This window comes from Panthera tigris, chromosome E1 (genome assembly GCF_018350195.1).
Source record: "Panthera tigris isolate Pti1 chromosome E1, P.tigris_Pti1_mat1.1, whole genome shotgun sequence".
Lineage (NCBI taxonomy): Eukaryota > Metazoa > Chordata > Mammalia > Carnivora > Felidae > Panthera > Panthera tigris.
The window spans coordinates 43,951,322-44,239,679 of NC_056673.1; the positions used below are offsets into that span (position 1 = coordinate 43,951,322).

At 39.5% G+C, this 288,358-nt stretch overlaps 4 protein-coding genes and 1 pseudogene across 17 annotated transcripts in view; 1 reads left to right on the forward strand and 4 right to left on the reverse strand.

Moving 5' to 3' along the window:
• Positions 1–4,527: 4,527 nt before the first annotated feature.
• KANSL1 (KAT8 regulatory NSL complex subunit 1) lies at positions 4,528–179,192 on the reverse strand. Of its 5 annotated transcripts, XM_042965867.1 has the most exons (16): positions 179,116–179,192; positions 178,153–178,291; positions 133,234–134,605; positions 53,020–53,161; positions 44,900–45,004; positions 35,060–35,169; positions 34,030–34,225; positions 18,351–18,522; positions 12,132–12,314; positions 11,423–11,611; positions 10,942–11,090; positions 7,326–7,447; positions 6,678–6,735; positions 6,326–6,438; positions 5,201–5,452; positions 4,528–4,815 (listed from the first exon to the last, which is right to left on the reverse strand). In XM_042965867.1, the coding sequence occupies exons 3-16, from the start codon at positions 134,520–134,522 to the stop codon at positions 4,569–4,571; spliced, it is 3,327 nt and encodes a 1,108-aa protein (XP_042821801.1). In that variant the 5' UTR covers positions 134,523–134,605; positions 178,153–178,291; positions 179,116–179,192; the 3' UTR covers positions 4,528–4,568. The 5 variants fall into 5 exon arrangements, with proteins under 5 accessions (XP_042821801.1, XP_042821804.1, XP_042821800.1 ...); XM_042965870.1 differs by lacking the exons at positions 178,153–178,291; positions 179,116–179,192 and adding an exon at positions 151,187–151,301 and having other exon boundaries at positions 4,528–4,828; positions 5,213–5,452; XM_042965866.1 differs by lacking the exons at positions 178,153–178,291; positions 179,116–179,192 and adding an exon at positions 151,187–151,300.
• Positions 179,193–199,633: 20,441 nt separating this feature from the next.
• LOC102968879 (40S ribosomal protein S24-like) lies at positions 199,634–200,092 on the reverse strand. Its single transcript, XM_042966461.1, has one exon. It carries the CDS (start codon positions 200,036–200,038, stop codon positions 199,646–199,648), a length of 393 nt encoding a protein of 130 aa, XP_042822395.1. The 5' UTR covers positions 200,039–200,092; the 3' UTR covers positions 199,634–199,645.
• A 7,311-nt stretch (positions 200,093–207,403) lies between these two features.
• CDC27 (cell division cycle 27) lies at positions 207,404–273,427 on the reverse strand. 6 transcript variants are annotated; one of them, XM_042967876.1, is made up of 19 exons: positions 273,273–273,426; positions 260,667–260,742; positions 250,601–250,748; positions 248,860–248,985; positions 244,349–244,446; positions 243,460–243,614; positions 243,150–243,361; positions 242,056–242,170; positions 239,499–239,614; positions 232,678–232,777; positions 231,486–231,693; positions 231,106–231,275; positions 227,932–228,084; positions 226,234–226,442; positions 221,474–221,591; positions 217,408–217,536; positions 211,591–211,665; positions 210,626–210,782; positions 207,404–208,779 (listed from the first exon to the last, which is right to left on the reverse strand). In XM_042967876.1, the coding sequence occupies exons 1-19, from the start codon at positions 273,297–273,299 to the stop codon at positions 208,697–208,699; spliced, it is 2,475 nt and encodes an 824-aa protein (XP_042823810.1). In that variant the 5' UTR covers positions 273,300–273,426; the 3' UTR covers positions 207,404–208,696. The 6 variants fall into 6 exon arrangements, with proteins under 6 accessions (XP_042823810.1, XP_042823809.1, XP_015395776.1 ...); XM_042967875.1 differs by having other exon boundaries at positions 231,106–231,278; XM_042967879.1 differs by having other exon boundaries at positions 208,690–208,779; positions 210,626–210,718; positions 273,273–273,427.
• LOC102969184 lies at positions 222,927–226,219 on the reverse strand (annotated as a pseudogene).
• A 159-nt stretch (positions 273,428–273,586) lies between the features above and the next one.
• The window catches only part of MYL4 (myosin light chain 4), a 29,355-nt gene continuing 14,583 nt past the window's right edge, over positions 273,587–288,358 (forward strand). The window contains exons 1-2 of one of the 5 annotated variants that reach the window (XM_007088234.3): positions 273,587–273,943; positions 277,532–277,689. The gene's annotated coding sequence lies outside the window, so the exon portion shown is untranslated. The other 4 variants (XM_007088232.3, XM_042967881.1, XM_042967882.1 and 1 more) reach the window with 4 other exon arrangements.

Genomic DNA, 288,358 nt, shown 5'->3' on the forward strand with positions numbered 1-288,358 from the left:
CCCTGTGTCACAAGAGAAAGGAACCCAGGACCAGCCAGGGAGAGGCCTGGGGTCCCACTGCAAGCTGTCCCCCTGGAAGGGGAGCCCCAGCCTCCCCACCAAGCGCCCTCCAGCCACAGCAGGGCTTGGATGGACTGGCCGCCCCGGATGAGCCCCGGGGGCCCGCGCTGCCTGACTGCAGCAGGGTGACAAGTCAGGAGACGCCGTTCCCAGAGCCTTGGTGGGGACCCCCGCCGACCTTGCACAAGCCCCGTCTGCTGCCACGGGGAGAGGAGACAGCCTTTGTGGAAAATCGCCATTTTAAAGAAATTCAGCGACCTCAGGCCCAGTTCTGCCACTTCCGGTTTGGGCACCGTTTAAGGCACCCCTGCGGGCTGGTGGGCGTCCAGGGCCGCCTCTCTAGGGCTGGCGGCTTCGTTTGCAGCTCGAGTTTTCCGTGCAAGGAGTCATCTGGGCCCAGAACTAACCCGCCGTGAGGCTCTCTGCCGCTTGGAGTCCCAGCTGCTTAGAAGGGTTCTGAGGAAGGGAAGGGAACTGTGGTTCGAAGTTGGTAGCTCTTAGAGACGCGGCCCCGCAGCGTTGCCACGGACTCCGGCTGCGCCTCTGTCTGCACTTGCCCTACCTTATCCTGAGGGCCTTGCTCAGAGGGCTCCGGGATCTCCCTCGTCGGGGAGGGGGACGGGTGGGGACTGCTGGGATCGGCCTAGAGATCACGGTCTAGGGTGACCAGGTCAGTGCGGCAGGGAGATTGCAAAGGGATGCTGGCTTGTGACCTTCAATGAGGACAATCCCCCCCTCCCCCCGCCACCACCAGGCTGGGCACTCTCGACCACCCCCGTTCCCCCCACGTCCAGTCCGCGTCCCCTGGGTGGGCTGTGCTGCGCGCCTGGTTCCTTCAAGCTCTCCACTCACTTATCCGTAGTTCTATTTAAACGGACTTCAACGCGGAGACTGTATCCTGCTTGCGATTGCTTGTCGTGCTTCTGGGGGGAGGGGGGAGGAACCTGTAAGATAGTTACCATGGGCAGAGGGAAGTCTTGGAGGGCAGCAACCACCGAGTAACCCTTTTCTTCGGACCACCCACGTTTGCTAGAGGTCCCTGGGGTCCCGCCAGCCGGCCCCGTCTCCTTCCCCGCCAGGGGCAGGCAGCGAGGCTTGGGGAGGAGTCTGGAGACAGAGCTGCCCCCTCACGGGGGTCCCCGGGCCCACAGCCCCGCCTACCGCAGACCCCGGCATCCTTCCATCTAAGCCGCCGGAGCCTCCGCGCCACCTTTCCCACCTGCTGCGGACGTGCAGCCTGTGCTAGCGGCCGCTGAGAGCTCTTCCTTCTTCCTTCCCCCCCTTTTGTCTTTGTCCCCAAGTCAGGCCATCGGGTGGGGATGAGGGTGGAGGTGGAGGTGGTCAGCTCGTCGCACCTGCAGACCTGTGGCTTCGAGACTTCTGGTTTCTCTTCAGCTCTGAAAAGGGTTACCCTGGGCACCGGCCCAGAGTCCCCCCTCCTAATGGACTTAGCCCCGTGAATTTGCAGTGTTGGGCAGGACAATCTCTGGCACTCGCAAGTCCCATGATTTCTTTGGTAATTTTGAGGGTGGGGGGAGGGACATGAAACCATCTTAGCTTAGCTTCCTGTCTGTGAACGTCCATATGGTGTATTGTGTGTTTTAACAAACGATTTACACTGATTGTTGCTGTAAAAGTGAATTTGGAAATAAAGTTATTACTGATTAAGTAAGGTCTCCGTGCATGGATTCAAAGGACAAGAAAATGATTCAGGATGTACGATGTGCAAGTCCTTTCCCAACCTTAGAGAACTTCGCTCCCAGCAGGAAATGTCAAGGTTGCTAAAATCTCTCTCTGGGGCCTGCAGGTGCAGGAAGAGTTCTCAAGACTCGTTCATTTCCACTCGATTCTGACTCTGGTGCTGGGAGTCCGTCCCGATCCAACTCAAAGAAAGGCCAGTACCCTTGTAGGGGGCTCACAAGGCTGCACTCCAACTCCAGAGTCTGTTAAGACCCACACCGGCATATTCAGAGGGGCCACGGCTGCAGCAGGTGTAGGTCTCGTTTGCTCCCAGTGGCCCGGGGCTGGAGCAGAACACTAGGCCCGCCAAGGCTTCGATTCCTTCCAGGCTTCCGGAGCCGCATTCCTCTCTCCTTTGGGTCCTCATTAGATTGGGGAAGGAGTCTGCTACACGGAGATAGCAGATAGCCCCTAGCAATGCCACAAAGAAAACAAATACCAAACGGTAGCCATATCAATTCCTGTTCTTTAGTAATTAGGTCAAGGTCCTAAGAAGGAGCCCTTCAATTTTCATACAAAGTTTCAAAATACCGGTTTTCTCTGCTTTCCCCCTTGTGCTCACTCTAGCCACTGCGGGCAGAAGCTTAAGCAGAGAAGGTCTTAAGTGCAGCCACAGACGCAGGAACAGGGCGGCCAGAGAGAAAGGCTACCTCACGACTCGGCGCTCATCGCCAGATGACTACCGTGGAAAAAGGGAATGAGGCCTGCCGGCGTCTTTCTCTCATGCATACAAAACCCAGCCCGTAGGCTCCTCAGAAGAACGATGCTACGAAGTACGTACATTCTCACTGACCCCAACACCAGAAAAGGCAGTGAGAGGTGGGATCTCCCTGAGAGCAATTCAGAACAGTTCTAAGATGTCGTACTGCTGGCCTCACTAGAGAAGGAGCATCAAGAGGCAACGACCAACTGCTTACACCCAACAAAAAATTTATCTACACAGAGCCCCCTACACCCTGGGCACCCCTTACTACCCCCCCACCCCGACTCCATCCTCTCCCTGGTGGCCATCAGGTGGCCCTGCCAGGTGCCCAAGGACAGAACAGAGACTTCCCAAGGTTCAGAGCAAGTCCAGTGACCCAGAGAACTAACTGCTCCAGTGGGACAGGGTCCTAAGCTGCCACCCCCGACGTGGACCCGGTCCAATGTCAACAAAGGCCTGGCAACACAACGTTCTGTAACTTTTTTTTTTATTTTTTTCCATTTTTCCTTCCTTTTTTTTTTTTAAGCACTAGTCTGTGCTTTGCGAACAGAATCAAGACATTAACAAAGATCAGCTTCTCTGAAGAAAAGCATTTCTATAGAACAAAGACAGCTACATGTTTCGCTGCCAATACACAGCTCAAAGCAGGAAAAGAAAATATTTACAAAATACAAGGTTTTTTTTTTTCCATTTTTGTTTTTGTTTTTTTTTTTTTTTAACAATGCTAAAAGGGTTATTCAGAATTTTCAACCTTATAAATAGAAGAAGCACTTTATGCATAGGGATATGGTGCATTATTGTTTTTAAAGAAACAATGACAAACCCTTTAACTTGCAAACAGAATCAAAAAAAATCACTAATGTTGAAAATTGTGAAAAAACCCCAACCATTAAGCAGTTTGTCTACTATTTTTATACGATTACAAAATGGCAACAACAAAAAAAAATAAAAATAAAAATAAAGAAGTTCTTATTGCCCCCCCTTTTGGTGATGTGATCATACATGAGACAGGCACGAGGTTGACCAAGGGGGGTGATGAGGGAGTGATGGGAACCACAGCTAGGACCAGACAACGTTCCACAGGCAAGGGGAGCGTGGGAGAGGAAAGGCCGGACACCAACAGGGAAGTGCGTGTGGGGGAAATGGGACCAAATGAATCCACGACGACAGAATCCTAGAGGGGAGATGACTGCTCGTGTCCCTGACCCCCCAGTTTGCAGAGGAGTGGGAATGGAAGTAGCCCTAACCCCACCTTCACAGACAGGGGACACAGTTGGTAAAAACATCCGGGTGGAAGGCCTGGTGTGTGTGGGTGCGCGGGTGGCATCGGGGAGCAGAGAGGGAGCGCAAGGGGCGGGGCAGGGACCTGAGCAGCCGCAGTCACGTTACTGCAGTGAAGGAGTCAAAACAGAGAGGACCAAACGCAGCGGAAACCCAGACTAGGTCTCCAAGATCTGGGTGACAAAGGGAAGCCGTTCTGTCGACTGAGAGTTCGGAACAGGTGGCGGTTATGGCCAAGAGGCTCTGGTGGGTGTGGGGGTGCCCTAGCACAGATGGCCAAGGGGGACCCGGCCAGGAGGGCCAGAGCTGGGCCGGGCCGCCGATGGGAGGAGAGGAGAGGAGAAAGGGTGAGAGTCCAGAGCGTGCTGTTCTCCCCCTACCCTGACCTCAGGCGGCAACGCTGAGCGGGGAGCCTGCCATTCCCTCTGCCCACGTGGCTGTCCCACCCTGTCCACAGGTGCGGGGCGGGGGCGGGGGGGGGGGGGGCGGTCACCTAACATCGCTAAGTCCAGTGATTCAACAGTGCGGAGGATGTGCCAGGACCAGGCCAGCAGGGTCTTATCCTGAACTTCTGTTTGCCAACTGGAGGAAGTGCTCAGGTGTGTGACAACAAAACATGGAAACCAAAACCAAACAAAACAAAAATCAAAACAAAACAAAAATACCAAAGTAGAATCTAAATTCCTTAAATTCACTAAAAACTGTGAAAATTTCCGGCATATGATGTTTGAATATCAAACGCAGAGATTTCTGAAGCTTTAATGCCAATAGTTAGTGAGTCTGTTTAGATTCTCGTATCCCGCTCATCTGTGAGTTGGACGCTGAGCTGTGACTGCTGTCGCCAAATGCCGACTCTTGAGGGGGACAACGGGGGGCGAGGTGGGGGCCACCTCTGCCTCTCGGCCAGTCTTGCTGCCTGAGGTGCGCCGAGTACAGCGGGCCGCCCGTTCCTGTGCATCCAGTTGCTCCTCACACTCCGTCTGGGGACTGTACGCCAAGGGGAAGGTTCGCCGTTCCCACGGCTGGACGGACTGTGGGGAGACAAACCGCCACGGTGAGAAGCCGGTTCCAGACTACGTTCCGCCCCAAGGCCCTGGCCCGAGACGCGTGGATTCAAGTCCGTGACCCATCTCCAGACTTCCTGGAGCGGTCCAGGAAGAGCCCTTACAGAGCAGGCAGTTCCACGGCACCTTCAGAAGATCAATTTCAAGTGCAGCCCCTTGTCCCCTTTAAAATGGGGAGGGGAGTAAAAATAAATAAATAAAATAAAATAAAATAAAATAAAATAAAATAAAATGGGGAGGGGAGTCCTATGACGCAGACCCATCTTCAGCAGGGGCTGTCCCCCTCCCCTGCTCTATCCCCCCCCCCCCCCCCACCATGCCAACCCCCACGCAAAGGCCGTGTGTCCCTCACCTGTTCATCCAGCCCAGCTCCGGTGTGGAACAGCGGGTGTCTTCACTGGCCAGGTGTCGTAGAGCATCCCGAGCCACAGGGGTGAGGGGCGCCGAGTGCAGTTCCGGGCTAATGGGGCTCCTCGGGGACTGACCGTGGGAGAACTCCGACAAAGAGTGGCTACTACTGACATCAGGGGAGGCGGGCTGGGGGGTGGAGGGGTTGGCACTGCCCAGCTGAGGGGTCGTCCGGCCATCTGATGACCTGTAAGACCTGTACACCAACGAGTGCAAATCTGAGTGCCTGGGTAATGGGGGATGACGGTCTATCTTGGGCGGATGGGGAGGAGGCATGAAAAGGGCATCCCAACCAGAGGAGCCGAGGTAGATGGACACCCAATGGTTCTTTCCCAGAAACCACACGTCCTCTCGTTTCCTCCCACCACCGTGTAGGGGGCGGGGTGGGCGGAGGGGGCACACAGGACAGTCGTAAGAGCCCTGTGTGCCCATCATCCCAAGAGAAGGCCACGGCTGAACAATGCCAGGGGCTACTATCTGGCACAGTGCCCAGTGAATTCCCAGGAAAGGGAAATCAGTCTAGACTTTGAAAACTGTAGTCAAGGGAAAAAAGGCAAAAACAAGAGCCCTAAATCTTTCTACCTGAGAATCCTGAGGGCTTCTGCCACTGTTTACAATAAATGGAGACAGGATGGGTCAGTTCTTTCATGCACGACCACCACCCCCCGTTCCACCGTCCTAAGGAAGGTTACCCTGGGTGAGGCCTCCAAAGCTCCTCTGGTTAAGTCACCACGACCCGCAAATGGCCTCCTCATGCCACAGACACTACACTTGACCTTAGCCAAAAGGCTGAGAAGCGATCCTAATGCCACAGACAGCTGGCGCCCGGAGCCCAGGAGAGCATGAAAGTTTGCCACAACTGGACAGTCCGGCACTCAGCAAGGACCCAGCCACGGGACCACGTGCCCTCTCAGTTCCACCAAACACCAGGAACTTCTGCGCTCAGGGCCACTGCCAGTGGAGGAGTATGCAGAGCGCCTGTGGGGCAGTGGCAGTTCCACAGACACAGCGGCCAACTCCCTGCCCACCCTCCCTTCACAGGCCTGGCCGCCTGAGCCTGCCCCGTCACCTGCTGCCCCGCCGCTGGGGTGGCACACTCGTGGTCCACAGCCACCGAGCCCTCTCCATCTCCTCACACTTGGCATGTAGGGCGGCGAAGGCTGCATCAGATAGATCCTCGACCTGCGAGAGAAAAAAGCTTCACTGATCCCTTCTCCCCTCCAGGAAGCCGAGTTTAAGTATGGATGGATCAATTCTAGAACAAGCCCCAGCCCTTACTAGGCTCTTCCCCATCCGGACAGGAATGCAATGAGCTTGCAGTTGACACCCATGGGTCTTGAGGCACTTGGGATGTGTGCACCCGTGTGTGTGCATGCACGCGTGCGCGCGCGCATCTCCTAACAGAACGACCATGCTGTTACCTCTTCATTCTCCTCGTCAGGACTCCCCTTCAGAGACCGAAGATCGACCTCCCGCCAGCTGCAAAATCAAGAAGGGACAATTGTGAGGGCTAGGCAACCGGGGCAGAATTAGTGTGTCTGTGCAAGAACGAGAGCTGGGCGCCTGTGAACGACCCTGCCCTCTCACGGCTCGGCCTTGGTAGCCCCCAAGGCCTCTGAAAGAGGCTCCACACTCCAATGCCCCAACAGGACACAGGCTGGGAGACTGTGACAAACTCGAGCAAAGGGACTGTTTAGAGGGGACCACCGCTATTCAGTCCCAGCTGACTGCCACTCTGTGAGAGTGCCTGTACGGGGCTGCCCAATTTCTGAGTTGTCAACAAAGGCTAGAAACAAAGATTCATACGTGAAATCCTGCTTTGATGCCGACAACGAACTCTTCAGTGCTGTCAAATAAACATAGCTGCAGCCAGTTTGTGGCCTGTGGTCTGGCTGGTGCTCATATAATAGAGAACTGTATATAGAAGCAATTTCACTCCTATCAGGTTAAGACTTTCTCTTAAGGAGAAGGCAAAACCTAAGGCTAGAACCCCAAGGTCTGTGACAAAAAGGGGAAAAGGCCAAGAACAGGAAGAACAGGGAGAGGAGCCAATTATCTAGGCCCCCTACCTGGGGGTAAGGATTTCCTTGTATTGTAGTTTCTCTACACGAGTTGTTGCAGCAACAGACATCGGGATGACAATGTTGTTAATGTCGAATGAGCTCTCTCCCCTTCTCCTCCTCACTGGCTGCTGTAAGACAAAGGTAAGTTTAAAAGGGAGGCGCAATTTTGCAAACAGCAAATCATACACCTAAGACTTCAAACATTATTGGATCACCAGCCCCCAGGCACCTGGTCCTTGGGTGGGGGCCGGCCCTGCAGCAGCCACCGTCTACACCAAGGAGGTGGTCTGCCACTACAAAGTCCTCAGGAGAAACGCAAGGTGGCCCTGAGGAGCACCTCCAGCTCACAAGTCTCACTGGTCACCCTCTTCCTTTATGGGCTCACGTGGAAAAAGACTTCAGCTGAATTTTACAGGGTGGGCATCCTGGGGCCTCGAACCTAGTGCTGAGGTTCTGACTCCTCTGTATTCACCTTTATCCCCTTCCTTTAAAGTCGTCCTTTCTGTTTCCCCCGCTTATCTGTCACTCAGACCCATAGTGGCTCCTAATGCTTAACTGGGCCTAGTGGGGACTCTTCAGGTTAGAAATGCGAGTTCCCTTATCGGGAAAAGACCTCAAAGGACAGGTCCAGCTCAACAGATCCTCTAACCTTGGACATCACGACAGCCCTTCCTCCTCATAGATCTGAACTCTTCAGCTAAGTCTGTACCCACCATCTGCTCAGCCTATGTGGTTTCCCCCTCTTTCTGGCTGTTATTCTTGGGGAAGGGTGGAGAGCTTTCTAGCTCTACCAGTGGAGCTGAATGGAGGAAAATGGAGGAAGAGGACCTGGCTCCGCAGTTTCTTGGAGAATGGAGATTTGCTTCTCCAGGAGGCTGAGAAGATCAAACTCTCAGGAAGAAAGAAGACTAACAGGGGTCCACTATCAGAGGAGGAGGTGGGCACCTGCAGCAGCCTGGAGGCCAGGGCAGGAGTAAAGTAGGGAGCCGGAAAACCTGGTTTCTTCCATGGAGGAAAAAGTCCACCAGCTGCTTGGGCCCAGATAACAAACACCCCACCCTGAAACAGACACCGGCAGCCGAGAGGGGCCGGAGGCAAACGGCAGGATGCCACACACGCTGCCGTGGTGACAATACAGCTGGAAACACCCGAGAGGCTGCACTCAAACCCAAGCCCCAAGTGTGGCAGCTCAGAGGGAAGGGGTTAGCGAACAGCAAGATGAGGAAGAAGCTGTTCCCTACAACTAACCCGTCTACTACTCTGTTCCTGGAGAGCGATACAGGATGGATTCATCCCATCATCTCGGGACATTCAGAGAATGTGGTGAAAGGCAGTGTTCTCCGCGCCAGGATTTTGGCTGCGGTCACCTATGATCTCAGGTTACCACGATGTCTTTTCACCTCAACATCCTTCTCTATCAAATGAGAACAAACTCTCATTTGCCTCACAAATTTAGGGTAACTGGTTAACCAGGATGTTCGAAGACTTTTGTAAATCTTGCCTGGCTGAGTTCTGCAGCTAAGGATTAGTGACTTCATGCCCAAAACCCTCTGCCACTGTCCCATCTCTTTTAAAATTATGCATCCCACTACAAGAAGTGTACCTTAAGGAAGCCTCAAGAGATTGTTTTCCCTAAATCTTGGTCAAGAATGAATGTGAAGCTGGTGGAAACAGGTGTGTATATTCCCTGAATCTTGTGGGCCTGTTATTAGTAGCTTCAAGGGAAAAAGATGGGAGTGGGCCCAAGACAGCACCCTTGGAGTCTGTCTTGTTATCAGGCTTTCTACTATGAAAAAACAAAAATGGTTCAACAGGCTTGAGTGCCCTCCTCCGCCAGGCACTCACTTGGTCTGACTTAACTACTGTCTCCCGTTTAGAGCCAGTGGTGCAGAACGGGTGATGGGGATGGAAAGCGGTTCCTCAGAAACAAGAGGGAGGAGTGCGTTACCAGGCAAAAAGGGGGATGCGGGTCTGGGGCCCCTCCTCTATCAAATCAGAATCTTCAGAGATTTCCTTTTTTGACCACTGAGGTGACACTGAGGTATACACCGGCTTTTGGAAAGCACTGCCATACCTACCCCAGCCCTCCCCGCCCCCAACTTTGTCCAGTGTCGTCTAGCTTCTCTACCTCATTTTCAGGATCTGGCCTACTATTCTTCTTACTACGAATAAATCCATATTCTTTGAAAACATTGGGCAGTGACAGCCTTAAGGGTGAGCACAGATACAAAATGTGTACTCAATAAATAAGAAGAAAAACTGTCAAGTGATCCAGGCCTAAGTTAACATCCTCCAGACACAGGAGGGCTGGCCGGGTGAGTGAACACTGAAGTCCCCCCAAGAACTGGTCAAGAGTTCAAACTTGAGAATCAGAGACAGACTCTCTGTCTTTGAAATCCTCTGGTGGTCTGAGACCCTCTGAAGGATAATGGAGTTCGTGGTTAAGATACCACTTACCTATTTAGACAACACTTGTGGGTGTAGGAGGTGAAGAAGGGAGGAACGAAGAGGTCATTCGGAAAAGATTGTCTGACTTTTAAGAGCAAAGACAGAACAACAGGAGCCCGTTTTGTGGGCTTGGGAGTTTCTTGATGTCCACTCTAAAGGGGATCCAAAGCACCCACACCGGGGACCTCCGCGACGCCTGGCCTCAGGCTTGCACTTAAGAGCTGGCTGAGCGGTCAGACTGCCTCGGTTTGAACTGCATTTGTAAGCCTCACAAGTTGCCTCACTTTATGCAATTTACTTATTAACCTTAGAGAGCCTCAGTTTCCCTGCCTACAAAATGAGAACCCTCAATACCACTTACATCTCAAAGGGCACGATCAGAACCGAATGAGGTAACACAGGTAAAGCAGGCAGAACCGACACAACAAATGTCGTAGTTGCAGCATTTTATTATTACTATCACCATTACTATTGTAACTACCACCTAAAGGGCCCTTCAGCAGGCAGAGAGCAACTACAGGTGCAGGTGTTCCAGGAGGCCCACACCGAGGAATTCAAGTATCAGAAAGCAATCAGCGGGACTGTGTCTGCAACGGCCGTGCGAGCAGCACTCGGGACGGAGCGTGGCGCCAGAAGAGCTGCCCGCCGCCCTGCGCGCACCATAGGAAGGACTGCAGGCAGGGCCCACTGCACCTGTAGTTCTGCTCTGGGGCCTGAGAAGCGAGGCTCTGCCTTCTCCCTCCCTTCCAGGAACCCTAACGTCAGGGCTGGTTCTCAGTGCTCCAGCTCCCCCACCCCCCCCAGCAGAACGAAAACAAGGAAATGAAGTGCCTCCAACGCTCCTAAGTGTCTGTCCTCCATTCCTCCTCTCGTGGGAACTTCTCGGACCCAGAGGATTAGAGCCGCGGCCCGGCGGAGTCTCATCTGAAACCCAGCCCCACAGACCTGGAATAATAGGCCCAGACCGCCTTCAGAGTCTGTCTCAGCATCAAGCTTCCTACTATGAGAAACAACTCAAGGAAAACAGGTCAAATACCACTACTTTGACAAAAAATGGCACATCACGGCGAGCCGAGTTCCCCCCAAATCCCACCTTCTACCTCGTCCTCCAGAGCGAGCCACTCGGTGAACCGTGGCTGCGGAGGGACTGTGCAGCCGAGCCCAAGGTACTTACAGACGTGCTGGCCGTAACCTGTGGGCTAGAGCTGGTGGGTGCCGAGGTGTCCGATGAGGTGGAGAGCTGTCGCACCAGGGGACTGTGCGGTGGATGTTGGGTGGCCGCCAAGTAGTTGGAACTGCTCATGTCCGTGTGATGCTTCAACACTGCAGAAGTCAACAAAAAAGGAATACGTGGCTACCTCAAACGGCTCTACTTCCAGCACAAGTTACAAATGCCAGCAATTCATAAAAGCAAAAATGCATTCTAAGCCTAGAGGATAAAAAGGTGAGGCAAACTGGTTGACGGGAGGTAGGGGACCGGGCAGAGGTTGCTGTAGCAGTTAGAAGTGACCTGCACTTAGAAGCAGTAGGGTCCCTCTACTCTGCCTTCCTAGAAAGTGAAGGACAAAGCTGGGGGCAATTGAGAGATGCCCAGGCTGCCCCAGAAAGCCCTGAGCAGATGCAAATGCAGGTAGAGGTGCCGGGCCTGGCCCTACCTTCACTTCTCTCAGATGAATGGTCTCGCAATCTCATTTTGCTGTGGTTTGGGTCGTGCACAGGTGGCGGTGGGTTGAGCAAGCGCTCTGCTTTGGGCGCTGTCACTCGCTCCACCATAGGCACGGCCCCCACATCGTCTAAGTGCTGCCTGTGGGTCCTGTCAGGCCGGGTTTGGTGATGGGACAGCTCTGAAGAGGGGAACAGAAAAAGAGCTGTGAAATCTTCTCTCAATCTTTTCTTATTTGAGTTCCAAGCTCTTGAGTTCTCTCTAGGCCAATGATGGACACTCAGGGCAGCGGGAGAGTCCTCTGGGACCGAAGCTTCTAGCAAACAGCACAATGGCCAGGATAGGCCAGGCAGCCCACAGGGCCCTCAACCAGAGAAATCTGACACCAGCTACAGAAGACGGCCTGCCCACACATGGACCCAATGCCATGCCACTGCTAGCTGTTCCTCGAGCACTCTGGGTCCTGTCCCGAGATGCATGGTGTCTGGAATAGCTTTCAGAGTCCATCTGAGAACATCCGAGACAGGCAGAAGTAGACTGTGAGCTGAATTTGTATCGGTCAGTTGCCTCTCCCAACCCCGACACACTGCCATAGCAAAACAGTAACGTTTATAAAGAATTCTAAAGTAATTCTTTATAAAAGAATATAAAAGGAATAGAGAAGTAACTGGAGGAAGACTCTCTGGTGCCCTGAAACTTACTGGCTGTTGTTAGGAAGGAGTTGACCAACTTGTGCCTGTCTTTACGAGTTGGATCCGGCAGGCTGCCTGGCATGGGTGCTCTGTGCTTAAGTGAAAACTTTTTGGGAGGTTTGATTTTGTCAAAAGGCTTGTTCTGCCACTGAGATTTCAGCATGCTCTGGAAGTGCAGGCTTGTGGGAACATCTGTAAGGAACACGAAACACTGCAGGTTAGTCCAGACACCTGGCCTCTGGGCTCGTCTCAAGAAGAGAGGTGTGCTCACCAGTACCCCTGGCTCTCCAGTGGGCAGGGATCTACAGCACACCCTGCTTTTATGTGCCGAGCGGCACGATGACCCAGCGGGGCAAAAGCACTGTCATACGGAAGGTCTGTTGACCGGAACTTTACTGAAGGTTCTTTTCCTCACAAGCAAGTCACTTTTGCCTTTTATTTTCAAGTTAAATGAACACCCCATCTACACCTTCTGTTACATGGATGGAGTTTTCCTTGTTCACGTACTCTGTGCTAAGTTTGTTAAACTACTGGTGTGAAAGACTGATAAGCATCCCGTTTCTATCCTCCTGCAGACTAAAACATTAAAGCCTGATCCTACCAACACAGTTATTCAGGACATATTCATTCAAGAAAGATTTATTGTCTACTGAGTACTATACCCTCCTTCCTCCCTAGCTTCTCACCTCTCACCTAGGGATGATCTATTTTTTTACCTGATTAGTTAATATTCAGTATCATAAATCTCTTAAGCTTAACTGTGATTTTTTACCATTTTCTGATTCACCATTTCTCATACCTTTCCGTTTTCTTAGTTTCATTTTTTAAATTTTCCTAACAATGGGGCTTTGAGTAATTTCTTTAGAAAAAATATTTCCAGAACTAAAACCATTTTTCTCTCAGACCTTTAAAGCTATTACTTCACTATATTCTAACACCCAGTGTTGCAGACAAGATGGAATCTTATTCTTCCTCAATAGCAGGCAGTCGCTTTTTCTTTTAAGCTTTGCAAAAAAACCCAAAAAACAAAAAACCTCATTGTGGTATTACACTGACTCTATAGGTCAATTTGGGGAGAAATGCCTTCTGTCTGCCATCAATTCCAAGCCTTTCAAGCCATCAATGTGGTGTATCTATCTATTTAGTTTTCTTTAATTCTCTCTCAGCAGGGTTTGGCAGTTTTCATTTTAGAGGTCTTATACCTAAGAGTTAATTTAAAATATGTATTTCATTTTGATGTAAGCACCGTTAAGCTCCTTTTTAAAAGACAAAACAGGTTCAGAAAGGTGAATTAACTGTTCAAGGTTACACACTTTAGTATTAGTTAACCAACATTCAAACTTAGGTTTGTATAACCCTAAAGCCCACACTCTTAGCCACTACACCATGAGACTATTCTTTGGCCCAGGGAATGGAGAGATTTAATTCTGAGGTGGAATGTGTTAATAGCAGCCAAACAGATTAGGAAAACTACTGAAGTTTTTAAAGATAATAAGTATTTGCTATACGTCCAAGTAATGAGATACAGTCTGTGAGGACAGTGCTGTCTTCTGAAACTTTTTTGCATAATCATTCTTTCCCACACTTAAAAACTCACCTACTCCAACCGTTAAAAGACACAGATCAGCTTTCAGCAATTTCAAAGTTGGGGAGATCCCAACCAGGCCAAGGACATTGGCTGTCATGGTGTTCCCAGCCCTTCCACTCCTCCCTCAAGCCCCTCAATAAAATGGTTTGATTCCCCCTGCCTTCCCAAAAAAGGTCAAATGTTTAAACAAAAAATTTCCTATTAATAAACGATCAAGAAGTGAGTTAAGGTAATAGTGGCAAATATTTTTTACTCTAATTCAGAATGGTTAGGGAAAAGGGTGTGTAGGAAATAAAGCATTGTCTAGAGGCATTCTGAAAGCTGAGCTGAACTGGAATGCATAAAGGCCCCAGAAAGGGGAAAACACTTCCTCTATATCCCAGGACACCCCTTTGTCAACAGAAGAATTGGCAAAGTCTATATGATGGGACAACAAAAGCCTTGTGATTTCATTTTTTCCTTTTACTTTCCCTAGTCATTGCTCTCCCAAACCTGAAAATTAAGCCAGGATAAAAGGAGGTAGGGAAACGAGCAACCTGATTTATAATGCAAACAGCAACAGACTGGAAATAAGCAGGCCTGGAGTCAGGTCCTAATTCCAACACCGAGTTAGAAGGCAAAAACAAGAACCTACCACTTGGCTGCGTTTAGCTTCATCTGTGAGAAGAGGCAGCAGGCCTAGAGCCGGGCAGGTGACATCCCAGCACACATGCTCTAGCTCTCCCCTCCTCTGCTGCAGACAAAAGCTAAACAATCAGAATACTCTTTCCTACTGTATCCCAAGACCTCGGATCCATCTCAAAAAAGGACTTAGTTAAACCCAGAAAACTGCTATGAATCCATTTGAGTAAGCACAGGAGAGGAATTTGTTACCACTAGACCAGAATGACTACGGGCTTTTTTTGTTTTTTTTTTTTTTTAGTGTTTATTCATTTTTGAGAGAACGCGAGAGCGAGCGAGCGAGCAAGTGAGCACGTGAGCCAGGGAGGGGCAAAGAGAGAGGGAGACACAGAATCTGAGGCAGGCTCCAGGCTGTCAGCGCAGAGCCCAGTGCAGGGCTCGATCTCAGGAACTGTGAGATCATGACCTGAGCGGAAGTCAGATACTTAACCAACTGAGCCACCCAGGCGCCCCCAGAGTCTCTCAGCTCTTAACATGTTATGTCAGACACCTCAGTTCCACACCTAATCCCCTTCCCTCACTTAAATGCTCTGAAGTAGAAGCTGCTGCAATGGGAGAATACCAACCTGTGCCCCAGGGTTGAAGTATTAAGCAGAATCCAGAGCAATTTCCCCTATAACCAACCCGACTGCACCGGCAGTTAGGGATAACAACAAACTGCTGGAAGAACTCAGGCTGCTATACTTTGCTAGACGTTTACTGTGTGTTAACTGCTTTCATATAAGAGTGAACAGGAAGTCAGTTAAATCCCCCAGTCAATGAACAAAAATGATCTCTTAGGGATTGATGGTCTTAGTTCATGCTCTAAGTGGTTAAGTAACAACAGCTAGGATCCATGTAAAGCTGAAGCCCTGAAATGGATTAGATATGCAGGACCTGAAAGTGAGCAAGGAAAGGGTATGAAACAGAAGAGAATACAACAGGGACTCATTTGGCCAGAGGACTTCACACATTTTGTACCTGTACAGGTAATTCTTCTGTGATGAAGAGAAGAGGGTGCAGATACTTGATTAGGTCAACAACAACAGGAAAACAGAAGTGTTAAGACAGGAAATAAGAAATAGAAGGAAATGAATACCATTTTAAGCTACTATTTCCTCAGACAAAATAAAAAAGACTTTGACTTTACGCTTGCCAGGGTCTGACATTCCAGGATTCACTTAACTGTTTTGCTCATTACTATCCACCATTTTCTCAAGCACATTTTCTAGGGTTGTTTTGTAATACTCCCTTCCTCCTCCTGCTGGTAAAACTGCGGTAGCCTTGTACACAGAGTCTTAGTAAGCTCTCTCACAACAGCATAGATCATCTGGCCAGCAGGTGGTGCTCTTATGAAGCCCAAACTCAAGTTAACATTCTTTCCTCCAAGGGTTTGTACATCCTCTACATTTCAAGCTAAGGATTAACTGGCTTGATTAAGTGGGGTGACAAGAATTCTATCATCCCTAACCACACTTAATGGGAATGTTGGAGGTGTGGTCAACAAGGGAGACAAGTCTAAAATGAAGAGGTGCAGGTGGTTCCCAACCTAACTACAAAGAAACTGGTGCGGAAACATTAGTAAGACTGCTTGAAAAGCCTGCCATCTCTAAGTAGCTTCTAGACAACAGGCTGTAAAAGGGTGGCCCAGAGGTCAGGTCTGGTGCATGTATGTTTGACCCTCACAGTATTAGGCCGGCTGCTAAGTCTTCACAGTTACTTATTATTCTACACAATGATATACGGGGAATCTTGGGGGTGCTTTCATATAGAATAATGGTGCCCTTTAGAGTTGGGCATATCTGTGGCCCTGAAAACTTTACCATGCTATTTGTTTGGATCAAAGCAAAAATATCCCAACAGGAACAACATTAGAAATGCTAACGGAGTCCCCCAGGTCAACCCACAGAAAGTCTAATTCATCCATAGGCAAATATGTTCACACATCCTCTTTACAGGCTCCTAAGGAGACTTAATGACTATCTCTCTTGTCTAAACTCCAATGTCATGGTTAGGAGTTGTGTGAGACAGGGAGAAAAAGAGATCGAAAAAGCATTTAAAGGCAGGCAGGAAAGCGAAGATGCTAAAGACCAGAGAAAGGTCCTTCTCCCTCAATGCTACCTCCAGTTGCTTGAAATGGGATGGAGTAGGAAGTGTAAGGGCAGCACTCAGATCTATAGATATGAACCAGTCAGAAGGAAAAGAAAGTGTCGAAAGGGAATGGGTTCCTCCAAGTAGAGATGTTGACTGAACAGGAGACATCACGCAATTGAGTACATGTGATTGGGGGATGGGAAGGAAATTCACAACTGTATATGGTAATACTGTTGACAAAGAAAGATCACCATGTTTATAAGCTGGTACGCAGGGAGTATGGAAGAGGCCTAACCGGAACCATAATATAACTATGGACTTCAGGCTTCCTTACTCACATATGAGACAATACAATTCAGTACTGTGAATCCTGAGACAGTAACCCAAGAAACATTCCTAGGTCTTCCTGGTAGCTCTGTCTGCAGTTAGAATCTAGAAATGGGCAGAAACCTGATTTCTCTTAATAACCCAGCTAGGAAGAAGCATGTTACATAGTGAAACAAAGGACAGGCAACAGATGACCCAAGTTTGAATTCTAGAACCATCTAAACTCATTAGCCATTTAGTCTGAAAGAGATAAAGTACAACCTTTCTAAGCCTGTTTCTTGATCTCTCAAACTGAAGTTAGCACTTTACAGGATTAGTGTGAGAAGCAGATAAAACTAGTATGAGAAAGGTGCTTTGTAAACCATAAAATGCTACACAAATAAAATCTTCAGTTACACGAGCTATAATCCAAATGCAAGAGAAGGTAAAAGCCAATGACCCTGGAGTCTGAAGTACACAGGAAGACGTGTTAGTGTTTTCTACTCACTGTGTGCTAAAGTTTATTTACTGCTCTACCACTCCTGACCTAAATAAAACCCTGCCTAGCTTGCAAGCCATATGATTCAAGTTTTCTAAACATTTCTACTCTTATTAGAAGTCCTATCGTAACAGGAGTATTAGATCATGCCCTTACAGTCAAGGGAGTTCTGATAACATGGCCTGGAGTAGTTACAGGATTTAGGTAGCCAAAAAATAATTCAGTCATTTGAAGAACACATAAAGAAAAGGGGATTATAGTAAACCAATGTTTGACCAACTATTAAATAGAAGAGGGCATTCTCTAGGATAGCTATCAGTCATGCTTATTTTTAATAAATAAGGTTTTATTGATACACAGTCATGCCCATTTGTTTACATATTGTCAACGCTGCTTTTGTGCTATAGTGGCAGTCATATAGTTGCAACCCAGGCTATACAGAGGAAGTGTGTCCTGCAAAGTCTAAATTATTTAGCACCTGTCCCTTTAAGTAAATGTTTATGAACCATTCATGCTAAACGCTTCTTTTTTTTTCATACCACCAAGTAAATCTTAAAATCCCACACTAATTCTTATTCCTCAGACTCCTATTTCAATTACCCTCCTCTCAAAAACTTGTACAGACTACCTTTGGGTGTTATGAAGGACAGAGTGGGGATAAAAGACAGTTCCTTCTCTTTACGTACACACACCCTGGAAAGCCAGTCACGTAAGCGCAGTGATACACACAGCCCCAGCAGGAAGACATTCTCTCAAAAGAGTGCTGCCCTTCCTACTTACACCACGGCACACACAGACGATGGACCAGGTTGCTTGTGGCTGGAAGCAACTGTCCTTAGGCCCACCCACCGCCACTTGAAAGGCTGGGGGGAAATCTCTCTCCTGGCAAGGTGCAATCTTTCAGTAGCACATTCTGGCCTGGCAGATCTGCTGCACCCTATTTGCAAAACTTCTAAGGGACTCTGGTGAGTGAAATGGATTCTCTGGACGGCACGCGGGTTGTACCAGGATGTTGGCTGACTTTCTTTCACTCGAATCCTGTAAGTCTCAAGAAAACTTTGTATTCTGTGGCCTTTCTTACCATCTGGAAATGCTAGAACTGGGTGAACACAAGAGTCCAATTGGGAAAGGCGTTCCAACAGAGGGGCTTCGTAGTGAATTTCCGGGGGCACGGTGACGGTGCTGCCTGAGCCACACAGCGCACAGGAGGGGTTCACGTCACAGCCAGAGCGCATCGTGCTGTTCCGGTGAACCTGCGAAAAGCCAAACGAAACACAATTCGTTGTCTGATACAAACCCAGCTCTCACTCATTATCCCAAAGATTCAAAAGACACTTTCTAGATACCTGTATGACACTACTAACAGAAGTTTGATTCGTTTGTTAGAAGATTCCCTTTTTTGCACCCTAACCTTCAAAGTAATGAACTTGTTTCTTCTTCAATGATGAAACCCAATTATTTGCAGCCCTAAGTGCTCATCTAGGTGCCAAACTTGTGAGCTTAAAGCTACTGGACATGACTTGCTTTCTTCAGCAATTTCATCCACCTAAGGGCCTGAATAACCAATCACACGGTCTCCTGTGCTTTTCACAACTCCTTCTGAAGACTTTAGGTAGTCTCAAACCAAGTGACAAGTTTTCCAGGACTACACAGAACTCATTAGCTACTTTATTTAACCCAACCTAAGACCTACTGTTTTAAAGTCCGTGCCTAAATAATGAAAATAAATTTGGTATGGTGAGTGTTGACACCCAGAGTCTTTGTGTCAGATTATTAAATCCACGGGGACAAAAATTATTTCCATTAAACTTCCTTTGTACACACATGGGTAGGATAAGAAATAACCTCTCCTGCTAAGTCCACAGCGAAATGAAATCTAAATCTTCAAAAGACTTAATTCTGTTTTAAAAAGGCGGGGGTTAAACAATTTTACGCTCTGAGAAAAATTTAGGTCATGCTGAATGCAGGATCCCTAGGCTCTCGTATCAGGGTGAACAACTCCAGCATATGACAAATCATGATCTATGAAAAGTCATTTGGGCAGCATAGAGTCCTAGAAGAAAAGGACTTGCCTGTGGAACAGCACCATGAGAAGAGATGCTCCGAGCAAGGGTAGCATCAAAATTCTGTTAGCAAAAAGGCTGTAACAACTGTAAGAGCTGCATTTAGGTTCAGGACAAACTTTTTTTTTTTTTTTTTTTTTTTTTTAATGTTTATTTTTGAGAACGAGAACAAGCAGGGGAGGGGCACAGAGAGAGGGGAAGACAGAGACTCTGAAGCAGGCTCCTCGCTGTCAGCGCAAAGCCCAACACGGGGTTTGAACCCGTGAACCATGAGATCATGACCTGAGCTGAAGTCGATGCTCAACCTACGCAGTCACTCAGGCGTCACTACAAAGACATCTCTCGAAAGCTATTTGCCTTTACAGACATGTATAGGAGAAAGATAAATATGAGAACAATGTGGTCTTTATCAACGTTCCCCAACTGCCTCCCCTTCTTGCAACCATGTAGATGGGTGGTATGCAAACAAGGGGCTGTGGGGGCACTTGGGTGGCTCAGTCGGTTGAGCGTCCGACTTCAGCTCAGGTCATTATCTCACGGTTGAGGAGTTTGCGTCCCGCATTGGGCTGTGTGCTGGCAGCTCAGAGTCTGGAGCCTGCTTCAAATTCTGTGTGTGTGTGTGTGTGTGTGTGTGTGTGTGTGTGTGTGTGTGTGTCTCTCTCTCTCTGCCCCTCCCCCACTCGTGTCTGTCTCTGTCTCAGAAATAAGCATTAAAAAAACTTTTTTAAAAACAACAACAAAAGGGGCTGTGAAGGTCAGACTGGGTAACTTGCACGAAAGTAAAAGAATAATAAGCTGCAGATGCCACTGAAAGGGAATTATACCAACCAAGCATGATACTACTGTGTAGACAACATTAACTGGTACTGTTTTGGGAAAAAATATCCCTTGCACTCTGTTTAATCAGGGTTGGCTTTTGGAAGAGATAAAGAGGTAAAGAGAGAGAGTATATGTTGGCAGAGACAAAAACCACACACCACACTGTGGATGAATGGGAGGATTTAGGTAATTAGTTAGGATCTAAAAATTGTACCAAAACTTAAAACATTAAAAAGACATGAGAAAAAGATACCAAAATCAAAATAACAAGTCTTAAAATGGAGGTATGTTTTTTCCCTCATAAACTAACACACAACACCAATTAGCTCTCTATATGAAAAATGAACATTTCATTTTATGGCTACAGTTCACCCTTGAGTCAACCAACAGCTAATAGGTGAGGTATAGAGTAAAAAGAATATAGCAAGGATAACAAAGTAACACTAAAAGATTAAATCAAAGCTGAAATTGCCAAAAGAGGAAATACATGCTAGAAACAGCAAATTGAAGAGCTGTTCTTTGGGAGCTTTCCTTTTTTTTTCCTTCCTAAATCCACCTGAAGGGTGGGGTGGACAGGAACAGATGGATTAACTATAAGACTGGATTAACGAAGAGGAAAAGGAATAAATGCATATGTATAAGAACTCAAAAAAGCACTAGTTAAGTGAAAATCTGGAAACCATGTGTGTATATGTAATATGTGTGCACACTTACGCATTTCCATAATGTTTAAATGTTACATATTTTTGTATTCCATCTAACAAGGGAATACCATACTCACGCCTATAAAAAGGTAGAGGCTCAGACAAGTGTATTTCCTTGGAGAAGTCTTTAAGAACATTAAAGAAGAGACAATCTTCTATTCAATTAAAATGGCTGATACTGACATAAAGAAATCAGAATTCTATTGTCCTTTGAGAAAAATAAAATTCTAACAAAAATTTGACTCAAGTTTTGTGCACATATGTAATTTAAACATCAATCTCACTTTTGAACGAAAACCTGCAAAGTAAAATATTAATAAACACAAGCTAGAAGTATAAAAAACATCTTTAATACAATTTATTGAAAGATAAACTTTGAACTCTTTTGAAGGACGGTTTGGACAACTTTAAAATTACTTCATTCATGGGAATGCAAGCTGGTGCAGCCACTCTGGAAAACAGTATGGACCACTGTGTAAGGGTGAGTACTCTGGACTCTGAAAACAGGATGGAGGTTCCTCAAAAAACTAAAAATAGAACTACCCTAGGACCCAGCAATTGCACTAGTAGGTATTTATCCAAGGGATATAGGTTTGCTGTTTTGAAGCGGCACATGCACCCCCATGTTTATAGCAGCACTATCAACAACAGCCAAAGTATGGAAAGAGCCCAAATGTCCATCGACGGATGAATGGATAAAGAAGAGGTGGTATATATATACAATGGAGTATTACTCAATCGAAAAGAATGAAATCTTGCCATTTGCAACTACGTGGATGGAACTGGAGGGTATTATGCTAAGTGAAATTAGAAAGACAAAAAAATCATATGACTTCACTCATATGAGGACTTTAAAAGACAAAACAGATGAACATAAGGGAAGGGAAACAAATATAATATAAAAACAGGGAGGAGGACAAAACAGAAGAGACTCACAAATATGGAGAACAAACAGAAGGTTACTGGAGAGGGGGTGGGAGAGGGAATGGGCTAAATGGGTTAAGGGGCACTAAGGAATCTACTCCTGAAATGATTGTTGCACTATATGCTAATTTGGATGTAAATTTAAAAAAATAAAAAATAAAATTACTTCATTCACACATGCTTTGCATAAATGCACAGCTAGAATTTATCCTACAGATACGCTTATTAACTACACAAAGACCCACATTCATAAAGAAATAAGATGCTAAATTATATGCATGAACCTATTTATGTTTTTCTTTTTTTAATCACAATGTATATTTTACAATAAGAAAACAAATTTTAAGGGGCGTCTGAGTGGCTCAGTCAGCTAAGCGTCTGACTTCTGCTCAGGTCATTCTCATGGTTCACGAGTTCAAGCCCCACACTGGCTTCTCTGCTCTCAGTACAGAGCCTGCTTCAGATTCTCTGTGTCCCTGTCTCTCTGCCCCTTCCCTGTTCTCTCTCTCAAAAATAAAATAAACATAAAAAAAAGAGTATTTTAATACTTAAAAAAAAAAAGAGAGAGAAATTAAAGAAAACAACAAATATAAATGACCAGGTGGAGATTTCTGAATATCAAGATTATTCAATATTAGTAAACCAATTAACACAATTTTATTCGTGTATGTAACTGCTCACTCAATACCTTCACAGCTATTATACAGGCACCTCAGTTCAAAACTGAGCTCCTACTCTTCCCAATCTTTTGCTGCTCAGTCCTAAATCTTTGGACTCATCCTAAACTCCCTTCTTTTACTAAACCCCATTATCCAATCATGATGTAATCCTATGGTCTCCATCTTCTAAATGTATCCAGAATCCAACTGCTTTATATACCATCTCAATTGCAATCACCCTGATCTAAGCCAATATCTGTTCTCATATGAATTGTAAACTTTTAAAAAATGTTTGTTTATTTTTGAGAGAGGGGTGGGGGGCCGAGGGAGAGCAGAAAGGGGTGGAGATATAGAATCCAAAAGCAGGCTCCAGGCTCTGAGTTGTCAGCACAGAGCCTGACGTGGGGCTCAAACTCATGAACCGTGAGATCATGACCTGAGTCAAAGTCTGATGCTTAACCGACTGAGCCACCCAGGCTCCCCTGTTATATGAATTTCTTAAATAACTTCTAACTGGTCTTTCTGCTTGCCCCTCCTTCCAACTGATCAAAATACAGTAGTAGGTGTAACCTTGGCTTACCAGTCCTCAGCTCAAAATGCTCCAAAGGCTCGTCATTTCATGAGGAATAAGAGCCAAAGTTCTTGCGATGGTGCACACAAAAGCTTTATACCATCTGTCACCTCTATTGCCTCTCTGACCGCATTTCCTTTTGTTTCCCACTTCTCTCCTTGCTCAGTTCCTCTGACTGCTTTGCTGTTTTCTCAATATGGCAGGCAAAATTCTAAATCACAGGCCTTTGCACTTGGCTCTTCTATTAGTTCCACTGTCATTCCTCTCACCTCAGGTCTTCTTAAAAATGGCTGTTATTTAGAAACATGTAAGTGAAAAAAAAAGATTCTATTCTTGATTGTAACAATAAAAAATACTCTGGCTAAGCTTAAAACCTGTAAACACAAAGTTTTTAAATTATTATTTATTTATTTTGAGAGATCACAAGCAGGGGAGGGGCAGAGAGAGGGGGATAGCAGATCTGAAGCAGGCTCCACGCTGACAGGCTGACATCAGCGAGCCCGATGTGGGGCCTGAACGCACGAACTGCTAGATCATGACCTGAGCTGAAGTCGGATGCTCAAACGACTGAACCACCAAGGCGCCCCGTAAACACAAAGCTTAACTTTTACAGCTATTAATAATCTATAAATTAACCTATAATTTTAAACTCAGTAAGGTTTTGGTGGGGAAGGAGAAAGGCAAACAAGAGTTAAATAACCTTAAAAACTGCAACTGAAAGAATATATGCTTATAAAGGGAAAAGTCCCCATAGAATTTCTGATAAGCAAAGATAGAGGGGAGTAATTTGCCCTACCACATATTAAAAGTATTTTAAAGTTACAGTAATTAAGATACAGAAAAGTTAAACAAGAGAACTAGACCAAAGAATATATGACAGCTTACTGTGTAGCAAACAGGATTATTTCCAAATGAATTAAAAAAAAGGAAAAAGAAAAAAAAAAAAAAAAAGGAAAAGATGACCAATGGAAAACTGTGCGTTAAGGACACTTCCACAGTCCAGGGATAACACAAGACTCCTACAGAAAACATGCCTTCCTTAACCCTTGCCCCAGATGAGCTCACTGTGAAAGATTACAAATCATACAAAACAGACTGATGTGATGCAGTCAGCAGATGCAAAAATGGGGAGAATCTGTCCTCAACAAGCTAAAAACGGATTTTCTTAAAAGTAATTTCTGCATCCAACATGGAGTTCCAACTCACAACCCTGAGATCAAGAGCTGAATGCTCTACTGACTGAGCCAGCCAGGTGCCCCTGGAAATGGAATAATTTGAAAGCAATTTTAAAATAAGTATATTAAAGTTGTTCAAAGAGATAAAGGAAGGAATAAACATCATAAAAGAACAGGAAATGATAAAAAAAAAAAAAGGATGTTTCTGAAAGTAACCACAAATTCTGAATGAAAAGCACACACTCAAGTAAAAAAACAAAATACAAAAAAATCCAAACTGACAGGTTCGATAGTAAATACAGCTGGAGAGAACGCTGATGACTAGGTGGAAGAGTCCCAGAAGACGAGAGAAATAAAACACAACAAGCCAGAGAGATGGAAATGGGAAGTGTACAAAGAGAGAATGGCAAGATCTACGACAATCTAATAATACAATACCATATTAAAAAAGAGAGGAAAAGTTTAAAGAAATTAACAATTTTCAAATTTTCAAAACTCAAGACAGACAAGAACAGACAAGAACTGAGAATGAGGGTGTAAGCTAAGACCTTAAGTGGCTAAAAACTAATTCATACATCTAAATATACCCTTAATACTGCAAAACATAAAAACAAAACTCAAAGTAGGGAGTTGGGGAATTTAAATTACTAGAGAGAAGGTACAGATAAACTATAAAAGAAGGACAAACTGACATCAGAATTTTCATCAACAATAATAAATACTGGAAGGAAATGAAGTATCTTCAAACTGCTGAATATAAAAATTTTACATGCAGTTAAACCATCACTCAAGAATAAAGGCAATTTATAACTGTATATATTTACAAATACACATATGTAGGGGCACATGAGTGGCTTAGTTAAGTGTCCAACTTCCAACTCCAGTCAAGATCTTGCGGTTCGTGGTTTTGAGCCTCACATCAGGCTCTGTGCTGACAGCCTAGAGCCTGGAGGGCGCTTTGTATTCTGTGTCTCCCTCTCTCTTCGCCCCTCCCCCACTTGCACTAGCTTGCTCTCTCTCAAAAATAAACAAACATTAAAAAAATTTTTTTAAAAAAACAGCAACAAACAAACACACATATGTATACATTCAGACACAAAATAAAGACTGGCTTTACAACTCCTAGACTGCTGCTGGAAGGCTACTAAAGGAGGCGCTCAGCAAGAAGGATAGAGTGGGACGTAAGAAGCTCCAGAACAAATAAGAATGGCAAATGTGTTGGTAAATGCTAAGTATGAATTTACAGATGACTGATTTGGGTGGGGTTGAAATTCAAGGTAAAATATTAAAGATCAATAATAGATGAGAAAAAAAGATGTTTTAAAAAGAGGCATTCTATGGGTGGAGGACGGGTATTAGGAGGGCATTTGTGATGAGTGCTGGGTGTTATATGTAAGTGATGAACTACTAAATTCTACTCCTGAAACCAATATTACACTATACTTTAGCCAACTAGAATTTAAATAAAAACTTGAAAATACAGACATAAATAGAGGAGTTCTAAAGTCCTCTTGTTCCAAAGTAGCAAGAAATGAAGATTCAAGTAACCCAACAGCAGAAAAGGCATAAAAACAAGGCAAAGAGAAGACTTAAAAAAAAATTATGGAAGAAAGATTCCAAATATAATAGTAATCAGAGTAAATGCAAATGTTTAATTCACCTCTTAAAAACACATCAAAAACAAACAGACACAGAAAAAGTGAAAACAAAGAGATGGGAAAAGGTGTATCTAGCAAGTACTTACCAAGATCCCTATCTATCTATCTATCTATCTATCTATCTATCTATCTATCTATCTATCTATCTATCTATTTTTTAACGTTTGTTTATTTTTGAGACAGAGAGAGACAGAGCATGAACGGGGGAGGGGCAGAGAGAGAGAGGGAGACACAGAATCGGAAGCAGGCTCCAGGCTCTGAGCCATCAGCCCAGAGCCCGACGCGGGGCTCAAACCCACGGACCGCGAGATCGTGACCTGAGTCGAAGTTGGACGCCCAACCGACTGAGCCACCCAGGCGCCCCCCAAGATCCCTATTTAAAGTAAAAGCATTGTTAAGAGACCAAAAGGGGAACAACATAATGATGAAAGGAAAGATGGCAAAGAAGAAATAACAACCATGAACTTGTATGTACCTAACCAGTCATCCTGGAACTATATCAATATATAGGCATTAAAAAAGAGGAGGAGGCAGAAGAAGAAATGGGAGGTAGGGAAATAAGAGAAGTTGTTTAAAAGTATAAATTTGTATTTTACTAGATAAAGAAGCCCTGGAGATCTAATACACAGTATAGTGATTATGGAGACAACACTACTGTATTATAAACATCAAATGTGCTAAGAGACTAGATCTTAATTATTCCCACCACAAGGAAGAAATGATCATTGTGTGACATGATGGAGATGTTAGCTAAGGCTACAACTGGCAGGCACACTGCAATAGCAATGATCAAATCAACATGTTGTGTATCTTAAACTTATACAATATTACATACCAAATATATTGCAAAGACAAATAGAAAGCAGACCAAAGGACCCAGAAGATACGAACACAATGATTAAGCCCAAACTAGAAGTTAAATTTAGAGCTGTGAAGTTAACGAACAGGTTATGGATATACTCACGCCCAAACACTGTCTTTTTTAAGGAAATGTGGACTCTACAAAAGATGAACTGAAATTATGCCTACCAACACGGAGATCTTGAGAAGACAACAGTGAATTTTAAAAAACCCACCAAGTTGCAGAATATGTACACCATGATGGTATTTATATAAATTTTTTTGTGAACATTAAACTAAACAATACATACTGCATTTTGCTCATGGATACACAGATGTGTAGTAAAAACCTAAGTGCCTGAACTGGGAGTATACATACCAAATTCATGATAATGGTTACCTCTGAGGAAGGAAGCAGGTAGAGGAGATGACAGAAAATAAAAGAAACATTAATGTTTATTGTATTTTTCTTTTAAATATTAAAAAAAAGAAAAAAAGTCAAGCTTAGTAACATTTAAGGTGGTTATGTACACAGATGTTTGTTACATCATTCTTTGTACTTTACAGAATTAAAAAAAAAAAAAAATAGGGAAGGAGGACATTAAATCTGGTAAATTTTTCCATACTCAGGGAATTGAAATTCTTCACACAATAAATTCAGTGGTGCAGAAGAGTTCCAGAAAATTGGCAGTGGGAGTAAAATGAAGTCCAACTATTTCCAACTACAGCACAGGTATGCTAAGTATGAAAAGTTGCTGAAACCCAGGAACTGAATTAGTAATAACACCTTTCCAGATTTAGAATTGAGAAAAAGATTCAACCATCTCATGAGTAGCAGAGACAAGGCCCAATGGCCAGTGTACTGAGTAGAATAGTGCCCCCCACCCCCAGACCCCATCCCAATCAATATTCATGCCCAACCAGAACCACAGAATGTGACCTTATTTGTAAACAGGATTTTGCAAATGTGATTAGTTTAACATGAAGTAATACTGAATTAGTCTTAAATCCAACAACTGGTGTCTTTAATAAGACTATGTGGGAATGCCTGGGTGGCATCCGACTCTTAATTTCAGCTCAGGTCATTATCTCATGGTTTATGGGATCGAGTCCCACGTCAGGTTCTGCACTGACAGTGCGGAGCCTGCTTGAGATTTTTTCTCTCCCTCTCTGCCTCTCCCCTACTCACACCCTCTCACTCACTCTCTCAAAATAAATAAATTAACATAAAAAAAAAAAAGACCATGTGAAAACACAAAGACACAGGCACACCAGGAAAATGATTGTGTAAAGACAAATGCAGAGATAAGAGATATGCTGCCACAAGCCAAGGAATGCTAAGGACTGCTAGTAACCACTAGAAGCAGGAAGTGGCAAGAAAGGATTCTTCCTTAGAGAGCCTTCAGAGGTAGCAAGGGCTGCCACCTTGATTTCAAACTTCTAGCTTCCAGAACTAGGATGGGAAACACACCCAGCTACTAAATTTTTCTAGTCATAAACACAAAGTCTGGATAAACTGACTCATTTTTTAAGAATAATGAAAGAAAAAAAATCCTCAGCATGGGGACTATGAGTAGAATACTGCAGAACAAGGGAAAAGGAAACAAATCCGAGAAATTCAGAAAAAACACACCCCTGGAAAACTATTAAACAAGTTTGGTGAAACAATTAATCAAACTTCCCACATCTCCAACAGAGTCAAAGACAACACAGGCTCTATGGCATGGAAACAGGGAAGACGAAAGGCAATAAGATGACATAAAAAGGAAATATAAAATCTGAAAAGAAAAAAAAAATCTTAACCACCCTTGGTAGCAGAACTAGAACCTACCTAAGAGGTACTATAGGTCAGACTGACGATCTGGAGAATTAAAACGGGACGTGAGCAATAAACTTTTCTTTCTTTCTTTACACTATGGGAGAACCAAAGAGATGAAAACAATGACAGAAATGTTAACAGCTAACATCTGAATACTTATTATGTGCATCCAAACTAGTCCAATCACTTCCCACGTTTAATTTAATGATTACACTGAGGAGCAGGTAGTAAGAGCTAAACAAACAGGACAGAAAATAATACAGAGATAACTGGAATACTTCAGTTTGTACCTGTAAACTCAGGCGGACCACAAACCAAAGCTATAATAGAAGAAAACTTGATAGAGTGAGATAAAAAAAAAACCGCAGCAATATCCATTGCGGTTTTGCAATGATGGAAACGTTCAATATTTATGTGACTTAAAGATGGTAGCGGCTAGTCACATGTGACTACTGAACACTTGCAATGTGGCTGTGCCACATGTTTTATCTTCATTTTAAGTAGTTACATATGGCTATGGTAGCTACCATACTGGACAGTACAGAGCAGAACTGGTTACCAATATAAAAGAATGACACTAAGATCATCTGAACTCTGTGCCAAAACAAAACAAATAATCACCCCCACTGCCAAAAGACAGTGGAACAGTTTTAAGGGACAAAGGTTGTGAGCTAAGAACCTGAAACATGGTCAAACTTGTTCTAATCCTGAAGAACTACAAATTCAAATTAAGAACTCAATAAATGGGTATATTAAGGTATAAAGAGGACTATCAATAAACAATGAAATGTTACAATCAAAATAAGCCAAAATAAACCTAAATAAGCCTTTAAATCCAGTTTTAAAACTGAATATAAAATGGAAAACTTTTCTATTTAATAAAATCTCCATTAAAACCAAAGACTTTTTTGAGATTAAAAAAAAAAAAAAAATGCCACCACCTAAATCTGCTTTTATGATGTTTCAAAAAACACACAGAAAACAAATGTTTAAAAGTAAATGGGGTAGAAAAATCCCATACTACATAACATTAGTATCACGGAAAGTAGAATGTAAGGCAAAAACTACTGGAGATAGAAGCCATAAATCACTAAGATATGACTGTAGAGAACTCCACACTAGACACCAATGACATTAAAACAAAAATCAACATAATAGACTACAAATACAAGCAGAAACTATACAAACCATACTGTAACCAAATGCTATAAAAATTAGTAATTAAATAACACAAGGTTGAAAAAGAAAAACCATTTAGAATTTGGAAACTCAATTTGTAACTCTTGGGAAAAAAAACGCAAAAACTCAATGGCAACTTACAAATAGCAAAAAGAACACTTCACACACATCAAAGGCTGTGGAATGCCATCCAAAAACTACACTCAGAAGAAAATTCAAAAAGTTAAGTGCTTTTATTATTACAGAAGAACAGAAAATAAATTAATCAAGCATTTGAATAAAGGCAGAGAGGAGGGGGGGAAAAAATCAAGACCACAGGAAGAAGAAATTACCAGCAAATAACTGATCTTTGAAATGACCAATAAAACAGGAAAACTGCTGACAGGATTAATGAAGAAAGAGAAGAAAATATAATTAAGACTGAGAAATGGACATAACCATAGGTAACAAGGATTTAAAAATTAAGAATGCTTTCTATAAAATTCTGTATGGCTTTATTTGAAAAATCTGATAGATGGACAATTTTCTGTACAATAAATAGGTGTTAGTCTCAGATGGTTTTTGACTTAAGTTCCAACAAATTTTAAAGAAACTGATACTTCCCAGAAAAATGCGTTCAAGTTTTCCAGAGCATAGCAAATGGCAAAGTATCCAAATTCATTTTAAGAAGCTACCCTACATCAAAGTTAATAGTGAACTTCTAAAAGGAATGACATGCCTCACTACAACCATTTCTTAACACTGTTCTGAAGTGTATCTAGTCAAGGAAAAGGAGTAAGAAGTGTATAAAGAGGTATCGCATTGCTTGCTGGTGACAGATAGACTATGTAGAAAATTAAAATAATCAACCAGAACACAGAGTTCATAGAAGTGTTCAATTACAAAACTCAACAGCACTCATGAAATAACACTAACAGAAAAGATCTCATTTGCATCACAAAATAACATGAATGTAGGAAATATGTAAGAATTGAATGAAGAGATAAGATACTTACATACATGGAGAAATTCTGTTCCTTTAATACTATAAATTATATTAATTCTCTCTGAAGGAATTTCCATTAGAAACTCAATGCAGTGCACATGAAAAATTCTAGTACCAAAGCTCTCTACTCATCATTCTGTTAATCAGAGTATTAGTTCAAGCACTGAAAAAAATTCTTTTAGCTTGAGGACAGTTTACAAATAAAATATCAGAGCTTCAACTTCTATGTATTTTATCTCAGCCTTTCAAAGTTTATTTTGTGTGTGTTTTATAATAAACTACAATTTTCCATAAGGCACTCTTGTTCCTGCCCAAAAGTTCAACTAGTATTGAAAAGTTAGGCTTCCAAAATTTATCACAAGAAGCCCCTGTCAATAAAGAACATATTTTCTTTGATACCAAATTACTCACTTTTAATACAAACTCATAATCACTTTAGTTCTTTAGTTCTCATCCACAAATGTCACGACACTAGGCCTTAAGAGAATGTCCTACTGATATGTGATGTCCTATTATGTCCTCAAGTGTGATACACGAGGAAGTGGTAGAGGACCACTTTAAAGAATACAACTTTAAAATAAAACCCAGAGCGAACATTCCTACATAATTATCCTCCAACAGACTATAAAATTCCAAAATCACACCAGAACACTGCCAAATCGTCTGATAAGAAATGCTACCCCTGTGTTTATAGCAGCATTATTTACAATAGCCAAATTATGGAAGCAGCCCAAATGTCCACTGACAGATGAACGGATAAAGAAGTGGTAAGTACACACACACACGCACACATGCATATGGAATATTACTCAACTATAAAAAAAAGAAATCTTGCCATTTGCAACAACATGGATGGAGCTAGAGAGTATAATCCTAATAAGTGAAATGAGTCAGAGAAAGACAAATACCATATGATTTCACTCATATGTCGAATTTAAGAAACAAACCAGAGACACACCAAGAAACAGATTCTTAACTATACAGAACTGATGGTTACCAAAGGGGAGGTGGGTGGTGGAATGGGTGAAATGGGTGACAGGGATCAAGGAGGGTACTTGTCATGATGACCACTGGGTGATGTATGGAATTGTTACATCACTATATCGTTTACCTGAAACTAAGATAACATTGTATGTTAGCTATACTGGAATTAAAAAAAGTTGTATTGATCTCAAAAAAGAGATTAAAAAGAAATGCTATTAAGGCCAATCCAAAAATCTCAAGGCATGTTATTTTTTTTTATAATACTATTCGTACTGGGACCCCTGGGTGGCTCCGTCAGTTAAGTGTCCAACTCTTGATGTCGGCTTAGGTCATGATCTCACTGTTATGAGATTGAGCCCTGCATTGGGCTCCATGCTGAGTGTAGAGCCTGCTTGGGATTGATTCATTCTCTCTCTCTCTCTCTCTCTCTCTCTCCCTCTCCCTCGCTCATGTGCACAAGCTCTCTCAAAATAAGTAAATAAGCATTAAAAAAATACTATCTGTACTGTGATATACTTAATATACAAAATAACTTTACCTAACAAAATAAAAAGCAACCCTATATTGGCCCCACATTTCTTTTAAAACTTTTACTGATTTGAAATTTCAGTATATTAGAAACTAATGTTTTAGATTGAGCTATAACTATACCTCATAGAAGCAGCAGGATAAGAAATAAACATAGTGATAACACGTTATAAAAATTTGCCACTTGAGTGCTTCTTCACTGGCCTAATTGCTAACATCTACCATACCAGACCCCCAAAAGTGATGAAATACATAATAAATAGCAATTAAGGGCAACTTGTTATCATATGTACTAATATTACAATAAAATCACGATAATAGGAAATAGCCTCCACATTCTCCTCAGGCTTTACAGATTTCCATGGAAGATAACCCCACTCTCCCAATCTCAAAGCTCTCTGCCCTCCCAACTCTGATACTCATAACACCCTAGTGATTCTTCCTTAGGACTAGTTTTCAAAACTATTGCATCGTAAGAGCTTTGGAGCCTTCAGACTATTACTTCCACTAGGATTACTATTGTCACTAGTCTTTCTTTCTTTCGGACTCCAGTCTCTCTTACTGCCAATCTACTCCAAACATAAACTATCTGTACATTTATCTTTTACAAAAAAAAAAAAAAAAAAAATAGCTTATGATACTTCACTGCTCAAAACTCTAACCTAAAGTCAACAGTTTCGTCATTTAAAGCCTTTCATTATTTACTGACAGATTTCATTCCTGTTTATTTCCAACAAGTTCATCTTACTAAATCCTTTGTTGTAGTCACTGAATTTAAGATACTAATGACATAAAAACAGACTTTTAGAGGCAAAAAGAAATGTGCTACTACACTAAAAGTACATCTCAGCTACAAGATATATTGTAATTTCAGAAATGCTGGTAAAACTTGATAGAATAAAATTCCAGCTGTGATTCAACTAAGATGACTGCTCTGTAAAACTGAATGAGTTCCCTAAAGTGAGTTTTATATTTGGTTCTAGCGTACACTAGAGATAATTTAAAATATGTAGATAAGCCAGTAACATTGACATTAAACATGTGTTTTTTACATTCTCTACTTGTAGATATACTAGTAACCATCTATCCTGCGTAGGTAGAAATGTGGTGGGAAGGGCAATAACAAGGGTAATTTGAGTTAATCCAGAGAGATGTAGTTCCTGTTTTATTAAAATTCTTTTTAAAAAAACCTTGGAAGCAAATCTTATTACAGTAAGTATGAACTCAGTGCTGTTTACTAATATCAGAGAATGGCTTATCTGTTACCTTCTTTGCTATCTAATAGCAGTGACATGATTCAAACCCAAGTTTATCCTCTTTAAAGGTAATGCTCTTAACCACTGCATGGTATGAATTTTACTGAAGTATTATTTCATCAGTTTTGGAATTAAGCCCAACTGTGCTATTTGAAGAGGCAGCAATCAAAAGTTTCCTACACTTTTAACTGACCTCCATTCATTTAGTCACATCAATGTAAAAATTTTAAGAGAGACTCTTATTTGAAAGGAAAGCAAGCCATTTTCAGTGATAACAGGACAAGTAGGAAGCACGTTACCCTCCTTCAAAGTGTTGATGGCAGCACTTAAACCTCTTCTTCCCCATTTCTATTAACAAGTTCAAGTCAGTGGTTTCCAAATCTGGCTGAAGAACCATCTAGGAGTTGTTTTTCTGAGAACAAGGGTCCCAGGAGCAACTTCAGAACCCAGTATTTTGTCAAGCTCCCCAGGAAACTTGGGGGTTAGCGAAGTTTGGAAAACACTAGTTAAATGAACCAAAGTTGGCAAAAGACTAATAATTCTATCTGAGCATCTGGCTCACTGTTTAACAATGACCAAGTCTCACCGGTACTGACCTTCCTGGAAAGAGGAACGATGCTGTTGGGTCGAACAAGCCTTCGTTTCTTACAGCTCAGTACAGGACGTGTTCGGGCTGCCACACAGGTGCCATCAGTTGATGAAGAAACTAGATTCAGTCTTTGCTTTTTTTGTAATTGTTCCTCAGCATCAGAGATGTCACCTGGAATGTGGTCTGCCAAGATAGGCTGAAGACTATACAAGGGGAAGGAAGAATATTCACGTCTCAGAAGACAAGGAAACAAAGCCTTTGATACCGTTTCAACCTCCTCTGCTTACACATGTTCACAGACACAAACAAGTTCTAGGACAGATGCACATCACTTCTTGATGCTGGTATCTGCTAATCTAAGTGAGTGAGTGAGTGTGTATGTGTGCATGTGCACGCGCATGCAGTGTCTGTGCTGATCTTTAAGACTCTTGGTGGACAACAACATCATGTCTGAATAGTGTAAGTCAGTAAGTGACAAATTCAGGTTCCAAGTGATAAAGTTCTCTTCTACAACAGAAGCATGAATGAAGAATTAGCTGTAGAAAAACTGCAAGTGGTAAGAAAATGATTAATCCTGCAAATGTTAATGGGCTGCCTAAGAAATAGTTCTTCTATAAAATTCGACTTTCAGGGATGTATACACATTGTTCACTTGTAGAGGGATTCCTTCAACTTTCATAAATACAGATTTACAAACACAGCCTTTAGGGATCTAATCTGTCCTAGAGTAAAAGATTTTATGTACACGCTTCTGAAGAATTCTACCAAGACTAGGACCAACCATAACGACTCACAATAACTGTAGGACCTTTTCTTTTTTCTCCATGGTGAGTTAATTTTAGGCTACAGTAAGTAAAAGGGAAACACATTAATATGCTAATTAAAATATACTTGCTACTGTAAGATGCATGCACAATATTATTAAGCAATAAGGTTTCTGACTTTAAACCAGGGTTAGTCCTGGCTAGGGATAACTAAGAGTCCCAAATTCATCATTTACGAGCCTACTGAGCACAGGAAGTAGACACAAAACTTACGTGTTAATAACGCCATTGACAGGTCTCAATGCTCCACATGACTTAGTAGACAATGACTCTGAATGACCAGAGGCACCATGGTTTTCCAGTGGCTGAGAAACAGACTCGATCTAAATAAGGAGAAGAAAGTTAAAAATACATTATAACATTTAACCAACAGTATCCAGAATGTAAAGCAGCACCATTTCATCACTTAAATGAAACATCTAAAATTTCTGATATCAACCTAAAAAAACTCGTATGAATGAGGAAAAAGGAAAATTAACTAAGAGAACTGGCTTTTGCTTGGGGTGAAGAAGGGTAAGGAACCAAAATATTTTAACAGACTAATAGTAAGTGCCTACTGAGGAGGAAATGACTTAATGATTCCATGGAACAGAAGCTTAGCAAAATAATTACATAGTAACAAGAGTCTTCAACTAAGGGTCAGGAGGGAGGAGAGAATCCCAAGCAGGTTCCACAACCATGGGATCGTGAGCTGAACCAAAATCAAGAGTCAGATGTCCAACCAACTGAGCCACCCAGGGGTCCTAAAACAAATTTATCTTTCTTATAAAAATCTGGGGGCGCCTGGGTGGCTTGGTCGGTTATGCGTCCGACTTTGGCTCAGGTCATGATCTCACAGTCCGTGAGTTCAAGCCCCGCGTCGGGCTTTGTGCTGACAGCTCAGAGCCTGGAGCCTGTTTCAGATTCTGTGTCTCCCTCTCTCTCTGCCCCTCCCCTGTTCATACTCTGTCTCTCTCTGTCTCAAAAATAAATAAATGTTAAAAAAAAATTTTTTTTAAATAAAAAAAAAAATCTGAAGAAAAAGCACAAGTCATCAACAATCACATGACCTACAGATAACTGCTGCGAACAGCCTATTTTTTCATGCCTACATATACATATACATATACATATACATATACATATACATATACATATACATATATATATACTTAAATGCCATAAATCTTCAGTGTGAATTTTACTGATTTGGGGGCAATTCAGTCCCCAAATTAAAACTGAAGGCAACAGAGAAAACATGATTTAGCACAGAAATGTTTGTCACAGATAAGGCAGCACACAGCAAGCAGTCAAGAGCATGAACCTCACAGAGGGAAATGTGCCTAGGTTCTAGTCCCAATCACACAAGCAGGCACTGAATAATCAGAGGACCGTGGGATATTCTATAATCACACTGAAATCCAAAAGCAGGGCACTGGGGCAACTAGGTTCATCATTCATTCCCAAATGTAAAGCGCTTAAAATATTAACCCCATCCTCCAACAGCATTCCATCTGGAAAAAGAAAACCCCACAGCTCACAACACACGTAAATTTACTTAAAGCTTCTTAAATATCTTCACACTACCTTAAGTAAAAGTAAACATTCTCTATCCTGCAGTCCAAAAGGCTGCAAAGACAGAGAGTGGAGATACATTAATAAACACTTTACAAACATTAAACCCACATACTAATTTAAGCTTGATCACTACTACTGCAGTGGTTTACATCATTCGTATTTTCAGGAAACTAACACATGACTCATATCTGTTTTCCAACGAGAAACTGTAAAAAGGATCAAAGAATTTAAAGGCTCTCCTATCCAGAAAGCAGGAGTTATTACTGAGCTTCTCTTGAATTTTATGTGGTACATGCATCCCACAGCCAGAAAGAAGAGAGCAGAAAAGCTGCAGTAGTAGAGAATTTCTGTTAATTTCCCTTCTCCCAAAAGCAGAGGTTCAGGGGGTGACCTTTTGGGAGTTAAAAGTAGCAAGGAAGGTTAGAAGTGACTTCTTCCCTGACTGAAAGGGCTAGGTATATGGAAAAGAATTCAACTTTTATTCCTGGATCAAAATAAATTACTTTTTTACTTTATATGAATTACCTCATGTTTCAAGCCCATCCCAATGATACTCAACATAATCTTGCTTAAAATCACCAAAATATTGCTGGCCCGTAAACAGTGTACCAGTCATTTCCACGAACTAGCAACATGGCCAGGAAATTGTGCTAAATAGGGAGCGGAACCTTCTGAAAATTCCACTTCCATCAAGTTAGTTAGCTAGGCTTCCATTTCTGCATATATAAAATGGGACTATTATGTGCCTCACTTTCCTATGCCTCTATACTGAGGTTAAAATATATACAATTGTATGAAAATAATTTTGAATTATTTTTTAAGTCTGTATTTTATATATGTACGTGTGTGTGTGTATATATATATATATATGTTTGTATTGTATATATGTATGGATATAAGTATGTTACCTCTACACTCAACGTGGGGCTCGAACTCACGACCCTGAAATTAAGAGTCACACGCTCTTCCGACAGAGCCAGCATGGCGCCCAAGACTTACTTACTTTGAAAAATTTCAACCAGCATAATGCCTAAGATTTATATTTACCTACACCACTGAAAACAGGCAGCTGGAATCTAAAGAAATAAAGTAATTGCAAAAGCAGTCATAAATTCTTATTATTCAACTTATTTATCCACAGTCCAATTTATCTTAATAGTTCTAATTAGTCATTAAAAAAATATATATGGTAGAGCAAATATTCCCCAGCCAGTATCTACCCCTCTATTCTCTATCTCAAAACCCTTGTTGGGCCAATGCACTATTCATTAAACCTGGTGACTGCAAAACTTCAAACAAACAACAACAAAAAAAGAAGTTGTTCTTGCTTAACCAATGGTAGGAAGATAATACCTTGAACTGTTTAAAAAGAAATAGCAATAGTTTACATGTTTAGCATGCCTTTCTTCTGAGAAAGCATTTATCCTCTGACTTATCACTATCACTCCACGAAGGAAGGAAAGGGTAAAAGAACAAGGCTTATTTTACAAATTGAAACAAACAAATAATGAAGTCATCTGTCAAAAGCCACAGTAGCAATATTTTGCTAAAACAAACAAGAGAACTTCAATTTCAAATATTCACCCAGTAATTACCTTTCCTGGAAGAAAAACAGGTATATAAGAAAATATACTTGTTACCTGCTCATTTGCACAAAAGAAAGGTAATCCAAAAACTAATGAAAATGGCCACCTAAAGGAAGTGGGAACAGGATGGAAAGAATGGGAAAATGGGAACAAGGCAGTGGGAATGATGGTCTTTTGTACAGCTTGGATTCTTAGAACTATAGTAATGCTTCACATACTCAAAAATAATAATAAAGATCAATTATTGTGTTGGGAGAGAAAACATGGAATACCAGTATTAAAATAACTCTATAAAGAGGTAACAAAAACCTAACTGCATTACAAAACAATTACATATCACACTAAAAGAATGAGTAAAAAAAAACTAAGTATAACTTCAGGAAATAGTATTTTGACTGCGTATTATAGGGCAAAGACATTGTACACAATATTGTACTCTTTAATAAATACATTTCTCACAAGGATATGAGATGGCAACTATGAAACTACTTTATGTGATAAAAATGAGTATCAATGAGGAAGGCTGTGGTGCTGGACTGGTATTAATATGCACTTATAGTTTTTAACGTATATACAAATGGGTAAACAAACACTGATACATGTGTGTGTATGCATGCATGCTTTAGCACACATGTGTGTTTCCCAGCTTTGACTGTTGGGAAGTCCCAGAAGCAATGACACCAAGTAGCAATGAGCACAACTAGTACTCAGATCTTGGTTTCTAAACACTGTTGTCCAATAAAAAGAACCAGGGCTGGAGCAGGTAAAATACAGGAGGAGTTCAGAATGTCTTCTGGTGCCTGAAAGTGAATACTCAATAACTGAGGGGAGCATGCTGAAAAGACACAGGAAACAATATGAAAGAGGCCTGGTACCAAAAATTGAGACAAGTGGAGCATGAATGAATCATAAATAGGAACAGATTATAATCCATAAAATGAAATGAACCTATTCTGATATAAACATTACTGAATGATGGAATAAATACCTAAATAAATGAGGGAGAAAAGACAGCTCTTCCTAACAGAATTCCAATTAACAAATGTAGAAAACAGAAAAATCACCATTTAGTAAACACCACAGTAATAACTGTTGTGGGCAAAACCCACTGGTGGATGATAAAATTGTGGAATAAAGTATAATGAGCAACAGAATATTGCATAGTAACTCCCTAGGAGATACATTCATTACAAAGGGAAACATACTGACTTAACAGTGGGGGAGGCTGGGAGGCACCACCTCAACCAAGTGAAAAAAGGTATCACCAACCAACATCATGTACCCCCCAATATGGTGCACTGAGAAGGGCACAGTAGCACTTCTGCGGTGTTCCTTACAAATGCGCAAGCTCTAATAATGAGAAAACGTCAGGTGACTCTAACTGAGGGAATATTACACAAAATAACAGACCAGTATTTCTGTATTAAGGCCATGAAAGACGACAAAGACTGAGGAACGATCATAGACTACGACGAGATTTAAAGAGACAGGACAACTAAATGCAATTATGATTGTGGACCCTCTCCTCCTACTCCCCCTGCCAAAAACATTAGTGAGGAAACAAGTGAAATTTGAATAAAATCTGAATAGTACTCTATCAATGTTAATTCCAGGTTTTGGTCTTTGTACAATGGTAGTTCAAGTTAACAACACTATGGGAAGCTGGGTAAAGGACATGTGGAGACTGTGTGCTACTTTTGTAACTTTTCTGTAAGTTTAAAATCTTTTTTTTTAAGTTTAAAAAAAGAATGAAGAAAAGTTTATCCAGCATTAATAAAGCAAATTTCATTCATACCCAAATGTGGCATCAATCTACAGCTTCCTGTCACCTACAGGATAAAGTATACAGTTCACTAAGATAAATACAAAATCCATCATGAATTGGCCCCATCATCCAACAGTCCATCAAAGAAAAGTATCTGTAGTTCCTCTATCACACCAGGCTCTCTCAAACCTCTCTCATATACTACATGCAGCACCCTGTCAAAACTCACTCTCAATACCATCCTTCAGCAAATGCACAAGGACTTAGTGCAAATACAGTACCTCCTTCTCTGTTACCTTTCCCGACCTCCCTTAGAAGTGAGAATTCTTGCCCCCCAGACTCCTCGGTTACAGGTCTGTTGTCCCACCATGCAGCCCTCAAGGGAAGATACCTGGTTATGCTAATAGGTGTTTCCTAGACACACAGCACAGCCTGGGACAGCAAGCTTTTTACCAAGCGTTTATTATGGACCAAACACTGTTAGAAGCACATTGTACTTCCTCAATACTTAATTATCAACAACTCCAAAGAGGTGCAGAAACAGAGCCACTCCTACCTAAGGCCCTTGAGGGCAGATGTGTTATGGAAATTTATAGAGACTTTTAAAAAGTCACACATTGTATGTTCTGGGTAAGTGCTTCAAAATTAAATATAAATCCAAAGCCAAAGAGTGTGTGAACCCAAAGAGTGAATTGTAATGTAAACTATGGACCTTGGGTGACTGTGATATGTCACTGCAGGCTCATCAACTGTAACAAACGCAGCACTCTGGTGGGGGATACTGACAACGGAGACTACCCGAAGCAGGCGTGCCATGCTGGGGCAGGGGGTATATTAAGAAATCTCTATCTTCTGCTCAATTTTGCTATCAACCTTAAAATGCTGCCCCCCCAAAATAGTCCTTTAATTTTAAAAAATCAAATACATTAATATTTCTGCTTCAAAAGGTATGCATAATTAAGAATGTAAAGTCTCATCAAGTATCACTTCAGGTCAAATTTTGTCAACAAATGACCTGATGGAGACCTTAGGGAGAACCACTTCTGCTTCTCACAGATCTTTGGAGTTTGGAGATGCAGATAAGGGGATCTGGACCTGCAGTATTATTTCTACTTTGCACAAGAAGGGAAGTGTGGGTGTTGGGGAGGGTGGCGGGGGGAGGTAGAGTTCTATGAACATCAGTCAGGTCAAGTTGGCAGTGTTGTCAGGATCTTTTACACTCACATTTGTTGTTTAGTAATTCTGTCAATTACTGAGTTACAAGTGTGAAAATTTTGAAATATAATTATGGATTTGTCTATCCCTTTAATTTGCATATGTTTTATGCTTCATGTATTTGAGGCATCCACCTTTATGACTCTTCTGTCTCCTTGGTGAAATGACCCCATTATCTAAAATGTCCTTCTTTATCTCTGGTAACTGTCTGAGAATTGTCTGTATCTCTGGTATTCCTGTCTTAAAAACTATTTTGCTAATATTAATACACACACAGTAGCTTTCTTATGCTTACTCTTCATAAAGTAGATCTTCCCCTGCTTTTCTTCCCCATTGATCTGAGTTTCCAACTGGTATTATTCACCTTCATCCTAAAGAAAGTTCTCTAACATTTCTTTCAGTGCACATACTCTGCCAACAGATTTTTCTCAATTTCATCTAAAAATGACTTTATTTCACCTTTATTTTTAAAGACTTTTTTTGGCACCACTCCCTATTTTAATGATCCCATTCCACTATTTTCTGTCCTCCACTGTTTCAGAAAAGAAGTCACCAAACATTACCAATGTTCACTTATATGGAATGCATCTTTTGTCCCTCTGGCTACTTGCAAGATTTTCTTCAGCATTCATTTTCACCATGTTGTATTTCTCCTGCTTACTATTTTTGGAGTTTCTTCAATCTGTAAATTTTTTTCATTTGAATATCCAGTCATTATTTCCTCAGCTCCAGCCTCCCTACCTCCTCTGGAACTCGAATTATACACACTTACTGTTTCCCCAGCACTATGTTCATCTCTGAGCAGCTCTATGTTCAGTTTTTCTGTCTTCTGGTTGGATAATTCCCACTGATCTGTTATGTGCACGGATCCCTTCTTGTGTAAGTTTTCAATCTGTTTAGTATACCAGTAAATTTTTTACTCGGATACTGTACTTTTCAATTCCACAATTTATGTTCTACAAGTTCCACGTGATTTTTTTAGTTTTCACCTCTTTGCTGATATTTCCCCATGTTTTTGCTACCTTTTACTTTAAATCTTCAAATATATTTCTGTTTTATTAAATGTTTTTATTAGAGAGAGAGAGAGAGAGAGTGAGTTGGGGAGGGACAGAGAGAGGGAGACAGGATCTGAAGCAGGCTCTGTGCTGTGTGAGTGCAGAGCCCCATGTGAGGCTTGAACCCACGAAACGTGAGATCATGACCTGTGCGGAAGTCAGAGGCTTAACTGACTGAGCCACCCAGGGACTCCTTCAAACATATTTCTATTTAATTCTACTATGAGCCATTTCAGGATCAGTTTCTATTATCTTCTCGCATGATAACGAACACAGTTTCCTGTTTATTGTATATGATATGTTACTCTGAATTCAGTTAAATTTCCCAGAAGCATGTTGATTTCTGCTCTAGTAGGCAAATTTCTAATTGGTTACAAATCAAATGAACCTTGATTTTGTGTAACTAGTTTCAGGTTTTCACAGAAACGTATCAGGGTTTATTTGGGATTTCTTAATCCTATGGTGGGTGAGTTCCTTAGTCCTGGGAAAGTCTTTAACTCCTAAATCATGAGTCTTCTTTGGTTTCAGTATAAGGCCCTAGTCGAAGGTATTTATCAAGTCTTGCTGGAATTCAAACTCCAAATTCTGTTCTTTGCTGCAGCGGGCACTGACTACATTCTCTACTCTGCTCTTTCAGCCTACCAACTGCTGCTTTCTACTTGACTCTATCTAAACTCTACGGAACTCTGTGGATCAGGGGTTAAGTCAGCTGAAGGACGTGAGAGTTACTTACACAGAATGTGGGACTAAGCCCTCCGCCCCCATGAGTCCCTCTCTGCCACTATTTCCTCCCTCAGTTTCTAGCTACTTGGCAGCTATGACCTCCATCCTCTGACAATATGAAAGCTAAGGAGATGGTGGCTATCTAGTTGAGTCCTAAAAACCCTGTACCAACGGGACAGAGGAGGCCCTGTGAGAATATTTTGTCAGAAATTTTGTTGACTTTCTTTGGTAATTTTTAACTGTGTTCTTCCTACCTAGTAACAGGCATAGGTTCCAAGGTAGCTCTATTCACTGTTTAATTCTTAATTGGGGGAAAGGGGACTACTAATTATTCAAGAGAGTGGGAGGAGAAAGAAGGAAAGGGCATGTTTTAGAACATGGGAGAACTCTCAATAGCTTTAGACAATCCCCCTTTCCAGGAACACACCCTTTTTTGTTCAGAAGGCTTTTTATTTCATATCAGAATTTATTAGTGCAGCAGTTGACTTAATCAGCACCTGCAGATGCAAAGCCAGAGGCCCTTTGGTTTCTCTCTTCTGCCTACTCTTACCTTTCAAACTGCCTTTAGTAAGAAGTCAGATTGAAGTCTGTTTGCGTTAAGGGGCATTTTTCTAGGAGTTCCTCCCTTCTTCTACCTCAGTACTCTACTCTGTGGCAGAAAAACAAAACTCACTCCATCTCAGGGAACATTTCCTGCTTGTCTCCATGGCTCAAAAAACGCTCACTCGTGCATCCAGTCTCCCAAATCACTTAGTTTCTGCAGTATCTGTACAACGCCCACAACCAAAGCAGATTATATATTGCGTCCATCAAAAAACACTCACTCAGGTTGGAAATAAGGCAAAAAGATGAAAGTCCTTTCAGTATTAACACTTGAACATCATCTAACAAGTCCACTAAAGGGTCACAGGACTCTCGATGAATTACTTAACTTTGTATTACTTACTATTTATTTACACTGGATTAGGGCTTAGATGCCTTAAATTGGATGTCTATTTTCAGAACACTGAGGAGTTAAAATTGGTCTGTGTTTAGTTGAGAACATGACTCCAAAGGTAATGGCTTTATTATTCTTACAGGGTATTAGAAGTTTTGTAGGCTCCTGAGTAATCTTATTCTAGCACTCATCATTCTCACTGTCATCAGTAAGTTACACTGTATTTTTCTTTAGAATTTTGTCTAACTTCTTAAAACTGTATTTTGACCGTTGAAAAATTTGCTTTGGCTTTTTTGTGAATTTCAGAAGTGAAAATGCAAAAATGAACAACACAACAAAACAAATGCCTCTGATGTAATTATTTTTACACCACAAGTCTTCAAATGTTTTCTTGAAGGGAAGGAGGAATTAAAAAAAAAAAAAAGGCAACAAATAGTTCCATTTTGGAAAAAAAATTATTGATGTGCAGACGCAAAGAGACTAGCTGGTTTAACGCACGATTTCAAAAGCCAACACTCTAGCCTACCAAACACACTACTGTCACGGGACTTTGGAATTTCTAACAAATGACTTAAATCAAGAAATACTAATATTCATAAAAGCCAAAGAGCTTCTGGGGCAAGAGGGGAGGGAAAAGTGAAAGAAACAAATAAAAAAGTGCTCTTGGGGATTCAGAAATTAAAGAAATTAATTTGGATGTTGAGAGAAATAGAAATAAAGGAAGAAACCATGGAAGAGGGAGACCTGAGCTAGGCTCTAAGGATACAGAACATTACAGAAAACGACAGCTTTATCCTCATTACAGAACTAAAGGGGGTAACTCAGAGCACTTTCAACATCCTTGTGAGTTAAACCTCTAGTCCCACCTTTTCATCTTATAGTGGCCTTCTCAGAAAGGTTGTCTTTACTCTTCAAAGGTATCAGAGCCACGTGCTCTCCCGATTCTCAGTAATACTCCATGATGCCTTACTTGCTCTAGCTGTAATGTCTTGAGTTAGAACTGCTTTTAAATTCAAGGTCAACTACACAGCTGCAGGAGGGGACCTGTGCTGCTCTACTCAGGAATTCAGACCCTGAAATGTCAAAAGTGATAAAAGGGGATACAGTCCTCTTCCTTCAGCCAATGCCAGGATACCTGCTATAGAGAATGAACTGTGTACTGATGCTACCCCCTGAATTCTCACTCATCTCCCCTTTTCTGTCTTTTACACTTACCAATTTATCATTCCCATGATCCGTCTTCACCTCAGAACTAAGTGGAAGAAATAAGTCTGTTGGTGTATGCTCCGGGGGAGGTGCCTCCCCAAGAACTATCAACCCCTGCAGGACAGAGAGAAAAGCAGCATAAGTGAGTGGTATTATAAGTCACCGATTTAATGAAGGAGTTACTACGACAAGGGTTAGGGACAGGGGACTGGTTTAGCAGAGGCCTCTTCCCTTCTTCTCCTAGGGTTCTGAAACAAAATGCACTACGAGCAGCTTTACTTTCCCAAGAGTTATTTCAACAAAAAGCCTAGCAGTAAGTAGCAATGAGTAAGGCCTAAGTCAGACTCAAACTTCCCCTTTTCTCCACCCGAATGCTGTGACCTACATAGCTTGTTACCTTTAGCATCTTTTTATTCACATCTTTCAGATCTGGAATCTTTATCAAAATATGGTACTTTTACACTGTATTATTAACTAGACTATACTATAAGAACAGCAGCAATGTAATTTTCTAGTTAACCTGATCACAGATGTGGCTTAAGCATTACCGTAAGTGCTACAAATATAAATGATAAGTAAGCCAACTCTTTGAGCAGCCAAAACTACTACAAAGGTGAACAGTCCAGTCCCTATATTACAAACCAAGAACTTAAAAAACAAAAAACTGTTCCAAAGGCACCTGTTTCTCATATGCATAAAAATCACCCCAGATTGGGTTCCTGCTCCACAATTTCAAAATCAGATCTTATGTTCATCCCAGGAAATAAAAAATGTAAAAAGAAATTTAAAACGACTCCACAAATCCTATCCATAGTCAGCAAGGGCCCAGCTTGGTAAAGGCAGAAATGAGCTTGCTGTGAAAAACAAACAAAAAGCCACACACATGAATCTCCCCATGAACTCAAATAGAGGTAACCAAAATCAAGTTCTGATACTGTGTAATAGAAAGACTGAGATGAAAGTAACAAGGGCTTTAAGTCTTTGGTTCTCCTTCTCTGATCCAGAAAATAAGGAGAGCTGACTGATAAGTATCTCTTAAAGGTAATTTTGTATTAGAATCACCTGGGGAAACTCATCAAGCTAATACTTGCCCAGTTTCATCATCAAATCTACTCAGAGTCCCTGGGGTTAGGGATGGGTATTCTACAGTTTTAAAAAACTCCACTGGTAAATCCTAAAGCAAGTTCTAAGTTGAAACACATTAGAGTTGATCAGTCTTGACTCAGCATCAGGGCCCCCAGTAAACATTCTAAAATATAGATTTTAGGGCCTAGAGATTTTGACTATCGATTTGAGCTCCCTAGCCATTATGACACAAGCTCTTATAGGCCAATGAACCACATGATCCATCCAAGGGATGGATCCCTTTCCTGTCTAACTCAAAAATCTCTATGAAATAGGGGATGCAAAGAGATGAAATGGGGTAGGGGGAGGGCTGACATTAAGAAAGGACAATGGGGGCACCTGAGTGGCTCAGTCGGTTAAGCGTCCAACTTTGGTTCAGGTCATGATCTCACGGTCTGTGGGTTCGAGCCCCAAGTCGGGTTCTGTGCCGACAGCTCAGAGCCTGGAGCCTGCTTTGGAGTGTGTGTGTGTGTGTGCGTGCGTGCGTGCGTGCGTGTGTGTGTGTGTGTGTGTGTGTGTCTGCCCCTCCCCAGCTTGTGCTCTGTCTCTTGCTCTCTCAAAAATAAATAAGAAAGGACAATGGAATTCTACCTCAGTCCAAACACACACACACACACACACACGCACCAAAAAACACACCCCACAATTTAAAAAATAAATATGAAAAATAAGTGTTACAACACCCTCCTGGCCCCGCCCAAAGGCAAGAGAAACAGCATTTACCTATCCTGGAATAAGACTATGACCCGCCTATGTAGAAAGTGAAGTGGAAACTCCTCAGAAAAGGGGAGAAAGGTCATTAACTAATAATAAGCAAGAAACATGTGCCCTAGACTTCAAAATGAAGTTATTCTAGCTATAAGAATTTCTGCCGTGAAGTACTTTGTCTCAATCACAAGCATAGAACAGATTTCATAAACTATTTGCAAGAGAAAGCTATCTTGCACACTATTCCATTCTCAAAATACTGCATTCAACATCTTCCCTGCTTAAGAGCCCTGGTTACAATTATGCCAATCTCTATCCCCCAGAAAATGTTTGAATGTATATGAAGTTGTTATCACTGAGAGGTGGGGGTTATTACAATACAGTTACAAGGTAAATAAATGCAATTAAAGATTACAATACTACCTGTTCTTATGTCCTTTGTTCATACTGGTTCTGGCCTTTAAAAAATATTTATCTATCCAAAATGTCATTCATCCTTTTTTTTGTTTATTTTTGAGAGAGACAGAGAGCGAATGGGGGAGGAGCAGAGAGAGGGGGAGAACAGAATCCGAAGCAGGCTCCAGGCTCTGAGCTGTCAGCAGAGAGCCCAACAAGGGGCTCAAGCTCACAAGCCGCGAGATCATGACGGAGCTGATGTTGGATGCTTAACCAACTGAGCCACCCAAGTACCCCCGTCATTCATCCTTTCAAAGACCTTGTCAGATCCAAATCCCATCTCCAAGAAAATGTCCCTGGTTAACTGAGCCCTACTTGCTCTATCCACATTACCAGAGGTCCTAAAGTATTGTGATTGTCTTACGTTCTCTGTATCTGAATCTCATTTCCAGAGCAGAACCTTAGGTCAAAATATTCATTTTATTTATTGTTGCCTCAATTTGTTGTTGTTATTGTTTCAGTTTATTTTGAGAGAGTGAGAGAGAGTGTGAGTGGCGGAAGGGAAGAGGGGTAATCCCAAGCAGGCTTTGCTATGTCAGCGCAGAAACCCTATGTGGGGCTTGATCTCACGTATAGTGAGATCACGACCTAAGCGGAAATCAAGAGTCAGACGCTCAAGTGACTGAGCCACCCAGGTGCCCCAATTTGTTGCTTATTAACTAATGTTAAGCTCTTAAAGACTTAGACAAAATACATATATATCTGAATCCCATATTCCCTAGCAGAGTCATACACCAAGAATGGACATATGTAACAATTATTTTTTGAGTTTTAGGTTAAAAGGTTTTTTCTTTGAATAGGAAAATATGAAGTTTATATTAATTATAGCCAGAAGCCTAAATAATCCAATTACCAGGTATAAAGTTACTCCCTCAATTTTTTTAGGTGAGAAGGTAAGTCAGGAATAACAGCCAATATTTTCCAAAGAGAAAACTTTTTCCTTAAACCCTAATTTCTTAAAATAAACACCTCTCTGAGAGACAACAAGGATACTCTCCTGAGACTTTATGAGACCTCGTAGGGCCCATTTATTCCCCATCATTTTACAGACCCAGAGAGGATGCAGGTTGAAGGTCATGTCAACAGGCCAATCCATGGCAGAACTAAGGCTAATGGCTGGGTTAAACTACTGCTGTTCTTTTATTCATTCAAATCAAGCCATCAATTACCCATTTATCTACATTCGTTAGTTGCTGGGGATACAGGAAAGGAGAGACCTATCCTTCCACCCCCACACCACCTGAACCCATCCCATAAAATGCTTACATTCTAATACTGGGGAAGACAGACAATGAACAAACAAGTAAGTCAATTTTATGCAGTACATTAGAAGATGTTAAATGCTAAAAATAGAGGGACAGTGTAAGGATTAAATGGGAGTGGGCACCTCAGTGCTATTACTGCACTCTACAATAGACAGAGCAAACTGGCAGAGGCCAAGGTAAAAAGACCAGGAGAGTCTCCCCATCCTTCTTCACTGCTCCCCGAGTCAGAACCAGGGTCATGCCCAAGCTGCCCAGGCCTAGCAAACTCCTATATAAGGATGAAAGGAATTGGGATGGGTTAGAGTTGCACGCAGTCTTAACGTAGCCTTATAAGTTATTTCTCTGTGGAAATGCAAAGCTGTCATGTGTGTCAAAAAAAGGAAGAAAGAAATTAATATGTACCAGAATTTAAAAAGGAAGGAATGGTAGAAGGAATTATGCTAAGCCTGATGACAAAACAGGGCAAAAGAAAGCAAGCAAAAAGGGAAGAATAGAAAAAACTTAAAGTTGTAGACTTGGGTTAATTGCTTCTCTTTCACCAATTTTGTATAACAGAAGGAGTCAAAGTACAAGATTAAAAAACATCACTTCTTAACTTATAATACAGAATTAAGATGTAATTTCACCTACTTGCTCCCTTTTTCATTCTGAGTAGGTCAATGTCCCTTACCCATCTTAAGATAAAGCAGTGACCTTACTAATACATCAGCTCCACAAGAACCATCCTGGGCTACCACCCAGGCAAGACCCAGCTGTCCACAATGCCTTATAACCCCACTGAGATGGGAAGATAAACAGCTTAACATCACTTTTGAAGACAATGGTGTATTTCTAGGCTTCTGCTATTCCATTCAGCTCCTTTTCTATCCAGAAGCTTCAATGCTCCACCTCTCATTCCCAATAATATGTCCATTTTTAGTTAGCAGCTGCTATGTAATTTCACAGATCAGTCAAGGAAGAGATAAAAGAAAAATGATATGTTTTGTATTAGACACAGATGTTGAAGACTGTGCTACGAGAAAGAAAGTCTCCTTCAGCAACAGAACCCATCTGGCCCCTGTGCTTTTCCCCCTCAGTTTTATGTAGCAGGTATGAAATTTCAATGAAATTAGACAGAAAATGTTCTGGACTCAGAAAAACTGCTCCAGGTTCAAATTTAGCTCTGCCTCTTACAAGCTTGTAAGCTGTAAGATTTGCTCTGTGCATTTAACATACATGAAGATACCCGTATACAGTACACACTCCAGGTACATACATTGTTTTCCTTTCTCACTCTAAGGCATGGGAGTTTTAAAATAACAAAACAAAACAAAACAAGCTCACTGAATATGAAAACTAAAATACAATAGTTGGGGAGCCTGGGTGGCTCAGTTGGCTGGGCATCCGACTCTTGAATTTGGCTCAGGTCAGGATCCCAGGGTCATGGGATAGAGTCCTGCACCAGGCTCTGACCTGAGCCTGGAGCCTGCTTCGGATTCTCTTGGTCTCTCCCTCTGTCCCTCCCCGGCCACCTCTCAAATTAAGGGCGGGGACGGTGGGAGTAAGTAGCAGAGTACAGAGGAACTCCTAAACACTATCTTTTCTCCAAAAAGCAAAAGGAAATCATGACTACCAAAGAAACTCTCAAGACTCTCTCAATCTGGAAGTTAACACTTAACTTCTAACAGAAGAGAAATTGGTAGTCAACTAGTGGTAGTTTTCAAATGCTTTCTTTTTTGGAATATGTTACTGTAAGAAAATTAACGTTAACATGCTAGAAAGAAAATCTTTAGAAAGAAAAAGGCTCACCCCCTAATTCCCCAACCTAAGACAACCTACAATTGACCACCAAACCTGGATTCATCTCATGAAAAGGTCTGTACTACCCAGGCAATCTTGGCAAATCTTGGAGCAGGATGGGAAATGGAAACATCAATCCACTTTACTAAAACACAGGCAGTTAAAAACCTCCCATTTTAATAACTCAAAAAGTAGCTGAGCACTTGAAGCAACTGCCAACTTGAGCAACAGATGCTCACATCTCAGCTGTGTGATTACATGTTCACTTGACTATGAACAAACTGATAACCTCTCTGACCCTCCACTGGTACACCTTTAAATTTGTAAGTAACAGTAAAATGCTTAGCACAGTGCCTGGCACATAGTAAATGCCCAACAACTTCTATTATTATAGTGATATGAAGACTAAATGCCTGTTACTTTATCTTCGGGGTAAATTTCATTGCTTATATGTCATATAGGCTTGAACAGTAGCCCCCCAAAATTTATATAACCCAGAACCTAAAAATGTGTCCTTATTTGGAAATAGGGTCTTTGTAGATATAATTGGGTTAAAATGAACCCTTTAGTGTGGGCCCTAAATCCCAATATGACTGGTGTTCTTTTAAAAGGGAAGTGTGGACACAGACACACAGAGAGAAGACAGCCACGTGAGGACAGAGGAGGAAAGTGCAATGACGCAGCTATGAATGCAAGAACACCAAGAAACGCCAGCAATCACCAGAAGCTTAGGAAGAGGCAAGGAAGGCTCCTTCCTTAGACTCTTCAGAGGGAGCGTGGCCTTCCTGACGCCTTGATCTCAGAATTCTAGCCTGCAAAACTGTGAGAAAATACATTTGTGTTGTTTTAAGTTTACTGCTCGATTTGTGCTTTGCTACAGCAGTCCCAAGAAACTAATACATTTGTTTTAAACAGACATTGTATAAATAAAGATATTTAATAAAATTGTCAATTTTCTTGAAATATTACTTATTAGGACATATTATTTATTAGGATCATCATTCAACTTTTACTCTTCCTGTCACAATTTTGTAGCATTGTGTATTCAGACTGCAGAGCAAGAAAATATAATCATGAATGCCTTATTTTACAGATCATGAAAACTGAGGATCAGAAAGGTTCGGTGGCTTTTCTTCCCAACCTTATATAGCTATATGGTAGCAGAGAGCACGAGAACCAAAGATTATCAAGTCCAAGCCTGGCATTTCTTTAATACATTATATTGTGAATAATGAAACTTCTGGATAGTCAATATATGTACAAAACCCCAGAATACTTTCCAGATATTTAGAAATACCTAACACTTTTGAAAGTTTCCTAAAACTGAACATAAAAGTACCCATGATGTGATTTAGCTAAAAATATTTATTATGGTATGCTTTATAACATAATTAAAAAAAATTTTTTTAATGTTTATTTATTTTTGACAGAGAGAGAGAGAGAGAGAGCGCGCGCGCGCGCATGAGTGGGGGAGGAGCAGAGAGAGAGGGAGACAGAATCTGAAGCAGGCTCCAGGCTCCGAGTTGTCAGCACAGAGCCCAACATGGGGCTCGAACCCACAGACCGTGAGATCATGACCTGAGCTGAAGTCAGACGCTCAACCGACTGAGCCACCCAGGTGCTCCTATAATTTTAATAACAGGCGTAATTAAAACCGCCACCAAAATAAGGTAACAGAATGTAGTCCTTAAAATGTTTCCCCCCAAAAAACAACAAGAAGAGCACTCCAGGGGGATTTCTGGAATACAAACTTAGATGACGTGTGTGGGAGGCCGCAGACTTTTACTTCAAACTCATCACTGTATCTTGTCAGCTGGTTACTCTTTAACTTTTGGCCTACTAGTTAATTTAATGCATACAGTCCACAGTACAGCAGTTCTCTGGAGGCTTTGACCAGCACCAAGGCGGGACAAAAAGTGTTGCAACACTTATTTTAGGAACAGTCGACTCTACATTTAGACCAGAGTCCAGTCATGGAGACTGGCTCAACTACCACAAAACTACCAGTGTCACTATCCAAGATAAAAGTTCTATGAGAAGAATCAGGACTCTGCAGATAGGAGGACACAGAAAAACCAAAATCTTGTAAGAATGTAAAATCCATGAAAGGAGGATTTTTATTTATCCCTGTGACCCCTTGTAATGAGATCAGTGCCTCATACACAGTAGGCACTCACCTGGGTGCTAAACGGATGGCTTTTCCATGCACATTTATCCCTCAGTCAAACCCAAACTGACTAAGGGACTTTTTTTCTAAGTTGATTTTTAAGAAGAATGTCACTATCAAAGAGAAAAGTTCTATGGTAAGAATCAGGACTCTGCAGATAGGAGAACACAGAAAAACCAAAATCCCAAACACCAATGTCTAATTTCCCTGGAACAATCTTTCACAAAAAACCCTATTTTTCCTCAAGAAAGCAAGGGAAGCTTAGTGGTAAAACAGAAGTGCATCAAAGGAAAAAACCAAGATGAAATCCTAGGTCATCATCGCTTTTCCATAAATATAACAAATATGAGTTACATCAATGGCTTACATTATATAGTCTTTTTCTTATGTTTCCTATTAGCCCAAATATAGGAACTGTTTTGTTCCAAACACATGTTCAATTTAACATTAACTAACAGTGTTGTCTGCGCTATACTAAACAACATCAGGCCCTTAAACAAATTAAACCACTACAGCAGATCACATTAAACCATGCTCTTTGACACAGCTAAGAGTTATTGAGGGATGGGAAAAAAGGGATAATGGTAGTTTTTAACTGGTCTGAAAAAGACCAGACATTTATCTCTTACCTTATTAGCACGTATCTGCTTATAAATATCTGTTTGCTGCCGAATTCGATATTCCAAGTCAGAAACATGAGCCTGAAGCCAGTTCCAGCGGCTGACAATAGCTGCTCGGTCTGCAGCCCATCTCCACTCTGACCTGCGCCTCCTAAAAGGAAAGAAACTGAGTGAAATCCAAAAGTAACAGTAAGATTTACAGCAAATGGGACGGGGAGGGTTTTAACATCTAAAGGCCCGTATACCAACTGACTCTAGTACCAAGAAAAACCAAGACTGTGTGTGTGTGTGTGTGTGTGTGTGTGTGTGTTGTGTGTGTGTGTGTGTGTGTGTGTGTGTGTGTGTGTGTGTGAAGACACACATGGAGGGCACTTCACATATAGATATTTCCCAAATTAACTAGTTCAAACTGTCTTCTAGTATCCTGATCCTGCATAAATTTCAGAGAAGAGAGAGAAATATTCTCAGATTTCTCAGGAGACAGCGAAGTATTTTCTACTTTAACATAAGACATATAAACAATAAAGATTATCTACACAGCAAATCCAAAAGACACCGCATATTATTAAAGCTAAGAATTCTTAGAATGTAACAATTAAAACTGTTCAGATCATCATACAAAAACTTGAAGTGCCGCTATGTGCTGACATGTAGAAAATATTCATTTTTTTTAAAAAGCACTATTCACAACACCAACAAATGCTAATGCCATACACAAAAGATCTTTAGAACAGTAAAAGAATTTAATGGAATACTGTTTATTTTTATTAATTATTGTATCTATCAACATGACTAAATCTCAACAATATGGAATGGAAAAACTGTAAGAAAACTAAAAAAGAATAAACATAAAATAAGAACTGTTGCCAATACATAAACAGTAAGTACAAAAACATGCATAGAACTGACACTCAACAATTGAGGATTAGGGTCCTGAGAAGGGGAATGGAGAAGTCAGATTTTAGCTTGACCTATAATGTAATAATTGATTCTTCTTTAAAAACAGGGGTGCCTCAGTCAGTTAAGTGCCTGACTTCGGTTCAGGTCATGATCTCACGGTTTGTGGGTTCGAGCCCCACATTGGGCTCTGTGCTGGTAGCATAGAGGCTGGAGCCTGCTTTGGATTCTGTGTCTCTCTCTCTGCACAGCCCCCCCCCCCATAAACATTTAAAAAAATTAAAAAATAAAAAAGTCAAGGGGTACCCGTACCTGGGTGGCTCAGCTGGTTAAGTGTCCAACTCTTGATTTCTGCTCAGGTCATTATCTCACGGTGGTGAGATCGAGCCCCACAATGGCCTCTGTGCTGGGCATGGAACCTGCTTGGGATTCTCTCTCTCCCTCTCTCTCTCTCTCTCTCGTCCTCCAGCCCCCAAATAAATAAACATTTAAAATAATAATAAAATAAAAACAAAAGTCTGGGACACCTGGCTGACTCACTTGGAAGAGCATGCCATTCTTGATCTTGGTGTCATGAGTTCAAGCCCCATATTGGATGCAGAGATTACTTTACGACATAAAAAACTTAAAAAACACAATAAAAATAAAAACAAAAAGTCTGATAGAAATGACAACATTTTAACATTCCTTAAATATTAAAGCAGGTATATGGCACCTGGTATATTCTGTAATCAAAATATTTAATAATCTTCCACAAAATTCTTTTTCAACAAAGCAGCAGTCACTGACCATAGCCCCACCTCCAGTCAGGATATACATGCTCATTACTAAAAATTTTAAGTGGCTATTAAGTGAACTTTCACAAAGTCTACTAATGAGGTAAAAAAACAGTATAACGTCAATAATAAAAGAATACATCTAACCATGGTAGGGTTAGAAATGAGTTAATTCTTTTATTTTTTATTATTATTTTTTAATGTCTATTTCTTTCTGAGAGAGAGAGCAAGCACACAGGGGAGGGACAGAGGAACTGAAGCAGGCTCTGTGTTGACAGCAGACAGTCTGATGCGGGGCTTGAACTCACAAACCGCGAGATCATGACCTGAGCCGAAGTCAGATGCTTAACCAACTGAGCCACCTAGGTGCCCCAGAAACGAGTTCTTAATTACACCATTATAATTAAGACCAAGGACAGCAATGGTATTTTACTAACTTTTATTTTATATGGTCCAAAATAAGCCACTCAGGCCAATCACTGTCATAAAGTATTATCCAATTATTTCTCTTTCAGAAAGAAGGTATTTTATAGTACCTAATATTGACGGAATCAGTATATGATGTAAAGATACTTTTTTAAAAAGTATAATTATCTGGATTAATGTTGGCTGCAGGTCTAATTCTAGCTCAAGTTCAGGAAAGAACCTCAAGAGGTAAAGTATAACCACTTGAGGATCATTCCTGAACTATAAAAATGTCCTCCCTTTTCTAAGAGGCAAGGCTAGTTAACCTGCAGAGCCACTTTCGAACTCTCACTCCTCTACAAGGTTCACCCCCTTCCTATCCGGCAAAATCTCTTGGTTTTACAAATCATTCATTCCTGAAGCTACCACAGCACCAAATGCCCATGTACCATATCACCACTGGGCCACTCCAAAAACCTCCTCAGCTACTACTCCTAATGTAAGTCATACACTACTTTTCCTAAATAAACTCCCCTCAAACCTCATTTCTTCCATCACTCTTATGTGTAAGGAACCGTACAGTTCTTGTGGCTTCTTTTCAAATCTTAAGCTTTCAAGAAAACAAAGTGTAAGGGGAGTCAAATATTGTAAAAGACAGCAATTCAAAGACAAAAAGTGATTAATAAAACTAACACAACACCCATTTAATGCCAGTTTATTCACAAATTTATTTTAACTGACAGTGGCTAGCCAAAACAAAACCCTAATGTTGAAAGTTAAAGCAAAAGAAAGAATGACTTCTTGGCAAATTTACAGCACTTCCTCCTTAGTCACTCTTGGTGGACAAAGAATCCTGGCAGTCTCTCCCAATGATCCTGAACTTAGCTCATAACGCTTCTCATGACAGTGCTCCAGGACACCAAGCACTCTAAATTGGCAGAAAAGATGAAACCTATTTGTTATTTCTGAATTTAGATACATCTTAACCAAAAGATTTCTTTTTTTTTTTTTCTTTCTTGTCTGATGTCAAGGCGGGGCGGGGAGGAGAGATAATAAACCCAAACACTTTCAAATCTGTTTGAAAGCCTGAGAATATAAAAGGAAAAGAAAATTACTTAAAACATTTCAGTTCATAAGAACTTTGATGAATAAGTACTATTTTTTTTTGATATTAAGGAATAGCCCTTCTAAATTTTCCTAAGGTCAAAACTAACAAACCTGCTATATAGGTATTTTCCTAAATATCAATAATAAACTGAGTCTCCTAGTAAGATTTTTTGGAAATTGGCTAATAAATTAAAGATAGGCAGCATTAAGGGAATACTGAAATTCCCAAATTATGAACAGGTTTCATTCTACAAATACACTTGTCATATGACAGTTTAGAACTGGAAGTGATTTTCAATAGGAAGTTGTCACAGTATTATAACATAATTAATGAAAAATGGAAAACCTTACCCCAAATGTCCAAAAAGTATCTTGTGTTTAAAATACCAGCAATAGGGGAGCCTGGGTGGCTCAATTGGTTAAGCTTCCGACTTCGGCTCAGGTCATGATCTTGCGGTCTGTGAGTTCCAGCCCCGCGTCGGGCTCTTTCCTGACAGCTCAGAGCCTGGAGCCTGCTTCTGATTCTGTGTCTCCCTCTATCTGCCCCTCCCCCACTCATGCTCTGTCTCTCTCTCAAAAATAAATAAACTTTAAAAATAAGAGAAGAGAAAATAAAATAAAATAAAATAAAATAAAATAAAATAAAATAAAATAAAATAAAATAAAATAAAATAAAATAAAATAAAATAAAAATAAAATACCAGCAATATGGGCAAAAGCTAAACTGTTAGCAAAGGTGAGAGAGGTACACAGTTAATGAGTCAGAGGTAGCTATGAAGACGTTACCACACTCCAGTGATAGAGGAGAACATAAAACATTATTGCAGGAGTAAGATCTTCACATCTTTTTTTCCCCCTGTTTCAGACACAACATGCCACAGAATCTCAGTTTACCAGAGGTAGAGGTGGATTTCCCAATATTCGAAATGTAAATTTATTACTCTCATAACTTACAGATTAAAAACAAGAGGCATCAATTTAGTATCAGTCATACAAACTTCAAAGAAGAGCACATAACTAAGGTTGCAGAGTGATAATTATTCAATGAACTGGTTTTTACTGTAGTCCTTACAAATGATGAATAAAAAGATATGGATTCCAAAACAGAGGAGTCTTTCAATTCTTTCTTGTTGCTTATTCTGTGCTAACAATTAGTGAAATAATTGTTTTAACTGTGTTATCTGTGCAGGACACTGGAATTTTTTTAATTTAATGTTTATTTATTTAAGCAGGGAGAGCGAGTGGGGGAGGAGCGGGGGAGGAGAGGGGGGGGAGGAGTGGGGGGGGAGAGAGGGAGAGAGGGGGAGGGGAAGGGGAGGGGGAGGGGGAGGGGGAGGGGGAGAGAGAATGAATATTCCAAGCAGGCTCCATGCTCAGCAGAGCCTGATATGGGGCTTGATCCAAAAACTGTGAGATCACAACCTGAGCCTATATCAAGAGTTGGACGCTCAACCAACTGAGCCACCCAGGTGCCCCCTAAAATGCCTCCCAATCTATTATTCTGCTGTGTGCTTTACTCCAGTTTATATCAAAATATCTGTCTGTAAATACCAGGCTACTATCTGAGTGGGAATTCATTTTAACTCATATTTTGCCACTTGCTTTTATGAGCATTTTATGGTAAATTTACTTTGTCGCCATGTGCTGTATAAAAAAATCTATTAAAATTTTACACTCTGGATTGATTTTTGGTTACATAAATGCAGGAAGATACAGTACCAATATTTCCTTTGGTAATACCACATGAATAATATATTTAATGTTGCCAGCTATGTACCAGTATTTATTTGTATAAAACTATACATGCTGTATAGATTTCTTTTTTAGCTATGTGAATTTATACTTTAATGTTTCTTTTTAGTGGGTTAGAAGAATATTACCACATATCCAGAATTTAGGATGTTTAATAGGATCCAAGAGTATAGAATATTTATGGTACTTACTTGAACAAAAAGTCATTTCCTCTAAAAAAGCTCTTTTATTTATAAACACTTTGAAACTACACAATGGGAAAGCACTTGAAAATTTAGGGTTCAGCTTACATGTTGGCCAATACGGAAAACGAAAAAGTGACTTTTGTTTTTAATTTTTTAAAAATCATCTTGAATGGTGATTTTAATGGAAATGTTTCATTAGAAGAGGAGAAACAGATCAACACAGGGACTTTTATGTAAGGAGACTTAACCTCTCTTAAATGTGGCAACCAAGCTCCTCCTATTTTTACTACAAATTAGGAATTATACATTGAATCCTCAAAAGGTGTCACTGAAAAAAACCTCTCCCATTGCACCAGAAGAGGTAATGATCTGAATCAACTCAGAGGTGGTTACTAACTTTGCTTAAAAAAAAAAAAAAAAAAAATTAAGGAATGCAATTTCAGCTAACAGAAAAGTTAAGAATTTGCAATACTATGCCCCTTACCATACCCACTGCTAACTTACTGTCAATGAGTTCGACAAAAGAGGTTACTAATATAACAACTCTTTCTATTTGATAAACCCTATCTTCAATGCCTACAGCACTGCCACAGACAGCAGAGCAACAGCAGTGGTAGATACCTCCTTTTTCTCAAAAATAAACTAAATCAAAAGCTGACTTATCTAAAAGTAACACTAAAGCTAGGCACTGAATCATGTCATACTTGACTTAGTACAGTCTTAAACGAAATCACTTCTTTCTAGACAAAGACGGAAAATGTGTAAATCCAGTAGAACAATGCTGGTGGGTGATACTTTTCCCTGATCCAGAATTAAAAATTTTTTTTTCATTAAATAATCATGAACATGCTAGAAAGACCTGTAATCCCATCTTTGATTCTATTTCATTTCTATTTCCAGTTCTTTCACCTATATAAAAAAAAGTTCTAGTAACAAATTATAAGTAAAAATGACTGCCCACAGCAAGCCACATTGTACTATGTTCAAAAACTGGCACCTAAATTATTTCATAGAGTTATGTGCTATTTCCAAGAATGCAAGAAAATCTAAGACACCTAGATTCTGAATCTCCAGGTTCTTTAGATGACTTATAAAACGAATAAAGTAAAATTTAGATTATCACTGAACACACAGAATATACAGTTGCTAGATTCACAGTATCCAGGGCAAGAGTCAGGATCACAAGAATAGAAAATCTTGACATTATTGAGAGCCATATTTAAAAAATGTATATGCAATGATTCACTACCTAGTTCAAAAGCAGTATGAAACCAACAGGGGAAAGACCAGGAACACAGGTTAAAAGCAAGTTCTCACTTTTATTTACTTTATGTGAACCTAAACATGAAAACTGGCCTCTGGAAATAACTGCAACATCTGCCTCACAGGAATGTGGCATTCATAAAATGATAAAATCCTAACTGCAAGGTACAATGTGTGTATTAGAAAAGATTAAATAAACATAACTTTGAATTTCAACTCTGTCTTGTGAAAGATACAAAAGAAGGGAAAAGAGAAATAAGGAAATCTCAAAGAGGCAGACAAATATAGGAAATAGAGGTTTTCAGTTAACAGAATTCTGAATTTGAGTGTTTGGCTTCAGAGTCATCTAAAGGAAGCTCCACTCTACACAGCAAAACTAAAGTGTAGTTTCCCTTGAATAACAACACGGAGTTAGGGATGCCAAAACTTAACTAACTAACTAACTAACTAACTGCCTTCTAATGACCGGAAGCCTCACCGATAACAACAGTCAATTAATAGACATTTTGCATGTTATGTGTATTATATACTGTATTCTTCCAATGAAGCTAGAGACAATATTAAGAAAACCATAAGGAAGAGAAAATACATTTACAGTACTGTATTTATAGAAAAAAAATCCACGTACAGTGGGCCCTCCCAGTTCAAACACATGTTGTTTCAAGGTTCAACTGTAGTTCATTAGAACAGACCACTGTATTCAGCGACAACTTCAATGACATTAGCCTCTGCCCAAATATACAGAGATGGAGGAAATAAAGTACAGAGGGAGGGGAGGAGTCTACCATCAAATATCTTTCATATTTTAGCTGTAAAATAAAAAACTTAGAGGAGAATGGGCTAAGAAACGGTTTGTATCTGTCATTCTAACTGCTTATTACAGTTTTCTAGAGAGGTCTGTGGTAGTAATAGGAAATAAATGTACCAGACCAATTCTAAACTGCCAATTCATCCTGATAAAGACTCTGGGGGTTGAACACTTACACTTGACCCTTTTGTCCTACAGCCTAAACCAGATTACCTCTGAACTGAAAGGAGATTTGTGTATTTTGGCGAATTATTTCAGCCAAACTATCAACGATCACAAACTCTCTTCCTCCTCCTCCCAATGCCATTTGATAAATATTTAAGCACCTATTATTTACTGCCAGGGATTATACTAGGTGCTGGGGATACAGTAATAACAAACAAGAACTGTGGCTCATTAAGCTTAGAGTTTAATGGGCAAGACAAATATTAATAAACAGATAATCATGCAAAATGTTAAGAGATTATAACTATGACATCAGATCTAGAAGACGGCCCTGTGTTATAAACATTTAACCTAAGCTCCAAAGAATAAATGAGGACTTGGACAGGCAAACTTACTGTGGACAAAAGGTCTCAGGGGTGGTGAGGGGAATGTGGGGAGGTGTAGAAGATACTGGGGGTTGTGGTGTGTCTTAACAAGAAACAACATGTATACAAGATTGTGCAGCTGGAGCTTAGACAGTGAACAAGGGGAAGAAATCACTGGAGTTGCTGACACTGGTTATGGGTAGGTGGGGCCAGATCCACAAAACTCTGTAATCTATGTTAATTTTATGAAACAGTATTAAGCAGTCTTGGTCTTGTCCTATGTTCTTACATTTATCTTGGACTGTTTTTAAATGAAAAATTTCAAATACAAGCTAATGGATAATGAATTCCCACATAACCATCAACTAACTTCAAGAATTATTAACTTTTGGCCAATCCTATCTCATCTATAACATTTATCCCTCATCTCCATTAATTCTCAAGTATTCCCCACTATCAGATCATTACACCTGTGTATATTTCCACATGTAGCTCTAAAAGGTAAATTCACTTAAAATATAGTATACTATATACTACACTATATATACATACACACATAATACCATACCATGTATCATATATTTGTAGTATAATATGCTATAAACTTTCACAATTCGAAAAACAGGAACTCCTTAATGTCAAATATCCTGTACTGTCTCAATTGGTTTGTCCAAATCAAAGACAAGTAAGATCCACACTGCATTTGGTTAATGCATCTCAAATTTGGAACAGATTTCTTCTTTTTCTCCTTGCAATTTATTTGTAGAAAAAACAGAACTATCTGTCCTTTTAAGGGACAAAAAGTGGATTTTACTGATTGTTATCCTTGTCACAAAGCCCACACTTTTGAACTTTATAAACTCAATCTTTAAACTACTTTAAGTTTGTTATTTAGTGTTTATTTAGTACAGATCAAATTATTGGTGCTTTCGAACATTTCATTTTTACATGTTTAAGACTGAGGTGTGCTAAAACACACCCAACCTTTAGAGATTTAAGTACTCCAAACTCTTCTCAATGCCCATTTCTCAGGCTTTTTATTAATCATGGTAACATACACATAATACATAATTCTGCCATGCACAGTAAAGACAAAAAATGTAACAATTCTTCAGCAGAGCCCCTAGCAGCACTCAGATCAATCTGTTTGTCACATTCAATTAAGTGTCCAACCTGATAATATCCAGGTGCATCTTTTATGTCTAAAACTCACCTTCCTCTGGGGACGTCTTTCCTGGCAAACTTTAGCCTGGAATTGATTACTTTGTATTCTTCAAGCTTAGTGTGACCCTCTTCTTTTGTTATTTATGTGTTCTGTATTTCCAAGTTATGTCATGAAGACCTTGATCGGCCTTCAACTAGATTATCCATGCCTCTTTATCGGCACTACCTACCATGGGGTTTTAACTGTAGATCAATTTTCAATGATTATCTGTCTGCATACATGTAGTTTACAAATAAGAACTTCCAGGAAATCTAAAACATATGAGACTTATTCAGGCAATGGCTTGTCCTGCTTAATTTTCAAACTGTAAAAAACAAAAAACAAAACAAAACAAAAACCACAAAAAACCTCACCTAACTGAAGCTTGAAAGACCCAGAATGCCTTTGACACACTGAAGTATTCCAATGGAGAAAGAGCATGACAAAGAAGGATGGAAGTGGCTTATAGTTCCTCTTGGCTGGCTGTAGGACTAGACAGAATCTGAGCGTGAAGATTCAGAACAAAACACTGGCCTAGTTGCGGTGTCTTGTTCAGAGAATGGGACTCTGTTATGTTTCAAGAATAAAGCAAAATGACAAAGTTAATACTGAAAGACTCTCAGTTATTCAAAAACTGCTACCCCAGAGTGGCTACTCCAGAGTGAACCAATCAATTTTCTGTCTACTTTTCTGCCTATGGAATCTACTGTTTTACAGTGGATTCCATTTTAGAACCTTTCAAAAATCAAACTGAGGTTAGAATATTCCTAAACAGTTAAATAATCCCACTTGTTCAAGAGCCCATAAATTAAAGTATTAAGAGTAGCTATTTTTTGATCTAGCTCACTCACCTAAGCAGGAGACTGACAAGGAGCGAATCTTACAACTTAAAAGTACTTATTGTAAGCAGCAGAGGACTTAGAAACTTCTCATAAACATCACAATAAAGACTGAAAGGGAAACAATCCTATCTTCAGCATTTCCCAACACCCCAGCCCTGGGAGTTAAAGTGGAGGATGACAGGCACTTCTTATTCCACGGGGGACAGTTTGCTTCTGATTATCTCTAAAACAATGAAAATCTATGGATTCAGCCTCACAGAGTAACTATATAATAACAGAACTCCTATAGGGAAATGTTTTTAATCCTCACTTTAATAACAAAATAGAGCTTGTTAGAAAGAATATAGTGTATGGAGTTAGTAAATGCTAAATTCCAAATCCTGGCCCTACCATTTAGCTAGCTAGCTGTAATCACTGAGCCAGGTATGGAAATATGAAAGAGCCAACATTCCTATCAATGCTCAATGTCCAGGAATGATGTTCCAACTTCAGTGTGTATAAGAACTATCGGAGAGTTAAAATGAGTCCCAGGGACTTGCATGAAAAGAAGCCTCTTGGATAATTCTCAGGCAAGAAATGTGCAAGACCATACTTTCAGAAACATAACTCAGAGCTACTGAGGTTCAGAAATGAAAGGATTCATCTTGAAGAACATGAAGTTGAATCAAAAATCAATTTGTTAGTTAACTTAACGGTTCTTAAAATAGAAGAACTTCTGGTCCAGGAGAGATGGTGTGGACTCTTCTTCCAGCACATCCCTGCAAAAAACACAGCTAGAAGCCCTGGAAATAACACAAGAGGCAACCAAATTTTCGAAAAGCTCTGAAAAGTGGAAAAAGGAAGAGGAACTGGTTAGGGACTTCAAGACTAGAACAAGAGTGTGACATCGCATCTAAAAACTCCCATTCAATCAAAGGTAACCCTGGCCTAGAATTTCCTAACTTCCAGCCTAGCAACAAAAGTGGCCCAGAAAGGCTCATCACTCCTCTGTATGGAATAGGAATACCACCCCCCCCACCCCACCCCCCCACCCCCACCCGTATCAGGCAAGCTCTGCAGCAACAGAAAAGGGGAAGGATCAGGAGGTCAGCAAACAATACGAGGCCAGGGGAAAACATTATTACACTTCTCTCTTTACTTTTTACAACAAAGACTCATTATGTCTAATCTCTCTCCTCCCATTCTCTCTTAAATCCAAGTTCTCACCCCCACTAACTGCACTGAAACTGCTATTCAAGGTCACCAATGACCTCCACTGTCCTAAATCCAATTCTCGGTCCTTATCACCCAAACTATCAGCAGCATCTAACACAGGTGATCACTCATCAAAATATTTTCTTCATTTGTCTTTCAAGACATCATATTAACCTGATTTTTCTCTTGCCTTTTTCAATTCTTTTTAAGACTCCAACTGCCCACAACTCTAAATCTTTCTACACTCAGTTCCTAGGGGATCTTATCAAATATCATAGCTTTAAGTATTGTCTACATTTCTAACTCTCAAATTCTTACCGCTAGCCAGGACTGCTCCCCTGAATTCCAGATTCCTGTATACACCTGCCAACTCAACACCAGCACCTGAATGTCTAAGAAGCATCTCAATCTTACTATTCAAAACTGATACTCCTTCTTCCCCATTCTTTATACCTTTCCAAACCTGCTTCAATTGGATTGATGTGTCTAGGTGAAAAACCTTGGTGTTATCCTTGACTTCAAACCCCTTACCCCGTCTTATCTCTCTCACAGACACCTCCTCCTTCCCCCAACACACACACATCCAGTCCATCAGCAAATTTTACTGGAACTATCTTCAAAATATATCCAGTATTCGCCAATACTTTTTTGTCACCTCACCATCACTACTTTGGTCCAAACAGCCTAGATTATTGCCAATTGGTCTGGCTCTCATCCTTGACCAAATTCATCTATTCAGTGTTAATATAGCAGCCAGAACGTTGTTGTACAAAAGGTAAGCTAGAAGACGCCACTCCTCTCCCCAAAATCAATTCTTGTTGCTTCCCATCTGTCAAAATGACCAAAGACCAAAAACCAAAACCACTAAAAACTCCCAAGTCCTTACAATGACCTGTATGGCCCCAAATGGTCATGCACCACCTACTACCACCCCTCCCTGCTAGCTCACTGGCGTCATCTCCTACTCTCCTGGCTCATTCCACGTAGTCACTGCTTTTACTACTGTTCACTGAACTTGCCAGGTTAGCTATCAACCACAGGGCCTTTTAATTGCCATCCCCAAGCAGACATCCTCACTTTCTTCAGGTCTTTTCCTCACAAGTCACTTCCATGAAGACTTTCCTTTATTGCCCTATCTTAAAACTGCAAGCGTTCACCCTTCCCCAAACACGTAATTCTCTCTCCTTTTCATCCCTCCTCCTGTAAAATATTTTCATTATCTATCTTACTTGTTTCCCCCCACTAGAACCCCTTCTGGAAGAGAAGGGACTTTTGTTTACTATCACATCCCTGGTGTCTTGAACAATGCCTGGCACGGAGTTGGTAGTCCAATACGTGTAGAAAGGAAGGAGGAAAACAGGAAGGTAAAGAGGGGAGGAGACAGGTTAGAACTGTGGTCCTAACTTTTCCTTATGATACATAAAAACCAAAGTAATCCTTGAGTGAAGCTAACCTACTTTCTCATTTGGTGCCAACTGATCTCCACAGCCTGGGACATAACTCTGTCCTCTCCTGACCGAAATGGGTGACAAAGTATCACAAAATGAAAACTGCCAGCGAGGTATCTGATCCATATTAACACCAACCGTACACCACTTGAACGGATGCTTACTGAGGGGATTATAAATCTTCTAGATGCTTTGACAAGGAAGACCAACTTCTCACATTTCAGTTCCCACACTCTTTCAAACTGTTTCCTAACGAGTTAGCATCATGAACTGTAGGACATACATAAAATATTCTATTTCTAAGTTTCCTTCATTGTGAACATTCTTCCACAAGACTTGAAAATTATTTTGTCAGGTTCTTCTTTACCACATAGTATATAAATCTACTCCCTGCCCACCCCACCCCACCTTCAAACCCTGAAGAATTAATCTTTAATGACCTAGTCAGCCCTCAGAGATCAAACCAACTTGCAGTAAAGAATGATTAAAGGCACATGGGGTGCCTGGGTCGCTCAGTCGATTAAGCATCCAACTTCAGCTTAGGTCATGATCTTGCGGTTCATGGGTTCGAGCTCGGCGTCAAGGCTCTGTGCTGACAGCTCAGAATGGGAAGCCTGCTTCAGATTCTGTGTCTCCCTCTCTCTCTGCCCCTCCCTGCCCCCTCAAAAATAAATAAAAACATTTAAGAAAAAAAAGAATGACTGAAAGCACAGAGAAAGACACTTTCACTGTCTTAATAATTGAGAGATATCAGTAAGCAGTATTAATGAGCACAATGCACGAGCATACAGTAAGTGCTCAAGAAATGGTAGATGCTGCTGCCCTTCCTAAGTTCTGACTACCAGGCCTGGCTGACTGACTAAGCTACCACAAGATGCTCTATGCCCTTCTATCTGATGACAAACATTTGTTTTTGCAAATGTGTAGTCCTTAAACACACTTGAGAAACAGGAACGTGACACCAAGTATCTTCTGCATATGGAGCACTGGAAGATGATGAGGGAAAGAGATTCACAGACAGATTATCCTGTAGTGGTCCCTCGCTGAAAAAAACAGTGATGATACACTCACCACCAATTCAGGATCACTGACAAGTAACCACAGTAACTGTTCATCTTAACTCATTAAGAACCTGTTCTTGCAATACTCACAAAAACAAAAACAAAATAAACCTACGCACACAGGAAAAATCTTCTTTGTGCTCCTAGAATAATGGCAATATAGTTATGTTAGAGTCTCTGATTTTCAACTGGTCTGAGAAAAAGCAATGATCACATAATAAGGAGCTCTTACGGTTTACTTCATTTTACTATTTCTTCCTAAGTAACAGAAATTATAAAAATCACAAATATGGTACTATGTACAAAACACTGCATATCACATATATTAATTCATGTAATTTAAAGACTCTCTCAAATAGGTATTATCATCACCCCACTATACAATGAGGAATTTAAGGAAATTAATGCAAAAAGGTGGAAGTAATTTGTCCAAGCTCATACTGCTAAGAATCTGAAGAGCTTCTCAGTTGGTTAAGTGTCCAACTTTAGCTCAGGTCATGATCTCCTGGGGTTTGTGAGTTTGAGCCCCACATTGGGTTGTCTGCTGTCTGCACAGAGCCCTCTTTGGATCCTCTGTCCCCACCACCTCTCTGCCCCTCTCTCACACTTTCCTTCTCTCTCACTCTCAAAAACAAATAAACTTAAAAAAAAAAAAAAAAAGACTCTGAAGAGCCAGGACACGACTTAGGCACCCAGGCCCAGAGTTCCTATTCTTAACAGCTGGGATAGTATAAACTTAAGAGAGTATCATTGCCAAATTAACTTTTTCAGAAATGATGTCAAAAAGGGGGAGTGTGCTTAATTCACTAAGAAAAGGCTCTTTAACAAAATTCTTTCCCTTAGTTATAAGACTCATACAGACTCTGATTTTGATGAAGTTATGATGCCAAGTCTAAATCTAAATCTCTCTCTCAAAGTGCCAAAAAATTTAAAACCAAAAGAAACCTCAGAGATTATCTCTAAGCATCTCAATTTTTTAAATGGTCAAAATGAAACCAAAATGGGTCCAAACAGAGTGAGTCAAAAATCAATTTCCTGTCAGTCAAGCTCTTAAAGCAAGTTATCAGAAAAAGATGCTCAGAAGAGTTTGGCATGCCAACATGAGCTTAAAATTACATTCTGGGGGCACCTACGTGGCTCAGTCGGTTAAGCATCTGACTTCGGCTCAGATCATGATCTCACAATTTGTGAGTTTGAGCCCCACTTTAGGCTCTCTGCTGACAGCTCAGAGCCTAGAGCCTGGAGCCTGCTTTGGAGTCTGTGTCTCCCCGCACCACCCCCTCTCTCCCCCCTACCTGCTCACACTCTCTTTTTCAAAAATAAATAAACATTAAAAAAAATTTTTTTTTTTTTTAATTTTTTTTCAACGTTTTTTATTTTTGGGACAGAGAGAGACAGAGCATGAACGGGGGAGGGGCAGAGAGAGAGGGAGACACAGAATCGGAAACAGGCTCCAGGCTCCGAGCCATCAGCCCAGAGCCCGACGCGGGGCTCGAACTCACGGACCGCGAGATCGTGACCTGGCTGAAGTCGGACGCTTAACCGACTGCGCCACCCAGGCGCCCCAAAAAAAAATTTTTTTTAATTACATTCTGATTTGGGGTGCCTGGATGGCTCAGTCAATTAAGCATCCAACTCTGGCTCAGGTCATGATCTCACGGTTTATGAGTGTGAGCCCCATGTCGGGGTCTGTGCGGACAGCTCGGAGCCTGGAGCCTGCTTCGGATTCTGTGTCTCCCTCTCTCTCTACCTCTCCCCCACTCATGCTCTGTAGAGACAGAAATATGTTTATTTTTATTTATCAAAAATATTTATCAAAAATATGTTTATTAACATGTTTGTTAACATTTAAAAAACTTACATTCTGATTTTAAAAATTATTTTGGCTTCTTTAACTAATTGGCACTGGTAACTAGGACTCAAATGTCATCTCTTAAAAATTTAACAACCACAAGGGGAGGGAAGCAAAAATAATATAAAAACAGGGAGGGGGACAAAAACAAAACAGACTCTTAAATATGGAGAACAAACAGAGGATTACTGGAGGGGTTGTGGGAGGGAGGAAGGACTATATGGGTAAGGAGCATTAAGGAATCTACTCCTGAAATCATTGCTGCACTATATGCTAACTTGGATGTAAATTAAAAAAATAAATATTAAAAAATAAAAAAAATAAGATAAAAATTTAATAATTATTTTACTGACTCAAAAATAAGACTACTTGATCAGTACCACCTTCTCTGACATTTCCTTCCTAATAAAAATACATAAAATTAAGATGAATGATCTATTCTTAGAAACAAGCAGGAGCCACATGAATAATAGGAAAACACACACTGGCCATTCCAAACGGCAACATCTATACTGAACTAATAAAGAATTCCACCACTGAAGGAAGTCAAGCCCCCAATCTATTCCATACTTGCATGGCCCTCAAGTCTCCTCAATCGCAAAATTGATCTTTCGGGTCCTTCTAGCTCTAAAATTCTACTTCATCTTTGCTCCTAAGTGTCACATTACAAACAGAAGACTCAACAGTTTGTTCCCAGTTTAAGGCATGTTTGCACGTCCTGCAAACAAGGTGCCTACTAATTAATAACAAACCAAAATAACTGGTGTGTCAAAGTAACCTTTGTCTCTTTAGTTAGCTTTTATGAAGCTACTTATCTTTATCCTAAAGAGTTCCTGCACTAGGAACTATGTATTTATCAAATTTTACTGTTAAGAACCCTGAATCCATTATTAGCTTAAACAGACCCTAAGTAACCCATCACCTAAAACTAGAACATCTATCTAAACCAGACTCGTTAGGTATCAAAAAAAAAAAAAAAAAAAAAAAAAAAAAAAAAAATCTTATTCTTACATATGAATTCTAAAGAAGGAATAAAGATACTAATTTCCCAACTTGCAGAACTAACACTAAGCATGCCACTCTCAAGTTTTCCATAGGAATATTACATTTTTGATAGTTTATAATAATGCTTCCCCAGTTTAGTGATGACCACGTGTTAACATTTATTACAATCTTGTAATCAAGACAAAATGTCTCCAATATACCAATTCAATAATTCTTGATATGAATGCTTAAAAGGAAAAAAGAATGGCGAACCATTTTTAAACTAGATAACAAAATGAAAACAATGCCCGGTTAAGTTATTAGACTCTTGACTGACAGCTGACAACTTCCTGAGTAGATAACTAGCTACAGGGAAGAAAAAAAAAAAATAAATTACATCACTTTGAAGATTCAGTCTGGATAAAGCTTTAGAACAATTTTTCTTTTATGGTCTTTCCTTTTAAAATTAGACACGCTCTAAAGATCTGTCCAGATAGAAAGAGGTTGATCTCATTAGAATTTTTTACTAAACATCACAATTAAGTTTGCTCCAACATTTCTTTTTACAATACTTAGCTGTTTTTTTTTTTTAATAAGGCAAACAGAATTATTTTAAAGAGCAGAAAAAGTTTGCAGTTGCACTTTCTTCCCTATTGCAAAAGAAGAAAAAGTATAAAGCTGTAGAGAACAGTCAACAGTTCTAGATCAACCCTTCCACCCCAGCCACCAATTATACAGCTCATGAAAGCTAAACAGAAATCCTAGGGAAAATATACATTTTAGAGATGAAGGTGATTTTAGAGGTGTATTACATGATGGCACAGGCATATATAGCTTTTCAGACAACTATATGTGATTTCAAAATAAAGACAAAAACTTCACCAGGACATTACAAATGAGAAAGTTTATTTGTAGGACATTCCCACTCCCACCAAAAAGTGTCTTCAAGCAATCCAAATATCTTTAAGGGCACCAACAGATAGGGTAAGCAGAAATGCTATGGCAATTGCCAAACATGCACATACAACTTTTAACGTTTCCCCAGGGATCAACTAGGGTTATCATACAGGATGGCCATAAAATGCTTAAGCTGTTCATACACACCAGGCAAACGCTATAAAAGTGCTGGAAAGTGGGTTATTCATCAGGCTATCACCAGTGTGATACAGCAAGGAAAGAGCCTCGAGGGTTGAAAAGTAGAACAGAAACAGTCTGGTTCACTTCACATTTTCTGATTAGTTTTAGAATTCATATTACTAATTACAGAACCAAAGAAGAAAAGAAAAGAAAAGAACCCCAGGAACCAAGTCTTTCACAGATAAGACAACTGATCTGCCAAGACTTATGGTAGAAAACAAGACCCAACTTTCAACTGAGAGGAAGGACTTTGTACCACACAAAAATTAAACATTTAGTAATTTAGATTCTGTGAGGAATAGCCCAGTTACACATCTAGTAGTCCCCCATTATTTATGGCGGATATGTTCCAAGACCTCCAGAGGATGCCTGAAACTTCAGATAGTACTGAGCCCTATATGCACTATGTTTTCCCTGTAAGTATGTACCTATAACAAGGTTTAATTTATAAATCTGGTACAATAAGAGATTAACAACAATAACCAATAATAAAATAGAACAATTACAACCATATACTGTAATAAGTTATGTGAATGTGGTCACCTTCTTTCTCTCAAAATACTGTACTGTACTCACACTTTTTGCGATGTGAGATGATAAAATGCCTATATGATTAGATGAAATAAAGTAAATGATGCAGCATTAGCCTATTATTGACCTTCTGGTGATATGTCAGGAGTATCAATCTGCTTCTGGACCTCAGGAAGTGAAACTGTGGGTAAGCGGGGGGCTATGGTATTCCTCAAAGGAAATGCTGATAAAGTCGAATAACCCATTAAACTATTAGAATTTTTCCTATTAAGGCACTAAACATTCAAAGTAGTTCAGGAAGATACAGAACTCAATTCACTTTCACTGTGTGACTCCTCTGTTCAGCCTCTATCAGTGACTCCCTTTCACAGTGCAATATCAACTTTCCCATTAAAGTCTTCATTAACAGTCCTCCAACTTCTATTCTCCAAGAGAGTTCAAAAACTTTTCTAATGGTGAGTACAAGTTCCATCATTTTCTTTCAAGACTTGGTATCCACAAATTTTTTGAAGTTTCTTTATTAGAGTGCGCAAGCAAGGGGGTCATAGAGAAGAGGGAGAGAGAGAGAGGATCCCAGGCAGGCTCCGCTATGTCAGTGTGGAGCCAGATGAGGGACTTGAACTTGCAAACCATGAGATCCCGACCTGAGCTGAAATCGAGAGTCAAATGCTTAACCAACCGAGCCACCCAAGCACCTACCCTCAGGAATTACTTTATACAGAGAACAAAAACAGGTCTATAAGCCTCTAAAATATTTTTTTAATGGCAAACAATCTCGATAATCAACAATAATGCTAGAATATTTAAATTACATTTTTAAAACTGTAAACAGGTTTTAAAACATCCAACTTTGAAAAAAAAAGTACCGTAACAGCTTTAAGAGATAGCTGCAAATTCTTTGACACTTCTTCCATTGAGAGGTAGGGTTCTCTCTCTCCCCCTTGAATGTGAGAGGGCCTATAACTGCTTACCAATAAAAAATGGTGAAAGTGATGTTAGGGGACTTCCCAGGCCAGGTTATAAATGAACAGACCGATTCTGCCCTTGTTTGCTAAAACACAGAGATGCCATGTAAGAAGTTGGATAACCCTGAGGCTGTTATGCAGGTGCATTTGGCCAGTGGGTCCCAGCTGAGCAAAGCACTCTAGGCCTCCCTAACAAGGCGTCACACATGAGTGAAGATGCCATCTTGGAAGTGACCCTCTAGTTGACCACCAGCCTTTGAATCTTCTCCAGCTAAGCCCGTGACATCCTGAAACAGAAACAAGCGATTCCAACGGTTTCCTGAATTCTGACCCACTGAATCTATGACAATATGATAAACCTTGCCATTTAGTTTGAAGTGGCTTATTAAGCAGCAAAAATAACAGAAATAGCCATTATCCAATAAAGTTGAACATGGGCACACTTCACCACCCAGTAATCCCAGTACTTCTATATACCTACCAAAAACAAAACCCAAAAACCTTCAGCACACATATACCAGGAAGCTTTTTCAAAATAAGGGCACTGAACATTATTTATAAAATAACTCAAGGGAAAACCCAAACACACACCAAGAGGAGATTGGATAAATTAGGGTATGTTTGCTCAGCGGAGCAATGAAAACGAACTACAAGTTAATGAAATAGCACAGATGAATTTTAGTGACATAATGTTGAAAATCCAACTCCCATAAGACAACTTACAGTATACTCTCTTTTGTAAAGTTTAAGGCTAAGCAAGAGTAACCTAGAGATCCCTGGAGAAACTTTAAAAGCCGTGTGTACATGTTTTACCATTGCCTTAGAATCTTGTTGGAGGGACAGAAATGCGGTTTGTTTTCTTCCTTGTAATTGTTTTAGGCAAACACAGATATATGATGCAACTAAAAAAAGAAAAAAAGGAAAATGATAACTTAGGATTGAAAATGGGGGTGGATCTTACAGATAAGTTCTTGGTATTGGCAGTCACTGAGCTGGGCAGTAGCGTCACAGGTGTATATTGCTTTTGAAATAAAGCCATACATGGACCAGTAACAGTGTCATGAGCCCAGAGGTCTAAATTAGAAAGAAATAAATACACGGGCACCTGGGTGACTGTTGGTTAAGCGTCTGACTTCAGCTCAGGTCATGATCTCACAGTTCGTGAGCTCGATCCCTGCGTCAGGCTCTGTGCTGACAGCTCAGAGCCTGGAGCCTGTTTTGGATTCTGTGTCTCCCTCTCTCTTTGCCCCTCCTCACTCATGCTCTCTCGCTCTTTGTCTCTCAAAAAATAAATGATAAAATAAGAAAAAAAGAAACACACACATATACACAGGAGTACATAAAGTAGGAGGACATGCTATGATAGAATGGGGGTTAGGGGCAGGAGTATCCACATTACCATTAAGAAAAATGCCTTTTCTAGTTTAAGCCAGCAGATATTGAAATCCAATATACCCTCCACCAATTTCCCTTTAGATACTCATGAAAATAAGAATGTTACAGTTTCACAGAGCAAGAAACTAAGAATGCTGATTAATCTTTGAGTACCCAGAGAAATACCCAATAATCAAAACTTCTGAGAAGCAGCATTAAGGCAAAAAAAAAAAAAAAAAAAAAAAAAAAAAAGTAGGGACACATAAGGAAAGACAGATTTCCATTTTCAACCACTGAATCATATACAAAATTTTCAGTAACCAAAGATAGTACGGGGATCTACTGGCCAACCCCTTCAGCAAACTTAAAAACAAAACAAAACCCCTCATTTCTGTCCTTCATTAAATTTCAAATAATGAAATGAAAGTTAGACAAAAGCAGGTAGAAAACTGTATTTGATATCCAAAGATGTTCAGCTGGCAATGAGAAGATGGCTGAAGCTGATAAAATGATGGGGAAGTGGTACTCACTGTTTCTAGCAAGGAAAGGACCACAGACTGCATTGGGTTATCCAGGAAGCAACACTACTCATAATGGAAAGGCAATGTGATATAATCAGACAGAAGATCCTTTCTCAGGCTAGCACATCTGAACACCGTCAATATCAGCAAGTTGGCTAGAGACTCTACTCAGTAACATATATGAAGCTGGAAATAGCAATTTAAAGCAACCAGGTCAACACTGAGAGGAATCCATTAAGTTGTTTACTTGAAAACACCAGGACCTTTGCAAAGGCCTTTCCTCCTAGGCAATGTCATGGGCTATCTTAAAATCTCAAGAGGAAAAAAAAAAAAAAAAAAAAAAGAGGTTACAAGAGGTACAAAATAAATGTGCCCAACTAAAATTCTTACATACTTCCAAAACTGTTTTTAATGGTCTTCCCTTCCTTTGTAAGCATGAGCACATGTGCATACACACACACACACACACACACCCACCCACCCTAAAATCATAACAAAATAGTCTTCCTCCAGGTCCTCAAGCTTAAAAACTTATTCCTCTCTTTCTCTCACAATTTAGTCTACCAGAAACTCTTTTGGTTCTACCTTCAAAATACAGTTAGCCTTTGAACATGGGCATAAGGTGAGCTAACCCTGAACAGAACACATCCATGTATACCTTGTGACTACCCCAAAACTTAATTACTAATAGCCTACAGCGGACCTGAAACCTTGCCATTAACATAGTCAGTTAACACATATTTTGTATCTAATATGTACTGTATACTGTATTCTCACAATAAAGCCAGAAGAAAATGTTATTAAGAAAAATAAAATACATTTATAGTATTATATTATATTTATTTTTTAAAAACCTGGGTATAAGTAGACCTATACAGTTCAAATCCATGTTGTCCCAGGGTCAACTGTACATCTAATCTCAGACCATTCCTGATCACTTCAACCAAGTGATCATCTCCCACCTGGCAATGGCATCAACCTCCTGAGGAGTCCTTCTTCCTCAGACCTACCTGTCACTCCTTTGGCTCAGGCCCTTCCCATGGAACCCAGAGTAAAAAAAGCCACAGTTCCTATAAAGTTCCTGGCTAGTTCACATCTCCTCTCATTTTCTGATTTAAACTGATTTGATTTGGAACACCTTTTCTCCAGCTAGCCCAGATATCCTAGACACTCCCTTATTTACTTGAGGTCACCTTATCGAAGAAGCCTTTTTTGACTGACACAAATTAGCAGAGCTGCTGCTGTCACCACTACCCTCCCCCAACCCTGTTTTGTTTTCCACAGTACTCACCACCTGACATACGTGTTTACTGCCTCTGCTCCCCTAGCAAAAGTTCCAAGAGGGCAGGAATTCTTGTATGTTTTATTTACTAATGTAGCTCCACAAGTTTAATAGTCTCCTCATATGTGAGCATTCAATAAATGTTTCAAGTGAATGAATACTGGTGGGTGGAGCTGAGAAAAGGTGTATCCTAAATACACAGTGGTTCCTGTGCATGTAACCATGTGCATGCTTGAAGACAGCCAAAAATCTTCAGGGGGGGTTATGACAGATTCCATCTAATTCCAATTAAAATCCCAGCAAAATTTTTTTGAGGGAATTTGACAAAGATGGATGGATTTTAGTAGACAAATTTACAACTTCTGCAATTCAAAAACCATACAAATTAAAAGACAAATAAAAAGCTAGGAAAAACAATTTGCACTTACAAGTCAATTCAAAAAGATATAAGCAAATGATTTCAGATTTGTTTATATGAAAAATATAAATGGCCAATAAATACAAAGCAAGGGTTAAACTACATTACTAAATCAAAGCAATTAAAAATTTAAAGGGGGAGGGGGCACCTGAATGGCTCAGTCATCCAACTCTTGATTTTGGCTCTGGCTCTGATCTCATGGTTTATATGTTCGAGTCCCATGGCAGGCTCTGCACTGACAGTGTGGAGCCTGCCTGGGATTCCCTCTTTCTCTAAATAAACTTAAAAAAAAAAAAAAAAAATTAAAAAGTTAAAGGATGCCTTTTTTTCCCTATCAAAATTCAAAGTCTTTAAAAATTTAATCTAATATCTGCTAGGTTTCAGGAAAACATTATTGACAAAACAGCTGTTCAATTCTGGATAATATAACTCTTACCAAAAACTAAAATTGTCCCTATCCAAAATAAATTTCCTCATCTAGAAATTCAACCTAAGATAATAATCTGTGCTATGAAGCAAGCTTTACTTACAACAATGTTTTTCAAACTCCTACATAAAAGATCACAACTTAGGTCACATTGTTGGGAGTTGGTTTTATTTGCCCATAAGGGGATCAAAATTTTTCAGTTTGTTGCCAACACTTTAAAATCTATTACACCCGAAGACAAGATGATGTGCCAATGCTGGGTCTGTAAGTGTCTCAATGACTATTAGCTAAACAGTAGACGGTCCCTTCAGATGTGGCATATGCCTCAGTTCAAAATCATCCCCATTCTAAAATTTTGATTCCTTTATATTATCTTACCAGAGTTGGAAGCCCTAATAAGTCAAACTTTGAGCCTGCAGGACTCTCTAAACACATACTGTTGGGCCCCACCCCCAGTTTCTGATGTGGGGTTCCAGAATTTACATCTCCAACAAATTCCTAGGTAGTGATAATACTGCTGGTCCAGAGAAAGCACTTTGAGAACCTTAGATTAATGAAGCTTCCTCCTCACCCAAGACACAGAGGGGCCCAGCCTCTGTGAATTCGGTGAAGGGGGGGTTGGTGAGGAGAGGGGGAGAGGCAGCGGCATAGAAAACCTGATGGATAATTTAACAACCACTGCCTACAGCCGTTTTACCATCACTGCAGATATCACAGCACCACCTCCTTCGTTAATTACCAGAGGTGGAAAACCCGTTGCCCCACGTCAAATTTAGTAATAATCCTAGATTAAATTCTTAGTCCTATTTTTTAATCCTACATTCTTCCTCATGGGTTTTATCTATTTTCCAAGTTTTAATTACCTCTTCTACACATCATGTATAAAACAATAGGGGTTGGGGTGCGTGGGTGGCTCAGTGGGCTGGGCATCCGACTCTTGGTTTCAGCTCAGGTCATGACCTCATGTTTCCTGGGTTTGAGCCCCTGATAGGGCTCTGGACTGTTGGTGCAGAGCCTGCTTCGGATTCATTTATTCTCTCTCTCTTTCTCAATAAATAATAAATTTAACAAAAAAAATTTGTAAAAATAAAATACTTTACAGCTCCAATATTTTATGACCAACAAAAATGTGTATTACCAGCCCTAATGTTTTCTACTGAATTTGATTTTTCTCCAGCTGGTCACTATATACAGTAGCTACCAATCTGTTGAATGCTTCCTTTGTTCTGGGCATTGCTACGCACTCAATATAAATTTCATCATTTAATCATTATAACAACCCTATTCAACAGTGCCTGCTATCCCCATATTGCAGATGGAGAATATGAGGCACTTCACTTGCCCAAAGAACAAGACAGACGTACATCTGAACCCTGACATTTTGACCCCAGAGCCCTCAGTTATAACCACTGCACTCAACTGCCTTCACCATCTGAAATGCAGCATCAACAACTTCCAAATGTCATCCCAAACGAGCTCTTCCTTTAAATTGGTCAATATTCTCAATTTCCTACTCAGACGCTCAGGTATGAAATCATAAAGTTCTTTTTTTTTTTTTTAATTTTTTTTAATGTTTATTTATTTTTGAGAGTGAACGAGACAGAGCACAAGCAGGGGAGGAGCAGAGAGAGAGGGAGACACAGAATCCAAAACAGGCTCCAGGCTCTGAGCTGTCAGCACAGAGCCCAATGCGGGGTTTGAACTCACAAACCGTGAGATCATGACCTGAGCCAAAGCCAGACGCTCAACCGACTGAGCCACCCAGGCGCCCCTGAAATCATGAAGTTCTTGAAATAATTAAGTCCCATTACATTTCACACCTGTCCTTTTCCTTTTTAATTCAATTAACCTAAAAGTCCTTTAGTCATTTCTTCCCTTGGTCTCTAAAATAACCAGTCCTTAAAATAACTCTTTCTGCTTCTAGTCCTCCCCCAACCAAGGTTGCAGTACTCCTCAGCCTCTGGGTCAAAGGCCAACTGCAGGGAATTCAACTCAAGGTCTTTACTTATCTCTTGGACTCATTTTTCAATTTCCACACACAGACAAGACTTCTACTTAAAACACACCAATACAGACAAAGAACTTTCCTTATTTCGGAAGGAGAAGAGAGAGGTATTGAGACAGAAAAACTTCAAGGAGAAACCTAAAAAAAGTATCATTTCTAAGTATAAAACCACAAGCTCTGAAACTAAAACATTCAAACATCAAACCCCTCTTTCATCTACCCATTAACAGATTAAAAAGAATCCTTAAGTATACCTTAAATTTTATACAATGTTATTATATATCAATTACATTTCTATAAAGCTGGGGGGCCGGAAACTACCTTTACTGTTGAGCCATCCCAATATAATAAATACCAACCACGGTAAGCTTCACTGTAACCCTAGGGTCAGGGTGGCCAAAGTTTTAGAGACCGGAACAAACCTCCTGTTTGAAATGAACAAACTCCAAGTTGTTTGTCACAGGAGAATCATGGTTTTAGCTTAAATGAAAGCAACACAATTTCCTCAAGTATATTTATACAAGCCACATAGTTTCACACAATAGAACAGTCTACCACCATGATTTCTTAAGAGTCGTATCTGGCGAGTGAGATACTAGCAACTACTTTTAAAGGTAGTGCAATAGGTATATATCTTAAGCAGATAAAATGAGAGAAAGGCATCACTTAAAAAAATTTTTTTTGAGACAGAGAGAGACAGAACCTGAGCAGGGGAGGAGCAGAGAGAGAGAGAGAGACACACAGAATCTGAAGCAGGCTCCAGGCTCTGAGCCTGCTTCAGATGCCGGGCTCGAACCCATGGACCGTGAGAACAGGACCTGAGCTGAAGGCATGTGCTTAACCGACTGAGCCACCCAGGTGCCCCAAGAAAGGCAGCACTTTAAAGAAGAAAGACCAGGGGCGCCTGGGTGGCGCAGTCGGTTAAGCGTCCGACTTCAGCCAGGTCACGATCTCGCGGTCTGTGAGTTCGAGCCCCGCGTCAGGCTCTGGGCTGATGGCTCGGAGCCTGGAGCCTGTTTCCAATTCTGTATCTCCCTCTCTCTCTGCCCCTCCCCCGTTCATGCTCTGTCTCTCTCTGTCCCAAAAATAAAATTAAAAAACGTTGGAAAAAAAAATTAAAAAAAAAAAAAAAAAAAAAAAAAAAAAAAGAAGACAGACCAAAGGTGCAATTAGACAACTAGAATCCAATCTTGATTCCGTTGCTTATGTGTGACTCTGGGCAAGTGCCCCCCCTCCCTACTCTGACCCTCCGTTTCTTTTCTGAGAAACTACCTAACTTCAGAGTTGTGGTGATTATAGAGATTTATGTCTTTAATGCCCCTAGCATAAAAGTACAGGCACTGTAAGAACATTAACGCTTTCCTTTCTTCTTTATCCTATCATCTAATGTGTTAAACAGGGGTTATTAGGATTATCAGTAATTTATTGTTTTGTTTCCTATGTTTTTAAATGTTTTAATAAATTATTTTTAAAATAAAGTATTTTATAAATAAAATTTTCTTTTTAAAAATTTGCATCAGAAAAAAAGAAAATACACACCCAAATGATTTTGTATTTCTTAACATTTTTCCCCTGGCTCCACAACACACAACATGCATAATAAACTCTCAACATAAATTAAATCTCTCATCACAAAAAGCAACTTTCAGTAGAGACAAGCTATACATTCTCAATATTACCCTGGTTTCTACCCACAACACGATGTCCTGAAAACTGAAAATCACCTAAAAAGCAACATATTTTATATAAAAAACCTTGAAATTCTTGTAATGCTATTTCTCAATTACAGAAGGAAGGAGACATTCCACTATAACAACATTAATAACACCGTATGTCTTTGTGTGAGATAAACAAAATAAAAACACGTTAGTCCCTGCCTTTTAAGATACAGCATTTAAAACAAAGTGATATCCAATTCATCCTAAACTCAGCCTCCACAGACAGACATAAAGATGGAAAGTCAAGACTGTGCTAGCTGTAATCCTTTGAAGGGACCATCGAGACTGGTCTATAAAACCTGGCAGAGGTCCGAGGAATGTGTAAATGACTCTGCAAAGCAAGAGACGGTGCAGATAATAGACTGAACAAAGCAACAACAACGAAAAAATCAGTGAAATCATGTTTTTAAGCCTGTTGCCACATATGATTCTCTTATTTCTCATATATGTCACTTACTATTCACAACACAACAACTTACTGAGCTGTAGGATACTGGTCATGTCCAGGACAAAAAATTATGGCAAGAATGCTATAAAGAGGGGCAGTCCTTACTTTGGTCGAGGAAAGAATTCAGAAGTAACTGAGCTACTAAATAGAAGAGAGATCTACTCTGGGCACCTAATTGGTATATAATTATGTTAGAAACAGATCTGAATGGGGGAAGGGGGAAAAGGCAATTTGATGTGCTACTGCAAAAGAAAAAAGACAGGCCTTGGCGACAAACCAAAGACTAAGACTGGAAAAAGCATGAAGGCATATATCAGCATGACTGCTTTATTTAAATTAAGACAATTTATTTATTTATCTTTTTAATGTCTGTTTATTTTTGAGAGCGAGCAAGCATGAGCAGGGGAGGGGCGGAGAGTGAGAGGGAGACAGAGGATTCGAAGCGGGCTCCTCACTGAGAGGAGAAGAGCCTGATGCCGGGCTCACAGACCGTGAGAGCATGACCTGAGCCAAAGTCAGACGCTTAACCGACTGAGCCACCCAGGTGCCCCAAGAGAATTTACTTTTTAGTATAGTTTCAGGTTCACAGAAAAATTGAGAAAAAAGTACGGAGTTCTCATCCTCCACTGCAGTTTCCTTTATGATTAACATATTGTATTAGTGTAAGACATTTGTTGTTACTGATGAACCAACTGATACATTATTATTAATTAAAGTCCATACTTTACACTATGGTTCACTCTTTGTTTTGGGTTTTTACAACTGTATGACACGTATCCACCACTACATTTTTAATGTAGGATACTAAATTCAAAGAGAGAAATGTTCTAGCATCTCAATATCCTTATCACAGTATTATAAATGAAATTCCTAATCATCCCGCTGCCCTCACCTACTTTTCCCACTCTTCTTTATCTCTGTAAAGAACACTTTTCTACTGCTGGTTGAGACTAAAAAAAAATTTTTTTTACCACCCACACATCTAAGCCCATCAGCAAATTCTACCTGTTTTGCTTTCAAAATATAACCAGAATCGAACATCTCACAAACTCTACCACCCTGAACACCCTCACCTAAGCCACCATCCCTCTCTCTCACCACAATATTAACGGTAGTCCCCAGTTTAACTTGTTTCCCTACTCCTGTCCACAGCAGTGTTTCTTTCAAACTAGGTCCAGATCATGTCACTGTTCTACTCAAAGGTGACACTGGCTTATCCACCTTGGAACAAAAATGCAGTAAAAACTGAGGTAGGCTTTGCCTATGGGGCTTTTGCACCTGCTGATGCCCCTGCCCAAAATGCCTTCCCCATATCTCACATGTGACTACCCTGTAATTAATGCTGCATTCCTTCCCCTCCTTCCCTGTGCTTCTTATCCCTCCTGTCTGCTTTATTTTTTCTCCACAGAATGTATCACCATTTAACATAACATATATTTTACTTATTTATGATCTTGATCCCCAACTAGAAAATAAGGGCAGGGACTTCTCTTTTATCTGTTTTGCTCTCTGCAGCAACTACAAAGTACCTGGCCTTCAGCAGTAAGTGATGGGTCCTGAAAGTGATATCATTGAGTACTGGTAGGAAATTAAAACCAGAATATAACTGCCAGCACCTACAGCCTAAACAGACAAAGTCCCAATTATCGACAATTTAGTGACTGATTCTGGAAATACAAAAGTTCCTTCACTTTCTTAAAGGCTTCAGAGGTTCTTCTATTAGAAAAAAAATGTCCACAGTCTAACATGTTGGGCTTTTGTCTTCACAGAACTTCCCCCATCTACTTACTAGCCCTTACACAGTCACTAAGTTAAACCAGACAGGAAGAGATTATGGGTAAGGGACACAAACATTTAGGCTGCTATAATAAAGACAAAGATGTATTTAGCCTTAAGTGCTTAAAGACAAACAAGCATTCACAGTGTGAAATATGAAACATTTCTAATCATATTCATAACAAAAATGTTACAAGATTACCTGGCTGAGAAATATGGGAGAGGGATCTTCTATCAACTACAAGCATGGCTAGAAACAGTAAACTAAGCCTAATCAAAATCAAACAACTTATACTCATTATCAAGCTTCAATGTAAATAAAAGTACCCCTCTTAAATCTGGAGTTCTAGACTTCAAATACATCTGCTTATATAGGGGTACCACTCAAAGTCCAAAGAATCAGGTGGCAAGAGTGGAGACAGCAGAACCATAAAATACTGTACATACAGTAACACATCTCATTATTCTTTATTCCCTGCAAGACAGCTCATTCAGTGGAAATCTCTCATAAAATGGGCAGAATAAGAAAACCCTGTCCTTTAATACAATAAAACCAACTCTTATAGAAGAATGCCCTGACTAGGGGGCACAGACTCTTGATTTCGGCTCAGGTCATGATCCAAGGGTTGTGGGATTGAGCCCCAGGTCAGGCTCTGCACTGGGCATGGAACCTGCTTGGGATCCTCTCTCTCCCTCTGCCCTACTCGCTGGCTCACATGTGCATGCTCTCTCGCTGAAAAAAAAGGGGGGGGGGGCGCCTGGGTGGCTCAGTCGGTTGGGCGTGTAACTTCGGCTCAGATCATGATCTTGTGGTCTGTGAGTTCGAGCCCCGCATCGGGCTCTATGCTGACAGCTCAGAGCCTGGAGCCTGCTTTGGATTCTGTGTCTCCCTCTCTCTCTGCCCCTCCCCCGCTCATGCTTGGTTTTTCTCTCTCTCTCTGTCAAAAATAAACAGTAAAAAAAAATAATAATAATAAAAAAATGAATGCCCTAACCCTGACTAGGAAAAGAGGAATTAAGGAACGATGTAGTAGAACCAACACTTCCAGCCCTTCAGATCAATTTGTGTGATTGTTCACCAATATCCATTTCATTTCAGTTCCCAGGCTTTAAAATCTCAAAGGACAGAAAGTGATGAGTATACTACATGATGCTAGCATTAGTTAATATTAAAAATAGCTGCCACTTATTGAAACCTCAAGGGCCTCATACTTGACACTTATTATTTTTTAATCTTAAGAACTAGCAAATAAATATTGTATTCCAAGGCTATTATTGTATTCCACGGACCAATTTGAACAAAGTCATCCAGTTAATCAATTACAGCAGAATTCAAACAAGTATAATTCAAAAGTCTGCTTTCTAAAACATACCTCAGTAAAGCTGTTAAAAAAAAAAAAAAAAAGTCTGCATTCTTTCCACTAGATCACACTGCTTTTCTTAGTCAAAACTGAAATCCTTACAACAGAAATAAAAAGCATATCTTTATATGGTTCTGGAAAATATCAAGGCGTTATCTGTCAGAATATTTTAGCAAAATAAAGGAAAGGGGCTTAAAATCTGAAAATATTTACCTACTAAGAATTGCAATACTTTCCCCCAACTTTATATTAAATTAATTTAGGCCTCAATTTTCCACAGTCCTTTCCTCCAAGATATGGGAGTACCCTAAAAGCAAATACATAAATAACCCAGTTATTTATTTCCTTTGGTAAGTGAAAAAAAAGTAATGTGAAAATGTTTCTGCTGGTACTAATCAACAATGCCCACCACAATATGGCATCTTTCCTTCAAAAATTGGTCATGGTCATTCCCCAGCCTCTAAGTAATACATCCAATTGGGTCATCATGTTAATAAAGAAGAAGAGAGGGAAGCCACAGGAAATTCAACAAGTAATTTATAACTGGCTCGCATTAGATTCATAAGATTGGGTCCAGTCAGAGGTCAAGTGACATGATGGGATTTTCGAAGCCAGCAACAACCATATTTAATTGTCTTTACACAACACCATCACTTTCCTGTAAGAGAGTTCAAAAATTATTTTCACTCCAAGGATAAGAAGGCCAATCGCAGCTCAAAGTAACCAGATATTCTGAGAAGGAATTTAATTGTGTTCTTTGGAGAATTTTCCTTTCCCAATAATGGAGAAAAAAAATCATGTATGACTCACATGGAGAGAAAAAAAGAAAATACAAAATGAGCTGTAAATCTATGCTCATCATCTTCAAAACAGCATCAAATAATAGTAAGAAAAAGTAAAATCTGATGAATGAACATACAGCACCTCTCTCTCTATTATCCATAATAAGACATCTTCCCAAGCCAATTACTAAAGTACCTGAAAAGAGAGAAAACTTCATACTTCACCCTTATCTAACTATGAACTCAGTGCGGGGTGCCTGGGTGGCTCAGTTAGTTATGTGTCTGACTCTTGATTTCAGCTCAGGTCATGATCTCACCATTAGTGAGATGGAGCTCTGAGTCAGGCTCTGCACTGACATCACAGAGCCTGGTTGGGATTCTCTCCCCCCCAGATAAACATCACTCACTCACTCACTCACACACTCACACACACACACACACACACACACACACACACACACACACACACACGCCACTGCAATACAATATCTACATGAAGGACCTTTAAAAAAAAAAAAAAGGCAATGCCTTCCCTAGTTCTTTAACTAGGACCAAAGGTCCTGCGCATATCCTCAGCATCTTTAGGAACCACTCTCAAAACCTCTCCTTGCTAGTTTATGCCCTGGCCAAACTGGCAGAGTCCAAAGGAGCATTCTCTGGCAGCCTCTTTTCATGGAACTCCGTCTTTTGCTATACTCTTCATAGTTCTAATTTTGATCATCTAATTCAAGCATTTTTTAAAATGTCTACTATGTTTCAAGATACTTTTGTTATTGTGGTGAACAGGACAAAGTCCCTAATAGGAAGAAATTTACATTCCAGAGGTAGAGAAAGACAATACAAAATGTGTGTGTAAGTAAGCAAAAATGTGTGTGTGTGCATGTATGTATAAAAATAGCACTGTGATGTGAAGCTGTTTGTAACTGGTGGTCAGGAACAGCTCTTTAAAAAGTGGCAGGGTTCTGAACAGTATGAAGAACCAAACAAAGGTGACAGGAGACCTGCACAAAAGATTTCCAGACAGGGGCAGCTAGATGGCTCAGTTGGTTAAGCATGCGACTCATCATTTTGGCTCAAGCCATGATCTCACACTGGGAGTCCAAGCCCTACGTTGGGCTCTGTGACGACAGTGTGGAGCCTGCTTTGGATTCTTTGTCTCCCTTTCTCTTTGCCCCTCCCTCTCCAAAATAAACATTAAAAAAAAAAAAAAAAAAAAAAAAAAAGATTTCCAGACAGAGGGAGTAGTAAATGTACAGATAGGAGTGCACTAGAGTAAGGGTAATAAGGCCGGTGTTGTTGGAGCACAGTGAGCTAAGGGAAAAGTAGTAAGATGATAAAAGAGGTAAACCAAAGCAGACAGAAGTTAGATTCTGTAGAGCTTTTGTAGCCCATGATTAGGAGTTTGACTTTTAGTTTAAAGTAGGATATGAAGGCTTTGGAGAAATTTGAGCAGGGAAACAACGTGCTATCATTTACATTTTTGAGCTCACTCTGGCTGTGGTGTGAATACACTGTAGGTGATCAATGACAGAAGCAGGAAGACAAATTAGGAGGCTGCTGAGGTTGTCTGGTCAAAAGATAACAATAGCATGGACTGGTCTGACAGCAATGGAAATGGGAAATTACATTCATAATGTAATCTGAAGGCAGAGCCAACAGATTTACCAACGGATCAGAATGTGGAGATGAAAGAGAAAAATCTGATGCCTGTTATCACCCCTATAAGAAAGTATCTAACCACTATAAAAGCCAGGAACGTGTTCAGCTTATTCAGGTCCAGCAGCAGTGTTGTATGTTCTAGCTGAATGAACTAACGAATAACAGACTATTTCTCAAAAGAATAAAAATACAAGCATTTACTTTTTTTGCCAGCAAATACAGGGGCAATGTCAGGCATAGAAATTAAGTACCTTAGGAGAAGAAGGGGAAGTTAAAAGATTCCCAAATAAAAGAAACTGGAGACCTGTGTGTCACTGAACTTGCAAATTCACCTCAAAGGACCACCTGTCCAAAAATGGAATAAATATGAAAACGGTTCATTTTAGGGAAATGAATCAGTGTCTGAACAACATTGCTTTTTTTGAGTTACAAGATTGGCTACACCATCTGACATGATTATTTAAACTGACAAACTTCCTCCATCAAGTAGAGAGCTAGAGGTCCTTGGAGTCCCGTGATATCAGGAATCTGATACATCAGTCATAAATCAAAGCATGTTGAATTTTTTAAGAGACAAAATAAGCTTAGCAAGCAAACTCTGTTAAAGAGGAAAATGAAAATTATTTTTTAAATGACTCAAAGCCTACTCATGTAGTTTGCAAATTACAGGACTAAATTTCTATGATTTTAAGTAAGATTCAGATTTGACCTCCCTCACCTCCTCTGTAGGATGGGGGTTGTGGGGAACTATTTTCCTCCAAGAAATTTAAAAACAGAACTTAAGGCAGTATTTCTCAATGCTGGCCATACATTAGAATTATCTGGGGAGGTATTAAAAAATGGATGCTGGAGACCCACTCCAGATAAAACTAAATTTAACTGGGTGCAGGGCTTGGACTTTTTCTTTAAATGCTTCCCAGATAATTCTATTTAGCAGCTCAAGTTGTGAACCACCACCCTACAGCAATAAAGATCAAAGTAGTGCTTTAAATAAAAAACTATTACAGAAGCTCAACATCTTTTTTTTTCTTTAATGTTTGAGAGAGAGCAGAAGTGAGGGAAGAGCAGAGAGAGTGAGAGGGAGACAGAGGATCTGAAGTGGGCTCTGCACAGACAGCAGACAGCCCGATGTGGGGCTCAAACTCACAAACCATGAGATCATGACCTGAGCTGAAGTGAGGCACTTGACTAATTGAGCCATCCAGTTGCCCTAAAACTCAACATCTGAGTCAACAAAGTTGAGCCCTCATATTAACATGTAGCTCACAGTGGGCATTTTGCAAAGCAGATAAAAATACCTGACTTGGAATGGTAAATAGTTTGGTTTCATAAATACTCAAACAGTTCAAGTAAGGACAGAACAGATTTTTTAAATTTTTTTTTAAATGTTTTTACTCATTCTTTGAGAGAGAGACACACTGTGAGCAGGGGAGGGACAGAGAGAGAATCCAAAGCAGGCTGAAGGCTCTGGGCTGCCAGCACAGAGCCCAATGCGGGGCTCGAACCCACGAACCACAAGATCAGGACCTGAGCAGAAGTCAGCCACTAAACCAACTGAGCCACCAAGGCGCCCCCCAGAATTTTTAAAAATAAATAAATAAAACCCTGGTTAACCCCATCCACATTTCCCAGCAACAACACTAGACCAATACACTAGAGAGGGATTCAAGGTCTTCCTGAAAAGCTGCCTTAAATCTCTAGAACAGCAATTACTGCTGTAAAACTAAAAACATTTCCAGCCATCAAAACAAACAAATTTCTTTTTTTTAATTTACTTTATTTTTTTTAATTTGAGAGGGAGAATCTCAAGCAGGCTCCACTCTCAGTGCAGAGCTCTACTTGGGGCTAGACCCCACAACCCTGGGATCATGACCTGGGCCTAAATCAAGAGTTGGTGTTCAACCAACTGAGCCACCCAGGTGAACCAAAAACAAATAAATTTCTTTAAGAAATTCTACAGAGCATGAGGCACCTGGGTGGCTCAGTCGGTTAAGCATCTGACTTCGGCTCAGATCATGATCTCACAGTTCACGCGTTCGAGCCCCACGTTGGGCTCTGTGCTGAGGGCTCAAAGCCTGGAGCCTGTTTCAGATTGTATCTCTCTCTCTGCTCCTCCCCAGCTCTGACTCTGTCTCTTTCTCAAATGTAAACATTAGAAGAAAGAAAGAAAGAAAGAAAGAAAGAAAGAAAGAAAGAAAGAAAGAAAGAAAGAAAGAAAGAAAAGAAAGAAAGAGCGAGCATAAGAGCTCTATAGAGCACAAGAGAGCAAAGCAAAACCTTGGTTAATTAACTGATACACCTTTCCGTCCTCCTGAAAACCTGAAGAAGGCCGCCATAGTTTCTTTTTAATACACCCTAAAACCCTCAGTCCTAGTTTTAAAGGACAAGCTGATCTATATATACCCCATTATAGATGTTCAAATGGATTTTTTAAAATTTACTTATTTTGAGAGAGGAAGAGAAAACTTTCTAGAACTGGTGAACTGTGAGATCATTACTGGAGCTGAAATCAAGAGTCAGACACTTAACCAACTGGGCTACACAGGTGCCCCTGATTTTTAAATATCAGAGAACTGACTGATCCCTATCTACCATCAATGATAAGAGAGAGGGGGATAAAAGGTGGGAAACAATCTGGTTTTTACAATGATTTAGATCCTTCTACAGTAAATTAATTCAATAGTCAAAATGACAGCTGAAGAGGAATTCAAATAAAGTAATGGCAAGATTTTAAGGCATAGTATGAGGTTAAAGGGGTCTACACCATTGTTCTTATTCAACCAGTTTCAAGAAAATTGAAATCAGAACACAGGACCTTTCATTTAATGTTTATATTTAAAGTTCATCTAACCAATTAAGAATTTTCTCGGGGTGCTGGGGCGGCTCAGCTAAGCATCTGACTTTGGCTCAGGTTGTGATATTGTGGTTCGTGGGTTTGAGCCCCACGTTGGGCTCTGTGCTGACAGCCTAGCTCAGAACGTGGAGACTGCTTCGGATTCTGTGTCTCCATCTCTCTCTGCCCCTCCCCGGCTCACGCTCTGTCTCTTTCAAAAAAAAAAAAAAAAAAAGTTAAAAAAAATGTTTTTAATTTTCTCAATAAAATTATTTAATTAGCATTGTCTTATTTTAATTGTTTAAATGCAGCAAGGTGGTAAGGAACTTGAATGCCATGAATAGATGAATGTCATGAGTACACCCTATACATTAAACCTGAATGCCTAACTGGTACCTGCCAAAATGATTACAATATCCATCACCTTCACCATCTGGACCATTACAGTGTAAACAGCATTCTAATGAGCACTGTACAATGACCAAAAGACTGGGTCCATATCTTCAAGAAGCTTATAAATTTGAGGAGATAAGCAAGATAGCAATAAAACACATATTTAAAGGCTTACATCAGGAAGTACAAATCAAGTTCTGAATAGCAGTTCCAGCCTTGGAGTCTCAGAAACAACAACAACAACAACAAACTGTTGGTAAGCCAAATAATTAAGAAAAACTCTATGTGGGAAGCCCAAGTTAAAAGCCATTCATTTGGGTCAAGAGAAAGGTGGTTTGTGTCTATGCAAGCAGAACAGGGCAGTCTCAACTTTGCCATTTACTAGCTAGCTGGGGGAACTTCAACAATCTACCTAACCCTTTAAAGAGGTTAAAACTACTGATCACCATGGAAAACCAAACAATGTGAACATGTAAAGTGCTCTGTGCCATGCCTGGGACATAGTCTCAAACTCTGGCTATTACCATCACTACTGTCAGACAACAGTGGAATTTGAGGGCTGGCAGGATTATCTGATTATCAAGTTGAGTGGTTTTCATGGCTTGGATCCCAGATGAGCAGCAGCAGCATCACCTGGGAACTTTTTAAAACCCACATTCTAGGGCTCCACCTAAGACCCATCAAATCACAAACTCTGAATTTTGGGCCCAGCAATCTGTGTCTTAATAGTCTCCAGGTGATGGCAATGGGCACTAAATTTGGGGGACCAATGCTCTAGCCAAATCTCCTAACTTTACAAATAAAGAATTAGAAACCTAGAGACTAAGTGACTTGCCCAAAATAACAATAATGGAGAGTATTTATTTAGGGTCCATTATATGCCAGATACTATGCTGGACACTTTATACTTGTTATCACCCAACCAGGGCAAGGCTTCCATTTTATAGAAGAAAAACTGAGGTTCAGGGGAGTAATTTGTTAAAGGTTGCTCGATTATTATTCATCATTTAATTATTAAAATATTGGTAAAACTAACATCTCATTTAAACCTAAGTATGTGATCCCCAAATCTTTACTAGAACTATTACTACCAACCTGTACAAGGGAGCAGTACTGAAAGAGCCTTAAGACTCCTTCAATCAAGGACATTAAGTCTTTTTACACCACTTCAACTGCAGTAATGTTGCTATGAAACATAACCAGAAACTACTACTACTTTAAAAAGCAACTCTCGGGGCGCCTGGGTGGCTCAGTCGGTTAAGCGGCCGACTTCGGCTCAGGTCATGATCTCGCGGTCTGTGAGTTCGAGCCCCGCGTCGGGCTCTGTGCTGACAGCTCGGAGCCTGGAGCCTGCTTCAGATTCTGTGTCTCCCTCTCTCTGACCCTCCCCTGTTCATGCTCTGTCTCTCTCTGTCTCAAAAATAAATAAACGTTAAAAAAAAAAAAATTTTTTTTTTAAATAAAAAAATAAAAAGCAACTCTCAGAAGAGAGGTGGTAAACTGTTCTGCACTCTAACCAGGAAGAGAAGAACACAACATACTACAAAAACAGATAAGAGACAGAAAGAAGCATATGTCAGAGTGTGGAGACACAGATATGGAATAGGTAATTTTGCAGATACCCAAGTATAAAAAAAATTTGCTATTCAATCTTCCTGATCTAGGCTCTTGGGAATAGGGAGAAGTTTTATATAGTGAATTATCAGCTCACTAGGGTGGCTACAGATTTTTAAAAACTCAATGAAAATAACAAGGTGTTTTTACTCTAAATTAACTGTAAGAATTTTTAATTATAAAAATTTTAAGTAAACATATCTGGTGACTTAAATCCCACATTAATTTAACCAAGTTAAATATTATCAATTCTTCTGCAATCTCCAGTGTCATTGTTTAAAAGGTACCAGAAGAAAACAGAAAAACAAAATCCATCATTAATTTCTACTTTCTCTATTATCTTTATTCATACAATATGTACTGTTTGCCAACCTTGTGTTAAATAAGCACTGAGCTACAGAGTAAGTACCATTAACAGAGCTTACACCATAGTGGATAAGAGACAAAACAATCAAATACATTAACTTATTAATTTGAACTTATGGTTAGTTCTATGATGCAAATTGGATAAGGGACAAAATTAATGGGGAAAACAATCTTGGAAAAGGTGGTCAACAAAGGCATCACTGGCAAATTTTAAGCTGTTTCCTGTGAAAGAGAGTAAGACAGCAAGTTAAGAGCTGAGGAAAGGGTGTTTACAGGGAAAGTAGGTGCAAGAACTCTAGAGTTAGGAAAGAATTTGATCGGTTCAAGGAAAAGAGGCTAGAGTACCAAAAAGTAGGGGATGAGGCTGAAAAAACAATTGGGAACAATGGCATCTTGTAAGGCCTTAAAAGGCTATGGCAAGAACTTTGGTTTTTTTTCCTAGGAACAATGGGAAACTTGTGGAAGTATTTTTAAGCAAGGAAGTAACAATATGTTTTAACGTGTCCATTCCAACTGCAATATGAAGAACAGATTTAGGAAGAAATAGTAAATACAAGGAAACCAGTTGTGAGATTATTACAGTGGTTCAATGAGAGATAATGATGGCTGAGGAGATGAAGTTAACAGATTCGAGAGATTTTGGAGACAGAATCAGAAAGTCTTGTAGAAGAATGAGCATAGGAATGATCAAACAAGAACCAAGGTTGTTACGGACTAAGATCCCAACCCTAATATGATGAATTTAGTAGGTTGGGACTTTGTGAGGTAATTAGATCATGAGGGTGGAGCCCTAATGAGTGGGATTAGTGCCCTTGTAAAGACAGATGCCAGAGAGCTCTCTAGCCCTCTTCCCTATAAAGTAGGAAGTCTGCAACCCTGAATCCGACAGTGCCAATCCTATTATCTCCATGTATAGCCTCCAAAACTGAGAAATAAATTTCTACTGTTTATAAGCCACCCAGTCTACGGGTCTTTGTCATAGCAGCCTCAACTAAGGCAAAGGTGACTCCTAGACTTTGTTAGGTACTGTAATGAGGGTGGGATAGGGAGGTGGAGGTGGAGTTGGGGTGGGTGAGCTTATTCACAATAGAGTAAGCACAACAGAATAAGACAGACGTTGGATATGAATCTAAATTCAGAAATGATATATAGCTGGGCCTGAAAACTAAATCCTTAGGCACTTTAACATTCAAACAGTAGGGAAAGAAGAGGGGCCGCAAATCTGTATAGAGAGGCCTATAAGGCAGAGGGGAAGGGAGAGGCGAGGAATGTACCATATTGTGATAATTAAATGGATTCAAGTTGATATCCCCTTTATGGTTCTGGGTCTACCCAATCCTTATCTCAAAGTCAAATAACAGTTGGACCTAATTTCTACTCTTTGTCCCATCCATACTGTTTATGTCATTCCTTCATATCTTTTTCAACAAACACAGGAATACTTTAAAAAAAAAAAAAAAAAAAAAAAAGACCAGGGCACCTGGGTGGCTCAGTCGGTTAGGCATCCGACTTCGGCTCAGGTCATGATCTCGCCATTCCTGAGTTTGAGCCCCATGACAGGCTCTGTGCTGACAGCTTGGAGCCTGAAGCCTGCTTCGGATTCTGTGTCTCCCTCTCCCTCTCTGTCCCTCACCTGCGCGCGCGGTCTGTCTGTCTCTCTCTCTCTCAAAAATAAACAAACATTAGGGGTGCCTGGGTGGCTCAGTCAGTTAAGTGTCCAACTTCAGCTCAGGTCATGATCTCACAGCTTGTGAGTTCGAGCCCTGCACTGGGCTCTGTGCTGATAGCTCAAAGCCTGGAGCCTGCTTCAGATTCTGTGTCTTCCTTTCGTCTGTCCCTCCCCTCCTCACTCTCACACTCTCTCTCTCTCCTTCAAAAATAAATAAACACTTAAAAAAATTAAAAATAAATAAACATTAAAAAAAATAAAAAGAACAAAACCAGTTAGTATCCAAAATCTATAAAGAACTTAACAAACTCAATGCCCAAAAAACAAATAATCCAGTGAAGAAATGGGCAAAAGACATGAATAGACACTTCTCCAAAGAAGACATCCAGCTGGCCAACTGACACATGAAAAAATGCTCAACTTCACTCATCATCAGGAAAAACAAGTCAAAATCACCATGAGATACCACCTTACACCTGTCAGAATTGCTAACATTAACAACTCAGGCAACAACAGATGTTGGCAAGGATGTGGAGAAAGAGGATCTCTTTTGCATTGTTGGTGGGAATGCAAGCTGGTGTAGCCACTCTGGAAAACAGTATGGAAGTTCCTCAAAAAACTAAAAATAGAACTACCTTACGACCCAGCAATTGCACTACTCAGCATTTATCCAAAGGATACAGGTGTGCTGTTTCGCAGGGACACATGCACCCCACGTTTATAGCAGCACTATCAACAATAGCCAAAGTATGGAAAGAGCCCAAATGTCCATCGATGGATGAATGGATAAAGATGTGGTATGTGGATAAAGAAGATGTAGTATGTGGGTAAAGTACACACACACACACACACACACACACACACACACACACACACACACACAAAATGGAGTATTACTCAGCAATCAAAAAGAATGAAATCTTGCCATTTGCAACTATGTGGATGGAACTGGAGGGTATTATGCTAAGTGAAATTAGTCAGAGAAAGACAAATATCTTATGACTTCACTCATATGAGGACTTTAAGAGACAAAACAGATGAACATAAGGGAAGGGAAACAAAAAGAATATAGAAACAGGGAGGGGGAAAAAACAGAAGAGACTCATAAATATGGAGAACAAACAGGGTTACTGGAAGGGTTATGGGAGGGGGGATGGGTTAAATGGGTAAGGGGCACTAAGGAATCTACTCCTGAAATCACTGTTGCACTATATGCTAATTTGGATGTACATTTTAAAAAATATAAAATTAAAAAAAAAAAAGAAAAAGACCAGAGGGGACAGTAAAAGAACTATTATCTTTTAGAGACAGATTCTGAAATATTTAGACGAAATAATGTTGTAGAGAATTGGCTTCAGAATAATCAAAGTATGTATTTGTGGGTATGGTGGAACAGTCTAGGTAAAACTAGAATAGCTATGAATTGATGCTTGTTGAAGCTGGGTGATACACACAATGGGGTTCCTCTCCACTTGTATGGAAGATGACATTTTCAATAATAAACATAAGGGGGCTAAGGAGCGGCAAACACCAGCCTAAAAGAAACCTCTTGATGTTATCCAGGTAAAGATACGATCAAGGATGCACAGGGTTGACCCAGACATTCTAAAAGATAAAAGGCATGACACCAATGAACTTTAAAGGTGAAAGATTTCTTCCTAAACCATGTATTATTGTCTTAAAATGTGTCATAGGTGCTTAAATCAGGCACATATCTACCAAAAGAGTGACTCAACAATTCTCCAAAGGGCTATAGCAAACTAGGCTCTACACAACACTTTCATTTCTTAAGACATCTACTTGGATTTAATAAAATTTCTTCATTTTGAGACTCTCTTACCTTGTGGAGCTATGAAACACTCACACATAACAGAGCAGGCATCAAATGTTCCTATACTAGTTTAAAAAAAAAAAAAAATCAGTCATCACACATTCTGTGAGATGCACTAGGCCCAGTAGTTAAGCGGTAAGGAACTGGGCACTGCATGTTCTGAGTCACAACCCTATACACTAACCAATTAGAATATTGTATTTAAAAAAATAATCCAGGGGCGCCTGGGTGGCGCAGTCGGTTAAGCGTCCGACTTCAGCCAGGTCACGATCTCGCGGTCCGTGAGTTCGAGCCCCGCGTCAGGCTCTGGGCTCATGGCTCGGAGCCTGGAGCCTGTTTCCGATTCTGTGTCTCCCTCTCTCTCTGCCCCTCCCCCGTTCATGCTCTGTCTCTCTCTGTCCCCCCCCCCAAAAAAATAAATAAAAAACGTTGAAAAAAAATTAAAAAAAAAAAAAAACAAATAAATAAATAATCCATAGTAATCTTCACATAAAAGACCCAAATTTCAAGATAAAAATTCCTAATCTATACATTCTTTAAATACAGTATTACTTTCTTCTGAATGCTCTGAACGCTATATAAGCTAGAGACCCTTATCTTGATCAAAACCTTTTTCTGCAACCTGGGTTATTCTGAATTCACTACAAAGTTTAACTTTTATTTTACATACACACACATATGCTCACATACCCACAGTCATCCCTCTTAGTAGTAAACAGAGATGAAACAAATCCATACTCTCTTTCACAAAAATAAAAAATTTCCCCCAGAAATGACCTAAAATAATCCACAGGTAGAAGAAATTTGGAAATATCAGGACTCCCATTTAAATCGGAATCCTCAATGGTAAATAAAATGCACGACATAAATGCACTAAGTAGACTGGTTGCCCAAAGCCCAATCGCCCCTCATTTCTTCCTGATGTCATATCAACCAAACTTGTAGGCCATTCTCTTTGCCCACCCCACTCAGGCCCTCTGTTCCCAAAAAGTTTTGTGAAGATTCAGAAGGAACCAAAAAGGGGAAGGGGACTCTTTCATTAAATTTACACTGTATCATTCCTCCTTAGGCTCAAAATTAAATAAAACCAAGGGAAGAAAACTAGAAGGTCAAAACACTAATGACTTTGAAGGCAAAACACAAGTGCAATTTAACTGCCAATATGGATCAAATTATGTCAGCCAACACACAGTATTTCCTAGAATCTGTAAATTTAAAAAAAAAAAAAAAAAGCACTTTTCATGGTTACTTTTATTTTCTGGGCTGGGAGTTGAGTCCCACAAACAAAACTTAAACTACCAAAAAATCACATTCTTCAATTATTTCCAGATTAAAATACCTCTCCTGAACACTTGTTATTTGGGGTGGGGTTATGACAGAGGTAGAGTACAGTGACACAGAAATAGAAAGCAGACACCCCACAGGAAGTGTGTCAAACCCTTCTTCCAAAACATGCTTATCTCTTCTTCTGGGCTTCTGTTCACATTTATTCCCTTAGCTTACTTCTGTCCCCTGGCCTTCCTTCTTCCTTTTTTTACTCTGATTTATTCTCTACCCAGTCCTATTCTCTCTAATCCCTAATAGTTGAAATAGTATTTCATGCAAAGCATTCTCTGAACTATTTCCAGATATTCTAACCAGATATCATCTGCCCATTTCTCTAAACCTTAGAAGCTTATTATTACATTGTTTAGAGTGCATAGCTATCTCTGCCCTTCATTCATCACAGTGTTATATACATATATCCAATTTTGCATCCTCAAAATTGGACTATAGCATATATATCCTCAGAGCCCAGCAAAAAATCTTTGTAATTTTTTAGCAGACACAATATTTATTGGAGGAAAAGGTGAATTCGCCCCTCTAGATACAAACAATTGTCATAAAAGTTTTCAATGTGCACTTAAACAATTTGACAATGTGCCTTTCATCTTCCTGTTTTGAAAACTGATTTCACAAGAATGATTCATCCTTCAGTGGAAAAATCCAGATGAAATGGTGGTTGAAGAGTGTTATAATCGTTTCCCAGCCTTTCTAGCTGCCCTCAGAAGTAAACAGTGGCTCACTGCAGCTAAGACTCGTTAAGTGATCTGCCCCAGGTACCACAAGCTATTCAGGAACAGAATTCACATTTCCTGACTCCTGACTTAACTTCAGGAGAACACTGCTCCCTCTCACTTAAAGTAAATACCAGCCTTCAGTTCCCTAAATCAAGAGCAAACCTGGTTATCTGGATATATAGTCATCTGGAGGTTCCAAGACCTTTAAAAACACTAAACCCAATACAAAGATGAGGTAGTACTTTTCACCTGATCAGAGGCCTCCCTCACCAGACAGCAAGAACTGGAGGCCAGGGATCATCATAGTAACCCACCAACGTACTCACAAGGTGAGGAGAACTCATGAGTAACAGAAATACAGGACTCACACAAATTTTACCTCTAACCAGGAATCCGGTCACAGAATTCATTAAACCTATTCACACTCCACCGCCTCCAGCTGCTTAAGAATCAATCCTAAAGGCACCCAAGTATTACCATTAACTCTGTAATTTGCTATGAAATCTTAAGTTTTTGAGAAGAAACTAGTGTCAATTCAGTAAAAGGGAAAGCAAGTAAAAGAAAAACTCGGTCTTTATTTGCTACTCACCCCCAAACTTAGAGCGATACATGGGACATCACTGGAACATAATGTCTATTTACTAAGTGAAGGAAAATTTTCTTCATCTTCATTAAAATTAACTCACAGTATTCTTATTATTTTCTGTCCCCTTATGGCACTTACCAAATCTTTGGAACCAAGTTTAAAAATCTTTCACAGCTGGGGTACCTGAGTGGCTTAGTCAGTTAAGTGTCCGACTCTTTTCAGCTCAGGTCATGATCTCATGGTCTGTGGGTTTGAGCCCTGCATCAGGCTCCACACTGACAATGTGGAGCCTCCTTGAGATTCATATTCTCTCTCTCTCTCTCTCTCTCTCTCTCTCTCTCTCTCTCTCTCTCTCTCCCTGTTCCTCCCCTGCTCGTGCTCACTCTCTTTCTCTCTCAAAGTCCATAAATAAACTTAAAGAAAAAACTCTTTCATAGCCAAAGAAATGTATAGTCCCTAACATGCTTTAGATATTATGACAAATACAATTAAATGCTTGCTCTCATCAAGTCATAGATTCCTCAAGACGCTTTACAATTTCCATTCTTCTTCTTTTTTTTATCTTTAACATTTATTTCTCCACCAGGATTCTTCTACCCATTATTCTTCCATCTATATGTCCACATGGGTTTCAAAGCATTCAGTGAATTCCTTACTATGTATTAGTCAGTACAGAGAAAACCTAAGCTCTGGAGTGATACAACCCTTATTCTAGCTATTGCTTTTAACCCACAACTACTAAGCTACGGGACAGTGGTAAGTTACTCATGATGTCTAGTACTCATTTTTCCTATCTGGCATAGTGTCAGTAACAGGCACTAAGTGAGTGTTAAGTTTCCTTCCTACTTCCCTATCCTATAATAGCACCCAATGACTTTGGAAACTCACTCTAACAACAGAAAGCATTCTTAGAAGACACTGTCCTTAAAACACACACACACACACACACACACACACACACACACACACACACACAACTTAAAGCACTTTTGGTCCTGGTCTAAGAGCTGCCATAATTATTTAAGTAAATCAGTATAATGAAGAGTGGTAAGAATGATTTTCTACTTTTTTACATTAAAAAAACCTCATAATAAAATTTTAAAGTATTAAATAAACAAAAGTCAGCATCTCCTCTTCTTCTATACCCATCCCTACTTTCAGAAATAGTCACTGTTAATACTCTGGTGTATGTGTATTTTTGTTACCAAAGTTCTGTTACAGATATTGAAAGATAGAAAATAGCAAAGAAAATATCACTGGTACAACCACCAAAATTTAAAGAATACGTTTCCATTTTAAAATTATATGCATTTTCATCTCAAAACACATGATGGGCAAAGAATAGTTTTTACAATTAATGATGGTGAGACAACAGGCCAAAAAAAGGTGGGGGGGGGGGGCGCCTGGGTGGCTCAGTCGGTTAAGTGCCTGACTTCGGCTCAGGTCATGATCTCACGGTTTGTGGGTTTGAGCCCCACATCGGTCTCTGTGCTGACTGCTCAGAGCCTGAGGCCTGCTTCGGATTCTGTGTCTCCCTCTCTCTCTTCCCCACCCCTACTCTCACTTTGTCTCACTCTCTCAAAAATAAATAAATGTAAAAAAAAAAATTAAAAAAAAAAAAGGGGGGGAAATGTGGACCCCTACCTCACACCATATACAAAATTAAACACAAAGTGGATCACAGGATTAAATTAAGAGCAAAAACTATAAAAGTGGAAGGAAGCATAAGAGTAAATTCTGCAGGTCCTTGGGTTAGGCAATAGTGTCTCATGCTATGACACAAAAAGCAAAAGGAATAAAAGAAAAAAAAGGCAAAACGGACTCTGAAAATTTAAAACTTCTGTGTAATGGACATATCAGGAAAGTGAAAACAGTCCACAGAACAGAAGAAAATATCTGCAAATCTGACAAGAGATTTGTATTTGGAATATATAAAAAGCACCATTCAACAATTAAAAACAAGTAACAAGCCACTTTAAAAAATGGGCAAAAGATATAAATAGGTATTTCTCCAATAATATACAAATGGATCAACATCATTAATCACTAGAGAAATGTCAATGAAACCACAATGAAAGGCCACCTCACATCCACCAACATGGCCAAAAAGGCAAACAATAAAAAGTGTTGGCAAAGATGTAGAACAACTAGAACCCTTATCCATTGCTGGTGGGAATGTAAACATACAGCATGGGAAAGTTTGTCATTTCCTCAAAAATTAAACATGGAATTAATTACCATATGACCTAGCAATTCTACTTCCAAAGTACACACCTGAGAACTGAAAACAGGTCTACAAAAAACTAGTACATGAATGTTCCTAGCGACATTTTTCACAATAGCCAAAAGGTAGAAAGTCCAGCAATGGATGAACAAACAAAATGTGGTATAATCATACACTGGGATATCATTTGGCCATAAAAAGGAAGTACTGATACATGCTGTATCATGTGTAAACCTTGAAAAATGTTTTCATTATGCCAAATGAAAAAAAAGCACAAAACTAAAGGCCACATAATGTGTGATTCCATTTACGTTCAATGTCTACTAGCATAGGCAAATCCAAAGACAGAAAGGTTAGTTAGTGGATGCAAGGGGTTGTGGAAAGGAAAAGATGGGGGGAATGATTGCTAATGGGTAGAGGGTTTCTTTTAGAGATGATGAAAATGATTCAGAATTAGTGATGACAGCTGCACAATCCTGTAAACTACACTGAAACACACTGAACTGTACACTTTTAAAAAATGGATGTTACGATAATATGAATTATACCTCAATTTAAAAATAATAAAATTCTTTCAAATCTCTGTATCACATCACACTAAATATGAATTGGTACCTGGCAACTCATGAAAATGCTGTAACACTAAAATCTGCCAGCTTATAAAAAAGAAGATTCTACAAAGATATTTCATATAACTGGAAATGTATCATGTCTTGTTGATTTAGTTTTTTCTTTTTTCAATCTGCTGTGCAACCATCAGCACCATCCATCTCCAGAACTTTATTCGTCTTGCAAAACTCAGACTCTACACCCATTAAATAGCAACTTTTGATTCTCCTCTCTCTCCAGACCATGGCAAACTTTCTGTATCTTCTTTCTGTGAGTTTGACTGCTTTAGGTACCTCATGTAAGTGGAATCATACCTGTCTTTTTGTGACAGGCTTATTTCATTTAGCATAATGAGGACATAACGTCCTCAAGGTTCATCCATGTTGTAGCAGGTGTCAGAACTTGCTTCCTTTTTAAGGATAACATTCCATTTTATGTTTATGCCATATTTTGTTTATTCATCTGTTGAAGGCGATTTCAGTTGCTTCCACTGACTTTAATTTTTATGTGATCAGTAAATATCTGGAGTAAATGAATTTACTAGGAAAAAACCAGATTATGCGGATATTTGCACAACTCTGTGAATACACTAAAAGCCAATGAAGTATACTTTAAACAAGCGAATTATATGATATATGAATTATATCTCGATAAGACTATTACATACATATACACATACACACACACACACACACACACACACACACACACACTCTTATTCATTCATATTAAATGAAGATGAAACACAGCCTAGTGCCTAAATAATCAGTGTGAAATATTTCCACTGCTGACCCTGGAAATACCTGCCATCATTTTATAATGCTTCTTCTAGCCAGTATTCTGAACTGGATTAGGAATAAAAATCTTTAAACAAAGTGATCTAGCAAGAGATTTCATTACAGAAGGGCCACTCAGGTGAACAAAAATTACCCAAAACTTCACCTTTCTCCATTAATACTAATAGTAAATTGTTTTGACAAATTACTTTTGTAGTTTAGGAGAAATGAAGAGCAATCACAGCCTCCACTGTAGCAGTGAAACTAACCCACAAAAGTCATGAATTATATATTCTATCCCATCCCTTTCCTTCTGAATTTCAGATTCTGAAATAATTCAAGATGAAACAAGTAATACCCTTTCTTTGCTTCTCAAATCAATGGTTCTCAAAACCTGGCCTTGCACCAGAATCACCTGGTGGGGCTTTCTTGTTAAAACACTGTTAAACCTCATCCCCAGTGTTTCTAGTTAAGTAGACCTGGGGTACTGTCTGAGAATTTGTATTGGTAACCTAAGACAGAAATTCCTAACCAGAACTTAAGTTCCTGGGTCATGTGCGTTCTGCTGGTATGGGGACCACACCTTGAGAACCACTGTTAAAGTTAAGTCTAGAGGCAAATTTAAAGGTCTAGATATAATTGATAATATTAGTATGGTTTTATGACACTTTAGTGTATATTTGGGATGGAAATAAAAGGCTGAAGGTAGAAGGGTTTTGCTTGTGTGTTCTTTTTTGTTTTTTTTTTTAAAGTTTACTTATTTATTTTGAGAGCGAGCGAGTGCACGCAAATGGGAGAAAGGGCAGATAGAGAGGGAGAGAGAGAATTCCAAGCAGTCTCCACGTTGTCAGTGCAGAGCCCAAGGTGGGGCTTGATCTCAAGAACTGTGAGATCATGACCTGAGCCAAAGTAAGAATTAGACGCTTAACCGACTGAGCCACCCAGGTGTCCCTTCTTTGGTATTTTTTAAAAAATTGTTTATAGAGTAGAGTTAAACCATGTAGGCCAATATAACTGAAAGAAGCTGGGCCTCTCAATATTTATAATGGATACAAAATAAGTTGCTTTCATTGGTATTTGTCCTTAAAAAAAAAAAAAAAGGTCTTATACACTGTAACAACTGATATAAACAGTTCTCAGGAGAAAAATATTTCAGAGAAAATCAGGAGGAATGCAGAGGCCTACATATCAAGGGACACTGGTAATTTTACACAGTAATGAGGTAAAATTACCTATTATTTTGAGGGCTACCACAGTGAACTAAATACTTGAAAAAATGTTTTTTAGCTTCACGTCTTCTGCCCCTTCCTCTGTCCTACTAAGTGCATATATTTGTGAGATTCTTCATCTTAAAACATCTATTCCATTATGTCAGAACCCTGAACAAAAATGTTTCTATTGCTAAAATGAAAGCAAACCTCCTCTCAGGCCTTTTCAGACCCTCCACCATCACTCCTACCCAGGGGTTTCAAGTCACCTCCCTACTGCCCTAGCACAATTCAGTAACGGCCATTGCAGTTCTGTGATCCAATCCAGCCATTGACATTAGTGTGCCGTTCCAAGGATCAATGCCACTGATCACTAACAACACATATTTGAGCTAGGAAAAAGGAAGATATAGTTGTATGTCGTAAGAATTTTTTATTTACTGGCTAAAAGTCAGCAAGGTCAAGTAGGTGGGTTACTAGATGTGAAAGAGCGAAGTCTTGCAGTTTCTGGTCACATTCCACTTCCCAACATATGGTTTAGATACCCAAACTTGACTAAAATCTAGCCACCCCTCCCCCTCAACAGTGGGAACCTAAGCCAGCTCAATTTTCAAATTATAAAGCTACTTTTCAAAGATGAATAGGTCTTACTACACAAGAAACATACACATTTAAACTCAGAGGCTATCTCATGGAACAGGGTCCATACACAAGTTCTGCCACTAGGAAACATTTCACAGAACTCTAGATTTAGATGTAGACAAGAAAACAGCCCAAGTATTCTTCTCTTCCTTCAAAGCTGTCTGCACATCTAAGTCAAGTTCACTGAAGGGAGGAAAGAGGGGATGTATAAGGTAAATAAATACTTCCAAGCAGTATCCTGAGTTCACAAAAGGTCTCTCACACTAAGCTCAAAATATTCCACTGGGCTACTAAAAACACTGGGTGAAAAATAAGAAAAAGAAGGCAATGTTCACCTTAGATTCCAAACAGTGGAATATAATTACACTGTTACTCTTTCTTGTTGTTTTAAATTACTGTGCATGAGTGGCACAAAGAGCAAGCTTTAATAATCAAACATCACCTTCCAATCCTTCCCAGACCTTTATGAATTGACCATTTCTCCCAACTAAATTAAAATTTGAAGAGAAGTAAGCTCTTTAGATCATCAAGCAGAAGGTTCTCACAGTCCTATCTCTTCTGGAAAGATAATAACCAGTTGAAGAAAAATTAAACTACTCAACTACAGATACATCATATTAAAGCAGCCTCTACTTTAGACTTTATGGGCAATCCGTATTTCCACAGTTGGCATCAAAAAGCCAGCTGCAAAGACAAAATGAGGAAGACTATATGTGAGAAAGACAAAGGTTTGAGTTGACACCAGGCGGGATAAGACTGCCAAAGCAGCTGAAAATGCAATAATAAAAGTATTGTTATCAGAATATGGGCTGGTGATTACACTGGACTCTGTAATACCACTTACGCCACAAGACTGTTCTCACAGATAGATCCAGGGAGAAACACAAAAGGAAGTAACAAGTATGGGTCTATCAGACCTAAGAATGCTTAAAAGAAACCAGCTATATTTAGACAGAAAACAAAAGCACATGGATTCATTAAATGAAATAATCCAGGTTAGAAGTGTTTAGTATCACAAGCTAGTCAAGTGTCAGTCCATAGGTAAATAATGCCTTTTATATATTTGAGCAGGTATCATGAGAAGACATACAGTGAGGGAGGAGAAGAAACAAAGTTAGCACCATCACTGAAATTACAGGGGGAAAAAATTTTCCCATAGGTATGTAAAGGCTTTCCTTGTTGTCCAAGGAAGCAGTGGTCTCTATTCAAACTATGTGCAATCCTTTTAGGAGAGTTACTATAAAGGGTTATGAGTGAGTCCGTGCTACATATATGATTTCAGTTGCTAGTTTGCCACTGACAATTTAACTAGAATTCAGTTCCTCCATCTATAAGAGGAAGAGAGTAGTGCAGGTACCACCCAAGGATCCTTAAAATTCCTACCAAATCCCATGATTCTAAGATCATTACTTATGTAAAAGAGGAAAAATGAAACCATTTTCATCAGAGCACATGGACTGGCCAGATTTAGTTTTCATGCCACAGAACTATCACTTCAAAAGAAAACACTGGCAGTATTTTAAATAAGGATGCGTAAATTTTTATGATATAATTTATTGTCAGATTGGCTTACATACAACACCCAGTGCTCATCCCAACAAATGCCCTCCTCAATGCCCATCACCCACTTTCCCCTCTCCCCCACCCCCATCAACCCTCAGTTTGTTCTCTGTATTTAAGAGTCTCTTATGGTTTGCCTCCTTCCCTCTGTAACTATTTCTTTCTTCCCTTCGCCCATGGTCTTCCGTTAAGTTTCTCAAGATCCACATATGAGTGAAAACATACCTTTCTCTGACTTATTTCACTTAGCATAATACCCTCCAGTTCCCTCCATGTGCTGCAAATGGCATGATTTTATTCTGTCTCATTGCCAAGTAGTATTCCATTGTATATATAAACCACATCTTCTTTACCCATTCATCAGCTGATGGACATTTAGGCTCTTTCCATAACTTGGCTATTGTTGAAAGCACTGCTAGAAACACTGGGGTACGTACATGTGCCCCTATGCATCAGCACTCTTATACCCCTTGGGTAAATTCCTAGCAGTGCTACTGCTGGGTCATAGGGTAGATCTATTTTTAATTTTTTGAGGAACCTCCACACTGTTTTCCAGACAGCTGCACCAGTTTGCATTCCCATAGTTATGGATAAATTTTACCAAAAGCAATAGTTCACACAAGTCTTAGAAAAGGGGAAATGTAAACAGACCACCATTAGTGCCTACTAAATGACAGGCAGTGATTTTCATTTACATTATCTTGTTTAACATTGTAAAGATGTGCAATATTACTATCCAGCCTTTCACACATCGCATGAGAATTTAAATCACCAAGATATTTTTTCTTTAAAATATTTATCCTGTCATTTACCCTTTCAACCTATTAGAGAGAGGAACAGGAGACATGCATGTATACAATTATAAATTGCTTATCAAATGAATTACTTCCTATTACTTGCTGCTTATTCTAGATTTTTTCAGTAGATAAAATACCAAATAAAAAACAAAAAATTATTTTTTTAGTATTTAGTATTTTTGTTATTTGCCAGCAATAAAAACTTCTAATGAAAGTAATGCTATTCATAAAAGCATTAAAAAAAACACAGAATGTTCAAAAATGCCCTTATAAAATAGACTATATGAGTATAAAGGAAACTGGACAATCCAAATTCTGGATGGTAATATACTCTTTTCAAATTAACATGTAGGTTTAATGCAACTTCAAAAGTCCCAAAAGGGAAGTAATATAAATATAAATGGTTCTCAGACATTAGCTGGCTATTTGGGAAATGAGGTGGAGAGGACTTATTTAGATCATAGCGTGCAACAATAAATGTTTTGATGAATTAAGGGGCTAATTTCTAAAAATAAAACCACTAAAACCATCTAGAAGAAAACAGGAAGAAGTTCTCCTGTTAATGTCTGGAAGAGATGAAGGATTTCCACTATTTTAGGTTGAGCAAGAAAACTCAAGAGAAAAGATCAAAAGACAAAAATTTTATTTTATTTTTTTAAAAGAGGCTTTAAACATTTTTTAAATGTTTATTTATTTTTGAGAGAGAGAGAACACGCGCGTGTGCCTGCACAAGTGGGGGAGGGGCAGAGAGAGAGATACAGAAACTGAAGCAGTCTCCAGGCTCTGAGCTGTCAGCACAGAGCCCAACACGGGGCTCGAACCCACAAACAGTGAGACCATGACCTGAGTCAAAGTCAGATGCTTAACCAACTGAACTACCCAGGTGCCCCAAGACAAAAATTTTAAATATTTATAATTTGTATCTTATCCAAGCTTGTTTCCACTATTTTCAATATCTCCACTGTATCAAAGTATTATAAAAATGGACAAGACTCCTTTTAAAACAGATCAGAATGTTCAACCTCACTAATAATTTTAAATGCAAATTTAAGTAAAGATGTTATTTTTCACCCATTGGTTTATTAGCACACATTAAAGGATCATTCTCCATGTTAACTGAAGTCTGGCTAAACAAACAATCCCATACACTGCTGGTATAAATGAATACAACTGACAATGAATGAATTAACCTAAGATATACATGCAGTCTTTTTAACCATTCAAACCCTCTTCTGTAGATTCTGACAACCTAGTACAAAAAACAAGAACTTTAAGCACAAACAACAAATATTAGAAAAGTTCATCAACAGAGTAATAGTAAAGCATAAATATGTAGTAAAGAAAACCTTTTATGCCTTCCTTTTTCATACTATGTCCAATCAAATGGATACCAAAATATCGCAAATTTTTAAAAATCCAACACCACAAGGACACTGCAAAGACAAACACATTCATATAGCAACAGTTCACTCAAACTAAAAAGTCCTCAAAGGCCACGAGACAAACTAAAATTATGGGACCTTCAGATAAAATGGAAGGAAAAGCAAAAAAAAGTAGGTTAAGAATACCTATTAAGAGTCAAATACCATATTATATGCTCATACATTAAAATTACCACAATTCCGTGACTTATGGTCTTTCCCAGAAGGAGAGATGGGAATACTTGAGGTCCAGAGCGGTTGAGTGACGTGCCGAGGACCACAGAACTAGTCAAATGACAGAGCTGGAACTGAAGTCTGATTCCAAATCACATGCTCTCCACAGTACTCTAAATGAAGGGAATGTTTTCTACACTGGCATCACGTAACACGTACCTTTAGAGGTAAAACACTTCTGTTTCATGTATCATAGGTTTCATCACTACTTGTTTCACAACAGAGGTTGTTTTTTTACACAAGGTATTTATTACTCTGTCATCAGGAAAAGACAATAACTTTTTTAAATTAACCCAAGGAAGGATAAAATATAGAACCATCATTTTCAAAGGTTTACTTTCCCAGTCCTTTCAAGATCTCTATTATTCCCAACAGCAGATGCAGATTATATACAATTCTAGATTTCCCATGGTGTGCCAAAACTCTAAGGGATAATCGAGAAATGTTTGTTGAATGAATGAATGAATGAATGAATGAACAAATACTAATTTAAAATAGAACAAGAAATCCCAGGTCTCCCCCATAAGTACAAAGACCTACAAAAGCAAACTTCTGAAATACCAGTAGACTACTAATTCCATATTCAAACTTAAACCAAAATTGAACCAACTCTGCCAATGTCTATGGCTCTCTAAATGAACTCAATACAAAAATACCATGGGGAACCATGGGGAGCGATCACGTATCAAAGGTGTTTTCTAACCAATTATGAAAACGAAAGTACTTAAGAGAAGGTTCTGTTGAAACTTTATAAACAGCCAGAAATTACAGGTGTAGGTTGCCTGTATATGACAGTTTATGAAGAGCACCAGTTACAAAGAGGCTGCCCCCCCCCACCCCCTCAAAAAATGTAGCTAGGGACACTACACAGCACAAAATAATCCCCAAAATGAAATTAAGACCCTTTAGAACAGCTGGTTATAATTTTACTTTTGCAGTCCCCTCCTTCAGAAAGGAATGATAATGACACTGCATTGAACTTTCTATGTGAGAAGAGAGAATATTAAACCTTCTAGGCCAAATTTATTGCTAACGTATGCTTTTTTCTACACAGGACAAATCGTGCTTCTAACTCCCTTATTTAAAGTTATTTGGAAGGCACACAGCAGATAAAGAATAAAGTATCAAGATAAATACTAATCTGTTTTAAAGTTCACTAGGAGTTAGATATTCTAAATTCAGTTTCCAATTCTTAACAGTGGAAACACGGTCAAACTCTATTAGATGGTGAAAAGAGAGAATCTGGCTAAAAATAGATCTTTTAGGACTGACAGGTACTATACAAATTCCACCTTCCCATCCAAAAATCTGCTTAGAGTCTGCTTTAAACCCACTCTACACAAAGAAAAGCCATGGGGAGTGATCATGTATCAAAGTAAAGGTGTTTTCTAATATGACTTAAGAGCACTGGTAAACTCAGTTGAGAGTCCACGTTCACGTACTGTCATGTGCCAACTCACCCTCAATGGGCCCCATCTCTATTTTAAATATAGACACCACCATCTGGCCTTTCCTATTTTTTAAGATTCTTCCGAAGACAACTCCACTGATTTATGCAACAAATTTTCTATTCCTACTTAACCAATTTGATAATGTAGTTTCTGGAAACAGTTCTAAATTCCCCAGAACTCCATCATCAGGAATTGTGAAAAGATAATAGCTATCCAGAAAATTATCTTCCTGAGGAACAGAGCTGTGCTCTGCCAAAACACAGCCTTATTTTCAGGGCTAACCAATACTTAGGTCTGAATTTTCATGAAATAAATAGCTCGTAAGATTTTTTTTTAATCAAAAAACCATGAATTGTCAAGCTGGTATAGCTTATAGAATCCCCATCTGTTATGAAGTAGGAAACCAAACTATAAAACTTACCTAAAGTGTGTCTAAAATAACTTTAAGCTCTAAATGCAATGATGAGCATGGAGGTGCTCCATCCACATTAGCTTTTCAAAAGCCTTTTGTTCTCCATTCTGGACAGCTAAAAACATCTCCTAAAGAGACAAATCAGTGTACCTTCATATAAGCAACACCCCAGGAAGCACTCATTATTAGGACACTGTGAAAAGCACTTTAAATGCATCATTCATCCACAAGCTTCTGAAAATACTACCACCTCATATATGAATAGGCTTTTAGTTTTTACAGAAACATTCACATACTCATTTGATCAAAACAATAGGAAAGAGGGCAAGCCATCAAGCCATGCATCACCTCTAACTTACAGATAGACTGATTAAGAAGGGTTATATGGCATAACCAAGATCACAAAGTAACTAACTGACTCAGCTGGTACATGCTCCTTTGACAGTCCAACGCTCTTCCACTTTCCTCTATACAGATCCTAAGTGTGAAACTGAAACGTATCTATCACAGGAATTTGAAAGGCCTAAGATTCTTCATATCTAGATTGTTTCTTCTTTCAATTGACTAAGAAATGTGTTGCTTCAAATTAGAACGACCTGGAAAAGTCACAGTACCTGGACGCAAAATTACGATCCAATTAAAAAAAAGTAAATGTGCTCAAATGTAATAGAGAGAAAAAACAACAACAACAACAGTATGTGGTTTTTTTTTTGTATTACTGGTTTAAAATTCTAAACACGTTTTAAACAGTGGAAAAATCTCAACTGGTAAGATACTACGTAACACATTATCTTCTGCTTGACCAACTTAACAAATGTATCAAAACGTTTATAAAAACCAAAAACTTTGGTCCGTATGGAAATAGGTCTGGGACAAAATTTAGTGGTTTTCCACATGAAGCAGTGTCTGGTAATAGAAGTCCACATGGCAGTGTTTTCTCCAAGTTTGGTACAAGGATCACAAATATTACTTTTACCCATGAGGTAAAATCTGTGGCAGAAAAAGGCCTAGATATCTGTATTTTTTAAGTGCTGGGGTGATTCTAATGAACATTAAGAACCACCAGGGTACAAACTGAGGACAAGTTTAGGGTAAAAATAACCTTGGCCTTGGTAGCTGCACAACTTGGGCAATTACTTATCCTAAGCCCTGGTTTTCGCAATGTTAAACAGGGGTGGTAGGGACAATTTTCCTACTTCATAGAAAAGTCCTAAGGCATTAGAGGAGATGGTTTATAGAAAGTATTTAACATACAGTTTAAACACACAGTAAGTAATAAACAGCACCAACTATGGTGGCAAATTTCCTCTATTTATAAAGACTTAACACTTTTAACATTAGCAAATAGCATACCAAGCTTTATACATTATTTTGTCATTTCACTCCTTCGGCTACAACTCCCAAAAGAAAGCACCATTTTAAAAATGAGAGTCACGGGATTTGAAGGGGATGGGAAGGAGGGCACAAGTCAGCATCCTCTCCTTCAAGATTAGGACAACTGGAGAGTTTGGTCACATTTCAAGGACTAGAAGTTAAGCATTATATACAATTTGTTATGTTTACATATATAATCATCACCTATAGGAGTGAGAAAAACCCACTCCTAATCATAATAGGAAGGAATTATATACTGATTATCAAAAGAAAGGGAAAATTCATACTCCCAAAGATCAGAGCTCTGAACCAGTATTTCACAAAAGGTATGTTTTATTTTGTTTTGTTTTTTAAGAGAACAGCACACAGAATGGCTTACAATTTAAAGCCTACTCTATCCCAAAACACCATCTTCAGGGGCTCTTGGGTGGCTCAGTCGGTTGGGCGTCCGACTTTGGCCCAGGTCATGATCTTACAGTTCGTGGGTTCAAGCCCCCGTCGAGCTCTGTGCTGACAGCTCGGAGCCGAGAGCCTGCTTTGAATTCTGTGTCTCCCTCCCTCTCTGCCCCTTCCCTACTCACGCTCTCTCTGTCTCTCAAAGATATATAAACATTGAAAAAACAAAAAAACCATCATCTTCAATCACACTTTCAAAAAAAAAAAAATAATAACAAAATAAAAAAAAAGACAAAACATGATACCTTCCTCTCCCTAGAATCTTGATAATCTAATCAACTGTCAAACTCAATAATCCTTCTCTGATCCATTCTCTCCTTTCTTTTTCTACTACTAGGGCTATTGCAATTCTGGCTCTCATTTCATCTGACATGAAGGCACAGGTTTAGACCCTGGCCAGAACAACAGTGCTCAACAGGACTTCTGTCTCCACCCCTGTAATCCAAGGGCTGGCAAACTTTTTCTGTATAGGGCCAGATGGTAAATATTTTCAGCTTTGAAGGTCATCAAGTCTCTGTCTCAAGTACTCATCTCTGCCACTGTATAACTAAAACAGCCATAGACAATATGCAAGTAAATTAGCATGGCTGTGTTCCAATAAAACTTTATTTACAAAAACTAACCTCAGGCCAAATTTTGCTTACAGGCCAAATTGCTGATCCCTACCAACCCAACTGACAACAGCTTTCTCAAACTCTACCGTAGATCGTGTCATTTCTGGTCAAAAGTCCCCTTTCTTCAAAGAACACTTCTTAGCCTAATACACAAAGACTTCCTCCATATGGGTCTTATTTTCATTATCAATGGCTTTTTCCCTTCCCTCCGCCTACATTACAGACAAATTGATTTCCCTGGTGTGGTTCCTTACAGTTCCCCAATTCCATGCTTTTACTCAATCTGTATACAGAACTGATGACCTTTCTTTTCCTTCCTCTGGAACACCTACACCTTCCTTGCTCTCCTCACTCCAATCCAAATCTATTCTATCTTACCCATCCTCCAAAAAAGTCCCCTCCTCTTTATCAAGAAACTCTTTCTTAGCAGAACTTCCATGGCACCTTATTTGTCCTCTGTGACAATGACTGTTTTATCTCTTATACCATGGTAAATTATGTAAGTATCTTAGCTCTCTTAAGATTGTGGACAGGATTTATGACTCATCTGTGTATTTCCCATAGTACTTTATACTCAACAAGTATTTTAGATAACAAATTATTACTGTTTTCAAAGAAAATATTCCTACAATTAAAATTCTTGACATAACACACAGCACTTTTAAGGGAATAAGCCTGAGGCCTTCTTGTTCTGTATTAATAAAGTATGTTGCATAAAAACTAATGACACTAGCTTTACAAATTATGCCTTCAAAAATCAGTCTCAATCTCATTACTCAGAAAGCAAAATAGTAAAGTGGGAAGAGCATAAAAGGACTGGATTCAAATCCTAGTTCTGCCATTGTTGAGTCTCTACTTCCTCCCTGGTTAAATAGACATTAACGCTACCTACACCTGGGGGAAAGAGGAGACCAGACTAGGAACAACTATTAGCACAAAACAGGCATAGAGTAAATTATTATGCATTATGATTTTCATATAAATTGAAAGACACCTAAGTTGATTGCATGGTTCCTATTCTGTCCAGCAAACAATGGTGAACATCCTCTCTACTCAGCACTATGAAGAATAAAGACATAGATGGTCCCTTGTTATAGAGAAATTCAGTCTGGTGGTGATCCTTTCACAGGTAAGTAACACAACATATTGAGTGTTAACCTTCCAGCTAATTCTGAAAAGAATGAATGAAGATTATTTTGAAATTATTTTAGGCATAACTCTAAACATTTAACAATGAGTTATAATCAAATCAAGTTCCTATCAAATTAAAATGTCAAGCTTCTTACAATGGCCTACAAGGTTTTCTGATTTCCTTTTCTACTGCTCATTCTACACCTGATTGTCATATGTGCGCATTCTACACCTGATTGTCTTATGTGCTCGTGCCACCCGGGCTTTCTTGCTGAAAATTCAACAAGCCAAGCTCAGTCCCACCTTAGGGCTGCTGCACTTATTCTTTTCACCAGCAATGCTCTTCCTCCAAGTCTTTACAGACTTCCCCTCTTCCTTCATTTAGATCTCAGCACACACCTCACCTCCTCAGAGGCTTTCCCTGACCACCCTATTTAAAACAATCACCCCCACGAAGCAACCATCACTTTCAATTTCCTTACTTGGTTTTATTTCTCATTATAGCTATTGTTAACTAGCCTTTGATCATTTATTCATCATCTGTCTCTCACATTAGGGTAAAACTTCATGAAAAAAGCAATTTCTTATTAGCAGCTGTATCCCTAGCAACTAAAATAATGTCTGGAACATACAGCATACTCGGATACACAATTGTCATTGGTTAATTGAATTACACGTGTATGAGAGATGAGGCATAGTCCTTCATCATCACAAATTACATAGCTTCTTATAATCAACTGCTTCCAATTAAATCTAGCAATGTCAAGGCTACCCCTAGGACAGAGGTACTTAATTTGTAGCTTCAGGGAATCATTATACTCATTTTTCTGGGAGGGAGAAGTCTCCAGCATTTCTTTAAAGAGTCCCTAATCACAAAAACATCATAGGAGCAATGATTCACAACTTTGGCTACACCATGGAATCTCCTTGGAGAATTTTAAAAATACAGATGCCTGGGTCCCACCCCAGACATGACGTGTGTTATCTGGTCTGGGTACAGCATTAACATCAGGTTTTGTTGCCCTTTTTTTTTTTTTTTTTTTAAGTTACCCAGGTGATTCCAGTAAACAGCAAAAACTGAAAGCTGCAACTTGGAAGCAACAGATATTAAATGGATCTGATTTCTCAAAGCCACTTATATGTGGAAGAAAATAAAATTTAAAAAATAGGATTTCTGAAAGAATTAGCACCTCTGGCAAACATATTAATATACAAGTGCATGACTAGTTCTATGTCATAGAATCATTTTACATAAAGAGTAATCTAACTCTCTAACTTAAATATTAATCTGACACTGAGATTTCAGACTTTTACCCCCAGAACATAAATTGGGTTTTTCATTTAAAACACACTGATTTCATACAAAAGCTCATTTGTTAATAATATACTAGCTAAAACCTAAATACATCAAAAGAATGACAAAATACTTTCTGATGACTAATCAAGGAGCATATTACAACTATGAAGAAGTCCTTTGTAGTTTTATTGCTAAAAACTTCTTTGAAGCAATGTACTTGTACCATTTAGCCTCCACTGCTATACAGTATGACACACAGTGGATTTAGGTGAAATTAATATTGACAACACAAACAAAAGGAAGGAAGGAGATGGGTAATTTCAGAGATTTGTTTAGATCATGCCAACAAGGACTTGAAAAGAGCAAGTGTCAGACAAGACACAGGTGGTACTTTTTTTTAAGTCCAATAAGCAAACATCAAGTAATGAGCCAATTCATCATTGTTACCAATCCAGATTATTACAGGTTATTGGTTTTTATATCCTTACCCGAGTAGCCCCTTTTAAAAAAAGTGTTTAACAGGGTAAGAGAGCAAAACACCAAAATGCTACATAGTTGTAGAAAAATAAATCCAGCAATGCTAAAGTCCATAATGGCAAATAATTTTAAACGTTGGGATAGTTAGAATCACCAAGGAACTTGTTTCACCTACCCTTCTTGTCTGGACTCTTGATCATATAGAGAGATTTGCTGAGACAGAAGCACCAGATCATGAGCCCACCTGATACAGAACATCACAAACTTGAACAACAGTTTTTAAATCTAAAAGGCATTGGGGGAAGAAAGACGGACTACACCTAGCTATGAAGTCTCCAGGGTTTGACTTCTTGGTCATATTGTCTTATTCAGTTCCCCTATCCAGTAAGCCAAGTAAATTTACTGAGAAAATGCAGAGACAATTGCAGGTACATAATTCCACAGCCCATTTTAGTTGAAGAGACTGGGCTTGAAATGCAAAGAAAACATGAGTAAATGCAAAACGATCAGAGTTGGAAAAAATGTTAATTTCCCTTCTATAACAACGGGCACAGGGGCAGCTTTAGCTTGCTATGTCATTTTACGCAACAAAAAGTACTGTCCTCTTATTAGTAACTTTCTCTTTTTATCAAGAGTCTATGGAAAACAATGTTCTGGGATTAACTAGTGAATAAATGAAGCCATAGATACACATTCCCAAAATGTGGGCTGGAAACAAACACAAAGCAGCACAGGTTATGAACTCCACTGGCTGTTTACAAAATGTTTCCACGTACAGGAGTCTCATATAATAGGAACAGAACTGCCAGCATAGAGAAAGAGGAGATGAAAACGTGGAAGGGCCATCTGGAGATATAGGCATTGAAGACCATTGTGACCATCAAGTGATGAGGGTCACTTATTCAGGAGCAAGTTACAAACTCTGAAAGCCTGCAACCCACTCACTCCTTTTAATTTGGTGAGACAAGAATAAACAAAAAAAGAAAATATCAGTAAGAAGATGAGAGAGTAGCTAAGAAAATCTGATCCAAAAGGAACTGCAAGGTGGGGGAAAAATTCAGCCCCAGGAGTTTGTTGCCTAAATCAGGACAGGTAAGAGAGCAAAAAGAGTTGAACAGCCTATTTCAAGAACAACTTCATATGCCTCAGTATGCAAGGGCTTTAAAGAGACAACTCCTGGGCACCTGGGTGGCTCAGCTGGTTAAGCTAGTCTGACTTCGGCTTAGGTCATGATCTCACTGTTCTGAGTTCGAGCCCCGCATCAGGCTCTGTGCTGACAGCTCAGAGCCTGGAGCCTGCTTCGGATTCTGTGTCTCCCTCTCTCTCTGCCCCTCCCCTGCTCACGTTCTATCTCTCTCTCTCTCAAAAATAAAGATTAAAAAATTTTTTTCAAAAAAGATAAAAAAATGTTTTAATAAAAAATAAAATTGCAGTCTGACTCATCACTGTCCATCTTCATTCACTCCAAACCCCTAAACACTACCAGAACACAGTTCTGGTATATTTTCTTAAGGCTGGTGACAAATGTGTGGTTGGGAAGAGGTGGGGGGGAGTAAACAATCAGAGCAAAAATACTATTATACGGTTTACAAGATGCCTTCTCAAGATTTGATCTCAACTTTGGTTTCTTCATCTATGAAACAGATACAAAACTTAACATAACTAGAGAATATTATCAAAAATGGAATAGCTATATAGAAGAGCATTCCAGGCATCCAGGATAATAAGTGCCTTTCCCTTCCAAAGAGAGATAAAGACTAATCCAGTGGATCTCAACTGAGGGTGATTTCCACCCCCCAGGACACATTATTTTTGTCAGGAGACATGTGGCAATGTCTGGAGACACGTTTTATAGTCACAACTAAAGGGAGGGAGGGAGGGTGCTGATATTCAGTGGGGAGAAACCAGAGATTCTGTTAAACATCCTACAATGCACAAGACAGCCCCCTCCCCCACAAAAAAGAGTATCTGACCAAAAATGTCAGGAGCACCTATGTTGGGAAACCCTACCCAAACAAATTCATTTCTGGAAAACCACACAAACATGGAAAAGAAGGGTAATGGAGTATATTTAGTCCCTACAGTCTATAAGAAACCTATTTTCGAAGGTAGTCTAAAAACAACAATACTATCTTATGGCAGCTGTTACTCAAATGACAAATTAAAATGTCACAAATGTCAGGAAAAAAACTTGTAAATGTCAGAAAAATAGATTGTCCTCCCAAGCATTATTTTAAAATGCAGGTAAAGTGTCAATGAGAACCTATTAAATTCATTTTTATAAATAACCGTAATAACACTCAGGCTTGAAGCTAAACTGGCACACTCATCCATCCGTGACAGCAGAATAAAGTGAGACAACTCTTTCAGAAAGCAATCTGGGGTAAAAACAGCCACAAAAATGATGCCATCCTTTGCCATCAGAACCCAATTTAAAAGAAAGAACACAAGGTGCAAAAGTACTCAATGCATATTATAATGCTTAAAATCTACACACTTAAAATCTAGATATCATTACTATTTTTAATGTGCCAGACCCAGGAATGGACACAGGCATTTTACATATATTATTCCCTCTATCCTAACAAAAAACCCATATGCTAAGTGTTATAAATCCCATTTTACAGAAGAAACTAAGGTGCAAAGATCACAGAACTAGCAAATCAGAGAGCCTAGATTCAAAGCCAAGTGGAGCAGGCTCTAAAGTTTCGCACACTGTGCTACACTGAATGCAATAAGTAACTGAAGTAAAAATTTGGTGGGAGTATTATGAATTTAGCAAAAATAATCATGACCACTTCTTAGATATATATGGAATTTTACACCTAAAAGGAGAACAAAGACTTTTCAAACACTCATAAAAAGTTTAACAACTGATCATGTAATGGGTCACAAAGACATAGTTCAAATTCCAAAAATCAGAAAGCATTCAGGCCACATTCTTTGAACACAATGCAAAAAAACCCTAGAAACCAACAATTTTTAAAAGGGTAGCAAAAAAGAAAAAAGTAGATGGAAAAATTTAGCAACCCATCTTTCTAAGTAATTCTGATAAAGAAAAACCAAAATCGTTCCATTTAGAAATGAACAACAATGAATATATGACAGACCAAACTCTTAGAATTTGGCCAAAGAGCTAACTCAGAGGAAATGCTGTAAACTTACATGCTTATGGAAGAAAATAACACAGAATGAAAATAAATGACTTAAATGTGTAACTTAAAGCAGCTTAAAAAAAAAAAATCCAAAGAAAGCAGAGAAATGAATAAAGATAAATACAAAACCAATGAAATAAATATTAACAAAAGATAAATTCAATCAATATAATCAAAAGTGTCTGTAAGAACCTCATTTATAAAGCAGAAGACTCTGTATCCAAGAAAAGAAAACAGAAGTGAAAGAGCAGATATAACAACAGAGTAAAGTAATACACACAACAGATCTACGAGAAGATCCTAAGAGATTTCCAGGTAGAATTTTGTGGCAATAAATTTTAAAATCTAGGCAAAATGAGTGATTTTCTTTAAAAATGTTGCTGGGGGGGAAAAAAATGTTGCTGGGGCTCCTGGATGGTTCAGTCAGCTAAGCGTCCAACTCTTGACCTTGATCAGCTCAGGTCATGATCTCACAGAACAGGAGTTTGATCCCTGAATTTGGCTCTACGATGACAGTGTGGAGTCTGCTTGGGATTCTATCTCTGCCCCTCTCCTGGCTCGTGCTCTCTCTCAAAACAAGTAAAACCTAAAAAAAAAAATTTTTTTAATTAAAATGTTGCCAAAATTGGGTCATGAAGGAAGAGGTTTAAAAACCTTAAACCAATAACCATAGAAGTAATTTAAATGTCAGCAAAGACCCATTCATAATTATAAAATGGCCTCTATGCTGTTCAGACATTTCTAGCAAAATGTTAGCAAACAGATTAATCCTTGTCAACTACTTCCAAGTGAAGAAAAAGATGGGAAAATTTATTAAATCAGTTCACGAGCTTGCCATAACCACAGCCAGCCTAAAAATACCCTATAGATCAGTCAAGTTATGAAGATGGGGGAGGAAAATCAGTACTCCATCCCCACAAAAATCACCTAAATCCCATTTGACATATATTAAAGTAATAATCCAAATCATCCAGATAGTCAGTATCTGATCATGTTTAGCCTAAGAATTCCCCCCTGGAATGCAAACTCCAGAGAGAGCAGAGATTTTTTTTTTTTTTTTTCCCATTTTTGCTCATTGCTCTTTCTCCAGTGTCTTGAAGAGTTCCTGGCAAATAATAATGCATTCAATAAACACAAAATCTAACAACTGAAAAGGAGAAAACAAAACATGACCATCTATCATGCAGGTGACTATCCATCTAGTAATATCAAACAGAAATAAGTCAAAGAATTGCTACAAGTAGGAAAATTCAGTAAGGCAGTCAAAGAACAAATCAGCATATAAAAATCAATAGTTTTCCCATATTATCAACAAGAAATTATCTCATTCTTAGTAGCATTAAAATCTGCAAAACATCTACAAATAAATTTAACGGGAAATGTGCAAGGCCTATAAAAAAGTATAAATTTTACTCTAGATATAAAGGACCTCAGTAGAGGAAAATATCACAACTCTGGGAAGACCTAATGTTGTCAAGATGTCCTATCTCCATTCAAATTAATGCACAGTCACAAAACAGTCCTAATCCAAATGGATTTAAGGAAGCCGATAAATTGATTATAATGTGGGAGAAGATAATGAGCAATAGTACCCTCACAAAAAAATATATATAATTTTAAATAGAAGAGTGCAGTTACTCTATCAGTATTTAAAGCTATGGCAAATAGTATATTTAGGGACAACTGGTCAGCCATGGAGGGGGTAGGGGGATTAAAATGTTACTTCAAACCATACACAAAACATAGTTACAGAGAACAGACTGGTGGTTGCCAGGGGCAGAGGGTTGGGGGTGGGCAAAATGGGTGAAGAGAGTCAAAGGTAAAAAACCTCCAGTTATAAAAATAAATCATGGGGATGCAATGTACGGCATGGCAAGTATAGATAACACTGTATTGCACATTTAAAAGTTGCTAAGAGACTAAATCTTAAAAGTTCTCATCACAAGTAAAAAAAAAAATTCTGTAACAATTTATGGTAATTGATGTTAACTAGACTTACTGTGGTGATCATTTTGCAAAATATGCAAATAGTGGGGTGCCTGAGTGGCTCAGCTGGTTAAGCATCAGACTCTTGATTTTGGTTCAGGTTATGATCTCACAGTTCAGGAGTTCGAGCCACACATGGGGCTCTGCACTGACAGTATGGAGCCTGCTTGGGATTCCCTCTCTCCTCTCATGCTCTCTGAGTCTGTTTCTCAAAATAAATAAACTTTAAAAATAAGCAAAGAAAGAAAATTTGAAAGGGGAGCCTTAAAAAAAAAAATATATATATATATATATAGTGAATCATTATATGTCACTTCCATCTCAATTAAAAAGAAAACCAATTTTAAAAGCTAAACATAAAAGTTACACATAGTCGCTCCTTTTCTCCAACAAAACGCCTTACACTCCAGATAATTTCATTACATTTCTTTCCCTTCCCAAACACTGACATACATCTTTTCTTGCCTCTCCCAGTTCCATCAGTATTTTGCCAATTTTCTAGCATGAAAATCCAGTTATGTCACCAAGTTTACTCAAATGTGCAATTAATGAAATATGTTAGATTTGGAGTCAAGAACTATAGTACAACCTTGACTCTTAACCTAATAATCTTCAGCACCATCGTTTGATCTCTCTGTCCTTAGGTTTCTCATCTGTAAATGACAAATTTGTGCCTATTCCCACAGTAAGCTCTATATTTTATCAGTCTTGCATCTGTACCTATCTTTCCATTCTGTGTCCATCGCTCTGGTTCAAAAGACTTTTTTTTCCCCCCAAAAGACTTTTTATTCACAGCTGGGCTACTTGCCTTTCTTACCCTGGCTCCAAACTATCCTACATATCCAATCCATCCACCCCACATCACTAGCAAAGATTCTTTTATGTGCACTCCAACCATGCCATTCCATGTTAATAATTCTGCACTATTCTTAGGATAAAATTCAAATGCACCAGCCTTTGACCAAAGCTTAATACTCCAATTTCATCTTCTACTTTCTTGAAACTTTTATGTCTAGCGGATAGCTCTCTTCCCTGTTATCCAACACAACCTCTTCATCTGAGGTCCCTCATCCTTGGACCTGGAACATCCCATTTTCTCTTGGAAACCTAAGTGTCATCCCTATTCAAACTAAAGTTGCACTCTTCTCAGGTTTTCTGATCCCCTTAGCCCACAGTAATCACTCCTTCCTCCAAGTCTCATCTCAGCATTTGGTGCTGTACCATGTTATCTAATTACAATTAAGGCATTCACTGCCTAATTCTAATGCTTCCTTTTCTACTTGAATGTGGGAGAAAAAAAAAAAAATCAAGTCACATAAATTATTTCTTGAAGGCAGGAACCAAGTTCTCAATTCTTAAGTGTTTTCATCATTCCTTATTTTACTATCAGAGAAGTGTTTCTCTTGCCCTTTAGGGGCCAGGTTAATCTTGATGATAGATGATCTGGAAAGGCTAGTCTCCAAATAACTGAGTTACCTTGAAAATTTTTATATTTATTATTCTTTGCTCAGAGAATTCCAGATCTCCTTTTCTGGAATTGCCACAGGGACACTTTTGACTATCCTCAATGATGACACATCTTGGTTTCTATTGATATTATCAACTATAGCTACTCCTATAACTGATGAAGGATTATGTGTTAAAGGAATAGAAGATGTAGCTCTCTGAAGGCTAGCCTGCTGGGAAACACCGAAGAGCAATATTGTATATCTTACCCTTCCATAAGTTTGTCAGCCAATCTTAATGTTTATGGATGAAATTAATTTGTCTCATCTAGTAATACCATTACACTATTTAGAATAAACCATGGAAATGTAAATAATCTAACACTGCTTTGAACATTAATGGAAATAATAACCTCTTGCACCTAATAAAATGTAAAACCAAGAACAGTTGAGCCTTAAACAACATGGGTTTGAAGTCTGCAGATCCACTTATACACAGATTTTTTTTCAATAAATACAGTACATCAGTATAAACATACTTTCTCTTATTTCCCATAACATTTTCTTTTCTCTAGCTTACTTTATTAGCTTATTAAACTAATAATTATTACTATTACTATATCAGCTTATTTATCTAATACATATTACATGCAAAACATGTGTTAACTGACTATACTACTGGTAAGGTTTCCAGTCAACAGTAGGCTATTAGTAGTTAAGCCTTGGGGGAGTCAAAAGCTGTATGTGGGTTTTTGACTACATAGGTGGTTGGCATCCCTAACCCCCATGCTGTTCAAGGATCAACTGTGTGTGTGTGTGTGTGTGTGTGTGTGCGCGCGCGCGCGTACATATACATAAATATAGATATAGATCACATCAATGCCTTGAATGTACACTTGCAAATATCAAAGTCACCTCATACTTTTCAAGTCTGAGACCCAGTTACTATCAAGTTATCATTAAGAACAAATTAAGAGAATTCTCAACTGGGAGGAAAATGATCGCACCAAGAAAACTTCCTGCAAATATAAAATTAGCCTTTCCACTTAACCTTCCAAGTCAACGTTCTTCTGTGAATGTTTGAATGTATTCACATAAGAGATCAATTTCAAATACAGCTGGGTAGAAGCAAAATGAGTCTTAAGCAACTCTCACTCTGTTTTCATCTTACAAAGAGAAGACTGGCCTGTCTTCCAGCCTTGTGAATAAAGATCTTACAAAATTCACTATGCAAAGGGTGCGCCCAAAGAATACTTGGTTGAAAAAATCTGCTGGGGGAGTGCCAATTTAAAAAGAAAAACATTTTCACCCAGTTGGAAATCTAGAAACAGTGGTTACAGCCACTCAGCTGAAAACTCTTAAGATGTGAAGAAAAATTTTTTTAGAAAAAATCCAGATCTTTTCATCCTCAGAGTGAAATTCTATGAAAAGCAACTAAATGAATCAATGGAAAAGTGAATTAATGTTAACTTTATGCACCTAAAAAGCAGTAAGTAAAATTCTGCCTTTGTTATTTGACAGGGTCAAAGGGCAACTGGTCTCTTATTCTATATAGATGAACTCTACAATCTGTAATGGTTTCCAATCAATTATTTCTGGGAAAGAAACGGGAATAAAAGAAAACTTTTGTTGTTTTGCTCGAAAAAGAACCAAAAATGAAAAAGTTATATTGTTTTGCTTACTTTGGGGGAGGGAAGAGACAGAGGATTGTTTTTCATTAGGGATATTTATTTCCAAAGCATAACACTCTAATAGCTTTATTCAGCGAAAAGGATACCCTTCCGTTAAAGACCCCTGTCTTCTTCACTCTCTCACTATACCCCATCCTCAGGGTCCATACTTTATTTTCAGGTTTCTTCAATGCCTTAAGTGGAACACTTAAGAAAAAAGGAAAAAAAAAAACCAAAAACATGACAGTTACTACAGGCAAACACACTGGCACCAGGTTGCCTCATGAGAGAAACAAGTGAGGGGACTGCTGCAGCCCTGCCACCAACTCCCTGATGGGACCCAGTGCGCAGACTCCCTACGGAAATACAGGCAGTATGAGCTCCGTGGAGATCACCTGGCCATTCGGCATACCTCAACAAGTCGTACAGTGTGCCTAACAGTGACAAAAGTCTTTCCCATCCCCGTCTGGGTCTCATCATTACAAAACCACAAGTGACATTTTTCAAAAAAGTATATTTTAGACTTTATAAGTGAGGCACCTAGGAAGATTAAAAGACAAAATTAAAATTAACAATTCTCAACGGTAGTCTAGAATTCTTTTTATTATATTGCTCCCTCTCTGGTATTAATCTCACAAATGCCAAGAAAAATAATAACCTCCAGTTCACCCTTCAGGTTTTCTGGTGATTATCAAATCAATAAACATAAGACATTGAATGTTAATCATAAACTCCATACTCAGACGTGGAAACAACAAAAACTCATAGAAGCGCGTGGAAAACCAATCAGGCTATTTAACTGCTATTTTATGCCTTTCAACTTCCTATAATAACCAGACTTACCAGAAAAAGAACTTTTGAGGAAAATACTTCAATAAACACTAAGTACATGCTTAAAATTCATTTAACAGCCTTAAGCACAATGCAAGACTAAAGGAAAAAGAACATAAAATACTTTTCATATTTTAAAGGATTTCTTTTTCCAGCAACTGGGGAAATAAGGTTTTTCCATATAAGTTGAAATATAAATTAAGTTGAAATACAAATCATCCCCTTAGAATGTCAAAGATATTTATGTTATCCATTTGATGGGAAAAATTATGAACTAGGTCACTTCTCTGGATTATTTATTACAGTAGGGGAAAACAACTTACCCTTCCCATCATCCCTCATGGTCACTGCCATGCCCATCACTGTACTGGACAGTCAGGAGAGGCATCTAAAGAGCTATATGACTTCAGCTTGCTCCATTTCTCAAAACAAAATCTTCTTTCTGCTCCTTCCCAATCAGTTTAGAAGAAAAATACTAGTAGAAAGAGCAGGTACAAGGAACTAGCTTTTATCTTCACTCAAGTAAATTATTTATCATGTCTATTATCTTAGGCCTCAACTGTAAAATGGGAAGATCACCTTCATCATCTGGAGGTCTTAAATACTAAACAGGATACCAAATGTAAACCACCTAACATATAGAAAGTGTGATCAATACGCACCAATTCTCATTTCCATTTCTTTTTTTTAAAGTCACTCCAAGGGCGCCTTGGTGGCTCAGTTGGTTAAGCGTCTGACTTCAGCTTAGGTCATGATCTCACAGTCGGTCGGTGAGTTCGAGCCCCACGTCGGGCTCTGTGCTGACAGCTCAGGGCCTGGAGCCTGCTTCGGATTGTCTCTCCCTCTCTCTCTGCCCCTCCCCAACTCATACTCTGTCTCTGTCTCTCAAAAACAAATGCTAAAATAAATTAAAAAGTCACTCCAGCCAATTCCCAGATGTTATCTCTGCCCTAGAACAACGCCCCTCCCCAACCCATACAACTTCTATTCCAATAAAAGAAATAAAGAACAGGTTATTGCAGGCTAAAGGGTGTATCTGGTTAAGATACAGACAGACCATTTACCTTTCCTCAAAACTTATTACCAAATTACTTAATATTACTAGAAAGTCTCTTGAATGTAAAGTTAAATGCCATATTTTACATTTGGTAAATTTCTTTTCATTGACCAAATCTAAAGGGCAATTTGATTGTTTCCACTAATACGGCTTAGTGTTTATGTCCATGCTGTGGGTAAACAGCCTAGATTAATACCTTGATTTCTTCTTAGCTTTAAGATATTAAGCAAGTTACTTAAACTTTTCATTCCTCACTCTGAGTCTGTAAAACTAAGACAATACCTATACCTCATTGTACCGTGAGGACTAAATAAGTTAATGAGTATAAAGCACTTTTAACACTGTCTACACCTCAAAATATTCAACCAAGGTAGGCTATTATTTTTTTTCTTCACATGTTTCAACTCTGTTGTACGATTAGCAAGGTAGGTTAAAAATGCTGTTCTCTAATTCAACCAAATCACTTTCTCCTGGGGCTCTGTGATCTCCCAGGTTTCAGATTAATTTAGTCCCAATAGTCTTAAGCTCTGTCTCCCCCAGTTTCTATATTCGCAGGATGCGTCTCTCAAGTGCCAGAAGAACAAACGGGAAAAAAAGGATTACAGGGTGAGCAAAAAAATAGTCACTACACGTATACACTATCATTCAATCCCCTGGCTCATGTCCTCTATTCTATTAGACAACGGTAAAACAACTTAAAAGAGAATGATTTAAAATTGAATAAACTCCTCCTTCCTAGTTGTCACTCCTCAAATCCTCACCCCCCCCCTCAACCTTTTCTCCACAAATCCTCTTACCTGAGAGTTCTGAATATAATCTATACAGTTGTTACAATACTACTAAATAGGCTACCAGAGCAACCCACAACATTCATATTTTATCAACAACTTTTCAGTATATTCTGTTTGAGGAAGAGACTCTCCAGACACTTTTATCAGACTGAAATTGTTTTCAAAGCGACTTTGTTTACTATTGTGATGCAAAACCCTTCTTTATAATTAAACAAATATAAAATCAAACAGGCTAAAGTGACCACAAAGGATTAATGGGAATCAGAAGCACAGTCACTTGATATATGTTATATACTGTACCCTTTAGTTAAAATTTTGAGAAACTCAATGTTCTCTTTACATTGAATATATGACCATAATTTTCCCAGATACATACGGGAAACAGGAAAAGGAGAATGAACTGACAGACATAAAAGGACATGACCTGAGGTATAAATTTCTAACTTGCAAAATAATCTGGTCCATTTTGGTCTTTGCTTAGACAGACAGTAGAGAAACTAATTGGGTTACTATTCATTTGATATAAAATGTGGCCCCAAGCTTTCCCTTTTCTAGTAAAATAATTTAACATGAACATGGAACCTAACAGGGTGCTCTGCAAATGACCATGAAACCTCTGGACATACCCAACAGCCAAAAAGTGTTGAAATGAAAATTAGCTAGTGCCCACCGCATTCAATAAGGCCCTCCAACGGTTCCTTCTCCATCTCAACACAGCCATCCAATCATCCAATCCAGTTACTCCTGCCAAAAATCTAGTAATCATTCATAATACCTCTTCCTTCTCTCTCAACATCCACTCATCACATCCAACCAATCACAAATCCTAGTCACCCTACCTCCAGTACCCAATTCACTCCTTCCTGACAAAGGCTGAGTCTACCATTCTTTTACCTGGTGTACCACAAACACCTAACTGGTCCCCCAAAGTCTACACACACTTCACTCTTCACACAATTAAGAGGGGTCTTTAAAAAAATCCAATGATGTTTAGACATCACAATAACATTTTCGGTTAAGCGTTTTGACTCTTGGTTTCAGTTCAGGTCATGATCTCATGGTTTATGAGTTCAAGCCATGCGCTGGGCTCTGTGCTGACAGAGCAGAGCCTGCTTGGGATTCTCTCCCTCTCTGTCTGCCCCTCCCCTGCTTGCGTGCGCACACTCTCTCTCTATCTCAAAATAAAAAAATAAACTTAAAAAAGTGATTTTAAAAGTGAGATGACCGGGGTGCCTGGGTGGCTCAGTCAGTTAAGCGTCTGACTTCAGCTCAGGTCATGGTCTCACAGTTTGAGAGTTCGAGCCCCACGTTGAGCTCAGTGCTGACAGCTCAGAGCCTGAAGCCTGCTTCGGATTCTGTGTCTCATTCTCTCTCTGCCCCTCCTCAATTTGTGCTCTGTCTCTGTCTCTCAAAAATAAATAAATGTAAAAAACAAATTTTTTTTTTCAATAAATAAATAAAAGTGAGATAACCAACAAAACCACCTGTATGACCTGGCCTCTAGCTTACCTCTCTGGCCTCATTTCTCATCACTCTTCTTACACAGTGCTCTGTTTTTGAAAGTATCAAGCATCTCCCATTCCCAAGGCCTTAGCGTATGCTGACTCTTCAGTCTGTAGCACTCCCCTTCTTTACCACCAATCAATTTTCATCATTCAGGTCTCGGCTTACGTATTACTTCATCAGTATACTTGCTATAATATCCCCACCCATCTTCATTAGATGTTCCTGATATGCACCCCCATAGCACTCTGAACTTGGTTTCTGTAGCACACATAACCACTGCAAATGTATCATTAACTATGTGATTTACTTAAACAATTATTTTCTCTTTCTAACCTATACTGTCCATGAGGGCAGGGCAGAGCAGGGACTGTGTCTTACTACTATATATCCCTACCACCTAGCACCCTCAGCACATAGTAGGCATTCAATACACCTGATAAATGAGTTCATCAATTCCAAAGTCTCCAATGTAAGGCTCTGAGGTACAAGTCAACTCTTCACTCTCTGTATACCCAGGATTACTTGGAAGCTCATTTCCTGATTTTTGACACTTGCTGGAACATGCAAAGGAATACAGAAATGTTCATTTTTAAGACACTAGTGAAGAACCTGGACCTTCATGAGATATTAGGGTTATTTTGCAAAATGTATTCTTCCAGTCACCCACAGCTTGAAACTCCATCTATGATGATCCCTCTTTCATTGCCCCCAAACATTCACTGTTAAGTCCCACTACCTCTACTTCTGCATCATCTCCGCAATTTTCTCCTTCCTTTTTATACGTTTATCACTCTTACCTATATTGCTAGGTCTCTAAAATATCCTCAGTCTAGCCAACAAAGCCCAATGCCTTTTAGCCTTTGTCCTCTATATGTTATGCCTTCTACCTGTACTGACCTACTTCGGTAGACCACAACCAAAACAAAACTTCCTACCAAAATCCTAGCCACCTTTCAAGGCTCATTCTTTTTTTTTTTTTTTTAATTTTTTTTTTTTTTTTAACGTTTATTTATTTTTGAGACAGAGAGAGACAGAGCATGAATGGGGGAGGGTCAGAGAGAGAGGGAGACACAGAATCTGAAACAGGCTCCAGGCTCTGAGCTGTCAGCACAGAGCCCGACGCGGGGCTCGAACTCACGGACCGTGAGATCATGACCTGAGCCGAAGTCGGACGCTTAACCGACCAAGCCACCCAGGCGCCCCTCAAGGCTCATTCTAATATCCTTTCTTTCCAGTTCCATCAACCAGCTGTGACCTCTTCCTATTTCACTATGTCATCAAACATTTGCCTTGTATTACTGGGTGCCAGGCATTGTTCTAAGTACTCACCTTTGCTTTACACCATGTCTCCAAATCTAAACTGTAAACTTCTTGAGGAAGTTTATTCACCTACCTCATCTCTTGCATTTTTTTTAAATTTTTTTTTTTCAACGTTTTTTATTTATTTTTGGGACAGAGAGAGACAGAGCATGAACGGGGGAAGGGCAGAGAGAGAGGGAGACACAGAATCGGAAACAGGCTCCAGGCTCCGAGCCATCAGCCCAGAGCCTGACGCGGGGCTCGAACTCACAGACCGCGAGATCGTGACCTGGCTGAAGTCGGACGCTTAACCGACTGCGCCACCCAGGCGCCCCTCATCTCTTGCATCTTAAACATTTACTCAGTTAGTACTTATTACATGACCACTTTAGCATGATGGTAAAGAGTACTTTCACTCAATTTTAGAGAATGAAAACACCAGTCACAAGGCAACAGAAAACATTTGCAGCAACCAGACCTGCAGCAAATGGGTAATCCCTAAATTCCTCGTTGCCTAACTTCTCTCCTTCAGAATCACACAAGAAACACCAAGAATAAATTCTATCTACATACCTAAGGGGGGGGGGGGGAGGATAGGGGGAAAACACAGAAGCTCCTATTTCTGTCACTGGATGTCATATGAAACCTAGCAGAAAAACAAGGGGCATTAAATCAACCATCAAAGATGTTCCACAAATTAAAGTTTACTCCTCTCTGAAGTAACTTCTATAAAAACAAAATGGAATTATTCCCACACATGTATACCACAGAATAACGATCTCAGCAATCACTTTAATAAGCTATTTAAACACACACACACACACACACACACACACACACACACACACACACACTAAGGCATTAAAAGAATCAAAGCTAGGAGCACCTAGGCGGCTCAGGAGGTTGAAGCTCAGGTCATTATTTCACGGTTCATGAGTCTGAGTCCCGCATCAGGCTCACTGCTGTCAGCATAGAGCCCCCTTAGGATCCTCTGTTCCCCTCTTCCCCTCTGCCCTTCTCCCACTTGTACTCTCTCTCAAACATTTAAAAACAAAGAATCAAAGCTCTAAGTCACAAATCAACAAGGTTGTTTTGTTTCACGTTACACCAGTGACTTATAGGGAGGGACTTTTGCTTCAGTTTCCCCAAATGCAAAAACAGAAACAGTGCTGAGAACAGCTCCATCCACCCATGTTATTATTTAAAGATGGAGTGGTCAGAATTCAAAATAGTTTGAGTCTCAGAAATTATCTAGTCAATTCCTTCATTTTTATTATAAAAGGAGCTAGATGATTAGCACTATGGCTAGTTTGTAGCAGAAAAGGGTTAGATAAGACTTAGTTCTGGCTAATACTACTCTCGCCCCATCATTCTGTGAAAGCATAAAGAATAGGAAAATAAGGACAATTTATGTTGACTACCACTGTTAGCAACATCACTCGTGTGTGCTTAATAAATTCAAATAGGAACCTACAACACAAAGCATCCTGGCTAGAGTATCTAAAAAGCAAAACCTACAAACACACTAGTAATTCATTATACACAATGGAATTATTCCCACATATGCATCCCACACAGTAACAAATTCAGTAATCACTTCAATGGACTATTTAACACACACACACACACACACACACACACACACACACACACACACAGAGGCATTAAAAGAATCGAAGCTAGGGACACCTGGTGGCTCAGTAGTTGAGCCTCCAACTTCAGCTCAGGTCATTATCTCATGGTTTGTTAACAATTCCAAGAGAATGAAATTCCCCAGAAGTAAAGAAAAGTCACTGCAATCAAGATAACCTAAAATTCAAACAACTTCTTTAATATCACTAAACTGAGCATCTAGTTTATTTTTTACCCAACCTTGATCGGAAACAGACTTCAGGAGGCTATCAAATAAAACATAGGTTAGCGTAAATTAAACCAGAAATAAAAGCATGAAAATAAAACAAGAAGAACAAAATGAAGCCAAGAATGAGGCTTGAAAAAAGGTACAAGACCCATGAGCCTGGCTCTAAACTTCCAAAAGCCAATAGGAAAACAGAAACCAAGTGAACAACACAAATTATAGCATCCAAGTAACAGAAACAGACGTAAAAGCTTAGGAAAAAATACACTTAAGTCTTGGTTGTGTTATCTTTCTCTCTGAGGTTCTTATAAAGAAGGCACTGTGTAATATAAAGATATATGCGACATATGTAAAACAACAAATATTTCAGTAGTCCTAATTAAATGTTTTATGGGATTATTTTTATAACGATCCTCAAGATAAGCCTATAGTAACAGTTCAGAAAGAAAAAAAATATTTTTTTTGGAAAGAAAGGTTTACATAATTAATGTCCAGGTACCCAGAACACTACTGACCTAAGAAAGCATTTAAGAGAATATCTGGGGGAAAAAAAAGGTGCTTCCCTAACAGCAAGCATTTACTATAGAAGTTTCTAAGTACAAGGGCCAAGAAAATAAAAACCAAATTTAGCAAAATTTACTGGTCCAGGAGTTCATAACAAAACAGCAGAACAAAACTCTTAAAGAGAAGGTGGAACATAAAGAAAAACTAAAGTGGAAAAGATGTGCACACAAACACACATGCCCACTCAGTAACTGTATTACATCCACAGGAGATAACTAGATGCTTTTATTTCTACTTCTAAAGTTAAGAATTAAAAATTAAGGTGTTTACTGAAACATGTGCCTTCCTTGCTAGTTCCTCCATCAAGAAGATAATATTTAAATTCCTCCTCCTTCCACAGTGATGTTACTAAACAACGATAAAGGTCAAACCCAGTGTAGTGCAGAATTTCAAAGTAGTTACATATACCAAGACAGGAAGACATAGGAAACATTTCAGGATGAAAGAACTTAAAAAGGTATAATACCAGTTTTAAACTAAATAAAATCAGTTAACCAAAAAGTTAATCAATAAAGAGGAAAAAACTTCTCTAAAATACCTCATCTGGCAATATAGTTTACTAACTATAAAGTATAATACAATGATAAACATACAATTTGCCAAAAATTCAACATAAAAATCAATCATTCTACTACTGCTAGCATGTGCCTATGACTTACAATGGATCACTGTGTTTCCTCTTGGAGGTAGGAAAGAAGAAAAAACACAAATTCTTGGTGAAGGCTGGTCATTTTCACAGAACCATCCACTTGCAACTTAAGCACCATCATTTAAAAACAATTCATTTCAACAACCTCATGTGCTAAATATTTTCATCATGGCTGCCTAGACTAAATCTAGCTGTCTCTGGCAGGAGTATTTCAGCAAAGGAGTGAAATATTAAGCTACTAGAAGGGGAAAAACAGTTGAAATTCACCAGATGGGTCAGTCTCCTGCAGAGTTAACTAACTTCTTACTGTAGGACTCAAGAATTACAAATTATAAATGTGGTGAAGAGATTTGGGAAGAACTATTAAATCACACACTCGTACAAAAGGATTCTTGGTGTCCAAACAACTATTTCCCCATCCCTGTTTTTCCTTTTTAATCAAAGTAATGCCTCCATTCTCAGTGGCCAATTGCTGAAAAGCTGTAAAGTACTCAGAAGGTCAACACCTGGCTAAATAGCAGCCTTAGGAGTCAATCTGGTGACCTGGCTCAACAAGAACTTTAAAGTACTTATGCTTTATTGGTCGTTTTAATTTAAATTCAATTATATCATAAAGAGCAAAAAGTTTATTTACTCCATAGTACTTTTAGTGCTCCAATTTTCCTTACTTTAATATGATCTGGTACATGGAAATTCAACTTTTTAAAGCATTGTTTAGTTGACTTAATTTGAAAAGGATTCAAATGATTCCAAAGTTTCCTAAAATGATCCCTTAGCTATCCTTACACTTCACAACCTTCCAACCAACAAAGCATTACATGATAAGAATGCTCAGAACTTAGTAGGTGAATGGACTAAGCCTAAACAGTCTTTTCAAATCAGTAGATTATTCCCTGGAAGAAAAGTTCTCTCTTAGGTATTCTGATCTCACTGAACTGAACGGTTTCCTACAACATTACCAAAACTTAAAAATGTTTTCAATACAAAGTATCCTGAAAACGATAAGCTTACAGATTCTAGATTTTTTTCCCCTCAAATACACAAAGTACATGAAACTTAAAATGCTTTAGCAACTAAAGTATTTATTTCATGAAATTACTTTTAAAACATAAAATATTCAACGTTAACCAAGATTTTTTTAAAGCAGTGGCTTATGCAACAAAGTCAGTGGGATAATGCCACAAATATCTGCAAGCTGATTTAAATTACTAATCCATTTAAGGAAAGATAACTATGCTACAGCAGTAGCAAGCCACTGAAATAGATCTACTTTAGATCTGAATACAGAAGTGGGCACTTGAGTACAATAAGCTAACAAAAGGTAATGAACTAGGTCTACAAAGAAGAAATTCCAGCAAAATAATCCAGACTTTTCCCCCTGAAACAGAAACCAAAATTGCATATTCAGATACAGCACAGTTATCCATATGAATAATATAAACAAAATCGAGAAAAAAGGAAATTTACTTATGCTTAAAGCATGGCTATCTCAACAGTCTCCAGCGAAAATCTTGGTCACCTTTATACTACAGGCAAGGAAAACCCAATTATTCCAACATATCCATCTATTTCAGCCTACTTTAGTAATCCAACCTTAGTAACATCCCTGGCCCAAAGAGAAAATGGAAGGAGTCAACTCTCCTGCCCCTCTTTTCCAACATCTCGTGCTTCCCTCTCTCGTAAGTCTAACACTTATTTTAAGTAGATATAAGGCAGGCTGATTTATCTTTAAGGAGATATGCTATACCCCCTTGCTTATCTGGAAGGAGCCAAATGCAGGACGGAAGGACATGAGTAAGGTACCTCTGGATTCACCGTGCCAATTTGGAGCGCCACCCAAAGCCTGTGTAGAATTTTTCTCAAAACAAGAGATTTAAAAAAAAACCAGTAAGAACCTATCCCAAATATGTCAATGTATTTAAACTTAGCTGAGAGAAAACTAAAATTCAAATGTGATCAAGATGGGCTCTTTTAGGAAGTAAATCAAGTTGTGAAAGCAGATTGTATTTGGAAACAACCCATAAATAAAATACTCTGCAGCATTTTCTGATTATTAGTCTTTAACAGGTAAGGAAATCTCAAGTATGAAAAGTGAAGACTGGGTACATTCTCTGCTGAAAGTTCAATTAAAAGCAACTACGGGGTGCCTGGACGGTTCAGTCAGTACAGCATGTGACTCCTGATCTCTGAGTCCTGAGTTCAAGCCCTATGCTGGGGGGTGGAGTTTATGTTAAAGAAAAAAATAAAAAATAAAAGCAAACTCCAGCTTAGTTAACTACATCAGCTGAACTTCTGTCCCCACTTAACCAGAAACAAGAGGATCTGAAGTCAAGTTATAGAAGCCTACAAAAATACCCTACATACAATTTCAAAAGAAATCTAACCAGTCACTCTGAAAGAGGTATGTAGTTTCACAAATAGGAGGTCTTCTAGCTTTTTTCTTAACCAACAAGATCTACAGCAACATAACACTCTGCCAGAAATATCTTTCGTTTCTCCACTAGCAGGTATATGCATCCACCGACCTAAAATCAGAAAAAAGACAAACGGAACATAGGCACCTACCTACAAAGAATCCTATTCTCCCCACGGTGGGAATTCACTAATTCTTTCTCCCTTGTCCCAACATTTCTCAAGAATGACATTATGCACAGGTTTTACTCACAGGGGTACATGGCGTTGCTCAGGATCAGCTCTGGTCAGTTCTTCCTCTTCAATATCAGACTCTCCTCCTGAACTACTGTCGGTGATGTCTGAATCAAATGCTCGCTCGCTGCACCTCAAGTTAGCTATACCACTAGCTGTAAATCTCTCCAATTCTTCTGAAATCGAATCGCTTTTCAGGAAATTGCTAAGTCCTTCTGAAGTGGTGGTCTCACTGGCAGCTTTTCTCAATGCAGCTTCAGCCTTTCGAGTCAGCATCAACTGGCTCCGGGGCCTCAAGGATTCCAAGTTTGGCAGTTTGCTCCAAGTCTTCTCTAAAAATCCACCCAGCTGATGCTGTATATGCCTCTCCACCTGCTTGGCTTGCACAACCTGTAAGCGCTTCTGTAACCTGCGGGCACGGCTCTCAATATCGGCCTGCCTCCGCAGTAAAGCTGTTATCCTTGTGTCAGAATCTAAAGCACTGAAAAGAATGGAAGACAGGGGAGACTTTTTATCCTCTAACTTGACACCCCCCAAGTTAGAACTGGAGTCTGTGCCAGGTGATAACCTACTGCTTCCTTGAAGTGCCGGCTGTTCCATGGAATTTACAGAAGATTTGTTTGCAGTGCTATTATTGCTAAATATAGTTGTGTGTTCTACATCAAGGCTTCTATGTGGAAGAGTGCAATTGGTCATACCCCCCTTCAAGTCCCCAGATTCAGATGCCACCACTTCACCCCCCTGAAGAGAAGATGAAGTGAGAGCTCGTTTTCCCCCATTGAGGGGACTGGAATTGTCATGATCAGAATGTGTTGAACTTTTAGTCAATTTCTTAGCCAACCCATTTACAGGTGCTTGTGGCAGAGCTGTCTGACCACTCGTATTCATGGTTCTGAGATTTTCTAAGGAAAACTCCAAAACTGGCTGTCTCCCCAACAGCTCAGCTCGGAGTTCATAGGACTGAGATAAGAGAGGATGAGATTTAAGGACTGTCTGCTTGCTGAAGACACCTTGCAATTTCAACGACTCCTTGGAGGGTACAGATGTTACATCGGAGCAGAGATAAGATGCCACCAATGGCTGCAGCTTTCCCAAGTCTTCCTTGGTAGGATTATTTCGGAAGTCTAAACTGGGATCCTCTGCAGCAATGGCTTTTCTTTTGGTTCCGTTGGCAGCAATAAGGATGTTGGCGTTGCCGTTATTTTCGGCACTGCCAGGGGACAAAGTGGAGGATGGGGGAGCCAGTTTGAACCGGATATGGTGTGCTTCAGCTGCTGCGTCAGTGAGAGCGGGCGCCATCGCAGCCATTCAGCACAGAGAGACAGGAAGTCCAGCCTCTCCCGGTGCCGAGGCCAGTTCCACGGCCCCTTACCGCCTCCCCAGAGAACAGACTAAAAGAGAAAGAAAAAAAGGAAGTTAGAAATATACGCACACTAGAAAACAACACACGTTTTTAATACAAACACCACTTGAGGCTATAATTCACTCTGCCTCCAGAAAGAAAAACACTCAGACTATTCTGGATACTCGAATATGGGGATAGGGGCAGAAGAAGGACAGGGACAGGACAATTCCTGCACAGAGAAAGAATTCCACCCTTCTTTTTTTGTTCCTTGTTACCACAGATTGAAAGCAGCCAAAATAGAAGTTCCATTCTGAAAGAATCAGATTGTTAAAGTTAAATCATCTGCATTAAAAAAAAATAATACAACTTCTTGAAATTGGTGGATTTAAAGCAAATGTATCAAATGCTTAGCAATTAAACAGAGAAGAGGAACTCCCCAAAAAGTTGCTATGCAAAATGTCATAGATCTGCACATCTCTCTAGCCAGAGAATCCAGTGCTTATCAGCTTCTCGCTTCTCTGAAAGATAGTTCGTGCTAAAGGCTTAACTGTATCGCATCTGTATTACCAGTTTGTTTCATCAAGTTTTTCTTTCACTGTCCTCAGTACAGCCCACCTCTCAAATTAATTGCCCAATTCGTTTTTTTCTTTACCCCAAAATTTCTTAAAAGAATAGTATAAATAGCTGCCTCTGCACTCTCTCTCTCATAATCTGGCTTCTAATCCTACTGCTCTGGCAAAGGGCACTAGTGATCTCATTATCAAATCCAATGGTCAAATCTCTGTCCCCAATCTATATAACTTCTCTGAAGCATTAGGCAGTGCTAACCACCCCCATTCTTCTCGAAATGCTCTTTTCCTGATGTCCTTGACACCAAGGTCCCTTCTGCCCTTCTCTCTCAACTTGCTTCCTTAGCAACAACCACTAGTATAGTGCGGCCTCCTAATGCCCCGCTTGCTGAGCTTCACTGATCAACATTCCCACCTCTAGGATCCTCAAGCTCCCAGAAATCAAAATTCACTCTCTTCCTCCAACACACTCCTCACCCTGTTTTATTATCTCCGATAATGGTGTTGCTTTCATTTAGTAGCCCAAACTAAAAACCTCAGTCATCTGCTTCTTCTATATCCCCTTTGACTTAACTGGTTTAAGAGCAAAAGGAAATTTATGTAAAGAACTAAGCCAACTATTTTTTAAAGTTTTTTTTGGGGGGGGGTTTGTTTTAATTCCATACAGTGTTAGTTTCTGGTGTACAATATAGTGATTCAACAATTCCATACATCACTCTGCTCACTATGATGGTTAACTCCTTAATCCCCATCACCCATTTACTATTTACCCACCTCCCCTCTGGTAACCTCGGTTTGTTCTTTACAGTTAAGAGTGTTTCTTGATTTGTCTCTTTTCCTTTTTCCCTTTGCCTGTTTGTCTTGTTTCTTCAATTCCACAGATAAGTGAAATCGCATGCTATTTGTCTTTCTCGGACAGACTTCCTTCACTTAACATTTATACTCTCTAGCTCCATCCATGTTGTTGCAAATGACAAGATTCCATTCTTTTTTTGTGGCTGAATAATATTCCATTGTACATATACATGCCACATCTTCTTTATCCACTCATCACTTGGTGGACATTCAGGCTGCTTCCATATCTTGGCTATTGCAAATAATGCTACCATAAACATAAGGGCTAAGCCAGCTATTCTTAAAGCATGGTCTACAGACTTCTTAGGAGCTCCAAGACCATTTCAAGGGGCCACAAGATCAAAGCTATTTTCATATGAATACTAAAACATTATTTGCCTTTTTTCACTGCATTGAAGTTTGCAAAGAGGGTAGAAAAACAAGGCTGAGCAAAACTGCTGGTACCTTCACATAAATCAATGCAGAGGAATTATTGGTCATTATGTTCTCAATTCATTTACAGTTTAAAAAGTCCATTCCACTTAATATCTTTGGTGAAATTATGAATCTGATTAAATCTCCAATCTTAAGTGTATTTTTTTAAATACTGTGTGATAAAAGGAAAAATACGCAGAAAACAACTTCTGCTGCTTTAAGTATGAGAAAAGGCACCTAATACAACGGAGTTGCAAGCTGAACCAGAAGCTTTTTTCACAGAACACTATTTTTACTTGGCAGAACTGACAAACTATGGTTTATTGAGACTTGAGCAGTTAGTAGATATTTTCTCAAAAATGAACAAAGCGAACCTGTCACTTCAAGAAAAACCACTGATGTTTGCTGCCAATGATAAAATCTGAGTTTTCAAGCAAAAATAAGTATTTTGAAAACTTATATCCACCACCATGAGCTTGAACACTTCCCCTATACTTAAAAAGCTTGTTTCTGATTAAACAGATTACTGCTGATATCAATGAATGTTCAGTTTCCAATACCACATAATGAAATGTATCAACATCAGGAAGATCTGTGTAACTCAGTGAATGACCAAATGACCAATGTATGTTAGAAACCCATGCATGTAAAAGCAAATGCGAGACAGACAAATGGACTTTAACATAACAGAACATGTAAAATTCACAGACGTGGTTTTAGGTTCTACATTGCAACTCACCTTTATGAAACTACTTGTCAAGTATGGGTGTAATGTCAAAGAATACCCACACTTACCTGAAAAAGCTATTAAAATACTTCTCTATTTTCTAACTACCTATCTGTAGGAGGCTGGATTTTCTTCATTTGCTTCAGATTTGTTTCAACCAAAACATCCTATCACAATAGAATGTATGCAGAAGCAGATACAAGAACGGTCTTCTCTTAAACTGGATATTAGAAGAATTGTAAAAACAAACAACAATCCCATTCACTAAATTCTTCTGTTCTGGTAAAAAGCTATTTTTCATAATATGTAGTAAATTTCTCATTTTTAAATGAATTGGTAAATAATTATTTTTCAAACTTCTCAAACTTTCTAATACAGCAACTATTGATAACGCAAGAAAGCTCTTCGTGGTTCTCAACATTTTCTAAGAGTGAAAAGGGGTCTTGAGACCAAAAAATTTGTAGATCACTGAACTAAAGCAACCTTCTCCCCAGTCAAAAATAAAGAAGGGCAACTTCCAATTTGGTCAAACATTTTTATCTCTAGATCAATACCAACATAGGAAATTAGGCCCTATAGGAATACACTAAGATTCTTTACAGGATGACAATTCAAATTACAAATATTGAAATATTTAAGTAAATGACTGAGAAATACCAATACACTTAAAGACCAAATATATCTACTGCTCCTTATACTTGCCAAAAAGTTTCTTGTTCTAAGATTGTATTTTAATGAACATCCTATGGGTAACTAGATCTTCTAGGGCTTACAGAGCCTTATGGACCTTTCGGGCATACGGCATTCTACGTGACACAAACTGTTCTATGTCTACTACTTTTCCTATTTCAAATTTTAAATTTAGCAGTAATTCCTAATATGGCATGCTATAGACCAACTGGTAAACAAACCAATGTTTAAGTTATTCGTTCAAAATACACTGAGTTAGTTTTATAACATGCAAAGAATTTTCTCCCATAAACAAAAATCACTCTCAGGTCTTTCCCATCAATTCCATCTCCTCCTCTTTTGAATTCATACCAATACACAGTTGATACTAGCAATGAAGGAAAGCACATTATCAGTATAAGATGATCGGTACAACGTGTGAGAAGAGTAGTTGTGAGGAGCTGTAGCCTACTAACCCAGAGCTCTGCAGTTAAGTCTCAGCCATGGCAGGAAACCGCTTCCCCGTGGGGATCCAGGCAAGGACACAGATGTTACATAGCTTACACAAAACTTGCTCAGGAAAACCCAGGTTCACCCAGCACACATAAAAAAGGTCATAATTAACATCACACCACAGAAGGTACTTAAGCGGCAAACATTCCAAGTTATTTTAGAGTTATACAATTCCTTAAAGTGCACAACTTAAAAATCTGCTGGCTCGAATCCCATCTCTTTCAAGATTTCTCTGACCCTCGAAGTACATCTGTGAACTTGACATTAATCACGTACATCTCAAAGGCAAGAGTTTATTTTGTTTACACCCGCTCTCCTTGGTCTCAATATCCCCACAGGATGCACTGCAAAAAGTAGTTACTAAAACAATCATCTACATAAGTAGGGAGGAGGAAAAGGACAGAAGGGGAAAAAGCGACCTCTTCAGAAGGAATTCCATTCCTAACTCCTAAATCATTATCTTTCTATAGCCAAACAATACTGTTAAAAAACAAAAAACAAAAAACAAAAAAAACATTGAAGTCTTCATCCCTCCCCCTTTTTATAAACTTTGAAATACTATACTGTGATTCAATCTTACCGCAAAGGCACTCACTTTGTAAGTATGCTGAGATTCAATATTACCCCCAAAGGCACTCATTTTGTTAAGTAAGGGGAACAGGTCTGGGTTCACATTCTGGCTCTACCCTCATTTAAATTATTTATGCTGTTCCTCAATTTCCCCATCTGCAAATGACAGAGCCTACCTCACAAGACTGCTTGATGATTAAATAAAATACTCTCCATTACTTACTTAGCCTAGTGCCTGACAACAACACCCATTATTTGCACTATTATTATAACCTATAGACAAAAAGCAAACATAAAAGGAATTTCAGCAAGACTTTTTAATGCACAGGAAAAATAGAAAGTAAGTAATCTCTTAAAACACTGCTGTACCTGAAGACCCGTGCATGTAAAAATGGACTTGGCACATCTAGTTAGCACTCAATATTAGCTGTACCTGCCTCAAACTACCAAAGCTTAGAATTTTAATTTTTGCTATAAGTTTAGATTTCCTTTTTTTTATTTAGATTTGCTTTTAGTACTTCATGATGATGCTTACATAAAAACAAAACAAATCAAATGCCCAATAATTCACTTAAATTCTGGAATAGCCATACAATGGAATATTATGCAACCATGAATAATAACCAATGTAAAACAGTATTTCCTGACTTGAAAAAGTGCTTGCTTCACTGTTCAATGAAAAAATAAAAAGGTGTTACAAAAAACCAAAACGTATACTACGGCCTCATTTTTGTTTTAAAAGAGTAGGTGGTAAGATTCTTTTGTCTTTTGTTTTCTAGTGTATATAATGTCTCCAGCATAAACATGTATTACTTGTATAATAAAAGGAAAAGAAGCAAAAAGAAAATAATGCAACTTCTTAAAGAGCCAAAGAATCTGAGTAAGGCCAATGTCATGGCAGCGTTCTTACATTTAACATACTGAGCAAAATGTTGATTAAAAGCAATGATTCCCATCCCACTTGAATCCCAAAAGCTTCACTCCAATAATTTATAGCAGAGAAAGATTGTCAAACTTAAGCAATTTTACAAGAACAGAACAGCTTATGATAAATAACCTTTCTCCAAAGAATACAAAGTATTAAAAGCTACAATTAACTTATCAATTATCATAACAACCTGGGCAGTAGGTTTTGGGCTGGGATTACAACTTCCAATTTACTAGTGGGAATAGATAATAAAGTTGTACTGCACATTCTTAATAAAGAAACCTAAAGTATCCCAATTTTTAGTTCATCTATAAATCACAATTTGACAAATAAATACAGATGGAGTCAATGTACCTGCTGTCACTGACATTAAGGTTCTGCAGTAAACCTAAAGAGACCAAAATACAAACAAACAAACAAAAAAAAACAAAAAAAAAACCAACAACAAAAAAAAAAAACAAAGAGCTATAAAAGATTGAGCTAGATATTAATGGTTTCTCTCCTAGTTCCAAGGAAGCATTCTAGGGACTGGAAGATGTCAGATGGGTTCAGCAGGCAAACACATTTAGGAAAAACGTTCCTGATGGAAATTCACAATGCACTTCATCAGACTGAATGCTCAAATGCCTGCCTTTACCAAACCACTTTTTCCCCCTATTATACCTATTAGTATCTTGCAGAACATTGTTCTGAGGGATACAAGTTGGGATAAAATTCAAACATGTGACTTTCAGGGTCTCTTCCTATGCTTATGACTCTTAAGTCTAAATTGCAACATAGGTTCAAGGGAAAACTTCCATGTAACACAAGTACACTGGGAAAGCAAAAAGTATACCCCTCAGGCAGTTTCCCAAGCCCAGCACTATTAATATCTTGTGCCAAATCTTATGAGTGGGGAAAGGGGACTCTCCTGTGTGTTGTAGGACATTTAGTAGCATCCCTGGCTCCACCTACTAGATGCCAGTAGCACCTTCTACCAATTATGACACCTAAAAATGCCTCCAGAGCTGTCAAATGTCCCCTAGGGGGGAAAAAAATCACACCTTTCATTAGAAAACCATTGCCTAGATACAGACTTTATACATACATGTAGATGTATTCTTCCCAGAAAGCAAAACATATCCAGGTACTTCAACTATTTCAAGTCAGAACTCTACACCTACAAATGAAAACCTTGCCTTTATTCCTTGTAAGTTCCCAAGACAGGACTCCAGGTATACAAGAACAACCCAGCAGCATCCACCCTGCAAAAATGCAGAAACCCAAGGGGAGGGCTTTGGTCATTTGACTGGCCAGCAAACCACACTTTCACTGGAAACAGAAGCACAAATCAGATGGGGAAGAAAAGTATGCCCATAATGTGGCTTCTACTAACCTCCTCCCCACCATTACCTCATTACTCTGCACAAAGGTGAGAAATAGGAGGAGGAAAAATGGTTAGGGAAGTGTCTGTGAAGTTGTCAAAATTTCAACTGAAACTTGAAAATTAGCTAAAATGTCATCATGTAAAAGGCGAAGGCAAGAGAATGGTAAATGTGGCATTCTAGTGAAAGGAAACGGCATGGGAAAAGGCAAGGCTGTGGGAAAACATAGGATATCTGGAGGTTAAAAGAAATGATCAGTTTGCTTGAAATATAAAGTATATTTTAACAGAGGAAACAGTATAGAAAAAAGTGGAAAGGCAGTCTGAAGCCAGATCATTAATGGACAACCTTGAATAGCCAGCCCTTACTCAGACTTAAGGCAGCAGAATGTCATTAAAGATTTTTCAAATAGGGAGTAACATCAGAACTGTGCTTTAGAGACCAGCTGGGTAGGATGGATTAAAAGAAAGTAAAAAAGCAAAAACCATCGATGAAGCTACTGCAATAATCCAGACAGGGTGCAACAAGGACCTCAACTAAGGTGTTCACCACAGTAGGAACAGCAAAGTTTCCTTCAAGCTTAAATCCAGAAACTGGAAGGGGCTAAAGTCTGCAGAAGGGCCAAATGACAGAAAAAGAAAAACGTAAAGGATCTTATCTCCTTCATGATAAAATCTTTCCATTTATTTCTAATGACGCTATTCAGGTTTCATACATTCTCTATTCCTAACATTATCAACCCCAACCCAGCCTGGGGCCTTATTAACTCACACCTAAATTAGCCTGACAGCTTCCTGACAGCCTTGATCCTTCAATCTGGTCCATACCGTTTTATCACATCACTTCTCTACTCTGGAATAGCTCCTTGTACCTTTCTCAGGAGTCCAAATTCTCCAAGATGAAACTTAACACAGTATCACAGCAAATGCATCAGGTTGGGTAGACCTAGAACTCCCCCAGATTCCCAAAGCCATAATCTTTGCCTATGCTGGTGCTTCTACCTGGGAGACCCTTCTAACCTTTAGGCTCAAAATTTAATTAATCCTTCAATACATGGCATTTCCACAAAAACTTTTGCAGGCTGTTTAGACTGCCATCACTTTCTTCCTGCTTAAATTGTAAAACTCATTTAAAGTCACCATCACGCAATTCAAATTATCTGAATATTCCCCAATTGTCAATTTACAAATTCTATTTCCACGGTGACAAAGTTCCTTAACATCCTTCTGCATGCTCACTAACTTGATCTAAAAATTGGAACATAGTAAGCACTTGTAAGCACTTACTGACTGGGCTAGAGCATTCAAAAGACTTGGCTAGGTAGGCCTTCAAGTATAAATAAGATTTTGCTATGCAGAGAAAGATGAGGAAATTCTAATCAAGAAACCAACACAATCAAAATAATGGGAAAGGATCTGAGAGATGATCTACAGAACTTGCTGGATGAACCAAGAGGTACATGTACACCTTCTCAAGAAGAGGAAGAATGCAGCAAGTAGTGATCTGTAATGAGGTATTGAAAGCTACAGAACAGGACACACTGCAAAGTACTTCTTTTACATGGAAACAGATGTTTTGTTATAGAATACAATAGAGAATAGGAGGCAAAATTTTTATGATAAAACCCACTGTTGTGGACAGTACACCACCCCAGTCCCTAACATGTGCCCATGCCAACAGGGCTTCTCATAACTGAATACAGTTTGTAACTACTAAGGGAAACAGTTATCTGACTGGAGGACAGATTATTACTACGACTGCTGTTCACAAACCTTAACTGACCTTTTACCATGTCATTGTACTGCCTTATACATATGTTCTCATTTAATCCTCACAACATTATAAAGTACTCTTACTCGCATTTTATAGATGAAGTTTGAAGCTCCAAAAGTTAAGTAATGTGTCCAAGATCACACAACTACTAAGTGGCAGAGGCAGGATTCCAATTCAAATCTCCAGTTCTAAACCCCATGCTTTTAACTACTATACTGAGTAGTTTAAGGCTAGGTTTAAACTGGAAGGGGCTTGGGGCACCTGGGTGGCTCAGTCGGTTAAGTAGCTGACTTCGGCTCAGGTCAGGCAGTTCATGGGTTCAAGCCCTGCCATCAGGCTCTGTGCTGACAGCTCGGGGCCTGGAGCCTGCTTCGGATTCTGTGTCTCCCTCTGTCTCTGCCCCTTCCCTGCTCGCACTCTGTCTCTCTCTCAGAAATAAACATTAAAAAATATATATATGTAATTATTTTACATATATATACTGGAAGGACCTTAATTGCTGGACACTAGACTTCGAATTTTGTTTAGTCTTTAGAAGAAAGCCAGAGAGGGAATACTAACTGAATCTCTCTAATAAACATTTTACAAAAATGCCTACAACATTCAAATTATTGCACTAAGTGCCTACAAGGTTGATAAGGGCCACTTAAGACAGACACTACTATGTGATCAGAGAATCCCAGGGGACCTTAAGGGACCCTCACACAAACAGGGAGTCAGTAAGGTCATAAAAGGCTTCCCACAGGAGACAACATCTACATTGATACCTAAAGAATAACTAGGGTCCAGCATCACTCATACAGTTACTGCAAGCGTCCCACATGCAAATCCACTCCCTCCCCCAATACCAAATCCAAAACCAATTCCTGCCCCTCAACATGCCCCATGTGAGTGAATCCTGATCTCAACTACTGATTTACCATCTATCATAAATACCTCATTTAAAAATATACTAATGCCAGATACAAACAACAGAAAGACTACTGGAGTAGTTTCATTAATGCCAAAGATAAGAGGATAGAAAGTACGTGCACAGGTAAGCCCAGATGATAAAGCACTGTGTTTTGCCTACAAAGATCAAGGAAGGCTTCCAGAAAAGGAGGACATTCTGACCGAATTTTGAAGGTTAAATAGGGAGGGTTCAATAGACAGAATGACAGGCACATTCATTTCATCCTTAATGCCAGTGCCTTGTTCAAAGCCTCGTTATGTACTACAGTAATTCAAGCAGTAATAATCTCCCAACTGTTCTTTCTTCCTGTCTCAGCAAGCCTTCAATCTAGCATCCACTACCAAAATGATTATTAGAAAGGAAGGAGAAACAGAACATAAATCTGACTATGCTGTGCTCCTCTTAACAATCCTTCACTGACTCTAGGGTAAGGATGAATCCAAACTCTCCACACAGGATATATCTGGGCCCCTTTTTATACTCAGCCTCATCTCCAACCTGTCCCCACTCCAAACACCTGAATCTTATTCAGAGTTTCAGGCTCTTTCCATGCTCTTGCACCTTTGCTCACACTTTCTTTTCAAGGTTCAGCTCCAAGAGATCACATGTCCTCTCAAGTATTCACCATTTATTTCAGGTTGAGTTAGGAGTCCTTCCCTCTCTAGGGCCTTATCTGCACTCCCATGATACCCTGGGCAACAGTTCATGATATAAACTCCCCATCTTGTCATCCTGTCTGTCCCCTCCTTCCCTAGATTATATACTTCTTAAAAAAAAAATGGGGGGGGGGGGGTGTAGAGGGAGGGTTATGGCTTGCTTTATCTTTATTCTCTACAGGTGGTCCCATGCCTGGCAGAAAGTAGACCAACACATGTTAGTTAACCCGAACACTGTATGTTGAATGCATCAGATGGAGATCCACCATGAAGTTAATGGATATGTCTGATCATAAGGTGATAACAACCTAACAAGGAGCAGGCATCAACTGAATCTAGGACAGACTTCATCTACCTCAAGTTCCAGTCACTTACAATGCCAAGCACCTGCACTCAGACTAGCAAACTTTTTAGCTGTACTTTTAAAACTATTAAGTTTGGTTACATAAGCCTTTTGAAAGCACTATCAAAATTTTTCATGCCATTACCCAAACATTTACCTAGTAACTGCAGTCTAGGAACCTATCCAACAGAAATATTCTCATAGATATAGAAATATCATAATTCTTTCAATGAAGAATTGTAATACAAAAAAAAACCAAAAAACAAACCCACAACACTTAAAAAGGAACACTAGAATACTATGCAGCTATTTAAAAAAAGAGAACTGGGGGTGCCTGGGTGGCTCAGTCGGTCGAGCGTCCGACTTCGGCTCAGGTCATGATCTCACGGCTTGTGAGTTCGAGCCCCGTGTCGGGCTCTGAGCTGATGATTCAGAGCCTGGAGCCTCTTCAGATTCCATGTCTTTCTCTGCCCCTCCCCTGCTCACACGGTCTCTGTCTCTCAAAAATAAATAAACATTAAAAAAAATTTTTTTAAATAAAAAAAGAACTGTATGTGTTGATTTGAAAAAAATCTCTACGATATACAGCAACATGAAAAAAAAAAAAGCCACTTAAGTATAATCCCATTTATGTTAAAAACTATACAAACAGATAGGGCACCTGGGTGGCTCAGTTGGTTACGGGTCCAACTTTGGCTCAGGTCATGACCTCGTGGTTCTTAAGTTAGAGCCCCACATCAGGCTCTGTGCTGACATTTCAGAGCCTGGAGCCTGCTTCAGATTCTGTGTCTCCCTCTCTCGCTGCCCCCTCTCAAAAATAAACAAACATTAAAAAAAAATTTTTTTTTTAACTACAGAAACAGAAAATCTTTTTGAAAAATGACTATGTATCAAAATAATGGAGTTTAGGGGTGCCTGAGGTGGCTCAGTCGGTTAAGCATCTGACTTCAGCTCAGGTCATCATCTCATGGTCTGTGAGTTCGAGCCCCGCATCGGGCTCTGTGCTGACAGCTCGGAGCCCTGGAGCCTGCTTCAGATTCTGTATCTCCCTCTCTCTCTGCCCATCCCCTGCTCACACTCTGTCTCTGTCTCTCAAAAGTAAATAAACATTGAAAAAAAAAAAAAGCAAGAAAGAAATACTACCATCCTTCTTTCATTCCCTTGGGAGGTCAAAGGAAAAACTAAGAGGTAAGCAGTAAATCAGTAACTGCAAAAAACAGCAGTCCAATTTCTTTTATATATGCTTGAGGTCTTCAAACATCCTCAGTTCTCCACAGTAATATATGAACAGTTTAATGTAACTTCCCTAACAGTTCAATTTAATCAACTAGCATTTTTACAAAGCCTCTCTACTAGCAAACATCAGAAACTAATTAGCTTTACCTCTATCCCTTCACAACCTCCCATGGAAGTGCTAATATGCAGTCACAAAGGCCAAACAGGAGTAGCAAAAGAAAGCCTGGGACATCAGTTTTTAGCAATTTTTGGTGTAACATCCTAACAAAATCATTATTCATCTGTTTTATTCCTCAACACTTCTCCAACTGAATTTAACCAGGTCTGACCTTAAGCTGCTCCCTTTTTAAAAAGAAATTAAAAAGTAAGGGACTCCATTAAGTTTGATGCCACTCAGAAACAACTTTTTCCAAACAAGGGCAGAATATGCTGTACTTAAAATTCAGAATGAGATCTCATTTGGGATTCCTATTCAAGTAACAAGAACCGAGTTTTTGATAACATTTAGATAAAACTGCACTGAATTCACCTCCACCTTACATTTCCTGACTCTCAAAAGCTTGAGGGGCAACCGTAATTCTTAAAAAAATTAGGACTAGAGAAAAATGGGCAAGTTTACAATCAACAACATAAAATATAAAGCTAAATAATTCCCAGCTAAATTAACTCTCTAGAAGCATTAGGCATTCAAATGTTAAAGTTTATGGAGCTATCTTATAATCTTGGAAAAGCAAGGCTTGCAGAAGGTAACATTTATTAAACAACTATTATTTGCCAGACACTGCTACCCAACAATAAATCAAGAATTTAAAACAACTCCAACCTTGAAAGGCCTCTTTGCATAAAAACTTAAAACCTTCATACACAATATTTAACTTTTTCTTTCAAACTACCCAAGCTTGTTTGTTTTTCATTCACGAACGTGAGTTGTGTTCTCTACACTGAAGTTGGTTTCCTCATACTCTCATTTCAGCTCTACCTTTATCAAAGAGGTGAAAAAGCTTAACACATAAAAAGTATCTACTTCAGTTCTTTTTGGAAAATCACACCAACTGGCTAATTTTCCTCTATACATTTCACCCTACATTATAATAAACAGGCTACATGGCGTATCTTAGGAACAAATGATAACTGAGTAACTAACAGTGACCCTTCCACAACATGTCTTTTTCCTATGACACACAATCTGCAAGCAACACCCAAGGACCTTCTTGTGGCCTTCAAAAGTTGGGGACCTCTAGTACAGTGGAATATTTGTCTTTTCTAACTATTATCGTGGTTCACTGAGTTGATGTCACATTCCAAGGAATAGGAAGTACTGATGAAAGAGTCTTATTTTGTGTTACGAATTATTACACTCAGGCAGGAGTATTTTTTGCACAACTTTTAGTATACGCAAAGAAAGACTAATAAGCACTTAAGATAGAAACTATAATTCAAACATGTATCTTCACAAGCAACATGAAGACTCAAAAACCAATCCGAATTTAGATTTCCAAAGAGTAAAGTCCTATTTTAAGAAAAGGACATGGTCCAAGTACTCTTTGCACCCACAGAGTACGCAGGCCAGGTGTATAAGGCCATTTTATTTGACACACCTGCACTGTACTCCTTCATAAAGTGATCAAATAGGGCACTAAAGTAAAATATGCTTCCTGAGACCCAGAACAGTCTAACCAATCAAAGAAGAAACTTACTTAAAATAGAGAAAGAGGGTAGAGAAAAGGTGCCTTAAAACTCTAAATAAACCACTTAATGATGAGATTTGGTTTTGTTCTGGGGCAATCTGCCACAGACCACATACTTATTCTGCACTACTCCCTCCTTTCCAAACTCAAGGGAGAGATCCTTTGGAAAAAAAAAATTAATTTTTTAAAATCCCTCTCTCTCTCTTTCTCTCTCTCTCTCTCTCTCTCTCTCTCTCTCTCCAGGAAGGAAATCACTTAGTTTCTGTATCTTAATGGCCTCACCAAGAAGAAAAAATAACCTTTACAAAACCCCCCAAGGAAGCTAAATATAAGAGGAGTAAGCATTACTCTTTTAAACTCTTTAGAAAATCCAATACAGACTAGCATCTTTTTACATTTTAAAATTGCTTTTCCAGTAAAACAAGGCAACTAAGCTTTACTGCACTCAAAGCTAAATGCCTTCTCAAACCAGCATCACCACCCATAATGGCCCTGTGTTTACAGATTACATAATTCAGGTTATATCAAACAGAACAAATCTAAAACTTGTTTTTCACTTTAAAATACAATTAAAATCTGTGGTCAACCCAATAAAATGGAGAGGATGTACAGCCTCTGGTTATAGTGTAGCATTACTAGAAAAGGAAGAGTATTTTGGCAGTGTTTGAAGAAGGGAAAAAAAAAAATGGGAATATTTTCCTTTCTTCTCACCTTGATAAAAGCTCAAAAGTGAACTTGTAAGGCTTACTCATTTTCCAGCTTCCAGAATTTTCCTCAACACGATAATGATAAGTCTAACAATCAAAGAACGCTCTGCAGGTTTAACCATAGAAATAACGTGTGTAGGCAGGAATAAAGAAAATCAGACAAAGATTTAACATCTCACTTTGGTAAAGCACAGTCAAATACTAATGTTCTGAATAAGGCTTTCCGTAAAGATGCAGGGACACTTCAAAAAACTTCATTCAACAGATTCATATAAGTGAAAGGACCAAAAACCCAATCGTACCACAAAGCTCTATCAATACTTAGTTGATCACTCAACTATCTACAGACACAAATCAAAAATACTTACATACAGTTAAATGTAGTAGTCATCAGAAACCAACCATCTTCACCAAAATACAGAGGTTAACAATCTTTGTCATATCTAAGGTTTCCCTCTGAGTAGTGCATACTTGAGAAATAAAAAGTTAACCACCTCAAATCACAAGATCACTAACAAATACATCAAATACAAGAAAGGTCAAAGAAACTGCATACTTTGTTGGATAAACATAGCGGAAATTGAAATTCCATGACTGAGGACAGTTACCCCACATATAATACATTTTTTAAATTCCCAAGGGATGAGCATTTTTACCTTGCCTTATTTTTAGAACTACACATCACACTGTACATATCACATGACATGATGTAACTGTTAGCAAAGAAAATGGCCCAAACCATTGAAAATATACATTAAGAGGAAATGAATCAACGCATACTTAAGAATCACTACATTTCACATTTACCTTTTTTATTTTTGAAGATGTTTCCTAACTCTATTACAGTACACTTTTTTATTAACTGGAAAAGTAGCTAGTAACCTATGTAGGAACAACAGAAAAATGTACTTGATATTTTACAAAATAGGAATTTACCCAATTACTGGGAAAACTGATATGAAGAAACAGATAACAAAACATTCTTCCAAACCTCAAGAATTAAAAGCAAAAATTGTCTGGATCAAAAATGCAACAGAAACATAATGTTAATACTCCAGTTGGAGAACAATTATTACTCAGAAGTATTCCCTGTTGTTAGGAGAAAATAATAGTTTTAACTGACAATGCCTGCAGACAACTGAAAATTTCTAAATTGGTGAGACAGTTTATTAGAAAAGGAACCAAGTATATGGTATAGGAGGGGGGGAGGGGAAAACACACCCACTTAAGCCTTTGTAAACAGTGGTACTTAAAAGACCCAAGAAGCTGGGAAAAATCAAAACTACAGACTATTCTAAAAAGTGTAAAAGATATTCCAGTGTACTACTGTCCATACTTGAAAGTGCTTTAGAGACAAAGTTCAGTAACAATCCATAACTATATCATGATTATGCAAGGCGGAGATTATGTAATTTTATCATTTATTATAAATGTTCTCCTACTCTCAAACTAAAACAACTAAAACGTTTTGATCTCTCCGATGGAGAGGGGATAGTTTCTTCTGGGCTACAGTTTAAAAATATAAACACACACCCCAAAACAAACAAAAAAACACAATGACTGCTAGCCACGTGACAAAGGAGATGGCAACACCAGGATTGTGAATGGAGGGGAGGGAGGCGAGGCAGGACGACTAGGGAGATTTCTCGGAACTTTGGGGACCTCTAGATTCGGGTCTCTCGACCTTTAAGGTACCAAACTCTAGCTCTACAAGTTGTACGTTAACATTCTCAAATACAGTCTTATTAACAGATCACGAAAAATGCTCTAGTGACCTCCAGGATAAAGAGGCGTAAATCAGAGGAGGAAAGAGAGCAATTTAAAGTGGCGCCATCATGTCACCCCCTTTCCCCTAAGGCAATCAATAAGCAATAGTTAAGTAACGCGTTTCCCCCCCCCCAAAAAAAAAAAACAAAAACAAAAAAACAAAACCCACCACACTGGGGGCCCGACAATGGAAAACAAAAGGGTTTTTAAGTAAGACATGAGCTTAAGGTTGTTTATCGTATGGAAAACAATCAAACTATTTGCTGAAGAATCAAAAGACAGCCGGAAAACAGGCCCCCCAAACTCACTTAAAAGCAAATAAATGCCTCTTCCTCTTTGGTTTTTTTTTTTTTTTTAAACAAACAAACACGTCCGCCTAAGGGAGACTAGATCTGAAAACATAAGTGACCTCAATATATAGACAACAAAAATAATAAATAAATGAAACAAATAACCATCTCACAACAATCAGAGTTGTGATACACACCGTGCACCGCGCAAGATGTGTGTTACGAGCAGAAAAAGGCCTTCTGCAGTCAAGAGAAGTTCAAGCCAAGAGCCAGAGTTTGTTTGGGGGTTTTTTTACGGGAATAAATCGTGTTCTTAAGGCCGCATTTTTAAATAGAACGCCAAAGGAAAAGCTGGCGAACGAGGCGGCAGCTGGTAGAGAAGGGCCCCCGCACACCCCCGCCCTTGGGGCGACTCCCAGCCCCGGACCCGCAGCGGGGAAGCCCGGTGAGGCCATTTAAAGTTCCGGGGATTTTTCCTGCCCTGCCCTGCCTTTCTAGTTACAACTAACAAAGAGAGAGAGAAATGGGAGCCACAGGGAGAGCGAGGAGAAGGAGAAAGGGCAGCGGGAGGAGGAGGAGGAGAGGAGCAGCAGCAGCAGCACCTACCACGTGATGGAGGAGCGTTGCCCGGGCGGATTCAGCCCCACAAAATGGGCGCAGTTTGCAAACAGCCCCCGGCCTGGGCGCCGAGGGCCGGCGGCGGCAGGCGGGGGCGCGCGGCGGCGGCTCCGGCCCGGGCCCGCCGCTCTCCTCCCCCCCGGCGCCCGGAGCCGCCCTGACTTTCCGGGCGGGGGGGGGCGAGGCGGAGGGGGAGGGGAAGGCGGCGGCGGCGGGGAGCGGCCGCTTTTTCTTCTCTTTCGGGCCCCTTCTCCGGCCTTCCTCGGCTCCGGCGGGGCCTGGGCACCGTCGAGGACCGCAGCCCGGCGGGGAGGACTGGCGGGCGGGGGCAGAGGGTGAAGCCGCCCCCCCGCCCCGCACAAACAAGCACCGCCGTCTGCAGCCCGAGCCCGCACCCCGGCCGCCACCCCCGCACGCCTCTTCCCGGCCGGGGAGCGCGCTCCGGCCGCCCCCCGCGCCGCCGCGGTGAGACGAGTCGGCTTCGCTACGGTGCTCGGTTCTCCCGCCGGCTCGGCGAGCGGTGGCGGCGGTGGCGGCGGCACTGGGAAAATGGCGGCCGAGCTCCTTTTCCCTCCCCCCCTTTAATCTGAAGCGGAGGGAGAATGGAGCGAGCGAGCGAGCGGGCGAGCGCCGGGGACACGGGGAGGAGGGACAGCAGCGCCTCCGCCGGCTGCGGCTGCGGCGGCGAAGGGCCGCTCCGCCCCGGCGCGCCGCCAGGGGGCGCCCGCCGCGCCACCCCCGCGGGCCGCCAGGAGGCGCGGCCGCCGCCGCCGCCGCCTCAGTCATGGCTCCTTGCCGCGGCCAACGTTTCTGCACCTCCATCTGCGGAGGCCGCGGCGCCGGGACCCAGCTGCTCCGAGACGTGCGGCCACGGCACGGGGCACTGCGGCAGGCGGGAGAGGGCCCTCGCTCCGGCCGAGGTGAGGCTAACCTGAGGCGCTGACGCCGTCACATTCCCTCCGCGCCCGGGCTGGCGGGGCCGCGCGCAGGCTATGAGGGGGCAAGGCGGGCAGGCGCGGCGGAGCAAGAGGACGTGAGCGAGGAACTGTTTGCACTGTGTAGTAAACAGGCTAATGCAGTCGGTGCCACACTATTCCAGGGTTAAACGCGCGCTGAATCGGGTAGGAAGCTCCCTGACCAGCGAAGCGCTTTCTGCCGCCCTTTGTCCTAGGCGACTGCCTGGATACACTGCAGCACGCCTGGGCACTAGCCCCAGCGCAGCGCTCCGCAGCCGCCAGGGTGGAAAAAAAAAAAAAAAAAGGCGCACGTCGTCATTGCGCAGGCGCAGGCCAGGGCCCGCGCCGGGCCAGCCCGGGAAGGGACGACCGGGAGCTAGAGGGGAAGTGATGGCCCACCCGCGCCGGGCCCGCTGGGAACTGTAGTTTTCGTTAAGAAGCACGCGTCTTGTTTTGGGTGTCATGGTTTGGCAGATCCGCCAAAGCAGGCAAATGGCATTACACAATGAGTATTTATGCTTCCTGTCGCCACCAAAAGGAAGTTCACTGCTATGCTAAAAGTTTAACAAAGAACTCCACAGAGAAACCAAATCTCCCAACAAAAAGCAAACTTCCCACTTTTCCTACCAGAGTTGGTTTAAAGTGGTGGCACTTTATCTTTCTCATGACCAGTTTGTCGGTACAGTATTTTATTTGTTTCCCAAAACAGGGCCTTACAATAATGGAACCTTTTCTAGATTAAAAAAGTTAAGCAATATAACGCAAAGTGTCACATTTACACAAAGTATAATTCCACCATCCTTTAAAACCAAAAAAAAAAAAAAAAAAAAAAAAAAAAAGTTGCCAAAAGATTATTTCAGTGGTTTGAGATTTTAAAACAGAACTCTAGGATTCGTCAGAATGTGCTTTAAATGACTGAAGGAAAAAATGATTCCAACAATTAAATCATCAAATTCAGCAAGACAGGAAGGGTATGCTCTACTATGAAAAGGACGATAAGAAATGCTCAATACTGTTTTGTGGCTTACCAGAACCAATATCCGGTGGTATGCTCACTTCTGCTAGCCAAACAAACACCCTCTCGGTTGTAGTCCTCCCACAAAGTTACCAGCAACTACAGCATCTACACCTGTATGTCAGTGAGCTCCCATTTGTACTCTTAAAATCACACTACAATGAAGTCACGGTCAAATTACACAAAGAATAAACTAATATAAGTGTACCATCCAAAAGAGATGCTGGTCTTGGCTTTTTATAATCCCGCGAAAGAAAATTTAGTTGATTAAAAAAGTATACACATATCTCCATATAAATAGGAATTCCATAAAATATAGCAGAAAGGTGTTAAACACAGACCAACAGATGGCAAGCTCAAGTCCTAATCTAAGGATTCTGAAATCTAAATGAGCCAAATGAAAAACACCGAATAAGGCAAAGCCCCTTCCAGCATATACTTAAAAATATTATGTTCAAAGACACCCACCACAAAATAATTAATCTTACTACTGATTAGTAAGTGGACTGGGCCTAGTCCTAAAACTCAACTGTGAGATTTAATTAGGCCCCCGAATAACGAAGATTGTGAAATACTTTTTTATTCAGTGGATTAGGAAAAAGGTGGGAATGCTCATTTTAAAACATGCTTTTTGGGGAAAAATAAATTCCAACTTTCCCATTCTCTCAATGCTTAGCCCAAGAGCCAGGAGTTCACAGTGTTTATGGCATTTAAATCAGTCAAACATGTTTTACATTCTTATCTCAAACCAGATGTCTTTTTCCTAAGGCACCAATTTTTACAAATAAAAAGATTCAAAGGTAAGCCACTAAAATGCAAAAATCTTAAGTAGAGAGATACATTTTCTTAAAATTGACCCCAGAAACACAGTGGATGTCAAGGCTGATTAAACACACACATACACCCTACTATTCATATCACTCTTGGAGTAGTCATTATGGTTGACTCTCAAAGTTGACATTTGTATTAGTTTAACCCATCCCCTCTGCCAATGATTGGTTGGGAATGGGCATGAAACCCAATCCTGGCCACTGAGACGTGAGTAGAAGCCCACTGGAAGGCCTGCTAGAGAGAAGTGTGAGAAAAGCTTCTTCATTCCTAAAAATGAAATGAGAAACAGTTACCTCTTCTTTAGACTGTGCGAAAAATGACACCTCAAACTGCTACAGTCACCCTACAACAAGCCTGAAGATGCACAATCTTCATCAAAGGGGGCAGAATGGAGAGCTGGCAAGAACTTTTCAGCATGAAGCCATTATATCAAATAATCCTGACCTCTGCAAGTCTACTGGACTTCCAGCTACACAAGAACAATGTAACAACATTTCTTTATTGTTTCAGCCAATTTAAGTTAGGTTTTCTATACCTGAAGTCAAAAAAATCCTAATTAATTTCTCATATTTTAGAGCACCTATATTATATTACTTGGATTATTCATATTGTCATATTATATAAAATGTTATTTATTCCTCAGAAAAGTCCTTTCCTTCTATATACAACTCTGCACCCATCCATGTCTTTATATGTTCTTTCTGCCTAGAAAAAGAGGACCATCCCTTCTCACAACCATTCCTTGTTCATTCTTCTCCCCCAACCCACTGCGACTTATTTTTCCTTCAAGACATGTTCCGCCATTTCATTTACATACCATATTTAACAAGGTAGATAATTGGCCCTATAATAGTTAAAGGCTCTCTATAATTCCTTTGAGGTTGTTTCCATCTATCAGTCTTACCTCTGAGGCTGGTCTGAAAGCCCTAAAAGGCAGGAACTATGGCTATTCCAACTTCAGATTTATAACTCTCACCTGTACAATAAACATATCCCAAGAAGGCACTCTCTAATAACTTCACCATATATGTATATATATATATATATATATATATATATATATACATATATATATACACATATATACATATATACGTATATATATATGTGTATATATATATATATATATACACACATATATATATATATATACATACAAGCCAGATAGTCCTAAACAGAACATTCTATCACAAATTCAGTACTTCATATGTCCAAACTAATCTCAAAAAGACAAGGGATTGTTTTGTTTTGCACTTTAAAAATATTTATTAAAACTAAGGAGAAAGTCCTAAAGCCTAAACCATTTAGTTTCAAAAGAACAGGGGCCCAGTTTCTGTTATTTATTGTTGCATCATTATATCCTGGGGACCTAGTCCAGAGCCTTGCAAAAGGGGGCACTTTGTAAGAATTTGCTGAATAAATGAAGAAGCTATAGTGTGGTAACTAAGAATATAGGATCCAGGGGTAGCCCTAGATTTTACCTGCCTCCTTGACTTATCAGCTGTGTTACTTTGGGCAAAGTACTAAACTTATAAGCCCCAGTTTCTGCTCTGTAAAAAGGAGATAGTAATGCCTACCTCATAAATTTAACTATTATCGTTATTAGTTAACTAATGAAGCTATTTTCCCAAGTTCAGTAATTGAAGAGGTTAAAATACGAGATAAGGTCAGCACCTCTTCCCTAATTCAAACTTCAAATCCCTATCTACATACTCCAGCAAACAATGTTTTCATTCATAAACTCAAATAACACTATCCATAAAAATACTTTGAGCTCCCCGAGAGCATATTCTAATTCTGAAAAAGATTTACATTCATAAATCCAAAACCACATAAAAAAGTAAAATTCATTTATTCAACAAAAATTTAGTGAGTATCTATTAAGCTCAAGACCCTGTTCCAGATGTCACAGAAATGAACACGTCAATCTATTTAAGACAACATTAAAATTATATCATGAAAGAAACAACTTTAAACTGAAATTGGTGCATGCTCTCATGTTAATATGTTATCAGCTAAATATTCAGTAGAAAGCTAGAATTGAATGAACTGAGCCAATAGTAAGAAATTTAAATCAAAGAATTTTGGATGTAGAAGGAATATGGAAGGTCATCTAGCTAAACCTCCAACTTTTATTAGTGGGAAAACAAGGTAAGGCCAAGAGAGAACAGTTAAGGTTCTACCCTAAGCCCCACAGCAGAAGGACACAATGGGATCAGAGGTCAGTCTCCAATTCTCACTTTCCCACTATATCACCTGCCTTCCAGAGTTACAGTCTCCCAACAGAAACATGCTACTTACTTGACTAATAAGAACTACAAATGTGACAAAGATATTAAGCTCAAACAATAGTACCTATTTCATAGTTTCACAAGTATCAAGATTTAGCCAGATGTCAGTAAAAGAAAATCCTCACACTGATTCCAAGAATTGTAAGGCTCAGAAATCAAGATTTTTTTTTCATTAAATGGAGGCCTCAACTCATTCAAAATATATATTCTTATGTATTCAGTCCAGTAGCAACAAACTTACAGTAAGATTAAACAGCTTAAGGCATGTGAAAAACTTTTGTAAATGGCAAAGTAGTGTAAGAATGCATGGCATTCCTTAGTTTCAATCCCACCTAAAAACAAGATAAATCTCTTCTCCATACTAGAGATACAGACTGTCAAATTTACATAAAGAAATTACCTTACCATTTCACCACAGAAGTGGTCCAATAACTCACTGAGAAGAAAAACTAATCTTAGGCAGTAAGTAATAATAATTGTTAGTAATAATAATAACTAAAGTCACAGGTTAACTCTGAAAACACTTCTAAATCTATAAATACTTTATTTAGGGATAACTCAGAAGATAGCAACTGAATATAACTGTACCACTTAAACAAGTCAGGTTCTTTCACACCAGCTACATTAAGATCTAGGTTTTCTCCTCCATGGTACCAGATTTGAAAGTAGCAACACAGGCACTTACTTCCTTCTAATGCATGCAGTTTAATGAAGACTTTATATGAAATATTTTAATAAAGTTTCTCAAGTTGTCAAAAACTACACTGATTATTTAGGTGGATTTTAATTAATTCTGCTGCTTTAAATTTTAATATAGAACATTAAAAAATTCTCAAATAATTAGAATTAACCACAAAAAGTTCATTGACCAAACATAACAAAAGGAGTACTCCAATATTCTGACTTAGCCGACGAGGCAATGTCAAATGAAGCAATCTGTCTAGGACCTAAACACTGTTTCCGATGATAAACTTAAATGTCAGAATTTGCCCAAAATTTTCCAAGAAACTGCCTGGCTTCTTTTCTAAATGAAACATAGAAGTAAACATGCAGAAGAACTTCAAGGCAGCCATGAACAGCCAACTCATGGAGGGCCTGATAAAGAGACTCAGAGGGGGAAAAATGTTCAAAGAGAAAAGGAGACAACGGGTGCACAAGGCAAATGTCACTTAAAAAATTTTTAAGTCCAGGGTGCTTGAGTGGCTCCATCAGTTGAATGACAGACTCTTGATTTCAGTTCAGGTCATGATCTCATGGTTGTGGGATTGAGCCCCAGGTCAGGCTCTGCACTGGACACAGAGCCTGCTTGCGATTCATTCTCTCTCTCTCTCTCTCTCTCTCTCTCTCTCTCTCTCTCTCTATCTCTCTCTCTCTCTATTTCTCTTTCTCTCCCCTCCCCTCTCCCTCTCTTTGCCCCTCCCCCACTCGTGGGTAGGCTCTCTCAATCTCTCTCAAAAACAAAAACAAAAACAAAACTTTAAATCAGTTGCTAAGTCCAAAGTTAAGATGCAACTTCCAAAATCTCGCTCTGATGGCAGAACAAACCTAGGGATTTTGGAGACAGCACACGTGTTCCCTCCATTGGAAAGGCACACCATTCTTGAAAAGGAACATACCTTTTTAAACCACTAATTTCTGGATTCTTGAACCAGGTTTTCATGTACACTATGAGCACAGTGATATAAAATAGGGGGTAACTGAAGCCAATGAATAATCAAGAGAGACACCTTGCTGGAGTGTCAATTTCATCAAAGATTGTAGTAAAATTGCATATACTTTTATTAAAATAAACACAAATATATTATGTAGCAAAATACAAAATTCTCATTTTTTTCAAGATAAAGGAGTCTTCAGAGAAATGTCCTTTTCGTGAGAAGTTGCTCTGGACAACCCTAGACTGAGGGTACTTTAAAGGAAAGTAGGAGAAACAATGCTTTAGATCATTTATGGATAAAGATGTATCCCAAAAAATCCTGAACATAATCCCTCCATAAAGATAATATAACTTGGAGAGATCTTATATAAAAATTGTTATGGATACAATATTATAAATGAGTCCATAAGCTGCTGAGAACATGACTAGAATTCAGGAAATGCTAAAGTCCTTGTCTTATCTCTGTCACTCATTTACTAAGAAATCAAATATAATCTCCTTAACAATAATCTTTTCTCATTTCTGAATTAGACAAAAATAATAAAATACAGTATTTGGTATTTTCAGCCATATTCCAAATTAATTCCCACCATCAAATTTAGACACAAATTTATCTAACAAAACTTGTCCCAAATGAACTAACTTCAACTAGCAGAACAAACAAATTTAATTTAAAAAATAAAACAGCTAAATGAAAGTATAACTTCTGGGAGACCTTGGGTGGCTCAGTCAGTTAAGCATCCAACTTCAGCTCAGGTCATGATTGGTTCATGAGTTCAAGTCCCACATCAGGCTCCCTGCTGTCAGCACAAAATAAAGGTATTTATTTTTATTTATTTTGAAAGAGAGAGAAAGTGCATGTGCTAGCGTAAGCAGGAGGATGAGCAGAGGGAGAGAGAGAGAGAGAGAGAGAGAGAGAGAGAGAGAGAGAGGAGAGAGAGAACTCCAACCAGGCTCCGCATGCTGTCAGTGCAGAGCTTGATGCAGGGCTCAAACCCACAAATCACAAGATCATGGCCTGAGCCAAAATCAAGAGTTGGATGCTCAAGCAACTGAGCCACCCAGGTACTCCTAAAATAAACATTAAAAAACAAAGGGGGGGGGGGGTTAATGTTTGTTTATTTTTGAGAGAGAGACCGAGAAGAGCATAAGCAGAGGAAGGGGAGAGAGACACAGAATCCGAAGCAGGCTCCAGGCTCATGAGCTGTCAGCACAGAGCCCGACACAGGGCTCAAACCCACAAATCACAAGATCATGACCTGAGCCTAAGTCGGATGCTTAACCAACTGAGCCACTTGGGTGCCCCTAAAATAAACATTTTCTGTAAAAAGTGTATCTTCGTTGCTTCTCAGCCTTTTGGCTAAGATCAAGTGTAAAAAGTGTATCTTCTGTGGTATCAAGAAGAAAAAAATGTTCTGTGTAGGGGAAGGGATTAAACTCACATTTCCTATTATAACTATACTGGCAACATCAAAATGTGGTCTTGCTGGTAATATTTAGCCTAAGTCATTAAATTTTTATAACATGACAACAGTAATACTAGCATTCCTGCCTTGGAGGACTTTCTTTTTCAGTAAAACTGGATATCCCCTTAAAGCCCTAACATTCATTTCCATTCATTCATAAACATTTATTGACTGTCTACCAAATGCCAATCACTGTCGTACCTCTGGAAAAAAAATACTAAGTCACCATCATAAGTTATGTGGTAGCCAAGAAAAACTCCTTCTATTTATTCACATTTTAAATGGTTAAAAATCCAAAGCTAAGAAGTCATAAGAGAACAATTAGCAAAATTTTAGTGCTTTATGCTTCCAACTCCATTCTCTTCTGATCCCTTTTGTGAAGCTTGCCTAAACCACCCCAAGGATGCTAAAATTAGGTATTGTTTAAGGCATAACCAGAATGAGGTAACAGAGTACCCCAAAATAAAACCAAGAGAAGTTAAGGGAACCAAGTAGGAGGCAAGGATCTAAAGTAGTGGACTCAGAACCTCTACCCTGCATGTCTCAAGATAGGCAAAGGTCTAGAAGAGGAAAATTTGTGACCTAATCCAATTGTGCTTAATTCCGCATCCCCCTTTTCATTCTCAAATATTTGTGGCTGCCCTGGGGGGATGCTTTTAGTTCTGACTGCCATGGATTCAAAACACATCATTTCTTAAACATTAGTTATGTTAACTATTATCTCCATTCTACTAATTAGGCAATTAGAATTTGCTACCGCTAAATGAATGTCCAAAGTTAAGCCAGAATTATTTCAAGATGAAGTCAAGAACACATCTCAACTCACATGATAAGGCTGTTATTACCCTGATGCCTAACGCAGAAAAAGACATAAAAAGAAAAACAAACAAAATCAAAAAAAACAAAAACCACACTTCAGACCAATATCCCTTGTGGATATAGATGTAAAAATCCTCAACAAAACACTAGCAAATGAATCCAGCAACATCTAAACAGGACAGTACACCTTTGCTAAGTGTGACTAATCCTAGGAATTCAAGGTTGGTCTATAACCTGAAAGTCAATTATGTAATACATTATACTAATAAAGGATTAAAACCACACGATCACTCAGTTGATGCAGAAAAAGCATTTGACAAAATCCAATACCCTTGCATGATAAAAACACACAAGAAACCAAGAACTGAAGAAAACTTCCTCAACCTGACAAAAGGTACCTATGAAAAAACCACATCTAACATCACAGTTAATGGAGAAAGACTGAATACTTTCTAAGATCAAGGACAAAACAAGGATGTCAGCTCTCACCACTTTCATTCAACACTGTACTGCAGATTTTAGCCAGGGCAATTAGGCAAGAAAAATAAATAAAAAGCATTCAAGTTACAAAGGAAAAAGTAAAATTAATCTATTTGTACATAACATAATATTGTATATAAAAAATCCTTAAGGAACCCACAAGTAAACTATCAGAGCTAGAAAACAACTCCATCAATAGTATAAGATGTAAGACCACTATACAAATATCAGTTGTATTTCAATACACTAATAATGAACAATTTGAAAATGAAATAAAAAACAATTATCTACAATAGCATCAAAAAGAATAAAATACTTAGAAATAAATGTATAAAATTTGCACTCTGAAAATGACAAAAATTGTCAAAAGAAGTGAAAGAAGTCCTAATTAAGTGGAAAGACATCCCATGTTCATGGATTGGAAGATATAACATTATTAAGCTGGCAGTTACCCCCTAAATTGATCTATAGATTCAAATCAATCCCAGAATACCCAAAATAATCTTGAAAAGGAAGAATGAAGTTGGAGGACTCACACTTCCTGATTCCAAAATCTAACTCAATGCCATAGAAATCAAGACAGTGTGGTACCAGCATAAGGACAGACATATAGATCAATGAAGTATTGTTGACAGTCCAGAAAAAAGACCTCACATTCATAGTCAATTGGTTTTTGACAAGAGCGCCACAATAATTCAAAAGGGAATGGGGGGTAGTCTTTTCAGCAAACAGTGCAGGGATAACTGGATATTCACATGCAGTGGAATGAAGCTGGACCCCTAGTTCACACCTTACACAAAAATTAACTCAAAATGGATCATAGACCTAAATTTAAAAGCTAAAATCATAAAATTCCTAGGAGAAAACAAGGGTAAAATCTTCATTTTTAGATTCAGCACTAAAGTACAGTAACAAGAAAAAACATGTAGTTTGGACTTCATGAGAATTATACATTTTGTGCATTAAAGGACCCCATCAAGGGGCGCCTGGGTGGCTTGGTCAGTTAAGCGTCCGACTTCGGCTCAGGTCATGATCTCACAGTCCGTGAGTTCAAGCCCCGCGTCGGGCTCTGTGCTGACAGCTCAGAGCCTGGAGCCTGTTGCGGATTCTGTGTCTCCCTCTCTCTCTGCCCCTCCCCTGTTCATGCTCTGTCTCTCTCTGTCTCAAAAATAAATAAACGTTAAAAAAAAAAATTTTTTTTTTAATAAAAAAAAAAATAAAGGACCCCATCAAGAAAGTGAAAACATAACCCACAGAATAGGAAACAATATCTGAAAATCATATGTGACAAAGGACTTATTTCCAGAATATATGAAGAAATCTTATAACTCAACAATAAAAAAGACAATCCAGTTTTTAAAAAGGGCAGGGATGCCTAGGTGGCTCAGTCAGTTAAGCATCTGACTGACTCCTGATTTCAGCTCAGGTTGTAGTCTCACCGTTCATGAGTCTGAGCCCCATGTCAGACTTTGCTCTAATAGCGCAGAGCCTGCCTAGGATTCTCTCTCTCCTTCTCTGCCAATCCTCTCCCCCCTCCAAATAAATAAATAAACTTTAAAAAAAGGGGGGGGGAGTTTTGACAGAAATAGACATTTCTCCAGAGATCTACAAATAGCCAATAAACACATGAAAACATCTCATCATCATTAGTCATCAGGAAAATAAGTTCAAAGCCATGAGCTACTACTTTACATCTACTAGTATGGCTATAATCAAAATGACAGACAGTTAATAATGTTGACAAGGGGAGTGCCTGGGTGGCTCAGTCAGTTAAGCATCTGACTTTAGCTCAGGTCATGATCTCACAGTCCATGAGTTCAAGGCCCGTGTCGGGCTCGGTGCTGACAGCTCAGAGCCTAGAGCCTGCTTCAGACTCTGTGTCTCCCTTTGTCTCTCTCTCTGCCCCTCCCCCAGTTGCGCTCACATTCTCTCTCTCTCTCTCTCTCTCTCTCTCTCTCAAAAATAAATAAACCTAAAAAAAAAAAAAAACGTTGACAAGGATGTGAAGAAATTTGTAGGTGTGAATGTAGAAGGGTGTATCTACCTTGGAAAAGTTTGGTGGTTCCTCAAAAGTTAAACAGAATTACCATATAACCTAGCAATTCTACTCCTAGGTATAGACTCAAAAAAGGTGTCCAAACAAAAACTTATACAAGAATGTTTATAGCGGCATTATTCATAATAGCCAAGAGACAGAAACAACCCAAAAGCCCACCAATCGATTAACAATAAGCAAAATGAGGCATATCCATACAATGGAATATTATTTAGCCATAAAAATAAATGAGTAAAGTATTGATCTATGCTACCACATAGATGAACCTTGAAAACATGCTAAGTGAAAGAAGCCAGCCACAAAAGAACACAAACTGTAGGATTTTATTTATATGAATGTCCAATATAGGCAAATTACAGACACAGAAAGTAGCTTAGTGATTGTCAGGGGCTGAGGGACAAAAGGGAATAGGGAGTGACTGCTAATAGATATAGGGTTTCTTTCTGGGGAGTTGAAAATGTTCTAAAATTAGAACGGTGCATCTGTGACAGATGCACAAGCATGTGAATACACTAAAAGAAAACAACTGTACATTTTAAATGGGTAAATTTTATATGTGAAGCGTCTTTCAATAAAGCTGTAAAAACAAAAATGGATGGAGCCAAGTAATACTTAATTTCTAAACAATTTCACTTTCAAAAAAAAAAAAAAATGCTGAACCGCTTGCAAAAATGTCAAGAGAAGGCAAGCCATACTTATTTTTCCCCCTTAAGAGATTACCTCAGAGCACCAATTTGCCTTCATGTTACAGTTGCAAACTCATTACCAGCAATATACATAAGAAAAAAATGAGGTTCCCATCAAACCTGACTTACTCTAAATAATATGAGAGTGAAAAGAGGAAGACCCAACATGTCAGCAATACAATCAGTCATCTATAGGAAAACACAAACTAGAACCTCAATGAGTGAAGAGTTTAAGGAACACAAAATCCTATTACTGGAAAAGTCATCTTCAATGAGATAGGATTGGAACGTATTGATATTTTAAAAGCTCAAAACAAAAGCAACAATATTATACTCTGCCCTAAGAATTTTATAACAGATGGTTGGCAAGGCTTCTATACATGGGTAGTTCAAGAAGAAAAAATTTGGCATTGTCATCCCAAGCACTATTTGGAATATAAATAAGATACCCTGATCCACAGATCCAGGATCTGAGAGGAAGAGTATATGTTGAGCAGGAAACTATGCTGATCAGTCAACTCATTTCCAAGCCAGGTTAATCATCTGTCCCCCTCCCGCCCCCCATAAATCAACAATTCTTTTTTGTTTGTATATGCTCCAGTATACATGTGTTTAGCATATAAGTCTATCCCCAGCAATCGTCAGACTGATTAAATGAATGCTGAACTGGCATTCAAGTTCTAGCTCTGCCACTAGGTACCTATGTGACTTTGGGGAAATGGCAGCACCGCTCTCTGTCTTGATGTAGAAAACAACAGAGCTAGACTAGTTAAATCAAGGTTTCTTTTAAAAAAATTTTTTTAATGTTTATTTATTTTTTGAGAGGGATAGAGACAGAGTGTGAGTGGGGGAGGGGCAGGTGGAAAAGGAGACAGAATTCGGAGCAGCCTCCAGGCTCTGAGCAAGCTGTCAGCACAGAGCCTGATGCTGGGCTTGAACTCACAAACTGCGAGATCATGACCTTAGCCAAAGTTGGACGCTCAACCAACCAACCCACCCAGGCGCCCCAAGATTTCTTTTTAACTCTAACACTCAATGATTCAGAAACCCGAAAACTACAAAAATAACAATAATGTGGGGTTCAACAATCTATGTGTTTAACAACACAAAACTTCTTTGGGAGGGAACTGATAGAAAATTTTAAGTAACACAATAATGCTTTCCCAAAAATAATTACAACCTACAACATATACAAATAACAAAACTTGGTTCTAAATTATAATCAGGAACAGACATATTATGACCCACTAGGAACAGAAATACAAAGCACACTAAACCAACATTCTGTAGAGTGAGGGAAAATTTTAAATGTTTATATTGAATACATTTACCTCCCTGCCTCCTCTCCTTTCTGCCCAGCCCCTTCTTGTCCTAAACACATTCATAAAAAAAATGTGCTTATCAAAAAAAATGTATTATATGGTTCCCTATTTTTGGCAAAAAAAAAAAAATGTAGACTTTAGATAAAATTAACATTAAGAAGCAAATGCGTAATACAAAACAAAGAGATGGACTTTACAATACTGTCCTGAACGCAAGGGATTAAAAAATTAGGAGCTCAACCCCAATTTTTTAGAAATGTTTATATTTTGAATCGCTAACTAGTCTGGGGGTGGGGAAGGGGAGGAAAGGGGCTAGTGGAAGAAGGAAAAAACAACTTACTCAGAATAGAAGGACAAAAAGTGAGGAAAAGCAACAAAAGATGATAAACTGTAGCTGAGCAGGAGCACTAAGACATACAGAGGCAAAACAATTAAAATCTTGCAAGAAAATGCAAAGCCACAAAGAGGTGGTTTAAATATATGAGAAACAATATGCCAAATAAAGACTGGATGGGTCACTTGATAAATAGGGTATAGACAGTGATAAAAGCAAAACAGCTGATAACTTTAATTTGCTTCACTATTTATTTACTAAGGAAGTTTTGAGGGAAAAAACCCTATTCCTAAATTACTCTTTAAGACATATAAATAACTGATAGCCTATCAAATTCATCATTAAAAAAACCAGATGCTTCCAAACTAATATATCAGATGTTAGGTAGTCATGGAATCCCAAAGCATCCTCTGCATTTTAAAACAATGTAAGTATAAAATTATAAAACTGCAGGGAAGAACTTAACTGGCCAATAGTCATGAGAGGAGTGACCTCCTATCAGCACCAGAAAGATGGAATCCAGACCTGTTTCCTTTATCGACATTTATCCAGCCCCTTCCTCAACTCCTGGCATATTTAGGCACTCAAAATATATTTGCAGAACAAAAATGAACAGAAACATGCCATCAATATAACTCCCATGTACTCAAGAGAAGGGCGCTGGCTGCGAGCTTCAAATTGACCGAGCTGGCAAACTGCTAACAGGGGATGGGACCAGAAGACACATCAGCATGAATAACCTTCTGAGGAAAAGACATCACAGCTTCTAAAAGAGGAAATCACACCATACCGGTCTACCCAAATTCTCTGAGAAGAAAGTAAGCATGTGAATATAATTCATGTGGGCTTTTATAAAAGTCTTGACAAGATTCTAAGTAAAAGGTCATTTTTTTTAAGCCTGAGTGACTCCAAAATTGTGAATATTTACCATAGATAGGTTGTGATCTAGACAGAATATTATGGGTAAATGCTGAGGCACCTCCCCAAACGAAGAAGTATAAGCACAAGACTGATTGTAGGTAGCATTTTTGGAAATGCTATATGTGATATTTTAATGAATTATATTCAAGACATGAGGAAATTCCCCATTTTGCAGATGGAATGACAAGCTCCCTGATAGTGAAATAATACAGAGCTGTAAAAATAAGGGAACGGAGAGGCGGAAAGGAGTTTTAAGTGTATCAAATGAGAAACATTTGCAAAAAACTGGGATTTATTTTCAGCTTAGAGAATACTTTGGCAAGCCTGAAAGTTGTCCAAATATCTAAAAGATCTGTCCAGCAGAAGAGAAACTAGAGCTGCAGTTCCTGTGTCGACAAAATTGGGCCCAAAGTGGAAACTGCAGAAGGAGCACATTTCAACTCAACATAAGGTCAAGCTTTCTGACCATCAGACCTAACTAAAAAGGTGATTCTTACCCTGAATTACCTCTAAGAGCCCCGTGAGATAGAGGAAGCTAAGATACCACAGGCCAGAGAACGGCAGGTATTATTACAGCATGGACAAATGGAAAGTAAGGCACCTACAGGGAAAAAACCTAAGTCGTCCCCAAAGAATTCACGGCTTCCAGTCAAAAAAATGAATTTTTGAATAATTATAGAATGTTCCCCTAAAGATACTGTGATGTTCTGTGCAAAGGCGGAGGAAGGGATGGGGAGGGGTTGTTAAGGAAAAGACTAAAAACAGAACATATTTTCCTATCTTTCTAGCAAATAATAATTTGGCTATATCTCAAAATGTAGTTCTGACTGGTTACCATAAATCCGGAAAGGCAAAGCAATGCTAACAAGGATCCAAAGTGTAAACAGAATGACTAAGAGGCTGAAGGAGGTTTCACCAGAGATTACACCTTAAAATCAATCATCTTCAACGGAGAAACATGAAAGCCAAGGGCACTATGACCAAAATCTGAAAATGTATCAATATGGCAAATATACTAATTTATTCACCAGATCTCAGTACAATAAACTAAGCTTTTAAACTTCAAAAGGTAGTCTTTTTGTCCACAATAAATAAAAAGAAATGTGTGGAATGTGTTATCACCAAGAGGGATTTAGGGTTAAGAATACTCAAGAAGTGCATAAACTTATGTATATTAAGTCCATTCTGGGGTCCTACAGGATACAAGTGGTACCTTAAGTGAGGCCCTAAATCTCTGGGGTTAATGGCTTATAAGGTAACAATGCCTCACCTCAAAACATGTCTTGGTGACAGAATAACTGGCTAATGACCTCTGTCTAACAGACTCAGTGAGGTCTGTTGCTATAGTTCCTTTCATTCTTTTATTTATATGTGTTTTTATATTTTTCTTTATCTTTTATACATTTAGAATCCTTACATAGCTCTATATACTGAATTTTTCATTTATCACACACTCAACATTCTAAGACATTAAAAGTTTTCAAAAACACTGTTTTATGGTTGTATAATCATCCATCCTTAAATATGCCATAATGTACCGATTAATCTCACTGCTCATTCAAGTTTATTCTCAGTCCTCCCCAGTATAAATAGTGCTACAATGAATACCTTTGTTCACAAATCTTTCTGTATATCTCTATTTTTCTCCCTCTTAAGGTAAATTCCTAGTAGAATAACTAAGTTAAAGGACACCTTTAGGTTTTTCGATACATGTTGCCAAAATACCTTCCAGAAAAATTGGGCCCAATGCACACTTCACTAGCAGTTTTGGAGACTGCCCCTTTACTACCATTGACAACATAGTTCAATTGCCAATTTGATAGGTTAAAAAAAAAAAACAAAACTCTATGGGGCACCTGGCTGGCTCAGTGAGTAGAGTTGTGCCTCTAGTCTTGGGGGTCATGAGTTTGAGCCCCACAGTGGGGGTAGAGTTTACTCAAAAAAAAAAAAAAAAAAAAGTGTATCATTTTAATCTGCATTCCTTTGATTACTTCAGAATAAATATGTTTCTCATATGCCTCTTGGCAGTTGTATTTCTTCCTTGTGAACTCTGACTAATTCTTTGTCAGTAAGGCTTTTCTTACTTTCCTTTGGCATAACAAACTTTGAAAACTGGTGATGCAGTCACATATCAGTGACTTCGGCTCCCCCTGCTGGCCAAAAAATTACTACATGATCAAAACCTAGATACAGGCTACAACCACAGTTGACCCTTGACCAAGAGTTTGAAGTTCGAGAATCCATTTATACATAGACTGCCTTCAATAAATATACTGGAAAAATTTTTGGAAATTTGTGACAATTTAAAAAAACTGGCAGATGAGCCACGTAGTCTAGAAACATTAAAAAATAAATAAAATGTTAGGGTATATCATAAATGCATAAAATGTATATAGATACTAGTCTATTTTATCACTACCACAAAATATATATGAACTATAAAACTTAAAATTTATCAAACTTACATACACACAGACTGTACATTATCTTTTCATTTTTGATGTCTACTATTAGTAATATATGTAACACCTGCAGTATTTTGTCATATAAGACAATATTGACATAGATACTGACAGATACATGATTCATCTTATAAAGAGACAATGTAAACTGATAATACTGATACAGTAAAGTACTGTAAATGTAAATGTATTTTCTCTTATGATCTTCTTAATAACATTGTATTTTCCCTGGCTTACCTTACTCTAAGAATGCAGTACAGAATACATGTAACATAGAAAATACATGTTAATGAACTGTTCATGTTATTGGTAAGGCTCCAGTCAACAGTAGGCTATTAATAAATTGTGGGGGAGTCAAAAGTTATATGTGGATCTTTGTACAGGGTTGGCGCCCCTAAGTCCTGCATTGTTCAAGAGTCAAACATATAAGCTTGTCCATATTCTGGATTGTTGCTAAAAACACAGTTTTTATACAGTGATAAAACAGTTCTGTGTCTAAACTCAACAGAGCACTGATGAAAAAGGAGGGAGGGGACACCTGATCACTAATAAAGAATTCTAATCAGTTCACTACCAAATACACTACGTGGTTGGAATATCACAAGCCTAAATAATATTCATTTTCCTATAGTTTATTCTAATAATGTGAAAACATTCTAGTTACCAGGTGACACTGGCTTGTCGGCAAATTGATCTCTTTTTCAAAAGCAAAACTAAGAAAACAAAAACACCTATGTCCCATTCAATGGAAATTTAAAACAAAAACTTCCTTGCAATTCTTATTCCAAGTTACTCAGCTGCTTACACTCAACAAGCTGGGTCCTACATCTCCAAAGGGTAAGGCCAGGGCTGGCGAATGTATGTGACTAACTCAGCTTTTTGATTGATACCCTCCTAAAGAAGTACTTCAACGGGGCAATGTAGTCCTTAGACCATCCGTTCAACATACACTCACTCACCAAGTGCCATAAAAAGCAAGCTGTGATAGTAAGAGACAAGACTCAAGCCCTACTCTCAAAGGACTTGGAAGCTAGATGGGTGTGAGAAGTAAACCTACAATCACCGTACAACAGAAGTGCCAGCTATGTGCACACACACACCCAAAGGCAATGCCTGGGGACACAGGAAGCTATCAGTGTCAGCTACTATGCTGTTACTGTTATTATCATCACTGTTATTAAAGAACTGGGAGAACTAAGTGTCTACAACAGGGCAGAAGTCACTTTAAACAGAAGCAACTGCTTATGTAAAGGCCCAGGGGCAAAGGTGCAGTAAGATGCACAGAAAGAACTGCAAGCAATTCAGCACCATTGAGTTCAGGGTGCTCAGAAAGGAGACAGATGATCTGGCAGGGGCCAGATCACCAGGGCCTGGATGCTTGGCAAAAGCATTTGAATTCTACCTAGATCAGGCATATGATGAGATGATGAGATCGATATTTTATAAGGATCACACTGGCGGCAACTTGGAAGATGGAAGGCAGTCAAGTAGAATGATCATAAGGTGACAGAGGTCATGCAGGCAAAGGGTGACAATGGTCTGAACTCAGGAGAGAGAAGTGGAGGAGACTAAGAAAACATTGTGAGCTAGGATCTCAAGAACATGGTGACCATTATGCCACAAGGAGGAATTCTGACTTGGGTGACTGGGTGAATGATGGTACCACTCACAGGGACACGAAAATGGGAAGAGGTTGGACCAGGGGGGAGTAGTTGATTAGGTCTTTTTTTTTTTTTTTTTTTAAAGTAGGCCCCACGCCCAGCCAGAGCCCAATGCAGGGCTTGAACTCACAACCCTGAGATCAAGACCTGAGTTGAGATCAAGAGTCAGACCCTTAACCAAGTGAGCCACTCAGGTGCCCCTGATTAGGTCATTTGGAAATGAACGTGGGACAGCCAAGTAGAGATGTCCAGGAGGCAGCTGCGTGTAGGGGATCAGAGATAAGAAGACCATTTAGATCTAGAAAAAACACATTTGCAAATCATCACTATATGGATGGTGAATGAGACAAAAACTGCGCTTGAAATGTCCCCGAGAAAATGCATAGGGTAAGAGGAGAGAGGGCCAAGCTAAGGCAAACAGTGATGCGAAAGAAGAAAAGAGTCCACAAAGAAAACAGAGCAGCCAGAGATGACAATGGTCCAGAAAGAGGCTGAAGTCACATCATCTGTACTTTACTCTGTGTCAAGCACCCCTCCATGTGCTTTCCATGTATTGACTCATTTCCTCCTCACAACAGTCCTCTGAGGGAGGTGCTATTATTTTTATTATTTTTCCCATTTTTCAGACGAGGTACCTGAGGCACAGAGACATTAAATAATTTTTTCAAGGTAATACAATAAGTGGAAGAGCTGAGATCTGAATCTAGGATTCTGGATCCAGAGTCCATGTCCTGTACCACTCTTCTACACTGCTTCTCAGAAATGAAGACAAGAGGCCAGGAGGGACCACCACCACCACAACCAGGGGGGACAATCCACAGCGTCAGAGACCACAAGGAGGTCTCAGAAGATGGTCGAAAGGGAGCCTCTGAATTTGGCAACAGAGATGAACACGTAAGGGAACTCACAGGTAGAATCTAGCCAAGAACCAATGGTTATAGTGTAGGGTTTTGTATTCTTAAAAAGTAAGAGACTTGAATGTATTTATAAGCTGAAGAACAGGAGCCGACAGGGCACGGGAGGCTGAAAATTGGTTGGGGAAAGAGACGACTGACAGCCAGAGGTCCCTACAAGGAGGAAGAAAACAGCTCAAGCGGCCAGAGGGGTGGGCCTAGCATGGAAAGAGGCAAAGACAGACACAGGGACAGTGGACCCAAGAGGGCTTCTTCCCTGATAGGCTTTGTGTGCTCTCTGACCCAAGAGACAAAGTCACTGGGGGAAGGGCGATTTCCTTTATAAGCAAGGCAGCTAGCTGTCTGACTTCCAAAGAAGCCCCCACAGTAAGATGCTTCCAGAATGATAATGTTAATTAAAATGTTTTATTTGATTCTTTTAGCCCTGTTTCCACTCTCATCTGGCTGCCTCACTTATCAAATTACAATCTAGGCGGAAACATTTCACAAGATGATTTCTAAGGAAGAAAAAAATCCAGCAAAAACTTAAATCACTAGGCTGTCCAGAATAAAAAGATAATTTTTTTAAAAGATAGTATTTTTCAATCTCTTCAAGTCAAGTACCTGCATAATTTTTTGAGCTTCCAGAGTTACGATGGCTACTCTTTGTCCTCCAGAGCAAACCAGTCAACAAGGCCCAGCACTGCTCTCCTACGCTCTACCTGACTTTTCTCCCCAACTCCAGCCCCTACTTCTGGTGGTCTGCCTAGGCCTCATCAGCACTCTCTGGCCTGGATGAATGGCTCTTCCTCCCATAGTCCAAACAATTACCCAACACTATGAACTCCTTCTCTTCAGGGTAGGGAGATAGGAGAAGGAATTTAGGAACCAGCCTCTGATGACAACTCACGAAGCAATTTCGTAATACGTATTTATCCAGAACAGTCCCAGAGCACCGTAAAAATCTGATAAAAGCAATGGATGCTTCCTCTCCATAAAATGCACAAAAGCAAAACCAGGCTGCCAAAAACTCGTCACTCTTCATATATTTTATCTATAGCAAAATCCTTCCAGCTATCACTAAAGATCTATTTACTTTTCCTTGGCAAATAATTTATATAAGCTTAGTTTGCCAGTATCCCAGCCTACTACAGAAAGAAAGCATTAAAATAGCGGGGAGAGCTGCTGGAGGCTAGAACAAGAACAAGGACAATAACTGCCTGACACTAAGGTAGGAGGTCATGAAAGTAGATGACAATAGACAAAAGAATATAGAAAATAACCCAAGAGCGGGATGCCCCGCTGGCTCAGCCAGAAGAGCATGCAACTCCTGATCTCAGGGTCATGAGTTCAAACCCCACGTTGGGTGTAGAGATTACTTAAAATAAAAAATAAAATAAAATTTGAAAAAGAATAACCCCCCCCCCAAAAAAAAAGAAAGAAAAAGAATAACCCCAGAGTATGTAATATATACACACTAGTCCACTCATACAGTATATTTTTTTGGTCTCTAAAGGCACATTATATTTTAGCCCAGTACAGTAACTGCTAGGCATAATGAGGATGTTTCATAATTCTGGATTATTATTAAAAGATATAATTTTGTTCAAGGTGCTTCCTTTAAGGAGGCAGAGAAGCATGTAACACCTTTAGAAAAATTTTCACCTCAATGTTAACTTTTTAAGTCTTAGCACTAGACGTTTCAGGAGAAGGAAATCATTAAACAAAGGTGCATACAGGCCAGTGGTGAAAAGTAAGGTTTAAAAACAAAACAGGTTGGCAGCAGCTAGATCATCAGAGGTCTATATCCTACGTTAAAAAGTTTGAACTTTACCCTAATGGCAAATAGGAGAGGAATGGAAGCAGAGGACTAACCAAATCAGTCAAGCCACAGGAGGAACTTGCTCCAGGTCTTGCTATTTCTGGGGGGACCCATTCTGTCTACCCAAAAATGACAGTTTGAAGCCAAATGTTAGAGGATAACCACGCCAGCTTCTTCAAATATGGCATCTGATTGCATAGAAAACACACAGTGAGGAGGCTGTTAATTCCACATTACTGGGTATCCTTGGCTCCCAAACACCTAGAGACAGACACATGGGCCTAAGGAAATCCCAAATATCAATTTCCACAAAGGATGAGACATGGAGAGCAAGACTGTAGTCTTGACCTTAATTTTGCAAATCAGAATTTTACTCAGTTTAAAAAAAAATAATCTAACCTTGTAAAATTTTGATTTTATATAAACCTAAAGTTTCAATGGTAACAAAAATCTATACATAATAAAGATAAATCCATGAGAAGCCTAAGGAAATAATCTACTTCTTTAAATCATGTTCCCAATTTGCACCAAAATTTTCATTTCCCATGTATAGATAGGTGTTGAGGGTCTGAGGGTCTGTCACCCATGATGAGGGACGAAAGTCTGTGGGGCTGACAAGGCTACTGGATGTTGTTATGGGTTGAACTGTGTGCCCCCAAAAGAGATTTTGGACTCCTGATGCCCACTACAGCAAAACTGGAGATAGGGTCTTTACAGAAGTGATCAAGTTAAAATGAGGCCATTGGGGTGGGCCTTAATCCAGTATGATTGTTATCCTTTTTAAAAGGAGAAATTTTAAACACAAAGACATGCACACAGGGAGAACTCTGTATAAAGACTGAAGTCATGTGGCCACAAGCCAAGGAACTACCAGAAGCTAGAAGAGGCCTGAACAGATCCTGCCCTAGTACCTTCAGAGGGAGCACGTACATCCCTGCCCTCAGACTTCTAGCCTCCAGAACTGAGACACAATACATTTCTGTTGTTTAAGCCACTTAATTTGTGGCACTTTGTTATGGCAGCCCTAGCAAACAGATGTCATAAAGAAAATTAGCAGCTCATGTTTAGTGAGCACACACCAAGTGTTTTTCTAAGAATTTTGCAACAGCAAACTCTTAGTTCTTCTGAAGTCCACCCTGGGATCTAGATACTGTAATTATACCCTTTATACAGATGAGGACACCAAGGCTCTAAGAGGTAAAGGAACTTGCCCAACATCAGCGAGAGCCCCCACTCTTACCACCAGGCTATAAGGAACTATTATTAATAATAATTATTGTAATAACAGTAGTAGTTCACTAAGTCAGATACCATGGCCTTTATAGCTATGATATACACAGCAATGTTAATATTATTTCCAATACAAAGAAAGACTCTGAATCTCAGAGAGGTTAAGAAATTGCCTAAGATCACACAGCCAGGAACATGATAGTGTATCTAACTACCAACATGAAGGAGTAAACAAAGAAAATCTTTTTACTAAAACTTTAAGAGCAAGTAAAACGTGTAAAGGCCTGACCTTCCAATTCAATACTAGAAATATACATCTATAAGCTGAAAATTCTTCAAGATCTCAGGAGAATATGTGTCCTAGATGACAGTACCCTTTGTGTATATATATCCCTTCAGCCACTGTTCAAAGGCCATCTGCTCTCTCAGCTGTGGCCCTGGCTGTTTCTCTGACTTCCAGACACAGGACGAGAAGAGATGTAAAACTGAGATACTGTTTTTGAAGGATTTTGTAAATTTTGCATTAAATTTTTTATTTTGATACAAACATCAGAAAGTATAAAAAATATAGTACAGTAGGAAGTCTCCTTCTCACCCTGTGCTCTACCTGCCCAGTTTCTAGACTTAACAGGTAACCAAAGTCACCATTTTGTTTATTCTTCTAAAGTTTTTTTAAGGGCTTACACACCGAGACAATACAAATTTTCTTTTCTCCTTTTTTCTCCTCCAAAACACATAAAGGGTAATATAGCACACATGCTATTCTGCATCTTGCTTTGATCACTTAACTATGTATCTTGGGAGACCATTCCATATCATATTGAATTATATTTTAGTTCTGCCCTTTGGTCAAGAATACTTTAATGTTTATTTATGTTTGAGACAGAGAGAGACAGAGCATGAGCAGGGAAGGGGCAGAGAGAGAGGGAGACACAGAATGTGAAGCAGGCTCCAGGCTCTGAGCTGTCAACACAGAGCCCGATGTGGGGCTGGAACTCACGGAGTGTGAGATCATGACCTGAGCTGAAGTCAGATGCTTAACCGACTGAGCCATCCAGGCGCCCCTGGTCAAGAATACTTTTTACTTGCTTCCATCATAGTTCAATCACAATTCAAACACAAGGCAACCAGCAGTCCGTAAAGCAACCTGAGGCAAGTGATGGTGGTGTCATAGCACATGCCAGGGCCCATACAGCTCTTCTCCCAGCCCCTCATCTTTTCTTTGCTCTTTTCTCCAACTTGCCCATTTTTCCTCCCCCTCCTCTCCATTCCTTTCCCATCTCACCCATGTCCCAACCCTGACCACTGGACCTAGGAACATCAAACATCATCCATAGTGCTTAGTCATGGCTAGCAGTGAAAAAGCTATAGATCCCTGATATATACAAAGGGGTACATAATCTCCATGGGAATTTTTTTTTTTTTAACATTTATTTATCTTAGAGAGAGAGAGAGAGAGAGACAGAGCGCAAGTGGGGGAGGGGCAGGGAGAGAGACACACACACACACACAGAATCCGAAGCAGGCTCCAGGCTCTGAGGTGTCAGCACAGAGCCCGACATGGGGCTCAAACCCTCAAGCCATGAGATCATGACCTGAGCCGAAGTCAGACGCCCAAGTGACTGAGCCACCAGGCGCCCCATTTTTTTTTTTTTAAGTTTATTTAAGTTTATTTATTTTGAGAAACAGAGAGCATGTGCACGAGCTGGAGAGGGGCAGAGAGGGAGAAAGAGAGAGAGAGAGAATCCCAAGCAGGCTCCCAGCTATCAGCACAGAGCCTGAGTCGGGACTTGATCCCACAAACAGTGAGATCATGACCTGAGCCGAAAAAAAGAGCTGGCCACCCAATCAACTGAGCCACCCAGGCACCACTCCATAGTAATTTCTAATTAACAACAGTGCCTTAACCGCCTTGAGGAGTTTTTGTTTGGCATTCTTTTCCTTTTGTTATCTTTCCTTCGGTACTTTGGTTTGTGAAAAGGGTGCATATTGGCGCTATTTTCTAAATGCATGGAAACAAGCACATACTCAGGTCTAACATGTAAGTAATGCCTGATATAACTGGAGTTCATTCTGAAATATGACAATCAGAAACAAAATACATGAGCTATAAGAAACAAACATTTTGTTTCCAAAGTATACATTTTAATTAGCCGACCATTTTTTTTTTTTTTTTTTTTTACTTAAAAATAAGCAGCTGTAATCTGAAAATATATCTCAGAAACATTTTAAGGACATTCACACAAAAGAGAGAGTTCTCTCTCCCTTTTTTATTTTCTATCCTTCAAATTCAATGTCATCCTCTTCTTCCCAAAAGCTGCCCTTTTTTTCCTGCCCAGATCAAACACTATAGCTTTCAAGATGGTTTGTTTTTGTTTTGTTTTAAGTAATAAAAGGAATAGGAGAATGTTAGCAAACAAATTTGTTTAGACTCAAAAGAGGTCTTCCAGTGATCAAAGAACTGGTGAGGGACATAAGATTAAGGCAGCCACACAGTAGGTAACAGGTAGTAACTCACACAGAATGGAACGCTCACTTCCATTCTGTTTGCCTGCCAAGCCAGAGGCCTTTCGTACAACTTCAGAGGTTGCTGTGGGACTATATTGTAACCCACCAGGTTCAGCGATTTAGAGTTAACATTTTAAACATCATATACATCTTCAAAACCAGGCCTCTAAGTACCTAATAGCTTAGTTAAAACTAAGGTGACTGTAAAATAAAATCTGATATATTGGGTCTCAATTTCCTTAGGTTTCTAGAGAACTGGTACCCATTCATAGCCCCTTGCCTACTTCCTGAAGATAATAGGGGCCACCAGGTCCTGGCACTAAACACTCGGTGCCAAAGAAAAATACTCTTGTACAAGGTCCTCTAATTCTCATGGGTTCAGGACTGCTGGCTGGATTCCCCATGCAACCCCTCCAACTCTACAAAGAGAATGGCTGGCAACAGTGTCACTTTGGCTTCCTTTATACTAATATAAGCACTCATTATCCAACAATAGCAGCTGGAACATAAATGAAGATGAGAATTCAGTCTACATTGACCTAAAGATTTCCCTCAGTCTAAATATTTAGTTACACAGACCGCATTATTCTCTGATTTGTCCACTGCATTAACTTGGAATTCCACAGGGGAGACCACCACACAATAGTCTCAACTACTCAACTAGGATCTAGCTCCAAAGGAAGGCAACCTGTGCCACCTGGTAAAGCTGGCAGAGGGTATCCATCATTCCTTACCTTTCTCTCTCCATCATTCCTCCCATTTTCCTCCCTACATATGTCTTAAGCTTTACCCTCTGTTTAGTCCTAACGCAAAGTCCTTTGACCACCTACGTACAAGAGATAGAAGGAACCAAGAGACTGGAGGACCATGATTATCAATGAGGGCTTTTTCATCTCAAGATCATCTAGCCACACCGCCCAAGAAACTTATCTTGTGAGATGAAACTCGACACAAAGTGCTACCCGTTTGAGAAAAATAGTGTAAATTCAAATGCACAGGACCAGGGGGCAGTAGGAGAACCCTCCAACAGAGTACGGGTAAACCAACAGGTCTTAGAAGGTTCTCATCTACTTACTATATGAAGTTTCAGAGTAAACAAATGGTTAATGACACATCTTTTGTAACACATGAATCAGCTACAGATTTGCAACAGTGGGACACACCCTAGTACCTATGACTCTAAAGTACCTGTTTGAAAGTAGACCTGGGTGTTTGACTGTCAATCCATCCTATGAGATTGGAACAGAATTTTTACAACTGTGTGTCAGTTGTCATGATTTAAAGTTAAAAAGTAAACACATCATTATAATGGAAGTTAATCTGAGAACTTCCCTAATACTTTAACACCAATAATCAAGAACAGTAAGTAGCCAAAGTAAGGAGTAACTAATCAGTCCTGGAAGCACACACAATAGGAGTTCTGGAAGGGAAAGGAGTGTCAGACAAGAGGGCTGAAGAGCTGCAAATTCAAGGATTTTAGAATATTCTCAATTCTAAAGAAAAAAAAATAAAATGAGAACTTTAATTTTAAAAACAACACATCTTACCTTGAGAGGCATCCAAAGAGCAGTCATAGTGTCAGAAGAGTTCAGACAATACTCAGAAATGAGCAAGAAGGGAATCTCTGTAGTCCCTCAGCCACCAAGTATGAGCAGGTAGGAAAATTTTTTGCTTCAAGAAGGTAATCTGAAAGAGAGGACTTTCAGTGAGACTAAAAACTAATCAAGAAGAAGTCAACAGTTTAAGCTATCTGGACAGAAATTCAAAGTACTATTTGCCTCACCATCCTAAAAAGATGTACAAAACACAGTCCGCTTAGAAAAGGGCAATTGTGTGTATGTATATCTCCATCTATATGCAGAAATGTATTTTACATAAAATGTGGATTAAATGTGTAACACTTTAGATAACATAAAATTGCTTATCAAATAAATAATCGGAAAACCAAAAACCCAGATGAAAAAATGATTATCCAGGGTACTTCAAAAACACTATTGAAAAGTGATTTGTTAACGGACCATCTAAAAAGACCCTTGCCACATTTAATTTTATTCAATAAATTAAAACCTCTCTGATCATCCTGATGGTCCTAAATTTTATGAAATTTAAGTTTCAGAGCCCATTCTACATGAAAAATCTATTCTTGACTTAAGTGCTCCAAGCAAATAAAAGGCCCTTCTTTCCTAGGGATCTTTAAAAGCAGACCAAACAACTTAATTTTGAGGATGGGGAGCAGGCAAGTTTATGTGGAGGAAGGAAGATCGATTAAATGACCTCTTGTCGGATCCTTGTTCAAGTCCTAGGCCTGGATGAAAATTCCAGCTTAACCAGTTACTGTTTCGCTTAAAATGGAGGCTTGCCCGAGCAGGGACAAAAAAAAAAAAAAAAAAAAACACCAAAAAAAAAAACAAAAACAAAAAAACCCCAGCACCCCCACCCCGCAAAAATAAATTTTGAAAAATCAAAGGCTACAGTACCCTGATTTCTTAAGAAAAATTAAAAATAAAAACCTCTGGAGTAGATTTGTTCTTGCTATGCGCTTGTCACTTCTGCTTCGAAGACTTGGCATCACTTTCCTCACCGCTCATCGGATTTGGGGGGAGGGCGGAGTCGGGGCGGGGGGGGGGGGGGAGTTTGACTCTTGACCCAAGTCTCAGGAGGGTTTAATAGCCCCTCCAAGATCCTCACCGCAAAAGCCAAGGGGAGAAGAGAAAGGGGAGAGCCCGAGTTCCCACCCCTCCCCCCACCTTGGACCCTAGTCCCAAACCTAGCCCCCCCACCTTCCCGCTGAGGGGCGACTCCTTCGGCCCCATCCCCATTGTTAGGGTGGGGGCGAGTGGGGGAGTGGGCTCAGGGCAGGGGCGCCGGCGGCCGTTGCCCCGGCTTGCTTCAGGAGGGGCGGCCCGCGGGATGCAGCTTCCCTTCCTCTCCGCGTCGGTCCGTCCCACCTCGGCTCGGCCTGGCGCCCCGGGCTCTGCTCGGCGCCCCCGGCCCCGGGCCCGGCCCCGGTCCGCCTCCGGGCAGCAAGGGCCCCCCGGCCCCTCGGCCCGCAGCCGGCGGCCCAGGCCTGCGGGTGGGCGCGGGGCGGGGGTCCCGGTGCCCCACACACGCGTCTCCGCTCCCCCAGCCCAGCCGCTTCCAGGGCCCTCGGCGGCGCCCGTTCCCCGGGCCCTTCGGCCCCCTGCCTCCCGGCCGGGCCTCCCCCTCAAACTCCCGCAGTCGGGGCCGCCTCCCCTTCCCCACCATCACCCCTACCGACTCGTGCCCCCACCCCCCCGGGCACCAGTGCCAACGGCGACTCCCCCGGCCCCGGACCTACCTGCACGGCTCAACCAAGCCTAGAAGTGGGGGCGGGGAAACCTTCCGCCCTCCTCTGTCTCCCATTGGCCCTTCCGGGGCACATCGCGAGCGCCATTGGCTGATGGGGGATGTCCGTCAGAGCGCTGGGGCGGGACAGAGTGGGGAGAGGGATGCTGGTGCCTCGGCGTCTCCGTCTCTGTGTATCTCGCTGTCTCTGTCTCTGTCTGGGCTCTTGGAAACGAGAGACATTTGGACAAGAGGACTGGAAGGGGGCCCGAGGCGGGAGGAATAGAAATAGGAGCCCTGTCAGAGCTTCCCACCAGTCTGCCACTCCAAACCCCTACCTAAGTGCCCTGTAGATCCTCTTCTCCATCACCCCCAACCCCGGCCCCTCACCCCTGTAGGTTCTTCATCCAGGAAGCGACGCGATGAAAACTCGAGGCCGGAAGGCCACAGGGGGAGATTTTATACATATACATAAAAAATACACGTACCAATACTTATATATAAAGTCAACCACATATATGGTCACGAGGGCCTGGAGAGGAAAGGGCACTCATCTTGCAAACAGGGAAGGACTTGAGATAAAGCCGAAAATAAGAAGGAATCAAAAATCACTCTAGGAGCTAGGAACAGTGGTTTCCTCCTGGGAGGGGAACTGAGTGCCTAGGAGACCAGGTGGGAGGAAGACTTAACGTTTCACTGCATATCCTTTTGTTATCTTCTGATTTTTGTGCCATTCACAAAGGTTCCAGGGTTTTTTGTTTTTTTTTTTAATCTATTGATTCATACCTTTAAATAATTCTAAGGCCGCAAAGCCAGGAGGACAGACAAGATGGTCGTCCAGGCAAAGTGGGACAACATGCAGGTGTGGAGAGGAATCTAGTTTTTAATATGTTCCTTCCAGATATCCGTGATAAAAGCAAGTGGAGATGTCCCAGAGGCAGTTGGGGTTATGGAACTGGGAGAGGGTGGACAATGTGGACCAGGGGACATTTCCAGTTCTCCACCAAAATATGGTGATCAATGACATGCTAAAGGATAAACTCCCCACAGAAGCTTAAAAAGACACCCGCAGTTAAAGTCAGGAAGATGAGAAGAAACAGGTGATCAGCGAGGTAAGAAAAACAATACATGTTGAAAATTAAGGGAGGGAGGATCTCTGGAAAAATAGAATAATAGAAACCGTGAGAGCCTCACCAGGCTTGAGGGTCACTTCAGGGACCCTCTTCAGGGTCATTCAAGAAGAAGGAAAGCCAAGAGAACACCTGGAAAGCAGAGTTCTTAACTTTTTCAAACGGCGGAAGCTTTTGGCAGTCTGGTGAAACATATGGACCCTTCTCAAAATATTTTGAATGCATAAGAAACATACCTACAAATTCAAAGGAAGCCAATTATATTAAAACAAAATATTTTTAGAAGTGTGATATAGTAATATATATGCTTTATATTAACGTATTAAATAACAAGATCTAATGGCAGGCCTAATCACCACCATAATTTTGAGGCAGTAGATGAGCATAAATCATATTTCAAGATATTTGCGACAACTGTCATAAAATAGGAAAACAGCTATGATTTCTGTTAACGACAAGGTCACAGGTACCACTAATACTGCTTTGGCTTGTTGTCTCCACCCGGAATTGAAGGTAATGCTAATTTTCATTAGACCTTGGCAAATAAAGGCATATTACTTTTCCTGATCAAAGTGCATGAGTTTCCTGATCTGTGGACCACAGATTAAAAAACGATACCCTACAAAACAGACGGTCAAGAAAAACAAAAAACAAACACCGATACCCTAAAGAAATCATCCTTCCCACCCTCCACACTTCCACATAGGAATGTGACTCTGCCTTCACCCCTTGTCTCCGTCTCTCTCTTCCCTTCCCCCACTTGCTCCCAGCACTCTCTCTGACTGTTCACAGATGTCTAATGTCCCTGTGACACAAAGAACAAGAGGTTCTGAATGACATTTGGAAGAGAGGTACACACATCTTGTCTTTCCTCAGAGAACAAAGAGAAAGTTATGAGGTATGTTGCGGATGTGATAAGATGATGAAAAGGAGCCCAGGATGGGGGATCATTCATGCCCAAGAGGGAAAACACATTATAAACAGAAAACATCTGTATCAGCTTAGAAAAAACTGTTTCCCTGAGTTGATGAATTTTGCTTAAATCAGTCCTAGAAAACATCTTCAATCCAGCTCCTTATTTCATCTGTCTGTAAAGTGGTGGAGGGAAAATAGTAGCTACCTCCTACGGTTTTATGAGTATTAAATAGTTAATACACATAATGGATGTAAAATAGTACCTGACACAGGCTAAACACTCAATTTTAATAATTATTGTTGTTGTTGTTGTTGTTTTATATTTAGCCTCTTGCAAACCAGGTCATTCCATGAAAATTTCTGGTATGATTATTTGTATTAATGCAAATGAGTAGCGATAAGGGGTTAACCCTGAACACTTGTTTTTCATTTAAATTCTTCAAAATTAGAATGCTCTACTACTCCAGTTACATTTTCATTCCTCTAGTGGGGGAAAAACCTCAGCGCCTCTTTAAAAGGATTGTAAACTCAGAAAAATATTCTGGCTACTCATATTACAAAGAGCTAATGTCCATAATCCTGTATCTAAAGACTTTCTACAAATCAATAAAGGCCAGCAATCCTCACGCCCTGCTAGGGAGAATGTAAACTAGTACAGCCACTTGGGAAGACTGATATACTCGAAGACAATTGGAGATATGAATACTCGAACCCAGCAGTCCCACCACTGGATATATATTATAAGGAAATACAGAATTTTATGTGTTGGAATTACTGTATAAGAACATCCATAGCAGCACTGTTCCTCAGTGCCCCAGACTAGAAACATCCCAAATGTCTACAAACAGATAACTTAACCATAAAATGGTTAAGTCGTGGTATATATGCGCAATGCAAATTAATAAATTATGATTATGTCGTAGTCAACAACACGAATAAATTCTTACAAAGGTAATATTGAACACACACAAAATAGCAAGATACAAACAATATATATAGTGTGAGTCCATTTATATGAAGTTCAAAAGCAGGCAAGACCAAACTATATTGTTGAAGGATGCATATGCAGGTGATAAAATTCTAAGGAAAAGGAAGTGAATACAATAAAAGCCCGGAGGGCCAGTAGGGGGCAGAGGGAATTTTGTCTGGGAGTGGGGGTTGTTCTCAGGGGCTGGCAATGTTCTACTTTTTGATCAGGTAATAGGGTGAACATGTACTTGCTCTAAAACTATTTGTTAAAAGGTACTAAAAAAGTTTTATATATTTTTTCTGTATGTATGCTACATTTCGCAGTGAAAGTATTTTTAAAAATAACATCTCTTTAGAAAAATGGACAAAACGGGGCGCCTGGGTGGCTCAGTCCATTAAGTGACCAGCTCTTAGTTTCAGCTCAGGTCATGATCTCACCGGTTGTCCGACTGAGCCCCGTGAGAGTCTCTGTGCTGGTGGCGTGGAGCCTGCTTGGGATTCTCTCTCTGCCTCTCTCTCTGTCCCTTCCTTGCTCGTGCGCGCACGCTTTCTCTCTCGAAATAAATCGATAAACTTTTTAAAAAAGAGAAAGAAAAACAAACAAAAGATATGACAGAAATTTCACAAAAAGGAAAATAGTAATGACTCTGAAACTACTTTAGTTCACCTTCTCTAAAAGACCTGCATTTAAAACTCCACTATTTTCATCTAACAGGTCATGAAGATAAACAACATTTGCTAATGCATTGTGTTGACAGTGGAGGAGGAAATAGCTATTTCATATATCACTGGAGAAAATATAAGTTGTTCCAACATCTACAGAGGGCAATTAGGCAATAGACATCAAAATGATAAATGCAAACACTCTTTAATTCAGAAATCCTCTCTCTAGAAATGTATTTATTTATTACCCCAATAGTTATTGAGCACCTATGATGTAACAGGCACTGTTTTATGCTCTAGAATTTAACTTGCTGATATATTCTCCGAAAAGTTTGGAAATATGGGGCTGTTTATTTCATTCTTACCATGGAGTGGTTTATGAGGAGGAAGGTTTGAATCTTAACCTAGAATATATATAATTACAATTATATCAGATCACATTAAATAAAAAGAAACAAAGCATAACAAGTATTTTCCCTACCTCCAAATTTTCAGATAATCTGTATAAACGCAGTTATCTGTTGGTTTGTTTTTAATTGTTTGTAATAACAATAGATGAGGAAAATAAAAGCTAAGCGCACATCATTACAGGACTGGTTCAATAAATTATGATTTGAAGGCGTCATTGGCCTGTGACCCTGTGCAAGCACACACACACATTCTGCTGATACCATTTTGAAACTCAACAATTTTACTTTTGAACCTGGGTTTTGTACGGGAAGTATGATGGGGCAATGAAGCAAACGTATGAGTGGAGGTGACAGGCACAATTAGGTGTCACCATTCTTTGCTACCCCATTCACAAATAGCATTGGTGATGGCCCATGAACACAGAATTCTGGTGGGTCCGTGATACACAGGAGCTCAGCAAAACTCAAAGTGAGTGCAAGGTAAGTGTGTTACATGGATGACTGAAGAGATGGGCCCTGAGAAGCCATGCTTTCCATTCAAACTAGAACTTGCTTCAAACGCAGAAAGAAGACAGTGGTATTCTAAGAAACACGAAAAATCAAGGACACACATCCTATCTTTTCTTACTGGTGTTACTTCTCTGTATAAGCCCATCACTCTTGCTAAAAGGATGCAGAAGGAGAAGGCAGCCAAGTCAGTGTTCCTTACCCTTTCCATCCTTGGTTCCTCATCAGTAAGTGAAAAGCAACATGTTGGTAGAATGTGTGTGTATCAAAAAGTGAAATCAAGGGGCGCCTGGGTGGCGCAGTCGGTTAAGCGTCCGACTTCAGCCAGGTCACGATCTCGCGGTCTGTGAGTTCGAGCCCCGAGTCAGGCTCTGGGCTGATGGCTCGGAGCCTGGAGCCTGTTTCCGATTCTGTGTCTCCCTCTCTCTCTGCCCCTCCCCCGTTCATGCTCTGTCTCTCTCTGTCCCAAAAATAAATAAAAAACGTTGAAAAAAAAATTAAAAAAAAAAGTGAAATCAAAACATTTGAGTTACTTTATTCAGAGTCCTCACTGTCCTGGTAAGAACAAAATGCACATCTAAGTAAAAGTTACAAAATATAAATTGTATAATTTCAGTGTCTCAACATAGGAGTTAAATGACTTTAAAACTGGAAGACTGGCATCACACAATATAAAGACGGATGGTGTAATTCATACTAATGATTTAAATTTTTAATTTTTCTTTAGTTAGATGACATAGCAAATGAAAAACACCATGACAAATCAAGACAGAGACCATGAAAGAAAAGAAAAGGCTTTATATTTTAGTACCTTTAATGGTAACTCTTTCCTGCTTTTTGAATAAAGGGATCCACATTTTCATTTTACATTGGGTTCCTCAAATTAGGTAGCTGGTCCTGTCCATTGCTTACTAATTTTGTGACATTGGGCAAGTTACTTAAATGGTCAGTACCTCAGGTACCATTTCTGGATAATAATCATACCTATCTTATAGCATTGTTGAGAGGATTAAATATGCTAATTGAAGACAATTAGAATAGTGTTTAGCTTCTACATAAATATTAAATGTTATTGTTATTGCTGTCTTTCTATTATCAAATATACAACGGAATAGCATTCAGCCATTTGAAAAAGGAAGTCTACCTACATGCCCTGATAGAGCATTATCTCTGAAATATATTAAGTGAGAAAACAAAAAAGGTATATAAACAATGTTTATGATGTGATTCCATTTGTGGAAGGAAGGAGAGGAAAAAATGTCTTTACATATGTACTTGTATACACTTAAAACATGTTCCTGGAGAGGCACCTGGGTGGCTCAGTTGGTTAAGCGTCTGACTTCGGTTCAGGTCATGATCTCACAGTTGGTGAGTTTGAGCCCCACATCTGGTTCTGTGCTGACAGCTCGGAGCCTGGAGCCTGCTTCAGATTCTGTGTCTCCTTGCGCTCTGTCTCTGTCTCTCTCTCAAAAATAAATAAACATTAATGATAATAAAAAAAAAAGAAAGCATCTTTTAAAAAATAAAAAAAATTAAACATGTTCCTGGAAGGATACACAATTAAGTAACAGTGGTTGCTTCCAAGGAGAGAAGAACAAGTAGCTGGAAGATGAGGAAATAGGAGAATTTTTCTCTCCTTAGACTTTTTTTTAGTGTTTATTTATTTTTGGGAGAAAGAGAGACACAGCACAAGCAGGAAGGGGCAGAGAGAGATGGAGACATAATCAGAAGTAGGCTCCAAGCTCTGAGCTGTCAGCACAGACCCCGACGCGGGGCTCGAACTCACAAACCATGAGATCCTGACCTGAGCCAAGATCAAGAGTAAGACGCTTAGCCAACTGAGTCACCCAGGCACCCCCAAGAACAGGAGTTTAAATTCTAATCCACGTTATCTAAAATAAACTTGGACTTTCCATCCTTTTTTTTTAAATATGAAATTTATTGTCAAATTGGTTTCCATACAACACCCAGTGCTCATCCCAATAGGTGCCCTCCTCAATACCCATCACCCACCCTCCCCTCCCTCCCACCCCCCATCAACCCTCAGATTGTTCTCAGTTTTTGAGAGTCTCTTATGGTTTGTCTTCCTCCCTCTCTAAATTTTTTTTCCTTCCCCTCCCCCATGGTCTTCTGTTACGTTTCTCAGGATCCACATAAGAGTGAAACCATATGGTATCTGTCTTTCTCTGTATGGCTTATTTCATTTAGCATCACACTCTCCAGTTCCATCCACGTTGCTACAAAAGGCCATATTTCATTCTTTCTCGTTGCCACGTAGTATTCCATTGTGTATATAAACCACAATTTTTTTATCCATTCATCAGTTGATGGACATTTAGGCTCTCTCCATAATTTGGCTATTGTTGAAAGTGCCGCTATAAACATTGGGGTACAATTGCCCCTATGCATCAGCACCCCTGCATCCCTTGGGTAAATTCTTAGCAGTGCTATTGCTGGGTCATAGGGTAGATCTAGTTTTAATTTTCTGAGGAACCTCCACACTGCTTTCCAGAGCGGCTGCACCAGTTTGCATTCCCACCAACAGTGCAAGGGGGTTCCCGTTTCTCACATCTGCTCCAGCATCTATAGTCTCCTGATTTGCTCATTTTAGCCACTCTGACTGGCGTGAGGTGGTATCTGAGTGTGGCTTTGATCTTATACATATAGAGAAAATCTTTGTGACTAGGAGGAGCAGGCGAGGTTAAGGAGCCCGTGCTAGTCCCAGATTGGCTCGTTTGGCACTAGACTGGGATAACTTCCCCTGCGAGGTACTGTGCTGGAGGAGCTACAGTGAGTGGGAAAATCGAATTCCATCCTTACCAAGTAATTACACTACTCTGTGTTGAGAATTAAGGTAACAGAGGGTCTGGTGACCATGGGTGCCTATCTTAGGGGTGCATATCTTAGGGGAGCAAGCAAATTCTGTCCCCAAGTCTTATTACTCCAACAATTGCCCTTAGATCTTATGACATAATAATAATGGCTCATGTTTTCTGGTCAAAGATGACACGTCTGAACCATTATCAAAAGACCTGTTCCTTGGGGCACCTGGGTGACTCAGTGGGCTCAGTGTCTGACTCTTGGTTTCAGTTCAGGTCATGATGTCATGGTTCATCAGTTTGAGTCCCATGTCCAGCTCTGTGCTGATGGCATGGAGTCTGCTTAGGACTCTGTCTTTCCCTCCCTCTGCCCCTGCCCCCACCTCCTGTGTGCGCTCTCTCTCTCTCTCTCAAAATAAATAAACTTAAAAGAATGTGTATATATATATATATAATACATAATAATATATATATATTATATATATATAATAACACCTGTTCCTCAATATATATATTATATAATATTATTTATAATATTATAATATATATTATAATTATATTATATAATAATATATATTATATATTGTATATATATTATATAATATATAATATTATAATATATTATATAATATTATAAATATATATTATATAATAATATATATAATAACACCTGTTCCTCAAGTTTGGTGGATCCATTCACCTGCATCTGGGGGCCTCACTGTGATCAGTCAGTCTGTCAACGTCAGGAGCCAGGATGTAAATCGGGGCCATGTAACTCGGGGCCATGTAACTCACTAACAGTTATGTTTTAAAGCAGTGCTTTTACCATGTAGGATCTGAGGCAAATATTTTTTTTAAATAATCTCTACACCCAACATGGGGCTCAAACCTACAACCCCAACATCAAGACCTGCATGCTCTACTGAGTGAGCCAGCCAGGTGCCCCTGAAGCAAATATTTATTTATTTTATTATTTTTTTTTTTTAATTTTTTTTTTCAACGTTTTTTATTTATTTTTGGGACAGAGAGAGACAGAGCATGAACGGGGGAGGGGCAGAGAGAGAGGGAGACACAGAATCGGAAACAGGCTCCAGGCTCCGAGCCATCAGCCCAGAGCCTGACGCGGGGCTCGAACTCACAGACTGCGAGATCGTGACCTGGCTGAAGTCGGACGCTTAACCGACTGCGCCACCCAGGCGCCCCTGAAGCAAATATTTAATAACTATGTCTCAGTTTTCCAATACTAATACCCACCTCCTAGGGTTGTTGTGAAGATTAACACAGATAAAGTCTCGTGCCTACTAGGTGCTCAACGCAGGCTGACTGATGCTGCTGGCATTCAGACATTAGGACTCTGGCCGTCTGGATTAAAATATAAGACATGAGATCCTGAGTTGAACATACTGCCCCCGTGTCCATTCATTTGTACTGATTTTCCTTGACAATATCATTTTGTCATTGCCTTTTATTTGTCATTTCCTCTTATTCCCCCTGTCAACTTAGTTAAGTGATCACTTGGCAATGCTGTTCAGCAGGGCTGGAGTACAATGCAAGTAGATAGAATATACATTGATTCTATTTATTCCTAAGTGATAGCACAGGTCACTGGGTTCTGCCTCATGAGTCCCAGTAGCTGACTGCTGCCTGCTTTCAGCAATTAGGTTTTCTGTCCATCTCAACCTCAGTAGCCATTACAGACATCATTATTGAGGACCAGCTATGTGACAGGCACTGCCGGGGCCCAATGCAGTAATAAGACGGGGCCCTTGCCTTCAAAGTTTGCACAGGGGTGGGGAAAACAGGCAAGAATAGGCAAAGCCCCTGGAATGGGCTAAGGGCTGAGATAAAGGGCACTGTGGGGACGAGGTGGGAGAGGGGAAATTACGGGGGCAATGAGAGACAGCACCTGCTTTCCAGAAATCGGTAGTTCAGCATGGCGGAAGCATGGCGTTCGAAAAAGGAAACCAGAAGACATCAATTTGGAGTCGTGGTTCTCAAACTTGAATGTGCATAAAACCACCCGTGTGAAAACAGACTCCTGGGCTTCATCCCTGGAGATTCTGACTTAGTTGGTTGGAGGGAGGCTACCAGCAAGGGCTGCTGGTCTGAGGGTCGTCCTCTGAGGAGCACTGATCTAAAGAGGGGTAAGGTCAATTGCACAGAACTACAATATTGTGCACAGAGGTGTGTGCTTCACCCTAAGCAGGGGAGGGAGGAGCGCCTCTGAGGAGTGTAAGCCTGCAAGAGACACAGGGTCACAGTTACCTTTTAGGAAAATCACTCTCACTCTGCGATATGAAAAACTCGAGAGAAAGCAAGACTGGAGTCAGGGAGCGCAGTTGGGGGCTGCTGCGAAAAACCCTGGAGAAATCGCAAGGAACTGAAATAAGACATTGTCAGTTATCCCTTGCCCTGGGTCGCCGCGGCTAATACACTTGCCCTTAAATGTTTTTGACTCGTGTCCCCGGGGTAGCTGCCTCCACTTTGGGAGAGTTGGGAGGAGTAAAGGCGAGCCATTCCGCTCCCTGCGGCACTAGGAACCTGTGCAGGGAATGCAAGCCGTGTCTTTCAGGCAAGCACTGCTGAGCCAGGCAGCGGAAGATGGGGCCAAAAAGCTAAAACACCATGAAATTCTCTTACCAAGATCCAGATTTTTTTTTTTTTTTCCTCAACTGATCCGTTGGGCCTGGTTGCTGGAAACTGCTGACCCGTCTTCAATTCCGGTCAAGTTGACCACTTTTGCCCGTTTATTCACTGCTTTGACGGAGGGATGGACTTTTGGGGTTTGCTGCTGTGCCATTTTCACCAGAGTCCTCCATGAAGTTTCGTAGTTTCCAGTGTACAAGTCTCGCACTCCTTTGGCTAAAGTCATTCCTATGATTCTCTGTTGTTGTTTCCTGCTGCTATTGTAAGTGGAATTGCTTTCTTAATTTCATTTTCAGATGTTTTTCATTGTTCGTTGCTAGTGTGTAGGAATACAATTGATTTTCGTGTGTTGATCTGTTATCCTACAGCCTCGCCAAACTCACTGGTTAATTCCAACAGTTTGGGGGATTTTTTGGCAAATGAGATCATGTTCTCTGCAAGTAAAAATGATTTTACTCTTTTTCCTTCCATTTCGGATACCTTTTCTTTCTCTCTCACGATGATTGCTCTGACCAGAAGCTGCAGTGGAATGCTGGATAGAAGTGGCAAGAGTGGGCAACTTTGTGTTGTTCCTGGTCTTAGGAGAAAAACTTTTTTTTTTTTTTAATGTTTATTCATTTTTCAGAGACAGAGACAGAACGCAAGCGAGGGAGGCGCAGAGAGAGAGAGAGAGAGGGAGACACAGAATCCAAAGCAGGCTCCAGGCTCTGAGCTGTCAGCATGGAGCTCGACATGGGGCTTGAATCCACAAACCATGAGATCATGACCTGAGCCGAAGTCAGATGCTTAACCGACTGAGCCACCCAGGCGCCCCTTAGGAGCAAAACTCTTAGTCTTTCACCCTTAAGCATGTTGTCAGCTGTGGGGTTTTCATAGGTACCCTTTAACGAGTTGAGGAAATTTCCTTCTAGTCCAAATATGTTGAGTGTATGTGCTCTTATTTTGTGCATTTATCTATATTTTTTTAAGGTTTGTTTGTTTTTTTTTAATCCGTTTTGAGAGAAAGAGAGAGCCAGTGAGCCGGGGAGGGGCAGAGAGAGGGAGAGACAGAATCCCAAGTAGTCTTTGTGCCATCAGCCAGGAGCCTGATGCAGGGCTTGAACTCATGAAGCCCAATATCATGACCTGAGCCGAGATCAAGAGTCCAACGCCAAACCAACTGAGCCACCCAGCTGCCCCTATTTTGTGCATTTAAAATGTTACTTGAGGGGCGCCTGGGTGGCTCAGTCGGTTAAGCGGCCGACTTTGGCTCAGGTCGTGATCTCGTGGTCTGTGGGTTCGAGCCCCGTGTCGGGCTCTGTGCTGACAGCTCAGAGCCTGGAGCCTGTTTTGGATTCTGTGTCTCCCTCTCTCTGACCCTCCCCCGTTCATGCTCTGTCTCTCTCTGTCCCAAAAATAAATAAACGTTAAAAAAAATTAAAAAAAAATAAAATAAATGTTACTTGAAGAAGGGATTCAACGGCCTGATGAGATTGTCAAAACGCTCCGTTGCACAATTATTGTTAACGGCCTCTGCTCTACAGCAGTATCTTCTGGGGGTGAGTGGCAACTGCGATCAGGCCTGAGCTTCCCTAGTTTGTCACAGGCTCTACCATCTCCTATAACAGCTTTAATACCCAGGCGCTATGGCCTGAATTGTGTCCCTTCAAAATTCGCCTGTTGGAGCCCTCCCCCTCAATGGGACTGTTTTGGGAAACAGGATCTTTTTGGAAATAGCACAGTTCAATGAGATCAGATAGGTACGTTCCCGATCTGATAGGACTGGTGTTTCTATGAGAAGAGGCAAGTGGGATCCCTCTCTCTCCTGCCATGCCAGGATACAACAGGAAGGTGGCCACGTGCAAGCCAGAAAGAGAGTCCTCACCAGAAACCAAGCCCTGCCCATATCTTGGTTTTGGATTTTCCAGCCTCCAGAACTGCAAGAAAATTAATTTTTGGTGTTTAAGCCCTCCAGCCTATGGTATATTGTTATGGTGGTGGAGCCAGCTAAGCCCGGGATCTGCATCACTCAATTTCTGGCAACATTCTAGTTTGTGACCACCCTCTCTCAGCCCCTGGTTTAAATGATTGTGAAGCCAAGACTAGTTTGGAAAAAAGAAAATCAAAATGGGTTTGTGTGTGTGTGTGTTTTGTTTAGTTCTTAATTTTTTTTAATGTTTGTTTATTTTTGAGAGAGGGGGAGAGAGACCACGAGTGGGGGAAAGGCAGAGAGAGAGGGAGACAGAAAATATAAAACCGGTTCCACGCTGTCAGCACAAAGTCCGATGCAGGGCTCGAACCCATGAACTCTGAGATCGTGGCCTGAGCTGAAACTGGATGCTCAACTGACTGAGCCGCTCAGGTGCCCCTTTGTTTTTATGTTCTAAATGTTTATTTCTTTTGAGAGAGAGAGAGAGAGAGAGAGAGAGAGAGAGAGAGAGAGGAGAAAGAGAATTCCAAGCAGGCCCTGCGTTGTCAGCACAGACCCCAATGCGGGGCTCGATCTCACCAACCATGAGATGAGGAGCCGAAATCAAGTCGGTCGCTCAACCGACTGAACCACCCAGGCACCCCCTCAAAATGGGTTAAAAAAAAATGAATAGGGTCTTGCCTCCAGGAAGAACTAGCTGATGGAGGAAATAGGAGTAAGGAAGTAAGCAAGCTGGGGGTGGGGGGGGGGAAGTTAAGTTTATGGGTCAGAGAGTTGAATCCTGGGAACCAGAGTGTGAGAGATGGAGTAGGTCCTCAGCCAGGGAAGCCCCCTTGCATGATCGTGGGTGGAAGTCTATGGATTTGAAGATCATTAAGAACTGAAGAGGCTGAGGAAAGGTGAGGCATGGACGTGAACCCCCCCCCCCCCACAGGATGATGGAAAGGAAGATACAAAGATGCCCAAACATAACTCACAATGAAGGGGGGCCTGGAAGGTTGGCAGCTGAAGGAGTCAAGGCAGGCAGCAGGGTCTCATAGCTGGATGATATGAACCTCAAAAGGAAGACATACCCTCCTTTCCACAGGATTCTTGCCATGCACACAAACCTCATAATCCAATAAGCCTCTTCTCTGGAGACAGTGTCCTGTAACCAAGTAGAACTTCTGTTTCGTTCTTTTTTGTGTGTTTATACATATTTGCTAATCACAAGGTCTTGATCTAACTGTATGTTTTCTCATTCCTTTGATTGTTCTTTAACTTGCATGGAAGGGAAGGGAAGGGAAGGGAAGGGAAGGGAAGGGAAGGGAAGGGAAGGGAAGGGAAGGGAAGGGAAGGGAGGAAGGATATGAGGCAGGGAATAAAATGTGGCTTCTTACCATTGTGACAATCAAATACCCCATATATTTTAAAAAAGATTTTATTGGGGCGCCTGGGTGGCTCAGTCGGTTGAGCGTCCGACTTCGGCTCAGGTCGTGATCTCGCTGTTTGTGGGTTCGAGCCCCGCGTCGGGCTCTGTGCTGACAGCTCAGAGCCTGGAGCCTGCTTCGGATTCTGTGTCTCCCTCTCTCTCTGACCCTCCCCTGTTCATGCTCTGTCTCTCTCTGTCTCAAAAGTAAATAAACGTTAAAAAAAAATTAAAAAAAAAAAAGATTTTATTTTTAAGCAATCTCCACACCCAACGTGGGACTCAAACTCATGACCCCGAGGTCAAGAGTCGTGCGCTCTACCAACTGAACCAGCCAGGTGCCCTCAAATACCCCGTATTTTTTAACGGTCTATGTTTTAGGTATCTAGTGCTTTATTTAAAAGCACGTATTATGTAATATGTCCTAAAGATTTGGTTTGCATGTATGGTTATTATTTTATAATATCTCCTAAGTGATCCACTAGGGTGGATACTATATTTTTGAAATTTGGATGAGAAACTCCGGAGTTCCAGGGGTTCCTGGGTGGCTCAGTTGGGTATCTGGCTTCAGCTCGGGTCGTGATCTCACTGTTCCTGAGCTTGAGCCGTGTCCGGCTCTGTGATGATAGCTCAGAGCCTGGAGCCTGTTTCAGATTTTGTGTCTCCCTCTCTGCCTCTGCCCCTCCCCCACTACTCACACTCTGTCTCTCTCTCTCTCAAAAATAAACAAACAACAAACATTTTTTTTTAATTTAAAAAAAAAAAAGAAAGGAACTCCGGAGTTCCCAAAGGTCAGTCTTTTGTGTCTCCCTCATTCTAAAATTTCTATCACTATTCAGTAGCTAGGGGAGCGTAGGCCAGTCTGAGAAACAGGAAAGGTTTTAGTAGGTTATGATTTTTATTTCCCTCCAGGGTATTGTCTTTTTTAAAAAAACATTCATTTAAAATATAACACATATACAGAAAAATATTATATGTACAGTTGAACAAATATTGATAGAGCAAACAACTGTCTAACCAACATCAATATTAACACCAGAAAGGCTGTTGGATTGTCTTCTGGGTCACAACACTCTCCCTACTCCTGAGATGACTATTCTCCCGACTTGTATAGTAAGTATTTTTCTTGCTTTTTAAAAAGACTTGTATATGGGGTGCCTGGGTGACTCAGGTGGTTAAGCGTCCGACTTTGGCTCAGGTCATGATCCCCCAGTTTGTGGGTTCGAGCCCCCGTCGGGCCCTGTGCTGACAGCTCAGAGCCTGGAGACTGCTTCGGATTCTGTGTCTCCCTCTCTCTCTGCCCCTCCCGCACTCGCACTCTGTCTCTATCTCTCAAAAATGAATAAACGTTAAAAAAAAATAAAAAAAAAAAGACTTGTATCAACGTATATGCATCCCTAAACATAGTTTAGTTTTTTTCTCTTTTAAAATAGCTATATAAATAGACTTCTAATATGTGTATCATTTTGACAGTTTATCTTGAAATATTTATCAGGAAGTTGAAAACTCATACAAAGAATCCCCATCTGTTCTCTATTGAGATTCTTCAAATGTTAACATTTTACAACATTTACTGTATATTTTTCTTTCTCTCTCTCTCTGTGCGTACACATGCACGCAAAGATTTTTTTCAGAATTGTTTGAGAATAAATTGCAGACATAATGTCCCTTTGCCCCTAAATACTTGTGTTTTCTAACAATAAGTCTATTGCCTTCTATTGTTTTTTAGTTATCAAAATAAAAAAATTAACATTGACACTATTACTTAATCTATGAACCTTTTTCGAATTTTGCTAATTGCTCACTTATGTGCTGTGTCGGAAAAGAACATTAAAAAAATTCTGGACCGGGATCTGATCCAGTGTCATCCACTGCATTTACTCGTCCATTAGTCTCCTTTCATCTGGACACTTCTTTAGTCTGTGTTGGTCTTTCATAACTTTGAAACTTGCGAAGATTACAGGTTCCTTATGCATAATGTCCCCATTATGAGTGTCTCGGGTGCCTGGCTGGCTCAGTCAGAAGAGCATGCAACTCTTGATCTCAGGGGTGGGGAGTTTGAGCCTTACGTTGGGTGTAGAGATTACTTAAAAATAAAATCTTTTTTTTTTTTTTTTTTAAATGAGTCTGTCTTGTATTTCCTCATACTTAGATTCACGTTATGCATTTTGGGTGGGAATATCGTATCCAGAAGTGATGCCACGTACTTCTCCATGCGTCCTATCAGGAAGCACGTACCAGCTCCTTCTCCCATTACAGAGATGAATTTTGATCATGTGGTTAAAGGCAGTATCTGCCAAGATTCTCCACCATAAAGTTATTAAATTTCTTCTTATCTTACAAGAGAGAGAGAGCATGTGCATGTAAGCAAGAGGGGGAGGGGCAGAGAGAGAGGGAGATAATCCCAAGCAGGTTCTGAGCTGTCAGTGCAGAGCCTAACATGGGGCTCGAACCCGTGAACCGAGAGATGATGACTTGAGCCAAAACCAAGAGTCGGTCACTTAACTGATTGAGCCATCCATGTGTCCCTAAAGGTTATTAATTTTGAAGGGAAAAATAATAAGCATCTGGTGGTGAGGTGCTTTGAGACTCTGTATGTATCTGGTTTCTCATTCGAATTTCTGCTTATTAGTTTTAGCATTCAGCAATCATTCTGGCCCAAACAATTATTAGTATGGTTGTTGCCAAATAGCGACATGTATTGTTTTCTTTTGTCAATTCTTTTTTTTTTTTTCAAATGTTTATTCATTTATTTTTGAGAAAAAGGGCAGGGGGAGAGAGGGAGGGGAAGGGGTGGAGAAAGAGGGAGAGAGAGAATCCCAAGCAGGCTCCACACTGTCAGCGTAGAGCCCAATGAACCCATGAGGGCTTGAACCCATGAACCGTGAGATCATGACGTGAGCCGAAATTGAAATCAAGAGTCACACTCAGCCAGTGCCGCTCTTTTTACAATTCTTTAAAGAATATTGTGTTCAATTTACGTTTAGTTGACACATAATGTTACATCAGTTTCAGGTGTACAACATAGTGATTCAACAAGTTTATACATTATGCTGTGCTCACCACACGTGTAGCTACCATCTGTCCGCATACAACTGCTAGTACAGTATCATTGACGATATTCCTTACGCTGTGCCTTTCATCCCTGTGACTTGTTCAGTCCATAACTGGAAGCCTGCATCTCCCACTCCCTTTCACTCATGATTCTTGCCTCATTCAATCATTACTGTCATTATTACAGGACGAGACTAGCACATGCTTCATATTTACCAGGCATCGCCACCAGTGGGTCAGAAGGCAGGGCATCGAGCCACGAGGATTATCCTCAAACCTTAACGTCGAATGAAATTTGCCCCATTGGGTTTTGGACTTGCTTGGGGCCATTCATTCTTTTCTTTTCTTCCTATTTCTCCCTCTCGGAGTGAGAACATCTATCTCTTATTCCTCTCTTATTTTCATTGCATTTTGGAAGCACATAACTTGTTTGGTTTAACAGATTCATGACTGGAGAGGAATTCACCTCAGGATGAACTGTAGTCTCCATATCTGATTTAGATAATATTTAGATGAGACTTTGGATTTTAGACTTTTGAGTTGATACGGAAATAAGCTAAGACTTTGAGCTGTTGGGATGCCTTTTCATGTATTTTGCATGTCAGAAGGGCATGAATTTTGGGGGCCAGAAGAAGAATGCAATGGTGGAATGCTTGTGTCCTCCCCAAATTCATAGGTTGAAATCCTAACCCCCCAATGTGATGGTTTTAGGAGACTGGGCCCTGGAAGGGAATTAGGTCAGGAAGGTGGAGACCTCATGAATGGGATTAGTGCCATTATAAAAGAAGTCCCAGAGGGCTCTCTCACTCCTTTAGCCATTTGAGGACATAGTTAGACAACCACCATATATGAATGAAGAAGCAAGCCCTCATCAGACACCGAATCTCTTGGCACCTTGATCTTGAACTTCACAGCCTCCAGAACTGTGAGAATGTTGTCTGAACCATCTGGTCTCCAGTGTTTTTGTTACAGTAGCCTAAGCACCCTCCTTTTCTTCTCTCCTTCTTTTCCTTTTTCCCTCTCTTCCTTCTTCTTCTTTTTTTTAATGTTTATTTAGTTTTGACAGAGAGAGAGGGAGAGAGAGCGAAAGAGCATGAGCGGGAGAGGTGCAGAGGGAGAGGGAGACACGATCTGAAGTGAGCTCCCCACTGACAGCAGAGAGCCCGATGCAGGGCTCAAACTCACAAACTGTGAGATTATGGCCTGAGCTGAAGTCAGATGCTTAACCTACTGAGCCACCCAGGCACCCCCTTTCTTTTTTCTTCTCTTTTCTTTCTCTTTCTCCCTCCCTCCCTCTCTTTCTTTCCTTTCTCTTTTTCTTTCTTTCTTTCTTTCTTTCTTTCTTTCTTTCTTTCTTTCTTTCCTTTTCTTCTTTCTCTCTTAATTATTGGCATGGGCTCATGAATTCTTATTTTTCTCCGAATGGCTTATAATTCGTTTATTCATTTCAATTGTATTTATTTGGGGATCAAATGTCTCAGGCTTGGCCAGTGGGAGCTCCTTCAAGTTGGTTCCTGCATCCTTGTGATAAAACTCCATCATTTTGTTTGTTTTATTTTTTTTTTAGCTCTTTCTTACTTGCTGGCTTAGCAAGATGTGTACTTTTCCTGTCCTAACTCTAGAATCAGCCATTTCTCTGAGTTCTTTTCAGTATGAGACCAAGATTTGACACTAAGTGTGCTCATTGCTACTAGGATATCTTTGCCTCTTGGCCCTTTCAGTGGACAGAGGTGAATATATATGCATGTAAATACCCATACCTACAACCCCACACATGATATACATATACATGTGCATATACACATACATATACATATTTTAGAAACCGTGAGTTTAAAACAATATTTTTGATTCCAATTAACCCCCACAGGGTTGTTTCTTGCTTTCTTCCTCTCCAGATTTACACATACCTTCTTCCCCAGTGAGAACTCTGATCCCTAATGATATCAATGTGTTCATTCATTTGTTCAATCCTGTAATGTATTTAAACAAGTTTCCCAGTTGCTTGACCCATACTACGAAAGCACATCCACTAAAGAGTTCAAAATTTGTTTGTACCTTTTCCCTCTGTCCCTACCCTCACACCCCTCCCTACCCAAGGCCTGAGCATATACAGCCAAATACTGTGTTCACGAGTTACTTTTTCTTCCTAGTGCCCCTCTCCCCTCCCTGTCTCAGGATAGTCACGGTATTCATTTGAAATGTAATTAGGCTCATTTGTTTATTTCAATCTTAGTTCTCCCCTTCCATTCTTGTTTTTCGAATGTGTAAAATTATTATGTCTCAAAGGTGAAAATATTACAAAAAGTATAGTCAAAGAGGTGGCACTCTCCCCGAATCCCTTCCACGACACTCCTCCTCACCCCTCATTGGTAACCAACTTCACTATTTTCCGGTTTGTCCTTTCAAGTGTTTCCTTTTGTGAAGACAAGCAGATAGATGCATATGTTTATTTCCCTTTTTTTTCTTACATAAAAAGTAACTCGATCTTTTGCCCTTTGCTTTCACTTAATAACATCTAAAAGTCATTCCATAACAGTTCATAGAGATCTTTCTCATTTTTTTTAGAACCCGTTTAATGCAAAGAAACTAGATCTTTGTAGTCATGTCTCTCTGATGACTAAGTTTTGGGTTGTAAGGCAGTTGAAAGGAGACGCCAAATGGCTCCGTTTCATAGTTGCATATGAAAATTCAAACGCAGAGTGACGAAGGTGTGGGTACTGGCCGAATACCGCGGGCAGGTGGCATTGCTACAGGTGACCTCATTCTCCCAAACAAGCAGCTTCCTTGGTGAAGTTTCAAACACGCCAAAGCAGTCTGCCCTCCATTTACGCGGTAGTTGGCATTCCTGGAAAATTCGGTGAGTGTGGAAACTCTCCGAGCGGTTTCTGCAGCTTCGGGAGCGGAGAGAGCCGGAAAGGCAGCTTCCTCCATCATTCTTTTCGTATAGCTGCATAGTATTCCACCGTGTGTACCGGTTCATCCAACCAGTCTGCTGTGCTTGGGCATTTAGAGAGTTCCCAATATTTTGCAATCACAAACAACCCTGTGATGACTAAAATCATGAACATGTTTTGTTTTTGTTTTTGTTTTTTGAGGTGTAGCTTCACAGTAAGTTCCTAGAAGTGGGGTCGCCGGGTTGAAGAGATGTAGATGAACTTTTGTTGTCGACTGCCCATTGCCTCTTCTTTTTTTTTTTTTTCACATAAAAGTTCTTAGTTTATTAATCCTCTCATGAAAAATCTGCACAAACGCCAGATAGTCCCTGAAGCATCTTTACTCCTTCTGTTGTCCAATCTCCAGCTCACTTTTTGCCATCACCAACATTAGCTTTTGCAGTTCCCCTGACTTTCTTCATTCGGTTCTTGCGTTCCTTCCGCTGTTTTCTCGACGTCTTTTTCTTCTCATACAAGCCATGTCGTGCAAGTCTATGTTTGGGTTCATTTTTCTTTGCATAATCCAAGGAATCATAAATCATGCCAAAGCCAGTTGTCTTGCCACCTCCAAAATGGGTTCTGAATCCAAATACAAAGATGACATCTGGTGTGGTCTTGTACATTTTGGCTAGTTTTTCCCGAATTTCTGTCTTAGGTACTGTTGCCTTTCCGGGGTGAAGAACATCGATGACCATCTGTTTCCGCTGAAGTAGTCGGTTGGTCATGAACTTCCTGGTCCGGATAGTTACTGTGTCATTCATGATGGCGGTCGAGCTTTAGGCAGCCAGGGAGGAAAAAAGACCATTGCCTCTTCTTGAGAGTTTTCATTTTGCATTCTCGTCACCAATGTAGGAGAGCACGTTTTCCCACAGCTCGGCCGATGAAGTTTATTGCCAAGTTCTGAATTTTTGCCCAACTGTTGGATGAGAAATTGTACCTCAATGTAGATTGTGAAGTTTAAACATTTCTTTATTTGAGTATAGCAGACACACACAGGATTCCGGTAGTTTCAGGTCTACAACATAGCGATTTGACAGCTCAGTGTAGGCATTTTTTTTTTTTAAAGTAAACGCTGCACCCAATGTGGGGCTCGAACTCACGACCCCAGGATCAAGTCGCATGCTCCACGGACTGAGTCAGCCAGGAGCCTCTCAACATAGTTTTAATTTGCATTTCTCTTATTGAGTGAAAGCAAACAACTTTACACGGTTAACAGCCATTTTTAAATCTTTTGGGGAAGTGTCTGTTCATGTCCTCTTTCAAATGTTTTTATACATTAGTAGTATTATCCCTTTATTGGTGATATATGAGCAGATATTTCTTCCCAGTTGTCATTTGTACTTTTTTTTGGTCATGCAAAACGGCTTTAGCGTAGTCAGATTCATCATTCTTGTCATTTGTTTTCTTTTCTGATTTAGGATGCCTTTTCACTTTCTCAGATGCTTTTATTTCTAATTTTTATTTTTTAAAGTTTGAGAGAGAGAGAGAGAGAGAGAGAGAGAGAGAGAGTGTGTGTGTGTGTTAGCATGCATGGGGGAGGGGCAGAGAAAGAGGGAGAGAGAATCCCAAACAGGTTCTATGCTGACAGGGGCTTGAACCATGAACCGAGATCATGACCTGAGCTGAATCCAGAGTTGGTTGCTGAACTGATGGAGCCATCCAGGCACCCCTCTCAGATGCTTTGAACTTTTTACATTTTTTAAATGTTTATTTATCTTTGGGAGACAGAGAAACAGAGCGCAAGCAGGGGAGGGGCAGAGAGAGACAGAATCTGAAGTAGGCTCTAGGCTCTGAGCTGTCAGCACATAGCCCGAGGTGGGGCTTGAACTCATGAACCCCAAGATCATGACCTGAGCCAAAGTCAGACACTCAATGAACTGAGCCACTCAGGCGCCCCCAGATGCTTTTAAAAGGATATGTCTTTTCTTTAGCTTTGTGGTTGTTTGCTGGGGAGACTTTTCACCAGCAGAAAGGCTTTAACAGATTATTTTTATTTTTTTTTAATGTTTATTTTTGAGAGAGAGAGAGAGACAGAGCACGAGCAGGGGAGGAGCAGAGAGAGAGGGAGACACAGAATCCGAAACAGGCTCCAGGTCCTGAGCTGTCAGCACAGAGCCCGACGCGGGGCTCGAACTCACCAACTGCGATATCATGCCCTGAGCTGGAGCGGGACGCTCAACCGACTGAGCCACCCAGGCGCCCCAGATTATTTTTATTTTTTGAGAGAGAGCAAGCGCATGGGAGGTGGAGAGAGGGACAGAGGGAGAGAGAGAGAGAGGGAGAGAAACAGAAAGAATCCTAAGCAGGCTCCACGCTCAGCGTAGAGCCCAATACATGGCTCAATCCCATGATGGTGCAATCACGACCGGAGTCGAAATTAAGAGCCAGATGCTCAACCGACTGAGCCACCCAGGCGCCCCCAGAAAGGTTCTAATTTACATATTCAGACTTCTTGCAACAGTTTTGTAGGACATGGATGGCTGTACCCGATTCCAAACAATTTCATGGACAGAATTCTTAGTTTCAGAGCCCTTATCTGTCAGTTGCACATTTCGTGTAGTTTTAAGAATTTTGCAAGAAAGGTTGATAGGCCTTGTTTCTCTGTCAGTCTTACATTTCCCCTTCTTTCACTGCCTGTTCACTACTGATTTCCCCCCCTCCCCGAAACACGGCCTCTATCATGCTGCTGCTCCTGACCCCACACATTTTCAAACCTTTCCCTAAAGCGAGGACTGTGATCTACTAAGGGCCAAACTGTGGTGTTTTGCGGTTTCCTTTTTCCCCTGTAGATTCCGTGTGCTTCCTCTAAGTCCACTACTCCCTCTGCTCTGTGGGGTGATTTAACCTCCTTCCTCACGTTACGGGAACAGCAGGATCCCGTACTGGAACTTCCCCTGCTACTTACAGGAAACTTGAAGTTATAGTCTTCTGGTAATGAAGGCATGAACCCTGTGTAGTTTTTATTTGTTTTACTTGATTTGAGTTGTTTTGGCAGAGCGAGGGGCAGATTTGTAATCAGCCTACTGCCGATCGCTTTCCAATTCGAGAAGCCTCAACATGTTTGACAGATACATTTCAGGACCTAGTCAGGACGAAAACCATTGAAACTAGCAATAGAAAGTTATCTTAATTGAGTACCAGTGGTCACAAATGGTAGTTGAAGTGGGAGTTGAGTGTTAGGATTGGCAATGAGATCAGCAAAGGGCTAATATTAGCATAATGGTGGCTTTGAGATTTTTATCATGGAGTTGGAAGTCTGAAAAAATTAAGAAGCATTTTCTTGAAATTGGGAACAAGACAGTGAGTGCTTGCTATTATGGCTGCTACTGCTCAAAAGAATGTTGGTGATCCTGGCTATAGCAGTTAAATAGAAAAAAGAAATGAGGTAGGTTGTAAAAGGATTAAAGAGGAATTAACATCATTATTTGAAAATAGTATAATCTTAAATAGAAACCCCACAAACTCTTAGATGAGAAAATTCCGTAAGTTGAATACAAGATCAGTGGTCAAAAAGCAGTAATTCCTTTGCAGCAGTGTGGCAGGGGCTCTTGGCTGTTGAACCAACAACCATTCCCCCTTCTTTGCTAACAAAATCTGTTTGTGTACAAACCCGGGAGATAAATCATGATTTATCTAAACCAGTCAAGGCAAATCCATTCCTTTTTACCAGATTCTAAATTTACCAGCATCCCCTGTAGCCAGGGATGATTTTGTGACCCCAGTCCTGGCCCAATAACATGTAAGCGGAAATCTGCCATGTTGTTCCTGGGAGTTTCCACTTTTTGCAAATGTTCTGGCTTCTTGAAGCTTTAGTTTTCTCTTGTATCAAGCAGATAATATGTGCCTTACCTTTCAGGATTGTAAAGATGAAGTGAGATTATTCTCACTTCAAAGTGATCCATAAATGCTAAATTAAAAGCAAGTAAATGCTAGTGTTATTCAAGATATTAAAATGATTATGGGCACAGATGTAGCATTGGTATAAATGCTACAAACTGGCAATAAGTTTGAAGAGTGCCATTATATACAAAGAAACCCTTTCACCCAACCAAGTCTTATTATTAATATACAAAGAAATCCCTTCACCCAACCAAGTCTTATTATTAAAAAAACTAAGAACTGGGGCAGTTGGGTGACTCAGTTGAGCATCTGACTCTTCACTTCGGCTCAGCTCATGATTTCATGGTTTGCGAGTTCGAGCCCTGCATGGGGCTCTGCGCTGACGGCCTGGAGCCTGCTTGGGATTTTCTCTCTCCTTCACTCTCTGCCCCACCCTTGCTTTCTCTCTCTCTCAAAATAAATACACTTAAAAAAACTAAAACAAAGCAAAACTAAGAACTGGTGAATTTTTCTTCTTGTGCAGCACCTGGTCCAGTGATTTAACTCACAAAACATTGTGAAGAATCTAGCACCACAGAAAACATGCCATTTGAGTGATTTATAGATGGTTATGCTAATACAGCTCTAGATCAGGGGTTGCAAAGTATAGAATATCAGATTATATATACAGTATAATCTACACTACGTGTATATATGTTAATATATATGTATATACACACACACACAAATGTATAGATAGTAAATATTAATACTTTGTAGGCCATGTAGACTCTGTGCAACTATTCAACTCTGCCACGGAAGTAGAAAGCAGCCATGGACATGAAAACAAATGGCTATAGCTATAGTTCTAATAAAATGAAATGGGCAATGGGCCAACTTGGCCCGTAGGCCATAGACAATCCCTGTCCTAGACTCAAAGTTTACTGTTCTACAGTGAACTTGTCTCACAGGATCATGTCTTGGGATCAACCCAATCGATTTTCCATTCTGTCATCTCTACCCTATTATTATCACTGTATATTCGTACAGTGCAGCCAAAGCACTTACATGGTGACTTAACACATTTGATCCCCAGTCCTCTGTGAGCTAAGAAGGGTCAATCTGGTCTTCTTTGTATTGATCAGAAAAAGGTTTAAGTGTGAATCATTCAAGGTCACAGAGCTACTGAGAGGCAAAATCCCTATTTCCTAGTTATCCTGGTTCAGTGCTCTTTAAAAACACACGATTAGAAACCTTACGTCTACTTCGTTGTTCTTCTCAGCTTCCACTGTTACTTCCTTTCTGATTCAAACTTCAGTGAAGCATTATGCATTTTTAAGACCTTGAATTTTCTTCTCAACTATAGCTTGTAGCCCCAAATTGAAAATTCTATTTTGAGGATATCAAGAATAAAAAGAATGCTTGTGATAGGGAGGGGAAATTGGCAATAAAAAATTAAAAAAATTGTTTTTTCTAGTTTAAAGCAAATTCTAGTCATTCAAGGAGAGAGAACACGCTTTTAATTTCAGTGTGAGAGGAAAAACAGAGAGGCAGGATACAGATCAACGCGCCATCCACGGACTATACACATGATATTTTTAGCATCTAAATACTAAAATTTCCTCTGTAAAACCCAAACTGTTAGGATACTCTTTAGTAGACAATTTAAAAACGCTAGAGAGGACACCTAACAGTCAAAATTAGACATGATTTGAAACTCTCAGAGGAAATCCATACACTAATGCCAAAGTGTCCAGCCCCATCATCTAATAGCTGACCTGGTTTTCTCTTTTGTAAAATGGAGGGATACCTACTTTATAGGATTGAAGACTGAAAACACTGTGTACAGATCAAGTAACACAGTATATATGGCAAGCTCTCGTTAAATGTGGCTATTTAGCGAACTTTGCGCTTAGAAAGAAAAATAAAACCTATACCGAACCATTAATTAGCAGCTAAACAAACCAACGACTGCTTCCTGTCTACACTTCTAGTTATCCCTGTCCAGCTGACAGTAAATAGCAGGTCCTAGGGAAGACTATGGTCTTGCTCCCCCTGATCTGACCAATCCCACTTCACGTGTTTTCTGTTACTACTCCTTCTTGCCGTCTGAACAAAACCATTCAGCTCTCTACACTGTATCCAAGATAATCAGACCAGAGTAAAATTTAGTTTCTATGTTCTACTTCTCTTAGGATTTTTTTTTGTGATTTTTAAAACAGATCCTGAATGGAACAAAAAAGCTTTGTATCCCTTTTAAATAAATTTTGGAAGTCATATATATGATTAAAGAACAAGCAGGTGAGTTGCAAAGTAGCAGCTGCTGGCAAAGGGCTTCTGTTGTTTGAAAAAAATATATACTCTAAAAATTACCACATTTTGGTCACAATATTAATTTTGAAATTCCAAATACTAAAAAAGGATGTGAGTTAAAAAAAAAAAAGTGTATGTATGTATTTGAAGAGGGTGTAAGTTAAAAAAAAAAAAAATTAGAGAAACACTGCCCTAGACTTTTGTGGAATGTAAAACTTAACTTTTTACTATTTTGCTGAGCCTTACTATAAAAATACAGATGGCACAGCTGTTGTATATCTTCAACCACTTGATTATAAATTGCTTTCAAAAGTAATTTATTTGGATTTTCTGTATCCTTTAATGAATTGCAAATATATTAACAGAAAAGGCTTTCCCCTCCCCCTCCCCGCCCCCCCCCCCCCCAGGACTGTACAACTTCTGAAATAAGTCAGGAAAAGAAAAAAAAAAAAGACAAAATTACATTGTTTCAATGCAAATAGAACACACACATCACACCCACACTTGCATTTTCCCAGGTTTTCACAAAGAAAACAGGTCACCATATTTCTCAGTGAAGACCCATACTATACTCTGGCTAATCAGAGACTTTCAAACTTTTTTCTTCAAAAAGAGCATTTTTAATAGACTAAATACTGGTTATCACTGAGTTTTTGTTTAAGGTACAACAGCAGCATGGTTCAAATGTAACTTGCAGTTCTTGGAAAAAACAAGAATTTTAAAATAATGAAATACAGAAAAAGTAGGGACCACCTTTCATTATTTTGAGTACCATTGTTCGCTTGAAAAAATATTTCCAACCTTCTAAAATCCCAGAGTTAAGAACTATTTCCAAGGGGGAAAAATATCCAATGCCACAACATAACTTCTGAACAAGAGTGTGTGTGTGTACACATATATGTATGTGTGTGAAAAGCTTAAAGAGTTAAAAAAGGATGTTAAAGTTCTTGTATTTTAAATGTCCTTCAAAGTAACTTCTGAAATTTCAAACATTTTGCTTGATCAAAACGTATGTCTTTTCTGATTGTTTGATCTTCATTCCAGGCAAAAAAAGGAAAAAAAACCCAAAAAAAAAAAGCAAGCAAGCCAAAAACAGTTACTAGGTGGGAATAAGGCTTCAAATACCTAAATATTTTGAAAGTAGGTGTGAGGAAAATGAAATCAGGCTAAGCTTGGGCTGAGTGTCCCTCAGCCAGCCACTGCCATGGTGTACCCTCCACAACTATCTTTTTATGCTTGGTCTCAAAATAAGTACCAGAAAGGCTCTCACCTCTGGCACAGGACATAAATTCCTACTATAGAAAAGATAACTATACATCAGCAAATTATGTTCTGAGCTTAGCGTTCTCCAGGCTTTGTAACAGAGCTCAGGTTGAAGCTTTCTATGAAATTCTCTATTTGATACTGTTATAGCGCTGGCTTATGATTTGCCAATTAAAAAAAATAAAAGAGTATAAAATTAAATATTACAGAACTAATGAATAAAATGGAATATTTGTTAGAATCCAAGTGCTAGCCTTTGGGAATTTTTAATGATCTTCATTTACTCCCAAACTTTCTTTTTTCTTATAAATTATTTTTTTAAGCAGCACATATTACATAGATTTAGGTAGGAAATTTTGTTAAATACCTCTCTGGCACCAATGACCTAATCTAAGACTCGGACTTGAATTAATTTATAATGGTATCTAATCCACATTCAAGTGAGATTAATAGTAAATGATAGAAAGTAACTGAGTCTACAGGCTAAAATTTTCTTCACATCTTCTGTAGTCCACCTTATTTTCACAACTTGACTAACACGTACAGGTAACCAGTAGATAAATTTGTCCTTCATCAAAGAATCCAAAATAATAACCGTAGGCCTGTCGTTCGTAAGAAACTATAATTTGTTATATTCTGACATTGGCACTTAAAAAAATGTTAACAACTAAAGTTTCTCTAAAAATTTCAATACATTACAATAAAGGAGATACACAATTTAAGACTTTAAATCTGTTACTGTGAAATTCCAATAATTCCCATTTTATTATGCATAATTAGATCTTTAAAATTGTGGCCATTCCCCAAAGACACCAATCTATATTACGACACACTCAGGAGAGAACTCATCTCCTTCATAAGAATGGTTGTTTTTTTCCCCCCAGCTAAAAATTTCTAATACCCTAAACCCAATCACTCTTGGTAAACGTTTTGTGACTCACACTACTGAAAATAATTTGAAGCAGAGAGCTGAAAAGAATGGAAATGACCTCAACCAAAGGTAACTACACATTCTTGCACCCTGCTTAAACACTTAGAAAAGTCAAAGGGATACTTTCTTGAACAAATATAAATTCAAGGTCATGGTACAATTTTGATTGTATTAAGGCTTTGCTATCATGATCTCTTTTAAGTCTCTCCACTTTAGTGTTCTCATTTTGATTCTTATGGTGAACATAAATGGTTATTAAGGGCCTTGTTTTGGCTTTTCAGTGGGCAAACACTCTATCATCTCTGAATGTTTAAGGTGATCCCACAGAGCTCAAAGAGAAGAGGCAAAATGGTAAGGGAACAACTTGAAAGTCTGCAATACCAAGACAATGATCAACACTTTGAAGCAAGATGAATAAATTAAAATTCTTGGTTAGACATTAAAGCATTCTTGCCAAGAATAAGTGTACGCTGTATGGAGGGATATTTGATTCCTACACATGAGTCCCAATATGCCCATTACATTTGTTTATGGGAGACACTGCAAGTTTAAGGTAATTTACATTCCTTGGCAATCAAGTTACTCTGTTATAGGCAATGTCTTTTATTGTTCCATCTGGCACTTGCTAACACCATTCTTGAAGAACCTAGAAATGAAGGTCAGTCACTCTGTTAATCAGGAACAGAACCAAATGAAAACAAATTTTTGGAAAACGACCAAAAAATTCTGGTTCATCACTATTTTCCATACCTAACGGTTCCTTCAAGATAAAACGTTAACTCTTCCTTCCATGATAGCTTTCAACAAAGGGAGATTAAAGAAAAAAAAAAGAAAAGAAAAGAAAAGAAAGTTCCCCATCTTACCCCCCTAAATTGTCATTCGTACTGGTGAAAGAGCCAGTCTTGTTAGCAGCTAAATATTGCACTGCCTTTCATTCTGTGTACAGTCAGGGTCCAATGAAAGTGGCACACTCATTGTCTAAGTGATGGATGATGACACTGCCGGCTCAAGAGTGAAGACTCAGTATATGGAGGGACAAGAAACATGTCAGCACTAATCACACATCCAGTTGCAAAAGTCTGGTTTCCGGAAGTTAAAACTCATCACTTTCAGCTGCATGAAGTTGTGTGTCGTCTGCGTCTGTCATGCTGCTCTCCTGGGATTCATCTGTTCCCACTTTAAAAATAAAACAAAAGTCTACAGTCAGGTGTCTGATGAATATCTCTTGTTGGTTCATGAAAACAAGGGAGACTATTCTACGTAGAGATGAGATCTTAAATTAAGGCCCTTAAAATCCTGACATCCTTCAATCAAATGCAATTCAGATTCCTTATTTTACAGCATGTCTGACAAGACTGGTTTACTGCATTTAACCTTTAAGAGTTTTAACAAAGCTACCTCTCCCTAATAAATTCCTTATTCCAACACTAGGAATTAGAACTAGTTCTCCATGACATTAAAAAAAGACTGACATTCCCTCCAACTGTTGACTCCCCTCTGGGAATAGTCCCTGCTAGTCCACAGAAATATAGAATATAACCCTCAGTTCAAAAAGGGTTATTGGGATTATAGGAATTATAATTTTAATTACAGCCTTTTGCCAAGTTTTCTGGAAAAAACCATCTTAGTCTGCCTCATCAGAAGTTTCTCAATTCTCTTATTAAAAAATACTACTTTTTAAAAAAAAAAGTATTTATTTACTTGAGAGAGAGCACATGTGCATGAGTGAGGGAGGGGCAGAAAGAGAGAGGGGGAGAGAGAGAATCCCAACCAGGCTCTGTGCCGTTAGTGCGGAGCCTGACGTGGGGCTCGATCTCATGAACCATGAGATCATGACCTGAGTCAAAACTAAGGGTCAGACGCCTAACTGACTGAGCTACCCAGGTGGCCCTAAAAAAATACTATTATGTGAGGACTTAGTTCTCACTACTTATTTTAAGATATATACTCAATTTAGGGATAGAGTATTTACTACTGCCTTAAACTCTGTTCCTTCCTCTTGACCCTTCAATTAATACATATAAGCCATATTTTTGGATTGTGAATTTGCCAGAGCTTCATAGAATTTGAATAGTTACTGCAGATCTGTCAATACTTTAAAATGTGCAAAATTGGGGCCCCTGGGTGGCTTAGTCGGTTAAGCATCTGACGTCGGCTCAGGTCATGATCTCAAGGTTCATGAGTTCAAGCCCCGAGTTGGGGTCTGTGCTCAGCTCAGAGTATGAAGCCTGTTTCGGAGTCTCTCTCGGTGCCCCCTTCCATGTTAGTGCTCTGCCTTTCAAAACTAAATAAATGTTAAAAAAAATTAAATATATTTTTAAAAATGTGCACAAATTTATTATTCATTTACTTATCACTTATAATGTCTTCAACATATTGTCACATCTATCATCCTGCCCATCCCACTCTGAATTCCTATGAAGCAGATAAGGCAGGCAGGCATTAGTTACATATTTAAACTTAAACTGAGGTCCAGGTAAAAATCTGCCAAGGATTTGTTAAAGTCACACAGCAAATTAGGTTCAAAACCGAGACTAGTTACCTGACTCCACATGCACTTTGTTAATATATTGCCCTAATTTAATTTCCCTAAAATTCCATTTGGTATAAAGAATATACCATGGTTAGAAAAATAAGTTAGGGGTGCCTGGGTGGCTCAGTTGGTTAAGCGTCCGCCTCTTGATTTTGGCTTAGGTCATGATCTCAGGGTCATGAGACTGAGCCCCATGTTGGGCTCAGCATGGAGCGTGGAATCTGCTTGGGATTCTCCCTCTCTCTCTGCCCCTCCCCAACTCGTTCTCTCTCTCTCTCAAATAAACTTAAAAAAAAAAAAAAGAAAATTAAAAAGCAGCCCACAAATTCTTATGCAAAAGGTAGCTTTCTGAATACTCAATACTTGAAAAAATGTTTACTCTGTGTCATAAAGAAATATCTGTACTGCTCTGCCTACCTCTGAGTTGATGTTTTACTAGCCCTCTGGTTCGATACACTTAGAAATCTAATTCATATGGATGGTACTCACTGATTTGCTCTTCTTGGGTTATTGGCTCCTCATCATCTGGAAGGTAGCGCTTGTCAATTGCCTCTTTAATCTGGTTATTGGCTCCTTTAGGATCTAAATCCATAGCCCAAGAGAAATTCATCAGGGCGAGGTGCGTTTGACCTAACTTCTTGTAAACCTAAAAATAAACAGCAGCACTACATTTTTCATTAAGTTGTGAGCTTCAATTATAAAATCCTAAACATTAACAATTTAAATAGGCTTCTAATTTACATGCTGTAAACCCATTCTGATGAGTAGGTCATTTTCATCCTACAGAGGAACTCAGACTAACTTTTGAGTTACTTTTGATATAGATATTTTCAGAATTCCTTGTCTCTGTCTCTCCAATAGTGAGCTTCCAATAAATCACATTCTGATTGGATCAATGACAATTGAAAGAAACGGACTATAAGCTGCTTGATTAGCAATTCATTTCCACTGATTTCAAACGTTGTTATATCAACTCCGAACACCTGTCCACCGTTCTCAGCCTCCTTAACCAGTTGGCGTTTAGGGGCCCAGTCTGTAAAGTCCATACTAGTCTGGCTTTGGAAATCTCGGAAGTCGTTTCTTCTAATTAAGACAACACCAGCCATTAATTGACTTTTTTGGGGGGATGCCTACATATTTTACGGATAATTGGAAGCTAAGAGCTTTCCAAGATATAGTCTCAGTTATGAACTCACGGCCACTGGCTGCAAGTGCTAATATACTTCCAAAACCATAGTATGGTTAGGATATACGGTGTATGTTCTTATTCCTTCAGCAGGATATCATCTTCTTAGATCTTATAACTAACTCTGTTCTTCATTCCCAGAGCATTTAGTTCAGAGATCTAGTTGAGTTTGCTCAAGAGATGTTGCATAATATGTATAATATTTCTCCTTCAGAAGTTAATGTTTGTTACGAAAGTCACAGTTTAGGACCTTGGCCCCAATCTTTACCTTTCCTATTAAGAAGTAAACGAGGGATTCTTTGGGAACAATTTGTTTCAATTCTTCAAGTTCTTGTAAAGCAGACTGAAAAAAGCAAAGAAAAACAGAGTAGCAAAATTTTACAAAGTTCTAACTAAGCAAGTGTTATTTGATTTCCCAAATCATCTTAACTAAAGCTTACTAGATCTTTATCAATGCACTTCCTTCTTGCATTAATTCTTGTCATGAAATAAAATGCATGAAAAATACTTATGACAACAGGGACTAAGAAATGGCAGGAATTCACCAGAGTACACTGAGAACACACACACGCAGGTGGTGACAATACTTGCTTTGGTCACCGTTTTATATAAAATAACAATGCTCCATTACACTGTGTGTGTAAGAGCTTCGGAAACTAAGTTGCAGAACAAAATAATTCTGAAATTCTGTTCATAGACCTTCTCCCTGATGCAAGCACCAAGCTTTGAATACCAACCTGCTATTTTAACTAATGATGAAGAGTCTAAAATTTAACCCTCTGAATTAAGTCAAAATTGTCTACACATCTTTTGATCATCGCTAAAGGGGTTGGGGAAATTGAGAGAAAAGATAGAGAAAAAAGATTTGTATTTAAAAGAAAGACATGATGATCAAAAATAAAACTGGGTCCCCAACTGAGATACTGTCTGCTTTTCACCTAAGCAAATGGACAAAAATAAAAATAACTTGATATATAAAGTTACCATGACTGAGGGGAATGAGGCATTCTCATCACTGAAGGTGGAAATGTGAACTGATGCAAAGCCTGTTTGTGAACTCTATTTAGCATTACCTATTATGTTAAAAACTGCATGTAACCATTAATTCAGCAATCCTGCTGCTAGGAATTTATCCCAGGGACATATTCAAAAAAGTTCATTAAGCCATCTTTGTAAGAAGATTCCATTCAACATGTTACTGCAAATCATTAGAAGCAATGAAGGCGTGTCTAATCATAGCCTAGTTAAAATAAATTATGATCCATCCTCTATGGAACACTAGATCTGTAGGTACTTAACTCTATGCTAAAAAAAAAAAAAAAAAAAAAAAAAAAAAAGATACAATAAAGTATGTGCAATACTATTTCTTTTGCAACAAAACATATATATGACACATATACGAATAGTTATGTGGGTATTCTCATAAACACTTTGTAAATACACTTATGTGAGCACATATATGTTTCCTTTTTTTTCTGGCAGAAATCAATACCTATATGCCCCTAATCAGGGTAAAGGTGGCTTACCTTTGGAGAGGGGATGACTGAGGTAAAGGGGAAGACTTTCTATTTTTAACATGGCAGCTTTCTCAATTTTTTGAATTTTCTAAAATGAATATTATACTTTATTTCTCTTTAATGTCCACAGAGATTATCTACTTTTCTTCTCTATACATACCTCTTTGTAGTAAAACAAAATCCAAAGTAAGTCAGGTTAAAAAAAAAAAAAAAGATAAATACCAAATATCTATCCACAGAAATGTTAAAGTGGAAGAAAAAGCAAATTACAGAATACGTGTAGTTGTATTAGCTTCTTATTTTGTCATAACAAATTACCACAATTTTGATGGCAAATAAAACACATTTTTTCATCTTATAGTCTGTGCATTAGAAATACAATTTGAATCACACTGGGCTAAAATCAAGGTGTCTTCCTTTCTGAGGGTTATCTGTCTCCCTGCCTTTCTTCCCAGACTTCTTAAAGGCTGCCCGCATTTTTTGGCTTGTAGCCTCCTTTCTCCGTCTTCAAAGGCAACAGAGGTGGGCCGAGGCCTTCTCACGTTGGTTCTGACCACAGCTGGCAAAGATCCTCCATGTGATCTTTAAGAGCCACGTGATCAGACTGGGCCCACCTGAATAACACAGGATACTCTCCCCAACTCAAGGTCCACATCCTTAATCACATCTGCAAAGTTTCTTCTGCCGTGTAAGGTAACATAGTCACAGGAACCAAGGATTAGGGCCTGGACATCCTCGAGGGGTCATTACTCCGCCTACCACAGTAGTGTAAGCCTACTTTGTTACAATTAAAAATATGTACATGATGAGAAAAAGATCTAGAGAAGTGTGTTCTGAGTTGTTAATAATGCTCCTCCCTTGGAGGGTCAGCTTATAAGGCACATTCAACCTCGTATTTTTTTTATACTTTCATATTATTTGAGTTGTTTGGTAACAGGCCTATTACTTTCATAAAAAGCCCCCACAGAGATACAAGGACTAAAGCAGTGATCAAAGATAGTGGGCTCGCAAATGTATCAGAGGATTATAGAATTTAGGTAACATAAGGGGATTTATACGTTGATTGGTATAAGACTTTAGTTTTATTTCTCTGAAAAGGGTGGAAAGGAACCAATCTTACTTCCCAGTTATAAAAAAGTTTAATACAGTCCCATCCCACCCTCCCTTCACCTAAGGCCAAATGTAATTTCTTGGCTTTTGTAAAATTTTTACTGGCAGTATCTAAAATGAAAGGTTCACATACAATATTTTTGTGGAAAGCAGTGTGAAAGTAGCTGTGTGGTAGATTCCACAGATTTGTTACCATACTAGAGTGATGTGTGAAATTTTCTGTAATAAAAAGGATTGAGAAAAGAGTAAAGGCACACACACACACAAACGCGCGTGCACACTCTCTTGGGACAGTGTGTTTGTGTAAAAGGCTGTGTTTTTTACACAAGTATGTAGGGGGCTCTGGTGCAGCCTGAACATTTCACATGTTCCTAACTGCTGGCAACCCACGAGAAATAAACTCAAAGGACCGCTGGGCGGAATGGGTCTGAGAATCACATCTGCCTGTCTAGGAATGGAAGATTTACTACATGTGGTAAGTCTACGAGGTAGACTGTTCTCTTTTCCTTCCATACTAGTAAATATTGTAAAATATACACGGAATAAAGTCTCAAGATAAAAGATCTGTGGTCATGGATATTAGTTACTTAACGATCACGGTTACACCTGTCCGACATTACTGACAGGGACTGATGAAGCCTGTATCACAATGAAGAAGCCTGGGGCTGACTTGTAATACCACAGAGAAGCAGTTCTCACACTTGTTGGGTCTCCAGACCTCTTTATACTCTTAACGTTTATTGAGGAACCCGAAGAATTTTTGTTAATGTGGGCTATAGCTATCAATACTTACCATATCAGAAATTAAAACTTGAAAAGCTTAAAAAATATTGATCCATTAATTTAAAAGTAACAACAATAAAGCCATTACTTGTTAACACAGATAATATCTTTTTAATGAAAAATAACTTTTTCAGAATAATAAGTCAGTAAGAATAATGGCATTGGTTAATATTTTTGCAAATCTCTGGTTGACAGAAAATAGCTGCACTCTCTTATCTGCTTCTGCATTCAATCCATTATGTCATGTAGCTTTTGGAAAATTCCACTGTACATTCGTGAGAATAAGAGTGAAAAAGGCAAATAACATCTAAATATTATTATGAAGATAATTTTGACCTTGTTTACTCCTTGAAAGGATTTCTGGGGACCTCCAGATGTTCTCAGACCACACTTTGAGAATCACTGCTTTAAAGCAATCTTAATCGGAACAATGCACTCCAATCCTTCGCTGCTACACCACACACGGTTCAGAACTGACAGCTTTTCTCACTGTGTTGTAATTGTTATAAAAATTTCATGCATCTATCATACCTCCCCACCTTGATAATCTAATTACAAAGACTCATTGAGAAACAGTGTCTAACATAGTGTCAGAGTTCTCATTTTTGCCCTAAAAAGACTTAAGATTTACAGCACATTAAATGGGGTGATATTAGCAATGCTTTTGCCACAGAGAGGTTGAGGTGGCCCTCTAACACCATTGGATTTTCATTTTGGAGCCAAGACATTTTGGAAGCAATCAGTAACTTTTACTTATGCCCCTTTTTATATTATTTTAATATAGGTATACTGGATACACCCGTGCTTCAAAGTAGGTCTTATAATTTAGCTGATACTCAAAAATGGCTATAACTTGAACAACGGGAAAGATTAGAACTTGGGCTTCTTGAAGCAAGTACAGGGCTGACTTAAATGGCATAATATCTGGTAGGTGTGTTGGCATTAAAATGGCCTTAAGAATAATTGAATAAAATCCTTCAACTGAAGAACCTGACCCCATATCTAAAGAGGTTACAGGGGTGCCTGGGTGGCTCAGTTGGTTAAGTGGCTGACTCTTGGTTTCGGCTCAGGTCACGATCTCATGGTTCTCATGGTTCGTGTTTGGGCTCTGTGTGGGGGGCTCTGTGTTGACAGTACGGAGACTTCTTGGGAGTCTCCCCCCCTTACCCACCCCCCATCCTTCCCCTGCTCACTCTCTCTCAAAATAAACAAATAAACCTAAAAAAAAAAAAAAAATAAAGAGGTCCAGTGAAGCAAAAACATGAAAACAAATGATGAATTACAATTACAGCACCTCAAAGAACAAGTTAAAGTTGAAAAGTGTTTATTAGATCTATTTTTTTCTTTTTCCTTTTTTTTTTTTGGAGAGTGTGTATGCACGTGGCGCAAGCTGGGGAGGGGCTGAGGGAGAGAATCTTAAGCAAAAGGTCTATGCCCAGCGCAGAGCCTGACACCGGTTTGATCTTATGACAGTGAGATCATGACCTGAGCCGAAGAGTTGGGTGCTTAACCAACTGAGCCAGTCAGGCGTCCCTAAAAGTTGTTTATTAGATTTAAAAGAAGCTTTTATAAAAGAACAAAAACAGTAAGGACTAGACATCCACTTCTTTGATAAAGAAAAACAGAGTAAGATTAGTGGAAATCACTGAATAAATGACAACGAATAAATTAGATGACTGATCCCTTATATATCTTTATTAGTCTGCAAATGTTAAGAGCTTAATATTGGTCTTGTATTTTTCAATTTCAGCAAATGTCAATGTGTACTGGAAGAACTGACTTCTTGGGAGAGTCTACTGAAATGGATTATTTGGTCCAACATTTTCTGTGCACTTAACTTTGGGTTTTTTGTTTCTTTGGTAAGTTTTTACTCTTTTTAGAAAGAAGAGCCTAAATTTATTAAAAAAGTAAACTGAACTTTCAATCAACACTTTGGAGTCATGGTTTGTGATTCAGTAAATGATAACAAAAAAACCCATATCACTTTATGCCTCTTTTCTCTTTCTCAATTTTCCTTCTCTTCTTTTCTCAGTATATGTATGTATGTATTTTTTTCAGGCTACAGCTCCGTAATTGGGAAAACAGAGTGAGAACTAAAGAGAGAAACACATCAGACTAGATCAAGTAGCCTTGTTCTAAGCTTTTATAACTCACTATACTTTTCCTTTATGTACTCAGCACGCGCTTTTTTGGTGATTATTTGATTAATGTCTATTGTCCCTCTGGAAGGGTGTTAGCTGGTGAGCTCTTCAAAGGTAGGAAATGTGATTGCTTTGCTTTTGCCCCTTTATCCCTAGTCCCTGACATGGAATAGGCAGGTACTCAGTACATATTTGTTGGATTATGCACAAACATTCATTTGTCACCTGCTCAGATATATTGGTCTTAGGGGATGGTTTAGGTCTTACCTTTAAGATAACTCCCTGATGGAAAAACTGCCGTTCTATATACGGAATCTTTATAAGGGATAATGACATATTCCTAAGTAGCCACACACTCATCCTGCATATCAGTATTTCGTGAAAAAATAAAAATCACAAAAGAAAATAAATAGCTTTTGAAAATGGGAAAATAAACTATCAGAGATAAAAACTATAAATAACTTTTGGTTTATTAAAAGAAGGGGCAAAACTTAAGCAATAAAATGCTGAAAACCATTAAAATATGTATCTTACCTTATATTTTTCATTTGCAAATAAAACTGAGGCTCTGTGAAATTTGCATAGAGGGTTCTTGGGATCAATAACAATGGCTTTGTTTAGGGTATCCAAAGCCTTCTCAGATTTTTTCAGTGCATGCTGAACCTGTAAGAAGTAAAGATCACATTAATGTTTCCTTTTGATATTTATGGAGAAAGGTGAGAACCAAATACTGTCACTCAAAACCAACATAGAAATAATAAAATCACTGGGGCACCTGGCTGGCTAAGTTGGTAGAGCATGTGGCTCTTGATCTTGGGGTTGTGAATTTGAGCCTCACATAGAGATTACTTTAACAGCAACAACAACAACAAAAATATAATAAAACTACTAAAGATGTATGGTCTAACTGGATTTTCCACAGGGTTAGGTGGACTCAATAATTGAATACCTGACTATCAACAGAGTATCTCTAAAGTCTCTTCCAGTTCTATCTAGTTCAACTGCTTCACTTTCAAGAGGAGAATACTGAACCCCAGAATGTTAAATACTTTGCTCTGGGATCAGAACCTAGGTCCTCTGACACCCAATCCACCATTACCCATAATGATAATCCATACTGATAATTCTATCTGTAGAGCAGATATTCAGTTACTTTTAAGTCTAAAAGACAAGGAAAACCCTGGTTTTCCCTTCACAAGAAAATCTGTACTATTTAGCTAAATAATACTCACATTTCAATAGGTTTATTATGGTCCTCTAAATATCAGGCTTTGCTTTTTTTGTTGTTGTTTATTTATTTTTGAGAGAGAGAGCATAAGCAGGGGAGGGGCGGAGAGAGAGAGACAGAGAGAGAGAGAGAGAGAGAGAGAGAGAGAGAGAGAGAGAGAGAAATGAGAGAGAGAGAATGAGAATGAATGCATGCAAAGCAGGCTCCAGGCTCTGAGCTGTCAGCACAGAGCCTGAGGTGGGGCTCGAACTCACGAACGGTTAGTTCATGACCTGAGCTGAAGTCAGAAGCTTAATGTACTGAGCCAATCAGTTCTTCTCCCAAAATGAACAGTGAAATCTCAAACTAACATAATTTCCTCACATTGTACGCCCATTCCCACAAAAGCCAAGCTTGCTGAGAGAAAGAGAAGGGCAGAGGAGGGAAAGAGGAAGGAGCTGGGTAAGAGGCAAGAACAAAAACTTCTGGTAGCATGCTTACAGAGAAACTAGTACGAGATTTCAGAAAGCAAACAGACTTTTTCTCCTATCAACGTACAACTTATCAGTTAAAACACTTAAAAAAACCCCATGAAAATGGTGATCCAAAAACGGACTCAATGGAATAATTAGAAATATTATCTACCATCATGCATGGATTTGAATCATTTTTAATATCCTATCCTAGAAACATTGTACAAATCTTATGATTAAAAAAATTAAGTCTCTGTTCTGATTTTTGAAAGATATCTTTTGAGGCGCCTGGGTGGCTCAGTCGGTTAGGCATCAGACTTTGGGTCAGGTCACGATCTCACAGTTTATTAGTTTGAGCCCTGTGTCAGGCTCTGTGCTGACAGCTCAGATTCTGGAGCCTGCTTCAAATTCTGTGTCTCTGTCTCTCTCTTCTGCTCCTCCCCTGCTCGTGCTCTCTCTCTCCCTCTCTCAAAAATAAACGTTAAAAAAAAAAAAAAAGGTATCTTTCTATGACAATATCCGTAACATTGACAGGTATGTGTTAGGGCTAGTATCATAGCCTATTATGAATTTTTTGACCTTTTTTTTTTTTTTAAAGAAAGATAGTAAAAGCCGGACTCCCTTGGGGCTTCGAACTGTGCGTACAGAAGACAAGTGCAGTGAACACAACTTTCAGTCCCGTAGTCAGGATGAGGCCACTCCTCTCCATTCCACCGGATACTGCACCTTTCCGACAGGTGTCACCCAGCGAGCCAACACCTGCTATTTTCCACCATGCGCTCTTCTACCTGCAGCACCAAACTAACTGGTTATGGCTTTTTTTAGACAACTGATCTGCTCCCGACCTGCTAAGTTATTTGAAATCTCTGTGCTGAGTTCATCAAATTGGTAATCTTTGCCTTCATCATTTTTCTATTTAGTCCACTGAGTCAGTCTTTGTGGTCAGTTGTTACCAGATCAAACAGGTCATGTAGACAGAGGGTACAAGTATTTTGGGGAATGCTGCCTGTTACCAAAATGTTGGAAAAAATTTATTTCAATATCTTTCAAATTTCAAAAAGTGCAGTGGATAGAATGCCTACTAAACGACTGTAAAATACTAAAATCTTCCATCAAGCAACGTGTAAAAAAAACCCATAACATTCAGCCTATAAATTGCTCTGTGATTACACTTCACTGTCGTCTCAACGTAGTCCTTTTTCTTTTTCTTTTTGAGTGAGAGAGCACTTGCGATCAGGGGCAGGTGCAGAGAGAGAATCCCAAGCAGGCTCCCTGCTGTTGGCACAGAGCCCAAAGTGGGGCTCGAACCCACTAACTGTGAGATCATGACCGGAGCCGAGATCAAGAGTGAGACACTTAACTGACTGAGCCACCCAGGTGTCCCCATCTTAATATGTTCTTTGTATGTGCATATACACACACATATGTGTATACACGTATTATGTGATCTATGCAATAGAAATTACGGGAAGGGGCAGCTTTGGAGTATATATCCTGTAATTCTTTTCCGGGAACAGGTGGCAGTGTTTACATAGCAGCACTTCATCTTCAGGCTTGTACTGGGTGCTGTTGCTTGCTATCTATGAAATGTGTCACACAAGTTTAAAGTTAAGTGTGTTCTGAAGAAAGGTGTGAACAATAGTGTTCATGGGCTTTTAGAATGCTTTTCACTTTCAGTCCTTGTAACCCAGCTGTTTAGCAGCTAGAAGCAATTCAAATAATATGAGCATTATCTCCTGCTAAAAGTAACGTTTTCAAGTTTCCATGGCATATTATGATTGTAAACATCTCTCAGTTTCAACAGTAAGTCCATGGGAGTCCCATGAACTTCCTGAAATGTCTGTAGTAACTGTGAGTTATGTTGAATAAGTGTAGTATGAACAAAGTGTTTTATTGCACAGAGTTAAATAGTATGTTGCCTGACAAGGCTATTGCTATTTTATTACAACCTTACCTCTTGTTTTTATAAAATGTACCAAGATTTAATTGATAACTTTATTTTACAAGTAAACAAAAGTTTCTTTAAAAAAATGGCGACCCACATCGCCTTTTAAGAATTTTAATTAGTGGGGGGCCTGGTGGCTCTGTCGGTTTAGCGTCCAATTTCGGCTCAGGTCATGATCTCACAGTTCATGGGCTTGAGCCCCACATTGGGATCTATGCTGACAGCTCAGAGCCTGGAGCCTGATTCAGATTCTGTGTCTTCCCCTTTCTGCCCCTCCCCTGCTCATGCTCTTTCTCTTTCAAAAGAATATATAAATATTAAAAAAAAATTAAAAAAAATAATTTTAATTAGTTCTGGGGTACATGGGTGGCTCAGTCGGTTAAGCATCTGACTCCTCATTTCGGCTCAGGTCATAATCTCATGGTTTAGAGGGTTCAACTGCCCCACTGGGCTCTGCGCACTGACTGCACAAGGCCTGCTTGGGATTCTCTCTGTCCCTTCCCTACTCACGCTTTCTCCCTCTCAAAATAAATGAATAAAGTTAAAAAAAAAAAAACCGATATTAATTAGTTCTGACATACCTATGTCACTCAGAGGCTAAAACACAGGGAACCATGTCTTGAAATATTAATTACTGAATTTAGGAGCTATATTAATATGGAAAAGCACTTTCAAAATATGAAGTATCTCATGCGAGTCTTACAACAATCCTAAGAGGTAGGCAAGGTGGTATTACTTGTCATCCATAAAATAAAAGCTCAGAGAAATGGACTTGCCCAAGGAATAAGGGTACTCCAGTGATTTCTCTTTATGTCAAGGAAAAAGTGATATTTTTGGCTCTAAAATAATCCATGATATTGTTCCAGGAATATGAAAAAAAATAACCAAGTCCTAATTCTCACCACAGCGATTAAGTCAATAACCAACACATTTCAAAAGGGAGATTAACTGAAAAATATTTAGAAAGCTACTTACTACTCCAATGTGGCAAAGTAAAACTGAACTTTGAGGGTTGATATCAAGTGCTTTCTGGAAATGCATTTCTGCAAGGCTGAATTTTTCTTGCTTGTAATAAATCATTCCTAAGCCATACCTGAAAGTATAAAATAAAATATAAATTTAGGGATATGAACTTTTGGCTGCTAATTTAATTCAACTTAATACAAGGGTGTATATGGAATCTGGCTTTTTAATAAACTAAAGAAAAATACTGGTGGTGTCAGAGAAGGCAAAAACTATCAGTCATGATAAAAAACCATCAAGACATTTTAGACAAGTCCCTTTTATAAGTAAAAACAATAAATCAAATTCAATCAATCAATCAATCAAATAGAACTTTAGCAATGAGGAAAAAAGAAACTATATCCTTAAACCCGTCATTACAATCTAGATTTAACACCTCATTTTCACTAAGTGGCTAATGATGTCTGTGCCAATTAACTTTGTTAAATTCTTTCATTTAATCCTAGAAGGAAACAAAGAGATAGGTACTGTTATCACTCATATTTTCAAATAAGGAAACCAAGTTGAGAGAAGTTAAATAACTTGCCCACATTCATACAGCTAATAAGGATTCTAATCAGAGCCTTCCTTTATGATTCTCAACTCTAAACTCCTAGTAATGCTACTTCCATATTCTTGGTGCAAACGCATGTGTATCATTATAATTACATATGCATAGATAGCATCATGTTCTGCTTCCCCTCTCACTCACTGTATCAAAAATACACTCCTACAGACTTCACATTATAAATTTGGAAGGCTATGTAACAATATATTAAGTTGATATACAGGTATTTCTTCTGAATTTTCAAAACCTCAAATGAACATAATGTGACTGATATACATCAAGGAGACCTTTCTTGGCCACTACTAGATGATGATAATGAGGAATAAGCACCAAATTAATGAAATAAGAAAAAAGCACAATGTGTTTTCTTACATCTGATATAATTATACCATTATAATTGTGTTAGGGGTGAAGAAAAGGTATACAAAGCTCTGCACTAACAATGGTGATGGTCGAATAACAAAAGGACTATTGTAGAGTTGGAATAATACATTTCCTTAGTGTTTCATTAGATACATAAAATTACCTAAATACCTCAACATTTAAATTCTTCCTGTGAAAGCTCACCAATCTGAATACTTCTTTTTTTCCAACTGAAACAATTATTTTTATAGCAATTTTTGGTATGGTATAGTTTCTTAAGAACACAATTATTGCGGGGCACCTGGGTGGCTCAGTCGGTTAAGCGTCCGACTTTGGCTCAGGTCATGATCTCACAACTTGTGAGTTCAAGCCCCGCGTCGGGCTGTGTGCTGACAGCTCAGAGCCTGGAGCCTGCTTCGGATTCTGTGTCTCCCTCTCTCTCCGTCCCCCTTCCCTGCTCATGCTCTGTCTCTGTCTCAAAAATAAATAAAAACATTAAAAAAAAAAAAAAAAAAGAACACAATTATTGCAATATAGGGCAGACCCAAACATTTTAAAAACAACACGAGCCCTATTCAGAACTGAATTCCTAAAATATTACAGAGTGCTTTATGTGAAGACAAGGCAGTGTCAGCAAGCCTGACTGCTTAATACGTCAGCAGAAGCTAGCACCTGTCAGGCCATCTTTCAGGTAATGTGCCTACTTAGAAATGAGACGTACTCCATTAAAAAACATACATACACAAATTAAAAATGTTTTAGTAAGATAGTGATTCATATTTAGTGACAGAATGAAAATTCAACTGCTATAATGATTACTTCAAAAGATACAAAAAAACGTCTGACAAAAACTGTGGCAGAGTTATGATATCACAATTATACTTCTTGTTATTTAAATTGTCAGTCAAGAAAAATATAATAAAATGTCAGCAGTAGATACAGCATTGAGGCAGAAATAAGAACTTTTTCAATGTCTTCTTAGTTTGCTAACTATGTGAGCCAGCTAGTAACTTCCTAAATAGAGACATCACTTAATAAACTGGAACACTAAATTCTAAATAAACCTAATGAACTGAACTAGTATCTAATAAACTAGAACACAGCCAAAGAGCAACAACAAATGGAGAGTTTTCAATGTTTACTTTCTATGATCCAACAGGTGATTACACCAGTCCTCTCCACTTTCCCAGTTTCTATCCTTTTTTTTTTTAACTTTAAACAAATTTTTATTACACAAAGGTTGTCACATAAATGGCTATTTCTTTACTTTGTATACAATTATTCTTATTCTCCATGGAAAGACTGCTTCTTAACTTTTCATCTGGTGATGGCAAGCGCTAAAATCCTGATTTTAACAGATAGTAGTAAAAATGCTGCAGTGATTTAAGTTGAAAGCAGTACATTGGCACATGGCTCTTACATTGTTATCAGGAATGTACAAACGTCCTGTTTAAAAATACAAAATAAATTATCTGTAGGTATGGACAATGATGGCTGTAAACCATTATATGTTTGTCAACTGAAACCAGTAACTGATGATTATAGTGATTTTCTTAAACATCAGCGAGCCTTTTCTTCAGTCATTTCCTTCAACCGACTTCTCTGAAGCTCTTGTTAAGCACTGCCTTCAGCTTCCTGTCACAGTTCATCAATCATGGTAAAGCGCTATTCTAGGAATTAGAACATGCCACCTCCCATACCACATCCCATTCCACCCATTCCAGGGTCTTTCTCTTCCTTAGCAATTTTGGGGACTCTGTTGTACTTAACAGAGAGGCCACTCCAGCAGCATCCAATACAGCAGTTCTTAGTTGGATCAATGATTTCCTTTTCTACCATATTCACAACATCTCCAAGCATAGCATCATAACCAGCTTCTGAGGGACTCTGCATAATTTTCTCGACTATCAATGATTCTTCAACACCTGCATTCTCAGTAATGGTCATTGCAGGAATTTGGAGTGTTCTCTTAATGATTTCTATACCAACTTTTTGATCTTCATTAGCTGGAGTTATCGGATCCAAGGCTGGAACGCACCAAAGCAGGGCACAACCCCCTCCCAGAACAATGCCTTCTTCAACAGCAGCGCATAAAGCATTGAGGGCATCTGTGACTCTTTCTTTTCATTCACTTCAACATCACTTGTGCCACCAACCTTCAGCACAACTACTCCATCTGAGAATTTTGCCAGACGTTCATTCAGCTTTTCCTTTTCATATTCTCTAGTTGTGATATCCAACTGCTCACTGATTTCTTGGGTACGTTTTTTCAATTTGAGCCCTGTCACCTTTTCCTTTTAAGAGCACGGCATCATCTTTGGTCACAATGACCTCTTCAACTTTTCCTAAGTCGTGAGGCTGAACATCTTCAAGATTTAGAGTCACCCTTCTTCTCCGAACACTGCACCACCAGTAGCAATAGCCATATCTTTAAGCTGGTTCTTTCTTTTGTCACCAAAACCTGGAGCTTTGACGGCTACAACCTGAAGACCAACTTTTAGCCTATTCAAAACAAACGTACTCAGAGCTTCTCCACCAGCATCATCAGCAATTATGACCAAGGGCTTATGGTGAGCATTGGCAATTTCAAGAGCAGGTACAATGGACTGAACACTAGAAATTTTCTCTTCACTCAACAGAACATAGGTATCCTGGAATTCACATTTCTGCCCTTTTGATGTATTAATCAAGTATGGAGAAATATAACCTTGATCAAACTTCATGCCTTCGATAATTTCCAATTCATCATTTAGTGGTTTTCCATCCTTTACTGCGATGACACCCTTTCTTCCAACCTTTTGCACTGCGTCAGAAATGATGTAGCCAGTTTGTCTCCATTTGTAGAAATGGTGGCAACCTGAGCAATTTCTTCAGGGGCTGTCACAGGTTTAGACTGCTTAAGTTCAGCAATTACAGCATCAACAGCTAACATCACACCTCTCCCGATTTCCACTGGATTAGCACCTTAGCTAGCCTTCTCGAAGCTTCCTCGGCAATAGAGCTTGACAGGACAGCAGCGGTAGTGGTGCCACCTCCAGCCTCTTCGTTTGTGTTATTGGCAACGTCCTGAACAAGTTTAGTCCCGTATTTTTATATTTATCTTTTAAGTCAAGTGACTTTGCAGCGGTTACACCATCTGCTGTTACTGTGGGACTGCCCCAAGTCTGTTCAATAATCACTATTCTTCCCTTTGGCCTCATGGTAACAGCTACAGCCATCGGCTAAAAGGTCTACACCTTAAAGCATTAAGGTTTGGGCATCTGCACCAAATTTTACATCTTTGGCATCGGCCTGAATCAGATGAGGAGCCAGTGCCCTGGACGCTGGCCTAATTTGGCAAAGGACTGCGGGTAATCCAAGCATTTCTGAAGGGCAGCGGCAGCGCATGCGAGTGATGACGCAGGCTGTTGGAGGCGAGTGAGGGACAGAGCGCACGGCGCACATGGCAAAGAGACCGTGTCCCCTCCCTCCCAATCAGTGTCTATTCTAATCACGATGTCAGTGTTCTAAGAAAAAGAAACAAATCAAGTAACAAAATCAATTACTTTCAAAAGGTTGGTAGGAGAAAAGGTTGAAACTGTAGAGTATAAGGATCTGGTATTCTGTCATCATTAGTTAATTTAAAAGTTTCTTAAATGTATACATTTCACATAAAAAAATGTGGTTACTAGTTAGCAACCAGTATGTACTATTCTTAAGTATTAGTAACTAAGTTCATGACAATAGAGATTTCTAACAAAACAAATTACTGAGGATCAGTCCTATCAGCAGGACATTGTCTTTGTACTTCATCAGCACTTACCATGCATTGTAATGTCTCGGATTGACTCTGATAGCATTTCGAAAACAAGCTAATGCTTTGTCTAATTCTTCAGTTAACACAAACTCGTGCCCTAGTAGAGTATAGGCATAAGCATAATTTGGATCAACCTGGATAGCTCTCTGGAAGAATTTAATTGCAATATCATGTTCCCGTTGCAAACTGAAACAGTTCCCTGCAGCACACCAGGCCTTAAAAAAAATGGAAACAAAACACAAGCGTATAGTTAAAATTTTGTTTCAATTTTTCTATCAAAACCAAATTTATGACTAAAATCAATGTTTTTTAATAGATACGGTAGATCTTCATTGTTTAAGGATTTCATATTAGTGAATCTGTCGACCTGCTAAAATTTACAGTATTTGTTAAACCCAAATCAACATGGAGTATGTTAGTGATCACTGTGGGCCCAACATATGAGTGGTCCAACAGGCACGGTCTCAGACGAGGTCAAAAAGGGCGACTCTAGGCCTCCCTGTTTCATCTCTCATATAGAGATGACCAGAGGACAGCAAGTGGAGGGGCAGCTCAGTGCAAGAAACTCTGGCACTGGGGCCAGGTGGACAGTGACAGACTCCCAACTCTAGCACCTTTGCAAGGAGGCCTCAGACAAATCACCTTAGTTAACACTTCTGAACCTCGTTTTCTCTTTTATAAAATAAAGAAAATAGAAATCTACCAGGATGGGTTGTTTTTACGATTTAAGAATATAATCTGGGGGTGCCCGGGTGGCTCAGGTGGTTAAGCGTCGACTCTTGGTTTCAGCTCAGATTATGATCTCATGTGAGATCAAGCCCCGAGTCCAGCTCTGTGCTGACAGCCAGCTTGGGATTCTCTTTTTCTCTCCCTTTCTCTCTGCCCCTCCCTGACTCGTACTCTTTCTCTCAAAAATAAATAAACTTAAAAAAAAAATTATATATATAGCCTGTGTGAGGTGTGTGTGCCAGAAGCAATGGTTCAGTCTTTGCTAACTCAGTGTTCACAGAAACTACTGAACATAACTATCAAGAATAACGAGAACTGAAATGTTTTTTTTTTTAAATGTTTTATTTATTTTTGAGAGAGAGAGAGACAGAGCATGAGCAGGGAAAGGGCAGAGAGAGTGGGAGACACGGAATCCGAAGCAGGCTCCAGGCTCTGAGCTGTCAGTACAGAGCCCAACGCAGGGCTCAAACTCACAAACTATGAGATCGTGACCTGAGCCGAAGTCGGTTGCTTAACCCACTGAGCCACGCAGGCGCCCTGAATTATTTTAATTCTAAGCTTAAATATGTTACAAAAGTACCACTAACGATTCCTGACATGCAATGAAATAGTATTCTTACAGGACTGAAGCGTGTAAATGAACTGTGCCTGTGTCTTAAAATGACAATAAAAAGCACTATTTTAATTAGCACTTTTTCCAATCTACATAATTTCTGCTTAATGAACACCAATTTTGCTGACAACAGCAATGTTCATGTAGCCAAATCTTGATTGTTCTTGGATGAAATACATGCTCGTGAATCTGCACCACACACTCTAGGACTTTCTCTTCTCTGAATCCCTCTTGGTCTATAGAGAAGGTTGCAAAAGTAAGTACGGATGATGCTAAATGGGGTCTGAATTATTTGCTTCATCCCCACGTGTTAAAGGTGATCAAAAGGCAACTACATAAGCCAAGTGTTTCAGTTAACATACCTCTGGTGAATTTTTATCCATGTCTGTTAAGTCTTTTGAAAGAACTGAAAGAGCAACATCTTTCTGAAGATGCCAAAGTGTTGTAGAGTAGATCTCCATGCCTTCGACTCTGTAATTCTCAATCCTTCTAACCTCGGAGAATATTCTTTCAGCCTGAAATAAGAAAAAAACTAGTTAAGGGGAAAACAAGTTGATACCATTTACGTATATACGGGGAGAATACTGGGTACTGTTCTCATAAGACCTAAATGCTGCCTTGTTTTACAGCGCTGATGTGAATTAGCCAAATTGAACAGCTTTGACAATAGGTCAGACTAGGTATATACAAATCAAGGTAAAAAAGTAAGAACATGAATTGTGAAAGCAAATCCATGTTTCCACCAAACAGAGGAGAAATCTATACAAAATTACAATTTGCAAAGGACGAGTCAATTATTTAGTTCACAAAACACACATTTCTAAGTCTTAATAATGGCTTCACAGAATAACTCTCTCAGGAAAGGTGAAACGATAATGACTTCTGTAACACAAAACTACTTTTGCAGTGACTTCTATTAAGAGGCTGAGTTGAAAACTTTAGGGGAAGGGGCACCTGGGTGGCTCAGTCAGTTAAGCATCCGACTATAGCTCAGGTCATGATCTTGCAGTTTGTGAGTTTGAGCCCCGTGTTGGGCTCTGTGCTGACAGCTCAGAGCCTGGAGCCTGCTTCGGATTCTGTGTCTCCTTCTCTGCCCCTCCTCTGCTCATGCCCTGTCTCTCTCTCTCAAAAATAAACATTTAAAAAAATTAAAATAATAACAACAACAACAACAACAAAACAAGCTGTCATCAAAGAAAGAAAGAAAGAAAGAAAGAAAGAAAGAAAGAAAGAAAAACTTTAGGGGAAAACCAGGTTCTGTTGGCCACCAGCACTGAGGCATGTTGAGTACTGAGCACAACCTCCAAAGTTGTACCTGATGGGAAATGTAGTCCCAACCTAGTAATTCCCTTTTCTTTTGCAGACCTCTCCTGACTTTAGGGTCCCTCCTCTGCTAATTTTTTCCTACCTACACTCACAGCCCTTAGAATTGTTTCTCTCACCTTGAAGCTTTGGGTTATACCAAATGAATTAGTGGTTCCCTAGTTTATTGATTCAAAAGTTCAAAATTCTGAAAGTCAAGTTTGGTTTAGAATAAAAAATATTGGGGCGCCTAGGTGGCTCAGTGGGCTGAGCACAGACTTTGGCTCAGGTCATGATCTCATGGTTTGTGAGTTTGAGCCCTGCATCAGGCTCTGACAGCTCAGAGCCTGGATCCTGCTTCAGATTCTGCATCTCCCTCTCTCTCTGCCCCTCCCCTGCTCACGCTCTGTCTCTCTCTCTCTCTCTCAAAAATAAATAAAAATGTTTTTAAAAATTTAAAACAAAGAATAAAAAAGATTAGGACTGTTCTTAATGAAATGAAGATGGCAGAAAATAAGAAAATTGGATTCATAAAACTAGGAACTCCAAGAAATGGCCATATACTATGTATAATTAGCTTAATGATTTGTAACTTCCCTGAAATCCCTTAAAAGTTATACAGGTAAGTTTTTCAAATCGGCATTGGTTCTAAGAAGATGTACTTAACCACAAGTCAAATATGGGTTCTGCAAATCTTTTGGTTTAAAATTTTTCAGGATCTATTGCTTCCTCTGAAAAGTGTGGCGTAGACCAAAAACAAAACCAACCGACCAACCAAACAAAAAAACCAAACTCATGAAATTAAGTTGAAACAAAGGCTTCTGTTAAGTATCTGTGTCACTGCTCTATAGTTAGAGGGAAACAATACAAATTATGTATTTTAAAGTACCTGTGAAACAATAAATCAGAAATAATTTTGAAAAAGGCTTGCCAAACACAGTTCTTATGTACCAGTAAAGGGCCATTACCCGAACATGGAACTTCTAGAAATGAATAAGGCTATGTGTCTACAACAACACTTTTCTCTTTACCACGCGAAAATACACGAGGTGGTATCTTCTGCATTTATCCTCCACCTGGAAGAACAAACACTTCACCCTCAGGGCTTTGCATGGTTCATGACGGGAGGAGTGACCTTTCTCTAAGCACACTTTTTAGAAAATACCACCATACGTCACTGCCCTGCGATCTTACCATGCCTCATTCTTTACTTCCTATGACCTAGTGCTACCATCCTTATAGATTTATTGGCTTACAACGTGTCTCTCTTACTAGAATGCATGCTCTATAAAGGCAAGCAATTATTTGTCTAGCTATATTAGAGTCTAGAAGAGGCTAAGACATAACACGCACTGAATAAATAGAATTGAAAGAGAGCAAAAGTAACTTTATTATAAACTTTAAATAATTTGTATTAGAGAAATTTTAATCAATATATAGGTTTCTTAACATTGTTTTTTTATTTTTTTAAGTTTAGGGGTGAGGAGAGAAAATGCTCGGAAGATGAACTAGGGGGAAAATTTAAATTGGAAATTAGAATTTTCTTTGGCTTGATATTAATACTCTCCTTTTCTGGTATAAACAGATAACTTAAGCAATGAATATAATTAAAAGCGTAAAAGTCTTGTGAAGGACATTGTGTCCTTGATTATATAAAATTTTCTTCATAGCACTTTTCAAGTTTATTAAATATATCAAATGCCAAAAATTCATCCCAGGAGGAACTCTGCATATAGTAGAAAAAAGTTTGATTATAAACATCTGTTACATGGTAATATAGATTTTCAGATCCAACTGAGTATGTACAAATATCCACATAAGAATATATGGATGACTTGGACTCTCTACAAATCTATTTCTTTTTTTGTTTATTTTATTTTTGAGAGAGAGGGAATGAATGAGCAGGGGAGGAGCAGAGAGATGGAGACAGAACCCAAACCAGGCTCCAGGCTCTGAGCACAGAGCTCATTGTAGGGCTTGAACTCAAGAGCAGTGAGATCATGACCCGAGCTGAAGTCAGACACTTAACCAACTGAGCCACCCAGGCTCCCCTCTACAAATCTATTTCAAGCAATCCCCCCAAATTTAAATGACTCCTTAAACACAAGAAAAAATTTGACTATTTATAAATTACAAATGGTCAGAAAATAAAGACATTACATAATAAATATTGACCTTTTAGGTCTAGCTGTCTCAAACAGAGGCATCTTAATGAAATTTAAATTATCTCTTACCTGCATGTACTCTGAAAGTTCAAAATAGGCCCTTCCAATTTGGCACAGTACCCAACCAGTATTGTAGTGGTGAGAAGGTAGGTGGCTCAAGATATATATAGCTTCTCTGCAGTTGTACGAGCACAGAGCTAAATAACCTTTCCCCATTTCACGAAGAAGGCTCATCAAACCTTCTAGGAGAAAACAATATAGTAAACAAAGGAGAAAAACACAGTAAAATAGTTTGGTTTTCTAGAAAGGCTAAATACAAAATAATTTATTAAAAATCCCAATCTCTATCTGGAAAAAATGGAAGGTACTTTAATGAACATAAAAAAAAAATTACTTAAAATAAGTGAATAAAATAAAATACAAAGGAAACATTAAGCATTGACACAGACCTGCTGCTGCTTTCTGCAGATTAAATGCCTGGATCTGAGGTGTGATTGTGGAGATTTTCCCTTCTGAAATGATGGACGAGTCCAATTTTGTAATTTCCAGGCTATCATTTAAGTTAGGTTGAGTTATTCCTCCTTTGTTAGTTTTACTTTTAGTTTTTCTGTTTGGGATTTTAGGTGGAAACTTCATTTTTAACTTTTTGCTATTCTCCTGTAAAAAAAGAGGAAAATCCCACACTTATTAAACTCACGTATGTTAGATTTCCCAATCCTTTCTCAAATAGTAGACACAAAATAAATGTTCAGTCTTGAATGGTCTATATTTTTCTCAGAAAACATTTATAAATCAAAAATTTTCAAAGTCTTTTAACTTTAAATGCAGCAATTCTGAAAATAAATTGTATTAATATATTAGTATGTAAGGTAAATCTGCATTAAGTATTGCTCTTTTCTGAAAGTGTATCAGTTTCATTTATTACTTAAAAATAAGAAAATAAATGAATGCAATACTACCTAATTGTCTCAGAGTATTATAGCTAATAAGTCATAAAATTGTTGATTTGTTCATGTCAGAGTTAAAAATTGTCCATATTTGTCGATGGACCAAGAAAACTTACCAAGGGCATAATGAGGCCCTCCAATTGTGCAAAAAAAACAAAGGACATGTGTTATAGTATCTGACATAGCCATAGCACACCATCAAATCCAGAAGACTGGAATTGGTTTAATACTATCAACTAAACTACGCTCTTACTTGGATTTCATCAGTTTTTACATGATGAAATCATGTACTTCTTTTTTCTTTTTTTTTTGGTGTGATAAGTCAATGAAATTTTGTCATATGTATGATTTGTGTAATCAACCATGACAGTAAGGATACAGGACTGTCCAACCATTACACAAGAAATCCTTTGGGTTATACCCCATAGTCACATTGTCCCCCAAGTCCTAATTCCTAAAAACCACTGATCTGCTTCCCATCACAATAATTTTGTCTTTAGAACAATGTTTTAGAACATTTATTGAAAGACCAAGAAAATTTACAAATGTTATAGACAGCTTTCCCAATCAAAAAAATATTAAAAAAATTTAAATAGTCTCTGAATTTATTCATTAGAGATGGAGTCATCAATGAACTGAAATTTAAGAGAGGGACGTGTTAAGGAAATGTGACATACAGAAATCTTTAAATTACCTTGGTTGTAGAGCTGTCACTAGTAAAGAGTCGCGAACTTCTTCGAGGCAGTGCGTTTGGGGGAGATGTGATAGTGGGGCTCAATACCTGAGGTGTTGTACTAAAAAAAAATGATGAAAAGTAGACATTAAAAAAAAAAACCCAGCTATGACCATTAACTATGGATTCGATTCAGATGCATTACAAAATATTCATTCATGTTTGCACTCTAGTTTGGTGAGTTTGGTCAGTCTGTCATCCCTCTATGAAAACTCAGGATTTAAAAACTGTGTCACCATAAAATGATGATGATTATAGGACCAGTCTTCACTCTATCTGAAACTGCTAATTTGAACTTAAAACAATCCACATAAAAATTCTGGGTCAATAAATGATAAACACATCTATAAACTAATTCTTTCTAGCCTTCATTTGCAACTATACCAAGCTAGAGAAAAAAGATAGTTGGACAGGGACGGTCTAAATGTGGGATATCTGCCAATAAATAAATACCATTGTAACAACTGATACTTGAGAAATTATTTCCCTATAAATTCAAACAACCACATCAAGGTTTATTTTGTTTATAACAAAGGAATCTAACAATTGCTTGGGCACTTTTTTTTTTTTTTTTTTACTTTAAAGGCAAACCCTAAGATACAAGGATTCTATTCTTCAAAAGTAAGCAAACTTAGGGGCCTGGGTGGTTCAGCTGTTGAGCATCCAACTCCCGATTTCGGCTCAGGTCGTGATCTCACAGTTGTGGGATCAAGCCCTGAGCTGGGTTCCACGCTGGCTGGGCTCACGCTGGCGTGGAGCCTGCTTAAGATCCTCTCCTCCTTTCTCTCTCCCTCTGTCCCTCCCCCACATGTGCGTTCGCGCTCTCAAAAGAAAACGTGAGCAAACTTAAAACTTGGGAGTTATCTGAGAGTGGGTAAGTCTACGGGCTTAATGGTTTACAATTTATGGGAAATACCACTAAGTTACCTGGATTTGAGTCAAAGAGGCTTTGGAGAATAAAAGAGATACTGACTAGTGAGTAAAGAAAGCCCACGTGGTCCTTAACCCTTTCAAAAGACAGAATCTCAATGTAGGGATTTCAGCAAAGGATGTCATTTAGGTTGATGAATTAATTTTATTTTATGATAATTTCTTTTAATTAAGATTATTTTTTTAGAGCAGTTTAAAGTGATAGCAGGGGCTCCTGGGTATCTCAGCTGGTTAAGCATTGGACTCTTGACTTGGCTCAGGTCACGATCTCACGGTTTGTGAGTTTGAGCCCTGTATCAGGCTTGTGCTGTCAGTGTGGAGCCTGCTTGGAATTCTGTCTCTCCCTCTTTCTGACTCTTCCCTGCTCACACACTCTCTCTCTCAAAATAAATAAATAAACTAATAACAACAACAAAAAAGGTTCACAGCAAAAGTGAGGGGAGGTACAGAGAGAGCTGCCATATACTCCCAAGTCCCCACACACGCATAGTCTCCCCCACTATCAACATCCCCCACCAGACTGCTACATTTGTGACAGGTGATGAGCCTACACGGACATTCTATAAAGTCCACAGTTTATCACAGAGTTCACTCCTGGTTTTGTTCATTCTATAGGTATGCACAAAGGTATAATGACATGTATCCATCATGGTATCTATCATACAGAATATTTTCATTGCCCTAACCTCTGGGGTCTGCCTCTTCATCCCTCCCCCTCCAACTCCTGGCAACTACTGATCTTTTTATTGTCTCCATAGTTCTGTCTTTTCCAGAAACCAATCCATTTTTAAAAGTACAATATTCTTTATTTGAACAACTATGTGTCATTTACATTACAAATGTGAATTATATGTTGCCAATACTATTACCTAACTATAGAAGAGTTTGTCTGAGAAGTGGGAGGGAAGAGTTTGATCCATGGAGCAGCTTATAGGGAGGACAATGCTGAGAAAAATGCTGAGACTGCTTAAATGCCACAAAAAGTTGTATAACATAACTCTTGTGGGGGTAGAAGTAAAAATAATAGTAAGAGGATTCTGGGGCTAGGAGTCTGAAGAAGACAAACTCTTCCTCTATTATAACTTTCATTAGGGTTCTGTTAGCTCCGAAGGGCAATGTGACAAAAGAAAACAATGTTCAAAGTCTGACAGGCATCAGAAAAATGAAGCAGGATACTGTGTGAGTTTTGAAACATTGGTCACAGCATGTGAAATATACATATCTCTTTATAACTTGCATCTGTGTAACTAGGAGTTTGAGAAGGAAAAGAATGTGCTCTAGAATCAAGACTGTTGAGGTTTGAGATCAAGTTCTATCACTTATTACCTATGTCATTATGTACCACTTATATTAAACACTTTTTAAAAAAGCTTTTGTAAATAGTATCATTTTATGGCTCTGTAATAAAACCTGAAATATCCTACTAGTTATAAAAAGATGCCTTGGAAAGATTATAAAAATGATTTTTATAGGTTAATATAGAGAAAATGATATGTAAAATTTTGGGGCAATTTAGCTAAGAGAACTAGGCTATTCTAATCATCTCTAAAAAAACAACTTTCTAAAAAAAGAACAGACTTCCACTGCCAATTGTAATGAAACCCTATGGACCAGATTTACTCTCCCATCTTAAACAACTATAACACCGAACAAAAGATATGAAACAATGTTTTTCAGACATTGGACAGCAAGCACATATGCCTGAGGAAGAGTCCTGAGGACACGGTGCTGGGAAAGGGAACACAAATAGAACTCAGGGTCTCCCTGTGCAGAGAAGAAAATGCTGAGACTTCTAGGTAGTGAAGGCAACTAGAATATGCAGGGCAGAGTACTAGAAAGGGGAGAGCTACAAAGAGGGAGAGCTTCAAAGATCTGCAGGAAGTTTTCCTAGAATCCTCAGCTGAAAACTGAGTAGTGCAACTGTGTGTTATAATAAGGTATGTTATAATAAAGAATTCATTTGGTCTTTGTCTTGGATTCTTGAGAAGAAGCTTCTAAATTCTTTAAATTTCCCAAGTGATAGGAGTGTCTGCTATTTATGGCAGGTCCCTGAATTTATGCTAATGAAATGACTCGTGATGGGGCCCTAGACAGTTTTGGGATACTGGGCTGCCCATGCTGAAAAGACCAACCACTGGTTAGAGGGTTAAAGCTTTGAGCTAAGTGTTAACAGCCTGGTCTCAAGGAAGGGGAGGGTGGCTAGGGATTAAGTTAAATCACATAGCCAATGATACAATTTATCATGCCTATGTGATGAACCCCAATAAAAACTCTATCAAAACTCAGTGTAACTTCCAGGTTGGCAAACACACTGATGTGCTGGTGGGGGGACATATCTTGATTCCACAGGGAAAGGACATAGAAGCACTGTGTTCAGGACCCTCCCAGACCTCAGTCTTACTTGTCTGGTCCTGACTGGTACCCTTTATGATCAAGTTGTAAGTAGAGAACTTTCCTAAATTCTGTGAATTGTTCTAGCAAATTACTAAGCCTGAGAGAGTAACGAGAACGCTCAAATTTGTAGCCAGTTGGTCAGAAGTGAAGGTGACCCAGGAAGCCCCTGAATTTGCAGCAGGCAAGTCAATGAGATTTGATAAGTCTTGTTGGGACTATGATCTTATTAGCCTGCAGAGTCTAACAAGTCTGGGTGATTAGTACCAGAACTTACTACAGTATTACAGTGAGGAAAACTACCTGAATCTAGAGAAAGAACTACTGGAAAGGAGCTGGCAGAACCATTCTTGGAGCTCACCCTGGGCTTGGAGTAGCCCATATTTTCAATAGCTAGAATTAAGAAACCTCACACTCAACAGGTCATTGAGTAGATACTCAAAGGATACTGCCTCAATAGCGAAGCATAATTAGTCCAGACTCAAGGCCACTCTTGTCGTACCTAACAAAACTTAAAAAACAAGACCTAAAGGAACAAACTGTTAACAAGTAACTACATCGCAGAACAAAACAGAAGTACTTAAAAGAAAATAAAGTAGTCTAGCACTCAACAATGTAAAATTTCCAATAAAAAAAAAAAAACTAGGCATACAAAGATGCAGGAAAATATAATTTATATTGAACAGAGGAAAAAAAAATCAATAAAAAACAGACCCAGAAATAACATAGTAAAATAGTAGACAAAAATCATTAAAAAAGCTATTATAGACATATTCCATATGCTCAAAAAGGTAGAAGAAAGAATAGGCATGTTAAAGGAGGGAAGCAAATCAAACTTCTGGAGATGAAAAATAGGACATCTGAGATTAAAAATATCTATACATACTGGATGGGATTAACAGCAGACCAGATTGCAGAAGAAAACATCGGTAAGTTGAAGACACAGCAATAACCACTATCCAAAATGAAACAGAGGAAAAAGACTAGAAATGAAAATGAACACAAAATTGAGCTGTGGGGGACAACTTAACAGTCTAATACACATACATTTGGTGTCCTAGAAGGAGAGAGGGGGACATGACCAGAAAAAATATTAGAAGAAATAATGGCCAAAAATTAGCTAAATTTGATAAAAACTATGAACTCATAGATCCAAGGAGCTCTCGATCTCTGGCCAAGAAAGAAGAAAACTACGCTAGAGCACGTCACAACCAAATGACTTAAAAATCAGTGATAAAAAGAAAATCATAAAACAGAAAAAAAGAGATAGATTACATATAGAGGAACAAAAATGAGAATGAGAGCAGACTTGTCAGAAACAACACAAGCTAGAAGTCAGCAGAACATCTTTAAAGAAAAAACTGCAAACGAGAATTCTATATCCAGTGAAAATTCATTTCAAAAACAAAAACAAAGGTGAAATAAAAATTTTTTTCTAGACGTACAAAAGCTGAAAAATTCATTACTGGCAGACTTGGACTATAAGAAATTTTAGTCTTTCAAGATGAAGGAAAAGGATACCAAATTGAAGTCTGGACCTACAGAAAGAGGACCAGAAATAGTAAATATGTGGGTAAATATAAAATAGATTTCTTTTTCTTATTTAAAAAAATTTCTATAGAAGATAACTATTTAAGGGAGAAACCACAACAATGCACTGTGGAGTTTATACACATGTGGAAGCAAAATATATGCCAACAATAGTATAAAGATGTGGAGAGGAGCATGAAAACATATTTTTATAAGGTATATGATATATATGAAGTGGTACAACATTACTTGAAAATAGACTTTAAGTTAAAGTGTATACTCTAAACACTAAAACAGTCTCTAAAAAGACAAAATAAAGAGTAATTGTTAATAAGACAATGTTATGGGTTGAACTGTTTTCCCAAAGAATATGTTGAAGCCCTAACCCCCCAGTACCTGTGAATGTGACTTATTTAGATGTAGGGTCCTTGTAAATGTAATCAAGTTAAGATGAGGCCATTAGGGTGAGCTCTAATTCAGTATGACTGATGCCCTTATAAGAAGAGGGAAATTTGGATACAAAGACACACAGGGAAGATGGCCATGTAAAGACAGAGGCAGATACTGGGTTATGCCCCCACAAACTAAGGAATGCCTGAGGCTACCAGAAGCTGGACAATATAAGAAAAGATCTTCCCTTGAAGGCTTCGGAGGAAGTATGGCCCTGTGAGCACCGTGACTTTGGATTATAGCTTCCATGACCGTGAGTGAATGCATTTCTGTAGTCTTAAGTGACCCAGTTTGCAATACTTTGTTATGGCAGCTGTAGGAAACTAATACAGGCAATAAATGAGACAAAATGGAATCAATAATACAAAAAAAAAAAACAAAACCCAAAACTCATACAAAATCATTAATAGTTGCTTATTAAAGTTAGTGTATTTGTTTAGCGTGAAGTGAAATGTATTATTCAGTAAATTACGTTTCCAAATTCTTTAGGATTAGCAAATTTACTCAGCCTCTATCATGTTGTTCTGCAGGAGGCCTCAGGCTCCTTCTCATAATTGAGCCCAGGCAATCACTGTCATCTGTCTGTGAGTTGGCTCTCATGATAAGATTACCATCCTGGCATTTCAGAAATATTGAGGCCTTTTATATAGTCAAGGTATATGCACATGAGGGTCTGTTTTAAGTCTTATAGTACACATTCACTATTTTAGAAGACAGAGCCGTATTCTTTTAAAACACTAGCTATGATTTATTTTTGAGTGCTTGAACAGGAAAAGAAATCCTATTTAACACCATTTCTGTGTGGAAATGGATTATTTAAAGGTTTACCAAAAGATGATCTGTATACAGAAGTGCGTAATAGGGGAAGAGGAGAATGAAATCTATTGTACTTGACCAACAAAGGTCATATAATAAGAAGAAAATTATTTTGGAGGAGTGTTCAGAGTATCAACTAGGAACACCTTGGTGGCTCAGTCGGTTGAGCATTGGACTTCTGCTGGGGTCTTGATCTTGCGGTTCATGAGTTCGAGCCTCACAATGGGCTCATTGCTGACTGCGCAGAGCCTGCCTCAGATCCTCTGTCCCCACTTCTCTTTCTGCCTCTCCCCTGCACTCTTTCACTCTCTATAAAAAAATAAGCCTTTAAAAAAATACTCAATTAAAAATTATACTAGTCTTTTCAGTAAGTTTGAAACTTTTTTCTTCCTTCCTTCCTTCCTTCCTCTTTTTAAAGATCTTATTTTTAAGTAAGCTTTACACCCAATGTGGGGCTTGAACTTACAACCCCAAGATCAAGAGTCTAATGCTCTACCGACTGAGCCAGCCAGGTGCCCCTAGAAATTTCTAGTATGACATATTCAAAACTTGTAAGAGTCATTCTAGAATCTCAGGGAGGGTCAAAACCTGCCTAAAGGGAATAAAGTCATGTTTTATAGCAAGAAAAGCCAAATAATATCAAATAATGACACCACAATAAATACCTTGTTTGTGGGCCAGAACTTTGTGTTTGTGCAACAAGAATTGGAGTTACCTCTCGACTATTTCCACTCTGTGAGAAGACAGACTTTGTTCCAGTTTGGCCGATTCTGGCAACAGACTGTAAAACACAAAAAGTCTAAGGTTTGTGAATTATAAATTGCACTGAAAATGATAAAAGACACCACGATGCTCCCATCTACATTTTCCCAGTGCAAGATTTCATAATACGTACTGTCATCTGAAAACACAAATTAATGTCACAAATTAATGTCAATTAATATAGTAGGATTAACATCAAACTATTTCCTCACCTTAACATCAATATTTTTCTTTATTCTATCTTTTCATTTTTCACTTTAGTTTTTAAAGAAAGGCTCAAACTTCCTGAAAAAATTCCTAAAAAGCCAATTATTACATGTTCTCTAGGTGGAGCTAAGTGTTAACAAGAATTTTAAGACAGCTACTACTCTTAAGATTTATGAACATAAAAAATAACAATACAGGGAAGATTTTATAATCCTTCTTTGACACTTAGTAAAAACATTCCACAGTAGTCCAAAGGAATAAATTAAAAAAAAATCATCTCATTATTTCCCACATTCTAAGTATATTGCTCTTAGAATTAACATTTCTTCCTGGTGTGTTCAACTTTTCATTAATTGGTCTCTATTCCCATGGAGGAGGAAAAAAACTTGCTTGCCTCTTCTGTCTCTAATTTATCACCTTTCTTATATTAATTTTCAACACTTGGCTTCTTTATAAAATGCTCTGCGACTGTTGCATCAGTGGATATTTTTAATTCTTTTTTACTACCAGATAATTTTCTTCCAAATTTACTATTACTTTGATAGGCATTGTACATAATTCTCAAAGTGTACATTATAATTAATAACTAATAACTTTCTCACCAGATAGGAAAGCCTTATTTTGGCCTTTCCTGTATTCAACATCACTGATCATGCCCTCCTTTTTGAGAGTGTATAACTTCCAAAATAGTATGGTGTCTTGATTATCTGTCCTATCACTTCATTTGCTGCCCTCTTCTTTCCACTGTTTTTAATTAAGTATGCTGTGTTCCTTCTCTACTCTCTTTTCCTAGGACAGCCTGGCTATTTTAATAGCTTTAACTACTATTTCCATCACCAGGCCATATTCTTTCCTCTATGACTAACTATCCAGTAAATATTTTCATCTCCTCTACCCCCGCCTCAAAATAAAACTTTACAATCCTTCCGCCTCTTCCTTCCCCAAGTTGGGAATTCTACATTCACCCAAGGGACAAAACCGTCAACTCCGGACCTTCCTTATTTAACAAAGGTGTACTATGTACTGCATACAATATTCAGTTTGATATTTTCAGTTGATACTACGTGCAGACCTACAAGTACAGCTTTCCTAGGAATGTCTTGTAAGAGCAAGGGCAGAAGAGGGGAAGACAGCAGGTGGCTTTATCGTTTGGGCAATGAAATCGCCTACCCATCACTAACTGTCCTTAATGGTTTTGGCCTACTTCACCCGATATGCTAATTACCATCCTACTATGCCTCCTTGTAATTATAATAAACTAATTTCCACAATTATACTCCACTCCTATAACGATGCAATGGCGGGTAGTTGTCAACTCTTAAAAATGAGATTTAAAGTAATCCAACACATTAAGTACTTTGCAGCCCCTTTTTTACTATTCTTGGAGTTTCTATTATTACTCATTAAGGAACTATTATAGAAACAAAACTTTACAGACTCTAAGGAATATCTGGAGTAAAGAAACAAGAATAAACATGTCCCTAGGAGGGTAAAGGGGCTGTATCAATCACATACTAGTATGACTTATTTAGCTCCATTTCTTAAACATCTATTGAGCATGGCAATAGGCATTTTAAATACATAACCTGATTTAATTCTCACAGAAGGTAACCCTGTACCATAGATGTTTGAAACAAATGGCACTTTGACCTCTACTGCCATAGATCTATATAAGAGAACATTATTTAAAAAGTCTCAAAACTTGTAGTATTTACTATGAGGTTAAGGATACTGTCAAGTATTTTTCATTTTACTATACATTTACTATAAATTTACTATACATCCAAGAGAATCCACCATAAAAACTTTATTTTCAGAAACAGCTGGCTTTATACAAGTCAATTTTTTTCATGTTAATAATAGTACAATTAAAAGACAAATACAGTGGTGGAGACAAGTAAAACAATGGCAAGTATAGTTTCTGTTATTTATATTCAAAGGATAGAAACCTTTTTATTTTTGTTTAAAAATGGGGAAATGAAAAGTACAAATCTGAGTCTTTATTTACCTACATGCCGAAATAAACTATTCTTGTGAGTTATGATCTTACACAGTCGAAGACCAATCAGCTTTGTATCTCCTGCTATAACCAGCAGCCTATGACAGTGATGACCTTCTTTCACATTTAGGTCAACAATTCTAAGGCAGCAGTGAACTTATACAGTTAGATTCTCTCTGAGATTGCCTTTAACAGACTAGAATTTTAAACAAATTTCTTTCATCAGCATAAAAACTACTTTACATGGAAAATACCTTTTTTGAAGGGGCTCCAGTAGATGGCACGTCAATTACAGAAGACGTATTAGTGTAGTTTTGTAAATAGGATCCATCTCCAGGACTTGGGGTTTCTAATGGCAAAATCCCAAAACTGAGAAGAGGTTGAAATCAAGGTGTCAAAAAGTCATCAAGGCATATATAAAGCAGCAGTATACTTAAATTAGAAGGTCTAAAAGGAAGAGAATGGCAAATCAGTCTTGGGGGCAGTGAGGATCTGAGGGGCAGATTTAAAATAAGCTGTGAATGTAGACTATTCCACCCACCATAACTAAAATTAAAAAAGAAAAAAAAATCAAACAAGGAACTAAATTGAGCAGCAACTACTGATCTCAGGAGACTTATTGGAAATAAAGAAGAACAACTTTGCAAAAGTGAAGATCCAAATGACCAAATTATTTCAAATTCCTGGACTTTATGGGATTTAAACGACACTGTTACAGAGAGAGTGTCTCTAGAGATGCTGAATCCACACATGGATTCAGTGAGCTGTTAATGTCACGGTCATGCTGTTTTAGTTAGCTCTCTGGCCCCGGGACCCAATTCCTAGCATCAGTTCTAGCACAGAATTTTTAATTTTGATACTTTTGGACATGTACCCTCTGGGCTGGATGCCTATATTTACACACATATACATATACGTCTAATAATTTTGACAAAATACTTCCTACTGATACATGTCAATTCTTCTGTGGTTTGGAAAACAGTACTTTAACAGTAACCACTGCTACCGCTCTGATGAGATCATAAGCATTCCAACATTCCAAAAGGTTCACTGCGATTCACTGACACACAGCCAAAAAGACAGTATCTTTTAACGCATACACTAGCTGAAGAAGGCGTATTTAAGGGTTTTAAATTTTCCAATATTTAACATTAAATTTTTATCACAGGTATTATATTTTTAACTTCATTTTCTGGAAACAGAATAGGTCTATTACTGACTTACTAAATGCTTCTATTTCCATAGAAATTTAGAAGTTGCTGTTCATATTAATTTATATTACTAATATGAATTATTAAAAATCATTTAATATTATAGCACATTTTAAAGTATTTTTTGTTTGTCTTACCTTGGGGTTAATGGGCTAAGAGCAGCTGGTCCTCCTAATAAGCTTCGACCAGTTTTTGGTTTATTTTGAACCTGTTTAGATAATATGGAAGTTCCTGTTCCAAGAGGGACAGTATCTGGTGAAATTACAGCTGAATCAATATAAGACACTGAGGAATCTGTATTCAAGGAGTACTTTGAATTGGAAGATTCTAAATTCAGTCTGTTTAATTCCTGAAACAGAAAATTTCCACCATGTCATTTATGATACATTTGGTTCATTCTTTTTTGTTTTCCATAATATTTGAACACTAGGATAGGATTATACTTACAATTGTGTCCTGGGGTGTTTCTGTAAGAACGGTCTCGGGTTGTCTATGAGATAAACTATGATTAGATACTAGTGTTGTGCAAGAGCTGGGCAGACAGTTGCTAAAGTTCTGTAAAGATGTTAATTTAAATGTTTGGTCAGGATCTGGCTTTTCACCTATGAAGGGAAAAAAAAAATGTATGCCTCTGAGGAAATGACAATTAATATCTTTTTAAGTATGCATATATCAGTGGAAATAAGGCCTCACCCAGAGTTTTAAAGTTCTCCTGTTTCAACTAATCAAATTTACTTCCCCAAAGCCCACCTATCAACTCATTACAAAAATTTTCACATAAAGCTGTAAATTTAGGAAATAAACTATAACACTATTTTAAATATAATAAATCATAGGAAAATGCAGATTTCTGTGCTTTTTTAAAGCAGAAAGCAACTAGATCTCATTTTGCTCAAGGTAAGGAGTGATGGTGCAGAACTGAAACCCAACAGACATTACAGTCAAGTTAGAAGCACTGCCATAGATACGTCCATGAGGTTTTAAAATGATCCTCATGCATTCTAGAGCACACAGACTAAGACACTCTTCCCCCATATTGTCCAGGTCTTATTTACATAACAGTTTCTGCTCCAGGAATTCTATTAGTTTCTTTCCTTATCCAGAAAGCTATTTTGCCTAGTGTTACACTCACAATACAAATTCTAGAGGACACAAGGCCACATCAGTCCTTAAACATGATTCTATTACCTTATTTCTTGTTCTCAACTTAACAGCCTCTAGCTTTGAAAAATGTTTTCCTTGTGAATAATTTGTATCACTCTCCGAGAATTAAGGAGCTGAGACAAAAAAGAAGAGGAAGCGGGGAACCCTCCCCTAGTCACCTCTACAAACCTACCTATTTCACATAATGATTCAAAGGGGGACCAGAGGAAAGGATTTAAACTAAGGCTCTTTTGGTAACATTCTGATCCTTTGGCAAGCCGATCTGTCTTGCTGTAAAGACAAACACATATATTAGACAAGCTGCACAACCCAAAACATCATAAAGAATTTTTTGGTACAAAAAATTAGGTAACTCCTATATGTGTATTTGTACACACACATACAAGTTCTGAGAGTACTCTTCTTGACACATTCCCTAAATTACTAATTTCCCCTTCTCACCACTCTCTAATCTGTTATTTAGGGCAGTTCGAGTCAAAAGTCTGGTGAAAGCAAGCAGAACATGAATTGAACGGAATGCTGGCAAAATCAATTATCATTGCCTTCTTGAGTATTAGAATTGCTTTTAATTTGCTGTCAGAATCTAGAATTACTTAAGGAGATATGGACAATATCCAAATATTTCAGTCTTATGCTTAATTTTTAATGTAATATCCCAATGGTAATTTTGAAAGTGACTTAAATGCTTTAAATATAGTATATTTAAGTGATCAGGCTTTCTAATGAAGTGGAGGTGGTAGCTCTTTAAAAAAAAATTTTTTTTTTAAAGATTTTATTTTTAAGTAATCTCTGTACCCAAAGGAGGGCTTGAACTCACAACCCTGAGATCAAGAGTTGCATGTTCTGCCAACTGAGCCAGCCAGGTACCCCGAGGTGGTAGCTCTTAATGAAAAAAATGTTCTAAAGAATTGGGGTGAAAAAATTATCAAATGGTACTGGGAAGAAACAGGTTAATCTAAGAACCAGACTTACCACCAGTTGTGTCCTAAACAGAAGTCTCATGAGCTATTATAGACAAAAAGATCAATAAGCTGTCTACCAAAATACTGGAGTTAAAAAAGATATCTTAACAAGCTACAGCTGCAAAACCACAACAGCTATGTATTCAGATTACTGGGTGCAATTTTGGTCACAAGACAGGCAAATGATGGCTGAAATGAAAAGCCAGTCTTTGGAGTAGAGTTTTCCCTCACTGGATGTTTAACCTTTAATATTTATAATGAATAAAAATAACCCATCCTTATCCTTTTTTTAAAAAAATATACTGTTTTAAGTTTATGAGAGAGGGAGACCATGAGTGGGGAAGAGGCAGAGAGAGACAGAGAGAGAGAATCCTAAGCAGGTTCCATACTGAAAGCACAGAGCCCAACAGGGGCTTGAACTCATGAACTGTGAGATCGTGACCTGAGCCAAAGTTGGATGTTCAACTAACAGCCACCCAGGCACCTCCCTCATTCTTTTAAAGAAGGGGAAAACCCTTCTTCATGGTTAGGGACTGATTCAACTCTACCTTCAAAACTTTTATATTTTTAAATGTTTATTTATTTTGAGAGAGAGTGTGCATGCATGCACATGTGTGTATGAGTGGGGGGAGGGAGAAAGAGGGAGAGAGAATCCCAAGCGGGTTCCACACTGTCAGCACAGAGCTGGAAGCAGGGCTCGATCCCACAAATCCCACAAACTGTGAGATCCTGACCAAGCCGGATCAGGAGTCTGATGCTTAACTGACTGAGCCACCCAGGCACCCAGCTCCTCTAAAACTTTTATTAATCTTGTTTAAAAAACTTTTTTAATGTTTATTTATTTTGAGAGAGAGTGCAAGAGGGGGGAGAGGCAGAGAGAGAGAGAGAGAGAGAGAGAGAGAGAGAGAGAGAATCCAAAGGAAGCTCTGCGGTATCAATGCACAGCCCATCATGGGGCTTGATCTCATGAACTGTGAGATTATAACCTGAGCTGAAATCAAGAGTTGGACACTCAACCAAGAGAGGCACCCAGGCACCCCTAAAATAATTAGTAATACGTAATAGTATTTTTGTGATTTTAATACTTTATTTTGTTTTATTAAACTTTATTTTAAAATAATTTTAGACTCACATACAAGTTGAAAAAAAATAAGAGTTCCCATGTACCCTACATCCAACTTCCCTCAATGACAACATCTGATATAACCATAGCACAATTATCAAAACTGGTAAATTGACAATAGCATAATACTGTAAACTAAACCACAGACTTTATTTGGGTTTCAGCCGTTTTTACACGCACTCATTTATGTATGGTTTTATGAAATTTCATCACACGTATAGATTTGTGTAACCATTACCACAATCAAGATATAGACAGAACTGTTCCAACAGCCCAGAGAAACTCCACAGCTGCCTCTGCACAGCCACATTCTTGCCTCAACTCTCCCCTCTGACAACCACTGATCTGTCTCTATCGTAATTTTATCATATCTATGTGGTTTTTTTAAATTTTTTTAATGTTTATTTATTTTTGAGAGAGAGAGAGAGAGAGAGAGAGAGAGAGAGAGAGAGAGAGAGAGACGATGAGCAGGGGAGGGGCAGAGAGAGGGAGAGACACAGAATCTGAAGCAGGCTCCAGGCTCCGAGCTGTCAGCACAGAGCCCAACGCGGGGCTCGAACTCACGAACTGTGAGATCATGACCTGAGCCAAAGTCAGACACTCAACTGACTGAGCCACCCAGGGACCCCTATCATATCTATGTTTAATGAGAAATTCTATTGGTCTGCATCCTCACCAGCACGTGGTACTGTTTGTTTGTTTGTTTTTAATTTTTTATTTGAGAGAGAGAGAGAGAGAGAGACAGACAGAGACAGAGAGAAAGAGAGAGCATTAGCAAGAGGGGAAGAGGGGCAGAGGGAGAGAGAGAGAATCTCAAGCAGGCTCCACGCTCAGTGCAGAGCCTGACGTGGGCCTCCATTCCATGACCCTGGGATCATGACCTGAACTGAAATCAAGAGTCAGATGCTCAACAGACTGAGGCACCCAGGCGCCCCTGTCCGTTCTTATTTTAGCCATTTTAACAAGCGCGTAGCGGTTTCTAATGGTGTTTTTTATTAGCCTTTCCTTAACAGCTAAGGATCTGGTACAACTTTTCATGTGCTTACTTACCATCCATATATCCTCTTTGGTGAAGTAGCCATTCAAATATTTCACCCACAGTCTAATTCCTTATGTTTTAATTTTATTATTGAGAATTCAAGAAACAAAAGTGTTTCTACCAAGTTTTTCCTACTTAGCATCTTACACTCCTTCTTAACTAGGTAGAACTGATTATTCCCTCCATTGGATAAAATACTGCTCAATTTTTTTCTTTTTTTTAAGAGAGAATGGGAGTGTGGGCTTGGGGTGGGGGGAGGGGGAAGGGGGTAGATGGAGAATCTTAAGCAAGCTCCATACCCACAGGGCTCCATCTCAGGACCCTGAGATCATGACCTGAGCCAAAATCAAGAGTCTGATGCTCAACTGGCTGAGCCCCCCAGGTGCCCCCTGCTCAAATTTTATCACAGCATTTTTATTGTGATGATAAAAACTTATAAACTTTTGTTTACTGCTTCTCTCCTATTCTATTATAAACCTTTGAGGGCAGGGACTGTGAGTGATTTATCTTTACATCCTCAGGACCAAGTACTATGTTTAGCCACAAAGGGAGGATGGACCTCAAAGTTTCTCAAATAAATGATAAAAAGAATCATAGTTGCATGAACTAAATTCATTACTCCATGTCTTTTTATTAAGACAAATGAAGATATTGCTATTGTATCTTTATTTACTCCTGTTCTCAAAAGAGTGGTGTCATATGAAAATGAGCCCCCAGATTCAGGCAAATAATTTATTCTGTACAAAAAGACATTTTTGAGGTTTTTAAAAAACTACTATTCAAACTAGCCTCGATTTATCTTAAATCAGGTGCTTTCCTAATTCTTCAGACAAGCAGTCCTCAACCAATTCTCCTACAACATGTAACAGGTGACATTTACACAGGCGATGCACTCCCACGCGTGGATGAACAATTCCCGTCACCTGATTATATCTCCACCCTCTACTCCCCAACCAAGGAGTATTTCAGACTAAAAATGAGTGCGAACAATATTATAGTGGTAACTTTGAACTCACTCTCCCTTGCTTTCAAAAGACTAAATTTAAGTAAGTGTAGAGAAATTTTAAATACATTTCAAATGATTTGCAGATCACTGTTATTTCAACAACCATCGTGGAAATTTCTTAGGACATGCCTCCAAATTAGTATGGCAAACCAGATGGGAACTGCTATGCTTTATTACTGAAATTTATCTTCAAGCCTTGTTCTAAGGAGCCGAGGTGATATTTAATATTAGAGAAAAAACTTCACTCATTTCTTCTTTTTCCTCAGTGGATCACATGAAGATATTCTCCTTACCCAAGGTGGAAAAAACCTCCTATGTGCACTCAAATATTAGGTAGTGCTGCTGTGGCTATCATCGTTAAAGCAAAGCAGATAGTGACAAATGGGATCAACATCTTCATGACTTTATAAGTTTAATAAGGTCACAGAACTAAAAGACTGTACTCTTCAGCCAAGTGCTATTTGATAAACACAGAAAGTGTAAGTTTTTTTAAACCACAAAGAATTCTACCACTGGAAACAATTTTCTGGTTGTGTGAATCATTGTTACTTACCAATATACATGTCCCAACAATGAAAGAGTAAAGCAAGCTGAATCACCAAACTCAGTAACAATATCATCATGGCTTTTCTGCTTATTAAACACTCCACCAGATAAGATCTGTTCCCCTTCTGCAAGCCTTTAAAACACAAATTTACAGATTAAAAAAAGTCAACATAAAAAGTACTGTGTGTAAAGACATCCTTCACTACCAATGTACTTCCAAATATGGGGATAGATAAAGTACAAAGTCCATGGCACCTTTAGAACAGCAATAGCCATGTATTTAGAATCATTTGGAAGACTGGGAATTTATGGTCTTAAAATTCCAGTCTTGCCTTTAAGAACAGAACCAGTTAAATTCAGTCCCTATATGTACAAATGTAGTGTGAGCAACATACACATTACTCATGTCAAAAGAAATGGAAGGTCTTTATACTGGGGGAAAATGTGTACGGCTCTTCATTAACAGACGTAGTGGTCCTTTTTATTTAGTTCTGTAATTCCTGGAAATAGGAATGTGCAAGAGAATTTAATAACACTAATTAGATGTTAGTGAAAAACTGCATACTTAATGGTCTCACTCGTTTTTAGGTTCATAAAAGAAACCCGAATAGCACTTCATCTCTTTTTATTTACCAATTATGTTTTCTTGATATAGAAAATCACAAGTGTTTCCCAAAGGGAAAAAAAAAAACAAAACTTGACTTCACTATATATTTTTAGCATATCAGAGTTTATAATGGTATCTCTTTTAAAGTTTTTTCCAAATCGTCATGTGGAAAATACTCTAGTAAGTTTACACAGCATATCCTAAACATTAAAGGTGATATCTATATTTCTTCTACGGTCAGTGGGACTTTTAAAAAACCATGAATACTTGTAAATGAGATAAGAATGTCCAAGGTAAGAATTGGCTTAAGAAACTAGCAAATTAAATATATTTTTAGGAAGTTAGCATTAAACCTTCGGAGTAAAAATAATTCAATAACAAATATTTCAGAAATTTTATAGATATTTTAGCTAGTTTTTTAATTTAAGTCATCAGTTAGACAGTGGACAAATACAATAATCATTATTAGTCTGTGGAGACTTCAGGAGGCTCATTTGTGTCCTCTCGCTATAAACCTACCAACTACATTCACAAACACACTTCTGCGATTATCTATTTATCTAGTCCCTTTTAGCATTATTCCATCTCTTACAGCACAGAACAGAGTTTAACAGAAGGTAACTACCTATATCTCTACCTGCCTCCAGATTCAGAATAGGGACAGCTGACATGTTTAATTGTAATGTTCAAAAGAAGTGCTCTCCTGAACCTGCCCCCTCGCTTCAAAGGGGTAGGACAGAGTGGTCTGGAAAGCCAAATAACCACACAACTACTTAGACATAACGAAGCATTAATCTCAGGTGAACAGGTAAGGAGGTTTTCAGGCGTATTCCAATTGAAAGCAAAGGAAAGGAAATAACACTTGGGATAATTTTGGGAAATGATAGGAATTAGTTGCAACTTAAGTTTCCCCAGAGTTAAATTCTATTATTTATTACCATAACAATGAAATCTCTCCATAACAAAAGTGATAATGCCACAGGCAACAGTATAAACATTTTAAGTTACTGAAATAGACAAATTGCTACTACCAAAAAAGAGGGGAGAAAGGGAGTCAAGAGTTTAATCTATCAAAAGGATTTTATCCAAAATTCTACAGTGTAAGTAAACAATATTAGATAGAAAAGATTTAAAAACTTACTTGCTGAGATCAACACAACATTTTGCAAGCAGGTATTTACACTGCGGTGTAGTACAACTGTGTCCTTTCAAGAGTCTATATGCTTTATATGCCTTTCCTGAGCGGTAATAACAGGTTGCCAATAAAAACAAGGCTTCCTCTGAGTGTACTGAGAGCACATATGAAAAAAAATGGCTATTATTCAGTATGTTGAATGGTAATCACTGTTTATCTGGCAATAAACAAGTTTAGCAACAAAAAATTAGTCATGTTATTTAATATAAAACAATCATTTATTAATCCAAATTTGAATTGAGAAATACTTTACTGACAGAAATCTTAGTTCCCCAAGTCCTGATTACCTTCTTCTTACAAAGAACCAAGGAAGTAATACAATGAAGACAGTCATGGTATTTTCTGTAAATCCTTAACAAAAGTGCGCACTTGTGTGCACACCCGCACACTCACACCTACCTTTAAATAGACTACCAGTAAACGGTCTTGTTTTTTGTAGTATTTTTCTAACAGACTCTTTGAGAGAACAGATGTCCAATTTCATGAGAAAGGTGTACTCAGGGTTGCGAAGCTAATTACCAATCTGAGATTACTTTCTACATTAAAAAAGGACCAGATTATAAAAAACAAAAAACACTTCTTTCTAACACCAAATGTATACTAAATTACACTCAAGATAATTTAAGACAGAAGAAAAATTCTAAATTGTGAATACCCACAGCATTTAAACCACTCAATCGACAGACGTAACACTTCTACAGCAACGACAATTATACTGCCTTGCAGTGCAGGAGCTGAATTATTCAATCTGTCCCCTGGTCTCCATACTAGGAAGGAAATGCCCCTTCTGTCCTAGTTAATGAAATGTGGCATTTTCCCCTTTATTCACTCTCTCCCAAACTGACCATCACTTCACTTCTATCATTGCAATCTCCCAACCAATCCAGGTGAGAGTCTAGAGAGGCCAACAACAAAGGAGATAGAAAGAAAGCAGGAAAATCACAAATCTGTGCTTCTAAAAATGGGTTCGGTAATAATCTCAGTGGGTTGAGGGGTGTTCTAAGCCAGTGGTTCTAAAAGTGTGGCTGGCCCCTCTACCAGCACGGCATGACTTGGGAGCTTGTTAGAAATTCTTAGCTTCAACCGAGACCCACTGAATCAGTAATTCTGGGAGTGAGGACCGGTGGTCTTGCGTTGTAACAAACGCTTCAGGCAATTCTGATTCATGCTAAAGTTTGAGAATCACTGTTCTGAAGTACAAGATAAACTTGACACATCTTAAAAAGTTAACTTCACCCAAAGCTTGGGATAAAAAATTGTTAACTTCATTCAAAGTTTAGGATAAAAAAGTAGGTAATTTGAAAGATTACTCTTACACAGGTTTTTGGGTCATATATATGTATATGCAAGCAAAAACAGAACCCTTCTTCTCTGGTCCATCTTAACATTTTTCATGAAACTCTAGTATAAAAAAACAATATGCAATGAATGATATGGAGTAAATGATCAGGAACTTTGGCACACACGTTAATGGGGTGTACATAGTATTAATGCTTCAGAAGCAAAAAGAATGAATAGTACTGTAGGGGGAGCAAGCTTTTAATTTCACTGAACTGTAAGTGCTAATTCACACAAATTAGAAAGTGTGATTTCTTTTTGATCTTGCGATAAAGGCCTTGATTCTGGTCACTTTATAAATTAAGTTTTTTAAAAACTCATTGATTATACCAAAAAGCAATGGTTCCCCAAACCTAAACTTTTAGCCGTAACAATGCTTTATCAAATGTTTTGTTTACAAATACTTGTTTATGCATAGGTCCATTTTCACTGCTTTAAAATTCCCTAATAACATAAAAGTACCAAATACTCTGTGTGTGTGCGCGCACGATTTTAGTGTGTAATGCAATTACCTTTTTGAAGCGTGATACCTTAAAATCTACAAGTTCAAATGGGAATATGGATTGGAAGGCTGAGCACGCCTTAAGATTAATGGACGTGTAAGATATTGATGTAAATCTGGAACAACTTGAAGGGTTGTAAAAGACATGGAGAGACACGGGTGGTTTTTGAGGCTCTCCAGAAATAACTTGACAGTCCTAAATACAACCAGTGGGCCAGTAGTAAGGAGTTATAATAAAGCTAAGCTGCAGAGACTTTCAACAAATAGATTTTGTCTGGAACAATAACTCCAACCGATTGATAGTGGCTGCCTCGAGTGCTAAATTCAGAAAGATTCTAAGGCTGATCATGGCTTAGGTAGTAAGTGTGCAGAGATTAAAGCAACAGGACCTAGAAATGGTTATAGATGTCTCCATGACATCCTTTTATTTACCATCCTTTACTTAGAGCCTTAATTAAAATATGTGATTGGGAATTAGAAGGCCCATAATTTATTTTATAATCAGGAATAAAGTGAGAATTGACTCCAGTCAACATAATATTGAGGAATCAATCATGTACTAATTAAAGTATGGTACTTCCATATGGTGAAACACTCACCATAGTCGTCCAAAAAAAAAAAAAAAGACATATTTCCAGAACACACTATTAAGTGAAAACAACAACAACAAAAAACCCCAAACGAAGTTGTAGAATGATGCTGAAGTCCCTCTTCTTACAAACAGGCTAGGCTTCAAAAACGAAAGGTCATTTCATAGAAGTCCAAAATAGTTAGGAGAGGTTTAAGCTTGCATCTTTTAGATACATTTCCATCAAATAGGAAGGTGAATTAGTCTTTCAATGCTTTCAAGTCAGACAGACACCTCTTCTTCGTGTTGACTTACAATGTAAAGGAGCAGACTTCCAAAATGGACCAGATCTGGCAAGACTTAAAAGTTTGGTGAGGTAAGGGTTCTTGGTCTTGATAAACTCTACAATTATCATCGAGAACTGCTTACAGGTTAAAGTACTCTGCCTGCTGCCTTGTCAAGAATTCTGATATTGTTAAGTATTCGAAGGGCATAGAATCTATGAAATCATCTATGATTTGTGACACACTTCATCCTGATTATCTTTTAAGTTCGTTTATTTATTTATTTATTTATTTATTTATTTATTTATTTATTTAGAGAGTGCACGCACAAGAAGGGGAGGGGCAGTGAGAGAGGGAGAGAGAATCCCAAGCAGGCTCTTTGCTGCCTGCATGGAGCCTGATGTGGGGCTTGATCCCATGAACTGTGAGATCATGACCTGAGCCAAAATCAAAGGTCAGATGCCCAACTGACTGAGCCACCCAGGCACCCCTTAAGTTCTGTTTTTAAAAAATATTTTAATTTACTTTTTAAAAGTAAGCTCTACACCCAACGTGGGGCTTGAATTCAAAACCCCAAAATCAAGAGTTGCATGCCCTACTGACTGAGCCAGCCAGGCACCCCAATCATCTAAGTTCTTAAATCAAAGAAAGGCAGTACAGCACATGCATTTAGGAGTACAACACTACTAAATTTACAATACCTGAATAGTCATTGGATAGTAATGTGGGTTACACATACATGACAATGAGCCACAAGCTCAAATAATTCCATTTCATCACTAACTTTTCTATTGCGAAGGATTTCAACTGCCTGGATTCTAAGCTTTTCAGATGCAGCATGATTCAGTCCATCCTTCAGAATCATTTCTTTTGTTGAATACCTCATCTACATACACAACTTCAGTATTCTAATACTATTGCCACTTTTCATTTTCTCTACATTTGTTTACATCCTAAATTGCAGTATTAACTGGTTTTGTCTTTATTGTATATGATAGGATTAAAATGTTTTAAAATACTTTGAAACTGTGCTTAGAGTAAATATACCACAGGTAAGAGGGCTGGAGGAAATTTTGAAAAGGTTCCTTAGTGCTTGAAGGTGGAAAGTGGTCATACATAAGGAGAAAGCAGATCATGCAGGGCTCTGAAAGCGATCTAAAGATTTAGGGATAAATCCTCATAGCAACCAGACATCTCTGAAGCATTTTAAGAAGGAAAGTAAAGAGAATGGGTTGATTTGGGAAGGGGAAAGGGAAGAGGCAGGGAAGAGTAGATATGGGAAAAGTAGTTAGTTTTTAGTAAGAGATAGCAATGTCTTAGATTAGCGTGGGAACATTATGAGTCCAGGCTTACACGCATTGAGTTTGATGTCTGTGATGTTTGTGTGAAATGGCTAAGTTAATGCAATGAAACATTTGAGTCTCGAATAAAAAAAAGTTTGTTCGAAGACCTGAGTCTTAATCACTAACACATTATAAAAATGAAAACTATGACAATAAAAAAGCATCATCCTTTTTACTGGCAAGCATTTAACTTTGACAGTAAAAGGTTAGGCCGATGGACCAGACACCCTTTTGATACCCTCCCCTCCTCGCTCCACCCCCATATAACAAACTGACTGAAATTTTTAGGAACCAGATATATTTATTAAATTTTCCAATAATGGCCTACAAGTGAAACACTATGCCATATCATTAGTAGTACTCTGGACATTTCCCCTCAATGATGCCCTTAATATAACGTGATAAACAATTTTTTCTAAAAAAAATGTTGCCATTTTTAGTCACATATTTCTGTGAGTCTAGGCTCTCGGTATCCTGGCTAAGACAGAGAAGAGAAACAGATGCTGAACCTTTTACTCTGGTTCACTTCTCTTCAACTGAGCCCAATTTACTGAAACTGATATACCCAGTACAATGTCTACATCTGGGCCCATTAATTGTTAAGACAGGTAGAAAACTGGTGAACAATTTTACAGTAACTTAAATATGTTCATATTGAAAAATAAACATTTTGTAGCGTGGGATGCAAAATCTACATCAAGATAGAACACTAGATTTCAAGCAATTGGGAGCTTTGCCCTAGGACCCTCAGAATAACTTAGGGAATACATGTTGACACAATGTCTTCAGCTACTTCTTCTTCCTTGCTTTTCACCAGTTACAACTGCCACTCCCATGCAGTCTCACAGATAGCAATTCTTCATCTTTCCCCAGAGGTCCTGGGGAAAGTATATAATATAATGTACACAAAATATAATGTACACAGAACTTACAACCGGTTAATTTTCTGAACATAAATAAATCACCTCTAAGGACCTGCCATATTTATTGTATTAATGTATTCTTTGTCCATATAATCTAAGACTGTTTCTATTTGTTCCTAACCACCCATTTCTATTCATTCTCAACAGCTAAATACATTTAATAGCAATTAAAAACCTTAGATATTGCAGTACTACATGCTATCTATTAGGGCAAAGGGGAAAGCTGAATCTATATTGTGTGTTAATTAGCAATGGAGAAAACCTTTGATCAAGGAGATCAGGTATGGCAGTGGGAAGGAAAAGTAGGTGAAGGGGTATGGAGGGAGGTGATACGATTAGGAGTTTTTCCAAACAGCAAGGCTCGATTCACTATGCATTGTGAAATCAATTCGGTGAATTTCAACCTGCATTAAAACAACAATAATAACAAACACTCAGAGAAAATATCATCATATGTAAGAAGAGTAAAAAAAAAAAAAAAAAAAAAAAATCTGAAAAGCCACCGTAATAGAATATGCTAGGGGAGAGGAACTTGTAAAGGACTTCCTACGTGCCAAAACCACAGATTATTATAGTTAGTGCTGAAAACTATCCTGTTAAGTAGGTATCTCTCTTCCCAAGTTAAAGATGAGGAAAATTAGGCTCAGAATAACTTCTTACCGAAGATCAAATGGCTAATGAACATCGGAGCTGACATTCTACACCACCTGGCTTATAGCACAGTCTTAGGTGGTCAAACTATGGAATTCTTAGGAGAAAGACAAATGGGTGACAAAGAACTAGTGAAATTGAGAAATTACTTCAAGAATTTGGCTTTCAGAGGGTCCTATCCATCTACTTCGTTAGCCTCATGCACTATAGGGTGTCCTTCTCTAAAACACAGGAGCTACGGCTAGGGGCATTAGGATGCCACTGAGCAAAAGGGCACCAGGTTACATGTAACATACCAATTCTCATCAACTATTACTGTCAGCCAGCAACACTGTGTTAATAAGAATTATGAGGCTGGTTCAACAGGAACAAGTAGTATGATGGATTAGTAATGTCTATCATGGGTCAGACTGGCCTGTATTTGCTGCTACCCTTGGTAAAGTGGAATCAGATCTACCACTTACTGCCTGTGAACACTGCTCTCCGTTTCTTCATTTCTAAAATGGCAATAGTAATGTCTATTTTATAGGATTATTGAAAACTAAATAAGAAATTAAGTATTACAGTACCTAGTACATAATAAGAAATTAATAAATGTTCTTTAGAAGTTACTGTTGTCATTGGTATTGAACTAGGATAGTATCTGCTCCCATAAAATTTTCCCTCATAGAAATTAGAGTTCAACAGAGTGGTTAGGTTCAACAGTTAACCCTTGAACAATGAGGGGGTCAGAGGCACCTACCCTGCAGAGTCAAAAATCTGCCAGTAATTTTTGACTTCCCCAAAACTTAACTACTAAAAGCCTACTGTTGGGGTGCCTGGGTGGCTCACCTGGTTAAGCATCACTCTTGATTTTGCCTCAGGTCATGATCTCTGTGGTTCCTGAGTTCAAGTCCCAAGTTGGGCTCTGAGCTGTCAGCATGGAGCCTACTTGGGATTCTCTCTCTCTCCCCACCCCTCTTTTTGCCCCTCCCCTGCTCATGTTCTCTTTCTCTCTCTCAAAATGCTATTAAGAAAATCATAAGAGGGGCGCCTGGGTAGCTCAGTTGGTTAAGCGTCCGACTTCAGCTCAGGTCATGATCTCACAGTTTGTGAGTTTGAGCCCTGCATTGGGCTCCGTGCTGACAGCCTGGAGCCTGGAGCTTGCCCCGAATTCCGTATCTTCCTCTCTCTCTGCCCCTCCCCCGTTTTCTCTCTCTCAAAAATAAACAAACATTAAAATAATTTAAAAAAAAGGGGAAAATCATAAGGAAGAGAAAATACATTTATGGTACTATATTGTATTAAAAATCTGCATTCAAATAGACTCACATGGTTCCAATCTGCGTTGTTCAAGGGTCAACTGTATGTTGAGAGAAACTAACACTGAACAACTTTCCAAGTGTCAAGCACTGTATCAAACACAGAAAGTGGATTAAACAGCTTTATCCAGATTCATCTGGAACCCTGCCCCAATTCTATGGGAAAACCTACTTGTTTGAATTTGAAACCACTAACTCACAATCTTTTAGAGCCTAACTATAATAAACTAGAAACTGCCAATCCTTTAATAAGCAAATACAAAAAAGAAAGTATAAGACAGCAAAACATGAGGGTTGCGTAGGTATCAATGAAAATATATGTCAGTAGGTTTTGCATGATACACCTTGCTTTTAAAATATCGAGTAGAGTAGGGCAATCTATTGCATTATTTTCTTTTTAAGCCTCTCTCACCTTCTAAATCCTTTCACTGGGACCTCAGACTCCTGTTCCACACACAGATCCTCCCCACTTTCTTTACTGAATTTCCAGTCTCTCTTGAAGGACCTGACAGCACTCTCAAAGTGATGCTATTTCCCTCATATCCCACTTACATCAGAATCAAGGTAAGGTTTCCTCTTTGCTTCGTAAAACCATTTCCAAGCATTACTCTTTGCCTGTTTGTGAAACTCCCTGCTCCTGAGTTCATACCTTCTCCTCATAACTCTCAGCTACTAAATGCAGGACATTCTGCTTCATTAATGGAAAAATTCTGCACCTGATTCATGGTCTTCCGCTCCCATGTTATTCCCCCACATCTCCCAATTCAACCTCATCTAGATTTCTGGCACTTCTCTGAATCTTATTCACCAATATTTTTCTGTGTTAACTTTCCTATAGTTTACATTTCCTGGTCCGTATCTTGTCTGTATTTTTAATGTTCTTATCCCTTGTCCTTTCTGGTGACACATGCCTGGCAAATCCCTAAGATCTACTTTCTTATGCTTGCAGTTAGGTTACTAAGCACTTGCTACTAGAGTAAAATCATACAACTGATCAGAAAGGTTCCACTAGCAATTCAGACACAAACATACAAAATACGCAAAAATAAAGCTCATCTACAACCACAAAAAAAATGGAAACTCTTGGCAAGTAATCCAATGGGAACATACACAGAAAGTACAAAAACGGATTAAGCAAACAAACACCTGAGTAAAAAGAAGGCAGCACTATTTCTTGTTGGGAAGGCTATCTATAGTAATTTAGAGAATTATATGTTTGCAGGTCAGCATTGATCAAAATCTTTGTGAAATTTCAAAGCAATAATAAAATAGACATAGAAAAATAAAGGATAAAAAAAGGGGAAAGACTTCTAATGAATGAATTGGAAAGAAAAAAATGATGGGTGATAGGCCTTATGAAATATTAAAATATAAAGTGTTAAAAATGGTATGGGGGTGCCTGGGTGGCTCTGTGGATTGAGTGACAGGCTCTTGATTTTGGCTCAGGTCATGATCCCAGGATAGTAGGATCAAGCCCCATGTCGGGCTCCATGCTAAGTGTGGAGCCTACTTGAGATTCTCTCTCTCTACCTCCCTCCCCCACTCCCCGATTTGCACTCTCTCTCTTAAAAAAAAAAAAAAAAGGCATGATATTGGATTAAAAACAGAAAATTAACTAATGGAAGAGAGGAGAAATTCTGGAGACAGAACAAAGCGTTTTTTTTTTTTTTTTTTTAAGTTTATTTATTTATTTTGAGAGACAGAGCAAGCATGAGCAAGGAAGGGGCAGAGAGAGAGGGAGACAGAGAATCCCAAGCAGGCTCCATGCTGTTGTGGAGCCTGACACAGCGCACGACCCCACAAACTGAGAGATCAAGACCTGAGCCAAAACCAAGAGACTGATGCTTAACTGACTGAGCCACCCAGGCACCCCAGAACAAAACATTTTTAAAAAATTTAATATAAAACCAAGTAAAACACCATGCAGGAGGGAAAAAAGCATTGTTTAATATACAATATTGAATAAATTAAGTAATAATACCATGATAAATTCTTTAAATTTTTTTAACCATCAATAACCACATATTAATTGTAGTTGTAGAAAGATGACTTTTCCACCTACTGAAGCAATAGAAGAAAGTATAAATGATAAAGCAGATGAGGTCAACTCCATAAAAATTTTAAATATACCAATAGAATTAAGATTAAAAAGCAACAATCTGGGTCAAATAGACAATAAAGATATACCTCATAGAACTAGGAATAAATTTAAAACAAACACTTGAGAAAATACCCAGAATCCCTTGTAGTTATAAAAATGCAAGACAAAATATTTCATAATTCTCAAGTAAGCAAAAATACATTAAATTGATCAAATCTAATACTGAAAGGATTATGAAGGAAGTCTTATGGTGTTGGTCACACCCCAGATTATTTTACCCTTCTCTCTGCTGGGTTATCAACTGGGGAAAAAGTAATTTGTTGTAGAACTGATCACAGTTTGACTTGTAAGTTCCATTCTAGAATATATAGCCCCACAAAATGACATATAAAAGAAAAAAAAAAGCTGTACCTAATTATCTGTATTAGCATCTTAGAAAGAGAATTACAAGAATTAATGACAGAAACAAAGCATACATTACCAGCACATGTTTATCGAACATTTATTACCATGCCAGAAGGCTGTGCCAAGTGCTTTAAATACATTATCTCATTTCACTCTTCAACGTTCGCAAGCGATTATTGTTAACTTTATTTTATAGATGAGAACTCTGAAATACTCAGACACTGAGTGACTGTCCAAGGTCTACAACTGCATATTTAAGTGACAAGGTGAGGGTTTATACCAAAGCTATAGACTAAATTCATGCTCTTAGCTATAGAATATAGACTCTTTTAACAGAAAACCTAGACAAAAATATCTAGAGATTGGAAAATGATTAAGTAAACCATAGTGTAAAACCTGAAACAACTCTACAGTTATTAAAAGTAGCACATAAGGGAGAAAACAGATACAAGGAAAAGTTTTTATGAACTAGTACCAATCATAAAGAAACAACAAAAGCAATCCCCAGAGTCTTGTTATATTGAAGTCATAGGAAAGGACAGAATTCCATTTATTTTATTCCTTTATTGTTTTATAGAAATGAACAGATTACAAACCTTCTGCATACAGTCGTTCTGCAAGAAAAACTGCATCTCGGTAAGCATAGTGGTTTAGTGCTTGCCATATAGCAGCCTGAAAGTAGAGGGAAAAGAACATAAGTACACAAATATACAGTTTCAAAGTAACGCCTAGCGGAGCCTGACATAGTGTAATCAAATCAGTGACCCTAATTTAAGTAATAAAACAAAACCTCAATGTCCATAGTGCAAACTCCATGGCATGTTACACAAGGCTCTTCACAGTATGGCTCCTAACATACCTGAATTTACTCACTCAATTCTCCATGGACATTTAGGCCTCTGTGCCTTTTTGTACTTCCTCTTCCCCCACAGAGGAATGGAGGCTCCCTCACATACCTCCTTTTACAAATTGCTCATCTCTACAGACCCAGCTTAATTAACACCTACTTCATGAAGGTTTCCTGGCTGATTCCTAACCTTTTTTTTTTTTTTTTGGTAAACATATCTCTTCTAGTGGCGCACTCATATTTTGTTACAGTTATGTGTTTATGGGTCTGCCCACCCCACCAAACTACACTGCTCCAAACTAACAACGGTGGTTTAAACAATTTTTCACGATATGCATGAAATGTCATCCTCCACAAAAACTTCCCCACCTATTTTTAAAAATTTTTATTAAAAATTAAAATAAATAAATAGTCTTAAAATTTTAGTGATTGTCCTAGGGTTTACAATACACATTTTTAAATGATCTGAATTTAAATGCAAATAACGTTATACAGAGCCACATGTAGTATCAAATCCTTGTAAAAGTACATAATCAATTCTTCTCTTCCACCCCCTGTGCTAGGTTTGCCATATATTTCAGTTTTCTATATAAAAGCAAAATACTTGAATACAAATTTTGTTTTAAAAAGTGGTTACTTCTTACAACAATAAAAAAATGAGAAAAATGTAAAAAAAAATTAAAAAAAATTTTTTATTTGAGTGTGCATACTAATGAGTTGGAGAGGGGGACATGGGGTGGGAGGGAGACAGAAAGAGAATCCCAAGCAGCCTCCATGCTCTGACCCAGATCATGAGATCATGACCTGAAGTGAAATCAAGAGTCAGCCACTTAACTGACAGAGCCATCCAGATGCCTCTCCACCTATGACCTTTAAAGCAACCCTATTCTCACCCACCCAAGGAAGCATATTGGGAGACAAATGAGCAAACTATAATAGCACTAATCTTTAATCTAGGTGAATATATTTTTCTTTTTCTAAAGTTATAAAACATAGCTATAAAGTATATAACAGCTAGAATGACATTTTAATTAATAATAAATGAAAACATTTAGACCCATGTACTCACTATCCAGCTCAAGAAATAGATATTACCAATATATTTCAAGCCCTCTCCCACAGGTGCTCATCAGTCACATAACCTCTCTGAAACCACCACTCTGAATTTTGTTAATCTTCAGGTTTTCTTTACAATTTTTATACATTTGTATGTATGTATCATCCTTAAGCAATGCAACACTTTTCCCTGTTTCTGAATTTTTAAATAAATACAAGCATGTTGTATATATTATGCTATAATTTGCTTTGAAATCCAATATTTAAAAAATTCATTCTCAATCTGTGTAGCCAGAATTCATTCATTTTGATTGCAGAATAAATAATATTTCCATTGTAAAAATACATCAAAATGCATTTTATCTATTTACAGTATATGAACATTTGGGCTATTTCCAGTTTTTTTCCAGTTATAATAATGCTGCAAAGAACATTCTTGTATTTATCTCTTAGGGTACCTATTTAAGAATCTCTCCAAATTGGAATATATACTTAAGAATGAAATTATGGGGTTGTTGAGTTCATGTTCATACACAGGTTCATCTTTACTAGGTAATACAAATCATTTTCAAAGTGTGGGTTTAATTTACACTCCTACCAAAAACATATGACTACTCATTATTCCACATCTTTGTCTACACTATGTACTATCAAAAAAATCTTTGTTTATTGACTGATTGATTGTAATCTCTATCCCTCTCTCTATGTGGGGCTTGAACTCATGACCTTGACATCGAGTTGCAGGCTCTAATGATAGCCAGCCAGGTGCCCCCCAATTTCTTATTTTTACCAGTCTGACAGATGTAAAATGCTTATCTAGTGCCTTTAATTTGCATTTCTCTGAATATTAAAATGAGTTCAATAGTAATTTATTTCACGTTTATTGGTCTTCTGGCAAATGCCAATTCATGTGTCATTCATTTTTCTGTTAGATGATTTACCTTTTCTTACTATTTTATCCAGAATTTTTGAGAGCATTAAACCAGAGAGGTTTTTTTTGTTGTTGAAGTTTTAGTGTATCATATAACACTAATTTTAAGTCTGTTATATAAATTGTGTATCTGTAAATTATGTGTTTACATATATTTATGTTTTGCCTAGCATTTTTAGGAGCACAACACCATAGGAGTTTCTTTTAATCTTTCTGGGTTTCTTTTTAACTTCTGGTCTATCACAAGATATAAAAGTCACCAATTGATTAAAAAAAATCATCAACTCACAAATTGAGGTATCTTACAAGTGATCATGATACAACAGTGTTTATTTTTAGCCATGTATACAGCTCATAATTTGTTGAACAGTTTAATAGTTACAATAAAACCAGCACGGTGGGATGACCTCATGAAACCACTAGCTAACACTGTAACAGTAAAGCTAGATTACATTGTAACAAGTGATTAATATGCCTTGGCTATAGTACAATCTCAAATATTTGAATGAAAAAGCAAATGTTTACTAACATTTCTATGAGTATTATTAATTATAATTTTTTATATTCAAAGTCCTAGTAGTAGTTGATGACTTACTTAGCCCAAGGGTGTAGTTTTCTATTTTCTCATGGGGTCTCTGGAGCCTCTTGTTTAAGCTTACTTTCTATACAGTCTAAATTTTTTAAAGTCTCAGGACTGTCTAATCTGACCATTTCCATCTAGGCACAAGGGAAAGGAAAAAGGTGGGAATTTAAATTTAGTTCAAATTTAAATTTAAATTAATAATCTAAACTATCACAGGCAGCATTTTTTTCCCTCTAACGTTACCGTTCTTAATCCAGTCATTTCCTACCACTTTGAGAACTATCTAAAACTGCTATTCAAAGTGTGGTCCAACAACACTAATATCTTCTGGAAGTTTTCTGGAAGTGTGGAATCTCAGACCCAATCCTAAACCTACTAAATCAGAATCAGCATTTTTAACAAGATCCCCGGGTGATTTATATGCGTATTAAAGTTTGAAAAGGACTGATCTAAAAAAGATTTATTCTAATCAAAAATATCCCTGCTCAGCAGATTCCCCAAAGCCAAAAAGGCTGTCTCATCTGTTAATTCAAGATGTTATGAATAAAATACTTTCTAATCCTTCAGGCCATGGCCCTTAGCTTTAAAAGAAAGGCTTGAGTTACTCAAGTTCCAAAGCCTCTTGTTTGTAGGTCTTCATGTCCCTTCTTGGGCAAGTAACAATGTCTCAAGTCTCTTGTTTTAAAACATAAGAGTCCATAATGGTTAATATGTACATAATGTTACATAAAGTACACAATGGCTCCTAGTACATACCTAATAATCACTCAAATTTTAGCCATGCCATCAACATTATCATCGTGTCTTCCTCCCTAATCAAAGCTTTCTAATGTGTTTTTAAAAGTTTATTTATTTAAGCAATCTGTATACCCAACTTGGGTCTTCAAACCGATGACCCCAAGATCAAGAGCCGCATGCTCTACCGACTGAGCCAGCCAGGCACCCCTGTGCTTTTGATTTTTTTTTATCAAACAATTGAGAAGGTGAACCTTCCAACAAAAATAGGTGGCACTGGCAAGGAGTGAATATAAGAGCAGGTTTTAAACATGCTACAGGCTCTCTGCTATCTGGCCTACATCTCCTCTGTACTATGACACAGAAAAGACATACGTAAAAGGTAATGTGACAAACTACGAGTGTTTTCCTCAGAGAACTTCAACATTTGCACGGTGGAAGAACTCAAAAAAACGTCGTTCAGAAAACAACAGGCTAAAGGGTGTTCAAATCTAATTTGATTCAATTATTTCTTGACTGTTTAATATAACCTCCAGCTTCAATCCATGGCCGATGAAACCTAACTCTAACCCTCTGACACTTTCTAATCAAGATATCCAAGTCACTTCTCTGACCTTCAGTTTTAATCATCTGTAAAATAAGTACAAAAAACACTACCTTTGAGATAAATCTAGCACAGTACTTGGCTGAATTCTAAACCTCCATAAGAACTTATCTGTCCCTCTGGTGTTCTACCAGACCATCCCATGACCTAGGGTTCTGGAACCGTGCATATAGGTATATGCCAAAATGATACTCATTTAAATTAGGCAACTGCAATGGTGATGAAAGGAAGAAACTCAATGAAACATTTACTTTCTAAGGCAGACCTGTCCCCCCCCCCTTTTTAAGTTTATTTTGAGAGAGTGTGTGTGCAAGAGGAGGGGCAGAAAGAGGGAAAGAGAGAATCTCAAGCAGGCTCCACACCCACCATGCATGGAGCTGATGTGTGGGGCTTGATTCCATGACCATGAGATCATGATCTGAGCCGACACCAAGAGTTGGACACTCAACCGACTGAGCCACCTAGGAGCCCCCCACCATTACTTTTAATAGTGTCTTATTTGTCTTCCCTGAATTCTTTCCCACCCTGTGATCCATTTTCTCTCTGTGAGCTTTTCACAAATCAGATCTGATCATATTATCCTCTCACTTAAGATCTTTCTCTGGCTTCTCATTGTCCTTAATGACAAAAATCCAAACCACCAAACCAGGGAGGATGGTATAGTCCGTGCTTACCTCTCCAATTCCTCTTGTATCATGCTTTCTTACGCTGTGTTCGGACAATGGCTTTCTTTCAACTCCTCAAACCTACCATGTTACCTTCCTGCCACAGGCCCTTTAAACATATACATAGTTCACTTTACCTGGTACCTTCCTCCAAACTATGCATATTCGAGTCATTCTTTGGACTTCTTTCTCAAGGAACACTTTTTTGGGGGAGCTCTGATGAGGTCAGGCATTCCTATTACACACTCTTATAGCACTAAGTACCTTTCCTTTGTAATACTTCTCACTGCTGTAATTTTACATAAATAAGTAATGTCTTCCTCACTATAAACTGCAGAAAGGTAGAGACTACTTCTGGTTTTGCTCATTATTAGATTCCCAGCATCTATTATGTACTTTTTAAGCAAGGGCTTAACTAATGGATGTTGAATGAATAAACAACTGATCTTTGATTTCTGCCAGTCCTCCTACTGGTAGTATCTTATGTTAGTCTTAGCTTTAAGTTTCTCTGTATTCATATACAGTTGACCCTTGAACAGCATGGGTTTGAACTGCATGGGTCCACTTACATGTGGATTTTTTTCAATAAATACAATATACTACTAAAAATGTATCTTCTCTTCCTTATGATTTTCTTGGTAACATTTTCTTTTCTCTAGCTCACTGTATTATAAGAACACGTATATAATACGTATACAAAATATGTGTTAATCAACTGTTTATGTTATTGGCAAGGCTTCTAGGCAACAGTAGGCTGAGAGTAGCTAAGTTTTTGAGGAGTCAAAAGTTATGTTCGGATTTTTCCACTACATAGGGGTCAGTGCCCCTAACTCCTGCCTTGTTCAAGGGTCAACTGTAAGTCCAATAGGTAAGAATCTCTGGAAATCTCTACTGAAAGAAACTCTGTGGCACACAATTATTATTATTATTTTGTGATACAAATAATTACCACCTAATTACTCTTTTACAAAATATGGAGATTTCCTAAGAACCAACTTGTTTAATTTTGTTGTAAATGAAAGAACATGGGGAGTAGAAACGATATACTCAGGATTAATTTTGGAGGCATGTGTTCAAATTTGTGTGCCAGCACTTCCAAGAGTGTGACTTGGAAGCCTCAATCTCCTCATCTGGAAAACAGAGCTCTGTTTCTTAGATTGTGTGGATTAAATGACATGATACATATACAGTGCTCCTAGTAGACGGACTAGCACATAGTAGACACTAAAAACCTCCTCTTTTCCTGTCTTCCAATATAAACAAACTCAATAAAGACACAGTTTCCATTATTATAACATCTCCCAACATATCTGCCACAATTGCTTATTTTGTTAATATATAAGCCACAAAAGACCCAAATGATTCACCAGCTAACTCAGTACTACTGATCACCAGGAAAATTTGACACACATATGGCCATATACTATGGCCATAAAGTCCTGGAACTTTGCTTTTTTTCCCCGTCTTTTCAATATTAAATGAACAAGAGAAAAAGTATCATAATCAAGGATTCTATCCATTTCTGATATAAAATCAAGCTTTGCTCAGAAGAAGATAATTTTTTATTACCAATTCTTTTTAAAAAAATTTTTTAATGTTTATTTTGAGAGCGCGTGCGAGCGAGCAAGCTGGAGAGGGACAAAAAGAGAAGGAGACACAGAATCCGAAGACAGGCTCCCGGCTCTGAGCTAGGTGTCAGCACAGAGCCCAACACGGGGCTCGAACTCACGAACAGTGAGATCATGACCTGAGCTGAAGTTGGACGCTTAACCGACTGAGCCACCCAAGTGCCCCTGTTACCAATTAAGAGGGTGAGAAAGTGATAGTAAAGGCAGCCAACTCAAACTCTCATATACCCCGTCAAATTTGCCACTTGGAGAATCCCACATACAGCTTCTATCACCACTCTGCTCAAGCACCTCTAAGTTCCTCAGCGATGGTGTCTCTTTGGTAGGAAATAGGGAGGAAATGGGCTATTTTCTAAGGCACTACAGATTGGGAGCTTATGAAGAGCAGGGCTAAGATCAGCCCCCTGGCTAGTCATCCACTTTGGCCCAACTGCTGGTGTGGACCTGTCCCCAAAAGAATATCATTCAGTGCATCATCTCAGGACTTCTACAAATTAAAGCCAGATGGATGAATGCTGCTAACAGGGAGACAAACAGCAACACCACACCCATCCTCAAAAAAAAAAAAAAAAAAAAAAAAAAAAAGTTTAAAAGAGAATTCCTACCGATTAAATTAATGGGTTAGTCCTAGGTTGCATTAATTTAAAAGAGGAATCAACAGCACAAAATGGCAAAATTTTTTCCTTGCTTGTTCTTAAACATGTAATATTTTTAAAAATATAAACAAACCTCTGTAACTGTACAACTAATTCAGACCTAAATGTGACCATATAAATTATTTTGTTTTATTCTTGTTTTTGTCAAAAAAGAAGATAGCTGCCTTTTTTTTTTTTTTTTGAACCATAAAAGAAATGGATAATAAAAGCTTCAGACAATATAAGGAGGTATAAGGGGGAAAAAAAATCACTGTGGAATTTTCCTGTTACACATTAAAATCTTATTTTTAGAACTTTAATTTAGTTTAGGTCTGTATCAGTGGTTTCCCATCTGGGTGATTTTTGCCCCTCAAGGGATATTTAGCAATTCTTAGTGGGGGGCATTTTTGATTGTCACAAATGGAGGGGGCACCTAGTGGGTGGAGGCCAGGGATGCTGCAGAACACTCTATAATACAAAGGACAGGGTCCCCCACAACAAAGAATTAGTTTGCCCCAAACATCAATAGTACCAAGAATGAGAAACTCAGGTGTATGTTACCATGTAACTCGATTATTTTACTAGCCCATATGTCTCCCTAACTCTCGTCTTGTCCCTCCTTGCCAACAGCACCAGATTAATCTTCCCAAAGTAGTGCTTTCATTACAAGTCTTCTGTTCAAAAACGTATAATGGCTATGTATTACCAATGCCTTAAACCCCTCAACCTGGATGTTAAGTCCCCTATAATCTGATTCTACCTGGCTAGCAAAACCTTATCTCCTCCTGCTCTCAATTCCCATTCCAACCAAAACTATAATATTTTATGGTTCTTTTGTTCCTAAACACCATTCTCAATTTTAGGCTTTTGCTCGTGCTATTCCATGCTAAAACCATTTTTTCCCTTCTTTTTTACCAATCCAAACACTTCCCATCTTCTAAAGCTTTAAGTTCCACTCCATCAAGAAACACCATTTTTCCAGTCTACAAGGATCTGTTTACTGAATTTCTTTATTATTATCTGTGCAATCAAATACATACTGACTTGTAACATTATCCAATTGTTCCTGTTAAACATTCTTAGCTTCCCAACAAGACTAGATCCCTCAAAAGATTAGAGGTTTTTTTCTCCATATTTCTACTGGTTGGCTTCACAAATATCTCCAACTCATTTTGTTCAAAACAGATTGTCAGGGCACCTGGGTGGCTCAATTGGTTAAGTGTTGGACTCTTCTGCTCAGGTCATGATCTCACAGTTCATGAGATCAAACTCCGAGTCAGGTTCCTCACTGATGGCACGGAACCTGCTTGGGATTCTCTCTCCCTCTCCCTCTGCCCCTCCCCTGCTCTCTCTCTCTCGCTCTCAAAATCAATGCTCTTAAAAAAAACAAAAACAGGTTAATTATCCTCCTTCGGATTTGTCCCCCTCTCACAGGATTCTTCATTTATTAAATGGCACCACCAAAATGAAATCCAGGCAGCAGTCTTGATCCCCACCCTCTCCCATTCAATCAGTCTCCATGTCTCATTGGTTCTACCTCCAAAACACCTCTTGAATTTATCAATCTCTTTCCTACTCCACTACTACCACTTTGGTCTAGGTTACTTTCATCCTAAGCCTACTTTTTTAAGTTTTTATTTATTTTGAGAGAGAGAGAGAATCCCAAGCAGGCTCTGTTCTATCAGCGCAAAGCCCCATGTAGGGCTCCATCTCACAAACCATGCGATCACGACATGAGGTGAAATCAAGAGTCAGACGCTTAACCGACTGAGCCACCCAGGCGCCCCTAAGATATTTTTATTCTTGCCTCCTTCTTCCATTACATTTCACATATAGTAGCCAAGAGATCTAACATCTACATCAAGTCAATCCTCTTCTGAAAATCCTTCAATGACTCCCCACACACTTAGAATGAAAACTGAACTCCTTATAATGGTTTTCCATTAATATGCAACTCCAGTCACATTGGCCTTCTTTCAGTTATTTCAGTGCCAAGTGCTGCTATGTCTTAGGGACTTTGCACATACTGTTTTCTCCTTCTGTTATGCTCTTCAAATTACTGTTTCCTTCTCAACCTTCAGATCCCAGCTTCAATGTTATTTGCTCAAAAAGGACCTTCCTGACACCATTTTTAGAGAAGATTTTAGGATGTCTTTCATACTCTTCTGTGCTTGGTACATAGCAGGTACATAACATTCTTTCCAATTTGATTTTTTTGTTGAGGCGGCTTAACTTTTTGCTATTTTCTAGTACCTCTTTCGGTGGTTCAATTGCAAACCTGACACCTGGGCGTAGGTCAAGTCCCTCATTAGGTCTCTCTCCTCACACCCTATTTATAGTGGCCTTATCAGTTTGTAATTACAAATTTGTGATTATTTGCCTAATGCTTTCTCTATATAAACAGCATAAACACAAAAAGGGCTATATCAGAACACTAGTCCATAAAGAAATGAAATTATTATGTATGTTTGCAGTGACCTCCTCCTCCACCCACATTCCCCAAAGCTTATTCTCCCAGTTCAGGTACGATGTAGCACTGCCTTCAAGATACTATACTGTACGTAAATATAAGGTATTTTCCCATTTGCCAAAAGGAAACGTCATAAATGTGTTTCAGCTGACTTAAGTATATGTTTTTTGAATGAAGATCAAAGAGTCAAATGCCTATTGCTTTATCAATTTAGTTACACATACATATTTCTCAAATGACAAAATTTATTTAGGAATTTCATCTTTTTCTATTCTCATTGAACAGAACGATTTTATGGAAACTGTTCACATCTATCTTTGATATCAACAAAGCCATTTTTTTCATCTAACACAACTTTCCTGAATATACATTTAATTCTCAGTTATTTGAAATATGGTACCCTTTGAATCCATGCTAGATGCTATCCCAGGATACCTTATTCCAAGCCCAAAGTATTCCTTCACTAGCTGAATGATCTCTAAAACAATATCATATGTATAGTATCCACTTAGTACACTGCTTATTAAGGCGATTTTTACAAAGCTTGTTTACAACTTCACACTTCCATGAAGTTCTACCCCCAGGAAGAACTGATAAATCCATTAAAATGTCTTTGCTTTTTTTTAATCCATTTCATCAGGTGAATTTTATAAATATCCAAATTGACACTGATTGAAATCATTTAGGCTGTGTGTCTTCCCCAAACAATTAAAAATAAAATAATTGACAGAATTTCTGCCTCATAGCAGGAGAGTCTTTTGTAAAGACTCAAATATAAAGTTTTTCTATGAGAGACAATTTGGAGAAGGAGCTAATATTTAGGCTGATGCAATTTATCAGACTGGCTATTCTGTGTCAAAAGTTTAAAGAAAAAAAAAAAAGCAGCAAACAGTTGTTCATCTTTCCTCTCAACTTTTTCCTAAGCCTGGTAATATCATGATGCCCCAAACAACTCCCCAACTTACACTCGTTCCTTTACAAGTACATGCAATTACTTATCATAGTTTAAAAAAACAATAGTATCTATCTGTACTATTTTCTCCTTAGTGATTCTTTCCCATGTTCAGCCCTATCCCTAATCAGTTGATCATCATCATCATCGTAGCTAAAGTTGCTTGTTTCTCCCACTGCCAGACCCCTTACTGAAGGGCTTCTTCTACTATAAATTACAACCAAAATTCTCACCTAGCCCTATCCTAAAACTTCTTACCACAGTCCCCAAATCTAATGGACAAAGGTAGTATGGGGGAAGAAAAATGGGACAAATTTGACTTTTAAGCCTCAAAAAGACCTAAGAGCATTACCACTAAGAGTACTGTAAGGAAAAAGAGGAAACTTGATGGGTACCATCTAGGAATGGGCTACATAGTCTTTTCTTCTCCATGTTTTTATACAAGTTGAAATTGTTATTAAATAGTGGCTATAGGCTAGCATTGAGAGTAGTTTATCAACTGAGAAAACTGGGGGGCCAGAGGAGGCAAATGTATCATTAATGAAGACAAAATTACATACAAAATATGAAACAGAAATTAAACAACTTGAGTGATATACTTGTTCATTTAAGGCACAGATAACTTTTGGGGCACCTGGGTGCCTCTTGCTGTCAGGGTCATCCTCCATGATAGGCGTGGAGGTTACTTAATAACAACAACAACAAAAGATACAGATAACTTCTAATTTAATGTTAGGCCTAAAAAAAAAAAGAAAGAAAAAAAAGAAAAAAAAGGGACTCTACCAGTAAGAGGAATTTGTTTGAAAAGAAACAGCTTTGGAAGCATGGATACAATTACAAACAGGTAAATTTCCTAAGACAGAATTCCACATTATATTGGTTCAAATACTAATAGTTGCTATATGTAAAAGAAGCAAACTGGGAGATCCTTGTATTTCATTCCGGGAAGAAAAATTAAAGGAAATATGGAAGCAGTGATGTATTAAAATATTTATTATTTGGTCACAGGCCTATTAAGGGTAATGTGAAGTAATTTCTAAAATTGATTTGCTTTGTAACTTCAAAAAAAAAAAAAAAAAAGGTCCATAACTCAATGACAGCACTTGATAGAGGTCAACTCTTCTATTCAAGTCAAAGATCCTGTGGTGAGCTGAAAGTCTCCCAGACCTGGTCCATCAGTAAGGGACAAAAGATTCAGTTTCTTGAGATGGCAGGGGGAAAATGACTGGCACTGCATCACAGTTCAAATCCAATAGGGTTTCTCCCGTGCCAACAGAGCACTGTGCGTCAAAGCATACCTTGGTGTCGTAAGGACAGCGAAATGGATGTAAAAACCCTTATTTGTCTTTCATTTCCTGAACGCACTATCAACATGCACAATAAAACACTCCTGATCCCCATCACACCGGTCACGGGAAAAAAAAAACAAAACACCCAGATTTGCCGTTTCCACCCCTTCCCCTCGTATAGGTGCTTGCCCCTCAGCGCTGGGCCTCGGGAGTTCTCTTCCCAGATCATTGTCCAGTGGGAAATTCACTGAGCGAGGAAAGCAACGTGGGCTATAGGACGTCTGTTACCAAAACAGAAATTAGTATTAAAAATACCGATCTTATCGGCCCTCCGCCCTCTCACATAAAACAAAAACAAAACCGAACACCACCACCCCCACCACCCCCACCCCGCCAACTTGCCCCACCATTACGAAGATCATACAAGCTCTGATCAAACGTGATTCCCAATCATCCCGGGGCAAGAGAGCACCTGGGGCGAGTTTTCGGCCCCTGGTCTCTCACCCCGGCCGGGGGGGCCAGGCCCCTGGACTGACAGGAGGGGCTGGCCCGACCGTGGCCCGGCGGTGGACAGAGGCATTATCGCCGAACCCCGCTCGCACCCGGGGTGGAAGCAAGGCAGGACCAAGGCAACGCGGGTAAGGCTGCGGGCGAGGCCTCCGAGCCGACGCGGAGACAGGCAGGACCCGGCAGCAGGGGAGGCGGGAGAAGCTGCCGGGCCTAGGCCGCACCAGGCCGCGGAGTGGCCGTACGCGGCTTCCCGGCCGAGGCTTCGAGCCAAGCCTCGGCGAGCGGGGTTATCATTACCTGGACGGGTTCCTGCAGCACCGTCATCCTTGAGGCTCAGGCCCACTTTCTGCAGTGCCTCAGGCCCCCCCCCCGTAGCGGCTCCGGCCCGGCCAGCCCCGGCTCATTTAAACTCACCAGCGACCGTTACCGGGGGATGGGGGAGGCCGAGCGATTGCCGAGTACCTCCGAGTGGGACACGGAAATACCCGAAGTGGCGAGATCCGCGCGGGAGCCAGACGGAAAATTCCGAAGGGGACCGGAAATACCCGAGGCCGATCGTCTGAGGAGGAGCCCGTTGCCGGAAATTGTCGAGGATTCCCGGGGACTACCGAGTCCGATCCAGAGCGGAGTTTTCCCCTCTCGGCCACGCCTTCACTCACGCACGCCACGCCCAATCGGCCACCCTAGGCTGAGCCACGCCCAATCGGCGACCAGCGGGTTGGGCGTGGCTTACCGGAGCGGGCGGGGAGCGTTACGTGGCCGCACTACCGCCTCCACTCGCCACTGAACCTCTCCGGATCAATTGAGGCGCGGTAGTTTGAGGAGAGGGTACAACACGAGAGTTTGGGGCCGACTTTAATTAATCAAGAAGTACTTGTTGAGTTTAGTTCATGCATCATTCCAGAAGTACCTATTCAGGGCTCAAGGAAAATAGGAAATTTGGAAGGATTGCCAGGCTTCAAAGACTGGTAAGGACATGGGCTGTCCACCTTGAAGAGATTACGGTCTCTTTAAGGGAAAGACAATGTAACAGACTGCTACGTTATGTGGTGCCCATTATAAGCGACGTAAAAATTCAGAAGAGAGGGAAATAAATTGGGATTAAGATGAGAAAAGTTTCAGGGAAGGAAAAAGGGAGACTTAAACTGGACTCTGAAGGATAGGTGGAATGAGAAGAAGAGTGTCAAGTGAAGGGAAGCAGAAATGAGATCAGTCTGGTAAGAGTTAAGGCATTAACTGGAAATAGTTACATAGATGACCAGATCATGGAAATTGTTATTCCTGATAGGAGAGGCATTGGGCGTATTGGGAAATCTAGAGGCTTGATTTTGAATGTCATCTCTGGCACCAACTAGTTTTAGGTCCTTAGGCAAGTCACATTTCTGAATTTGTATTTCCTTAGTCTGAAAATAATGATTAAAAGAATTAAATGGATTGATGTATGTGGTTGTGTCTGACGCACACAGTAGGCTCTCTCAAGTTTCCTTCCTGCTCCCTCTCCCCCGCAAAACGTGTGAACCAGGGAACTATTAACATTTTGTTTTTTGATAGATGATGAAAGCACTTTTGGAAAGCTGATTGTCTAATCAGGACATCTCTGTGCTAGATGTGGAACTCATGGTATAGTCTATGATGTGGGAATTTCCCTTTCTGGTTCTCACATTTTATGCAGATGAAACAGGTTAGAATGGATTCCTTCCTTCCTTTGGGTGATGTTGAAGGGAGGGTTTTTTTGTTTTTCAATACTAGTTAACAGAGCTTTATCTGTCACCACCAACCATCTCGAGTAACTGCTTATTTGTAGCACCGTAAAGCGTAAGCGCCAAGGAGATCTTCTGCCCTGTGCCCTGTTTTTATTTTTTTGTTTGTTTGTTTTTAGCAGGATTATGAGTCGTCTACACTGTCCAACTGCGTAGTCACTAGCTATTTAAAGCTTAGTTAAAATCAAGTGAATTAAAAATGAAAATTTTCAGACACCCTAGTCACATTCCAAGAATTCAATAGACATACGTGGCTAGTGGCTCCCATACTGGGTAGCACAGATATAGAATATTACTGTCAGTGGCTTGACTGGGGCTGGAGATCCAAAATGGCTTCACTCACGTTTGGGGCCTTGGTGCTTGCTGTTGCCTGTGCCCCTCAGTTCTCCACATCTCCACGTGACTTGTGTCTCAGCGTTGGCCTCTCATCTGTCGGTAGGCTAGCCCCATTCTTGACTTTGTGGCTGGCAACCGAGAAGGTAAAAACTGAAGCCAGGAGGCCCCTTAAGGTCTAGGTCTATAAATCAAACCCCATCACTTCTCATTGATTAAAGCAAGATACAGGGCTCGCCTGGATTCAAGGGGAGGAGAAATAGACTCTAGATGGGAGAAGTTGGCAACATGACACTACAAAAGGCTTGTGCCACCAGAGGGATGGATGGCCGGACCATCTTTGGAAACAGTCTACCAGATGTGAGATGAGAGAATCTGTAATGGTAATGGAAAGGAGATGGGCGAGAGGTATCACTCTTAAAATGTGATGCTTTTAGCTGGTCACAACACTCCACCTTTATTCTGATTAATGCAGAGAGCGCTAAGACTATTGCTTTTATTATCGGGATGACTTCTAGTAAAGTAGACTAAAGTTGTATTTGCGTTTTTAATTGGCACATGACATTATTTGCCCATGCGAAGCTTGTGGTCGTTTTACACACACAGCTCTTCTACATACAACATGCAGCCAGTAGATTTTTGTGCAATAGATTCTTGTAAACTTGAACGTAGGAACTTGCAACACAGGATACGTAATGATGATATTTGGTGTGTGAAAATGTGTATCTAGAGTCAGAAGCGTCTCTGATGCTTGGTGTTCTGGCTCTTAAACTTACAATTTGCTTCTAAAATCCCCTGGGATTTTTTTTTTTCTCCCTAAAAAAAGGCATGTCTTTTCTAACTGTTCTTCACTGGGCTAATACATCTGTTGTGGTTTTCTGCTCATCCACAGCAAGGCCACATTGTTTGAAGTTGTGCTTTGATGGGATCTTTTAAAGCATTTTTACTTCCTTCTGTGTTCCTGATTGACCTACTTTAACTTGCCATCCAGCAACCACTTAGGCATCCTGCTGTCATCCATTATCCACATGATGTTTAGCTGGTGAACGGAGCTGGGTTACAATAAGCATTATTCCAAACATGGTAAATTATCTCTTCTCCTTAGCCTGCCTCTTTGTCTGTTTCATGTTCACTCAGATTCAGAGGCCGGCTTTCAGGGAACCATTTAAGAAGCTAGACTTGGTTTTCTTGCCAAGATGCAGGTCCCACTAAATACATAGCCCCCAACAAGATTGCTCTTCTGAATTCCTTCAGTGACCCTTGTCTGTACCTCCTGTTGTCCCTGTTCATGCTGCGGTCGTATCATCTTATATTACCTGACCTTGAGGCATTTACTCCTGTGTTGGCTTCTCCCTCTTGGTCAAATCATCCCTTTCCTTTGGCATCTCTGATCACACAGTCTCCTGGTTTTCCTCCTACTGCTCTGTTTTTATTAGTTTCCTTTGTAGCCCCTCTAATGTTAGAATGGTTCAGGGGCCTGTTCTAGGCCTTCTTCTCACCCCTATGCTTCCTTCCTTTCCAAACCCATCTGTTCTCTTGGCCTCTGCGCTCATAAAATTGTTCCAAAATCCGTATCTCTAGTCAGACTGCTCCTTAGAACTCCAGACCTGAGTGCCTAGCTGTCAACTGGACATCTCACAGGTTCTTGTTGAGAATAGAATTCCTTGTTCCTCATACTTGAAGTACTTCCCATCTCAGTTTAAGGTATCACCATCTTCTCCATTACCCAAACCTGAAACCATGCTCTCTCTTTGACCCTACCAACTAGTCACAAAAGCCCTACTAATTTTACCCTGAATATACCTTCTCATCTCTTCCTGTCTCCAGCCTTACCTACCCTCAAAAACAAGTCTGATCATGTCAGGACTCCCTCCTAATCCTCCCCTCCCAACTCAGGATTTCCCATTGCTCTCAGGAGATCGCTCAAACCTGTTAACTTCTCTTCTAAGGTCCTCCACGGTCTAGTCTCTGCCACTTTTTTCAGCCTTGCCTCACTTCCCTGTTATACTCTATATTCCCCAAAGGGGACCAGAATATGTCACTTTGGCAAAAGGATTATTTTGACCTGAAAAAAACTAGGAAGCAACAAACACAGAAAGTGCTCTTTGCTTTCCCCCATTTGCCTAAAATCAGGACATCAATTTCCCTTTGTGAAGTTGTTTCCTCTTCCCCCCTCTCCTGTACCAGGAGGAGGAAAACAACCATTATCACCAGAGACAAGGAGCTGGCACTGATTCTGCACAAACAAACGTTACTGAAATAACCCTTATCTCCCATTAGTTCCCCCATATGTTTACCTTTCCACAGCTTACCACCCCGCAAGCCCAAACTTTTCTCCTTTGTTTTGTCACTTCTCCACAAATTTATTGCTGTTTGCTAAGATGGTATGTAAGCCTCAAGTTCTAACCACCTCTGGTTTTTAAACTCTTATTTTTAAAATTCTGTTAATCTGTCTTTCATCAGTTTAATTTACAGGGTCCATGATACAAACCTAAGAGGGTAGAGGGACGGTCACATGAAGCACATAGCAAGAAAGTAGCCATCTACAAGCCTGGAAGAGAGCTCTCATCAGAAACCAAATTTGCTAGCACCTTGATCATGGACTTCTAGCCTCCAGAACTGTGAGAAAATACATTTCGGTTGCTTACTCCACCCAGTCTGTGGTATCTTGTTATAGCATCCTGAGCAGACTAATATGATCAAGATTATTTATGTCATATCTCCCGAAGGGAAGGCTAAGCCTTACATGTCTCTTTATTGTTTTAGGAAAAGAATTACATATTTAGTAGATGATTAAAAAATATTGACTGATTAAAGTGGAACTCTTTACACATATTACTTCTTCTTCCTAAATCACTTTGCCCTTATTCTTTTTTTTAACAAGGAGAAGCTATTTAGTTAGTTATAATTTGTTTTAAGTTTATTTATTTTGAGACAGAGAGAGAGAGGGAGAGAGAGAGTACGTGAGCAGGGGAGGGGCCGAGAAAGAGGGAGAGAATCCCAAGCAGGCTCTGCAGTGCCAGCGAGGAGCCCGATGCAGAGCTTGATCTCTCGAACTGTGAAATCCTGATCTAAGCCGAAATCAAGAGTCAAACGCTTAACCGACTAAGCCACCCAGGCACCCCTGCCCTTACTCTTTAGCTAAATTCAACTCATCCTTCAGGCCTCAGGCCTTGATGTTACATCCTTAGAATATTCCCTGTCCTACCTAACCAAAATTATTAACTCTACCCTACAAGTCTCTCTCACAACATCTTTATTCTTTTCCTTCATAGTATGTATGGCAATTTTAATTATATGTGTTTAATATAAATTCCTTGAAGGTAGGGACTTTGCCTCACCCTGCTGTCCTCATTCTCTAGCATAGTGCCCTGCACAAATATAAAGTTATTAAAATATTATAAGTATATCTGATGATTAAATGACATCACTACTCAGTGTTATCCCTTATTGGTCATAACTTGATGCTCTTTTGACTGTCCCTTTCTGGACCCAGAGAACAGGCTGGTTTTGCACACAGGTCCGTAAGGGATTTCAGGTCAAAGCAGTCTGAAGTGTTGAGGCTAATCAGATGCATCCTGGTTGAGGTGAGCTCTGAGATGGTCTACAGGGCTGATGGCAAGGAGGGCTGGACAGACTTCAAAAGCACACGGAAGAAGATAAATGGTAAGCAAATTAGCTTGCCTGCAGTGGAGGCAGTTTAAGCTTGCTTGAAGTGGTGGTGTGTGGGACAGTTGATAAGCTCTGGGTTCCAAACTGATGACTTTAGGTTGATAAAATAGACCTATGGAGCTGCTGGTGGTGATTGAGCTGGGCAGTGACTTCACGGGAATGGAATTTGAGAAAGATTATGCTAACAGCTGAGGATTATGTGAATTGGAGGAGAAAGACAGTAGGGGCCAGGAGTGCAGCAAAGAGGCTGCTAGGGAGATAAGGCAATTCTAAATTTCCATTATTCTCGGATGGTTGCGACGTGGGATCAGGGAGCCCAGCGGTTGGTTGAAAAAGAATTCTTGAGACATTTTATGGTGCAAAAAGGTGTTTTGATTGTAGCACGGGAGCAGGACCCATGGGCAGAAAAGGCTGCATTGTGATTGTGAAGAGTGACTGATTATATAGGGTTTTCTATCCTATAGAGGTGAAGGTGATGCTAGGTCTCCAGGAAATGGAGTCTATAGGTTCCTGGAGGTCTATCACTGAGATTGTGTTTTTCTTGTAAATCATTAAGACAGTTACAAACTATAATGGAGTTTCATGTCCTACATGACTGTGATCTTTATCAGTTAACCATTTGTTTTTCCCCTGTCTTTGTTCTTAGGTAGTTACTAGTGCCTATATATATATATATATATTCCACCTTAAGGCAGTGGGGAGGTTGCGCCTAAAGGGGGGATTGCAGGATGTTGATCATGTTTTGCCCTCAGCTTGCCTTTTTCTCTCTCATAATTGAATCTGAAAAAGATGGAAAATGAAAATAGTTACGAGTTACTCATTTACAGTGGGCAATATTCTTATCCAATTCCTTTTTTTGAGGGCATTCAGATTCCAACCAGAGGCTGCTTATTGAGTATAGACAGATCAGAAGAATGAATTCAATGATCTTACCGGCTATTATCTCCCTTTCCTCAGAAGGCACTTATATGCCTGATTGCTAGATAAAAAATATTTCTATTATCTGGAGAGGATGTTCACCAAATAATAGATTCTTTGTTTCTCCCCTTTTTAAATGTATATATTTTTACATTTATTTATTTTTGAGAGACAGAGCACAAGTGGGGGAGGGGTAGAGAGAGAGGGAGACACAGAAACGGAAGCAGGCTCCAGACCCTGAGCTGTCAGCACAGAACCCATTTGCGGGGCTCGAACTCACAAACCGTGAGATCATGACCTGAGCTGAAGTCAGACGCCCAACCGACTGAGCCACCTAGGTGCCCCCTCCCCTTTAAAAGATTTTTTTTAATGTTTATTTTTGACAGACAGAACGTGAGTGGGGGAGGAGCAGAGAGAGAGGGAGAATCCAAAGCAGGCTCCATCCAGGCTCTGAGCCGTCAGCACAGAGCCCAACGTGGGGCTCGAACTCATGAACCGTGAGATCATGACCTGAGCCAAGTCAGACGCTTAACCGACTGAGCCACCCAGGTGCCCCTGCCCCCTCCCCTTTGTAGCTTCTAGGCAAAATTTAATTTTTCTCTAAATAATTGCATAGCAATGAATTAAATGCAGACTTGATTCTGTTCCAGTCTGGAGTCTCTTCTATAGTTGTCACAAATAGAACCTGTTGTTGTTTGCTTGTTTTATGTGTCACAAATATATGATTTGGGACATAGGTGATGAGCTCGGTTTAAAATATACTGAGTTTGAAATGCTCAGGTGAGAAATGCCCAAATTTTAATTGAATATGTGAAGCTTGAACAATTTAAGAAAGAAATTGAGCCTGGAGATAAGAGATTTTCCCGGTTGAACTAAATGCATTCTATTTTGGTTATATAACACCTTCTAAAACCTCCGTGTGAGTATTTGTCATTACATTAAAACTATTTATATATCTGCATCTTCCACACCAGACAGGAAACTCTTTAGGGGCAGGGATGGCCTCTTACTCATTTTAGTAAAAGTAAGTGTATACTGTAGGTGTTTAATAGGTGTTAGCTGAATGAATGAATGAATGAATGAATGAGAGTAAACTGGATAAAGGAGATACAGGAGAGGAGGATCAATGACAGAACTTTGGTGTGATAAGTACAGCAGAGAAGGCCCAGAGACAAGACCACTAGATCTAGCCACAGAGAAGTCAGGGAGGAAGTCAGAATTTAAGAAGTAAAAGAAGAAGTTGGTAGAAAGGAAAACCAAGAAAAGAGAATCATTTTTAGCACTAAGAACATCTCCCCAAATGCTGAGACAAACTGCTTGCTAAGGGGTAGAGTCTCTTTTTCCTTGCTAGGAGCCATCCACACTGTGGGTGACAGGGCCAGCTGTCATTGATGCTTTCTTGCTCCCTTCCCCTCTTGGGGGCCAGGGCTCTCCATGGAGGAATCCTTATCAGCTCTACCAGCTTCCATTGTTGCCTTACAGTAGTGTCCTGGGTTCTAGTCTCAGGTCTGCCATGACCTTGGTCTAGTCACCCCTTCTATCTGCGCCTCTAAAGTCCCTTGCAGCTGACAGGATGTCTGGGGCGGGGGGTGGGGGGAGTGTGTAGTTTGGATGACTGGTGAGGGTTCTGACTTGCTCCCTGTTGCTTTCAACCATAAATCACTTTGCCAGACACCAGCTGTCCTGCCCTCTGCTTTAGATTCTCAGGCGGACTCCAACCCACCTGTTGTTGGAGCCCCTCCCAATGTCCTCCTCCCACAGCTGAGCTCACAGATACAGCACTAGGCAGCACTGCCTTGATCACAGCACAGAAATTAGCTTCAACCATTTAGATGGACTCTCGAGTGATTAGGCCAAATGTGTAGCATTCTCCACCCACACTAAACAGCCAAGGAAATGAAGTTGGACGGGATGATTTAAAGCGCTCTGAGGACTAGTCCTATCATGGTCTTTGAAAAATTGCTTTTAGACCCTTTCATTCTTTCTCTGCCTTTACCTTTGGTGCTCTGGGTTTTAAAGGTCACGGAGACTTCAGGTTTTCATTGCTTTTTTCCTTCTTCCGTGGTCACAAGGAATCTTAGATACAGGGGATTGGGTTAATCATTCTCCTTAATTTATAGCCTTCTTTCATCAGTGGTCCATGCAAGGCCTCTCTTGTTTAATTTTTTATTTGCGCCCTTTTATCTCACCGTTCCATCCCATCCAAACAACACTCACCATAAGCAACCCTCAAATATTTTTATTTTAATTTTTTAATGTTTATTTATTTTGAGAGAGACAGAGAGAGAGAGAGGGAGGCAGAGAGTGTGGGAGAGACACAGAGAGATGGAGAGAGAGAATCCAAAGCAGGCTCCATACTCAGCGGGGAGCCCAACACGGGGCTGAATCTCACGAACGTGAGATCATGACCTGAGCCGAGATCAAGAGTTGGACGCTTAACTGACTGAGCCACCCAGGCGCCCAACCCTCAGAGATTTTTAACGTGTATTTTTTTGTTTGTCTGTGTCCTTGAATAACACGTAATGCTTCTAGTATCCATGTACTTAATAAAATTTAATAATATATCTTATTCCACCCAGGAGAGCCAAATGTTATTTCAACATGTGAATGATATAAAAATTATTGATAAACTGTATTAAACTATTATTATTTTTTTGCTACTAAGTCTTCAAAACCCAGTGTGTGTTTTTTCTGATAGCACATCTCAGTGTAGATGTTAAATTTTCGTCAGAAATACTCGATCTGTATTTAGATTTTGTAATTTCACAGTTGAAAAAGTAGATTCACATACTAAGTTGTTTCAAGTGTACTTTAAAATTTTCCAATACCTGAATCAGGTACAAAAAAAATTACTTTCCTCTAATATTTGCCTCTAAATGGACAAAATTGCTTCATCTATTTTAAAAGAATTGATTTGACTTTGAAGCAAAAGCAAATCGGTATCAAAAGTATGTACAAGTTAAGTAAATTCACTAACTCCGTGTCAACTCAGTATTACCAACATGAAATTCAAGGAGATATTGCATAAATTGAAAAGGAACTCTAAATTTATTAATATCAACGAAACATTTAAAGTTTTCTTGCCATTTTTGCAGCCCGTTTACATAATGCTGTTGATTAAAATCTGCATATTTATGTTAGAGAAATGTGTATTAATTTGCATTGTGAGCGGCTTCAATTGTAGCAGAAATTCTTATACCTATCTAGCTGGCTGAGTTGCACATAAGTGTTTTCTTTCCTTGGAGCTTGAGTTGTGGCACATTCATATGCAGTGTGGCGTCAGTGAGATTATATGCAGGTATTTTAAATTTATAGAAATGTTATTGTGGTTTACATCTTTTTCAGCTTCTTACTCATCACTGTGCTTCTTCTGGGTATACATCTAATCTATTGCTTCTAACTGACATGTGGCATGGTCTCAGTGATGGGGACCCACGTTGCTTCCACCTCCTGCCACCGTAAGTCATGCTTCAGGGAACCTCTTTATTCATGTCTCTCCTGAACTCGGGTGAGATTTCTGTCAGATGTCCACTCAGCTTGATTGCCCTTCTAAACCACAAAGCCCTTCTACCTCTATCCCCTGTATTTCCTAGCTTTTCTGTTCCTTTGCCTTTTTTAAAAATGTTTATTTTTGAGAGAGAGAATGAGTGGGGAAGGAGCAGAGAGAAAGGGAGACATAGAACTGGAAGCAGGCTCCAGGCTCCGAGCTGTCAGCACAGAGCCCGACACAGGGCTAGAACCTATGAGCCATGAGGTCATGACCTGAGCCAAAGTCAGACATTTAACTGACTGAGCCACTCAGGTGCCCCAAGAGAGACACTTTTTAAATTGTAATTCATCTGTCCTGAGATTTTAGGGGATGAGGGAGAAAACAACTGTCCAAAGTTCAGTTGCCCCCTCGCTGTTTTTTTATCAGTTCTTTACAAGCACAGTACATCTTCAGTGCCCTGATGTACCCTAACCAGCACCTGGATCATAGAGTTGAGTCACACAGGTGATGGGGCATCATTGCATGTTCGAAGGCAATAGTGGAGGGAAAGACAGATCAGGACCCCAGAGCTCTTTTTTTTTTTTTTTTTTGGTTGTTCCACAGCCATGCCTGGCCACATCTCTCTGACACACACACACACACACACACACACACACACACACACACACACACACCAGTTCAAATAGGGCTCCCCTTCATCCAAGCGGCTTCTCACAGTTCTCTTCATTTCTTGTTGGTGTTTTTCTCTGTACAATTCTTCTGCTGTTGACCTTGGAAGAGGGAGCAGCAACCACACTATTTCAATCAGGAGGCAAACTCAAGGATTTTGAGCACTTGCTCTGTGTTGGACACTGTTCTAAGGATGTCACCCACATTAACTCATTTAACTCTCTGAGGTTGTATTGGCTACCCCATTTTATAGATGGGAAACTGAGACATAAAGAAGTTAATTAGCTGGCTTAACTAACTGAGTCAGGACTCTAACCCAGGCAGTCTGGCACCTGAGTGGTCTCTCTTACCCTCTGCCGATTTACCCAGTGCCTTGTATGGGGACAGATTAGTGTTGGCCAGGGCGTTGCCCCATGATGTCTAGTTTATGAGACACTGGCCAGAAGAGAGGAGGGAGGGGTGACTAGGACAAGGCATTAAGAGCCAGGCCTGCTGTCAGCAGCATTTGATCCCAGGCAGGAGACTCTGATGGATCTCTTTCAGGATAAGACACAGGCCCTGTGTGGTTAGAGGGGAAGGGAGAAGGGTGAGTGAGCGTGCGTAAGCCCAGCCAAAAGGAGGCCTGATGTCAGTTCTCTGTGCATCTGTCTCTGAATTTGACATGGGGCATAAATGGGTTGGTGTGAAATTCTGTCCTGCGTTTTCCATCTACTGAGTTTGAAGTCCTTCCAGTGGGAGCATCTGAGTGTGTTGGCACAGCTCTGGCTCAGGAACCATTCGAAGCCTCCCAGAGGCACCGGTTAGGCTGCCAGGACCCGCTGCCATGCTCGCCTCTTCATACCCTGCCTCTTCTTTCCTTCTCTCTTTCCTTTGCTCTAATTGGTCCACATGTATTGGGCGGGGAGGGTGGGGGTGGTGGTGGCGGGCACTGTCATAGACCCTGTGCAGGATACTCTGGATGGACAGGAAGGTAAAAGTCAGTGACCGTGAAGCAGAATGGGGACCATAAAAGTGGACCCTCTGACTCCAGTAATGGGCCCTTGTGAACCGTGGGCATCATGAGCTATGGTAATAGCAAGGCCAGCCTCTGGTGTCTTGATTCTTGATGCATGGCTCTTTCTGGAAAACCACACTCTCCTCTCGCTGCTGCTGAAGTGCCAGATACTTTTTTAGCTGGTGTTGCTCAAAGAGAATCAGAAACTGGTTTGAGGAGTGTCTCCTCTCCTGCTGGAGTGCTTGTGGCCTAAGGTTTCAGGCAGGCTGGCACCTCGTCTGAGTGTGGCTGACAGGCAGGCCTCCTGGCCCCAGGGACTTGCTACATGCTTTCTGAGCCACAAAATATGTCACACTGTGGGTACCCAGCTGCCATCCTCCTCCCTCCCCCATTCCCTTCCACTTCTTCCTCTTTCCTAAACCTACACTTTATAATCCCAGTAGCCTCTGCCGCCTTACCTGTGCCTCCCCCTGTGGTCCCCTCTTCTGGAATTCCTTCTGGAAAGTCTGAGAAACCTGAACACTCGTCTAGCTTCATCTGCCTGGGAAAGCAAAATGAAATTCACAGCCAGGAGTGTTTCCAGTGTGCGAGGGATGGTTTGTGGTGCCTTGCTTACGATATTTCATACAGATCTCACAACAGCTTGAGAAGGAAATGTTTATTGTTGAAGGTCCTTAGGGTGCTGGGCCCAAGATTAGGAAATGCAAAACGGGGATTCAGCCCTATGCTTGTCTGCCTCTAAAGCCCTCCCCCCCCCCCACCACACCCTTTCCATGTCTGGATGTTCAGTGAGCCCCATTCGGTTTTCCCAGTTTTCTAACCTCATAGTTCTGTTCCCAAGCAGGTTGGATATTTTACTCCTCCTCAGAATTTAAAAAAAAAAAAAAAAAAAGGAAAAGAAAAAAGAAAGGGCGCCTGGGTGGCTCAGTCAGTTGAGTGTCCAACTTCGGCTCAGGTCAAGATCTCATGGTTTGTGGGTTTGAGCCCTGCGGCAGGCTCTGTGCTGAATGCTTGCTCAGAGCCTGGGGCCTGCTTTGGATTCTGTGTCTCCTTCTCTCTCTGCCCCTCTCCCCTCATGTTCTGTCTCACTCTGTCTCTCAAAAATAAATAAATGTAAAAAAAAATTTTTTTAAAGAAAAGAAAAACAAAAAGATAAATGAAATTAAAGGAAATGCTCGACTCTCTCGCTTTTTAAAAAAGTTTATTTTATTTATTTTGAGAGAGACAGATAGCAGAGAGAGGAAGAGAGAGAATCTCAAGCAGGCTCTGCACTGTCAGCACAGAGCCCAATGTGGGGCTCGAACCCACAACCAGTGAGATCATGACCTGAGCTGAAATCGAGAGTCTGATGCTTAGCCGACTGAGCCACCCAGGCGCCCTCCAACTCTTTCTTTTGAGGATCAAACTTCTTACTAGAATGGTTAGAATAACCTATTTCTTAACCGGAAGGGGACATATGAGATCATCCCATTCAGTGGTTATTTTTAGACTCTTAAACCATAGAATACTTTCTTAGAAAATGATCCTGGGGCCCTGGTACATAAAACACACAGGAGTGCTGCTGGCTGAAATGGCAGGGGGAGCTCCGAACCTGGCCTCTCTGCGTCCTTACAGCCGGAAGCAAGTTAAGGAAGCCTTGGGTGTCTGTTGAAAACTGTTTGAAAGCTTCTGATTATCTCTCATTTTAGAGATAAGCAAGCTGAGGCCCAGAGAGGGGGAGTGGCTGGCAAGGTCAGGGCTAGTGTCTGGGTCTTCCAGCTTCGGGCTTGCAGCCTTCCACCAAACCCCAGGCCCTGTGTCTTCACAAACCCTGCAGCACACCTGGTCCAGGAAGGGGCTGCAGTGGGAGTAGAGGAGGGGAGAGGCTGGGCTTCCACTCTCTTCCTTCCTCCTTATCAACAACCTGGGCCCCCAAGGCCGTGGGGAACGAGGAAGTCAGGGAAGGGACAGACACGGAAAAGGGAAGGGTGCAAGGGGAGGCCCTGGGAAACAGGTAACGCAAAGGAAGAGAAGGTGAGGCAGAAAAGGGGTGGGTGAGGTGAAAGAGCTAGCAGCTGCTTGCTGTCCCAGACGGGACCAGCCCTGGCCTAGGGTTTGCGTTCCCCCTTGGGTGAGTCTGGCCCCTTTTCCTGCCTCAGTTTCCTTTGAAGGCTTCTCTGCTTACCAGTGGTGAAAGCACACCTAGGCTATGGGAGCGGTAGGGTGGGGTAAGAGCGCCACACACCGGGGGCCGGAATTAGCTGGCTCAGCTGTGCCTATAAATAGCTGAACGTCTTGAGGCTGCTTAAAAGTCTCTCTGGGCGTTAGGTTCTTCACCTACAAAACCAGGTAGGATAAGAGCAACTCTAAGGGCCCTTTCGTCTAGGAAAGATCTGGCAAATGGAGCCTGGGCTTGGGGAGCCTGGAGAATGGGCTGGTGCGGGCTCCCGACGCCTGGATTTGCAGGCTTAGGAGCTGGCAGGGAGCCGGTGTTGTGGGAGTCTAGCAATCCTGTTTTATAGGCAAGTCAACCAGACTTTTCTGGTCTCAGCTTGGTCTCTCCTTATCTTCTGAACTGTAGAGTCTTAAAGTTCAGCTGAAAGCAATTCTGTGCGGTGGATGAGTTTTCTGGACACTTTATAGACTTTCAATGTTTTTTACAAAAACAGCACATGCTCGTTATAAAAATTTCCATTAATACAGGAAGTGAAAAAAGTACAAAGCTACAAATTGCCGTCCTGTTCCCTTCCTCAACCCCCTCCCCGCCCCAGGATCCCAGGGGTGTTTCTTCCTACCAGTTTACTGTGTATCCATCCTGAGCTTTCCGATGAACACAAACATATCTGTGTGCGCGCACACCCGTCCCCATAAATGGGATTATGCTATCAATGATTTAAGCATAAACTTTAGAATCGGACACACTTGGGTTGTAATCCAGCTCATAGCTAATTAGCTGAGTGACCCTGTTACCCGACCACTTTTGGTTTCAATCTCCCCAGGTGCAAAAGAGGAGTAATAATATTTATTTTATAGTATTGTGGCAAAGATGTAATGAGATTTTATATGACAGCACTTAACAGTACCTGGTACACAGTAAGCACCACACACACATCTGCACATGCACACACACACAGAGTCCAGGGGCACAGAGCGAGTTAGAGGTGTAGTGACAACAAGACCCAAGTTTTCTGACCTCCAGTCTCGTTGACTTTCAGCCACACCTCCCTGCCTCTCACCTAAGACCCCCCCCCCCCCCCCCCCCCAAGCACAAGTTCAGTGCTCAGTACTTGTTGAAGGCATGACTGAGGTTGGTGGGGTGAGGGCAGATAAACCCAGGGACTCGAGATCGGTGCAGCTCCTGGGTTGCCTGCTCTGGAGGATGGAGGGCTTTACCCTGTGGATAGGGAGGGTGTGGGGACAGTGTGGGTTGACTGGACCAGCTGTTGCTTCAGGGTTCCAGCCCGGAGGCAGAGCCGAGGCCCCAGAGTGGCTCTCAGCTTAAAGGAGCCTGGCTTAAAAGGAATGCACAGTGGGCTGCCTCTGCTCAGGAGGGGCTAAAAAAAGCCTT

Coding starts and splice junctions, on each gene's coding strand:
- LOC102968879 (XM_042966461.1), bottom strand. CDS start 200,038: ATGAATGACACAGTAACTATCCGGACCAGGAAGTTCATGACCAACCGA.
- CDC27 (XM_042967875.1), bottom strand. CDS start 273,299: ATGACGGTGCTGCAGGAACCCGTCCAG. Junction 250,749..260,666: donor AGAACGACTGTATGCAGAAG/GTTTGTAATCTG, acceptor ATGTGCTCTCAG/TACACTCAGAGGAAGCCTTG. Junction 244,447..248,859: donor TTGTTGGGACATGTATATTG/GTAAGTAACAAT, acceptor TTGTCTTTACAG/CAAGACAGATCGGCTTGCCA.
- KANSL1 (XM_042965867.1), bottom strand. CDS start 134,522: ATGGCTGCGATGGCGCCCGCTCTCACTGACGCAGCAGCTGAAGCACAC. Junction 45,005..53,019: donor AGCAGATACGTGCTAATAAG/GTAAGAGATAAA, acceptor TCTGTCCTGCAG/GGGTTGATAGTTCTTGGGGA. Junction 5,453..6,325: donor CCCCAGCGGCGGGGCAGCAG/GTGACGGGGCAG, acceptor GTTGGTGTACAG/GTCTTACAGGTCATCAGATG.